This window comes from Lygodium microphyllum, chromosome 9 (genome assembly GCF_053477565.2).
Source record: "Lygodium microphyllum isolate KBCC chromosome 9, Lygodium_microphyllum_v1.1.10, whole genome shotgun sequence".
Lineage (NCBI taxonomy): Eukaryota > Viridiplantae > Streptophyta > Polypodiopsida > Schizaeales > Lygodiaceae > Lygodium > Lygodium microphyllum.
The window spans coordinates 20337514-20625871 of record NC_141143.1 but is presented as its reverse complement, the minus strand read 5'-3'; the positions used below and the strand labels follow the sequence as shown (position 1 = coordinate 20625871).

At 42.7% G+C, this 288358-nt stretch overlaps 2 protein-coding genes, 1 non-coding gene and 1 pseudogene across 10 annotated transcripts; 3 read left to right on the top strand and 1 right to left on the bottom strand.

Moving 5' to 3' along the window:
* Positions 1–27886: 27886 nt before the first annotated feature.
* LOC148030848 (pentatricopeptide repeat-containing protein At3g09040, mitochondrial-like) lies at positions 27887–30490 on the bottom strand. Its single transcript, XM_087685850.1, has one exon. The coding sequence runs from the start codon at positions 30488–30490 to the stop codon at positions 27887–27889; it is 2604 nt and encodes an 867-aa protein (XP_087541976.1).
* A 15812-nt stretch (positions 30491–46302) lies between these two features.
* Positions 46303–271426, top strand: EMB2820 (Cytidine/deoxycytidylate deaminase family protein). Of its 8 annotated transcripts, none has more exons than XM_087684382.1 (13): positions 46303–46566; positions 46726–46898; positions 46991–47042; positions 64063–64133; positions 99498–99622; positions 167662–167748; positions 216800–216885; positions 219683–219788; positions 248404–248517; positions 248594–248791; positions 252935–253026; positions 259427–259490; positions 259789–260041. In XM_087684382.1, the coding sequence occupies exons 2-13, from the start codon at positions 46829–46831 to the stop codon at positions 259864–259866; spliced, it is 1143 nt and encodes a 380-aa protein (XP_087540508.1). In that variant the 5' UTR covers positions 46303–46566; positions 46726–46828; the 3' UTR covers positions 259867–260041. The 8 variants fall into 8 exon arrangements, with proteins under 8 accessions (XP_087540508.1, XP_087540512.1, XP_087540510.1 ...); XM_087684386.1 differs by having other exon boundaries at positions 46304–46566; positions 259779–260041; XM_087684384.1 differs by lacking the exon at positions 259789–260041 and adding an exon at positions 270994–271426 and having other exon boundaries at positions 46305–46566.
* On the top strand, positions 206208–206310 carry LOC148030847 (U6 spliceosomal RNA). Its single transcript, XR_015692046.1, has one exon. It is a non-coding gene; the product is annotated as a U6 spliceosomal RNA (small nuclear RNA).
* On the top strand, positions 264370–267867 carry LOC148030846 (uncharacterized; annotated as a pseudogene).
* Positions 271427–288358: the final 16932 nt, after the last annotated feature.

Below are 288358 nucleotides of genomic sequence, written 5' to 3'. Positions count from 1 at the left end.
TCAGCTCTTCAAGGGATATATCGGTATCAGTTGTTCTTTGCCGAGACCCAAGAGAATTATGTTAGAATATTAGGATGTACTCATATGAACATGCACTCAGAGAATATATAGGAAGACAATATCTAGATATTTAGGGGAACTAGATAAGATGGATCTAAAACATGTGGATGATACTTCACTAAAAGAACCTACCATATCCACACATACCAAATGCTCATCTCATCAAAAATAACATCCATGCTCACTTTGAACTCACCTATGACAAGGTTATAACAATGATACCCTTTTTTCTCTAAAGAATATCAAATAAAAATATATTTTTTAGCCTTTGGATCAATCTTCTTTTGTAGCTCATCTGGCACATGAAAATATGCAATATAACCAAACACTTTCAAGTGTAATATATCAAGCTTCTTGCCTGTAAAGCATTCTTTGGGGGTCATCCCATGAACTGAAGCTATGGGAGTTATGTTCATAATATAGATAATAGTATGAACAGCTTGAGACCAAAAATATTTTGCATATTCTTTTCAACCATCAATGCTTGTGAAACTTCTACAATATGTCTATTTTTTCTTTCTGTAACCTCATTTTTCTATGGGATATACCTGCAACTAAACTATCTCTTTATCCCATGAGACCTCAAGAAGCCATTAAACTCATTAGAGAGGTACTCTCCCCCTCCATCTGATCTCAAGCACTTAACTTTCAAGCATGTTTCTATTTCAACAAATGCCATGAAATATTTGAAGTGCTCAAATGCATCACTCTTTTCCTTCATTAAATATACCCATAGCTTCCTTGAACAATCATTAATAAATGTGATGAAGTATTTGCTGCCACCAGATACATTCTATGTAGACCCCCAAACATTTATATGCACAACATCAAGTATATTTTTTCTCGCATCTCTATTATGCAAAAATGGTTGTCTTGCTTGCTTATTTACCAAACTAGTATGCTTCCCATACTTTATGAAATTCTACAACTCTAAAAACAAGAAACCCTATAACCAATCCGTTGGACTGCATTAATTCCAGCCTTTGCACATTTACATGTCCAATACATTTACGTCATATTTCAATGTCTGCAACCACTCCTTTTCCTTTAGTATACATAGGAGCATTCATTACAAGAATTCCAACATCTAAAGTGAACATGCAGCCAACTCTACTTCCTTTTGCAACCAACCTACACTGAGTGCTATTATTTAGCAAGCTCTTCATTTGGAGCTTTTTAAGTGCTTCTTGAAGCTTTTTGGTCATCACTTGGATTTTTTTGGTTATTTTATGGAGCTTTTTGTTTGATTATGTTATCGCTTTGAATTTAATTATTTTGAAATTGCAAAATAATTAGATCAATTATATTAGGATGTTGAAACATGCAACCCTTGCTCTACCGTTTGGCCAATAGATACTAAATTCTTTGTGATTGATGGCACACATAATACACATGATAAACTCTTTGTCTGGACATCATGCAAGGACAAGGGAACCTTTCTAATGTGAGAAATCAGGTGGTATGAATCATCACCCATTTGCGCATAACCTAGATTTTGTGAAAGGTGAGAAGGATCGAAGCTTGCACCCGAGATATGGTGGGAGAGCAAGAGTAAGAAAGAGAGAGACAGACTTGTCCTCCACGACACCACGTATGAAGTGATACCTCAGCTCAATGTGTTTCGTCTTCGCACAGAAGATCGGATTCTTAGCCAACTGAATGGCACTCATAGAATTCGAATGCAGTGTAGGTATAGCATCAATCCCAAGGTTAGCAAACTAGACGGCCTAGCCATATGGCCTCCTTGCAAGCCTCAGTGGCTGCAACATACTCGGCCTCAGTGGTAGACAAAGCCGTACACTTCTGAACGCAGGACATCCAAGAGACAGCACCTCCAGCATAGGTGAATACATAGCCAGAAGTGGACTTCCTACTATCTGCATGTCCTGCATAATCAGAGTTAGTGTAGATGCTCCCTGCCAGGTTCTGCAAAGCCCTTAGGCCGCTCCATATAGATCTCATCATGCAAGTCCCCATGTAAGAAAGCCATCTTGGCATCCATCTGATATAGATCTAAGTCAAGCTGAGCAACCAAAGCCAAGACCAAGCACAGGGTGGTCATCTTAACCACAGGAGAAAAGACCTCATCAAAGTCTATACCATGCTTCTGCTTAAAACCCTTTGCTACCAATCTAGCCTTGTATGCCGGCTTGGGGTGTCCAGGGGTACTTTTCAGCTTGTACACCCACTTGCATGGCAAAGTCTTCTTGCCCTTAGCAAGGCAACCAAATCCCAAGTCTCATATTTATGCAAGGAGTCAATCTCAGACTGCATAGCCCTCTCCTAGGAGTAACTGTCACCCCTGTGCATAGCCTCATCATAAGTGAAAGGCTCTCCTGTATCTGTAACCAAAACATAATGCATACAGGGCTGAAATCTATCAGGTGGACGTCTGTCTCTAGCAGACCGTCTCACTGCAGGCTCTGTTGTTTGCCCAGCTGCCTGTCCAACACCCTGACCATGAGCATCTGCTGCAGTTGTAGGCTATCCAACTGGCTATGCAGGAGCTCTAGGCTCCTCCTGAAAGATCACTCTGCGGATCTCAACCACCTTCTCAGGCTGCCTGTGCATCTTGTCTTCATGGAAGACTACATCATGGCTACGTTCTATTTTCCACTCCTGCAGATCCCATAGGCGATAGCCCATCTCTCCTGAATCACCATAACCAAGAAAGATGCATTTAATGCTCTTTGGATCCCACTTACTCCTCTTGTCCTTGGGCACATGGTAGAATGCCTCACATCCAAAGACACGGAGATGCGCATAAGAGGGTGGCTTACCAGCCCAAACTTCCTCTGCAACCTGGAAATCCAATCAACTAGAAGGCGATCGGTTTATGACATGCACTGCTGTACTAATTGCCTCAGCCCAAAAGCTCTGTGGTAGGCTTGCATGGCTAAGCATAGAGCGGACACGCTCCTGAATAGTCCTGTTCATGTGCTCAGCCAAACCATTTTGGGCGGGGGTGTAAGGGGCTGTCAACTGACGCTTAATACCCCTGTCATCACAAAACTACTCAAAAGCACGTGAGACATATTCTCCCCCATTGTCAGTCCTAAGGCATTTCAGCCTATACCCAGTCTGGTTCTCAACAAGAGCAAGCCAACGCTGAAAGACTACCAAGACATCGGACTTTTGCTTTATGGGATAAGCCCACACTTTCCTAGAAAAATCATCAATGAAGGTAACAAAGTACTTCGCACCACCCATAGACATACATGGCATGGGCCCACAAACATCTGAATGCACCAAAGCCAAGGGCTCACTCATGCATGGCCTACCCGATTTCTTATGCGTAGACCTATTCTTCTTACCATAAAGACAATGATCACACGAGTCAAAACGTGCATAGTCCAAAGGTGGAAGATACTGCAAACCAGATAACATTTTCATTCCCTTCAAAGACATATGCCCCAAATGGTCATGCCAAAGTGATATATGTGGGATAGAACCCACTGCCAAAACATGGTCTATAGAAGACCCAGATACAACAAGAGGATAGAGGCTACCAGCCTTGGCGCCTCTAGCAAGCACAAGTCTGCCTCTGGTAATCTTCCAGGCAGAATCCCCAAAATAGACATGAAACCCTGCATCATCCAACTGTCCTACAGACATAAGACTGCGCATAAGCGCAGGTACATGACGTACATCCCTGAGCAAAAAGGAACTGCCAGTGGAAAATTGCAAATGAATATCTCCACAGCCCACAATATCAAGAGACCTGTCATCTCCAAGTCTGACTAATCCAGATACAGTACGGTAAGAGTGAAACCACTCACGGTAAGGCGTCACATGGAAGGACGCACCTAAATCCAATAACCAGCACTGTGCATACATACTAGGTGTCTCAGTCAAGTGTGAGGCATCAGAAGAACTAGCTACAAGTATGAACTCATCACCACCATCGGAATCCTTGGTTTGCGTGACATTAATTTCCTCAATCTTGACGCGCTGGACTTTGCAGGTACTATGCTGCGATCAGAGGACTTCTTCTGCACTTTCTCTTTCCCCTTATCCTTACGCTTCTCATTGCGCAACTCATGACACTGTGGTCTGATATGGCCCTTTTTCCCACAATGATGACAAGTGACATTAGCGGTGCGCCCACACGACTTACTACGCGACTTTCCACGAGATTTAGATCGACCCTTCTACGAGTCACGGCCACGGCCATGACCACGATCATTCCTGTCATTCCTGCCTCTAACTATCAAAGCATGTGAAACACGAGATGCATCCAAGTTTTTGCGATTAACCTCTTCCTGCAGAAGAGCACTCTCAACATCATTTAGTTTCAGAGTAGCACTAGAGGCACATAGGGCAGCGCGGAATACATCCCATGACTCATTCAGAGTCCCAAGCAAGAAAAGAGGAGTTACTTCCTCTCCAAAGGTGATATCCTGCAAAGTCAGGTTCTTCAGTATAGCATGGAACTGGCTCAAGTGAGCAGACATAGTCGCATTATCCTTCATGGTGCAGATCCATAAGCTGCTTCAACCAGTACATCTGACTCACCGGACTTTTCTTATCATAAAGATTCTTGATCTTATTCCATATATCCCATGCAATATGTGCTTCCTCAAATACATTATAATGTACATGTTCAGTGAGAGACAATACAATCATGAACTTGCATAGCTCATCAAGTTCAAGCCAGTCGTCATTGTCCATAGTTTTAGGCTGCTCCCCGCTCAACTGAAGTGGCTTAATCTGAGATTTATGCACCAAGACCTGCCAAATTTGACTCTTCCAATAAGAGTAGTTGGTACCATCCAACTTTGTGATGTTAAATATGGCATTATGAGTCGAAGAGGACGCCATAATGCAGGCTGGAAACGCACAGACAATGTAAAACTGCTGGCTATTTTACTGCAGAAAATGCCTAAAATCCACTGAAATGAGCTCCATATGGCGAGAAAAGTGTGCCAAAAGATGTTGCCCACTTAGTACTAGGTGCGGTACATCAAATCAGGATATTTCAGCATAAAAAATACTGCTCAGTCCACCAATAAATTCTTGCTGTAATAAATTTCAGAACTGCAATAATGAGAGCAAACTGTCCCAAAACTGGATCTAATGTCAACTAAACAATGCTAGGTCCAAAGCTGGCATAAAGAGGACAAATCAAAGCCAAATGACAGTGAAAATACATGAGCATAACACCGAGAGATGTCAAATAGCATCTTCTAGTAAGAGGCACAACCCCCAGACAATCTAGGCAAAATGTACCTGCAACTGCCAAAACCTGACACAAATAGGTGTCTGCTCAAAGGAAAGTGGATCCAAAACTAAGACTCAGCTCATAAGCATCCTGTGAACCAAGACATATACTCAATGCAATATCCAATTGTCGGAGTATAATCCCAAAGTCTCAATACATCTATAACTGCTCAATGACATAGACTGCTCCAATACATGTAACTGCTCCAATAGCATGTAATCCATGCTCAAGGTCAAGTAAGCATGCAAGATGCTCCCACTGGCACAAAAGGTATACAAACAAGCTCAAGGGCTCAAGCAACCCAAGACAAAGTACCAGTGACAAGCGACCAAGTCAATGCGTCATACGCATCCCAAGAGCATGACCTACATGAAACAACTGATGGAAGCAACCAACGAGCAATACATAATCCCAAAATAAGATCTCTGTCAACTCAATGACATCCGATAGCAACCAAGTAGATTATCAAACTGAGTCGAAAATGCTCAAATACATCCAAGGCAAAGCTCCCAATGTCAGTAAAGCATAGACAAACCAAGCAGCATATATCACGAACCAAAGCATGTAATGTATGAAGCCTAACTGTCAAGCATAGACATGAGGCATAAGCGGTCCAAGAGCATGCCAAGTTGGTCCAAATGCCAGTGAATACCAATCAAGATGGAGCTTATGCATAGCTCAAATACATTCCATAGATTCAAACATGAGCTCAAAGTTGTCCCCAAATGTCAAATACATGATGGCAAATCCCAAAGCATACATCCGGTACCAATAGGTAAGTGACAAAGCATCCAAAGTACCTTCAACCCACTGTTATTACAGCCAAGTTTGACTGTCAAAACTGAGAAATTTCAACCAATATTTCAGGCGAAAATCATGGCATAATCATGTGCATACATTCCCAAGGCACTAGGCATCATGTAGGCCGCATACGAGCATCAAACAAGGTAACCGGAGTAGAGTATAAGCATCAAATGCCAATGCCAAGTGTAGTTGCCCTATTTCCAGCACTATATAATAGTAAATGACAGTCCCAAATCAGAGAATGTCAACCCCAAAGCTTCAATGCCAAGCACAAGGCCTAAAGAGGCTTTCAAAGTAGCTCAAATGCCTTCTAGAAACCATTGTTTAAGTGCTCATTTAGGAGCCAAGGCATATAGGCTGAAAACTTGATGAGTAGGCATGCAAAAATCTGGCACAAATTCAGCACAGGCTGTCCTGGGAAGTGGCTGCTCCATGTGGCAATGTTGGTGTGGATGGGAGGCTCAAAAGAGGCCCCAAAGAGGGCATACAACAGAGCCATGAATGCCCAAAACAAAGGGCAAGGGAGATATGGAGCTTTGAAGCTTCAAATGATGGCTGCCCCTCTTCTTCCACCTGTTTAAAATAGAGAACTGAAGTAAAACCCTTCAAACACTGATGCAATACCTCAAGGGCAAGGCCCTGAAGAAGCCCAACAATGCCGGGAGGGAGCTCGGGAAGCCGGGGAGTGTCTGAAGCTCGGGAGATCAACTATGGCTACCGAGATGGAGACCCAATGCGTGAAGGGAGTCAATGCGAAGGTAGAGAAGCACCGAGTCGAGCTCGAGCAAGAGAAAGCCAAGCTTTGATACCAGTTGAAAGGTGAGAAGGATCGAAGCTTGCACGCGAGCTATGGCGGGAGAGCAAGAGCAAGAAAGAGAGAGATAAGAAATGGGAACTCCAACAGTCACAATGTGTGACCGGGCCTTCCTTTATTTACTAGTCACTAAAATGAATGTAAAGAATAAAGTGACATGACGGGTGCCCGCCACTTGTAGTGTGTAGTGGCGGGTACTATCAGTGTAGTAATACACGGGGCGGCACGGCACAGGCGCCTTTACCCCAACATTTTGCAAGTCTTGCATCTCTCCAAACCATTCAACATGATTGGTCATATGATTAGATACACATGAATCAACATACCATACATTATCATGTGTCTCTTTTCCTATAATAGCATTCATCATATTATGCATAACAAACAAATGCTCATCTTTATCTTCATTCTGGCATGAAGACGATGCATACTTTTCATGCTGCAATTTGCCACTGTAGATATCATCCTTCTTAGCATAACATTGGGCTGCAACATGACTTATTTTGCCACAATAATGGCAAACAATAGTAGAACCTCTATTCTTCCATCCACCTCTTCCTCTAAAGCTCCCTCTGTCTCTAAAGTTTCCACAGCCTCTTGAAACCTATATTTCACAAAATTGTTGATTTAACCTGTTTTGCTTGTTATCACAAGCACGTCCCATACCATGGCCTTGTGAAGAGGATCTACCACGTCTCCTTCCTAAATTTGAGTAAAATTCTTGGGCATGTTCACCATTTCTTTCAGATAAGTCACCCTACATATTGATATCTTTGGTAATCATGAGAGAGACCAACTCATCAAAATCTGGGAATGGCTTCCGTACATATATAGAAGTAACAAATGATTTTCAAGCCTTATCAAAGTAGATGAAACCAAATCATCATCATTAGGCATTGCATCAATCGCTACTACTAAAGTATCTACAATGCTCCTCACCTTCAAAACATACTCATTGATAGACATTTTCTCTTTCTTCAAGGTATTCAATTCTTGCTTGAGTTGAATCTTTTGTGCCTTTGTATTTAGTGAAAATGTGTTTTCAAAAATTGTCCAAGCTACATGTGAAGTTTGCGCATTCTTGATATGTCTTAGCATAGTATTATCAAATGATTGTAGATAGCCAATACATCACATTTTTGTCTTTTGCATTCCATTCTTTCCATGCCTTTAATTCATCTAGAGTCACAAGGATACTTAGCTCGGGCTCCTATTCTTCACCTAAAATGAACTCTTAAAGGCCCTTTCCAATGAGAGGAAGTTTATCACACAAAACTTCCATAAAGGGTAGTTGTTCTTGTCCAGATTCTCAATTATGGGATTTCCATTGTTCTCTGCCATTATCACAAAAATGATATAAAAGAGCAAGCAAGTCTTATGCAACCTTTCACAATAAGTGTATAGCAATACACCAAGCAACCTTTACTGGTGGTTGCTCAACAATATATGTAATCTACAACCTGTTTGCAGATAAATTTATGTTTGCTTCCTAATAGACACCTCAAAAATTACAAATTCAAAATTTGCAACCCTAAAATTGTTGTCTATAACTTTGCAACTCTGAAATGAGGCTTGAAATGGCCTTAGATGCCCAAAAAAGCAGCAGGAAAGCCTATGAGGATATATCTGCAAAACATAATAGTGCTCTTCTTGCACACTAAATCTCACAGCAATCTGAGATTTTCACTCTACCGCACGCCTTTTTTCTAGTGCCTCCACAGGCACTATCGAAGAGAGAGAGAGTGGAAGAATGGAAGAGCTTCTTACATGTTGCTTGCTTGCTCAAATCTTTACTTCTTCTCCTTTACTTCAGCCTTCAAAACCAACCTCTCTCAGTATCACCGCTCTGATACTATGTCAAGAATCATGTGGTGGGGGGACTTGCTTGAGTTGTTGCACCAACACACACAATACACACAAGAGGAAGCCCACTGAAGAATACAAGAAGAGAGTTGGAGGCTAAAACGCTTTATTGAGGATTTTTTCTTTTTCTTCCACACACAATACAATGAACACAAGGTATAGATAAGATACAACATAAATGAAAGTGGCCTACTAAGTCAAACAGTGCATAACTAACTATACTAATTGGTTGTTGTTGGTGTTATAACTATGCCAATTGTAGATAGGTGCAACAAACTAATTATAATAAGTGATAAGTCTGTGGCTATGTGAGAATCATAATGACCATTGATGTGCTAAGTGTAGACATGCGGACCCATCTAGCTAGGCAATCCATCATCAATGTCTGCACATATTGAGCTTGCCATCTCAACAAATACGACCAAATACTTTCAAATATTGGATGTCAAGCTTCTAGCCATTGTGCTTCTCACAAGGTGTCTTTTCATGTTTTCCTACTATAGGTGTTCTATTCATGACATAGACAACCGTAAGTGTTGCTTCAGTCCAATAAGACAAAGGGGTTTCCTTCTCATTCAACATGGCCCTAGCTACCTCCGTAATCACCATGTTTTTTCTTTTAGCCATCCCATTCTACCGAGGAGTATAGCTACAAGTAAACTGCCTCTCCTGATCCCATGCTTTGCTAAGTATCTATCAAACTTCTTTGACACGTACTCTCTACCACCATCAGACCGTAATGGTTAATAACTTTTTTGCATGAGCTTTAAAATCCATAAAGCTTTCCAAAAACTCATCCTTATTTCTTTAGGATGTATACCCATGTGTACCGTGCTGTAGTCATCCATAAAGGTCACATAGTATCTAGACTTACCAAGTGATACATTATGTGTTGCTAGGTGGCACCTACGCAAAGGGATGAGCGCCTTAAATGGTTCTCCTTTGTGTGTACGTTGGCGGGATGAGCACCTTAAATGGTTCATTGTCAATAAGAGGCACATTCCTAAGAATTGTCTTAGGCGGAAGGTTAATGGGGACGCCTATCCTTTCCAGGCATCAATGCAAGTGTGAACATGGGTGGTACCATTTTATCCACATGAGTATTAACATCTTCGTGAACTAATTATTGTATAGAATTCCAAATTAATTGATTTATGAGGCTAGATGTAGTTATTCAATTGGTTATTATTCTAACATGATTTTCTAAATTTTTTGCAGCTGATGTGTAGAGCAAGGAGAACTGGAAAGGCACGCCATGCGCAAGCATTCTAAAGATTATTTCCTCAAGAATTTATTATGCAATTATTGGATTATTGTATTAGATGCACCACTATTTCTTATAAAGCGTGCGCATAGTCTTTATATAAATATTTATTAGCAAAATAGATTTTTAGAAGATATGTCCAAATAAAATATTAATGGTTCTAGAGAGTTGTGAGATGCACAACTACTAGCATCCATTAATTCAGATTACTCTATCTCTTTTCCAGTTCAAACTCTTTATGCAAACGTGATTGTAAAAGGCCTAAATCTTGGGCAAAGAAGATTTCATAATATTATTCTAAATACGGCATGAAGGGAGCTGCCCACTTCATGTCGGAGAGAGATTGAACCCAATCTTGACTCGCTTCATCTTACTTTACCTTCACTTTTAGTCTATTTTCAATTTCTCATGAGTCGTATGTAATTTTATGAGTAAAAGAGAGAAAGAGGAAGCTTCTTCCATTCGCTACGTGCAAACCACGAATCCATTGCTCGCAACATTGGTATCAGAGCCCAGCCTACCTCTTGGGATTCTAATCGCCTACCCTCTGGTGTGAAGGCGAGCCCTCTATTGCAAACGGGCTCTACGGTCCGTCTCATCACGAACTGACTACACAGTTGGATTCCCAGGCCTTCAAAACCTCAAACCCCTCTATCATAATCAAGAAATTCTATGATTTTCCCAAACATTGAAGCAGACCCACTCCCACATCATGGCGCCATATTTCGTGAGGAATTGGAGCTCTCAAGAGGTTAGTAAGCTTAATTAAAGCTTAAGTAAAAGCATAGTATAAGCTTAAGCTCTATTTTGAATTCGAGAGGGGGGGCATTTTTTGACACCACGGTAGAATCCACGACATATTCTTGTCCAAAAACGTCTTTTTTTTTTTGCTTAAAAGCCTTATAAAGCAAGTTACATTACTAACTTACTTGATCAACTTCAACCTCTCTTACTCCGTGTCATACATAGACCCTGCAAATCTTCACAAGTCACAGCCGACTATCCCTCCCATAGAGGCAGTTCTCGTGCAGTTCTTTCCAGGTTCATAAATTTCACAAAATTTCCATAAAAATTTCATGTCTTTCTTACCTACTTCCATCCATAATTTCTTGTCCAAAGACTGTTTAAAATTTTGGTCTTATATGCCAAAATTCTTCAGCGACAAGCAAGGCGTCTTTTCATTTGCAAGGCATCCTAAATCTCCGAATTTCTCCATCAAGCAATCATGGCCAATTTCGACTCTACATCATCGCTTCCTAAGCCAACCCTGGAGCAGCATATGGATTTAATATCCATGCAACTTGAAGAAGAGCGTCAACACAGCATACAACTAGAGCAAGAATTGAAGTCCCTCAAGCGTCCTGCCACTGAAATTTCTACCAACGACAACAACATAGTTCACGCCATCAACGCTACTTTGGATGTCCACGCTAGTCGAAAAGAGACCAAGATAAGCAAGTGTACATTCAAATTTAATTCTTTTGATGGCCTTAAAGATGGTCGCTAAATTCTATCATGGTTAAGTCAGTTCGAAGCTTATTTTGACAATGAGAAATACTCAGACAGTGATAAAATTAAATGTGCATCTCATTATTTTATTGAGAAAGCTGCATTATAGTGGGATGTCACGTGTAAAAGCATTGATCGTCCTATCACATGGAATGACTTTCGCAAGAAGGTTCTTGCAAATTTTCTCCCTACACAATTCAAGCTCTGCATGCAACAACAATGGGATCTATTCATACAACAGGAATGTGAGTCTATCCCTCAATACACATAAAGATTTTGGAGCACTCTCTTGCAGCTCCAAATGGTGGAGCCAGGTGGCCGAATCTACCTTCAAGAGAAAGTATATGTCCGAATTAATCCCATCCATCCAAGCCAAAGTCAACATGTTCAAGCCCAATAACCTGGACGAAGCCATATCCCTAGCTCACGATGCTGAAAAGAAGCAGTCTAAAAACCAAAGGCAATTTCCAACATCCAACGGTAGCAACATGGGTAACAACTTTCATTTTAATTCTTTTCATAACTTCAATTCTCAATATGCAAAGAATCGTTTTAACCGACGTCCATGGATGTGAAATGTTCAATCAGTTTTCAATTCTAAACCTCCCAATCTACCTTCAAATTTTCCTAAATCTGGTGAACCTAAAAATGTTAACCCAAGTGTCTCCAAAGCCATTTCCAAAAATGTAATTTGTTATAATTGTAAGCGTCCTGGTCATATTGCGAGTCGTTGTCCCATGGGCAACACCCGTGATTGGAAGAAACCCACGGCACATCTAAATTTTCTTAGAGTTGAAGAATCCAATGAAGACCTTGAAGCAATGCTCGACTTCGATGAGGCTACACTTATCGGTGAAAATTCTAACGAACCTGAAGACCTTGCTGGTAAAATTTCTATGCATGCCTTATTAAAGATGAGATGTAAAATCAATAATAATGATATGACTATCTTGTATGACGATGGTAGTACTCATGATTTTGTTTCAGAAAAAGTAGCTAGAAACTTACAACTTAAAACTATTCCATCTGCCTATAAAATTAAAGCTGCATTTCTAGGACAACGATATAATGGTACTAAAGAAGTTCATAATTTAGAAATTTGTATTGGATCTTATAAGGAAAAGCGAAATTTTTAGTAGCACCTTTGCAATCTACTGACATAATTCTAGGAATGCCATGGCGTCACCAATTCAATCCCAATATAGATTACAACACACACTCAATGCACATTGAGGACAAAGGTAAACAAATTTTACTCGAAGGGTTAACAAAAACCGAATTATTTTCAATTATTAGTCATACATAGGCAAAGCAAGCTTTGCGTAAACAATCAAAAGCTTTCTTAGTATGGATTAATGAAGTTGATGTTACAAAAACTGAACTAACTCCAAAGTAGCAGCATTTTATTGCTAAATTTTTTGATTTCTTTTCTAATGATTTACCTTTACAACTTCCTCCATCACGACCCAAAGTCCACCAAATTGATTTACTTCCTGGTAGTCAACCACCTTGCAAAGCTCCCTATTGCCATAACCAATTAGAACAGAAAGAGATTTAGAAGCAAATTGAAGAACTTCTAAGCAAAAAATTAATTCATCCAAGTAGTTCGCCTTTTGGAGCTCCTGTATTATTAGTTAAAAAGAAAAATCAAGCTTACCGCATGTGTATAGATTATAGAGAACGTAATAAAATAACGGTTAAAAATAGGTATCCAATACCTAGAATAGACTACCTTCTAGATAAATTACAAGGAGCAACAGTGTTTAGTAAAATTGATTTAAAATCAAGATATCATCAAGTTCGTATGTCTACTTCTGACATTTTTAAGACAGCTTTTCGTACATAATTTGGACATTATGAATTCTTGGTAATGCCCTTTAGACTTACCAATGCACCGGCTACATTTAATAGAATGATGAATAGAATATTTTTGCATTTTTAGCATTGTGTAATAGTCTTTTTTTATGACATTCTTGTTTTCAGCAAAAGTGAAAAAGAATACGAAGAACATTTATCTTTAGTGTTTAGTTTATTAAAACAAAACCATCTATATACTAACCCTGACAAAAGTTCTTTCTTTCAATCTGAAATAGAATATTTAGGTCATATCGTATCTGCCAAAGACATACACGTAGATCCACATAAAATTGAAGCAATTAAGTCTTGGCCAACACCTAAAAATGTCCATGAAGTTCGTTCATTTCTAGGACTAGCTAGCTTCTATCGAAAATGTGTTAGAAACTTTTCATTGCTTGATTTACTGTTAACTCTTTTGTTAAAGAAAGGTCTTGTTTATCATTGGGGAGACAGCCAACAACGATCATTTGAAATACTTAAGCATGCACTCACACATGCACCAATTTTACAGTTAGCTGATTTTTCAATCAAAAAAATCAATGATTGACTGCATGGATCATCAGAGGCCAAAGTAAATAAGATGCTTGTTTTGAGAATGTGATGTACCTTGAACTCGATAAAGCGAACCAAGTGTTCAAGTAAACTATTTGTCAAAAGTTCTAGCATGCTGATGCTAATGATTGCACCCTCGAATAATACCAAAGGCCTCCTCTAATCTTTTGAGCAACATCCCGAATTTTAAATGTACCTCACATTAAATTTATGGAGCAAGAACAAGGTTGGAAGCCATGGATGATAGAGATCTTCATTGGGATATATGCAAAAGAAAAGAGAGAACAAGCATCATCACAAGTGAAGTAAAGGAGTTAGTTTTCCAATATTGGGCTACAAACACACGAGTCTCTCCAAACGAGAAGGATGTATGAAAAAAGCACATTGGAAGATAATCATACATAAAACATCTAGTTCACCATCTCAAGATGTCTCAAGTAAGTCTTGACTATGTTATTGAGATTGAAATTTCCAAGTGATTGGATACATGTTTTTTAATTGGTTGGTTGTATTTTATTATGTTTACAAAGTGCGATAGCCATGATCTCCATAAGCATCATCTTCACTTCTTGATGCAATTTTTTTTTTATGATTTACTAGTAGTAGTTAGTAGAATTCTTGTGTCCATATTTGGGGATTAAGGAGTGACTCCTATTTTCTATTGGTCATCCATAAAAGTACATGAAAATACAATCTAGACAAATGGAACAACATTTGATCTTGGTATCTAATAAAATTAGGCAATATCTATTCAGTACTCACTAGACATGTCAATGCTACATAACTAATGTCATGTTTCAAAATATCCCTTGACTCTTGGGGTTGGAAGTACTTAGGCACCTACCTACTTGTCTTGTAGTTAGGTGACTTCTAGACTAGAAACTACCTTGACTTGTATTTCATCAACCTACATAGATGAGGCCTATTTGGGCAACCTGACCATAGCCAAATCACAAGTGACTACCTAGACATTTGGTATATTTTCAAGTGATGAATCAACAAATAAGCTACAATTCTACTTAAATAATTACTTGGGAACTCCAATTCCAGTGATGACATTGGGCAAGGGAAGAGGATGAGGATCAAGAGAGGAATGCAGTCCCAAGAGCCTATGACGTTGGAATTTGGGTCACTTGGGACATATCTCCTTTGGGTGCCCTAAAAAGAAACAAGCAAACAAAGGCAAAGCCAAGTTGTGATGCCCTGAGTGTGGTATCACACATTTATACGCAGACTACCCTAGGAGAGAAGCATCAACAACAAGTGGCTCAGCTATACCAGTCATTCGCTTGGGACTATTTGGTGTCAAATATTTGGATGATGATGCCACCCCTATACCACTAAATGTGATGACTGGGGTGCAAGCCAAGTAGGGCCAAAGTATCAATACCTAGGCTGAGCAATGTGGACATTTCCTCTATCAGCAATAGAAACATGAAAAAGAAGAACAAAAGAGCTGAAGGAAAGACTAATATGAAGAGTGACAGTGCCATAATGCTAACATCAAGGAGAAAAGTACCAAATACAAAACCCAAAATCTAAGATCCAAAAACTAATACAAAGGGGAGTGCTAAGATAGGAGAGTACCTTGACTCGAGGCACCAAATGGAGTTCATAGAGAGAGTGAGAGATTGGGTAGAGGAAGCTCAAATGAATATCAAACAATCAATATGAGATCATGAGGATTAGGAAATATCCAACATAGAATCACCCTCCTCTCCAACTTACATAGGATTAGTAAAGATCCAAGGGCATGAACTTCACATCCAACCAAGTGAGTCCACCTTGCCTCAACATGACCTGAGGATGGAACCTCAACTACCCAAGAGGGACAAATCCAATGAGGTCGATGTAGGAATGCTAGCAGCTCTTGTGTCCACAAGTGTCATTGCTCTTGGGCAACTAATCAAACAAAATTAGAATTTGGATACATTCAAGACATGGGTTGAGGAGCAAGGACAATAAAAAATACCACAAGAAGTAGAAAATGATACCCATGTTCCAAGTGTGACACCCTCCCTAGTGCTATGGACACTACAGATTAATGCCTTCTCGAAAGAAATTGAGATGCATGCTATCCTACTAGTTGTAGCATTAGGAGATGCGACTCAAAAAGGGATCGTGGATATAGGGGCCAGAGTGGGTAGTCCCCTTGTGAAAACTACTAGATTCAGCATGACACTCGCTAATGGCACAAAATTTCATCCATTTAGAGTGCTAAAAGACTGGCCAATCGAGATAGCTAGAGTTGAGTTCTCGAAAAATTTCATTGTAATGAAGTGTGTGAACTACGACATCTTACTAGGAAGACCCTATATGCAAGGCCTCTAAGTGATAGAAAACTGGGGTAATGGGCTAATGTTCTTCAAAAATATAATGGAAGCACTTCAAGTGGAGATGAACACTTGGAAGGCCTCAAGAGTCAATCTAGATGCCATTTCTATTGTGCTCAAAAGAGGATCACATTGCAAACCCCAAATATAGCCCCTTGACCAAATACATCCCCTATCTTGAGGGAGTGAGTACAATTGGATGTACATGCTAGCAGCCATTCACCTACCATTCTCAAATGATGTGGATGATTACAAGAGGGCTATTGAGAAAGCAAGCACATTTCAACAAAGCTAGGGAAGCTGGTATACCTAAGAATGATGAACTGCCCACAATACCCCTATGCATGATGGCAAAACGCTTAGGAAAAAATCCAATGCTTGTGATATACCATGTTCTAAGGAGAAAATTAGAAATGCATAGGATCCTTGAGTATCCAATAGGAAAATTAGCTAACAACCTTGCAACCAATCTAAAACCTCTCATGGACCTTATGGAAGACCCAAAATGGAAATGGACTAGAGTGCATGACCTTAATCTCTTGTACAATTGGGCTTTACTCAAAGACAATGAGAATTTGAAATACAAGGAGCAAGTAGAGGATGGGCTCTCCAAATGGGAGAGTTCTGCAACGATGAATGCATAGACTTTGACTCTAGAAGTGAAGTGAGTGATAAGGAAGTAGATACCATCAATTATGACATAGATGGGTGGATAATTGAGCACATAATTGTGGATTCTAAGCACAAATAAACTAATGTGTTAAAGATTGAAAAAGGAGTCATTAAGGTGGATTGTGATCAATCCTAGTTGGAACACCAAGATGTGGTTGACTATGAACAAGTAGGATTGATCCAACCTAAATCTACAATACTGCATGAAATAGGATTAGCATCAAAACTCCAATCACTAGGTGAAACTCCCTCTTCCAATGAAGGGTATGAGTTTAACTTAGAGTCCAAAGTGAGCTCTAACATTGACCTTGAGATACCATAACCCTCTAAGACTCAACACACTAAAGGGGATCTTCTAGTCCATATGAAGCATAGAAGGTTGAGTGATGAGAAAAAGAAACATCCAAAGGATTGAGAAGGAGAATGATAGGAAAAAATCTGTAACGTGTCCGCTCATCCTCTTGTGGGACACATCTTAGCAACCCATCGGGAATAAAGTCTAGAAAGCTCCACCTGGCACTCACAAGGAATGTCACATGGTTTGCAATCTGGGTCTTCCCGAGTTTGCCCCAAGCAAAAGTATCCGGCCATTCCTACTTAGGACCGATTTGAAGTTATGGTTTCTTTCCTATTAGCAAAGTCGCTAGGAAGTAGCTAGCATCGAGCTCCAGATGAACCACTTTGCATAGGAACAACAGAGTTGAAGCAGATTTATGCTACACTTGGTTCATGGAGAATGGGAAACGAGAGGGATGCGAAGCTCAACCTCTCTGCCCATAAGGCATAGTCCAATTTCGCTCCCCTAAAACAACATAAATCGTGATTCTAACTCTACTGATGCTAGGTCTTCACAGTCTCGTTATCATGTCTTTTGAGAAAATTTTGCATCTAACCAGGACCACCCTTCTGTAGGATAGACCCAAGTCACATCCACCGCACTTTCCTCGGTTTGCTTAGTTATCTAATTACCTACCACATTATGTTTGACATGCAAAAGCAGCTTCCGTAATTAATCAATTTAAACACAGGTTCCTTCATATAACTTAGGCACTGACACAAAAACAATGTCAAGCAAGCTCCTTTTTCAAATATCTGATCTTTATTTATCATAGTCCTGGAATACATCAAGTATCATGCCCAAAGGCTATCCCAGCAATCAACAGGATTGCTGCTCCAAGTTTCGCCCGTAGATTAGTACATGGGCCTCGAGATCCCATCTCGAGTCATGTTGGCCTCTTGTGCGGGATCCAGAGGCAAGGAATTTATAGCCTGAGCCTCCCCTGGCACCCAAGTGTCCTCCCGCTACAAGCAGCACCCATGGAGAGACCTCTCGCAGCAGGTTCGGTCCATATACCTGGCGCGGCTAATCAACCCCCTTGGATAGGGCCAGGCAGGCAATCGAATGTAACTTGACCTGCCTCTTCCTCCATGCTTTTAACCTAAAGCCTTAAGTGTTTTGCCTTGAATTTGTTCCTTGAGCAAAGAAGTTCAAACAATGTACCTAAGTGTACAATCACGATCATTTCAGTGGTTGTTCGTACAACCAACTGCTAAGGTGTGATTCCTTTTTCCTGAATACTCCCATCATTTGATCCTGGATCGTTCGCGACTTGGCAAGATTCCAAGGGCTTGGCAAGCTAGGTTGCTTATTTCCCCTTTTTCTTTGGGTTAGGGTTTGTACCCTACCAACCCTAATTATCCTTACCTTAGGTCTCCTTGTAAAATAGATCATGGACAACCCCGTCGTCCTCGGTTGGTCAACTTGCTGGTTATCTCCTAGATCCCTTGAAGTACCTATGTACCTTTATCTTTGATCTTAATTGATCAAGATTGTCTATTCCCTTGACCATGGTTGGTCAAGATGGTTATGTTTAGAACAGTTCCTACTCCATCTTAAGTATAATCTTCTTAAGCCCTCTTAGTAATGCTCACATGCACTAAGCTTTTACCTATCCCTCTTGAAGTCACCAAGGACTTTGTCATGGGACTCATGGATCTCAATCCCATTTGGTAAATTACAAACAACGTTGAATTTTCCCAACAACTTTAATGCACGCAACGTAATGCCATGCCTTCATTTCAATGCTTACAATTTTGATATAATCCATACGATATTTTATGCCACACATGCGAATGTATTTTCTATGCATGCAACCTTAACATTATCCTATGTAATTATTTACACGAACTATAACCTTCTTGAATGATCTGATCTTTATAAATTTATGTGATCATTGTATGAGTCTAGTTGCACTTTAATCTTTTTTGCAGTTTATTACATGCACCCTAGAATCCATCTTGCAATACGGATATGCACTTTGTTTCTTTCAATGTCCTCTGAAATGTATTTTGTAAGAACTTGTGCAAGGAGCAATGCACTTTATGCAAGAATTCATGCAAGAATTTTTTTGGGTAATTTACGATGCAATTACCTAATCAATTTCACTTATTGTGATGTCGTGTTACAACAAAATTTATCTTATTTGTTACAAACAAGATAAATTACGCAATTAATGTGATGCATGTGAGTATGATTTGCATCATGATAATTAAAACTTATGATTTAACAATAGAGAAACCTAGGTTTGGAGTGATGTCTTGATTCCAACAGTATTCACGCCTAATAAACCGTTCATGGTTGCAATGCCGTCCTGATTTGAACCTCCATCCACACTTGCAGGGATTCCGGCCATCTTTGTGGAACTATGCTTCAGGGCCATACTCAAAGACGCGTGTACGAGAGATAGAATTCTCGCACTCTCCTATGCAACTTTAAGAAAATTATCGTAGCCTCTCCTTGAGTGGAGAAAAGATAATGAAGGGGAGGGGTGTATTTTCGAAAATGTTGAGTGGTGTGTGGCCTCCCTTTAAGAGGGGGAAAGAAGAATCTTCCAGAAACTTCCCTCTCTCTCTCTCTCTCTCTCTCTCTCTCTCTCTCTCTCTCTCTCTCTCTCTCTCTCTCTCTCTCTCTCTCTCTCTCTCTCTCTCTCTCTCTCTCTCTCTCTCTCTCTCTCATGACGATGATGAGGAGGGGGGGTTGTCCACCATCGACGAGGGGGGGGCTGCTGCCTGTCCACGAGGGAGGGGGGCTGCATGTTCACGAGGGGGGGCTCCCCTTTATAATGGGGAGAGGGGTGGTATATCGGGGGGGGACAGTCGTTAACGACCGCCGCCCCTTCCACCTAGGGACTGCATGCCCCCCCTTTCCATTAACTCCCTCTCTCTCTCTCTCTCTCTCTCTCTCTCTCTCTCCCCCCCCCCCCCGACATGCTATCTGCGGGGGAGAGAGGGAGAGTTAAAAAAATTAAAAATTTTGAAAAAAAAAGGGGGGGTTCTCATGGGGGGAGGAGGGGGTATTACAAAATCCATGATCTACCAAAATGCTTCACAAAGTGTAAAAATGGTGACCAAATAATTTTGTTAGTGGGAGCCAAAAGGAAAGATGAGTCTAATGAACCCATCAAGGGACCTGCTAAGGTCAAGGAAGACAACGTAGCAAGGGAAGAGGACAAGCCCCAACCTATGTTCATAGTTAGATGATGACCTAACTGAGGAGGAGGAGACCAACCTCATTCATCTCTCAAAAGAATTCTCAATTGTGTTCACATGGTCCATGGAAGAGCTCAAAGGCATTGATTTGAGTATAGTAACTCATATCCCTATGGTCCCTGACACAACACTAGTAAAATAAAGACCTTACACCATGAATCTTAAGCATGCTCATGCTATAAAAGAAGACATTGACAAGTTCTTGAGTGTTGGGTTCATTTATGAGATTAAGCACACTGTGTGGATATCACCCATTGTGATTATACTCAAAAAGAATAGAAAGATCTAAGTGTGCAATAACCAAGAAAAAGTTAGTGCATTGATGAAGAGAGACAACTATCATTTGCCTTACACAAAGCACATTCTTGAGAGAGTGACATGGAAGGAAGCCTAAAATACCTTGGATGGATTTCCAGGGTATACCCAAGTGCAAGTCCACCTAGATGGCAGGCACAAAATGGAATTTGCTAATGGAATGGGGATTGTCTGCCTATATAGCCATACCATTTGGGCTAACTAATATCCATGCTACCTTCCAATGCCTCGTGTGTACAATCTTCAAAGATATGCTTAGGAAATGGTTAGAAGTAATTGTCAATGACATATGCATTCATACCAACTAAAAGGAACACTTGGAAAAACTCAACATTGTCTTTGAGTAGCATAGACAACATGGTCTCTCATTGAACCCCTTGAAGTGCCAATTTTGGGATTATAGTGATTGGATTACCACTGACTTCTAGAAATTTAAAATGATCATGTATCTTCTCCCTTCAATCAACTACAAGGGATTTTAGTGTTTCCCAAGTCATACTGGATATTATCAACAATTCATGTTGAACTATGCATTAATTACTGAACCCCTATAAAAACTATTGATTGTGTTCAAGTGGACAAAGGAATGTCAATAAACCTACAAGTGGCTTAAATAAACTCGAACGTTAGCTCCCATTTTAAGATCCCTAGATTGGTCCATCGCTTTCCACGTGCACATTGATGCTTTTAAATTTATTATGGGAGCAGTGTTGTGCCCACTTGGTGGGCATAATATGGATTTTCTAGTAATCTTTACAAGTAGGAAACTCACTAATGTTGAAATGAATTACTCAATGATAGAAGGAGAAAGGTTAGCTATAATGTTTGTGGTGAAGAAGTTTAGACATTATCTTTTAGCGACACTCCCTTTATCTTCTTTATAGATCACTAGGCATTGCTTTATCTTGTGAATAAGCCATGTGCTATAGGGTGCATTGCCAAATGGTTACTACTTCAATTGGATTTTGACTTGTCAATGGTGGTGCGTAACAAAAAACAACACTATATATCCAATCACATGTCCCGCATACCCACTAGAGATGTAGCTAAGCAAGGAATCATGGATAATCTACCAAATGCGCATCTTTTCAAGACCTCTAGCAAAGAGGAGCTTTACCAAGTAGACCTTATACCTTATTGGGAAAATAACATAGTTTAAAAAAGGGGTCCCATATCACCCCATTGAGAAGGTTAGACTAAGGCAACTCATTCTAAAAGTTCAATCTTATCAGTCAATTACTAGTCATTTTTCTCCATTAGGGCAAGATGGCTCGGCTTTCTTACATGGGGACCTCCATGATGAAATTTATATGTAACAACCTAAGGCCTTTGAGAAAAAAGATAGGGGACACCTAATGTGCAAGTTGAGAAAGAGTCATTTATGGCCTTAACCTTAAGCACACATCTAGGGAATGGTACCATAAATTTAATATGTTCATGCATTCACAAAGATCTAGACGTAGTGATATAGATCTGTGTCTCTACACAAAGAAGGCTCATGATAGCAACCTTATTATCTTGGTACTCTATGTAGGTGATATATTGATTTACTAGGAGAGCTTATGATGAGTTGGATGCCTTGAAATGTTAGCTCAAGAAGAGCTTTGAGATGAAGGCCATGGAATAGGTCTCACATATTCTTGGGATGTGTATCACACACAATCACTCTAAGGGGCTCCTTTACTTATCGCAGAAGGAGGACGTCCAGAAGGTCCTCGAGCAGTTTCATATATAAGATATTAAGCCTATTGGCGGTCCTTCACCTTCTCATGTAAAGGCTAATCATACTTATGGTCCACAATTTGATGGGCAAAAGGTCAAGATGGCCAAGATCCCTTCTTATACATGTGTAGTGGGAAATTTGATGTATGATATATGGCATTTGGAGTGGGAGTTATGATGGCATGCTATATGGCTATACTTGGGCCAATGACATTAGGATGGTGTGAAAGGTATCATGAGGTACCTGAAAGGAACTACAAATATGAGTATCTTCTATGGTGGTCAAGATACTATATTCATACATTACACTAGCTTTGACTATATAGAATATGCACATAGTAAAAATTTCACCTCTGGGTATGTCTTCACTTTTGCTGGAGGTACTACTTTTTAGATGTCCAAGGTGTAAAAATGCATGATCTTATCCACTACAGTGGCAAAGTATGTTACAACCATTGAGGCTTGTAAGGGGGCTCTCTAGTTAGGCTGTGTAATTGCATACCTTAGTATTATTAATCTAGTCTCTACATTGTATTTGGATTCTATGAGTTCTATTCACTTGGCCAAGAATTTGGTCTTTGTTAAAATATTGAGGATGCATGCTAAGGAGGATCACTGATGAGCAAATAGACAATCATAATGAGACATAAGAATTGACAAAGAAGAACAACTAATATTATCCAAGCATAATGCAAGTACAACTTATAAGAATGCTTGATGGAATGAGTGTGCGGATGAGTGCCTTTATAGGCTTACATTAGGTGGTATTGGTAGGTGGAGAAAGGTGGAAAGTGACCATGGTATTCACCAACTATGGTTTTAATAAACCATGCATACATGACCTAGTCTAAGGCTTTATTTGCAATGTGTTTCTTTGCCTTGTTTGTTCCTTACACAGAGGCTACGGTGGATGTGATTGCACATTTCTCAACACCCCTCCTCAATCACAACCAAGAAAGACACTGAGTATACAAAGGCTATCATGAGTAGAATCTTGCTAAGTGTAGACATGAAAAGAACCAACCATACAAAGCTAGAGGCTGTCACAAAGCCTCACTAAGTGTGTAGAGGCTGTAGTGTGCAAAGGTTACATGAGGAGTATAGGAGCTTATGGTGGGAGGTAAGTCCACATTTTAAACTTAAAAAAGTCTATCAAAAAATGAGCTACAAAAGAGGGACTTGTGAGTCCTATCCTTTTTTTCTTGAGGTTCTTCTTTTTCTTCTTCATTGTTGTCTTCATCTTCTTTGATTGTAGCAAGATACGCTCTTTGAGATCTTTTCTTAGCATAGCAAAATTTCTCAATATGCCCAGTTTTCTTACAAAAGTCATAGACTATGCTATTCTTTCCTTTCACATAGAGAAGTTGTTGGTCTCCTCTTGGGATAACTTTTTTCTCCCTTGCTAAGAGGCTTTGATATCCACAAGCTTTGGCTTTGGCATGTTAATTAATGTGGTAGATACATTATCAAATTCGGGTGAAAGACTCTTGAGAAGCACTCCAATGCAAATGTCTTCATTCATCTTCAAGTTGATTCCTACAAGTTTTGTCAACAAGCTTTCCATTAATTTAAATGAGTGGCAAGTGAGGTACTACTTTTCATGTCAAGTCTAAAAAATTCAATCAATAAGCCATATTTGGAGGATTTTGAATGAGCTCCCGACAAGGTTTCTAATCTATCCTATGTCGTGTGAGAGGTTTCACAATCATCAACATGATGAATGTAGCTATCATCAAGTTTGAGCTTGATAATAGCTTGAGCCTTATCATCATTTTTATCCCATATGACTGAAAGTGTAGCTTCCCTTGGTTTCTTCTCTTATGTAGGGACAACTCTTGGAATAGGTTCATAGTGGACTACTTCTTCACTGGATGATAAAGTGAAAGAACTTATATCCTCCTCTTCCATTGTATGTGGTTGCTCCTAGAATACCACAACAAGATCACTGTGATTTTCTTTGCCTCCTAGTCATATAATTTGTAAGTATTTTTCTCATCGCTATAATCCAAGAAGATACATTCTAAATAAGTTAAATGAATCCCTACAAATAAACAAATTGTAAAAGTTGGGCCAATGCTAAAAAGAGAGTTGTGGAGGTGAATATATTTGATGTGGTTGCTAAAGACCTTCTTAGCAATATTGAGCCAAAGGGTGGTTTAAGATTGCAATTTGCTATGTTTTGATGAGATACAGAAATTCGACAATGCATTCAGATACTTTGTAGAAGAACACAGAGCAGACAACCCTGCTCTGATAGGAAAACTTGGGGTTGGAAAAAATGACGTTGATTTTAGTTGGAAGGGTAGGCTCAAACCATCATGCAAAGCGATGTTGCTGACACAGGAGGCTAATTTCGTTGGATATGGGGGCTCTCATTGCTGGTGCCAAGAATCGAGAAGAATTAGAGGACTGCTTCAAAACTGTACTGAAGCCTGTTCCAGGATCTGATGGGCGATTTGTTCTCTTCATTGATGAGCTTCATACGATTGTTGGAGCAGGAGCTCAAAAATGGAGCACTGGATGCCGGAAACTTTTTGAAGCCAATATTCGGACAAGGTGAACTGCGCGCGCCGTATAGGAGCACCAACCTTGACTAAGTAATAGTGAGAGTACACAGAAAAAAACGCTGCTCTGGAAAGACGCATCCAATAAGTTCATGTGAGGCTGCTATCTGAGGAGGATACGAACTTGGTTCTTAGGGATTTGAGAAAGAGTTATGAACTACATCATGGGGCTGGAGTTTTCTTGGGAACAGGTGTATGATCATGAAGAGGAGGGGCTGATTAAGACTGGAACAGAGCACGAGCATTGTTTGTGGGGCTGCAGAGTGGACTGCTCTGCTTGGAAATCATCATCACTAAGGAATGAAGCACCCTCAAGAGACGAAATCCGACATCATTACTCACGCCCAGACCACCATGGGGACACAAGCTGGACATCCTCTAGCGGACCCTGAGAACATGTGCACATGCAAACCTACACCTGTGGGAAATATCAGCGTGGTCACCATGTATAATTGGATCCAAGTTCCAGATGTGGTCGTCAGGTGCAAGCAAGTTGCACGAGCTCTATGGGACAGCAAAGCCTTAACATACTCAAATCTGACATAGGGGTATGCTGGCATCGGAGGTTCAACAGTACAACATACCAGAAGAAGAAACTACCACATATACTAACCGAGACAATACTTAATCAAAGAAAAGGGATACTCATATATTCCAACGATGTATCACAGGGTTCAATAACAAACCCGAAGCATGGAGTACATCCCAAAGGGTAATCGCTTAGAGATAATATATAACAATGGGCTAGACAATCATGGCTGCCATCACAGCAATACAATGAATGGAATAATATGGGGGTTATCTCAGAGCATGGAAAAGCTAAGAACCCAAACAAAGGGTCAATTGAAGATAAGAGATGGAAGGGAAGGGGTGAGGAACACAACACTTCTTCCCTGATCCTTTTCTAGCTTCTAGTGCCCATGGTGTCATAAAGTCCATCAGCCATAATCTATGGCTAATCCATCTAGGCATTGTAGCCACGTAAGTAGCCCAAGAAATTTGGATAGGCACAGTCTAAGTAGAGGATGGAAATCTCTATGTTGGAGTGGCCCATGAAGTGTGTGACAAGCGCCATAAATAGAGGATGGATATCCTTGCGTTTGAGTGGTCGATGAAAAGTGTGGTGGCACTCCATAAGCAGAGAATGGATATCCCTATGTCAAAGGAGCTGTAGGTACAATGCCAAGGGAGCAACCCAATCATCCCAAGATAGACATATGTGCTCACTTGTGGGTGCATGTAAGGTATGGTGCTGATGGGTGGTATTCTCAATAAAAGTGTACCTTGGTGTGAAGTGATATTCACCTACAGATAGCTAACGTGTGGAACTTTTAAAAAAAGTACTTTGAATGGAAACACATGATCCTAATCCTATTGTGCTTGTACAAATGTAGAATTTAAAGCTAAGCTATTAAATGCAAAAGAAAGAGAATCTGCAAAAGAGGGCAAGATGGGAGGGAATTGTAAATTATGAATACCAACTCCATGCTCAAATGAAATAGAGAATACAATGTTAGGTATACTTGTGGATATACATCTATATCCAAAATCTTTTCTATTAACATTAAAATATTCAAACCCATCATGATCCAAATCCTACACACGAAATAGAAACAAAGAATCATTTTGATTCATCCAACTCAAAGGGGTTATAAAGACCTAGCATCATACCTGGCTATGATAGAGAAGATGGGCCTTAGCCATTGTCTAGATCTAACATCAAGCCTCCACAGATGACAAAGCCTGAGAAGGCATTGTACCTTCTCAAGAGGAATAAGTCTTAGCCATTGAGAGTTGTTTACATGTCATTTGTGTATCTCACATAAACCAAGGCTTCATGGCAATGGCATGATACTCTTTAGAAGAGCACGAACTCTGATACCAGGTCCAAGGAGATGTCAGAATGTGTCATCCACCTGAGACAAAACCCGAGTGCTATAACCACCAATCGGAGCAAGCAAGCAGCAAAATGCAACCTGTACAAGTGTGTCAGGCTGACAGAGATGTCCAGGAGCAGGCAGCAACAGTACGACTTAAAACTGAGCAAAAACACAGCCATCTACACATGGCAGCAACAAGGATAGCCTGAAAGGGGGCTGCAACTGTTGTGCAGTCAATTCCAAGCATGCAAAGTGAACAGCAGCCTTGATTAGAAGCAAAAACCGCAAGCAGATAGGTCACAATGATGGGGCAAATGCTGAACTCAGCAGGCAAATCGTAAACATAGCTACAGGACAACTCCTAAAGTGATCTACTATTCGCCATCAGCTAGAGATGTAACAACAATCAAAGAAGGGTTGGCATTTGCATGGTGAAGAAGGCTAATGGCTGAAATGAACAGGATGCTGAGAGACTAAGCGCACCATCCCTATATAGGTAAAAGAACCAACCGGTAGAGTTTGCTTATGGGAACTCAGAAACTCTTTGTAGCATTTAAGTTTGAGTTTTGACTTCAGGTTTAATGAGAGGTGCTCCTTTTTTAAGTTAACACTTCCTGAATATACTTTTGATTGGTACAAATTTGCATAACTTTGTCTTTGAAGAAAACAAATTAAAGGCACTATTTTACAAAGAGAGCCTTGTTGCCACAAGATCATTGGGGGTTACAGGTGGTATGGTGTTTTTTTTTTGGGGGCAGGGGAGGCAAAGAATTTAGGGGTGGTGGTGTGTTTTACAAGCAAAATATATTTTTAATGTTGCAGATTTCTTAAGACTTGTTTAAGGCTCCCAATATTCAAGATGATGTTGCCATGGATTTGAACATTGATGCAGTATTTTGCAAGTTGGCTAATGATACAAATTCTTTGTCCCTATATGATTAACCATCTTTTGTATTAATTTTGCATCATCCCAACGACCAGCATTCATGTATATCTCTGCCATCAGCAAGTATGCAGAAGCACCCTCTTGATTCATTTGAACAAGTTGTTGGAAACAACGCAATCCCACCTCCACTTCGCCATGAATTTTACAAGCACTGAGGAGGGCTGTCCAGATTTCTTCCTTGTTTGCAAATTCCTGTAAGGATACAGTCAATTTCTCTGCCTCCAAAATATGCCCGGATCGTGCAAAAAGGTCAACCATAAGAGTATAATGAGATAATGTTGGTTCAATGTTATAGTGTTCTTTCATGAGTGTCAAATACTCTTGGCCCTTGGAAATGAGACTTGCATGACTGCAAGAAGCAAGAAGACATGTGAATGTGATGGAATTTGGTTTCACACCCTCTCTTTGCATATTCTCGAAAAATTGTATGGCCATGTCACTATTATGGTTCTCGCCATACCCATTAATCATCGTGGTCCATGATATAACATCTTTGCCAGGAAGCTTGTCAAAAACCCACCTTCCCTCTTCAAGCAAACCACATTTGCAGTATATATCTATCAAAGAATTCCCCACAGATGTTTCCAGACCTCTTTTTATCAAATCAGTGTGCATTTTTTGACCAGCTTCTAAAGCTCCGACTATACCACAAGCTTTCAAGCTGGATGCAAATGTTGCAGCAATTGGAGAGACATGCTCCAGATGCATTTGCTGTAAGTGATCCGATGCCTCATGAAAGCCATATTCAGTCATATCTGCAATCAATGCAGTCCAAGATACTGCATTTCGAGCTGGCATTTGGTTAAAAGTGTTGCGTGCTTCAATAAATGACCCACATTTCACATACATGACAACCATCATACTCTCAACAATTGGATTGTTTCCTAACCCTCTCTTGACAATCTCAGCACAAAGTAACCTGCCTTTTTCTATGGCTCCTAGGCTACTGCAAGCTTTCAAGCCACAAACAAATGTGACATCAGATGGAACTACACTTTCTGACTGCATTTTGTCAAAGCAGTTCAATGATTCTTGAGCGAGCCCATTTTCAACATATCCTGAAATCAATGCATTCCATGAAACCAGATCGCGAGTTGGCAGCAGCTTAAATACCTGGCGTGCTTCCGCAAGCAAACTACAATCACCATACATGTCTACCAAAATGTTTCCAACAAAGATATCAGTTTCAAATCCTTTTTTAGTGACTTCAATGTGAAGCATCCGCCCTCTTTCTGCATCCCTCAGTCTGGAACAAGATTTCAGCAGTATAATAAAGGTACAATAATTAGGTTGTATGGATTCCCATAGCATTTTTTGATAGAGTTGAAAGACCTGCTTCAACTTCTCATTGTCAACATCACTTGAACTCAGACCACTGCACTGGTAATCAATTCGAGGATCAGCATATCCTGCCATTAGTGCATTCCATGATACTACATCTCGAACAGCAAGCTTATCAAACACTTCTTGGGCTTCTGTGATGGAGCCACATTTGCCATACATATCCAGCAATGTGTTGATTATAAAATGGTCATTTTCTAATCCTAATTCTCTGATCTTTGCATGTACTTCCCTCCCTCTTTCAAGGTCTCTTTTGGCACCGCATGCTTTCAAGCAGTGAATGATAGACACAGACTCTATAGACGCTTCCTCTGAACATGACTGTTTGAAACATTTCAACACTTCCTCATCAAGCCCATGTTGGGCATACCCAGACATAAGGGCAGCCCATGAGACTGCATCTCGTGTTGACAGCCTGTCAAACATTTGTTCAGCTTCAGTGAGCAAGTTGCAACAGGCATACATATCTAGAAGTGTTGTTCCAACATATAGCTGTCTTTCCAGACCTCTTTTTGACAACTCAGAATGAACTTCCTGACCTGTTTGTAAGGCTTTTGTTAAGCTACATGCTTTCAAGCAGCAAACATAAGTTACCACAGTTGGAGCAACATCCTCCAGCCGCATTTGTCTAAAACAGCGCAAGGCTTCCTCACCTTGTGCATTATCACCATATCCTGCAATCAATGCATTCCACGAGACGACATCATGAGAAGAGAGCTTGGCAAACACCCCCTGTGCCTCTGCAAGCATGCCATACTTGCAATACATATCCACCAATGTGCTCCCGACGAAAAGATCTCCCTCCGAGCCCCTTGTGGTGATCTCAGCATGGATGGAGATGCCTGTCTCCAAATCATGCAGCCTGGAGCAAGCTGTGAGGAGGCCCACATACATATAACTGTTAGGCTGAACATGGTCCTGTCGCATCAGGCGCCAGAGGAGTAAGGCCTTGTCAGACTGACCACAGTCGACATAAGCTGAGATGAGGGCTGTCCAGGAGTGCGAGCTCCGATGGGGGAGTTTGTCAAAGACAAGGCGAGCATCAGCCAAAGCTCCGCATTCAACCAGAGCAGGTACAAGATGGTTGCCCAGGGTCCTGTGGGTTTCCAGCTGGTGCTGCAGGATAGAGGCGTGGAGCTGCTTGACCTGCCCTAAATTCTTCTCCTGCCTGCATTTCTGCAAGAGGCGGATGAAGTCCGGGACAGCGGGTGGGCCACCGGGCATGGGCCCTCCCCCTCCCTGTGAAATTGGGATGTTGAAGCACATGCATGTTCTCTGTGCTGCACTGCAGAGATTCCTCGCGCTGCATCTGGGTTCTCTCTCTCTCTCTCTCTCTCTCTCTCTCTCTCTCTCTCGTGATCTGGTTATGCACGCCTTGTTCGAGAGGGTAGATGATGATGATGCAACGAGCACTCACTCCGAATCCTTTCGCTACAACTAGCTGCCGGCCCAGGCCCCCAAACCGCGCACTGCACGGCTTTGCTTACTTGCAAAGCCTACTCGTTCACTTTGCAATTTTGTTACCGAAGGGAAGCAATCAACCATCGCACACCCGTCTCTGTTGCTTACCCAAATATGATGCGCTTTGTGCGTTCCACACCTAAAGTGAAAGATCCCATTGATGTGAGCAGAATATTCATTGAGATTCTTCAAATGCAATATGAGATGTCGAAAGAGTGCATACTAATTAAAGAGGTTTGACAAAAAACAATTCCATGGTTATTTTTGAAAGTCTTTTAAACAATGAGAGAGAGAGAGAGAGAGAGAGAGAGAGAGGAGATATTTGGGTGAATGAGAGATTTTAGAGAGAGAGAGAGAGATTCAAACCCTAATCCACCTACATCGACATCAAAACATAACTTCCATTCCTAAAACCCTAACATGCACACACACACAAAAGTCATCCATCTCCTTTGTATTCATTTGTGTTTCTACACATTGCTTCTAAAGGTTTCAAGTAATGGCCTCTAGTATGGTTTTATGCCTTATAGAAGTCACATATAAATGCAACAAAAACGTGCCTTCTTATATAAAAGAAACTAACTAATGTGTTGTTTGGTAGAATATATTAGTAGCTACTTCAAGTTCATATTAGACACGTGTAGAACAATCTATGTAAGAAACTCATGAGACTATTTTGACCAAGCTAGCTTGCTTGAACAAAGGCTTAAGCTTCATTAAGCTTACACATATTGTGGAGGGAGTCATATACTACAATTTCGATCAATGGCATTTGAAGTAGATCCTTATGTCATGACTCTAGATCATCTACTTTACTTTCAACAAGATTCTCTACTTTAGTGCTACACATAGCTAGAAATGCCATTGGGGTTGTAGCCTAGTAGTGGTTTGAGTGTGGGTTCAATATTATTAGTGCATGAGTTCAAATCATGGGTTTTGCTTCCTAGTGGCACACATGTGTTCACATCTAAAAAACACAAGAGTATATGCATTGTTATGCTCCTCCTTTTCTCTTGTATTAAATTTAACTATAGTTGATATCAAGGCCTAAATTTGATAAGATGCCCAATATTTCATATCATAGCTAAGTTGTTTGACATACCTTAAATTCAGTTGGATCAAGCCTCATACTATCAAGAAATCTAGGTATATTGCACATAACATCAATGAAAAACAACTAGTCATATCTTTAACAAAACGTGTCATTTGGACATGTGCAAAGGTTTTTTTTACTTATTTTGATAAGAAAAATAGCCAAAAACAAGCATGACAACTATCAAATTCAAGCATTGTATGGCATGGTAGCAGTAGCACTTGCATCCCTTTAGTTACACTTCATGCAATCGTGTATCATTTTAAAGCATAATGATGCGCAAACATTGCAAAGCTCATGAGGCAAAACTTTAATTTTTATTTGAGCTCACTTTCAAGTGGAATTCTTGGCATATTTCTTACACCATAACAACACATTTTATAAGGAATTTGAGAGTGCATGTGAGTCTATTCATAATCATACTTCTCTCTTAATTCTTACTTAAGCATTGTTGTGATGAAAGAACACTATACTACTTTAGAGTAGTTTCAAGCTATTCTACAAAGATGTCCTAAAGTGACATTGTTAGCTTAGTGAAGTTGTCATGTGCTCATGCAAGCCTATTTGTATCATATCATGTAGATCTTAATTTCAATACATGCCACATATATGTAACGTGTCCACTAGTATCATCCAGGACACGTCTTAGCAGTCCATCGGAAAGGATGTCTAGAAAGCTCTGCCCGGCACTCCCATGGAATGTTACAGGGTTTGCGATCTAGGGCTTTCCGTGTCTGCCACGTAGCGGAAGTATTCCGAACGTTCTCACTTAGGATCGACCTGAATTAGGGTTTTCCTGATTGGTCATTTCTAACAGCAACTAGCGTCGGACCCAAGCGAACTACTTTACGCAGAAACGCCAGGTCCGAAGCGGATACACACTGCACTTGGTTCAAGGAGAATGGGAAACGAGAGGGATGTGAAGCTCAACCTCTCTGCCATAAGGCCAAGTAGCGCTCAACAGAGAGACCTCTCGCGGCGGGTTCGGTCCACATTCCTGGCACAGTCAACAACCCCCTTGGTTAGGGTCAGGCAGGCAGTCGAGGGTAACTAAAGCTGCCTCTCCCTTCAGGACTTCAACCTGAAGTATAGATATCCATTTATCTTTTAATTTATTGATCAAACAAAGCCAAACAGTGCTCTAAAATCTATAGCAAGCACAAGCATTTCCATTGATCGTTTTTGTTGTTGGCAAACTGCTAAGGAATGAATCCTTCCTTTCGAATGCATCCAGCACTCGATCCGGAATGACTTGCAACTTGGCAAGATTCCCTGTATCCGAGGTTAGGACGTACCCTATTAACCCGACTTGGTCAAACCTTAAAGTGCATTGGGTACTTCAGTTTCTAGTCTTTAATCTCCAATTACTCTTCCTTACTCAAGAAGGATATCAAAGTATTCATCCTCTTGCAAGATAACTTGCGTAAGGATTCGCCATCCTCATTGCGAGAATTTGGCATTTCTTCTTGTGATCCAATCACAAGACCATATGATTCCTTTCGAATGCATCCAGCACTCGATCCGGAATGACTTGCAACTTGGCAAGATTCCCTGTATCCGAGGTTAGGACGTACCCTATTAACCCGACTTGGTCAAACCTTAAAGTTCATTGGGTACTTCAGTTTCTAGTCTTTAATCTCCAATTACTCTTCCTTACTCAAGAAGGATATCAAAGTATTCATCCTCTTGCAAGATAACTTGCGTAAGGATTCGCCATCCTCATTGCGAGAATTTGGCATTTCTTCTTGTGATCCAATCATAAGACCATATGACTCCGTACTTGCTGCGCAAGTCCCGCATCGTACTATGCGATAATGGAGTCACGAAACAATCCGTTTCAGGTTCTTTAAGCTGACGTCGTTAGACTTAGGGTTTCCTAGCTTTATTTTTGTAAGAATCTCAGGGACAAACCCTAGTTCCTTTTACAATTACAATTTACTGACCCTACATTCAGGGAATGTGGGCAAGTATTTAAGGTATAGGCATTTCTTAGAATTTAACTCATTCCCAACGAATATTTCATAGCATAGGTATTTTTAAGTTTATATCAATTTGGTTAACTCTAGAAGATAATTTCGAGATTACTTCCACATGATTTGTTATCTATGTGTCAATTGATTTTTCAATCCTAAACTTTATCGATTTGAGGTTAGGTTAATTCCAACTAATCTTCCCTTTTCTTTGCGAACAAAACTCATGCTAAATAAGCAACCTTTTTCTTGCTAAGTTATGCAGTTAACAACAATAATTTCATAGAGTTTATGCATCGTAAGAGTCATTTCATGATTTGCACTTTCCATGATGATTCATTGTAAAAAGAATAGGGGTTAATAGTGCGAGATGCAATTTTATACATGTAGGCTTAACCGAAGTGTACTATTTTAATGGGTAATAATCTAGCTCATAATTTATTTCAATGCATAAAGCTATTTGCAAATTTACGTTTATACTTTATTTATTTTACATGTTCCATTAGATGTATTAATGACTAAATTCCTTCGTCGTGAATAACTAGGATAAAATATATCATATTTCTAACAACTAACCTTGCATGATTGAATTACAACGATATAAAATAAAAATTAAGAAGGAAAACCTGGTTTTGGGGTGAGATATCCACATGGATACCGGGAGGTGACCCTCCCGCGGCGGCTGCGCCTTGGACTTTCTTAGGAGGCATCGCAATTATAGTCCTTCGAACGTGGAAGCAGCTTTACACTCCTTTTTGGAATTCCACCGTTGCTCCCTTGCACCTCAATACTTTTCTTCTCTTTTTCGAGTAAGGGAAAAAATCAAAGTCTCGATGGTATTTTGAAAAGGGTAAGGAACGGCTAAGGGTTTTAACCACGGGAGAAATGGGGAGTAATCCCTAAGTCCAAGAGAAAGGCTTAAGAAATTTTATAAAGCACGCGGTTTTTAAAACCCACGGGAAACATGGGAAGACTAAGGAAAAAAGAAACCTTATGAGCTTTAAACATGAGGGGATCTTCAATATGTCACAAGGGAAGGGGGATAAGGGATTTTACACACAGAGGTTTTCAATATGTCACGGACAAGGGCTTAAGGGTTTAGACACGGGGTTTCAACACCCATGAAAAAAAAAGGCTAAAGGTTTATAAAACACAAAGGGGGTGGGTTCCAAGGCCTAAGAGGAAGGGGCTTATAGTTAAATCACAGGGGGGGTTCCAAAATACCATAGAAAGAGCTTGTACGGGTTAAAACCGGGGTTCCACCACCCATGGAAGAAGGGCAAATAATGCTTTAGACACAGGGTTGTTTTTGGCTTAAGGGATAAGAGGGGTGACAAGACCTTTAGAGCCTAAAGGTTTAAAGGATAAGGGGAATGATAAGATGGGGGAGGGGGGGGGGTGAAAGGTTTTCGAAATGCACAATTGGTGCGCAGATCGGTCGCAGTATGCTCACGTAGTGAATCCCGGAAGGTCCCCAAGAACAATGAACTCTACCTTTTTGCACAAAAAACAATGTAAAAGCATGAACGACAAGAAGCAAAAGACCAATTGGGTTCAATCTCCCCCCATGCCTTGTGTGAGCGCTTCACAAAGCATGTATTTTATGTATATTTCCATCTTCATGCTCAATAATAGCCCAATTTACAAAAATATGACAAGCTTTTAGCTTTTGAGTTTGCTTTCTACAAAAATAGGAAATAAAGCTAATGGACGGTGCCCATAGAGTCTGGCACGCCCAATCTCAATGTCCAAATAGAAATAACATATCCGTGTGCATAGGCGCATACAAAATAATAATCAATAATTGATGCCTCAATAGACATAACAAAATATAGGCGTGGCGCCTATCAAAATATAATCCAAAGGTCGAATACTCGTTAGACTCCAATGCTTTCCTCTGCCACTGCTCCTATCTCTACACATCAACTGAAGCATTCACAATCGTTAGTAAAATAATACAATTAAACCGACAAAAGTGAATACCTAGCAATCTTCAGCTACATAAATAAATCAACTGGTTAGAAATAAATCCTAACCTTAATTTATTACGAGTGCGCACTCTAAACTCATAAACGTTTATTAATTTAATATGCATTTTGCGGAATCACCCGCTATGGAATCACCCATGTACACACTAAATTAATGAAACGCCCGAAAAGGACAGGCGTCCCCATCAACTTCTCGCACAAAGAATCCTCTTTGTGTATGAGCCCCGGTCATCTAAGTTTACGGAATCCACCGTGGAATATGCCTCGTGGCATCATACCCCCGGGGTGGGATAGCAATTGACCTCAATTGCTATTAGCTCAATGTGGAGCTAACAGAGTAGGGAAAGCATTTAAGTCTCTAGCGTGCATCCATTGTGCTTCCTCTACAGGATGGTTCTTAAATTTTACTAGATATCTAGAATACCTTCGGCCAGTTCTAGTGGTCATGTAGTCAGTGTCTATGATGGCTTCTGGTTCAAGTATTTCAGTCTCTTCCTCTAATAAAGGTGGGTTTTCATAAACAGGGTGGATAGGTAATTGGCCTCTAAATGGTCTCAATAAACTAATATGAAATGTATTGTAAATTTTCCAATGAGATGGTAATTCTAACTTGAATGCATTATCATTAATTTTATGAATGATTCTAAATAGTCCATAAAATCTAGGAGCTAATTTGACAACTGGATGTCTATCTACACTTTGCAGTCTACGTTTTTCTATTCTCAGCCAAACATAATCATCAACTTTGAAATTCATGGCTTGTCTTTTCTTGTTAGCTTGTTTGGTATATGATTGCTGGGCTTTAGCAATCATATTCTTAACCTCATCAAAAATAGTATTATGCATACTAGCAATATCATCAACACTCTGAATTCTATTAGACAAAGATGCAACAGGTGTAGATAATCTATATCCATAAATGACTTCAAAATGTGCTTTCTTTGTAGATGTGTGCTGTGTATTGTTATATGCAAACTGTAATAAATGCAAATGAGTGTCCCATGTCTGAGGTTTAGAGATAGTATATGCACGTAAAAGATCTAGAATGGTGATGTTTGTGGCTTTTGTTTGTCCATTTGTTTCTAGATGAAATGTAGATGAAAAATCAATCTTTGTGCCTAGATTAGCAAACAGTGTAATCCAAAAATTGTTACAAAATCTAGAATCACGATTTGAAATGATAACTTTTGGCAATCCATGGTTAGTAAAAACAGTTTTCAAAAATAATTGTGCTGCTTGTGATGTTGTTAAAGTTTTCTTACATGGAATGAAATATGCTTGCTTACTAAATCTATCTACAACTGTCCAAATCATATCATGGTTAGATTTAGTATTTGGTAAACCAATAATGAAATCCATAGAAATATGTTCCCAAGGTTTAGATGGAATAGACAAAGGCATTAGTAATCCATACTGTTTACCATGATGTCTCTTTATTCTTTGACAAATCAAACATTCAGAAACGAAATTAGATACATCTGCATCCATATGCGGCCAATAAAAATCTTCTGTTAACATACGTAAGGTAGATATGATACCTCTATGACCTTGATATGGGGGACAATGAATTTCATTCAAAACAAAAGATCGGAATGGAATAATAACACACAGTCTCTTTTCATAAAACATAAATCCATCATTATATGACAATGAATCAACAGGAATGAAATTATTTTGAACTAGTTTATGCCAATCAGAATGAAAAGTAATATCCTGGTGATATGTATCTTTCATAGCAATCAAAGAATCAAAAGATATGACAGAAATATTATGAATTGCAGGTCTTCTACTCAATGCATCAGCAACTATATTTTCTTTTCCAGGTTGGTATTGAATGATAGGATGAAAACTTTGAATAAAGGAAGCCCATTTGATATGACGGTCAGAAATTTGGGGTTGGCTAAGTAAATGTCTAATGCTTTGCTGGTCGGTCTTTATCATGAATTCTGAAGCCATTAAGTAGTGTTTCCACTGTTTTAATGATTGTACAATTGCTAATAGTTCTTTGTCATATGTTGAATATTTCAGCTCAGAGGGTTTCAGCTTACAACTAGAATATGCTATAGGATGATTGTCTTGCATTAGTACAGCTCCTATTCCTGATCCGCTAGCATCGGTCACAACTAGAAAGAATGGTCTATTAAAATCAGGCAACTGTAGAACAGGGGCATTGGTTAATGCACGTTTCAGTAAGTCAAAGGATTTCTGCTGGTTTTCGGTCCATTGATAAACAATTCCTTTCTTTAGAAGTTTGGTTAATGGTAAAGCAAGTAATGAAAAATTACACACAAACTTCCTATAGAAACTAGCAAGACCAAGGAATGAGCGTAGCTCATGCATGTTTTTAGGAACAGGCCAATGCAATATTGCATCAATTTTCTTAGGATCAACTTTAATTCCTTCAGATGATACAATATGACCTAAATACTCAATTTCTGTCTTAAAGAATTCACTCTTGTCAGGATTTGCAAACAATTGATTTTCTTTCAGTAATTGAAAAACTAATGACAAATGCTCATAATGCTCTTTCTCATTGTGACTAAAGACCAAAATATCATCAAAGAAAACAATCACACAGTACTGATATTTCAAAAAGATATGGTTCATCATTCTACTGAAGGTGGCAGGTGCATTAGTCAATCCGAATGGCATGACTAAGAATTCGTAATGGCCAAACTGTGTTCTGAATGCAGTCTTAAATATGTCAGATTTATCTAGCCTCACCTGATGATATCCAGACTTAAGGTCAATTTTACTAAATATAGAAGATCCTTGCAGTTTGTCCATAAGGTCATCAACTCTAGGTATATGATACCTATTCTTTACAGTGATCTTATTTAAAGCTCGGTAGTCAATACACATACGATAGGTATTATTCTTTTTCTTGACTAAGAGTACAGGTGCACCGAATGGAGAACTGCTAGGTCGAATTAAACCTCTATTTAGTAATTCTTCAACTTGACTATGGATTTCTTTTTGCTCTATCTGATTGTGCCTATATGGTGCTTTGCAAGGTGGTTGTGTGCCAGGGATCAAATCAATCTTATGGTCTTCTGGTCGTGAAGAAGGTAAACCTGGTGGTAGGTCTTCGGCAAAACATTTCTTAAAATATGCAAGAAATTCCTTATGCCTAGGGTGCATATGATTTTCCTTTGCGTGCAATTCATTCACCCAAATGAGATATGATTTACTACTCTTGCGTAATGCACGTTTAGCTTGGGTATGCGAAAGCAGTGGAAAAACATTAGATACATGCATACCATATAATGTAATAGATTTTCCTTGAAAATTAATATTCATTGTGTGTGTGGAATAATCTATATCTGGGTTATGCTAGTGTCGCCAAGGCATTCCTAAAATAATGTCACTTGACTGTAATGGAACAACTAAGAAATTTCTTCTTTCAAGGTATGAACCAATTTGAATCTCTAAATCTTGAACTTCTTGTGTGCCATTATACCTAGTGCCTAAAAATGCAGCTTTTATGTGATAATGCATAGGTATAGTCTATAATTTTAATTCCTTTACCAATTTTGCTGAAATAAAGTCATGAGTACTACCGTCATCATGTAAAATAGTCATTTCCTTTCCATGTACCAAACATTTCATAGCCAATAATGAATGTGGAGTAGGCATACCTGGTAAAGTGTCGGAAGTAGTAGTGTCATCCTCATCTTCAGTGAAATCAGGCATATCCTCACGCTCGTCTTCGTCCATGGCTCCAAGATAGTTAATATGTGCTGGTGGCTTCTTTGAATGACAATTTGCTGCGAGATGTCCCGACTGGTGACATTTATAGCATACTATTGGCTTGGCTTTGGTTACATTATTTGCATTGGCTAGAAGTCTGGCTACATTTGGATTGGCTTGTGGAATAGGCTTAGGATTTGGATTGACATTGGATGGTAATGCAGGTGGTTTAGCTAAATTCTTGCGGAAAGATGGTGAAGAGAAACGACCTGGATTAAACCTTCTAAACTTGGAATTGAATTGTTTAGATCCATAATTACCATTGGCTTGGAGTTGCTGTGGTCATCTGTCTCTACCGCGTAACTTATCTTCAGTGTCGTGAGCTAGTGAGATAGCGTCTTCAAGGGTAGCAGGCTTGAACATGTTCACTTCAGCGTAGTAATGTCCAAGAAGTCTAGACATATACTTCCGCTTATGTGTCGTCTCTGGTACGTCTTCAAGCATGCGTAGCTGTAGGAGTGCATTCCAAAAACGCTATGTATACTGTGGTATAGGCTCACGATCCCGTTGTTGAAGTAAATCCCATTGCTTGATAGCCTTCTCATGAAATTGCGGTGGAAGGAAATTCTGCATGAACTTCTTCTTGAAATCTTCCCAAGTAGCAGGACATTCTATGCTCTTGCGTACTACAGTCCACCAAAGTGATGCTCTGGCTACCAAATGATTAGTAACACACTTGATTTTATCTTTTTCTGGATAGGTTTCCTCATGGAAATAGTCATCAAACTGGCTAATGAATGATAAAACAGTCTTTCCTTCTCGTATGCCATTGAAAGTGCGAAATTTGAAACTTCGTTTACTTATCTTTGATTCCTTGCGAATGGTTTGTGCTTCAAGAGTGGCGTCGATGGTACGTCGAATCAAATCTTCAGCTTGAGGTTCTTCTTTGTCGGTAGACGCTCTTTGTAATTTTGTCAATTGCGCTTGCAATGCTTGCCTAGCCCTTCGTTCTTCTTCCAATTGCAGCATGATTAGATCCAGCTTTTGTTCCATGGTAGGCTCAGGTAGGTCGTCTTCAGCCATAGGATCATCTATATGTGGGGTCGTCATCCTGTAAAACTCAAAAGACCTTTCTCACTCAAAATCAGGTTAGCGGGATGAGCATAGCTCAAATTCAAGGTTACAAGGCTATGTATTTTTGGGTATTTCTTTCTCAATTTTCAGAAAATCTGCAATATTTCCTTCTTCGTATGCTGAAAATACTTCAGCGGACCTGCGGATAGGTAGAATACCTTGCCACGAACAACTTTGCAGTTCAGAGTTTTTGCGCAGGAACAGCCCTTCTAGGAGTTTTGAGCACTAGTCAGTTCTGACTCCAGTTGACTAGTCTGACTTGCAGAGTTGCAGACTTAGCCGACTTGTAGAGTTGCAGACTTGCAGAACTTAGGCCAACTTGATGAACTTGCAGGACTTGACTTCGGAGGTGCAGGACCCAGAGTTTATGAACTTGCTTGTCTTGTGTGACTTGCAGAAGCTTAGAGTCTTAAGCTTAATAGCTTAAGCTATGGAAGAGGGGGTAATTTAGAAAAAACGGCACAGTACGTGGGGGGGGGGGGGGGTGCGTTTTCTCCACCTCGCGAAATTTTCGGAAGATCCTCTTATACCACGTGATGAATTTCTGGGCACTTAAGCTTTCTTCTAAAGCTTAAGTCAAGCTTAAACTTAAGAGAGATAAGAGATATGACATTTTTTCTCACAGTATATCCACGACTTGTCTATGGAGATGATTGCGTGGTCCTCCGCCTGTACAGCCTGGTCCTTCGCGATCTGAGAGTAGAAACAGGGGTTCTTGATCGCCAGAAGTCTGCCTGTATTGACGGTTCGCGACGAGATTGACTGTAGAGCCCGATCGTTCGTGGAGCTCCGTCTTCCCTCAAGATGGGTAGCGATTGGAAGCTCTTGATCTCAGCTCCGCTCTGATACCACTGGTGCGCAGATCGGTCGCAGTATGCTCACGTAGTGAATCCCGGAAGGTCCCCAAGAACAATGAACTCTACCTTTTTGCACAAAAAACAATGTAAAAGCATGAACGACAAGAAGCAAAAGACCAATTGGGTTCAATCTCCCCCCATGCCTTGTGTGAGTGCTTCACAAAGCATGTATTTTATGTATATTTCCATCTTCATGCTCAATAATAGCCCAATTTACAAAAATATGACAAGCTTTTAGCTTTTGAGTTTGCTTTCTACAAAAATAGGAAATAAAGCTAATGGACGGTGCCCATAGAGTCTGGCACGCCCAATCTCAATGTCCAAATAGAAATAACATATCCGTGTGCATAGGCGCATACAAAATAATAATCAATAATCGATGCCTCAATAGACATAACAAAATATAGGCGTGGCGCCTATCAAAATATAATCCAAAGGTCGAATACTCGCTAGACTCCAATGCTTTCCTCTGCCACTGCTGCTATCTCTACACATCAACTGAAGCATTCACAATCGCTAGTAAAATAATACAATTAAACCGACAAAAGTGAATACCTAGCAGTCTTCAGCTACATAAATAAATCAACTGGTTAGAAATAAATCCTAACCTTAATTTATTACGAGTGCGCACTCTAAACTCATAAATGTTTATTAATTTAGTATGCATTTTGTGGAATCACCCGCTATGGAATCACCCATGTACACACTAAATTAATGAAACGCCCGAAAAGGACAGGCGTCCCCATCAACTTCTCGCACAAAGAATCCTCTTTGTGTATGAGCCCCGGTCATCTAAGTTTACGGAATCCACCGTAAAACCTCACGGAATCCATCGTGGCACAGAATCCACCGTGAAATATGCCTCCTGGCATCAACAATAGGGGGTGAAAGGGGTTTATACGGTCCAAGACAAAGGGTTATTGAGTTTAGCAACCGGGGGTGTAGGGAGAATTTGGTGAGGCACAAGAAGGGATGAAAGGCCCTTAAGATAATTAAAACTGGGGGGGGGGAGGGGGGGATGGGGGGTTTGAAAGGAAAGGGTTACAAGACCATAAGAAAGGGGCTTAAGGGGAGTTTAAAACCCGGGGGCAAGGGGGTGTGGTTTCAAAATGCACAAAAAAGGGGGCCTAGGGAAATTTTGGGGCACGGGGGTGAAAGGGGGCTTAAGGGCCCTTAGAAGCTTCCCCCCCAGGAAGCTTCTAAAGCTTCCATGTGGAAGGGGGGGTGTGTTAAGGCTCTCTATAAGCTTGGTGGAAGACGGCAGCGGCTCCTCCCTGGCACTCGGAACGTGGCAGCCGAACGGCAGCCTCCCCCTCTTTTTTTTCAACTTTAGCTCCTTCGTCAGGCGTCGAGGCAACGCATCCCTTCCTCCTCCTTCTCATGGCAGCGGTTACTACACGGTGATGTCCTGGCAACGTCGTCCTCCCCCTTCCCTGGCCTTCCCTTGAGTGGGGGTTTTTATAGGGAGAGGGAAGGGAATCCTCCCTCTCTTCGTGTCGTCGTGCATGGCGGCTGGAAGTACCGAGCTCCACCAAGGATTTTTGTCATTCTTTCTATTCCCCTCCCCTTCCAGCACGACAGTTGGTTGGGGAGGGGAATAAAAAAATTTGCCATTATTTCTTTTAAAGGAATTATCCCCATAATTATCCTACCCTTAAGAGGGTTTCCTATGTGAATGGTATTTTCATCCTTTTTGGAGTTGTTACATTCTCTCCCCCTTAGAGGAATCGAGATGTCCTCATCTCGAGATAAACTAGGGATATTGATGGCTGAGTGTGCCTTCATCTATCCAAGTGGCATCCTCTTCAGGATAATCCTTCCATTGGATGAGGCATTCTCTCAGGGTTCTGGATCTTAATTGTCTCTCCCTAACATCTAAGATCCTATCAGGCCTTAGTTCAAGGACTCCTTGACTAGGCATTACAATTTGTTAATCGTCAAGTACATGGTTAGGATTAGGTACATACTTTTTCAATAGGCTAATGTGGAATACATTGTGAACCTTTAGGTTCTCAGGAAGTTGCAATTTATAAGCATTAGGTCCTAGGAATTTGAGGATTTTGTACGGCCCACAATGCCTTGGACTTAGCTTCTTGCAATCTCCTAAGGATAGGGAACTCTTTTTAGGGCATACGCAAATGAAGACCATGTCTCCTTCTTCGAAGACTCTATCTTGACGCTTCAAATCCGCGTATGCCTTCTGTCTATCCTTGGCCGCTTGGATGTATTGTCTTATTGACTTTATTTGGTCATCCAACTCTTCCAACATCTGCCTTGAAGCTTCAACCCTTAAGGTTGGATCTGAGAAGTTTAGGGGACTTCGATAATCATGACCATACAATGCTTGGAAAGGGATCATCTGAATGCTTTGCTAGTAAGAAGCATTGTTTGCAAATTCAACCAAAGGTAAGTATTGAATCCACCTCTTTGGCTCACGACAGCAGTATGCCCTAAGCATATCCTCGATGACTTGATTTACTCGCTCTGTTTGGCCATCCATTTGGGGATGGTAGGCGATGCTAAAACAGAGTTGAGTCCCAACAGCTTCAAAGATAGCTCTCCAGAAGTGTGATGTGAAGAGAGAATCACGATCACTAATGATTCTTCTGGGTAAACCATGTAGCTTGAATATCTCCTTGATAAACAATCTTGCAATGTCTGAGGCTTTATAGTTTGTCTTTACTGGAATAAGGTGTTCAACCTTAATAAGCATGTCAACCACAACCATGATGGAGTTGTATCCTCCCTGGACTTGGGGTAGGCCTACAACAAAATCCATACTGTTAACCCTCAAACGAACGAAGGTGGAAAATCCAGAAAAGCCAAAGTAGAAGACAAAGACGCAAAGACGCACAAGGAGAAGAGTCCTAAATAAGGGAGAAAGGCGCACAAGGAAAAGCGCAAGTCAAAACTTTTGTAAAAGAGCGCAAGCGCATCATGGTTTAATTCAAGGAGCGCCAGCCTCTCACCCGTGCAATTTGTAAATGTAGACGGGCGGTGGAAAGGAATCTAGGAAGATAGAAGGACAATGGGAAGAAGGGCCTAGGCTACGGCCGGCCATGTAAAAAAGGGGAAAAGGGAATAACTGCCCAAAAGGGATTTAGGGTTTTGGATATAAAGTCGAAATGTGAATGAGAAGCTCATTCTTGTGTGTGGCCAAAAGTAGCTCTCTTCTTCTTCTTCTTCTTCTTGCATGCTTGAGCTTGTGCTTGAGAGAGGGAGTGTGAGAGTGTGAGGGAGTGAGTGTGTGAGGGTGAGGGACCGAGGAGGAGAAGCTCTCCATCTTCTCCTCTCTTCTTCTTTTCTCTTCTCTTCTCTTGTCTTGCTCGTGGCAATGGAGCTCGGAGCATGGAGCGTGAGGATGGAGCTTGCTTGAAGCTTGCACTTGGATCGTGGAGCTACTGGAGTGCGCGGGAGAGAAGGTAACTCGAATAGCATGGAGGTAAGCTCACTACACCCGTAATATAAGCGAAAGCTCCCACATTTTGGTTCTGTTGCCGGGACCAACGGATTCAAGCCTTGAGCGCTTGCGCGCTTCGAATCGAGCATTGGAGTAGGGTTTCCCCCGAACCGGTGCTTGAACTTGCTTGAATTGCTCCACAAAATTGTATGGGTCATCTTTAGCTCTATATTTTCTCAGTTCTTTAGCTATGGGGAATCTTAGCTTGTTGTTCTTTTGTCATTCTCAAGTCATCCAATGTTTGGGTGGCCATGGCCACTCCCATTTTTGTAGTTGCGGATCATCTAAGAGCTTTCTAAGTAGTATATGCATCGAGGAGTTGTTGGAAGTTCCATGAACTCTCAATAGCTTGATCATTTTTCTCATTTTATCTATGTTCTTATCTAAGTTACGTCCTTAAGGCTTTTTGGTACTCATTAACTTGGGCTTTCAAGGCCTCAAGAAAGAGGTTAGTTTGTTTTTCTAGCATCTCGAGATAACACTTGCTCCTCCTAATTTATGAGTTTATCTATGAAGTCATATATTATAGGGATGGGAGTTTCTTTGAGAAAGTTTTCTTTGGGTGAAGACACTTCAAGTTTGGTTCATCCTTTACAGAGGTTAAAGTATGTTTTGTTAATGAGTTCCTTGACTCTCACTTTTTTCATGAGAAATAATCAGTAGGATATGATAGGATTTAAGTGAGATAAGGATTCTCGTGCCTAAGATAGATTTCAAAAATGTTGAAAGATTGAAGTATCATCCTCTGGCACCTCTCTAGTCTTCTAAACCAATTCTTTTACCTTTAGGTTTGCTTCTCCTTGACTAGCTGGCTTTCATTGACTTGTTTGACCTTTCACTTCAATTGAATTTGACAAGCTCCTTCTTCAAGGATTTGCAGCCTTTTCCATTTTGGAATAATAGTTGGATGAATTAAGATAGGAGCTAACTACTAAGTCGACTCTTAATCAATATAATCGCACCCACAATGATCAGAGAACACAAACTTAATTTATGCCTAGATAGGTAAAGACCACACAAAAAGAAGATTTGACCATCTCCAAAGTTAAGTACATTATGAAACAAATATCTAATATTCTGCTAGGGTGTTGCTAATATATCTACCTAATGGTGGGTAGGTCCGTGGGGCAAACACTAGCCTATTTTTACAAGATTTAAAGGGTCTTGTTTTCTTCGTGAAGTTTAGGGCTTCTATACTTCATCCATTGCTCCCTAGAAAAGATTCCTTTCGAGTTCTTCAAGAAAACCTCTGACATTTGGTTTAGGGCCAGGCGTCAATGAATCCTCTAGCTTATCCTTTTCGTTTCTTTTCCTCTCACCCAACCATTTCTAATGCTATTGAAGTAGACCATCTTCCTTTGTTTCGACCCACCAACTAAGCTTCAATTGGTTGATCTTTTTAGCTATGTGAGAGACAATTTGACAGGGCAATGTGGATATGCATGTCTTGGACATGAAATTCATGTTTAAGGCAAGGCACATTATCACCTTCTATCAAGTGTGATGCATGCAAGCTATCTTGAGCATAAGTTCTCTGCTCGCCTAGACTATGACGCCGTGCCCGAACTTGCTAATGGCCCGACAAAATCTTGAACACTTGCCCAAAATTTCCCCCTTGTGCTTGGAGTTGGAGACTCTTCCAACCTGGTATTATAAGCTTGTCGTTGCTCGTATGTTGCCTAATATTTTGTCGCAAAATGTAATACGTCTATGAACAGTTGTGTGCGCTTTTTAATGGGCAAATCTACCTCTACACGGCATGTTATACACACAGTATATAATAAACACTCCGCTTGTTACATGTAGGTCCCGTGCAATGCTTGTACGCACTGTGTGTTCTGCCTTGCTTGTCTGATGAGTCAGTCATGCATTCTTGCACTTGCTAGCAATCGTCGTACGAGTATAAAGAATGGAGACATTTCCTGAACTTTGGGATGTGACACATGTTCCCGGGAACCTTAAGGCAGAGCAATCCACTGGTGAGCCTAACTATCTCCTGCATTCTATTTGTTTTCTTCCTTAATTATGCGTCTTTTTGCTAAACGCTAATGATTTTGATTTTGTTTTATAGTGGATGTGTATGTTGCAAAAATAGAACCAAAATCAGCAAACACTCTAATCCGGTGAGATCATTTCCTTTTAATGTTGAATTGAATGTATTGGGGATGCTTTGATTAATCATTGAACATATAAAACACTTAGGCCATATGGTTGGTTATGGTGATGTGTTTGCAAAATGGCATGGGGGACAGTCCGAAAGTAAGATACCCAAGTCTAGATGACTGAATTTGCATTTCCTACTGTAGTGAATAAATTCCAAACTAAATGTAGGGAGAAAGATAGATTAAAGTAAACAAAGAAAGTCATTAATACCTCTCATTATGAGAAGTACAAGATGATTGAGGAGTAAAAACTGTGCATTTTTATTCATAGTGTGTACCTAAATGGTAGATGCAAAGAACAAGCCCAAGAATGACTCTCAACCTAGATTTTTCCTAGTATTTCTTCAGCTTCTTTGGATCCAATTGCCAGATCAGCTTTCTTATCCTCGAAACTCTTACACATGGCCTTCTTGAATGAATTCCTTCCAAATTGTGTAAGCATATATTACTGGCATACTGCTCTCTACCCTAACAACGTTGCTTTAGATCGGTAACAAGGTTTCTTGAAAATCTGGACATTGAATGTACTAGATTAAACAACCTTAGCTAACGTTAATTAGCTAGTCTGTCATTGCTATGGACAAATTTGCCCATGTGGATGTGACAATAAAGCCTCAAATGACAATTTTGAGAGCCATATGCTAACAAAACATCCTATTGTTGTCCAAAATGCAAAAGAGAGGTTAAAATAAAAGGAGCCATGTAAGCATGCAAAACATTCATATAATTTGGCGTTGCTAATGTATTAGCATAACACACCCTTTGATAATTAAATTCCTTCTTGGAGACCCATGAGAAGAATCTTTTTCCTCGCAACAAGTGCCTTGCCTTTCTTCTTATTGCTTTTCTTGACACATATTGCTAGGCGTCTGGTGGTGCCACTTGTTTCTTAACCTAGAATATGGCCATGACTTGGATTGGTAGCCTTATTGGATAAGTTTCCTACAATCTGTATGCAACAGATTTACTTGAAAATGTTGCTGTATATGGGCTCTCCATCTCTCAGTTTGGTGATGATACCATGTAAGAGTGTACAACAGAAGAGGAACAGGGAGAGAAGAAAAAAAATAAAGATAAAACACAAAAGAACATAAAGAATCCTGACACAAGATTGCACACAATTAGTCCTTGCATGTTGTGGAGGTGAGGGTGTTGGGCTGAGATGACTCAAGATCTGGCTCAGCATAATGAGAGATTGATAATGGCTGGAATAATGATGATGCAATTTGAATATGGGAGGCATAGGTTGGGCAACTATACATAGGGAGTGAAGAGCAAATAGGCTGAACTAATGATAAAAACATGTGATCTGGCCAACCAAAGGCTGAAAACAGGGCGTTCCCACTACCACATGTCTTGACTCATAAGAGTACTTCCTTATGAGTCAAGACATGTGGTAGTACAGTGCATCAGAAAGAATTTCTCTCTAAGAATACAATGCTTATTGTGCGAATCATTTGATAACAGATCATAGACTTTAGCAAAGTCCTCATTCTCTACATACTGTGTCTTTATCTCATCTAGCTCATGATGATATCCTATAGAGACCGCTGAAACCTGTGGTTTCCTAGAAAATGCATCAGCCAAAACATTTTTTAAACCCTCCATGTGTATTGTTCGAAAGTGAAACATGGATAAAAGTTGGCCCATTGCGTATGCTGACAATGTAGTTTGAGTAAGAAAATATTGCCTAGTTTGATGATCTGTCTGTACAACAAAATTAGCCCCGAGTAGCAGGTAGTGTTTCCTAGTGGAAAGAGCATGAATTATAGCAAGCAAATTTTTCTCATAAACCTGCAAATTTTTCTCAGCACCCTATAAAATTCTACTCTTTTATGCCACAACATGGCCTTTTTGCATGAGAACTGCACTAGTGTTGTTCTTGCATGCATCACATTGAACAATGAAAGCTTTTCAAAGATTTGACAAGATCAACATTGAATCCAAAGTAAGATTTTCTTTCAGCTTATTGAATGCTGCAATTTCCTTATCAGCCCATGTGAGTGGAACTTGCTTCTTTTGCAATGCACGAAGGGGTGAAGCAATTTCAGCAAAGTGGCATATGAATCTTTTGTAATACAAACATAGTCCCAAAAAGTTGCGTACGTCATGCAAGGTTCTCAAATGAGGGCAGCTGTATATGACTTTCACTTTTGTAGAATCCATTCTAGCAACATCTTTTAAGACAATATGCTATAATAAGTGAATCTCTGACATGAAGAGTTTACTCTTTTTTGCATTAATAACCAACTTGTGTTTTCTGAGTTTGTTAAACAAAGTAGTCAAATGTATTTGATGTCTTGCCTTATTCTTTGAGTAGACTATACTATTATCAAAGAATGTGCCGATAAAAGACATGTAGGGTCGAAAAAGTTGATCCATCATGTGATTAAATGTCATAGACATATTTGTAAGCCCAAATGGCACGATTGAGAACTCAACCCAAAAGTGGTCCTAAAAGGTGTCTTGTGCACATCTTTTGGCCTTACACATATTTGGTAATACCTATGAGAGTGCGCAACGGAAGAGAAACATGAAAACAGAGAGAGAGAGAGAGAGAGAGAGAGAGAGAGAGAGAGAGAGAGAGAGAGAGAGAGAGAATAGTCCTTTTACGAAAAAAAAAAGAGAGAGAGAGTAGAAGATGAGGGAAGAATATTGCATTGATTGAAGAAGAATGTTGATACAATGATGATGGGTTGATCAGTCCCTGCATGCAGCCCACAGCATCAGTGAGGACATCAGATCGGTCTGATGATGACGGCAACATTGAAGACAGAGAAAGATGATGGAGTCGGAGTGTGTACTTGCCAGGGAAGAAGGCAGATGACCTAATGTGTAATGATTGCCAAGTGGAGAATGGCTATAAATTGCCAAAAAATACCTAAATTGTAGCCTCCCCCATCAAAACACATGACAGAATTCAGAGCTCCAAAAGTCCTCATCTGACTCAGACTGAGGCTCACAGGCAGGAGATGACAAAGCATGACAAACATGACTGCTAACACCCCCTCTCAGATCTTGGATGTGGCAGAAGACCAAGGAAGAAATGGATCCTAGGGTGGCAAGAGGAATTCCAATGTTGATAAAGTCTGTCAATGAAAATTGCCGATGAAGAAGCTCCTTATGATCCTGGGAAATCCCCTTTGAAAAGTAGGGGCAAGGAATCCATAGTTGCATCACCGAGATCAGCCCCCTCTAAAAGGGATGGGAGGTATGAGGGAACCACCTAAGGAGAGGGTGGGGGATGGGAAGGTACCTATGGAAAAGATGGCGCACAAGCGGAAACGGGAGTAGTGGCAATAGACAATTGTCTCAAAGGACCTTGCATAAGAGAAGGGGAATGGCGCCTATAAAGCTTGCTCTCCTGCCAACGTGTCGCAAGTACATAACCCGGGTACCAAGCCTAGTAAGGCAAGAAACTGAGAGGAGTGGAAAGTCCAAGTCCGGAACATAAAGGGCCTATGAAAGGGACCTCGACATGAGGTCAGGAAATAAAGGTGAAGTGTCAACACCACAAATAGGCATTGAAATAATGTCACTATAGTGACAGAACCCTTAGAAGGGCATAGATCCTCCAACAAATCACCATGTGGAGTCATATGACTAGAAGCTCCACTATCAACCAGCCAAGGCCTCTCAAAAGATAAGGCAACCACTGAAGAAGACTCCTCCAAGTCAACAATATGAAGGAACATCGACTCATGGGTAATTGTTGGAGTAGAGGTAGAAGGCTTGGATGTTTTAGCTCCATTCTTTACTCTTGGACGAAGGTGAGGATACTTCTTCCAACATTTCTCCTCTGGATGTGTTCCCTTTTCACAATATGGGCATTTAGGCTTCTCTGAGTCGGAGTCAGAGCTTGAAGAACTCTCCGGCCTTTTAGCCTTTGACTGATTATTTCTTGTTGTTGGGCAGCATTCATACTATAGGGTGGCCTATTTGGAGATGTAGTACTAGGTACAAGGTCAATCGGATGATCCTTTTGTCAGAGTGCAGCGATGCGGAAGCGCGGGACCAAGACTGAGAGAGAGTGAACACAGAGAGAGAGAGAGAGAGAGAGAGAGAGAGAGAGAGAGAGAGAGAGAGAGAGAGAGAGAGATCTGTTGTATAAGGTGTGTTGTATACAAAGATACGCAGATATATATACGGGCGCAGTGCGCGGGACTGCGTGTCTCCACCTCGACGATGCAACCTGTTGTTCACCTCGAAGTACGCTGCAGTCTGTATGAATCTCCAGCCTGAAATCTGCAAAACACACATGGGAACAATGTGCAGATTGCCGGCTATAAATAGCCAAGAATAATGCGATCAAATATGCTGCCGATTGGTACAGATCTGTCCGATTGTACCAGACTGCCACGTGGCAGTTGACGTGGCTGCCTGCTCCGCCAGGGGATGATTGACAATCGCTAACACCCCCTCTTAGAGCCTAGACGGGGCAAAAGCTTGAGGAATCTGGTGTGTCTACGAAGTAGAGCCTGGGGAAGCAACTTTGTAAACAAATCTGCAAGATTGTCCTCCGTCTTTGCAGTACTCCACAGCTATGGTCTCATCCAGAAGCTTCTCCCGGATGAAGTGGTACTGGATCTCTATGTGCTTCGTCCGGGCATGGAAAACAGGATTCTGTGCCAAGGCAATGCAACTCTCATTGTCGCATCGCAGAAAAATAGGACGAGTCTGGGGCAGCGAATCTCCTCCAACAATCTCCGAAGCCACACAGCCTCACATGTGGTGGAAGATGCGGCCCGATACTCCGCCTCAGTAGACGAAAGGGCTACCGTGGGCTGCTTCTTGCTACTCCATGAGATAACACCTGCACCCAAGGTAAAACAGTACCCTGTAGTAGACAGCCTGTGGTCCACATCGCCAGCCCAATCCAAGTCGCTCCAACCTACAAGTACAAGATCTAAACCACCTGTGCCTGTTGGATAATGAATCCCTAAGTCAGAGGTCCCCCTCAAATACCGAAGTATCCTTTGAGCAGCCTGCCAATGCACCGTCTGAGGTTCACTCATGAACCCCGCCAAGAGACCGACAGCAAAACAAAGATCAACACGAGTGTTGAGGAGCCAAATCGATGATCCAATCAACTGACGGTAGCGGGAAGCATCCGCCAAGGGAGAATCTAAATGTGAAGTGACCTTCCAGTTCGGATCCATAGGAGTAGAAATGGTCCGACAATCCTCCATCGCAAAGGAAACCAAGAGCTCTTGTACATATCTCTGCTGAGAGATGAAAATCCCCCTCTTGAGACTGATAAATCTCATGGCCCAAGAAGAAGTGGAGTAGACCCAAGTCCGTCATCTCGAACGTCTGATGTAAAGCTGCCTTCGTCTTGTTGACCTTCTGTGCATGATCACCTGTGACGATCAAATTGTCAACATACAACACAAAAAGCACACAACCAGCCTCGGAAGTGTGTACATAAAGCTGCGGATCGGCCTTGGAACGTCGATATCCCAACTGTGACTGAAGGAACAAATCAATCTTCTCGTTCCATGCATGCGGAGCCTGCTTGAGGCCATACAAGGCCTTCTTTAACTTGTAGACTTGCCCATCTGAAGATCCAAAGCCAGGAGGCTGCTCTACATAGATCTCGTCCTTCAAATCACCATTGAGGAAGGCCGACTTCACATCCAACTGGTAGACAGGTCATCTCCTATGGCCAGCCAGGGCAAGAACAGCTCGAATAGTCGCCATACGAGCGGTGGGGGCAAAAGTATCATGACAGTCAATTCCGGGGCGCTGTGCAAAACCTTTAGCAACAAGGCGAGCCTTGTGCTTGTCCAAAGAACCATCACTAAGGTACTTGGTCTTGAAGACCCATTTGACGCCAATCACCTTCTTATGCGAGGGGCGAGGCACAAGATACCAAGTGCCATTCCTCTCAATAGCCTCCAACTCGGCTTCTATAGCTTTCTTCCATGGTGTGGATTGTAAAGCCTCCTTCATGGAGGTGGGCTCTCGATCCTGCATAACATGGGTCATCAAACAATAGTTAGAGCAAACAAGCTCCGTAGAATGTGCCTGGTGCCTCCGTGACCGCCGCGGACCATCTTGCGGTCCCCACTCCTTAGGGACCCCCTCGATCCCTGAATCTCGTAGTGTGTCACGGGCCCAACGAGGAGGAGGCCAGACCTCTCCTCGTCGCTCTCCATCAGCGGAAGACTCTGGGATATCCACCAGTGGTAACTCCTCGGGGGTGACCGGTGGAAGAGTAGACTCTGTATCGGAAACAGAATCGGAATCAAAAGGCACTGGCTCCAAGGGAACCGTCTCGGGAGCCCAACTTTCCCCTGGATCTCTAAGAACGGGATGCTCCTCACCTGGTGCTATGGCCGGAACCTCCACGAACCGCACATCTCGACTAGTGTACACATCCCGCTTTACGGGATCATACAAACGATAGCCTTGGGATTGAGAGTTGTAGCCAACGAACACCTGTCTTCGGGAAGTGGCTTCAAATTTATCACGATGAGTCTTGGGAATGTGAATATAGGCATCACACCCAAAAACCCTAAAATAAGAAACATCGGGCTTAGTCCCAAAGTAAGCCTCAAAAGGTGTCATCCCATCAACGGCCGAAGTGGGGGATCGGTTAAGGATGTGGACGGCAGTAGCCACAGCCTCGGCCCATAGAAACTGAGGTGTCTGTCGGTGCTCCATCATGGTGCGCGCCATCGCGATCACACTTTGGTTCTTCCGTTCAAGAATGCCGTTTTCTTGAGGAGTGTTGGTGTTGGCAAACTCCTGGTGAATGCCTTTATCTGCACAAAAACGAGCAAACTCATTAGAAACAAATTCACCACCCTTGTTGGATCGCAAGGTCTTTAATTGCCGGCCCAATCAGTTCTCCTCAAAGAGAAGCCAATCCTTGAAGTGGGAGAAAGCCTCCGACTTCAATGCCAAGAAGTAGGCCCAAGTCATCCTGCTGTAGTCATCTATGATCAACATAAAGTACAAGCTTCCTTTCAAGGACTCGTTCCTCATAGGGCCACAAAAATCCGTAGATACAAGCTCCATCGGTGAAGTAGACTGCCGTGAAGCTTTGGTGGGAATCGTATCCCTATGCTGCTTCCCACAGATGCAAGAGACGCATGGCTGCTGGCTCACCACTATGTCCGGCAACCCTCGAACAAGCTGTCCACGAGACGCCCTCCGAAAATAATCATAGTTTAGGTGACCAAACCGAGCATGCCATAGCTCGGACTGTGTTTGAGAGGTAAGAAGAAGAGTAGGGAGAGCGGTAGAAGACGTCAATTTGTAGATGCCATTCTCCTCATATCCTGATGAGATAACCTTCCGTGATCCACGATCAAGGACTCATACCGAATCACTGTCAAACTCCACCAAAAGTCCAAGGGAACAAATCTTATGAACCGAAAGTAGATGATACCCTAAACTTGGCGCATGCAACACCTCTGAGGTATGGGTACCACCACGTCCATCTGGAATAAGCTGTATCTCACCCCGGCCTGCAATAGACACCGAAGAGCTATCTCCGATGAGAATTTGCCCATGTGAGGGTCGCAATTGGGCAACACCAACTGATGAAGGAGTCATGTGCCGAGAGGGACCACTGTCTACGATCCACTCTCGAGCCTAGGGGGCTGTCATTGCAGCATCAGAAGCCTTCGGTGTAGAGTCCTCAATGACTGCTAGATGAAGAAATGCAGCTGATGAGGGTGTAGCCACCGCTCCAGAATCCTTCGAGTCCTTCTTGTTGGTGTCCTTATTGTCTTTGTCGGGGCAATCCTTCTTCCAATGGCCGGTCTTACCACAAATATGGCATGTGGATTCTTTTTCCTTGTCCTTCTTTGACTTGTTGTCCTCCTTCTTCTTCTTTTGGTCCTTCCCCTTCTTCTGAGAGGCTTGACCGGTCAATGCTTCCGACTTGGAAGCATGCTGTCCCTTCAGTTGTTCCTCTTGGCCCAAGACCATAGGAACCAACTCTTCCCACCAAAGAGTAGACTCACGCCCCGAAGCAATAAGGGCGGAGTTGAAAGCACCGAATCGTGGCGGCAATTGGGACAGGAGTGTGATCGCCATGGCTTCGGAGGAAATCGGCTTCTCCGCATTCTGAACCTGCATCTGAAGCTGTCTAAGCTTGTTGATGTGCTCCCGCAACGAAGAAGACTTGTTTACGGACAAGGTCCGCATCTGCACCTCCAAAGAAACCCTCCTCATAAGGGTCATCCGGTTATACATCTGGTCAAGCTCCAGCCATATCTCCTGAGCCACCGTCAAGTGCTCGATGTGGGCTATCACGGCTGTAGTACAAGACAGAAAAAGAAAAGAACGAATCCGGGGTTTTAGTTTGTCCCAGTGAGACTGTGCCTTGGCCAACTTCGCACGAGCATCGGAAGAGAGTTTGGACTCATCTCTCACCGAGGGCCGGTCGATCTCCTCCTGTACAAGCTCCGCCAAATCGTAAGACTCAAGGATGGCCAACATCATCACGCGCCAGATGCGGTAATTGTCGCCATCGAGCTTTTGATCTGAGGGAAGAGCCGGTAAGACAGGCACCTTCCGATCCATGATCGTCTGGAACTCCAAGTCAATCTCTGTAGACATCTTCACCTGTAATGTTTGCACAAACGCAAAAGTAGCCCCCTCTGACTGTGTAAACGCAGCCTGCTAGGGCTCTTTCTTCTGTGTCCGGAACCTTTTTCACCCGCTGGAGGCGATGAAAAAGTAAAACCTGCACTTGAAAGCTGAAAACACAGCCTTCCTCTTCTTCAAACAGCAGCAAACAGCAGCAAATTCACCAACTGGACTCCTTTCCCGTGCGCCCACACTCGCTTCAGCCTTGTTCCGATGCGCAGCCCTCCTGCTCGCCCTCGAACACTGGAAACGCAGCCTTGTGTCGCGATGGAATCTCCTCTTCAGACAGGTTCTTCACTCAGTCAGTCCTTCTTCACTGCTCTGATACCATGTCAGAGTGCAGCGATGCGGAAGCGTGGGACCAAGATTGAGAGTGAACACACACACACACACAGAGAGAGAGAGAGAGAGAGAGAGAGAGAGAGAGAGAGAGAGAGTGGAATCGGCTCCATAAGCATCTCCCTGCCCTTGTGCATCCTCTCCAGTATGGTTTCATTAAGGGCCGAAATATTCTGCACAATGTATTGAATGCTCAACTGGCAATTGATTATGCAAGGCATTCTAATCAGGAGGTAGTACTGATTCAACTGGACCTGGAAAAGGCTTTTGACTTTCTGGACTGGTCTTTCGTTGCTGAACTTATGTCTGCTATGGGCTTTGGTGCTCGGATGTCTTGTCTAATCTACACCATTAGCGCTGCGGCGTCTTCGCGAGTCATGCTGAACGGAGGTGTTACTGAGCCATTTGTCCTTGCCCGTTTTGTCAGACAGGGGTGCCCTTTGAGCCCTCTATTCTTTGCCCTTGCGACACATCCAGTTCTTTCCATGTTATCTCATATGGCAGCCTCTTCTTAGTTGGCCGGACTGTCGCTTCCTATAGGACAGCACTTCATTAGCCAATCCCTGGTGGATGATACCTTTATGATTTTGCGTGTGGACAAGGATAACCTTCGAAAAGCATTGGATGCTTGGGGTCTCTTTGGTCAGGCGTCCGCTTCGTATCAATGCGCTCAAATCAGCCATTCTAAGCTGCACGGAGTCGGATTTGCAGTCCTTGGACTGGCAGGGTCTGGTTGTTCCTCGTGGCTCCATTGTCAGGCATCTTGGGTACCCTTTGGGTGTTGATGTTCCCCCAAAGCAGCTTCTGCAGTGGATTTCTCAGAAAATGGTGGCTAAGTTTATGTATTGGAAGTCTCAGGCCTGGCCCTTCCATGTTCGCCTCAAAGTAGCCCAGACAATTATGTTGCCAATGCTCACATATTTCTTGCCATTGTTGCCCTGGACTACTACGACTCTGAATGCTCTTACTCAGTCTATTCGCTTCATGCTATGGAAGAAGGACTCATTGCATGCAGGTATTTCCTGGATCTCGTGGTCGCATGCGTGCACCCCCAAACGCATGGGTGGCGGAGCTATTTTAGATGCCCAAACTCACATGCAGGCACTCCGTTGGTCTCTTTTCCGCGCCATGTGCTCGGATCATCATCCGTGGGTCGATATAGCCCGTTATTTCCTTGAGGGCCATGGGCTTCTGCATGGCAATACCCAAATCCGGAGTTCTTGGTGGCATGTTTTTAATGCTGATTCGCGGTTCTCCAGTTCTTCTTCATCGCTGCTTACTCATTTGGTATGTTCCTGGAAACACGTCCTCCAGAAGGCTCAGTGGCATCCAACGGAGGATCGCTTAGCTACTAACTCCTTTCAATTGAAATTACTGGCAGTCTCGCGTTTACTTTCGTGGGAAGGTAAACATGAGCTTAGACCACAAATCAACCGGATGGCACGTTTGGGCTTGTCTTCGGTTGCGGATGCCACCCTTGCCAGTCGCAATGTGCTTATATCGTTTCGTACAGCTAGGAGGCTTTTCAGGATCCCTCGTGGATATAGGCCTTTATGGGAACAACTTTTGAGGGTGCTCCAGAGCCGACAACCCTTTCCTGCCCTTGCTTCGGATTATCCCTGGCAGGATTGGGATCTAAAGGCCGGCTGAATTTAAGCAAAGCTTCTGCTAACCAAGTCTATCATCTTCTGATTAAAGATCATCAATGGCTAGTTACTAAAGCAAATGCTTTATGGGGATTGCATAAATCCCGGTCATGGTGGAGGGCAACTGTGATGGAGGGCTGGTTGAACAAGACACCCTTTAAATATAAAGTCTTTCTTTGGAGAGTGATGATTGGTGGTCTTCCGCTTGCTTCAGCTCTTTCCAAGCGACGAATCTCCAATGGCACCTGTTTCTTTTGCACCACTATTGTGGAATCCCAACCCATGTGGAGCAGCAGCAAGTTCAGCACCAACAGGGCAGATTGCATCATTTTTTTCCAGGCTGTGAGCACTCATCTACTTCAGCTCCACACTTTGCCATTGCTTCTTGGCCAGCCCAAATACCCCACTCCGGCACAGCCACATATGAAGCTCATGTATCACTTTCTTCGATATTGGGACTGTTGGCATAACTGGACCATTCGGAATGCTTTTCTTTTTGACTCCGCCTATAATGTTCAGCGGCATATTGTGAGGCTTAAGGGCCTCTTGTATTGGCAGTTAGCTCTTCTCCACCATTTTGATTTGCTCTCTAGGGAGGACTTACGTCCCTGGCAAATGGCAATTTCCTCTGCGTCTTTGCCATGACATTGTAACTTGTAGTACTTAGAACCTCTTCACATGATGGCTTAGATTGTCGTCATGTATCTTGTAATCAAGTAATCTTGTATTTTTTTCGTAATTAATACAATTACCTTTTACGAAAAAAAAGAGAGACAGTGGAAGATGAAGATCTGCTATATAAGGTGTGCTGTATACAAAGATATGCAGATATATACATGGGCGCAGTGCGCGGGATTGCGTGTCTCCACCTCGACGATGCAACCTGCTGTTCACCTCGAAGTACGCTGCAGTCTGCACGAATCTCCAGCCTGAAATCTGCAAAACACACATGGGAACAATGTGCAGACTGCCGGCTATAAATAGCCAAGAATAATGCGATCAAATATGGCAGGTTGATTGCATTAAATGCAGCCGACTGGTACAGATCTGTCCAACTGTACCAGACTGCCACGTGGCAGCTGACGTGGCAGTGACGTGGCTGCCTGTTCCGCCAGGGGATGACTGACAATCGCTAACACCTTTGGCCTTTCAGGTGGTAATTCTCTAGGCAAGGAGGCCAAAAAGAGAAATCTGGAAATTCATTTAAGAAATTTGTCCACTCATTATTCAACATTGAAACATTAGACTTAGCATAATCTTTACTAGCATCTTTTGCAAAAACCAAGTATGTAGAGAGATGATTTTTCATTACTGAAGAAATTGCTGAAGTGGACCTCCCTTTGCCCCATGCATGGCATAGCTTTGAAGCATTTGTATTTGGTTGCTCACCAACACCAATCTAGTTGTAGTCTTATGCTTCTTGCCTTTCTAATCCGTATTGTCATGTGTGAAGTTTTTAGACTTTCGTTCTAAGCATTCACGTGCTATATGCCCCTCTTGCTATACAACATTGCATTTGTTCACATCGTACAATGCCTTCCTTTCAACAGATTTCTTAATACTAGCAAATGGTATTTTTTTCCCTTGTTTGCCTTTTTTGAAAGGATGACTTAGACTTATTTTCAGCTTGTTGACCCTTTTTTGACTTTTCAAATTTGTTGCCCAAAATTACAGTATTGCTTCCCTTATTTTCAGCATTGTCCTTTGAAGCATCTTTGCTGCCCCTAAATCTTGTGACATGGCCTTTCATCAATGCATAAGCTGTATTTGCATTTTTAGTCAATTGTGCCATGCTGTTCACTTTTATCTTGGTGCAATAGTCTTGGATTTCTTTGGGTAGACCACAACCATAGGTCTCTATTTGCTCAGCCATTGTGACCTTACAAAAAGAGCCAATTGACAAACAAAGTTGCCCAAAGTTTGTATGCATGCTCTTTTAAATCAGCACAATGGTTTGCATCCAATTTGTACCAAGCTATTGTCACGTCCACTTCAAAAGTGTTTGTAAGCCATTGGGAAGAGAAAACATGTTTAAAATGCATCCAAGTTGTTGGTGCCTTGCCTTGTATCGAAAGGGTTGCCCACCATTGAAGTGTATTCTCTTTGAAGAAAGTGGCTACCTTGTGCGCTTTTGAATGCTCGGAAAAATTGCCCTAAGAGTAGGCTGCATCAAATTGTTGAATGAAGGTCAAAGCCTTCAATCTATCCTGCATACCATTTAAGGTTTCAAATTTGACTACTACCCCATCTTTGTAATCTTTAACTTTACTCAAAAGTGTCAACAACTATCATACATTGGTGGCTGCAAAAATGGTGGCCCTAGTGATGCCATTGCTGCATTTGTATTTAACATATGCCCAACAAGACCTCCCAATTGACCAAACATTTCAGTTTGCATTTCTAGCCACACATCAATCTTACCATACATGCCCATGTGCATTTCAGGCTGCAATGCCCCATGATAATTCCCTTGAATACCTAACATAGGTGGCTGAAAACCAGCTGCATTTTGCATGCCAATCCCTTGGCGGGTGCAATGGCATCCATAGCGTGAAACACTGGTCCACCCCCAAAATAACTTGGGTTGAGGGATCGTTTGTTGTGCATGAGGAACATGCTACACAATATTTCCATTTCCCAATGGACGATCATGATTTTGAACTAGTCCGGTGCACATTTGGCATCGCAGGTGCTGGTATATTATTTTTGACTGAAAAGATTGTCTAGAGTTTCACTTGGCTGTTTAGAATGCAAAGCAATCTTTTTCCCTTTATCATTAGGAACCGACTACATAAATTCAACAAATTGAGGTTGCTGAATTAACTGTTGCAACTTCATAACATCACTTTCCAATTGTGCCTTGAACACTACATTTGCTTCTTGAGCACCTTGAACTTGTGGAGTTGCCTGTGATTGAGCTGAATGCTTATTGATCACATTTGTTGCTTGCTATCCCTAAGCATTTTCAGCATCCTTGACTTAAAACCATGTGTTGAGTGTCTTCCAGGAGGGGATTCTTGTTCCTCATTCCTATTACCATTGTTATGTGATATCTTGTATCATTTGCCTCTTGCTATTCATTGTTTTGAGTGAGTATAAACCTTGTTATAATTGAATTATAGCAAGCTAAAATGCATGTGTTTGCACCTTGAGATGATCACGAGCTCACCTCCTTCAAAAAGATGGTGATGTCTTTGCAATGGAACCATGAAACCAGTCGTCGGAAGCCCAAAGGGTAGTAGACCACATTTTAGCAACAAAGAGTTAATTTAGCTTAACAATAAATTCTGCAAAAAAATTCCACACATAACTTGAGCTAGAGCGCTCTTGCACGAGACATGATAGTTGTTGGCCCCGAACTGATTGAAAACAAGATCTCTTGAGAGCAAGCTTGCATACAACGACTGATCCCATCATATCGCAGGAGCGTCTCTTATGGTATTTCTTTAGATTACTGATGTAAGATTGAAATTGGTTACAAATGGTTGTATTTCAGCTATTCCGTTGATCCACGGATGCACAATGACCTTGTCACCTTGAATGTTGGCCTCCAATCAACTGCAACGTGTTAAAAAATGCGAATGAACACTTTCGCTTGCCAAACCCTAAAAAATACAGCTAGAATTTGAACCTAATTTCGCAATCCCACATTGTTCCTCTCACAAATAGAGGGATTTTTTCCAATGAAACTGTGAGAACGTTGCTTTCTTCATGCGACGACAAAGTTGCCTAGAAAGTGCACTAGAATCGAGTTCTTACAAGAGAAGAGAGGATTTGCATACCTTGTTGTAAACAAAGTAACAAGATTGCCTAATGGAATCCCCATGCCAAGAGGAGAAGATTGGCTGCTGTCCATGTTCCATCCATACTATTAGCTCATTTTTCATGGCTGAAACTTGCAATTTTTATAGCAAAGAAGAGAAGAATGGCTATCTTTAAACTTGGGCTGCTCAAAATAAGAGAGGAGCCTGAAATAGCCATGATAAGCTTTCCAAAATGAGTAATTAGCTGTTTCTTAATTAGATCTTTTTTTAAATTAAGGGCTAATTAATGGCTTAGTCATTAATCGTAAGTGAGTTGCTTACTTGGGAAAACTTTCAATGTAACTTGATTCACGTTGCACCTTGTTACTTTTGCCTTGTTCTTGTACCACATAGCATGTATACTTTTCCATTGCATGCTCAGTGTTAATTTCTTCTTGCTTGTGTAATGATTAGTATGCCAAGAGCTAGGTGTTCTAGTGTGTTAATGTAGGGTGGCATGCAAAACCTAAGAACTTAGGCGAGGGTACCACCAGTGGATGTATTCGTAGTGTGTTGTGGCTTCTTAGCTGAAAGACCATAGACCTTGATATGACATTGCTCATCTACATGGCCCAAGTGTTGATAGTGTGGGAAAAACCTATTATTTTAAGGAAGTTGTTGCCGGATGAGTTTAGTTTAGTTTTTTTTTTTTTTTGGTTTTGATTGAGGACGTGGTGTCACCCTTGATTTGAGTCGCCTTTCTAGCTTGAGCGTTCTTTCCATCTCCAATGTTCCACTTTTTCATCAGAGCCCCTTATGAATATGAAAATGAGCGAGAGGACCTTTTGTGGACTTGATCATGGAGCTTCACGTAGTGCAAAAACTAGCATTCAACTTCATAGAAGGTCATCAATCAGGGCAATGAATTGATGTGCTATATAAAGTGGATGTATTTAGAGGGTGGCTTGTTTAAGAAGAATGTAAGCTAATCGTCATTTGACTTCGGTGAGCCAATAGTGTGAACTTGGCAAGTAATTGCCTATATTTAGCCAACTTGACTATAGATCATTCCCTTCCTTAATGGAAAAATCTTGCACCTCATAATCAAGATTAATTTGTTGGGTTCAATCTCTCACCGCATAATGGTCAATTAGATGACTCCAATGATCGGATGCTGGGGGAAAGTGTTGTAACTGAGAGTAAAACTCAAGAAGTAATCCCTACATTAACTTGACATTTGTTATAGCATTGTGAGTTCTCTATTGATGTATACGGTCAAGGTGGGTTAATTGAGGGTCTGGCATAGACTCTAAACCAACTACTAGGTTTCAAAGACCATGAGGCTCAAGCACTCGTTGCATTATGTTAGCAAGTGGTAAAATTCGATCCGTTGAAATGAGTCTTGTCCATAAAGGTATTCTTGGCCATAGCAACATGAGTGGTAGTGTTGGGGGAGGAATGGTATGGGTAGAGTGGGCAGGGTGGATTAGATGGGTAGATGGCACCTCTAGGCAGTAAAGCGGGACCTTTTTAAAAATCATATTATTTGGTTGTTGGTCCTATTTTTTTCCGACACTGAAGATAATCTCTTATTCTCGCGCATTTATAGGGGGAATTTATGAGATTGCAAAATGGAAAGGAAACATGAACATAGAGATGAAGAAGAGAGAGAGACTACAAGAAAAGAAGAAAGAAATGAGGACATGAGTGACAGTAGATTCATCGGGTGTAACCACTCATTTTTGTCATCGACTCAGCTATTTTAATGAAGTTATTTTAATAAACATTTTGTGGCTATTTTAATGAAGTTAAATTTAGGACTAGTGCATGCCTTTAATTTTAGTGGCTCAACACAGCTTGCAGTTGCGAGGATACTCAGTGGAGTTATTATTTTTGCACTTTGGGTAGGAATCGAACATTATTCCTATGCCACTTCTAGATATAGTTGACTTCAAGACTTGACATAGATGGGAGTTGTTTGATATTGTCATAGTATAGGATTTTGGACATTGTGATGTCACCACGCTATTGAGAGACATCATATATCCACAATAGAGACCCTTCCTAAGTATTGGAGGAGGTTGTCGAGCAGGAGATAGAAGAGGTTGTAGGTTAATGTTGAGTGTTGAAGAAGTGGAGATGTATTTCTTGATATATGCCACTTTTGGCACTAAAGATTCTAGACTACTTGATTGCCTTTCCATGTAGCTTCGCATTGGACACTCTCTTCAAGAGCATGTAGCTTTGAGATTAATGTTTTTTATATTATCATTATTGTCCTATATAGGGCTTGTGTTCTATTTTAATCTTGGTTACTTGATTGTGGTGTAGATTAGTACATTTCTTTTCTTGGTAGAAATGGATATTATAGAGATTAAGTTTGAGCCACACCTTCTAGAGGGCATGATTGTTCTCTAGTTTTCCAATTATCCTACTTTTTGCTCTATGTCTAGATATTTTATGGAACTATTGTTTTCTCTTGGCCTTGGGAGTAGACATTGATGTAACTTTCTTTCTAGGTATGTGGTGGTGATTTTCTTGTAAATAAATGCACATATGCATGTGTATAATTGAAAATAACATCTTGAAATATAAATATCACAAGTAAATTTTCAGTCATTTTGAGATCAAATCTGTCTCTTTGGGCAGGAAATTAAATGCTTGTGCACCATTGGTTAACCTTGGGCATGTAAAACGTATTCGGAGAAAAAACCTTGAAGGTGGAGTATTGAATATGAAGTGGAATGTGTAGTGAGAGAATGTGGCCATTGTGCTTTCTAATAGTTTCATTTGTGCTGAAATTATGTATTTAGTAAAATCATGCATGACATAGTCAAATAGGTGAAAATTTTGAATTGAAGTATTATGGAATAGGTACAAGTTTGGGTAGTATGAGAAAGAATCATCATTAGCATTTGAAATAGAAGAAAAAGCAAACATATATATTTTTGCCTACTTTTGTTTGCAATCAGAAAATGTTTGAATGAGAGTTTGTTAAAGATAGACTTGCATTTGTCCTCATGGAATGATAGTTTTAAATGACAGTTTCTAATGCGAGCTTATAGTTTATGCAATCCTAGTTGAGATTGGGTGGGGGGGACCATTCTTAAGATGTATATGTGCTCATCATGGTATAATACCCATATAACCACTAGGAATGTTACATTTTTTTCATAATGGACCCTTGTTCAAGACTTTGAGGTCTTGTCCAACTAGTATTACCAATATTTTCCTATACGTACAATGCATGCAAAATGTCAATATGGTCTACTTTTACTATCTATCATAATAAAAGTATAATAAACCTATTATTTTATAATAGATGCCTTTTAGAATTTAGCTAAGGTAAGTTCTAGAAGTTTGTCACAAGACAAAAGAATAAGAACTTGTATCCATTTTAATAATTTACTTAGTTAAATATTTATTAAATTTGTTTCCTTTGGTGTCTAATAATGCTCCATGGGAATCTATTAGAGTGGATTTCATCTTAGTTATTCTAAGAACGTCTCAAGGTCATGATATTATATGACTTGGGAACCACTTTAAAGTTCCCTTCATCTTTTTATTCTCAAATTGATGGCCAAACGGAGGTGATAGGTCTCATTCATTTGGATTTGTTGAAAGCTTATGTTAGTGAATAAAGTCATAATGGGAGAAATATATTTCATTGTTGGAGTTTGCTCACAACAATACAATGTACTTTTTCACAAGGAAAGCTCCAAATGAGATAATATAGGGTAAAGTGATTCCTCCTCCAATCATTCACACTAAAGATAAGATTTTTGCTCTTGATGAGTTTGTTTCAAGATTAAAAATACTAATGGATCGAACTTGAGCCACTATCAAATCTGCCCAAGAGTGACAAAACAAGGAGATATGAACAATGAAGATATTTGGATTTTGAAAATGGTCAATATGTATTCCTAAAATTTAATAAAAGAAGGCTAAAACAAGGCTCAGGTTAGAAATCATCTTTTTAAACTCTCTAGATACTCGGGGCCCTTTATAGTAATTGACAAATTAGATAAAGTTTCTTATCAACTTGAGCTTCTTGCTTATCGGAAAATACATAGTGCTTAAGAATTATATTAAACCAGAAACTGAGAAACCCACTATTGAAGATCCTCTAGAAGTCGAAGAAACAAAATAACTCTTGAAATCTGAACAAATTTTGTGCATATGGATTTAATTACAAAAGTGGCCATTTGTTACAAAAATTCTTGCTAAAATTCAAAGTTTTACCAATAGTAGATGCAATGTGGGTAGGTGAAAATTTTATGCATGATTACCCGAACAGTCTTGAACCATATAAAGAAGCTTTTCAATTAAGGAAAATAGAATAAAAGTTGGAGGCTTGTCACAACACAACAAAAAAAGAACTTATATTATTTTTGATAAATATATAGTAAATTATCTATCGAAATTATTTTCTTTGTAATTTAAAGATATTTTAAAAACTGCATTAGAGCCGACTACTGATAAGTGGTTATAGGTTATGGTGGATCCATGCCATTGTTGTAACACAACATGTCCATTTAGTTAAACTTACATATTATATAGAAATACTATGATTTCATTTGTGTGTCATGACCAATGTTTGGTAGGGAAAATGAAAGTTGATTATGTCTTAAAGACTATATGGGACGATGAGTGATAGTTTGGGATACATAAATAAGACTTGCCAAGTGTAAGACGGAGTTTACGTATGATATATCTCTCAAGTTGGTGACCATGTACTTTGCAAAAGGTTGTAAATGGTTAGGACCAAAAGTGTCAAGAATAAGTGAGTGCCCAAGATAACATCTACTGCTCATGGGATAAGGGCAAAGTGTCCAAATATAGTGAACATGCAAAGGGTAAGAAGGAGGAAAGTGGGATTTTTGTGTGAAGCTAGTCGTTGATAGCCAAAAGGAAAAAAATTGGCATAGTTTTTTCAGTCTGCTTGTGGAAAAAAATGTGGAGAGGTTGGGAAGGAGAGATGTATGCTTGGTACGCTCAACAAGAAGCTCCCAAGATGGGGCAAAAGAGGAAGCCATCAAAGCTCATGATAAAAGGACTTAAAGGAGGGTTTTAGAAGTAATTTCTGAAGTATCCTTGCTGTCCAAAATAGGGCAAAACAGGGCCGCATGCTATACATGAAGTTTATGAGCTTCGAATAGACTTTTGAATGCATCTATTGATGGAATCGGACTCCCTAACACTATGCAGAAGAAAGCTCAGAGATCCGAGGTATGGATTGAAAACTATGTACAATTTTTTGCAGGGTGGTCCTGTAGGACAGTTTTTCAGGCAGAGAGAGACTGAATTTGATGCTTGTAAAGTATTATACGAGACATATGCTTTAATAGAGGTGGATAGGTTTGACTTATGGATACCTAGGGTACAGAAGAGGACCAAGATAGTCAAGGAAAGAGATCCAGAAGCATAAGCTATGAAGGATGAAAGGCAGGATGATAGGGTAGATGAAGAAGGCATTGCAGAAGAAGAACTCGAAGCAGAAAATGATGACTTTGAGCAAACAATTGAGCTTGGAGATGATGATGGGTAGCTGTGGCCCACCCTGAGGATGTGTAGGTTTGGAGGGGGTGGATGTTGTGACATAGCGTGTCCATTGAGTAAAACTTATAGATTATATACAAATACTATGATTTCATTTGTGTATCATGACCAGTGTTTGGTAGGGAAAATGAAAGTTGATTGTGTCTCAAAGACTATATTGGAGTGTGAGTGATAGTTTGGGATACATCAAAGACTTGCCAAGTGTAAAACGAAGTTTACATATGATATATCTATTGGTGACCATGTACTTTGGAAAGGTTGTAAATGGTTAGGATCAAAAGTGTTAAGAATAAGTGAGTGCCCAAGATAATGTCCATTGCTCATGGGGCAAGGGCAAAGTGTCCAAATATTGGGAACATGCTAAGGGTAAGAACGAGAAAAGTGGGTCTTTTGTGTGAAGCTAGTCACATGGACAAGATAATGTCCATTGCTCATGGGGCAAGGGCAAAGTGTCCAAATATTGGGAACATGCTAAGGGTAAGAACGAGAAAAGTGGGTCTTTTGTGTGAAGCTAGTCACATGGACAGCCAAAAAGGGGAAAAAACTGGCGTAATTTTTTCAGCCTGTTTGTGGAAAAAAACGCGGAGAAGTTGGAAAGGAGAAAATTATGCTTCTTATGCTCAATAGGAAGCCCCCAAGACAAGGCTGAAGGGGAAGCCATTAAAGATTATGATGAAAGGACTTGAAGGAGGGTTTTAGGAGTGATTTTTGAAGTGTCCTTGCTATCCAAAACAGGGCAAAACAGGGTGGCATACTGTCCATGAAGTTCATGAGCTTCAAACAAGTATCATCAGTGGATTTATGGGCAGCAAGGAGTGTTTTTTTCTTTCTGTAATAAAATTGTCATATAGGGCTGAAGTGGTTTTTGAAGCACCATAATGGATAAACAATGGTTTTGATGGATTCTGATGCTTGGTATCGGTTCCCAACATTAATACGCATCATCTACTACAGAGATTTGGATGTTTATGTGGATTTATGAGACTCATGTCTTTGATTTTGGTCTGTGTACAATAGAGATCTTGATGCATGTTAGAGGGATTTTGAGCTATAGTCTTAGATTATGTGTTGGGCAATTATCCCAAGTGTGTTTACATCTTGTATGATTGTATTGAGATATATTGTTGGACCATATATGGAATAGAATCATCGGATTGCGTCTCTATCATTGTCTTTCTCTTCATCTAAACACATAATACTCTTTTTTTCTTCCTGTTTCCTGTTTCACTCTCTAAACCCTTCTGTCTCATCCCCCTATGGTAGACCTTCTCCCTTACATGCTCCAAGACCGTGGGTTAGAAGAAAGATAGTACACACTCCATCTAAATGATTGGATTCGGTATGTGATTGGAACTTAAGCATATTAGGGTAGACTCAAACATAGAAATAATGCCTTGAAGTGTGGGCTAGATCCGCGAGAATAGACAATACAATTAACAAGATGGCTTAATCATAAAAACTTTGTAGGTAGAGTGAAAGTTTAGAATGCATATATCTTTGAATAGAAAACTCAAATGAGGATTTCATTATTGTTGTATAATGCACTCAAGAACTTTTATATGATACCTATATTGACATGGCCCTAAAATTTAGGAGCCTTGATTGACCTAAAAATGCTAATCTTGAGAATGGGAGATAGCATTTAGAAATGAAATGCCTCGAATTATTGTCCATTTAAAGTGTCCAAAACACATAAAATGATGGATCGGCACAATATTAGAGCTTCTATTGTCCTTTGAGATAGATTGAGGTTCATAGGTAGGAGATGATTGCACATGATACACGTCTACTAACACTCCCTCTTAGATCTTGGATGCAGTAGAAGGCCAAAGGAGATGGAATGGATTTGAAGGTAAATGTTCCGAATTTCAGTCTCATGTCAGAGGAGTTTCAAGAGTGCTTGTGCATCACATATAGTCGAACTTATATCCCTTCTACTAGCTTTGCTACTCCATTCGGACAGGTTGGTGAGGTGGGCCACCTCTTTGATAATGGAGAACATAAGACATTTGGGTCTTCATCTTAGCCAGGCCTAGTGTCAGGCTCGTACAACCCCTTTGAGTCGTATGAATCAAAACTCTCTCTTGTTTCTCCTTTTGGTATGCAGGATCCGGATGATTTTATATATGTAAACTTCAATAGAGGGGGGCTCTCGAAGTAGACATCCTTCATCAGGTATATCTACATCTTTTGTTTCATTTAAGCATGTAAGCCACTCCTCTCAAATCCCTTGCATCCCATAGGCCACACGTCAATTTGCTCTTTTCTTCATTCCAAGACCTTGGATTACACTCCACATCTGCATTACCTACATTGGGATTTGGAATCTTTGTTTCCACTTCTAACACATTCTCATTCACCGTTTCATATTCACTCTTTTCTACCACTTCACATCACGGTGCATCGTTATAGGGAATGCCACCCTTTAACATTGTACCCTCCACTTAACCTCAAGCCACCTTGCACCAAGGGTATCCCACCCTTTAATATAGTTTCCTTCACCTTTCCATGCTAGTGAGCACATCATTTTCCACTAGGATGACTATGATGGGCATCCCTCTCACTACTCTTGGTCACACACATCCTTTGACCTCTCAATGGCCAGGGGTTTCCATCCTTTGCTTGCGGTGCGATTTCCATCCTTATCCCTCCTCCATGGGCTCCTTATGTGGCTACTGTGCCCATGCCTAGTGAGTCCATGCCACATTCGGATCCACTGTGCACACTTCCCGTGCATGGTGGGCACTCAGGGATTAATTTCCAAGCGTACTCCTTTCCCTCACCCTATCCACCCTACCCTCATTACACACCTTATCCATCTAGCACTACCACTCGTTGTGACGGCCAAGAATGCCTTCATGGATAAAAATTGTTTTAATGGGTAGAATTTCACCACTTGGTCGAACTTCCTATAACAAGTGCTTGAATCTCAAGGACTTTGGAACCTTGTTGGTCTAGAGCCTATGCCGGATCCTCGCTTAGCTCACCCTGATCACATCCGTCAATGGAAAGTCCACAATGCCACAATCAATGTTGAGTTAATGGAGGGCTTGCTTCTTGAGTTTCACTCTCAGTTAAAGCATTTTCCCCTTGCATTTGACTGTTGGAGTCATCTCATTGATTGTTGTGTTACAAGATCGCATTCAACGTATCAATCTGGATTTTGAGCTTCAAGAGTTTTTCATTAAGAAAGGGAATGATCTAAAAGTCAAGTTAGCCGAATATCGGCGACTACTCACGAAGTTTGCCACTATCAACTTCCCAAAGTTAGACGATGATCAGGTCAAGTTCTTTGTGAACAATAAGATATTGTCCTAACTTTTTATTCGTAAGTCTTCCGTTGCATTTACTCACATACATATACACATTTGTATCATTGCATTGTTCATTCAATTAGCTTTTCATTCTAGTTTTATTTTGTTTTTGGAGCATCTTACTATTGACCTCTATGCTTGTAGATTTTCATTTCTTTTGCAAGGTTTGTTTCTCATATAAGACTAATATGTATGTGTGCACCAGTCCTACTTGGGCGAGAGACTTGGGATGCGCACTATTCCATTCATGTTTAATCATCCTAGGAGTTTTGCTCTTCTATTAACATTGAGTCTTTTCCTCTCAAGGGGAAACATGCAACATCTCTCTTGATGCTATCATGGCAGTGACTTCTATCTTATTCTTCGAGTTGGGATGCTTTCTCACATCATTGCTCTCGACACCACCCAAGATCGACATCGAGTTCCTTTTCCTTTCCTCGGCCTCAATATCCATGGTTGAGAGGGGGTTGCTATCCTTCTTGGTATTCTACAGGTTTCAGCACTCCTCGAATTTCTCCACTAGGTATATTGTCAAAGTGGCACCTACTGCATGAGCATTTCAGATGTAACATCCTCATTGTGTAGAGCCTCATTAGATGGATTCTAAGTTGTTTCCACCAATGGTTTGTATACCATACCACCATTACTTCATCACCCTTCCCTTGTCATCGACACCCTCGAGTGGATAGCTAGCTTGTTTATTTTGTAATGGGTTGGACCTAACCATCCCTTCTCATTATCCCGTATGGTACAATTACTTAATCAAGTGCAAAACATCTCTCACAATACTTTTATTTAAAAAAAAATACAAACAGAAAGTTCATTGTGGTTCCACCCGCCTTTGTAGGACTTGGTAGACTATTGGGTAGCTGACAAGCACCCTTTCTTTGATGCCATGTTCTCTCTGGGGGCGACTACTTGGACTCCCTTGGTAAGATAACCATCGCCTCTGTAGTCTTGATAGGGCACTAGGTAGCCACCATGCATCCTTCGTCTGATGCCTTGGCTGCTTTGGTATGGCACGCCTTGGGAAAGCTTGGGCTGGTCTTCCTTTCTAGCCCAGTAGTCTTGGTAGGCCATTGGGTAGCCATTGTTATGGGAGCACTATGCCTTGGAAAAACCTGGGTTGGTCTTCCTTTCTAGTCTAGTAGTCTTGGTAGGCCAATGGGCAACCGTTGTTATGGAAACACTAGACTGTGCTTAAGAGACTAGACTAGATGCAAGATTTGTTACAAGAGTTACGATTACAAGATAATCCCACATAGGGGCACAAGATGCAATGATAAGTTAACAAGACATGGAAAATCACACAACCTGGGATTGTAGGTATAGACAACAAGATTCGATAGGATATGAAGGATCCCACAACCTGGGACCGTAGGTATGGATACAAGTTATTAGAATTACAAGATCTCCCTCTTGACGGGGATGAACAAGATATAAGACAATACTAGACAAGATCTCGTACTAGAAGATTACAAGGCGACGAGACAACAAGAGTATAGTGGAAGACAAGACAAGACTAAATACCATGACTAGACAAGAACTAGAACTGGAACTCGAAGTTACTTACTTGGAGGTCTTGACTCCTTGAGTTCCCAAGACTGGCATTAGCAATATTGAGGAGCTCTATGGCGAGCCCTTCCTTTTATAGCTGTTGGAGGGCGGCTAAAGATCCTCTAGAACGTTCCATGATGACATCATTGATGATGCAGATGATGTCATGGCATATCTTCTAGAAGGTTCTATGATGACATGGCAAGGGTGGGTTGGCATGGTTGGCTTGAGGATGTCTTGTTAAGGGTGCATTCGTATAGGCTGTGAATTCATATAGCATGAGCAAGAATTAATCCATACACTTGATCATGGCATGTCCATGACATCACCCCCTCCTTTAGTGACGAGTTCCACGAGGAGTGGCTTGGTGGTTTGGTCCAAGTTTTGTTGGATTCCTCTTGTGAAATTCTTTAACTTTGAGAGGTGCTCTTTGGAGATATTCTGTGAGTTCTTAAGTGCAATCATTGATGTCATATCCTTTCCAGCGAACAAGGTATTTCAATCGACCTCGGGAGATCCTCGAGTTGAAGATATGCTCGACCTCAAATTCTTCATATCTTTAATCTAGACAGGTGGTGGGGAATTAGATCTCTCCCCCCTCAGTGGTGAGCTGTGGTATGGCTCGAGCAAGAAAACATGGAAGACTGGGTGGATCTTCATGGTGTTGGGGAGTTGGAAGACTGGCTACGATAGTGAGTGGCCCAAATCTTTGGTGGTCTAGCTTGGTGGAGAGCCTTGTTGTCTGGAGGTTATGCCTGAGTAACCATACTTTATCACCGACTTTGTATGCTGGATGTTGGAGACGATGCTGGTCCGCATAGTGCTTGTACTGATTTTGAGCCTTTTGGATGTGTTGCTTGAGTTCTTGGTGTATATCTACTAGGTGTTGAGCTTTATCTCAAACGGCAGGGTTCTTTACTTGATTGGAGAGATATACATATGTTGGCCATAGTTTGCAAAGAAAGGAGTTTGCTTGGTAGATGCATGAATACTACTATTATAAGTAAACTCTGCAAAGGGCAAGAGCTCAAACCAATCATTTCGATCGTAGTTGATGGTGCAGTGGAGATATTGTTCCAAGACTTGATTTACCCGTTCTGTTTAACCATCAACCTGTGGATGATTGGTTGTGGATAACTTAACTTGGGCTCTTAAGGAGTCTGCAAAGGATTTTTCAAAAACTAGATATGAATTGGGGACCCCGTTCGCTGATGATGTCCTTTGGGAGTTCGTGTGATCTGAAGATGTATTTGAGGAAGAGTCTAGTAGTAGTTGCGCCTGTGATGGTCTTGGTAATAGGGATAAAATGTGCCATTTTTGTGAACCTATCTACCACAACAAGAATAGAGTCATATTTGTCTTATTTGGGAAGATTTGTTATGAAATCCATGGATAGAGAAGACCAAGGTCACATTGGGATGGGCAAGGGTTGCAGGAGGCCATGTGGTTTGTGATGAGGTACCTTTGCCTTGCTGCAAGTATCACATGATTTTATACATTCCTTAACTTCTTTCCACAATTGGGGCCACCAAAAATCTCTTGAAATAAACTCTAAGGTCTTATTAACTCCAAAGTGTCTTGATGCTGGGGTGTCATGGCATTGTTAGAGTACCTAGAGTCTCAGCTTTCCTAGAGGGATGTAAAATAGATCCTTATAGTATAACAATCCATTAGTTTCCTGAAACTCACAAACCTCATTTCCTTTTTTCTCTTGATTTTTTCTCTTGACATTGTTGGTCAAATCATCATGCGGCAAGCATAGTATCCCGAAACGCCTTTTAGGCAGCTCCGAAACAGACCGGCCTTTTTGATTCGATCCTACAGCCCATTTCGGTTCTGGATAACCAGCAGGCAGAGTCGTGATTTGGGTCCGGTTCGAGGCTCCAACAGACGGCAGCATGTTCACTCCAGCTCCCAAGTCCCTCTTCTTCTTCTTCTTCTTCTTCTTCTTCTTCTTCTTCTTTCTGCTGCTGCTGCTGCTCCTCCTCCTCCTCCTCCTCCTCCTCTTTTTCTTCTTCTTTTTCTCATTATCCATTACCTAAAGGATAATCGTCATATCATGGCGTTGGATCCATATTGGAGGCATGTCACTCCAATCAAGGGATACGAGGGCTCCAGTGGATCAAAGAAGTGGCGGTGCAACTATTGTCGATTGGAGAAATCGGGGAGCATAACGTGTGTGAAAGACTAGTTGGTATGCATTCCCAACAAAGACATTGGGCCTTGCGTAAATGTGCTGGTAGAAGTAACAGTAAGTCTCCATCTTTGGCGCCAAAAGCATATGGGTGGTGAGTTAGAAGAGGATGAATTCTCTCATCCAACAGCACATCGGGCTAATGAAACACAAGTGGGGCAAGGAGAGGCTAGTCGGCCTAGTGGCACTAGCCAAATTGGAGGTACTAGTGACCCATAAAAAAGAAGTGTATCTATATGCGTATTGGGTCCAAGTGCAAAAAAGGACCCCGTTGCCATCTTCTAGTAGTGGTGGGCAAAGGGCTCCTTGCATGGTGTAAGTGTTCATGCAGGACTTCAGAGGCAGGCAATTGTGGAGGCAACTAGGGAACTCACACGCTTATTTATTCAGTGTGCTATCCCTTTCAATGTGGCCACTACACATCAATGGAAGAAGACAATCAGGGCAATAAGCCGCATAGGCTGTGAGTGGGAAGGCCCATTCGTAGATGTGTTACGTACACGGGAGCTTCGAAAGGAGAAAGTATCCATAGAGCATAGAAACAGGGAATGCCCATTCCAGCCTTAGGAACGAATTAATGCGTTCCGGCATGTGTCTACCAGCAAAACGCCCATGGAACATTCTTGCCCTTTCCCAGCCCCGTTCTTGCCCGTTCCGGGCCGTTCCGAGCCGTTTCAGCAGCCGTTCCCTATTTGGAACGGCCGTTTCCCAGATTCAGACTGTGCTGCCTACTCTCGTCTCTGTCACCTGCCCCGCCTGTCTCGCCCGCTTGCCTTGCGTGGACCTTACCTGCTCTTGCCTCTCCTGCCCGCCTGGCCTGCGGGCCCCCGCCTCTCCTACCTGTCTGGCCTGACTATATATATATATATATATATATATATATATATATATATATATGAAGACACCAAAACATTGTAAACATTCCTTTACATGAAGATACTAAAACATTGTAAACATTCCTTCGGCGCATATCTGATCATCCATTGTATAATATTGTGGATTCCTATTTCACCCATGTTTCCTTCAAGGGCTCCAATTGAGCCTCTATGGCATAGTTACCAGGAACGGGGAATGGGAACGTGTGTGTGTGTGTGTGTGTGTGTGTGTGTGTGTGTGTGTGTGTGTGTGTGTGTGTGTGTGTGTGTGTGTACCCTCCGTTGTTGGAGAGCGCGGGTAGCGGAAGCGTGAAGATTTGCAGTAGAGGAAGTGAATAGGTGAGTGAGAGTGAGAGTAAGAGTGACGAACAGATTTGGGTGTACCAACAGTGTTGGTACACAAAGAATAAAGATTTGCAGCAGAGGAAGTGAACAGGTGAGTGAGAGTGAGAGTAAGAGTGACGAACAGATTTGGGTGTACCAACAATGTGTTGGTACACAAAGAATAAAATGTATTTATACTTAGGGCCCGTAAGGGTGCATTCACATGTACAACATAACAATACACGTGTAAAATACACGGAGGTGAATAAAGGACCTTTACATCCCAACAACCTCCCACTTAAAGGTTCGGAGTGAACCTTTAACCAACTCCCACTAGTCGTATGCAATGCTCATGTTGAGCCTTGCCTAGACTTTTAGTGAGAACATCTGCAGGGTTGTCCTATGTTTTGATCTTGGTCAATGTGATTAGACCATCCTCCAGAATTTGTCTAATAAAGTGATATCGCACATCAATATGCTTTGTGCGTGAATGATACATGGCATTTTTAGCCAGATACACAGCACTCTGGCTATCACATCCCAACACTGGAGTACTCATAGACATGCCGAGATCCTCTGCGAGTATGCTCAACCATATAGCTTCCTTAGAAGCTTCAGTAGCTGATATGTATTCAGCTTCAGTAGTACTCAGTGCGACGATGTTCTGCAACTTGGAGCACCAAGAGACAGCCCCTCCAGTAACTGTAAAGACATACCCGCTAGTGGACCTGCGAGTGTCTAAGTCACCCGCCATGTCTGTATCACAATAACCCTGCAAATTAAGTGCACCTTGCCCATAGCAAATACACTTTCTTTGTGTACCCTTCAGATATCTAAGAATACTCTTGACAGCCTCCCAATGTGGTTTGCCAGGATTTGACATAAACCTGCTAACAACTCCCACTGCATGAGCAATGTCTGGACGAGTAGCAACCATAGCATACATAAGAGAGCCACAAGCTGATGCATAAGGGACTCCCTTCATAGCATTGGCTTCCATGTCATCTTTTGGGCTGTTGGCTTTACTAAGCTTAAGGTATGGAGGTAAGGGTACTCCGAGAGGCTTAGCTTCAGCCATGTTAAATCTGTCCAGTACCTTTTCAATGTACTTTTCTTGAGATAAGAATAGCAATTTCTGCATTCTATCCCTACGAATCCTCATGCCCAATATATGCTCTGCATTCCCTAAATCTTTCATGGAAAAAGCTGATTTCAGCTGATCTTTGAGAGCATCCAAGCTAGTCTTTCTCTTCCCAGCTAACAACATATCATCCATATACAAAACAAGTATGATAGGGCTGCCATCTGTATCCTTTTTCATATACAAACAATGATCTGCATGGCTATGCGTAAACCCATGAGAGAGCATAAAAGTGTCAAACTTTTTGTACCACTGCCATGGTGCTTGTTTCAGCCCATATAAGCTGCGTTTTAGTTTACACACCAACTGCTCTTTTCCAGGAACTACAAAACCCTCGGGCTGTTTCATGTAGATCTCCTCATCAATGTCACCATGCAGAAAAGGTGTTTTCACATCCATTTGGTACAGCTCTTAATCCAATACAGCAGTGAGAGCAAAAAGCATACGTAGTGTGGTCATCTTCACGACAGGTGAGAAGACCTCCTGGAAGTCAATCCCTTCCTTCTGTGCATACCCTTTGGCAACCAATCTTACCTTGTACTTGGGTTTCCCATCAACCGTCTTTACTTTGTAAACCCATTTGTTTGGAAGAGGCTTTCTTCCTTTGGGCAACGACACAAGATCCCAAGTATCATTAGCATACAGAGATTTAATCTCTTCCTGCATAGCTAGCTCCTACTTATTGCTGAATTTGCATGACTTAGCCTCTTTATATGTCAGAGGCTCACCCTCATCAGTAAGCATCACATAATGCAAAGAGGGGTCATACCTATGTGGCTGCCTTCTTAGGCGTGTAGACCTGCGTACCCAATGATCTACATTCTCAGGAATCGGATCTACATCTGGAGGCATGTTATTTTCAGCATTTATTGGCTGCTGTAAGCCATTTTCAGCATGCTGTTCATGCTGTACAGCACCTTCATTTTCATTTCCAGCACCTGCATTTTCATAATCAGCAAGTCTATCTTGCTGTCCATGACCTCCCTGTGCTTCTATTTGCTGTCCATCATCATCTGGCTCAAAGATAACCGGCTGATCATCAGTTTCAGCCTGTGGTACAGCACCATGAGGCTCATCATTTGAAGTAATAGGTGGCTGCAAATTCTGAAATTTGACCTTTTTCATGTCTTCATCAGAGGCTAAAGTACCTTTCAGCAACTTTGCCTCATTAAACACAACATTACGGCTGTGAACAATTTTCTTGGACTGAGGTAGCCACACTCTATAGCCAAATTCACCCTCATCACCATAGCCCATGAAAATGCCTTTGGTGGATTTCGGGTCAAGTTTATTCCTCAGTTCATTTCTAACATGCACAAAAGCATCACAGCCAAATATTCGTAAATGGTCATATGAGGCCGGTTTGCCAGACCAAACCTCCTCAGGAATGCCATTATTTAGGGACCTATTTGGAGAGTGGTTGCAAATGTGAACCGCGGTTTTAAGTGCCTCTCCCTAAAATTCATGAGGGAGATTAGCAGTGGACAGCATGCACCGCACTCTCTCACATAGAGTCCTATTGTATCTTTCAGCCACACCATTTGAAGAAGGGCTGTAAGGGGCTGTAAGCTCCCTCTTGATCCCATGCAAGTCACAAAAGGACTTAAATTCATTAGACGTGAACTCACCCCCATTATCAGTTCTCAAGCATTTCAACTTTCTACCTGTCTGAGTGGTCACGAATGCATGAAATGTTTTAAAAACAGCAAACACTTCACTTTTCTTTTTCAACAAATAAACCCAAATCTTCCTGGAACAATCATCAATAAAAGAGGCAAAGTATGCAGCACCACCCAATGATTTCAAAGGCATGCTACATACATCAGAATGCACCAAGTCCAATACATTTGACTTACGGGAGACACCAGAGTAAAAGGAAATTTTCATTTGCTTTCCAAACTGACAGTCATTACAAAAATCAAGTTTAGAGCCTTTTCCATCAACCCTCTTCAAAGAGGTAAGAACATCAAGTCCTTTCTGGCTCATATGGCCTAATCTCTTATGCCATAACTCCAAATGACAGCCAATTTCAGCAATTGCAAGAAACTTGCCATTCAAAGCTTTACAGTGCAGACAATACAAAGTGCCCTTCTTGGTTCCTTTAGCAATCAGCATGGAACCCCTTTTTAATTTCCATAAACCACCACCAAACAGTGTGGTGTAACCATGCAAGTCAAGCTGTCCAACAGATAGTAAACTCTTCTTGATGCCAGGCACATATCTGACATCTTTCAACACAAGTTCTTGCCCATTATCCAAAGACAAGTGTATGGTGCCAATCCCATCAATTCTGCAAGCATGATTATTTCCAAGGTAAACCTTGCCATAACAGCCTGCATCAAAAGTAGCAAAACACTCCAAGCATGGAGTCACATGGAAAGAGGCACCAGAGTCTACAATCCAAGTCTGAGTGACACAATCATCAACTGACAAAAGTGCATCAATCACATCAGCCTTGGTGATCTACATATCCTGCATGTGACATACAAGGGCATCATAATCCACTGCACATAATACATCAGCCTCTACATGTGAGAGCTCCTCTATGACAACACTGGAGGCCACATTGGCCTTTTCCTTGCCTTTACCTGCCTCAGATGTATGTGTCTTTTCCTCTTTCTTCTTTTTGTCTCCTGCATTCTTCTTTCTCTCTTGTTCCTTCTTGTAATACCTGCAATCAGGCTTCTTGTGGCCCTTTCGACCACACTGATAGCATGTAACATCACTCTTTTCTTTTCTTTTGCTCTTGCTCCTACTTCTTTGTCCAGCATTTGCATTTTTCTTTTCAGCCCTGCCTCTAACATTATAAGCTGAGTTGGTGCCTTCTCCACTAGACTTACGTCTAATTTCTTCATTCAAGATGGAACCCCTCACACCATCATATGTGAGATTGGGGTTATTGCTGAGAGAAACAACCAAAGTCTCCCAAGAGTCAGGCAATGTCATGATCAAAAAGATCGCCCTCAACTTATCATCAAAATCCAAACTTGCATCCTTGAGCTGATTTAAAATGACAGTAAATGCACTCAAGTGCTCAGCTGCAGGCTTGGACTCATCCAGCCGCATATTCACCAACTTGCGCATTAAATGCACCTGATTAACAGGTGTGGTGATCTCATAGGTAGTCTTCAACTTCTCCCATATTGCATGACCAGTGTCTAAACCCTTAATGTCTGTCAAAATGTCATCAGTGACACCCATCTTTATATAAGCCATAGCCCTTTTATTGACTTTGGCCCAATCCGCCTTAGACATTTGTGCGGGTTTATCCATTTGCAAGGCATCCTCACAATCCTTTAAGAACAGTATGCCTTGCATACGATCTTTCCAAAGATCAAAGGCCTGACCATCAAATCGCTTGATTTCCATCAAACTTTTAATGTCAAAACTGGAAGAAGTTGCAGCCATTTTTCACAAGTACAAGTGTAAAAAACACTGAACTGCAAGAGCACAAGCTAAATCAGCAAATACACTGCTGTTCTTGCATAGCCAGCAATAATCCTCTGCTGTTTTGACATAAACCAGCCACTGCACAGTCAAATAATGCAGAAATTTATCAAATTCTGCACAAAATCCCAAATTTCCAGGTCCAAATGTGCGCAAATGTCACCCAAACTGACTCAGCTGAGCAAAATTGCATCAATACATGAAAAGCCCCAATTTTCCTTGGTCCAATGCCAAGAAATTTTACTTGGATGAGCAAAATTCCAACAAATTTTGAAAAATCCCCAAATTAATTGAGGTCAATGCGCACAATGTCTGCAATTTCTGACACAGATGTCACTGTCAAGCATAAACAACATCAAATCTGGGAAAAGCCCCAAATTTCCAGGTTCAAATTTGACCAAATCTGAGAACTGTGCTTGCGCGCGCGAACTCCCGTCAGTGGCAAAAGGGTTGCTTGCAATAAACCTTAGAGAAATTTAAAAAATTTCTGGAAGAAATAATGTGTCGAATCACCCCGTCACCAGCCGTTGACTATCGCGCTGCCCGTCAGATGCCACGCAGCCTGCGTGAGCTGTCGCCTGCAGTCGTTGACCTGCGGCTGATGCCACGCAGCCTGTCCAGCCTGCGCCTGATCAAAAAACGACCTGTCCTGGCTGCTCGTGACCTGTTTGACTGTCGCCTGATAAAAAAACGACATGTCCTGCCTGCCAGGTCAAAAACGACCTGTCCTGTCTGCCAGGTCAAAAACGACCTGTCGCCTGTCTATCAGGCTATCGCTTGCACAAAATGTGACCTGCAATACTGTCGCCTGATTGTCCAGCACATACACGTGTCTGGAAACAGTGACGACCTGACCTGTATGAGTGACGACTTACTGATTTCTCGCGAGTGAAGAGCTGGTGTTGTCTCACATGGACTTCGAGGAGCGCGAGCACCTTAACCTGAGCTTTGATACCAGTTGTTGGAGTGCGGGGGTAGCGGAAGCGTGAAGATTTGCAGTAGAGGAAGTGAACAGGTGAGTGAGAGTGAGAGTAAGAGTGACGAACAGATTTGGGTGTACCAACAATGTGTTGGTACACAAAGAATAAAATGTATTTATACTTAGGGCCCGTAAGGGTGCATTCACATGTACAACATAACAATACACGTGTAAAATACACGGAGGTGAATAAAGGACCTTTACATCCCAACATCCGTTTCCTAACTTTAGGCATTCCTCCCGTTTCGGAGGGTCCCGTCCCTCCGTTCCCTAACTTTAGGTGTTCCTCTCGTTTCGGAGGGTCCTGTTCCCGTTCTATATATATATATATATATATATATATATATATATATATATATATGTATATATGTATATATGTATACATATATATGTATATACATATATACATATATATATATATGTGTGTGTGTGTGTGTGTGTGTATATACATATCTCTCTCTCTCTCTCTCTCTCTAAGCTCTCTCTCTCTCTCTCTCTTAGAGAGAGAGAGAGAGAGAGAGAGATATATATATGTATATATATATATGTATATATATATATGTATATATATATATATGTCGTTCCCTCCGTTCCCTAACTTTAGGTGTTCCCCCCGTTTCGGGGGGTCCCGTTCTTGTTCCTATTCCCCGTTCCTGGTAACTATGCCATAGAGGTTCAATTGGAGCCTTTGAAGGAGACATGGGTGAAATAGGAATCCACAATATTATACAATGGATGATCAGATATGCGCCGAAGGAATGTTTACAATATTTTGGTGTCTTCATGTAAAGGCACCATGTTCATTAAGGCCATCGATGCCTCTACCTCAAGTCTTACCATCATAGGAACTTTCATTTGGGAGCACATGCGATATGTCATCATGGACGTAGGAGTTTAAAATGTTGTGCAGGTGGTGATAGATAATGGAAGAAATTGTGTGTCTATGGGACGTATCCTTGAGGAGGAGTTTCCTAGCATAGTAGGGACTCCATGTGCATGCCATTGCTTTGACTTACTTATTGAAGATGTTGGGCAAATATCTTGGATGGATGACATTTTCAAGACGTCAACAAGCATGGTAAGATTTGTGAAAAAGAGGCCATCCATCACAAGCATGTTTCGAGCCAATAGCACACTTGAGATGTTGAAGTCCTCTAGCACTAGATTTTCCTATATGTTTATTGTATTGGAGAGGTTGATACGGGTCCGTTCAAATTTGATACAGACCATTGCATGCTAGGAATGGCTCACATGGAGTGAGAGAGTCTCCAAAGGCTCTTGCTTTCAGGTGCATTATTTTAAATAAGAGTTGGTGGGTTGAGACAGAGGCACTGGTGAAAAGTCTCGCTTTTATTTACACTGTATTGCGCATCACTAATATGGAGGGGAGTATTTTGGGGCTTCTATATGTATATATGGATAAAATTGGCAAGGCCTTGTTTCGCAATAGCTTTTGCTCCAAGAGAAGCAAGTTTTTGTTTAACTACATATGTAATTATTTGGTATTAACAACTCCTTGATGATTGATCATTATTCTGGCTTCTAATTTTTTAACTTATTTTATCTATGATCCATTATTCTTTGCTCTGAAGGGTTGATGAGATTTGTGCAGTGTGGAATGCACGATGGGATTGGTTCTGTCATGTTGCCGCCCTTTCTATGCAGAATATATAAAAGAACGGAGAAAAACTTCATGAAGCAAATACCTAATCTCACACCCGGAAATCATAGGAACTGAGAACTAACCATATGGAAGCATAGATACACTACATTCAGCACTACTAGTCAGAAAACAGAGAATGAGTCACACAAGACATGCTACAAACGAGATCAAGATTCCAGCCATGATGGTGCCAACTGCCAGATCCTCTTCATTATTGGGTAGAAACATCATACATCAGGCATGATCATCACCAGTGATCAGAGAGACAAGAAGAACACACAAAATGCCTCATCAGGTCACGTTTTTCAACTGCCCCCAAAACTGCACTTCATGAGGCAGTAAACTTCATAAGACATATAAAGGCTGCTTCACATAGAAAATAGTAATAACTAAGTTAATGCACCATTCTAAGGGTAAATGTAGTGTCAAGCCAACGGCTAACACCTGGCACAGCCCGGTGGATGACTGGCACAGCCATGACTCGAACCCTTGAATGATCGATGAAGTCAAAATGCCTTATCCAAAACCGGACATATCTAGTGAAAAAGATTATGCCTTACCCACAGCCTTTCACCGTAAAGTAAGCCACAGAGAGTAACCATGAGTAGAGCCTCTCTAGTAAGATACTTATAGCCCTCTACTGCAGTTGCATAAGCCCCTCAAAAGACAGTCAAAACAAAACATAAAGGCATAATCCTAGAGGCATACATATCAAGTATGATGTAAGTATGATGAATAAAAAGAGAATCAGATCTGACAGTTCTACACCAAAAGAACTTATGAACTATGAGGCTCATGAGCATCATTGCAATCCCTAACAGATTGCTCCTGGACATGATGCTCCTGCAATCCAAAAGATTCAATATCATGAACTGTATCCACCATATGATCTTGAATCTTAATCTCCTGATTTATATCCTGCAAAACATTATTAATATCAGCTTTGACCATATCTACTGCATCCACAGACAGATTTTCAGAACTTTGAATTTGCTTAACATTCTGCAACCCAGACACTACATCCATCATCCTATGATAGTCAGCCTGCATACCATCCAACTTTTCCTTTAACATATCTTTCTCATGAATCAATTTCTCCATGTTTTCAGACACAAATGTCTGCTGCAAAACTGCATATGGCCGAGAAATAACTTGAGACATTCTAGCAGCTATGCTAACCCACTGATCATGCATAAAGGAAGTCAATGTAGTTCTCATTGATGTCAAGTCTTGCTGCATAAAAACAGAGCCATCAAGATCAACCTCCATAACTCTCAAAATTTGCTTTTCCACTTTAAGAAGAGGTTGTAAACAGGCATCCAATAATACCCTTTTAGCCTTCAACTTAGCATTTTCTTTAGCCAACAAATCCAATTCACCACCAAACTAATCCTGCATATTAGCTGTCCATTCCTTAAATGCAACAGAAGACAATGTACATTTAAGCAACATATTGGCATACTCATCAATTTGCCTTTTCAAAGCATCCACCTCATTCTCATGTAATTCCTTCATTTTTCCCATTTCAACTTGCATAGCATCTCTTTTAGTTTTCATGGACTCTAACTGCTCCTGTAAAGATTACACCACACTTAACTTAACGGCACCATTAGCATGCATATCCTTCATGAACCGATGTAACCCTGCAACCAAAGAGCAAGCTTCACTAAGACTTTGAGGAACATATCCATCATGAACCACTTCCCTGTCATAAGACAAACCCATATGCTGCTGCATAGCATCACTGTGCTTTGGTATAGGCATAGTTTCCATCTTCAACCTGGAGAATCTAAGCTTCTTCTTAACCCCTGTAATAAGCACATCTTCACGAGCATTGTCATTCTTAACATCATCATTTAACCATGCTGATATATCTAAAGGCACAATGCATCCCAAAGTACTAGCATGTGAAGCTTCAGGAGATGAAAAAGTCATAAACAAAGGATCCACAAACTCCTTTGACTTAACATTCTCAAGATCATTCAATGCATGATCATGAGACAAATCTTTATCATAACAATCAACCATTATTCCATCCATTAATTTTTACCTTTTAAATGCAGTAACCTTGTCCATAGTCAGAGATTCCCAAAGTGATGGATGCAATGTTGGACATACAACCTGCAAATGAGCATATAAACCAGCCAACATAGGTCCAAGTCTACTTTTCTGCTGCAGCTTTTACGAATTGTTGGCACATGAACTTCCTGCATCAATTTGTCATATAAAGTTCCTGACGAATTCGGAATCCCAACATTTTTTGCATACCATAAAATACCCAAAGTGTCCTTTGTTATTATATCAGCCTTTATGAACAATAAAAACTGCTGCATGAACCATTTGATGAAAAACCTCCTCTTTGCATCTGCATGCCTTAACACATACTGATTTCTAACACTCGTAGGAAGCCCAAACTCTTGCTGCATAGCTTCATCTGTGCACCGCCAATGCTTTGGCCAATCATTAAGCGCAAGAGAGAAAACATGTGCTAGTAAAGTAGGAGTAAGCTCCAATCTTCCGCCAACTTTGCCACTTTCTCAAATCATAAGTAACTGCTGTTGAGCATGTATATTATTTCCCCAAGCCTCCCATGGTAGCTCTGCATAATCAAGCAACCCAATTTGCATTAACCAGCCCCTGGTATTGGGTTCTTTGGTATCCATGAGTATAGAGCAATCAAGCATAGGAGTAGGCAACTCACCGTCATCTTCACTCGACATAACAGAAGGCGTTTTTGGCGTGGAGTTCTTGACTTTCGATGGCGTTGTATCAGGTGGACTATCGCTAGAGTCATCATCCTGGTCTTGGACTGCTCTCGGCTGCTGTCGTGCCCTCTTAACAGGGAGCTTCGAATTCTACTTTTGTCTTGTCTTCACCATGGGTGCAACAACTACGACCTGCTGCGGATTAGGAATGAAAAGAGATGAAGGAAACGCTGAAGCTTGATGGCGTGAAGTCGCAGAGAGACGCTGCTGAATTGGCGCAGGCGACAGCACACGAGTCTTCTTAGCCATAGTTTGCCCTTTTTCCACTTGCCTTACGTGACCATGAGTTAAACTCCTTGAAAAAAGAGACATGGTAACATACTGATTGCCACTTGTACTCCTTCCAAGTTGAACATGAAAGTCTTGTTGCTTCAACCCCACCTCATGCAACTGAAACTTTATAAGTTCACACAATGAAAATACCAATAGAACTGGAGTTAAAGACAGTTGATCTTCTAAACCATCACATAAACATCCCAAGTTGAAAGGTAGATATCTTATCAAAGCACAATTTTCCATGGCCATGATACCACTTTGCCCAATCATGATTACAGGACAAAGAAATTTAAAAAGATAATCCTCATAAAGTAAATTCCAAGAGCTAACTTTGAATATCATATATTGCCACCACTTCATGTAGTACCATTGAACCTTGAAAATGAGATAGAACAATTGCCAAATAGATTGCACTTCATAGAGCACTACTGAAGTTTGCCTCACTTCTTCATGCTCACCACAAGTGATATACAAGATGACATTATCAGCTAATAGCTCACCATAAAAAAGTAGTTGTTTTTGCCAAAAACCAAGCCAGGGCACCCTAAAAACAATAATGAGAGTCATAGAATCATAAAGTGCTCCATGAGGTAAAATGCCACAGATTACTCCATGAGGTAACAGTGCTGGAATTTGAACCAAATTTAGTGCAACTGGTTCTTGTTCAACTCCATAGAGCACCTTATCATAATCCGGTTGAACTAACCTTCTTAATCTAAATCCATTCAGTGCAGGCTTAATAATTTCACCCTGTAAAGTAGTCAACACAAAAGTGCCTTGACCAACATCTTTCAAAACTTCATAAGGACCGGTGTACCTTAACTTTAACTTCCCTGGGTGCTTCCCAAGCCGTGAATTATACACCATAACCAAATCCCCTTCTTTGATTATCTTCTTTTTAATATGCCTATTAACCCATGCCTGTCTTCTTGATTGCACCACCCCTTGAAGGTAGTGAGCTATAATCCGATCTTCCTCTAACTGGAACAAGTTCAGGAGCCTATCACGAAGTGATTCTTCTGGACACAACTTATAAGCAACCGCTATCCTCAAACTAGGCACCAAGAATTCCATGGGGACAACTGCCTCAAGTCCATAAACCACCTTAAAAGGAGTTAAGCCTGTTGACACCTTATATGCTGTACGAAAGGACCATAACACCGACTCTAACTTTGTATCCCAATCCTTACGGTTATCAGCCACAATTTTCTTAAGAATTCGGAGTAAAATCTTATTTGAACTTTCAGCTTGTCCATTTGCCCGAGGGTGATAAGGTGTAGACTTCTTATGAAGGATCATATGCTTAGCAGTAAGCTCTTTGATTACTTCATTCAGAAAATGCTTACCCCGATCACTCTATGGGGCATCCAAAACGGGTCATAATATTAGAGTACAAAAACTGAGCTACACTTGCCGCTTTATTATACCGTAATGCTTTGGCTTCAACCCACTTAGTACAATAATCGGTACAGACTAGAATATACTGATTCTTACTCTGACGAGCAGCTGGCTTGATGGGGCCCACAAAATCAATACCCCACTTTTGAAATGGTTCCAAAGGTAAAATTGGATGATCGTGCATTCGATCTCGAGATTGAGGTTGACCCTCCTTCATACAAGTAATGCATTCTTTAGCATATTGATGAGCATCTTTGAGTATAGTTGGCCACCACAATCCCACTTAAAGAACCTTTCTAGCTGTAATCTGACCAGAGAAATCCCCTCCAGTTATCCCTGCATGTGCTTCATGGAGAACTGCAGGCTGCTCTTGAACAGTTACACACCTTCTTAACACATTATCAATGCCTCTCCTGTAAAGAACTCCCAAAATCACTTGATAACTCCTGCTTTGTAATGCCAATCTTCTATGGTGGTCTCTAGACAAATCTGGAGGCATCACTCCATGAAGCAAAAACTGTAACATTTGATCATAGAAGGAATTGAATTGACTTACTTGAACATTGAATAATTCTCTATCAGGCAACTGATCATTCACCCCTAATACAGGGTCCATTGACTCAATTCTACTAAAAAAATCAGCCTCTGCATGCTCTTTACCTGGTGTATGTATTATTTTGTAATCAAGCTCTTGCAATAATAACATCCAACTTGCCAATTGTCCTGTAAGCTGCGGCTTGTTAATAAGATACAACAAAGCCTGATGATCCACATGAAAAATAACTTGGTTTCCCAACAAGTAATGTCTAAATTTTTGCAATGCAAAGATCATTCCCAAGGCTTCCCGTTTAGTAACAGTATAATTCTTCCTAGTTGTTGTAAGCCGTCTGCTTGCATAATAGACAGGTCTGAACCAACCAACAACCCTTTCCTGCATCAAGATTGCACGTACTGCAATATCAGATGCATCGACAAATACATGAAACGGAATATCCCATTGTGGTGGTTGCAAAATTGGTGCTACAACCAACATCTTTTTCAATATAGCAAAAGCTTTATCGTGGTCATGCCTCCACACAAACTGAACCCCTTTCTTGGTTAACAATGTTAGTGGAGCACAAATATGAGCTAGATACCTCAAATACCTGCTATGCCATTTAACCTGCCCCACAAAGCGCATCACTTCTTGAACTGTTGTAGGTACTACAACCTTCTGAAATGCTTGAATCTTCCTTGAATCAATAGCCATACCCTCTTCTGAAATAATATGCCCCAACAGAACTCCTCTTTTAGAAGCAAAAACAGATTTGAAAGGGTTAAGAGACATGTCAAATTGACGGCATCTTTCAAAACAAAGTCTAAGATGCTGCAAATGATCCACTTTCTTACCAAATACACAAAAATCATCTATGAAGACCCTCATAAAAGATGTAAGATAAGGATCAAAGGTTTTATGAGCTGCACCCTGAAATTTTGGGGGTCCATTCTTCAAACCAAAATTCATGACAGTACTCACAAAGACACCCCATTCGGTTACAAAAGCTGTCTTATCCATATCTTCCGGATGCATACGAATCTGATTATAGCCAGAGAAACCATCCAAAAAACTATAAATCTCATGGCCCGCCACATCATCCAATAAAGAATCCGTGAATGGAAGAGGGAATGGGTCAGTAATAGTTGCTGCATTCAACTTTCTATAATCTACACAAACTCGTATTTTGCCATTCTTTTTAGGCACCACCACAATTGGTGACAACCAAGTCACTTCATTAACAGGGCGGATAAAACCCACTCCAAGAAGTTTGTCAATCTCTTCCTTCACCTATTTAGCATAATTAGGATTCATACGATATCGTTTCTGCATGACCGGCTTTGCATCTGCCTTTAAATTAATTCTATGCTGACACACCTTTGCATGAATTAAAAGAACACTGCTGTAGCTAATTCTCTGAATATGACTGAAGATATCAGCCCCAAATTAGCCCAAATATCTTCTGGAATTCACCTTTGATGATAGCATAACTTTCTCTAACATGGTGTCGTTGCGTTTGGTGTCGAAAGTCTATCACGGGGATAAGAGAGAGCAGGGTGAAGGGAGATTCAGGGAAAGGAGTAGATGGAAGAGAAGGGGTTCGAAGAAATAGAAGACGTAGAAGAATACTCACAGAAAGAAATAGAAAATGTAGAAGAATATTAACAGAGATAAAGCCTGCCAGTTTATTTCTGCATTATGAGAAGATAAAACTCTTGTAGTAAAAAATGTGTATAAAATAATACATTCCTCTATGTTGCTCAGATCGCCAATCTGATGCTTTCATTGGCTCCGAAAGGGGGGTAAAATACCAGCACACCTGGCCAGAATTTTGCCAGATCACTCCCTCTTCATCTCCCACTTAAGAATGCTGTTCACTGCTTGAAAACAACGATCGCACGTCACGCGATTTTCCTAATCTTTCTTTTTACATAAAATCCTCTCAAAATAGCTGAAAGCTACATGCTTTCTTTTACATGTTATCCTAATCTAGAAGTTATCTACAGTTTTATGGATTTTTTACAAGAGATAATATCTAAAATATCAAAAATTGGCTAAAACTTGTCCAAAAATCTAATATTTTTGAACCATGGATACTAACACTAATGCCTAAAGTGGCATTGGCTCTCTAGATCTATAAGGAGGCCGCACTCTAGAGTTTTTCACACGATGTGCACATAATGGCACGACATGGTCTTTCTTCTTCACGAACAGAATTGGTGCTCTAGCAAGACACTTCGAGTGTCTAATTGACCCCTTGGCTAAGTTCTCATCAATGTTTTTGTGTAGTTCAACTAGTTCATCAGGGGATAGCTTGTAGATGTAGCCTATAGATGGGTCCCAAAGGTGGTTGAGCCGCCTCATGGAGTTCTATAGAACAATCATATGATTTGTATTCGGGCAAGAGATCTGCATTCTTTTTTTTAAAGGCATCTTGGAATTCTTGATAGTGGCTTGGTAGCTTGACTGACTCATCCTTACTAGATTCTTGAGCTGATATATGATATATCATGTAGGACGGTTCTTACCTTGCTGTGTGCATAAAGGCTTTGGCTCTTTGATTGGATTTGTGGGATTGGATATGATATTGAATCATATACAAGATTTGTGATCGCCAAGAGTTATGGTGAGTGGTAGAGTTTCCTTGGTAATATCTCCAAATGCTAGAGGTCTTTCATCCATGACTTTAGTTGTTGTAGAATTGGTCTTTTGGAGTATTGGAATTTGGTATCTATTTACAAAGCCATCATCAATGAAACATGCGGAGGCCTTGGATTTGATCAAGGCTTTGAGTGAAAGGGTCTTTCTCGATAGGATCATCTAGACTGTGACAAGGAAAGTTTCCATGGGTGTGTGTTGGGATCATGAGACCCTTTCTTATATCAAGGCCCGGTTATACGGTCTCATTTACAAGTGGACATCCTTGTTTTCCTGCTCAAGGATGGTTGTAGGACTCTTGGGGTTCTTGGCCTCTTTTGTGTCTAGGGTTTTCACAATATAGACATAGATGATTTTCTCTTCGTCTTTGCTTTTCTTGTGGAGTCAAGGGTTGGAGTTTGGTATTATCTATTATCACACTAGATGTCTGGTACGATATGATCTTTGAGTGTTTTTGCCTCATGCATAGCGAGCATGAAGTTCTTGATGTCATCTTGAAGACCCCATCTAAATTGGTTGATAAAATACTCCTCATTCCAAGCGAGGTCACAGATTAATTGCCTAAATTTAGATTCATAAGCAAAGACAGGGCGGTTACCTTGTCGTAGCTTTTGAAGTTTTGTTTCTGCTACTCCACTAGTGTTTGCATCTCCAAATGTGGAAGTGAGCTCGCAAAGAAATGCCTCATAGTTATGAAGTATTGGCATATTCTTTTCCAAGATTGGGGCGAACCATGATAAAGCTTGACCACAAAGCAAAGTCCCAATGAATCCCACCTTGGAATCATCATTTGGATACCCATCCGATTGCATGTAGATATAGAGCTTTACTTCTTGTAGGAATCCCTTGAACTTCGAATGGTCACCATTGAACTTCTCTGGCATGCTGATCTTGGGTTCTCTTGTTGGGGGTTGATAAACACGTGGAATCATCTGATCACTTCCTCTGTTGTTCTGCAAGTCTCGGATTAGGTCTTGCATCTCTTGAAGCGCAAGAGTTAGATGCATAGGTTGTTCTATTTGAAGTTGCGCTTGTCGTTCATTCAAGTCTTGAATTTGTTGTTGGAGGGTTTGAAGGTAGGCCACAATTCTTTCAAGGGTTGCCTCCATGGTGCTCAGTAGGCTAGTAAGTAGTCTTGCTAAACTATTATAGGAGCACTAGACTATGCTAGAGAGACTAGACTAGATGCAGGATTTGTTACAAGAATTCTGATTACAAGATAATCCCACGTAGGTGCACAAGGTACAATGATGATTTAACAAGATACGAAAAAGCCCGCATCTTGGGACCGTGGGTATAGGCAACATGACTCGATAGGATATGAAGGATCCCACAATGCGGGACCATAGGTATGGATACAAGATATTAGAATTACAAGATCTCCCTTGACAGGGATAAACAAGATACAAGGCAGTACTAGACAAGATCTCGTAGTACAAGATTATAAGGTGACGGGATAACAAGAGTATAATGGAAGACAAGACAAGACTAGATACCATGACTAGACAAGAACTAGAACTAGAACTTGAAGTTACTTACTTGGAGCTTCCAAGATTGGCATTGGCAAGCTTTAGGAGCTCTATGGTGAGCCCCTCCTTTTTTAGGTATTGGAAGATGGCTAAAGATCCTCTAGAATGTTCCATGATGACATCATCGATGATGCAAGCAATGACATGGCTTATCTTCTAGAAGGTTCTATGATGACATGGCAAGGCTGGGTTCGCATGGTTGGCTCAAGGATGTCATGTTAAGGGTGTGTTGGTATGGGGGGTGGATTCATATGGCATGAGTAAGAATTAATCCGTATACTTGATCATGGCATGTCCGTGATAGCCATTGTGCACCTTTTGTCCGATGCCTTGGCTACTTTGGGGTGGGATATCTCGGACATCGGCCTTTCTTTCTAGCCTTGTTTCTAGCCTTGTTTCTAGCTTGAGAGGGGATATTGAGCTAAGGAATGCATTGCATGTTGATTAGCCGCTTAAACAATCCCAAAACTTGCTTATTTAATGAAAAATGCAAAAATGGTACGTGGTTCCAGAGAGTTTCAATGAAACCCTAATTTGGGAGGGTCCATTCACATCTATAAATAGACAAGTTGCCCCCATTCGATTCTCATCCTTGTGTGCAAGTTTCTCACTCTTCAGTGCAAATTTCAGCCATTCATCTTTCTCCACTGGTTGTCTAGCCTTTGCAATTATTGCCATGTCCTCTTCATCAACCTTGGTACTTGGTGACTGCTTTCTTGCTGTCGCCCTGTCGTCTAGTACCCTTTCTCCTGCTGTGTTTGGACATCTTAGCCATTTCTAGCCTGTGTAGCCTCCAGATGAGCTTGCATTTTCAGCCCTGATGCCTGGCGACTGGTGGAACTTCTCCTAACTACCTGGCAATGTCCAAAATAATAGGTATGCTTTGATACTATGCCAAAATAAGCAACAGTGCAGAGAGATAGTAGGGTTTGTAGGGAGTAACACAGAGTGTGTATGGCAAACATTGAGAGAGAAGAGAAACTCAGAAACAAGAACACAATGATGATGCATTGAATTATGCTTTGAGAAGAAAAGCTGATACAATGGAGCCAAAGCTTAGAAGATAACTGGATTGTCTTGTTTGAATCAGGAGGCAGCATCTATGGGAAATCTGCATAGCGAAGGGAGCAAAACGTAGTCCTCTAGGTAGTGGGCTATCGAAGCAATCACTAGAAGGTGAAAGACAGTTGTTGAGGGAGACAATCGCAGTCCTTTGATGCGTTGGAGATGTGGAAGATGATTACTAGTTGTCGAGGGAGTGAACCGCAGTTCTTTGATGCCGGGGAGTGACTTGATAGCAAAATGCAAAGCCCATATGCTGATGATATGTGGATAATGATGACGCGAGATGATGGAGGAAGAGCCGGGTTGCAAAAACGCAAGTCCTAGCAGCTTCAGTGATAGAGGAGTGATGGTAGGTGATGCAGGAGGAGCCAGGCTGCAAAAACATAGGTCCCAGCAGCCCTTGTGATAGATGAATGATGAAATTATTGACGGTAGGTGATGTAGACTATTGCCAAAGGCTAGGATGCCGATGCCAAGATGGAGATGTTAATGCTAGGCAAGAAGGCCTCCAGATTGAAAAACATAGGTGAAGGTGGAGCCTAAAGGAGAAGAGTGTGGACACCAAGTAGATGATGGTGACGCTAGGTAGAGGAAGGGTGAAGGCAACTACGAGCCATGAACCGCAATGTCCTCCTGAAGGCGTGTGAGGGCAGAGCAAGGGGCTGGGGAGAGAAGGGAAGTGGTGGTGACCGAAGAAGGGGGTGAATAATGATTGAAGAGAGTGGGTAGGGTGAATGAAGTGACTACCTATTTATAGGCATAAGCTGTCTAGGATGGCTCACCACTGTGTGGGTGCATGCTGAAAAAGTGGCCAAAATGTGGACACCAACCCTTTTTGGGGTTGTCAGTGCGAAACCCTAAATGAAGTGTGTGAACTAAAGAAGTGGTTTCTCAATAGGCAACTCCTTAGATTGCTATGTTTTGTACTTTCTGGTATTGCCTTGATGATAGTCAGCTTCCTCAGTTGTCGCCGGGTGCTCCTTTGCCTTTTGTGATCGATATCTTTATCTTTCTTCACTCGGACAACACTTTGATTGGTGGTCACAATACTTGGGATTCGTCTTCAATAGACATCACTCTCCCAGACTATTGCTCTGTCCTTGGGCACTCCGTACACTCTTCATTCATTTACAGTATTCATTCACTTGAGAGTTGTTCTCTTTCTCAAAGGAGGGGCAAATACTATGGACTACTTGATAGGCTCACCAACATTGATACCAGACATCCAAAACTTTAAGATATCTAAGAGACCAATTGGCATAGCAGCAAATCATGCTATTTTGACATTCATGCTCTCTTGTGTACATATGAAACATGAAACACCATGCCTCCCTAAACATCCCAAATACTACTTTACAGAAGACACCTCACACATCTATAGTGGTTCTCTGCAGAGACAAGTTTACATACATTGGACTTGAGTAGATCGTTGGAAGAATGTACAAAGGATTTAGCAGAGGCCATACATGGATCAGCCATGTATGCATTTCCACACACCTTGCCCCATGTAGATCCACATGACCTATTACTTCCCAAAATAGCTGGTATGATGATGAGTGTAGAGTCACCTGAGCTCCCTTACTGAGAGAAGTGGAGCTAGGCACTCAGACACATCGCCAAGCAAAGGCGTTCTTCAAACACCTTGTGTGGAAGAAGAAACAAGACTACTTAGTGAAAGCAGAAGCATAGATATATTAGCTATTTTTGGGGTGGGATAGCAAGAGCGTATGGAAGATGTTTCATGAAAGACAGCCCCCCATATAGATTACATCACCAAATACTTGGCTTGACCATGGGAGACAGCTGTATGACTTGCCAGGACAGCCACCTATGCAGCCACCACAAGCTTGTAGGCCAACACAGTGGCCTTTCTTCACATGGAAAATGGTTAGGGATGCAATTTATAGATTACAAAATGGGAGGGCACAGGATGAGGATGGACTAGTAGTAGAACATTTCTCATATGCTTGTGACATATTAGCACCCATATTAGCACATATGTTCAATAGAGCAGTATGTGAAGGTTCCCCTATGAGTTGGTCAGACAATACTATAATTCCGCTATTTAAAAGTGGTGATCCCTTGATTTCTAGCAACTACAGGACTATCATGATCGGTCATACTTTGGCCAAGATATATGGATCTATATTGGAGCATGAACTTAGTGAGTGGGCTGAAATGCAAGGCAAGAGAGCACAAGGACAGGCAGGATTCAGATGAGGATATACCACGTTGGACCATATTCTTACACTAAGAGCCATTATTGAGGAGGGTCTAGCCCGAGACAAGAGGATCTATTGTTGCTTTGTAGACTTTCGCAAAGCTTTTGATACAGTGCCTCGTACACGCATCATGCAGAGATTGCAAGACATTGGAGTACTAGAGGGTATACGATGGGGTGTCTATGCATTATATGAGGTAGTGACAGGTCATGTACGAGCACTTGGGGGGCTATCATAGAGGATTGACAATACCATAGGAGTGAAACAAGGATGTCCACTTTCACCCACATTGTTTGGTCTATACATAGATGAAGTGTCTGATTACATAGACCGAGGAGAAGGAGCTGGAGCCAGCCTGGCAGGGGTGCTGATACCGATATTACTGTATGCAGATAATATTGTTCTCATTTGAGATTCACCAGAGGGAGTGCAGTGCCATCTAGATGCTTTGCACATCTTCTGTAGAGATAAAGACCTCATAGTGAACCTTGGGAAGACCAAAACCATGGTTTTCAATACTCCAGTAGCATGGGTGACTAGATCTATGTACTAGTTCACATTTGGGGGAGACATACTGGAGCATGTGAGGGAATATGTCTATTTAGGAGTCATCTTCTTGGGCCCACGTTTTTTGTTGAGAGGGGCATCAGAGGCATGTCCTGGGAGCCCTGCACCAAACTCTAATTTTTTGACACCCTGGTCACACCTAAATTACTATATGGAGTAGAGGTATGGGGTTGCAACTTGTACCACAGGCGTCTTAGCCCACTCATTGATCAGATTGGAGTAGAGAGGGATTATTATGATGGTTGGGATAGCATGGAAAGGCCATTGATCATGATGATAGCACGCATGATTAGGAGTAAGCCCTCCACCCCATATCCCATTGTCAGAGCAGAGCTAGGGGCAACACCTATAGTTACGGAGGCACTCTTCAGGGCAGTGACCTTTTGGCATAGACTATGGGAACTTCCACGCCATAGATACTCTAGATTGGCACTAACCTCATCTAGACAACTAGCAGCAGGAAGCGAGAAGAAGTGTTGGTTTTCACAGATGGCCATTTGGATGAGCCTACATGGTTTGGATATTAACCGTCTTCCACCTTTGGATTATAGCCTTGAGTGCCCTACACTTTCTCTCTTAGCCGATCAGAGTCGAACTAGGTGATAAGAGCTGATATCTTGAGGATCAAGATGGCAAGGACATGGATCCATCCACCACTCCCTCTAGGATCGAGGATGGAGTTCTACAGGAATCATTTCTGTGTCTATCTAATGATGGTTTCACTATTCGGCCAGCATATATGGACACCCATCTCTCCCATAGCGTACGGGTTGCTATTGGACAGATTCGCACCTCCTCACATAGGCTTCAGATGGAGACAGGCAGATGGACAAATACCCTAGTAGAGGATAGGACTTGCCAGGGAGGAGCACTACATATGCAGATACACAGTATACTATGACATACGAGGACGGTACCACTGCCTCTTTCGTGATGGATTTGGACCCCTTCGTCATGTCATGGAGTACGAGGACCAGAGATGCCTAGGTCTTTTCCTTGTGGAGCTCGAGAGGCGCTGAACTGCACTATTGCGAGACAGGAGGCCAACTCACCTAGAGGAATACACAGAGAGCAGTTACAAACTTCTTCTATAGAGCCGACCCTATTGACACTACTAGCCTAGCAGAGACAAAGCCACCTTGCCAAACACCTTATAGGCCACACTGTGGAGTCACATTGGATAGAGCCATTTCCCTTCATTGAGCACGACGACCCCGTCTACCTGGACCACGTTTGAGGATGCCACACCATAGTCGGATTAGAGCCATTATCACGAGACACCGAAGACTCACCACTAGGCATATCAGTGAAGTAGCTAGGGACCGCATCATAGCTAAGATCATGTGCAGATCTTGAGATCAGCTACAGCCCATAGTCTCCACCACACTTTTGTACATGGTTCTATCAGATTTGGTTCCCTTTCCTTTCCTTTTCTTTTCTATCGATGGAACAAGCCTACACATGGTTCAGCCCTAGTATAGTCTCATCATATAGTTATTTTCAGTATTGTTCATAGGCCACCCACTTATTTGTAATGTTATCTTTACCTTATTGATGAGATGACATTAGACATGGATGTACTCTGGATTTTGTCTCTTAGGCCACATTGGCCATATGTAAACATATCTTTCTTTCTTTCTTTCTTTCTCCTTCTGTTTGTCTTTGTTTTTGTGTTTGAGTTTTGAGTTTTTCCTTTAGGGTTTGAGTTTTTCACGTCTATGCCTATATCATTGTGTTTCTGTCATAGTTGTATACTCTGTGTTTCCTCAATGCAAACCCTAGTTGCTACTCCACATTTTTCTTCACATTTAGATGATAGCCAATCCAACAAGAGGCCACCATAGGCCAGTGGAAATAGAGAGGCCTTGAACGGATTACTCTAGAAAATTTGAGCCAAGGATGGATGAGCCAAGCCTTTGACCCAATTGAGAAATGATAGCAAGGAGCTATTGAAGGTGTCGTTGAGTTCTTCCATTAGCAAAGAACTCTCCACATCAGAATATAACAGCTGAATATTTGAGTTACTCAAAGTTGTCCTAAAGGTATCTTAACTTTCATGTAAAGTGTATAGCAAGAAAGCAGCCTTGAACTTATCATCAATATGGAAATCCAAAGCAATCAGCTGACTGAAAATTAAGTTGAACTCGTTCAAATGTACAGGCATGGTTGTACCTTTCTTCATGTGAAAATTCATCAACTTTTTCAGCCAATAAACCTTGCTAGCTGCACTTTTCTGAGCATACAAATCTTCAAGTCTTTGCCACATTGCATATGCTGAATTCAGCTTCTCAATGTTAAAGAGCAAGTTGTTTGATACATTGAGAGCTCAATGGTAGGGTGTGCAAGCTCATCCAAAACATCCCACTCTTCTTGTTCCATACTTGTTGGTTTCATTCCCTTCGCTTTGATGGGCTTCACCTGTTTCTTTTGCACCAAGACATTGTAGCACTGTTTTTGCCATATTGCAAAATTATGTGTACCCTAAAGCTTCTTGATGTGCAAACGATTGCTATTGTCACTGTTTCCAGCCATAATTTGCAGCACTAAATTGACTCAGAAGTCACCAAATGCAGGTCCAAATGTCACACAAGTGACCATGGTACACTGCAAGTGCCGACTAGCAGTGAAAAAAAAAAAATTGCAGAAATTTCAGATGTGCAAATAGATTTTCAGAATTAGAGTGTCTCATGCTGCACTCCACAAGCAATTACAGCCACATTCAGAGGCCAAGGCACCAATTACATGTGAAATTCCCAAAATTTGACATCAATTTTTGCTCCAAAAGCATTCATGGGCACAAATTTGACAATTTTGGTCTAAAGCCCCAAATTTTCAAAAGGAAATCCATCCAGATTGCATCAATACATGAGGCCAAGGGATGGGTCACGGGTAAGGCTAATAAAGTATGGCATATTCGGGATAGCAAAAAGAAGTGGTAGGATAGATTTATCCAACTCTGGAAATCTAAGGTTTCGTATAAGGGAAAAGTGTTTGTGTGGAGGCTACTTATTGGGGCTCTTCCTATTGAGAATGTGCTGCGTGCTTGCAAGATCTCTGTTGGTCGATGTGTATTTTGTACTACATGTGATGAGACAGTGCTTCATCTTATTCTCTCTTACCTTGTTGTGAGATAGATTTGGAGTTTTGTTTTCCCATGTGTGGTTCTCGTTGACTCAACACCAGATATCAGCTCATTCATGGATTATGGGAAAGATGACCTCCATGATCTCTTTGCATTCAGATTATTCCTGCCTTTTCCATTTCCTTAGATGGACAGCCTTGTGGCATATTTGGTGTACTCGAAATGCCTTCATTTTTGATTCAGTATCTGGCATTCATGGTCATGTGGCCCGAATTCGTGGTTTAGTGTTGTGGCAAATGTCCTCTATGGTGTCTGCTGATCTGGTTCTCCCTAACATTGTTGCTCCCTCGTTGGACACTGTTCGCTCCACACCAGCTGTTCTTTCTGTGTGACATATCTGTGTTAGAGTTTGTGTAGACTTTCCTTTATGTCTGTTATTTTCAATGCTGACCTGATGGTTTGATGTAAAATATTTACTGCTTAATTCAATTATGTTCACAAAAAAAAAAGAGAGAGGAGCTTATGATTTACCTCAATACCTTGCAAGACTTCTTAATCGATTAAGTAATGTACATCTTAGTAAGTGTAATACATGCTTGCCACATTACCAACTTACTTGGCTTACACCTGTGTACACACATTACTTGGCCCAAGCTTGTAAATTGTTTACCATAGCCTAGTTCACATGTATCTTAGGCATTCATAAATAGTTGTGCCTTGTGAATGCCATACACATATATAAAATAACACACAAATAGCCAGAACTCTCAATGTGATTCCTTGTTATGCTACCTTATTTGACATGATAGATGTAAAAGTGTGCCACAACCCACAACTCACTTATCCATACACCCCACTTGAGGCAAAGAGAAGAGGAGGGAGGGATGGAGGGAGAGGTGGAAAATGCCCATTTGTGCTAAAAATTTGGCTGCAGGGACCACTGAGCTTTGCATTGTATTGTATGTTGCGACTTGTGATGCTAGAAATTCATTTATCAAATTGCCAGATGCTATTTTGAAGTTGGTAGAGGAGTATAATTTGCAGCCTTTCATTGCAACAGTTAAGTATGGATCTTGGGGTTAATGAAGCCCATGTGATTCAAGGGGCTTTTAATGGTCAAATGTTTGTTTTGATAAGAGGCTTTGTTTCATTCTGTTACCATGCTTTGCTTACAAAAAGGTTCAATTCATGAGGCAATATGATAGCAAAATGAGTAACACAAGAACAACTTAGAAAGTCTTTGTTATGTTCTCATATTGAAGGGTGTTGTGGGAGGCAACAGCCCAATTGTCTCCATAAGAAAGACCAATACAACTCATCTCTAAAATGAGAGCATGTTTTGTACGAGGAGTATAGAAATGGACTGAACATTTCCTGTTGATGACGACTGCTAGACATGTCACGTTTTTAAACCTGCTTGATATCAATTTTACATGTCACATTTTCTAGTAAGTATAAAGCATGCTTTTGTGATTCTGATCACAGTGAATCCTTTTGCCATGAAGTAGGTGTTGTGTTTGTCCAACATGTCATCACTCATATATGGTCTTGGAGGCCCACTATACTCTATCACCTTGTAATGTACGGGCCTAGGCACTAACTCGCAAGTTACATTCCACTGTGTAGCCTCCAATGTCTATTCCAAGGTCTTCTGCCAATGTTCATACTCCAATGCCTCTCCAACGGATGTGAGTTTCTTGTCAGCCATGGCATGGATCATCAACCCGTAATTAGTGTGTAGGAACTCTCTTGCATATGTATTTTTATGATGAGAATGCTGAGATCCTTCTTGCCACTTCTAGCCCTCGCGGATAACCTTGATGTGTGTAACACGGAGGGTCCAATGAGCCCATTTGAGGGGAGGCTGAAACTTCGACTTTGGATCCATCTCACCATGCTCCTTTGGGATGTGCACATATGCATTACACTCGAAGAGCCTGAAATATGAAACATAAGACTTTCTAACAAAGTGCACCTAAAATGGGGTTGTAGAATTATTGATGTGGTTGATCTCTTAACAATATGGATAATTGTGGCAACTACCTTTGCCCATAAACCTTGAGGCTCCTTCCGGTGCTCTAGCACAATCCTTGCCATCTCGATCATTGCCATGTTCTTCCGCTTTGAGACACCATTCTCTTATTGAGTATTGTTGTATGTGAACTCTTGATGAATTCCTCGCTACACATAGAAGTGAGCCATCTCATTGAAGGTGAATTCCTTGCCTTCATCAGCTTTAATTGTCTTTAGCTTCCACCTAGAAGACTAAGCTAGTCTTGAAAGTTTGAGAAGTCTTGTGACTTCAACTACAAGAAACATGCCGAAGTTAGATTGCTGTGGTCATCCACATTAAGCATAAGATACATGCTCCCCTTAAGGGACTCATGATGCATTAGTCCACATAAGTTCGTGAAAACAAGCTCCAAGGGGATTTGGGCCATCAAGAAGGCTTGTTTGGATCACATCACATTGACTTTGATGCATGATGCACAAGGGGTACGGCTCACCCCAACATTTGACGAGCCAGGAACCATTTGTTCATGTGCCGCCTTTCAAAGGCACTCATGGTTGAGGTGATTGGACCAAGCAATGTTATAGTTTGTCTAAGGCTAAGAAGTAAGATGATAGGAGGTAAGAGCCATTGTGTTTTTAAGCTTATAAGGACCATGTTCCTCTGTTCTGTGGTACACCACATCTTGTCTATTGTCATCTAGAATCCAGAAGGACTCAGCATTGAGCTCCACAATGAGGCCTAGTTCGCATATCTTGCTTAGCAAAAGCAAATGATAGCCAAGACTTGGAACATATGAGGCTCCACCTCTACCATTAGAGATAATTTGAATCTCGTTGATGTTCAATCCCTTCTTTGTGGGGAGTCATGTGGCGAGAAGCGTCACTATCAACAATCCATTTGTGAGCCTAAGGGGCCACTAGTGCAACATTTGCTGAGGAAGGTATGACCAACATCTCTAGATGGAGAAACATGGGTGGTATAGGGTCAATAGTTGCTCAAGTTTGCTTGGAGTCCTTGGTCTTCTCCTTCTTATCATCCTTCTGTCAGAGTGTAGCAAATGGGGAAATGTATGACCGGACCGAAAGAAAATAAACACAGAGAGAAGAGGAAGAGAGAAAAGAGACAGTAAAACATAGAATTCTGTAGTGAATGAATGCTGAAATGAAGAAGGTAGATATGTACAATAGGCTATCGAGTGTATTTGTTATGAGGACATGTATTTTTGAAACCTCACTTAACATGTGGATTAATTTTTAATCACATGATTAAGTAAATGTTGCACATGTGAGGTGCAATTGGGGTTAGAGTAAATTTACGAGCCCGGGACCCGAGGAAATCACGGGATGTCAAAGGCAAAAGTTGCTATAAGCTATGGTGCATAGGTACTTGGTGGTATCTGGTACGAGTTGTTGGCCTAGGTCATTCATTTGGCCATAAGTGTTAGTTGGTGACACTAGAGAAGTAGCATTTAATGGTATCTATTGCCAATCTGATTGTCAAAGATGGCGTAGAGACACATTATTTTTCAGGACACTGAAATAATTGTTAGATTAACTTTCAGTATTTAAAGACTGAAAATTAATATTTAATTATGGATAATGCTGGAAAAACCATTCAAGAAGGTTGCTACTTGTCAAAAATGCCCATGCAAGACTGAAAAACGTCTTTAGAGATTGAAGAGATGCATTTCTAGTGTATTCAGCCTCCAAGAGAGAGAGAGGAGATGTTGTTGGTTTAATTTACAGCCATTGGAGGACCTTCTGAGAGGCAGCCAAGGGTAGACGAAGACCAATCAACAGCAGGTGACAGCATCTATAGGCTGTTGAGACAGAGTAGTAGCAGTAGATGACTGATTTTCTTCAGTTCTTTGCATCTACAAGCTGTTGTGGCAGGGTAGTAGCTGCATTAGACTGATTTTCAGTCATTCTTCGCGATTAAACTCTGAATTTTCTCTCTACATCTTTCTCTCTCATCTCCCAGCCTTTCTATAGCCTTGCTCCAAAGATTGCAGCATTGAGATCACCAGAGACTGAGAAATTGCAAATTTCTCTGCTGTAGACCCTAATTTACAGTAGAAATTAGGGTTTAGCAGTAGCCTCGAGAAGTGTGCTAGAAATTGGAAGCTCCAAGACTTGGATTTAATAGGGCTGAAGCTGTTTTTAGCCTATTGAAGTGGAGGGACTAGCAAATAATTGAATTTGGGGCATTTTCAATCTCCATCAAAGTTGTGAAGGCCAATTAAGTATCTCGAATCAAGGGGCAAATCAGATTGAAGACTTGCTGGTCACTTTGATAGCAAGGGGAGTTTGGATTGCGAAGGGGATCAGGAGAATCCCATTGTAAATCAACTTCTTCTTCAATAAAGCTAAAGAAATACCAAAAGGGGCGCCAATTTTGGGGCCAATCGGGTGTGCATTGTCCAAGATCAGTAGGTAAATTTGTATTTTCAGATTTGCATTAATTGTTTGCTGCTATAAAATTAAGTTGTAATCAGGGATTTACCACCCATCTATGGAAGGAAGGCTGGTTACACTATCTCCACTAGATGATCTTTTTCCCACTTGAAAAAATGAGTGCCAAAGATTGAGAAGGGGCTGGCCATAAATAGCCCATAAAAAAATTAATAAAAAATAGCAGGTCGACTAGTATAACTACTGGTCAAAACTCGGGCCGATTGTGCAAAAACTGCAGTGAATAGGTTTGATGCTGCCATGTGCACTGCCGGGGGTCAGAGTCTGTATTGCCTGATGTCAATTGTACTACTGAAATTGCTGAAAAACCCATCAGATGTTTGCTGAAAACTGACCGATCTGCACATGAGATTTTGTAATTGCGTCCGAGTACACTACCTGCACAATAGTACACTACCAAACCCAGTCCAGGAGATGATGAAATATCTAACAACCCCTCTCAAATCCTGGACTTGGCATAAAGATCAAGGATCTGGATTGTTGTTGAAGGATGGCTTTAGGAAGAGTCTTCATAAACAAATCTACCAAGTTGTTCTCCATCTTGTAATGCACCAAATCAATAGTCTTATCTAAGATCTTCTCCCAAAGGAAATGGTACTGTATCTCAATGTGCTTCGACCTAGCATGAAATATAGGATTCCATGCCAAAGCAATGCAACTCTTATTGTTGCAATGAAGTCTAATAGGGCTTGTTTGAGGGCAGCCAAGCTCTCCTAACAACCTTCTAAGCCACATTGTCTCACATGTGGTAGAAAACACCACTCTATACTCCACCTCTATAGATGATAGGGCAAGTGTGGGCTGCTTCTTACTACTCCAAGATATAGCATAGGTACAGAAAGTGAAGTAATATCTTGTTGTTGACCTCGTATGGTCAACATCTCCAATCTAGTTTGGACTTGTTTGACCCTATAGAACGAAGGTTGAATCTCATGTACCTATTGGATAATAAATATCTAGGTTAGGGGTTCCCTTCAAGAATTGCAAAATCCTCAAAGCCGCCTTCAATTTGAGTATTTAGAAGCCATATCAATGACCCAATCAACTACTTGTATTGAATAGCATCCATTGCTGGTAAATTTGCATGGGCCATAGCCTTATAGTTTGGATCCATGAGAGTAGAAATAGCCTTACACCCTCCATCTCAAAAGTAGTCAAAAGCTCTTGCACATATCATTGTTGGGAGATGAAAATCCCTATTGGAGTTTGCCAAATGTGGGGAAGGATCATATTTGTCATCTTGAACATCTTGTATAGTGCCTCCTTTGTTTGCTTGACCTTCTAGGTATGGTCACCTGATAGAATGAGATTGTTCACATAAAGCATGAATAATGCGTGCCCTTTGGCTGAGGTGTGGACATACAATTGGGGATTAGCAGAACATCGATACCCTAACTTGCCTTAGAGGAATGACTCTATCTTCGCGTTCCAAGCACACAGAGCCTATTTGAGGTCGTGAATGGCCTTCTTCAATCTATACACTTGGCCATTCGATGAGGAAAAGCCAAGAGGTGGCTCAACATAGATCTCCTCCTTTAAATTGCCATTAAGGAATGCAAACTGTTCTTCAAGTTGATCTCCTATGGTTGCCTAAGGCAAGAACGGCCCTAATGATAGCCATTCGAGTTGTAGGTGCAAAGGTATCATGGAAATCCACTCTCTACCTTTGTGTAAATTGTTCAGTAATGAGCCGCACCTTATGCTTATCTAGAGTGCCATCACTATGGTACTTGGTCTTATAGACCACTTGACTCTAGTTACCTTTCTATGAATGGGCCAAGGCACAAGATCCCAAGTGCCATTTCGCTTGATCGGATCCAACTTTTACTCCATAGCCTTTTTCCAATGCTATGATTGCAAAGTTTCCTTCTCAGAGATGGGCTTCCTATCCTATATGGCATGAAACATCAAAGTTTCCTTCTCAGAGATGGACTTTCTATCCTATATGGCATGAAACATCAAACAATAGTTAGTACAAACATGCTTGGTGAAGTATGTCTAGTTTCTTCGAGATCACCGTGGGCCATCCTTCACTGAGAGTGAAAGGATAGATTGAAGCTTGTTGAGAGTGAAAAAAGACTGAATTTTTGACTGATTTTTGTTGTTTTTGAGGTCTGAATGATTGATTTTTGATGGATTTAGAGTGATGTATGGTTGTTAATGGAAGTGTTTAAAAGTGTTTTGGATAATATTGATTATGTTTTGGAAGCTCATGATGATTTTTAGTAGAAATATTAAGCTCTGTGATGTTCTGATAGGTTCTGTTGAGGTTCTGATTGGTTCTGATACCTTCTATATAGCTTCTGTTTTGTTCTGATTTTTTTCTGTATGAAGCATGGATTGATGATTGATGGAGTTTGAAATATTTTGAAAGCTTATTGAATAGTTTTTGATAGTTTGGAATGGTTTTAGTATGAGTTATGAGGATTTGATGTTCTCTGATGACCTTTTGTAACCCTCTGTAAACCTTCTGTAGAGCCTCTGTCTCTGTTTTATATATGCTCTGTTCTTGTTCTATACTGTTCTGTAGATCTTCTGTAAGTGTTCTGTAGAATGTATGTGTGACTTTGGGAAAGTTTTCTAAATTTTTAAAGGATGAATCTAAGTTCAAAAGAGCTAAAACAAATGGAAGAAGCAACTACTGAAGACGGAAGAGAAGACTGGAGTGACAGTGACAGTAGTGAGCTATGAAGAGATACTATAGTGGCTCTCGTGCCTCTTTATATCAGACATACCTCTTGGGAGGTGTATCTACGACCTAAGAATGATTATTGAGATTCATTATTAGATTATTGTAGTGAGGAGATGATGTACTATTGAGAGAGAGAGAGAAAGAGAACCAGAGATGGTCAATTCTATCAAAACAGTGTAACTGTATATGAGAGATCAAGAGAGAAAACTATGAAGCCATTGAAGATGAATACTATGTGATTGATTTCCATTTAAAAAAATGGTGTATTCTTTTATGTTCATTGTTCTAATGAAGGATTCTATGAAGATGCTGAATAATATGGTTGATTCTATCAAATCCCTGGGAGATATCTACTATGATGCTGCGTGAAGAATTGCTGTTTTCTTTGTTTTGATTATCAAAAGAATGAAATAAAAGCTTGTTGATGTCATAAGATAGATTTTCTTGCAGTAGAATCCCCTTTTCCTTGGTGTTCCTCTTGGGGCTCCATGTTTTTGGTGCGCAGACGGGGAAACTTGCCATCAACAAACATCAGAAGAGGCTGAAAATGAAGGAAATGGCATTGCCAAGAAGAGGGGAATTCAATGGATGTTTGCAAAGTTCTTTCTTCCACTGAAGAGTTGGATATTCTCATTATCAAAGCCACTTTCCACAAGAAGTTCATCCCACAATGACGGAAACATATCACCATCATGATGCATGCTCCATGTGGTGGACTGTTTTCTCTTTCTGTTGAAGCAGCAGAAACTTGCATCTGGGTGGCAAATTGTTTGGGAACAAACTGAAGAGCAGAATTAGAGAGAATGACTATACATGGAAGATTTGATATTCATTGAGAAGTTTCCAGATATCATCAAGTGGGAGATCGTGAAGAAGCTTCAGGAGTCGTGGTCAGTGGAGGTTCACGAAAACAAAAAGGAAAAAAGTTGGAATTTGTTTGTGGATGCTCAACAGCAAGATACGTGGGATGCTTGGTGCACTGATAATCTTTTGTTTGGCCAACTAGTAACCCATTGAAAGTTGGTAGATAGAGTGTTTTTCACAACATACACTGTGGAAACTCTCAGAAGCTGGCATTATTATAATGACACAACAATGATCCTAAGAAGAATGAGTTTTGATACTTTCAAAACAGAATATCTCCCCCTTTGTAGTGGTTTAAAAGCCGAATTCAGAGATGCTGAAAAGAAGGAAGTAGAAGAGATGTTGGCCAGAGAATCCCCTAGAGACTGAAGCCCTCTCTGATACTATCCTGTTGAGTACAGACCAACTGGTTGGAGCCAACCCCTTGATGAATGACGCAATCAAGAGGCAAGCGTCAGAACGAGTCCAGAGGTACGTGAGAAGAGAGAAGGCAAAAATCAAAGCTGAGAACGAGCTCGCAGCAGAAGCCTCCTTTGACGCCCTAAAAGCACTCTTTACAGAAGTCCCCATGGCGACTTAAGGTCCCCTTCCTAGTCAGATTCGTCTTGAAAATATTGACGATAGGCCAGCAAATGTAGTCCCATTGCCAGTTTTTAAGAATGGTAAAAGCCATTGCCAATGTGGGTCCATGTGAAGGATGGATCGGTGTCACATACGACATGAGGAGAAAAAAGATTGATGAAGAGAAGGAGAGGACTGATAGAGTCCTTGATCCTATTCGGGCCGCATAGATAAAATATGTTTGCTCCATGTCACCGATGAATGGAATGATCATAAGAAACAAGGCATCATTAACATACTCGTCTGATGTCCACTCGGCACTTCCTTTTTGCGGGCCATAGATACTGGCAAGAGGGGGAGAAAAATGAGGGGTGTATTCATCTACCATCACATTCGGCAAGCTATCATTGAGGTATATATTGCCTTTTAAATTTGTTTCACTTTCTTTCATTAAGATAATTGATTTATGTATAACTATCTATCTCCTTATTCTAATTTCTCTCTAATATCTATATCGATTCTCTCTTTCCCTCTGGGCCCAAATCCCCATCTCTCTTCATTCTTGAATCTTGAAAGTTGAAACTTAAAAGGCTCAACTATCACTTTTTCTCTCTAACCTCTAAGTATTGTTAGTATACTTGTAATTTGTAAATTGTGGTTGTAGGTGGGGCCCTCAAATGTGGTGCAATTTGTTACTGACAATGCATTGAATTGTCGGCACATGGGTCGTTTGCTTGAGGCCGAGTTTCCCACGATTATGTGGACTCCATGTGCAATTCATTGTTTGGACTTGCTCATGGAGGACATTGGGAAGCTCAAGTGGATGAAGAGGGTGGTCCACAAAGCTACATCAGTTGTCACCTTCTTCATGGTAAAGGTAAAGGTGCTTGCGATGTATCGTGAGCATAGCACATTGGAGTTGAATAAGCCTTCTTCAACTCGCTTTGCTTACATGTGGTTATTGCTGGAGCACCTTTATGAGGTGCGGTCTGCCTTGCGACAATGGTGTCCACTCTATGCAATGAGTGGGACGAGCATGAGACAGTGGAGGCCAAAGCCATGCAGCGCTTGTGCCTTAATGAGCAGTTTTGGCAAAAAGTCCGTGCTGTTGTTATTGTTATGACTCTTTTTTATAGGGTGTTACGTATGAGTGATTGCGAGGGGTCCACTATAGGCCTTCTCAACCACTTTTTTAGAGTGGCATTGGTGGAGGCACGTGCTTGTACAGTGATCACAGAGACACAATGTGCACATGTTTTAGAGGTAGCAGAGAGGACATGGGCATGGATGCATAAGCCCATTCATGGTTTTGCCGCATTGGTACATTCGGCCTACAAGTCGCTAGCGGTCATGGGTGATACAGAGTTCTGTTCGGACTAACTTGCTTATTTGACTCGTGTCCCACTTGTTGGAGGAGAGTCACTTGTGAAGCCTTTATTTTGGTGGCAAAACTTTGGATATGCATTGGAGACCCTTCAACCCTTAGCCATAAGGGTCCTTTCCCAATATTGCTCTTGGGGTGCATGTGAGAGAAATTGGAGTGTCTATTCTCTCATTTAGACAAAGATTCGCAATCGGCTTTGTACATGACAGTTAGAGCGGCTAGTCTATTGCCACACTAACTCACATATGATGAGGGCTATGATGAGCATGGGTAGTTCGAAGTAGGTAAAGTTTAAACACTTAACCATAAAATTTAAAATTTGTTGTTTTAGACTTTGAACTTTGAAGTTTATACTTTATAATTTAGACTTTAGCATTTACAATCTCACGTGCATTATGTAGGTGAATGTTGATACATTCAAGTTGATGGGCGACACTCTTCCGAGTGTACATTAGGAGGTGGGCGAGAAGGAGGAGGAGATTTTTGCAGAGCTCTACAGAGAGCTTATAGCAGCACTGAGTAGATACTCGTGTCACTCGTAGTCAACGTGCTCCTAGGCGAGGAGTTTGAGTAGGTGGTAGAAGGGGCATGGTTATTTGATGCCCTCCAACATCGAGGAGGGGTGGTTCGAGTGGCTTATAGACATATATAAGGTGGGGCTCTAGCAACTCACATCCTGTGTCTCATGATGTCATCCCCCCCTTGCCTACATAGCAGCCACCTAGGGAGCCATCATTTAATGATGATGGTAACCTCATCAGTAAAAATGAGTATGAGTGTGTCTCATCATCCGACGTCGAGGAGTCATCTTCAAACTCTCTTGATGAGCATTGAGATGGTTTGATGATGATGATGATAGTGATGCCTTATCATAGATTCATAGGTCTCTCTCTTTTTTATATCTACTATCATTGCATCCACATGCATGATGTCGCTATGATACACTAGATTGTAGTTGTATTATATGTTTTGCGCAGCCCATGTGACCGCGATGGTCACCCTCATGTATTCATCTTATTTTGTAATGAAATGGCTATTTCCACTTTAAACATATATTCTATCGTTTAATGATTTATGGTTTTTAAAAAAATCATGTTAATTTTTTTCGTACTAATATTGTACCGTATCTTATAAAATCATAAGGTATCATTTAGTACCGTACCATATCGTACCTTTCGTACCTAACAACTATGCATCTAGGCATCTACCTAGCCTCTTGACTATGTACAAGCTCTTGCTGAATTTCAAATTCAGCAGCTTGCTGAATATTTAGATCAGTCATGGACTGATTTTTTGCATTACCCAAAGGAGCAGCTGGTTGAACATTAAGTTTCTTGGCTAGAGCTCCAACTGTATCACCGAAAGAAATGGGTAGCAACCCTTCAAATACATCATTGGTAGCTTGATATGTGTCAAAACTAGCAAGGGATAATTCTGATTTTTCATCGAAAACCACATCCCTATTGACAAATACCTTTTTAGAGACAGGATCATATAATCTATATCCTTTGCTCTCATCACTGTACCCCACAAAAATGCATTTAACAGCCTTGTTATCCAACTTCTTCCTGAGTACCTTGGAAATGTGTGCATATGTAAGACACCCAAAAGTATGAAAATGCTCGACAGAATGTTTTTGGCTGTTCCAAGCCTCAAAAGGTGTGACATTCTTTAATACCTAGTGGGGCACCTATTCAAGACATGGTAAGCACACATAACTGCTTCCATCAAAAAATTGTGTGGCAAGTTCTTTGCTTTCAGCATACATCTGGCCATCTCCATGAGTGATCGATTTTTCCTCTTTGCAACCCTATTTTACTGTGGAGTATAAGCAGTAGTGTACTGATGAATAATGCCCTTCTGCTTCAAAAAAGAATTCAGCATAGAGGACATAAATTCCCCCCTTCCATCCGAACGGAGAGTCTTTACCCTATAGCGAGATTAATTTTCAGCAAGTGCTACAAAAGCCAAAAATGCATCATACAGTTCTGACCTTTTCACCAAAGAGTAGACCCTACAGAAATGGGTAAAATCATCAATGAAAGTGACAAAATAGTAGCAATCACCCAATGACTTTGTCTGCATAGGGCCACATACATCTGAGTGCATAATTTGTGACTTAGCAGTTGCTCTAAAAGCAACATCATGGGAAAATGAAAAACAATGCATTTTTCCCAAAATGCATCCCTCGCATATATGCTCAGGAGGTCTCTCCAAGAGAGGCAAACCATCAAGTATCTGTGTACGCTACATAAGCATTAAGCTAACATAGTTTACATGCCCCATGCGAGCATGCCATAACTCTGCCTGTGACATAGCAGGAGTGAGAGTGGATGCTAGATAGATCAACTGATCAACTGAAAAAGCATCCAACTCATATAACCCATGACATAAAGTGTTAGTCAAAGCCAAAGTCGTGTGTTCCTTATCTCTCACCATACATCTGTCATTATCAAAGGTGACCTGTAAACCACACCTTGCCAAAGAAAAAATAGATGATAAATTTTTCTTTATGCTGGGCACAAACAAGGCATTGTGCAAGCAGAGAATAGAATCATCAATGGCTGTCAATACAATCTCCCAAAGTTTCTAATAGGGTATGATGCATTGTTGGCACAGCACACTGTACAAACTCGCCAACTGGGGCTGCAATAACAGAAGCAAACAAATCTTTGCGAGATGTGATGTGCTTGGAAGCACCACTGTCAAAAAACCATGTGCTTGCATCCTTAGTAGAGCTAAATGCTCTATCAGTCCAAGAAGAGTCATAATTGCATGTGTAAAAACAATAGTCCCTTTCTGCACAACAAAAGACGCGAACTCGGTAGTAGTAGAAGTTGCATCAGAAACAAACATCCTTGACTCCTTTTTCTTCTCCTTGGCTATGTACTTTCTACATTTAGTAATGTAGTGTCTTGGCTTTTTGCAATAGTGGCACTTGCCCTTCTTGGCTTGTGTGCCCTTTGTTTCTTGTTGCCCTGTGAAGTGCCTGAAGTTCGAGAGCTCTGCGGAGCATTTTTTGCTTGGCTACCCTTACTCTTCTGCGTTGCCATAAAATCCTGCTCAAAGGCTATAACATCCACACCAATGTTCTTTCTTGTCTGCTCTTTCTCTAAGAGTAAACTGACCAACTGAAGGAAAATAATTGGCTGTGGGGTAGTCCTCATAGTGAGGTTCAAGGCCATATGAATGAAAGGCCAAGTACGAGGGCAGCAATGAATTCAAGGTAGTAGATATTAACTGTGCATTCGAGTAGTACTCATCTACATTCATAAGTTGCTCACGCAAGTCGTAAATTTTATTTAGATGATCCTGCATAGAATTACCCTCATTCATCTTCACAATCTCAAGCTCTTTCTTCAAGAAAGAGCTGCCAATGCAATCAGCAACAAAGCCTGTGTATCCCATGTATCCCATGCCTTTTGTGTTGTTGAACTCTGGGGAAGTGGCTGAGTTAGAGCGGGCTGAATAGGTTGAGTTGCCCATTATCCACGTCCTCCTAGAGGAGTAGTAGCAGGAGCCACAAATCTGGGCTTAACTTCTTCACTGTTGACATAATCCCAAGGATTCTTTGCAATCAACACATTCTTCATCATAAAGGACCAGAGGGAATAGTTTTTGCCATCCAACCTATCCTCCTTGGATACATATGTAAATACATTACCTCCTTGATTGGCCATGATAAATGTTGCTGATCAAAAAGCAAAAGAGCAATATCTCAAGCTGGACCAACGTGAAAATCTCAGAATTTCCAGAAATTTCAGCAAGTACTTTGGTGTAATTAGCAAATTTAATCACACTCTGTCAAAACTGTCTGAAATGCATGCTGTCCAAGGTGCAATAAATGCTCAGCAGCACTGAAAATGCAAAAGCTCCAAAATTTCTTGTCCCAAAATGCACGAAATTAGTCTATTTCAGACTGTCACATATGTATATTTGCCAATCTCTGAGCTGACAACAAAAGCCCCAAATTCATGACCCACAATTTCACAAAATCTTTGCAATAATTGTGTTCCAGACACGTGCTGGAACAGAGATTGCCTGACCGGGCAAAAACCCCTTTCAGAAGATTAAATCTGAATAAAAAAAGTAATAATTTTTCTTTTACCTTAGATTCTTGCTGGTTGAGTGGGCGAACAGACCTGGCCTGTGGTGGCAATTCAGGACCAAGTGGCTGGTGGCGGACCTGTAGATGGTGGCTAGCGTAGTAGGCTGAATAGGCGGCTCAGCTGGCGGGTGCAAATGTAGGCGCAGGCAATGGGCCAGGGCAGCATCACAAGCCAGGTGGTCGAAGGCTGGGAAGGCGGCGTATAACTGGAGGCGGAGCTTGTCTGATGGCAGCACAAGTGATGGACAGGGCAGACAGGGTGTCGCTATGGTATCAGGTGTCGCTGTGGTGGCAGATCCACTGCAGAACAGGGAAGGTGCCGGCAATGCAGGACAGTTGGCGTATTGCAGGTGATTGACGACCTGGACATGCCTGGTGGCGACTGTGGCTTAGGTCTGACTGGCGGGCAGGCTCAAATGGCGGACTACAGATGGCGCTTGGGGCAGTAGCTCTGCACAGGGACCTGGAGCTGTGAGCTGATGGACAATGGCTGAGGAGCTCAGCTAGAGATGGTGGCCACTGGCTGAGCTGAGCACAAAGCTGATGTGATACCAAATGAGAGTGAAAGGACAGATCAAGGCTCAAGCTGAGAGTACAATTGATAGTTTAGAGAGTGAGAGCACGACACCCAATTCAAAATCTGAAGTATGAGATGCAAGTACAAAGTAGAACCCTTATTAAACCTTAGAGTTGTAAGAGGGTGTTCACACCCGAAGAGTGTGAAACATGATAAGTGCCTAAAACTGTGTAACATAGACACATAAAATTAAAAAAATAAATTTGGGAAAAAACCTCTTGTACGGAGAGTAAAAATGCCCCAATGTCCTACTGAAGATCATTGACACTCCTCTGTGAGTGTAGGTGTGAGTCAAACCCAACAGTTGTGGCTCCTAAAGAACTCCCTTAATCCTTGCATCACGAAGTGTATCATGTGCCCAATGAGGAGGCTGATACTCCCCTTGCAGCTCTGCCTTTGTGAAGTCTCTAGAACATCCACTAGTGCCGACTCAATTGGTAAATCTGATGGTGAAGCAATCTCTTCCTTCACTGATGGTGCAGTCTCAAGAGGCAGACTCCAAAGGCATTGGCTTAGGTGCCGAACTATCATCAAGACCTCCAAGGACGAATGGCCAATACACCTCTCTGCAGAGCTAGGTATAACCCACGAATATCTGTCATTTGGAAGCCGTCTTAAACTTACCTCTCTGTTTTTTTGGGATGTGAAAATAAGCATCACACCCAAACACCCAGATTTACAAGACATCCTATTTTTGTTCAAAGTATGTTGATGTGTGAAAATGCTTAACCATGAACATGTCACTATATCTGGACAAACTGGACAAGTAGCGTAAATGCCGTTCGTTTGACTTTTCAATGCTCACCCATTGTGGGAGTTGTGTTAATGGATGGGAGTCTTGAGTGGTAACTCATATGTTTGCCACGTGTTTTTATTACTTAGTCTTAAAATTTGTCCATGTTACGAAAAATGCAGTCCTGCTGGCAGGATTTATAGTCTTGATGCGGTATTTAGGATCTCGAATGGAAATTTTAAGTGTTAAATGGTATATTTGCCCCTTGGCATAGGAGAGGAACCTTAATAATAAGGGGAAAACGTGGGAGATGTGAAAAAAAGAAAAACACAGCGTGAGAAGAAGAAACTTACAACATGTGATTGAAGCTTGCGTGGTTTTTAGAGCTGATGGTGATATGCTGAAGAATGGAATCATGGAGTAAAGTATGCTGCTACAATTCCTCTATTTCTAGACATGATAGAAAGGGTTTGCTTTCAATGTCTCTTTCCTTTTCTCCTGCCATAGGAAGCGTGGCTCGTGCAATCTTTTGTTGGAGTGTTGTTGTCAACAAGAGAGACAACATGAGGCCTGTTTTGCTTTGTGTTGTTGATGGTGTATGCCATGCATCAAAGGTTTCTCATTAGTTAAAGAAGGAAAAAGAAAGTCTTGGTGATTGAAGGATTGGCATGATGCAATGATTATGTAGCTATCAAAGGCTAAATATATGACTTAGGTTAGTAGAAAGTTCGAAGGATTTACAATAGTAGAATTGATAAAATTACAGGTTTCTTTGGGAATGGAAAAGACTTTCTCACATGGCTATGTTTTCATTCTCACATATTCTGAATTTTTATAGCTCTTGAAGTTTTGCGGATCTTGAGAGCTTTGTAGTATTCTATCAGAGAAAAGTATACTAAGATACATACTTTTACACGCTAGTATATAGATCTGGAATGAAAAGCAATTCGGTACATGCAGTCCCTGCAGCAATACTCTCTGCCTTGTAGCGAGTTCTAAAGTTTTGTACTGTCTATTTAGGAAGAGTATGCTGAAATATATGTTTTTCATGTTGGAATACATGTATAGAACTAAACAAGGCAATTTGTTGCTCGCAGCTTTGTAGTCTCCACAGCTAAGCGGTAGTTTTTGCAGCAGGTCCACCCCTAAAACCAAGGAGACCAATAAATCTAAATATTTGAGTTGTTATAAGGCTGGATTGAGCTTTGCCTAGAAAGAAAGTGATATAGGGAACCTTCTTTTGTCTTCTATGATGCCAATTTGAAAACTTTTGTTAAGAGGGATTTTTGGCTTTTGTCTTGTGGTGTTGTCTTGGGAGTTGATAGAGGCCGAACACCCAATTCACCTACCATAGATTGGTGCCTCTGCTGTGGAACTCTTGTTGATCATATCTTCAAGGTTTGGATCCAACATGTGTTGGAAATAAAGGGCCCTCGTGCCTTTTATATATGCACGAGTGTGAACACACCCTTAGCACATTTGTACTTTCATATATATATATATATATATCTAAAAACCTAAAGAGGTACACTCGTCATTGTACCCACAAGTCGTGCTCACTCTCACTCTCTACTCTCTACTCTACACACACACACACACACACACACACACTCTCTCTCTCTCTCTCTCTCTCTCTGTCTCTTTGCTTCTGCTAGCAAGCACTGCGTGTCTCGATCCTCGCGCCTCGGAGCTCAACAAACTTGCATTAGAGCGCAGGTGTTGAATGCTCCATCAGTTTTCTGCATGCTTCAGTCAGGCGTGGAGAGTTCTAGGGTTGCATGCAAGTCAAAAGAGTTGGAGCTGCAAACGACACACTGCAAAACGCATGGCAGACGACACGTTGAAAAACGTGTGGCGCCAGGCGACAGGGTTGGTGGGTTGTAGGCAAATGTAGCCTGCCTGACGGGACCAATCGATGGGTACGCGTGTCCAACGGGAGCGACGACAGTAGCTGCAGGGGTCAACGAGGCAATAGTCGCGACCAGCGGGCGACTTTACGGGCACTGACAACGGGACCAGCGTGGCGACGACCAACGTGGTAGCTGACGCGCAGCGATTGACGGGCAGTGAGCTGACGACACATGCGGATAGGCACCAGACGTGACAGATTTTTTTTCCCTCTCGTCATTTTTGTCAAATTTCTGGAATTTTTTCCTTCTCCCCTTGCCAGGTGTTCATGCGCATAACACACATAGTGTAGATTTGTGCAATCTTGGCCCGAAAATTTGGGGCTTTTCCCGGATTTGGGGATTTTCGATGCAGAGTAAGACCATTTGTCTTAGAAATTGCAGGAATTTGTGACATTTTGCCTCTGACATTTGGGGCTTTTCATGTTTATGCAAGAATTGGGCTGAAATTTACCCAATTTCTCGACATTGATGCACATTGGACACCGTGCAATTTGGAGCTTTTGCTATTTGGGCAAAATTTGTGCGCCATTTGGTCATTTTGTGTACATGCGGGTTTAATTCCATGTAATTTGGACACCTAGCACTTGGAAAAATTTGGAGGTTTTGCTGAAATTGCTCTATTTTGGCAAAACTGGCTTGTTCTATGTATGTCAAAGACAGTGCAGATGTATGGTTGATTCTTTGAGAACAAATTTTGGGGCTTTTGTCCGTGCGTGTCAAGTTTTGTGTCCGTTGGTGCATGTACAACAGAAATTGCAGCTAAAATTTGGGACTTATCATGTAATGTGATGTATTTGCCCTTGAAACAACTGTAATCAGTTGTGGAGTGCTGTAGCACAAGGTTTGGCGCTTCTGAAAATTTACATATAGATTTGAAATTTCTGCTTCTACGTGGTCATTTATTGCTGGTTGGTACTTGTTTGTACCTTGTTCACTTGAGTGACAGTTTGGGCCTGCATTTATTGAATTTTTTGGTCACATTTGGGTTGAAAATCATGGCTGGCAGCGGTGACAGCAGTAATCTCATGCACATTAAGAAGCTTGAAGGAGCACATAATTTTGCAGTCTGGCAAAAACAGTGCTACAATATCCTGTTGCAGAAGAAATAGGCAAAGACAATTAAGATCAAAGGGGCAAAGCCTGTAGATAAGGAACATGAAGGTTGGGATGAGTTAAATGAGCTTGCACGCTCACCCATCGAGCTATCGATTTCTGATGTCTTGTTGTTTAACATTGAAGGTCTGGATTTTGTCTATGCTATTTGGACTCGATTGGAAGAACTGTATGCACAGAAGAGTGCCGTAAGCAAAGTGTATTGGCTGAAAAAGCTTATGGATTTGAATATGAAAGAGGGTATAGCAATGTCTACTCCCTTGAGTGAGTTCAACTCCATTTTCAGTCAGTTGGTTGCCTTGAAGTTCTTGATTGATGAGGAATTTAAGGCTACGTTCTTGCTTTTCACCCTGCCAAAGAGTTGGGATACATTCAGGACTGCTATGAGCAATTCTAGCGATCCTTTTGTATGCTGATGTAGAGAGTGCTTTACTTATGGAAGAAATGAATCTATAGAACAATGCATCCAGTAAGTCTTCCAGTGCTTTGCATACTAGGGGCAGATCACAATAGAAAGGCAAGTCTGATAGCAAGGAATGCAGTAAATAATGTGGCAAGGATGTTGAATGCCATCATTGTGGCAAGAAGAGTCACTTTAAACGTGACTGTTACAAATGGAAGAAAGAAAAAGGAAAGGGCAAGAAAATAGATGATAGCAAGGAAGAGAAGAAAGAGAGTCAGCCTAGGAAAAGTAGTGTCAAAATTGAAGAGGTGAATGTAGTCACTCATGACAGTGACAGTGGGAATGACGTACTCTTGGTCTCTTCACACTTTAGTACACATGCTTTTCTTGTAGATACGGATGATGACATACATAACATGGTGTTGTTCATCTTGGGGATAACTATGCATGTGACATTGCAGGTATTAGCAGTGTGGAGTTGCAGTTTCAGCATGGTTTTGTCTTCACACTTCAGCATCATGTACGGCATGTACCTCAGCTCAAGAAGAGCTTGATTAGCATAGGGCAGCTAGATGACAATGAATTTCTTACCACCTTTGGTGATGGGAAATGGAAGATCTGTAAGGGATCTAGAGTGATTGCTAGAGGTTATAAAAGTGATACCTTGTATCCTCTCCATGTATCTAGTGTGAGTGATCATGTTTGTTGTCGTGACCGAGCAGCCAAGTGTTTCTTTGTGGCATGCCTGATTGGGACACATGAATCAAATTGGAATGAAAGTGCTTTCTTGTTTGGGTTACTTGCCGTGTCTTCGTTATGCTGATTTTGAGCATTGTGATCATTGTGCTTATGATAAACATGCACAGACGTCTCATAAGAAGTCTCTTTTGCTGAAATCTTCTCCTCTAGAGTTAGTACATTCCGATGTATATCAGATGCCAGGGTTATCTTTAGGGGGGAAGAAATATTTTGTCACCTTTGTCGATGATGCTACACAGAAGGTATGGGTTTACCCTATTCGTAGCAAGGATGAAGTGCTTGACAAGTTAAAAAAAATCTTTGCATTGGTTGAAAATAAGACTGATAAGACACTTAAGTGTCTTTGCTCTGACAATGGTGGGGAATATGTGTCCAAGGCCTTTCAGGCCTTTTGTGACAACAAAGGGATAAAGAGGGAGCTTACTACCCCTCATAATCCACCCCAAAATGAAGTTGCGGAGGGTATGAATCGGACCATACAGGATAAGGTTTGTACGATGCTTTCTCATGCTGCATTACCCCATGGTTTTTGGGTAGAGGTTGTTATGACAGTCGTACACTTAATTAATCGGTCACCAAACAGGTCTTTTGGGGGGGGGGGGGGGGGGAGTTCCCCAAGAAGCGTGGTTGGGCAAGCCACCTTCGTATGCATACTTAAAAAAGTGTTTGTTTACGAAGCATTTGTGCACATTCGTAAAGAAAAATGTAGTAAACTTGAGCCAAAGTCCCATAAATGCATTTTCCTAGGATATGGTGATGAGGGTGAAATGGGGTATAGATGATGGGATTCCGAGAAAAGGAAAGCAGTGTGTAGCAATTATGTTATCTTCTGGGAATATCGCATGCATAAACAGCTCGAAAAGACTGAGGAGGTCCGTAGGGTTGTATTCCGGGAAGAAATAACTTTTGGATAGCAAAATGTGCCCGCTGTACAGCAGCAAATACTTGCTGTAAATGAACCCGCAAATGCATAAAATAATGTTGGAAATGAATAGCCAGCTATTGCTCATAATGATGAGCCACTAGATGTGCAGGAACAGCCAGGACAGCAAGCTGTTAATGTTGATTTGCAGGCTGAAATGCTAGGACAGCAAGCCGAAAATGCTCAACAGCTAGCAAACAATGATCATTGGGTTAGGAGATCGTCTAGGGCTACTAGACAACCTGATAGATTCATTGCTGGTGCAAATAATGTAGCTGATTGAAAGGTATTATGAGATACCTCAAAGGCACAAAGGAGTTGTGCATTTGGTTTGGAAAGCAAAAGGCATCTGTTGTTGGCTTTATGGTTGCAGATTATGCTGGTCATGCGGATTGCAGATGGTATGTATTTACCTTCACAAGAGGAGCAGTCCCTTGGATCTCTAGGCTACAAAAGTGTGTTGCATTGTCTACTACAGAGGCAGAGTATGTGGCTACCATTGAGGCATGCAAGGAGGCTTTATGGCTTTCACGTCTGATGGGAGAGCTTGGCATTACAGAGTTACCTGTTCTCCATTGTGATAGTCAGAGTGCTATCATGCTAGCACGGAATCCCATCTTTCATGCAAAGACGAAGCACATACATGTGAAGTATCACTTCATTAGAGCTGTACTTGACAGCAAGAGCATTGAACTTGTCAAAGTGCATGTAGATGATAATCATGGAGACCTTCTTACGAAGGGTCTTCCAACAGAGAGGTTTGCTCATTGCCGACAGATGATGGGAGTTGGATAGATATATGTATTTTAGCTTTGTACATACCTAGAGTTAGCTGATTTTTTTCTCCTCTTAAGGCACATTGCCTTTAGGTGGGAGGTTGTTGGCAATAAAGGGCCCTCGTGCCTTTTATATATGCACAGGTGTGAACACATCCTTAGCACATTTGTACTTGGATATATATATCTAGCTAAAAACCTAAAGAGGTACACTCATCATTGTACCCACAAGTCCTGCTTACTCTGACTCTCTACTCTGCACTCTCTCTCTCTCTCTCTGTGTCTCTCTACTGCTGTTAGCAAGCACTATGTGTCTCGATCCTCGCGTCTCGGAGCTCAACAACGTGTACACAAACTCAAGTATGGCTATGATTGGGTATGCATCTTTTTTTGGTGTTGAAGATGAGAATGGAAGTAAGTTTATTAGGAAATTGGAATGGATGGTCTACAAGGATCGCAGAGACATTGATGCTGATAAGCTTCCAAAGATTGACATGTTGCTCGAAGGTTCTACAAGACTATGGTGGGATTCACTAAAAGAAAAAACAAAGGAAAATTAGAATCAAGTTAGAATTGGGTTTATTGCAAAGTTTGTGGTGAAGCAAACTCTTGAGATTCTATGGAAATCTTTGAAAATAATATTTTAGGAAGAGAATGAGGAAGTATTTAAATTTGTTACTAGGTTTGAAGACAGATGCATAGAGGTTACATGGGGTATGTAGCATATTCTAGTCATATTCTTGAAAAATGATAAATTTGTTTCTTTGCTTAGACTTGAAATCAGAGAAAAGATCTTGATAAAAGACCTTGACTCATTTGAGGATATAGTGAAAATAGCTAAGGAAAAGGAGAGGAAGTTGCAAATAAGGTTAGAATAGTCAAGGAGCATTCATGCGATTCAATTCAAATACCCAACTTGGCTAATACCAGTGCAGGAAATGCAAGACAGCTAGCCGTAAAGCTTCCCAGGGTATTTGAAAGACATTAAAATGGTATACAACAAGGTTATAGGAAACTCAAAGGGCAACAGTAATTAAGAAAGGAAAATATGTTACAGATGAGCTAGAGACTAGCAAGAAGGTTAGACAAAGAGGCAAAATTCAAATGGGGGATTTTGCCTTGGGAGTTAATTAGGTTTCTTACAACTTGCTTAAGATCTTAAAGGTAAAAATTTTGATGTTACATATGGAAAACTTTTGCAAATGAGCTCATCCTTAAGGAGACAATGGCATGGGCTAGTTAGTATAAAAAAAGGGAGGACCAGAGTTGAGCATGTGGGGGTTGTATGCCTATCAAATGTGAAAGACATTATACGTATTATGGATGCATGGATATATGGAAGGAAAGTCGATCAGGTTTATATAGATGGTGATACACAAGTTTGTGTAATCACTGAAGAGACATGTTGCAATGTGAAGAAATACCCTAAACAGAAACATAAACTAAAGCGTACAACAAAGCATAAACTTAGAATAACATAATTAGGGTTAGGGTAACATAGAGACAATGAACATAGAGAATCTGAATGAACGACTGAATATTGAATATACAATGCTCATGCAGCAAATAAACCATGCATGAATGAAAATTGAACCCTAAACTCTTGTGTCTCACAGGCTAAGGTAGAGGTACTGAGCGGGAGAGTGCATTGTACTCCTGACGGATCTTGAAACGTAGCAAAGGCAGCCTCAAAGAGTCAAACACTAGCAAACGTAGCCAAGGAGGCCGGATTCAATGTAGAGAGTAGATAGTAGATGAGAGAGAGAACTGTGAAGAAAATACCCTAACATAGAAACACAAATAACACCGTATGACAAAGCACAAATTGATAGAACACAGTTAGGGTTAGGGTAACTCGGAGACAGTGAAAATAGAGAATGAATGACATAATATGACAATTGAATATACAATGCTCATGTAGCAAACACACTATGCAATGAATGAATACTGGCAGGCTTTGGATATCAAACACTAGCAAACGCAGCCAAGGAAGTTTGGATCTATTGCAGACGACAATGCAGGAGAGAAAAAGACTAAAAACGCAGGTGAGGAGAGAGAACATTGAACATAGGCTGCAAGAGAGAGAAAACAGTAGCGACAAGCTGAGGAGATGATGGTGACAATTGGAGGAGAGAGAAAATCTGTAGAGTGGCAGCTAGGGCCTGCAAACACAGCAGTATGCTGACGCGGCAGGTTGTATGATAGCTGGCTGACGGACAGCAGAAGTCGCCTGGCTGGAAACAACAACAAACTGATGATGGAGGGCTGGAAATAGGTGCTAGATGAGTAAAGGTTGCAATGGACAGCTTGGACTGTGATGTCCTCCGTGGGGTGTGGGCAGCAAGTTGAAAACACCTAAAACCTGCAAAAATGAAAGTTTGGGTCCTCCCAAGTGGGTTTGTGCTTATGGATATAGACACTCTTTAGCAACACATTTCTTTTTAAATAAAGAAGGTTTTTTCCTTAATGTAGGGGCCGATTAGGCACGGAGTTCGAGACAGACTATCCTATGCGCAGTGAGACCCAGAGAGAGTGAGAGAGAGAGCAGAGTAGAGAGTGAACATGTTTTTAGGTACAATGACGAGTGTGTACCTTTAGGTTTTTAGATAGATATATATGTGTAAGTACAAATGCTAAGGGTGTGTTCACACCCGAGTACATTTAAAACGCACGAGGCCTTTATGTTCTTTATGTACATTTAAAATGCACTTTGACAAGCTTAATGCTTTTGCTGTCAAGTACATCTCTAATGAGGTGGTACTTCACCTGTATGTGCTTTGTCTTTGCATGAAAGACAGGATTCCGTGCTAGCATGATAGCACTCTGACTATCACAATGGAGAACAGGTAACTGTGTGATGCCAAGCTCTCCCACTAGACGTGAAAGCCATAAAGCCTCCTTGCATGTCTCAGTGGCAGCCACATACTCTGCCTCTGTAGTAGACAATGCAATACACTTTTGTAGCCTGGAGATCCAAGAGACTGCTCCTCCTGTGAAAGTAAACACATACCCAGAAGTGGACTTCCTGCAGCGTGCGTGACCAGCATAGTCTGTATCCGTAAAGCCAACGATTGATGCCTTCTGCTTTCCAAAGCAGATACAGAACTCCTTTGTGTCTTTGAGGTATCTCATAATACCTTTCACTATATCCCAATGCTTCTTGCCAGGGGTTGCCATGTATCTGCTAACCACTCCCACTGCAAAGGCAATGTCAAAACGTGTAGTAACCATAGCATACATCAAACTGCCAACAACTGAAGCATATGGTATCTTGGCCATTTCAGCCTTCTCATCATCAGATGTAGGGCTGTTCCTTGCACCGAGTTTCACATATGGAGGCAATGGAACCCCAATTGTTTTCCCCCCCTCCATATTGAAATGTTGCAAAACTTTGGAGATATACTCCTGCTGAGATAGATAGAGTAAGCCTTTCAATCTATCTCTGAGTATTCGCATGCCAAGAATGTGATTTGCATGACCAAGATCCTTCATGTCAAAGCTGCCATGAAGACTTTGCTTCAATGAATCCGAGGCATGAGTATCTCTGCCAACAATCAGCATGTCATCAACATACAAAACCACGATAATCAGGCTGCCATTTGCTGCCTTCTTGGTGTACAAGCAGTGATCCACTTGACTTCTATGAAAGCCATGGGACTGCATGAATGTATAAAACTTATGATACCATTCTCTTGGTGCTTGTTTCAGCCCATACAAACTCCTTTTGAGTTTACATACCATTTTTTCCTTCCCTTGTTCAACAAACCCTTCAGGCTGCTGCATATACATGTCTTCATGCAGATCACCATGTAAAAACACAGTCTTTACATCCATCTGTATGAGCTCCATATCCTCAATTGCAACCAAGCCCAAGATGGTTCTCAATGTAGTCATCTTGACTACAGGAGATAAAATCTCATCAAAGTCAATTCCATGCTCTTGCTTGTACCCCTTTGCAACCAATCTTGCTTTGTACTTTGGTGAGGAACCAAAAGTGACCTTTACCTTGTAAACCCATTTGCATGGAAGGGTTTTATGCCCTTTAGGCAACTGCACCAAGTCCCAAGTGCAATTTTTTTAAAGAGATTCCATCTCTGACAACATGGCTTTATACCATGTCTTGCTGTCCTGTCTGTCCATTGCCTCCTTGAAGCAAGACGGTTCACCACAGTCTGTCAATATGATATAATCAGCCAGATACATTGCAGTAGGAACAAATCTGTCAGGTTGTCTAGTAGCCCTAGACGATCTCCTAACCCAATGGTCATTGTTTACTGGCTGTTCCTGCAAATTTTCATTTTTAGCATGCTGTCTTGGCATTTCAGCCTGCAAATCAGCATTAACAGCTTGCTGTCCTGGCTGTTCCTGCACATGTAATGGCTCATTTTCATGGGCAATAGCTGGCTGATCATTTCCAGCATCATTTCTTGCATTTATAGGTTCATTTACAGCAGGTATTTGCTGCTGTACAGCGGGCACATTTTGCTGTCCAAAAGATATTTCTTCCTGGAATACAACCCTATGGACTTCCTCAATCTTTTCGGGCTGTTTGTGCATGCGATCTTCCCGGAAGATAACGTCATTGTTGCGTACTACTTTCCTTTTCTCAGGATCCTACAATCTATACCCCATTTCACCCTCGTCACCATATCCTAGGAAAATGCATTTACAGGACTTTGGCTCAAGTTTTGTTACGTATTTCTTTACGAATATGTACAAAAGCCTTGCAGCTAAACACTTTCAGATGAGCATATGAAGGTGGCTTGCCCGACCACGCTTCTTGCCCGATTAATTAAGTGAACGGCTGTCATAACACCATCTGCCCAAAAACCATGGGGTAATGCAGTATGAGACAGCACTGTACGGACCTTATCCTATATGGTCCGATTCATACGCTCTATAACTCCATTTTGGGGCGGATTATGAGGGGCAGTGAGCTCCCTCTTTGTCCCTTTGCTGTCACAAAATGCTTGAAAGGCCTTGGACACACATTCCCCACCATTGTCAAAGCGAAGGCACTTAAGTGTCTTATTTGTCTGATTTTCAGTCAATGCCAAGAAATTTTTAAACTTATCAAGCACTTCATCCTTGCTACGAATGGGATAAACCCATACCTTCCGTGTAGTATCATCGACAAAAGTGACAAAATATTTCTTTCCCCCTAAAGATAATCTTGGCATTTGATATACATCCGAATGTACTAACTCTAGAGGAGAAGATTTCAAAGAAAGAGACTTTTTGTGAGATGTCTGTGCATGTTTGTCATAAATACAATGATTACAATGCTCAAAATCAGCATAACGAAGACAAGGCAAGTAACCCAAATGAGAAAGGACTTTCATTTCTGTTTGACTCGTGTCCCAATCGGCCATGCCACAAAGAAACGCTTGGCTGCTCGGCCACGGCAACAACATGGTCATGCACAGTAGATACATGAAGTGGATACAAAGTATCACTCTTGCAACCTTTGGCAATAATCCTAGATCCCTTACAGATCTTCCATGTTCCATCACCAAAGGTGGTATGAAAACCATCATCATCTAGTTGCCCTGTGCTAATCAAGCTCTTCTTGAGCTGAGGTACATGCCGTACATGTTGAAGTGTAAAGATAGAGCCATGCTGAAACTGTAACTGCACATTGCTGATACCTGCAATCTCACATGCATAGTTGTCCCCAAGATGGACAACACTATGTCAACCCTCTGTATAGGCGGAAAACCACTCACAATGAGGGGTGACATGAAAGTAAGCACCTAAATTAAGAATCTAGGTATGCACGTCATCATCTATATCTACAAGTAAAGCATGTGCACCAAAGTGTGAAGAGACAAAGAGTACATCACTCCCACTGTCATTGTCATGAATGACTACATTCACCTCTTCAATTTTTACACTGCTCTTCTTAGGATGACTGTTCTTCTTCTCTTCCTTGCTATCATCTGTCTTCTTGCCTTTTCCTTTCTCTTTCTTCCATTTGTAGCAGTCACGTTTAAAGTGACCCTTCTTGCCACAATGATGGCATTCAACATCTTTGCCACGTGATTTACTGCATCCCTTGCCATCATATTTGCCGTTTTGCTATGATTTGCTCCTAGTATGCAAAGCACTGGAAGACTTACTGGATGCATTGTTATGCCGATTCATCTCTTCCATAAGTAGAGCACTCTCTACATCAGCATTCCAAAGGATTACATTAGAATTGCTCATAGCAGTCTTGAATGTATCCCAACTGTCTGGCAGAGTTCAAAGCAAGAAAGTAGCCTTAAATTCGTCATCAATCATGAACTTCAAGGCAACCAGCTGGCTGAAAATGGAGTTAAAATCACTCAAGGGAGTAGACATTGCTGTACCCTCTTTCATACGCAAATCCATAAGCTTTTTCAGCCGATACACTTTGCTTGCAACACTCTTTTGTGCATACAGTTCTTCCAGTCTAGTCCATATAGCATATGTAGAATCCAAACCTTCAATGTTGAAGAGCAAGGCATCAGAAATCGATAGCTCTATGGTTGAGCATGCAAGCTCATTTAACTCATCCCAATCGTCCTGATCCATGTCCGCGGGCTTTTCCTCTTTGGTTTTGATCGGCTTTGCCTGCTTCTTTTGTAATAGGATATTGTAGCACTGCTTTTGCCAAACTGCAAAATTGTGTGCGCCTTCAAGCTTCTTTATGTGCATCAGATTATTGTTGTCATTGCTGCCAGCCATGATTTTCAGCCCAAATGTGACAAAAAAACCAGCAAATGCAGGCCCAAACTGTCACCCAAGTGACCAAGGTACAAACAAGTACCCATCAGCAATAAATGACCACGCAGAAGCACAGATTTCAGATCTGTAATTAAATTTTCAGAAGCAGTAAACCATTTGCTACAGCATTATCCAACTGATTACAGTTGTTCCAAGGGCATATGCATCACATTACATGAGGAATCCCAAAATTTCAGTTGCAATTTCTGTTGTACATGTACCCATGGGCATAAAATTTGACACGAACGGTCAAAAGCCCCAAAATTTTGTGCTCAAAGCGTCAAACACACATCTGCATTTCCTCTGTCATGCATAGGACAGGCCAGTTTTGCCAAAATAGAGCAATTTCAGCAAAACCCCCAAAATTTACCAAGTGTTGATGTCCAAATTGCACAGAATTCAACCTGCATGTACATAAAATGACCAAATGCTGCACAAATTTTGCTCAAACTGCAAAAGCTCCAAATTGCACGGGGTCCAATGTGCGTCAATGTTGAGAAATTGGGTAAATTTCAGCCCAATTTGCACATGTACATCTAAAGCCCCAAATCTCGGGGACAAAATGTCACAATTTCCTGCAATTTCTGAGACAAATTTGTTTGTCCTTCATCACATTTCTCAAATCTGGGAAAAGCCCCAAATTTTCTGTCCAAAATATGCACAAATCTGAATTTTGTGCTTATGCGTGTGAACCTTGGTTAGAAGGAGAGGACTTTTCCAATTTTATTTTTGGAAAAAAGGAAAAGATGACGGGTCCATTAACCCATCAATTGGGCGCCGTGAGCCTCGCTGCCAGTTCTGTCTATGCTGGTCACGCCCGTTGCCCGTGCAGCCCGGCACCTTGTCCCTATTTCTTTGTGGGAGCCCGTCTTTGTATCACGTAGCAGCAGCCTCCTCATTCGTTAGCGGTGCAGTCGTCAGCTCGTCTGCAGTGTCGCCTGGTGTTCGTCAGCTTTGCAGCCCGTTGCACGCTTGATCCATGACTGCTGCAGTCGCTTGCTGTAGTTGACTGCTGCTCATGCTACCCATTGCCTGCACGTCATGCCTGCTAGAGACGCCCGTCAGTTGGTCGCCAGTCCACCGCACTCTCCTTCCTGGAGCCTGGCCCTGTCGCCTGTGACCCTCCTGCTCGCCTTTGAGCTGTCTTGTCACCACGCTGGTCTTCTGCCTCAGCCTGACAATCGTCTGCAGCACCTTATGCTTTGATACTAGTTTGTAGGGGCCGATTAGGCATGGAGTTCGAGACAGACTGTCCTATGTGCAGTGAGAGCGAGAGAGAGTGAGAGAGAGTAGAATAGAGAATGAACACGTTTTTAGGTACAATGACAAGTGTATACCTTTAGGTTTTTAGATAGATATATATGTGTAAGTATAAGTGCTAAGGGTGTGTTCACACCCGAGCACGTTTAAAAGGCATGAGGCCTTTATTCCCAACACTTAATTAAGCATGTTTTGGGGTTGTTTAAGTGAAGATAATGCATTTTTAGCTCAATAAGAATTGCAATCACAAATGCCTGTAGATGTAGACAGCATGGGTAGCAACAGTATGGATCAAATGCAACATTGTAGAGTGAGTAGAGTGCTGTTGGGTGGCAGTTGGAAGGAGCATACGTAGGTGTAGGAGTAGTCGCTAGGCAATTCGCAGCAGTAAATACAGAGTTGCGGCCGCTGGACAGCAAAAACACCCTTCTGGAAGGTGGACGAGAGTTGGTGACAGCACCTGGGGGTGATTACAGCGAAGACGGGGCTAGAAACAAATGCATGATGAACGGAGACAGCAATGGGCAGCTTTGACTGAGATGTGTCCCGTCCCCCCTGTAGAGAGGGTGTGGGTAACAAAGCTAGAGGGTCTAAAACCTACAAAAATGAGATTGAGGTTGAATGGATGGCACCTGACCTATTTATAGAAAGTTTTGGGACCACGTATCGCACACTCTTTTAAAACTCTCTCGAAACACAGACCATTTTAGGGATTTAATTAACTAGGCAAGAATTATCTTGTCAAGAGAATCTAAGTGGTCATCTGGAAGAGGCCAGGGCATCGGACAAAGGGTACATGTTGGTTGTCCAAAGACGGGGACAAGAACCACAATGTTTTTTGTTTTGTTGGATAATCATTGTTTCAAAAACGGAAGGTGGCAGTTAATTAATGGACAGAAGACAAGTAGCCAGTCCCAAAGGCTTTCACAAAATAAATAGGCTATCCTGACTACTACTGGATGTCGATGACAAAGGAATATGCTAATGAAATGTGTAGCAAATATGGGGGTATGTGAAGAGGCAAAAAAGAGGTTCGAAAAGCAAGCTAGCAAGGCTACGCAAGCAAGGGAGACTGCCATGTGAAATGCCGTGAATATGGTGGATCTACAGTCGACCATTGAAAAGGATGGATAAGGGATAAATACGCATAGATGCATGTTTACAAGAACAAAATGCCAATGCACTAGAGGTACGCAAGAGGCAATGCATGTTTGATCATGCTCATGCAAAATGCTATGCAATGTTGCCTCTTGGATAGTACCTTGACAGGAGAATTGTTCACTTGTCCAAGTGTCCTTTTGCAATCATGTCATCCTGAGAGTGCGAATGAAGATACAACATTCAAAATGTTTAATAAATACAATGACTGAATCAAAATTTGTAAGCATAATCATTGTCACTATCAAGAGAGTGCGAGCTCTAATGGCTACCTCTCACATAGCCGACGCGCCTTCGAGCCTACGAATGTAGTGAGCTTATCTCGATGTTGAAATGAGTTGCCTTCTTCTTCGCACACACCGGTAGCTCCACGATCCTTGATGCTAGCTCAAGCACCCCCAAGCCTCCTCCATCAAGCTCCATCCCCCATATCCGTGCACACGCGAGCAAAGAGAAGAGAAGAGAAGAGAAGAAGAGAAGCAGAGATGGTGAAGAGCTTCACCCTCTTAATTCCTCACTCCCACACTCACACTCCCTCTCAAGAGCACACACACAAGCAAGAGAAGAGAAGAAAGAAGGAAGAGAGGTCTCTTGTTAGCCACACACCAAAGAATGAGCTTCCATTCACTTTTTTGAACTTTATATACAAGCCCTAAAATTTCATGGGTGCCCATCCTTTTTTACATGACCGGCCTTTGTGGCAAGGTCCTTTTTTCTATTTCCCTTTTCTTGCCTCATGCCTTAAGCCTACACCCGTCTATTCCTTTACAAATGGCACAGGAGGGAGCCTAGTACTCTTTTACAAGAGTTTTTAGAGTTTTTTGTGGTGCCTTCTATTTAAAATTGCACTTTCGCCTTAGCTTAGCTTTTAGGGGCGGCCTTTGCGCCTTTGCTCTTTTTCTATTCTTTTTCCGCTTTTTGAACTGAGGTTAATATTACCCCCCTCCGAGACAAGTGCCAGTCCCATGACACTTCGAGGTCTTTGTTGTGGGAGGGTGGATTCTGGGCCAGGGCTGGGGGACTTGTTCGATTGGGAAGCTTTGAGAATGATTTGGGTGGAGAATTAAAGGTGTGTCGAGTGGATGATGGGGGCCTCCGAAGTCGGTGGGTTGTAGCATCGTGTTTGATTTGGGAGGAGAAAGTGCTTGACCTAAGGGGAGTGTCTACCTCGTCGTGCAGTGCTTGGTGCTCGTGTTGGTGGAACAGGAAATTGGGTCTAACCCTAGGTAAGCCTGGGTGATGTTCCACACTTGAGAACCCTGTTTGTGGGAAGAGAGGTGCGGTATGTGTAGCTTAGGGTGACACGTCTAACCATAGGCGAGTGTTATCTCCTTAGGTGTGTCCTACCCTTGGGGTGCCCTAAGCGTAAGGTGGGGAGACAAAAAGGGCTAGGGGTTCAGGAACGGGACCGGTCGACCGAGGTCATCGGACGTGCCTAAATTGAGGGCCCCTAGGTGTAGTGACTATGAGCTATGTGCCGCGATTTGCGTGGGGATATGTCGCGGGCTCCTTACTTAAAAAAAAAAAGGGCCTTGTTGAGAGACAGGGTTCAGTAGTAGGTAATTGTTAATCCTCGTCCTCAGAAGGTGGTAGTGAAGGGGATTTAATGGAGTGACTCAAGAATTTCTAGCTTTGCATGAAATTCTTGAGGTTCAAGCGGACCTGGAGAGGGGTGGTGGAGAGGAATGGATGGCTGCAACGGGTGAACTGGCTGTCACTCATATCTTCAAGAACGGCGAGGCAGAAGGAAGGGAGGAGGTTGGCTTGCATCATTAGGCGGGTCATCGCGCAGCTATCAATGGCGTTAGGATAAAAAAAGAGTGGGGGGGAGGCTATGTTCTCCCGGGGTGGGGTTCTGCCTAAGTAGGATTTTTAATAGCCTAAGATAGTTGCAAGTGGTAATGAAGGCGGGATCTGGATAGGAGAAGAAGTCAGCAATAAAGCGTGTCATGGTGGCATCTAGGTTGTTGGAGGTGAAGGTGAGGGCTTGGGCTAAGGTGGCAGTACAGGGGTTATATATGAGAGGAAAGTCGTAACGGCCATGGGTGTTTGTATCAAAGTCTACTCCTACTCTACGAGGGTACGCTATGTAGGTGGGGTTGTTCCTCTCAGAAGGGAGAGTGTTACAGAAAGCCATCCATGCGAACACGTCGTCACAGATGCGTCTCCGCCACAGAGGCTGGCACTCGTATCCGGGCACAGACCGAGGCACTTTAGAAACTTTCTTTTGCCAGTATTCCGCATCCTTGGTGCCCTAGAGGGTGGGATTCTTCTCTCTTTCTTTCAGCCACAGTTGGCTTAGCCGGCTTCCGACGCTGATCACCTCGTCCACTATCTTAGGGGGAAGGACTCTGCGCAGGGCATTAGGGATGAGGAAGCTGAAGTTGAAGGGTTGCTTCTTTTTTTCCTATCTTTCCCAGATTATGAGCTCCGTATGGAAACTGACCGGCAGGTCATTTGGGCATGGTGGGAGGGGTACAGACGGCTGTGCCATAGGGTTAGCCCTCAATCTTTGTGTGGTTTCTTCCACCAATTTCCTCTTCTCCGGCAGGGTGGTTTTTCTTTCCGTGGATGCGTCTGCTGGCTGCCCCTGCCCTTCAAATTGGGGTGAAGGGGGTTGTGGGATCACTTCTTCTTCAAATCCGCCTAGGTTGATTTGCAGTTCAGCCTCACTCCATGGGCGCTTTTGCTGTTGGACCTCTTTTGCGAACCTTAGAGCATCAATCTCCTGGAAGGTTAGGCCGACCGATAGCAGGTACCTACGTTTATTAGGGCTCAGCCCAACTGCAATGGGTTGGGGGGGCATGTGTAGGGCTCGCAAAGCTCTGCACGCTATGCTCAGCTTCTTCTTTATCACCTCCAAGGACTCTCCTTCCTCTACATGAGTGGCATCCATCAGGGTATTCAGGAAGATTCGTTGTTGAGTATTGAAAGCCACTTGGGCTGCCTCTGTTCTACCTTCTGCTAGAACTTTCTCTTTTTCCACGAGAGCCAGGGACACGCCAAGGTCTTCACTCTTCGTTCATTTTGGCCTGCCCACTCTTCAACTCTCTTTTTCATTTCCTCCATACCTTCTCCTTGTCTTTGCACCAGGGCCATGAGCATCCGCTCTTGGTCTTCCAATTCCTTGCTCATTCTCTCCTGCTCCTCTCTTTCAAGGCTCAGCTTTTCGGTCATGGTTTCCATTTCTCGGTGGTGTTGTTCCTCTTCTCGCTTCCTTCCTTCTTCCCCTGCGGCAAACTCTTTCATGCCCCGTTCGATCCGACCTATTTTTGCCGCCAAATCCTCGTGTTGCATGATTAGAAGCTTATACTCTCCCTGCATTTTCTCTAGCTCTTGATTTTCATCTATGAGCTGTCGCCGCCAGCTTTGCTCCTTTCCTTCTTTGGCTTTTAGTTCCCGTTTCCGGTCAAGGATTTCCTTTTGTTGTGTAGTCATTTGCATCGTCTTTTCGAGCTGGAAGGCTGCTACCAACTCCTTTTCTCAGCCACCGCTATTTTTCTTTCCTCCCTTGCGTTCTCTAACTGAGAGAGCAATTCATCAACATATTTGTTATGGTTTGCTGGTGGCGTCATAGTAGTATGGATTGGGGTGGTCGAAGCTTCCATCTTTTGGCGTTATCTTGCCTAGACTTGGCATCTGTGGTTGGCCTTTTCTGCCCGGTGGCCGTGGTCTCCCCACTCTTTCCTTATGCTAGTTCCTTATTGATAAAGTACTACATCCAGGCTACAAAATTGTTCACATCGGTGTTGGCCGAGATGCTTGGGGTGACAGTGGTTGCTTCGTTGGCGGGCACCAAGAGGGGCGGGATGGGATGGATGGGAGTCTTACCCTTGCCTTCGCTGACCATGGGCAGCATGGCTTCGGGTACTTGAGTGCTTGAGCTGGGTCTATCTTTCCTAGGTGGGGACTTAAAGCCCCTAGGCCATCGAGTTGGCTTTGTTGTTCTATGGACCGGCGAGTTGCTTCGGCCATGTCTTCCTCCTCTTGTCTCCTCAACTCCGCATCCTTTTCCATAGCTCTTCTTTCTCTCTCTTCTTGTGTTTTCCTTGATTCCTTTGCCAACTTTTCAGCTTATTCCTTCTCTTTCTTTTTCCTCTTCACCGCCTCTCTTAGGGATTCCCTTTTGGCTCTCTCTAGATCTTCTTTTTCCTTTTCTTGCCCCCATTCTGTTTCTTCTTTTGAGATGCCTGTCCAGTGGGCTTCTTTGTTTTTTTTCTTCCAGATTGAGCCTCCTGCTCCTCCTTCTTTGTCTCGGTTTCTGTCTTGTCGCTCGATTGCTCTTCCCCTTGGTGGGTCAACGACCTATCTGGGGTCTCATCGGCTCCTTCGTTTCCTTGTTGGGCTTCTTTTACAGCCTCTTGGATGATGGCCGTCATCACACTTTCATATTTGATGAAGGAGGCTTTTGAGGAAGGGTTTTTCCTCTTCGTATTTTTAGAGGCTGGGGATTCTCCGCCTGCCTGTCTGTTGCCCAGGGCTAGTGCTTTGGCTGCTTGGTCTATCGTCTTGCGCGCGTAGCCATTCCAGTCCACCTCATCCAAGGTGCGGGCTGCCACATTCTCCATCACAGGTACACTGATCCGGTGCATGAGGGAGTTATAGCGTTGGCTGGAGAAGATCGAGTGCACCAACTTTGCCTGCATGCGGATCTCAGCATCGGGGATATCTTGTATGCTGATACCGTCGTTTGTTAAAACATCTTCCCTCTTCATCTTCAGCATAGCATACACATCTCTCTTATGTTTTTTCTCCACCTTAGATTCCAACCCCAGTGCCTTCTCCACCAAGGCTTGGTTTAATGGCACCTGCCCCTCGTGAGCATTGTCTCCTCTTCCCACAGTCACCGTTCCGCATTCTTGGTCGGGGTTGTACGTTCTCAGAAATTCCACACGCTTCATATGGTCAGATTCGTGCACAAAGTTCTCTAGGTACTTGTAGAGGTTACACTATTCCACTATTCTCCTTGCGGCCTGCTCCTAGGCTACCACCTTCTCAAGGTTGTGAATGCTGCGGAATTTGAGCTGACTATAAGCACGGTTTTCTAAGCTGATGCCGTACTGCGTTCTCTCCTCCTCCGTGAAAGGGAGTTGGTGAGTGCGATCTTACTGTGACATCTTTCGTTCCTATCATGAACCATCATTCCCATTAGTGCTTGCGAAAGAGTTATTTGCTGAAAAGAAAGGCTTCGTGTTTGTTAAATGAAAACATTTAAGGTCGAACATAAACTTTCCTTTCAGAATTTTCCACCCTTTAATTCAACTTTTTTGTGACATTTTTCCTCAACTACAAATTAATATGTTTCTTTTCTTCATGTATTTAAATGTCGACTAAGGTTTTCACAATGGTGTGTTTTTTCCTCACGTGTTTATGTTTCTGCTTGATTTTGATTGGTTCCAATTTGACTCACTCACCTTACCTTATCCCCTCCCCTTCCGATTTGGGGAGAATCCTTCCTAGGATTGAAAACTAGCAGGGCCAAGGCTGTCAACTTACGGTTGAGTGTTTACTTTTGCATGAGCTAAGCATAGAAGTCTGGATTGCACTCCAACTGAGCATCGCAGCCCAGATCGAAGGGTCGCGTACCAACATGTGTGTTGTAAGTAAGGACATCTGTCAGGACGCCACCGGAATCAATGCGACTAGCAATATGTAACTCTTCCTCTATCAAGAGGCGGTCAAGGTAAGGGTGTCCCTTGATGTGCTCTTCTAGGGGTCGGTCACGAATAGTAGTTTACACCCTATACGAGGTTGGAGCAATATAAGTTGGGTCGTATTTCGATCTCTTGATGGCTTGGTGCTGCTCAACGTTGGTCATTATTTGGCATCCCTTGAGTTCCCATTGCAATCGAAGGGCATACCAGCTTCGTAAGAATAGGGATTCGGTTTCAGCAAGCTTTTTTAACTCCTCTAATTCTCGATCAGTGATAGAGCAGAAGAGACTCGCTTATCATATGACGTGATGAGCCGCTGTTTGATGGCTTGCTCCCCAGATATCTCAGTGCGGAGCAACTCTGTAGTTGAGTGGGGTGCTTTGATGAATGCAAATTCCAGTGTGTCCCATGAACAAGGCATTGTACGAACTTCCATCGCAAAGGGCTCATGTAATTGGCCCAAGTCCAAGCGGTCGTAGCTCAGAGCCAGCGACATGAAGGTGGTATCTAAGCGTCTGAGGCAAGCAATGACGTCATCCCTCGTGTCTTCGGCTAGATCCGCGGCTAGTGACAAGAATGATTTCCTCTCATAGGAGGGTCTAAGGCCTGCGGGTGGTTGAGGTTTGATATAACTAGAGAGTTAGGCAACAGACAGTTGCAGGCTCGGTTGTTCCTGAGATTGCGGTTGGGTCGCTTGCCCTGCGGGCTTGGATGACTAGACTGCAAATGGGGCGTCACTACTTGTGGGTGCGGTCTTTTGAGTCTTGATTAAGCTGCGTGAGATTGGCTCGGGAATAGCAGGCTGAAGTTTGGGCTGGTAGACCTGGTCGGTCTTCATGTGCATGATCAGTTGCGAGTCAATGTGCTTGGTGACTCGAGTCTTTTGCGGCGTTAGGCCTTGACCCGTTGCATGGTGGGGTACGGTTATGCGTGGGGGTGGCACTTGATTGGTGCTCTTGGTTGCTTTAGACTTACGGATCCATATCCAAGCATTGCCCTCATAATAACCCTGTGCTTGCAATAGGGTCTTAGGAACCCATCGCGGCTTAATCACCCGTCGCTGTTTGTCGCTTTGTTTTGGCCTTCTAGGTTTTGAGGTTGTGTTGTTAGCCTTGCGAAGGTATGGCCGATTGCTTTTGGGCGGTAGGTTCTGGCATTTCGGCACCCACCTTAACGGGTGTTCATGTGTATTGACCTTCGTTTTAGCAGGTTGCTGGCATAGAGGCTTGGGAGGATGTAACAAATCACAACCCTCCTCCTTGGACTTGGCTGAATGCGTGTTCACCAGTGGCATTGCGGGTTTGGTGGGAGACGTGCAACCCTTGCTAAAAGCCGCCACTATGTGGACATTGCCAATGGCTAAGTGGATATGTTGTGACTCATAATCGACATTGCAGTGAGCTTGTTTTCTAAAGGTTTGACCCAGTAGCGATTCGATGCCTGCATTTTCAGTGTTCGACAACACATAAAATGTCATTGGTATACTCGCAGGCTCGATAGAAACTGCGGCCCTGCATTTCCCTAAGAGTGCGTATGATCGCCTCCCATATGGACTCAGTTTGGCAGCAGTGGGCTGTAGTTGTGGTTTGCCAATATGGGTCCAATGATCGTGGGTTAAGACATTGAAGTCTGCTCCCTCGTCGACTAAGGCATTGACAGTGTATGTTTGCTTGGCGGTGATTGTGATGCGGAGGTAGGCAGGTTCTACGGCTTCCTCATTGTCCTCGTCAATCCCCGTGATTGTGGCTATCTGTACTTTGACCGGTGGTTCTAACATAGGTGGTTCGTGCAATGGGTGCGTGGGGGAATAAACTTCTTGATGCGATTGCCATTGAAGAAGCCTACGCCCTCGCCTTCCAACGTCTCGAGTTCGACATTACCGGTTCGGCTGATGACACGAACCTTCAAGGGCCCTAGACCTTTAAACTTCATTTTCTGTTTATGCCCCTTAACGGAGTACAGGAGCACTAAGTCACCCTGTTTAAAGTTGTGATGCTTGACATGCTTATCAAACCAGCTTTTGCGTCGTGCTTTCTCGCATATGAGCGCATGGGTAGCTAGGAGGTGAGTTTCGGAGAGGCGTTCGAGTTCAATTAGACGTTTCGTCCATGCTTCCTTCCCTTCCCATCTTTCGTGAAGTGCGATCCTCAGGCTAGGAACGAAGAACTCTACGGGTAGAATTGCTTCAGTTCCATAGGTCAGCCTAAAAGGTGTCTGGTCTACAGCCATTTTGTAGGTTGTGCGGTAAGCCCACAAAAGGCTGCCATCAGCTTGTTATCCCAGTCACTGCACGAAGCAGAGACCACGTTGGTCAGGACGTTTACTATAATTTTATTGGTGGATTTCGCCTGGCCATTTGCCTAAGGGTAGTATGGCAAGGATTTCGGATGGATAATTAGAAAGGTGGATAGAAGATGCGCGATCACTTCATTAATGAAGTGTGTGCCTTGGTCGCTAACCAATTCGATGGGGCAGCTGAATCGTGAGATTACTTGCTCCCATAGGAACTTGGCAGTCGTTCTTGCGTCATTCTTTCGTGTAGCCCGTGCTTCTACCCATTTCGTTAGATAGTCAGTGGCTACAATGATATACTTGGCTTGAGAGTATTGTGCCGCAGGACTAACGGATCCTATGAAGTCAATTCCCCACTTCTCGAAGGGTTGTTGTGCAATTATCCAGGTTAGCTTCATTTGATCTTTGCAAATTGGGACCTTTGTCCGCCGTTGACACTCGTCACAGTGCTTAACGAACCGTGCCGCATCAGGAAAAGCGTGGGCCACCATAGTATCGTGTCCTGCATTCTGGCCTCATACAGAAGGTGATGGCCCTGACTGACCGCATGCCAGCAGAAAGCTCCCCATGAGATATATCCAAGGTTAGGTGCTATACGGCGAAGGATGCGGCATGCTCCTCTTCACACGAGCTGCGTCGCCTCACATGGCCAAAGGTAGTGCTTTGGGGTTTTCAGAGGCTGCTGTGTGTAGTGCTTACAACCTCCCTCCTTTTGCATTTGGGCAAGCCAACTTCCCACCGCCAAGCCTCCATATGCCACTAGCCATAGAAAATACGATATCCTCCTCGGCCTTCAATTGTCTCATAGGCGGCGCTAGAAGGTCCTCTGGAAAGACTCCGTGATGTTGTGCTCCACCCACTAGTTGCTACGTGACGGTGCCCAATCCATATCCTTCTGCATCAGTAACTGTCTACCAATCTTGGTGGTGTACTCTAGGAACCTCTGTGGCTTCTTGGCGACTGCAGTCGTCGGCCATAGCCACTCTCCCGAATCCCACTCCAGCTCATTACGTGGCCTGCCCTCCCAGATCCAGAGTCGCCACTCCCTGAGCTCTTGCCAAAAGACAAAGGGTTTAGCTGCCATGTCTTCCCTTGAAGGCTAATCACCCTAATCCTCTTCTATGAAAGGACAGCTATCTCCTCATCCTGCTGCCTTCTGTCAAGGGCCAGACGCCCCCCCTCCTGTACGGTGAAGGTCCCAGGTGGAGCGCCGCCCACTCTACCTGCCACCTGTAGGGGGATGCCTGCTAGTGAGAACCTAGCGGCCCATACCTCCTTGGGCTCTATCGGCTCTTGTATCGGGGGAGCAAGCCACTCCTGAGGTATTACTACATCTATCTCCCTTCTCCTTAACTCCACTCCTCTCTGGCAGCCTAATACTCGTTGCAACACCTGCTCATCCACCATCCTGTACACCTCCCGTTATGTCCTGATGGTATAAGCTGGGCCAGTCTCTCAACCAGCCCACTGGATGTGGGGGTGCTCGCCAATCTACGCCCCTTCCCAATCTCTGACTTGGAGGTTTCAGATCACCGGTTGATGGTCTATCTCCTCCTGGCAGCCTAGGGGGCTCTAGATTAGGGCCTTACGGAGGCCCCGCCACACGTGGAGCAAGCTGCGTAGGAAAGGTGATCTGGGGGGGGGGGGTGATCTGAGCTAACGTGAAGATCCATCTTAGGGACGGTCTCCACTCACTGCCAAGCCTCGGTCTACACTTCCAGGTTTTCTCTCCCAGTGTGAGGCCGCAGATAACTAGCTTTTCTAGAAGGGCCATACTTTGATACTCTGGGTCTATGATTCCAAGCCCTCCCTCTGACGGATGCCGTATGATGGTGGCCCACGCCACCTTGGCCTTCGAATCCCTGGAGCCATTTGACCCAGACAAAAGGAAGTTCCGCACTAGGTAGCGAAGCTGCATTACGCAGGATGAGAAGTACCAACATGAGGCGATGTATTGGGCCGTCGCTAGGAGGACCTGGTAGGGCTCGGCCGGCTAGTGAGAGAGGCGAGCTGTGCTCTAGTAGGTCAGCTTCGTTTAAATAGAGTTGAGGATTGGAAGAAGCTGCTAGGTAGGAGTGATGTTGAGTCCCACTCGGAATCCTAGGTATTGGACAGGCTGCCCTCTTCTCACCCATCTAAGTCCTAGGTGGACGCGCCACTCCGTGCTAGAGTCCGGGTCTGTGAGGAAACCGATCGACTTTTGCTAGTTGATTTTCGCTCGTGTTGCAGAATAGAACATCTCAAGAGCCAGCCTCACTCTCTCCAACGTCAACTCATTCTGCTCTATGTAGAGGGCTATATCATTTGCGTACTCTGAGTCTAACAACTCAGTCTTCTCTCACTGGAAGTCGGAGGCCGCATAATTTGCTCACACGTGACCTGAGGATGTGAGACATCGCCTTTGCAAAGAGTAGAAACAGGTATGGGGCCAGGGGGCAGCCCTATTGAACCGATCTCTCCAGCCGAAACACCTCCCCTCGCCTTTCGCCTATAAGAACCCTGCTGGTGGCGGATTTGTACAGGACAGAGTCTCCGCGAATCCAAACCTGGGGGAATCGCAACCTCATCATGGTGCCTTCTAGGAAATCCCAGTCTACCCTGTCATAAGCTTTCTCGAAATCCAAGAGAAGTACGACCAATCTCTACCCACTGTGCTGAGCCCACTCTGTCGCCTCAAAGAAGGTAAATACATTGTCAAGGATGCTCCCATCCTGGACAAAGCATGTATTTGTGTCATGGATGATGTCTGGAAGCATGGGGCGTAGTCGCCTACCAATCACCTTTGCCAGTGCCTTATAGGCCACTGACAATAAGGTGATTGGTCTTCACTGGGAGAGCTCCAACCGGTCTCAACCTTTGGGGAGAAGACTGATAAGGCCTGCCGAGAGACTCCTTGGCATTTGTCCTGAAGGGAAAATCTCCTGAAAGGCCATTAGTAGGGGGTCCTTTACCACTTCCTAGTAGGTAGTAAAGAAGGCCTTAGCGAGGCCATCCTCTCTCGGGCATTTCTGCCCATTCTATATATGGAAAGCCTCCTCTAGTTCTTTCTTTGTGAAGGGGGCTAGGAGGGAATGTCCCATCTCCTCTGTGACGAGGGATGTGATGTGATCCTAGACATGCTGCCTATATCGCTGTCCTCTAGCTGAGGCCGTCTCCTACTAGAAAGGGCATCTGTAGTAGTTGGTGACAATCTCCATCACCTCGTTGGGGCTAGAATGAATCCTTCCATACTGATCTCGAAGGCTGCGTATTTGTTCTCCTGAGATGCGAGGCTGGAGCACCTAGAAAAATTCCTTGCACATTGTGTCCCCCTTTTGCGCCGAGAAAGCTCTTGAGGTGTGGAAAGAGAACTTTGAGCGCTTGTTCTCTAGGCCAGCAATGGCTGCTCGCGCGCGCACCTTTTGTGTGTGGAGGGTGGGATCCCATGGTGCCTCCTGTAATAATCTCTGCGTAGCTGCAAGGTCCCGTTGGAGTGCTCTCTCCTCCTCCTAGCTCTGCTGTCTGGCCTGTATGGCTGGCTTTTGGCAGATTCTGCTCGACTTAGCTAGGACCTTTGCCACCTCCTCTGCGATCCGGTCCCTCTTGCCCCACTCCCTGGTCCAAATCTGCTCTGTCTCGTCACCTCCTTCCTTCTATAGATCGAGTCAGGGATTCGACAAGATCGCGTGTCTAGGGCAGATGCTGGGGGATCTAGTGTCAGGAGAACCGGGCAATGATCGGACAATGTATTGTCCCGCCAATTGCCCAATCTGGCCTCCCCAAGAGGCTCCCCACTCTCCCACATAAAACCTGTCCAACTGCTCCAGCAAGGCTCCACCTAGCCGCCTGTATCCCCAAGGGAAGTTGAGCGACCTCTCCCTCCTATGGAAGGTAGGGTCTCTCCAGGCATCGCGTGCTCCTACAACTAGTAGAAAGACCTCTCATGCCTCCTCTCCTCCCCGGCCATGCCCTGGTAGTTTTTGTCTCTGCCCTGTTGGTTCTCCAAAGCCTCCAGGTTGTTGAAGTCTCCTCCAATGATCCAGGAGTCCACCTCCGGGAGTCTGTCCGTGATTTCCACCCAGAACCTGCAACGTGCCCTAACCTTTGTAGAGGCATAGATATTGAGGACTCCAAGGCACGAGTCCCCAATATTCAATTTGATCCATAGAACCCTCGTTGCCATTATCGTCCCGTGGTCTTGTACATAGGGGGTGAGACTCGGGCCAAAGACTTGGGCCAATAGAGGTGCATACGCCTCTTCTCCTGCTGTGGGCATCTATGGCATGCTCCCAATAAGTGTGCGAGCTGCTCGGGAGTACCTTCCGTACCCATTGGGCCTAGGTGGAAGTGAGCTTGTGCTCCTGTAGAGCAGTAAGATGTCGATTCGTCCCGCAAGGGCAGGTTGGAGCTCCTGCCGAACAATCAACTTCTTGAAACCACGTGCCCGACTGTAGTGGAGACTATTTACATTCCAGGATGCAAGGTGTAAGCTCATGGGGAAACTTGGGACTGACTAAACAGGCATTTGTTTGGTGTAGAGGTTGCTGATGAGGAGGAAAAACTATGGGGAATGCAGGTACACTTTGCTGCAGGTATGGATGGCGAACTCTAGTCCCCCATGGTGGCCCTCGGCCGGTGGACCATAGGGGTGATAGATGCTCCAGGTGGTACTATCAATGCATCTATCAGCTATGTTGAGAGTCGTGACTCTGTACACTGGTAGAAATGGGTCGCTTGTGCTAGGGGCCACTTGATCACATCCCTTGGAGCACTCCACTATAGAGGTGCTCGAAAGATAATGCTCAAGTGTGGGACCTTGGCACTAGCCCACCAGTTAATGTCCATCATGCAACCAGGCCACTGTTATGCAAGCAGTGCTAGTCCTTCTTCTTCCATCCATTGGGAGATATGGTCCGCCACCTAACTCTTCAACTTCTCAATCTGCGTCATCGTCCAATCCCCTAAGTGAGAGGACTGGATGAAAAAAGTGTAGTTTGGTCCATTCGGTGGTGCTAGTAGATGGACCTTGCCCCTCCTTGACTTGCGAATCACGAAGTTCCCCACCTCTAGAGGTAGTGGGAACTCTCCGCGCTCGACAACTCTCAAGTAGAACCATGGGCCACTGTGGAAGAACTCCTGTGGTTTTGATAACAGGTATGCCTGTCTTGGGAAAGTGTAATGGGTGGCCAGATGAGCTGGTGGTTATGTGGCAAGGAGAAAATTGCTGGTACGAGGAGGATGTAGGCGTGTCTGGCTTATCACCTCCTATGGGAAGAGGGGGGGTGAGTTTGGGAGGGATCACCTGAACCGGGTGGGGATCAGGGGGGAGTGCTCGGCAGGGGAGGTGGTGGGGGGGGAGAGGATCGAGGAATGGTGGGATGGTAGCACTGCAGTCTTGATTCCAAAGGATGGATGAGTTTCTTAGGACTCACGAATACCATTCTATCTGCCATCAAAAACCTCACTTAAGATGTGAATTAATTTTTAATCACATGATTAAGTAAATGTTGCACATATGAGGTGTAACTAGGATTAGAGTTAATTTATGAGCCTGGGACCCAAGGAAATCACAGGATGTCAAAGGCAAAAGTTGCTATAAGTTATGTCACAAATGTACTTAGTAGTGTCTGATGCCAGTTGTTGGCTTGGGTCATTCATTTGGCCATAAGTTCCAGTTGGTCGCACTAGAGAAGTGGCGTGTAGTGGTACCTAATACCAATTTGATGATCAAAGATAGTACACAGGCAATCGGGAATGGAAGTTGCCTAGCCAATTTAATTATTGGTTAGTCAGATTATTTTTTAGGGCACCAAAATAATTATTAGATTAATTTTTAGTAGTTAAAATATGAAAATTAATATTTAATTATGGATCATACTGAAAAAACCATTTGGGAAGGTTGCCACTTGCCAAAAATGCCATGCAATACTAAAAACTGTCTTTAGAGACTAGAGAGAGGCATTTTAGTGCATTTAGCTTGCAAGAGAGGGAGGAGATGTTGCTGGTCAGATTTGTAACCATTGGAGGACCTTCTGAGGCAGCCAAGGGCAAGAGAAGACCAATCAATAGCAAATGACAACATCTATAGGCTCTTGAGACAGGGCAGCAATAGTAAATGACTAATTTTCTTCAATCCTTTGCATCTACAAGCTATTGAGATCAAGGTTGTCTTCATGCATAGTATAAACTAATCCGCACGGTACGATACGCTACTATACGTATCTGTACGATTTAGTACGAAAAAATAGGCACTTTTTGGCCACTCTACTTCAACCCTACAACTTTTTTTTTTCCTTTCTCATTTTTTTTTTCTTCATTCTTTCTTATTTCTATCCCCGAAGTCTCTCTCTCTGTCTCTCTTAAGCTTCTCACACCCTCTTTTCCTCTCTCTCTCAAGCATTGGAGGAGGAGAAAAGGAGAAAACTTAGAGCACTCCACATCCGGGTGGTAGGATGGATGGAGGAAGACAACCCCTCTGGTAGATGCCAAGAAGATATGTGAAAAGTTGGGAGTTGAGGACCCCACAATAGTGGAGAACGCATGGTGTGTAGGGGAAGACCTCACCAAAAGCCGACCTCTCATCCTCAAATTGGCTGACTTGGAATCCCGACGAGTCGTCCTCTCTAAAAGGACAGCGCTAAAAGGGAAAAAGATCTATCTGGAGGATGACCTCACACCCGCACAGGTGGCACACCGTAAGGAATGCATGCCACAAATCTTGGAAGCACGCAAAGCGGAGAAATGGGTAGTATACCGAGACGGCTATGTCATCATCACAGATAAACGCCAATGATGTGGCACAGTGTCACTAAATTGATTGCTTATTATGCATTCTCTATTTAGTAAATTGATGCCATTGAACTAATGACACACTTTTCTTTAAGTGTTGATGATGATCTAGCATGGCTATGAGACCATTTAGAGACCAGTATTCCTAGTGTATCACTTAATGAGGTGATCAGAGCACTGTGACGGGGATATTTGGTACAAGCAGTACAAGTTATGAAGAGGAAAGGAAGTGTCTGCCAAGTGTAAGAGTGTACACAAGAACCAAGGAGTTACATATAAATGAAGATGATTGAGTTCTAACAAGTGGAAGCACATTAGCATTGTGTATATGTATTTATGTGTGCATCCGGGGATGCCTGGAAACGTTTACTTGTGTGTAATGAGCATTGCATTCATTTGGGGTCATCCTCTCCCTTACAAGTTAAGGGTTAAGGTCTTTTCTTTCATTAAGAAAGACGAGAGAGGTAATTCTTGTTAAGAAACCCTGCACCCTTCATCTGCAGTTTGCATTTTTACATTTCTGCGTTTTGCATTTAGGGTTTGCAGCCCCAAAAAGAGGCACCATCCTGGATTGATTGTGCTTATTTATAGGCCACTCTTTCATTCATTCCTTACGGCTGATTCATTCAGTCCATCACCTCTTCTCTCCAGCCTCTCCACTACCCTCAAACTCCTTCAGGAGGACATTGCGGTTCATGATTTGTGGTTGTCTTTATCATCTTCCTTGTGCTATGGGACCCTTGTTCCCTTGTATCACATTCACTCCATGATTCGGAACTTCATCATTCCATTCATCAGAGTTTCTTCTCTCTTCTTTTCTCTTCTCCATGTTTGCCGAGTTCACTCTGTGTTTCTCCCCGCCAACCCTATTGTCTCGCTGGTACGTCATCTTTTGACAATTCTCTCACTAAGAAAGACGAGAGACGTGATCCTCTGGAAGTGAGGAGAGAAGTGATTTTCCCTTTCTAAGGTCTAAAATGACACAAGCTTTTGTGTGGAATTCAATCTTAAGGTTAAGGCCCAAGGCAATCTAATGAACTCTCCTTATCTATGGCTCAAGGTGGTTGCATGGACCATAAGTTAAAAGTATAGTTTAAAAAGTTGTTTTTCTTAAAATAGACATGGTGAATCCATTTTTAAAATATCTCGCGATAGAAAGACGATCTCTAAAAATGACCCGTGAGAGGGTTATCGAAAATGGCAAGATCTACAACTTTCCTGTTAGACGTTTTTCCATCCGAGCAACGCAGAGAGAGATATTCCAAAATTGGTGTTGCAGAGTAGGTCATGGAACAACCATGTCTTGCATGAAGATCAACCTTTTCCAATCTTGGCACTCAGGTCTCTCACCAAGAAGATAAGCTCTTGGAGCCTATATAAGGGGAGGCTCTCCTTGGGTGTGGGAGAGGTGAAGGAAGCATCACTTTGCATGCATGCAAGAGGAGGAGAGAAGGCGGTTCGAGTCTCACGAAGTGCTGTGGAAGCTCTGTTGAAATCAAGTTCCAAGAGGAGACCTTTACACATATTATGTAGGAGAGAAGGTGCAAGTGCTGCAAAAGCTCTGCTGAAATCAAGTTCCAAGAGGAGATCCCTACGCATTGTGTAGAAGAGAAGGTGCAAGTGCTGCGGAAGCTCTATTGAAATCAAGCTCCAAGAGGAGATCTCTAGACATATTGTGTAGAAGAGAAGAAGAGACTCAAGAAGGATGAAAAGGTGCCAACTTCCAAGTTGTGCAAGTGTTAGCCGGTTGTATACCGTGCAAGGAACTGTGATCTTGTTCCCAAGATCTACGAGTTAAGAACTGGTTTATGTGTAACGGAAGAGCTTGCTCCTTGTCAATAATATAACTCCACAAGGGGGGGGACTGGCCTATCTTCCAGTCCCTAGTGTACTGTCAATCTCTCAATCTCTCTCTCTCTCTCTCTCTCTCTGACAGAGTATGGCAGATACCACTACTACTGCCACACAGACAAAGAGCAGTCACTGACTTTTTCATTGATACACGACAGAGTATGGCAGATACCACTACTACTGCCCCATAGCCTACAGGAGTACATCATCATTGGACCTCATCTTCTGTAGGTGTCCCTTTGGATAGAGCAGTGGTACTTAGCCGGTCTAGGCGTCCACGTCCACCCGGACGAAGGCCTAGACATCCACACCACAGACAAATTAAAGCCATCATTGAGCGCCACAAGAGACAGATGCCAAGACGCCTCAGCCATGCAGAGATACACCTCCCTAGAGAACAAACATATCATTGATGGAGAGTTTTCCTTTCTCTACTCTCACTTTCAGATCACTGACATGTTTCCCTTTTATGGGACACTATTTCATTTCCTTTTCAGTCTTATAGGCATGTTTTTCATCTTTTTTCTCGTTCCAGATGAGAAACACACCATCATTGTATGTATTGCTTTGGTCTCATAGGCCACATTGGCCTTTTAGAGACGTTAATATACCCTCTCTCTCTCTCTCTCTCTCTCTCTACATCTTTCTTTTCTCTCATCTGTTCTTTCTCTGTGCTAGCATAATATTCACCATATATCTTTTAAGTATATAAGAAGGTCAAGTGTGGATCTTATAACAATGGTATCAGAGTAGGTCTCTTTGCTTTTCTCAAAGTAAAGGCGATCCTTGCAAGAAGAAGGTAAAGATAGCAATTGATGAAGTGTCTACAAGTGAGCAATTATAGGCTTAATTGACAGAGTATCGTAGCTTGTTGGAAATTTTCGAAGTACGTCAATTGATTGACAGCTTAAGGGCAAGGGAAGAAGCTACTTATAAATGACCGAATCCTTCAAAATATGGTGATGCTAGAGGAAACACCACTGCACCAATTAATGGTGAATGTGCAAAGCATCCAATTGTTGAGAAGCTTCCTAGAAGGATGGGCTTTTGGGTCAAGAAGAGTAAAAAGACCTCACCTTGGGTGAGGCGGATAAGGAGAAAGTCATCTCCCTCAGCAACCAACTACTCCCCTGATTACTCAAGTTCCTCCTCCTCATCATCTTCTAGTTTCTACTCTCTTGGTTCTCAGTCTCGTGCAATTCGCAAACGGACAAAGAGGAACCATAAGAAGAGCAAGCTTAAGAAGACTAAGACTTTCAAGTCTGGGGATAAGGACATAAAGTTTGACTCTTACTCCGGTAAGAGAGATCCTGCTAAGGCGTTAGCCTTTGTTAGGCAATTTGAAGTTACTTTTTCTAATGGTAATTTGTCCGAAAAGTCCAAGCTCAGGCATGTCCGAAAAGTCCAAGCTCAGGCATGTAGGCATGCACTTGAAAGACACCGTTAGCAATTGGTGGTTGACTCTCATTTTGGAAGGAAGGAAATCTACGACTTGGGAAAAGTTCAAGAAGAAGTTTTATGCTTAGTTTTTGCCTCCGAATTTTGAGAATGATGTCAAGGAGTGGGATTGGCTAGGCCAGAAAGAGCATGAGAAGGTCACTAGTTATGTGGACAAGTTTTGGTCTACTCTTCTCAAGGTTACTCCTTTTATGGAGATCAGTGATGATGAAGAGAAGAAAAGGAAGTTTGAAGCCGGCCTACTCCCTCATTTACACAAAACCATGAAGGTGTATCCACATGAAACCTTATCTCGCATGATGGAGTCTGCCATCATAGCTGAAAGTTTGTATACACCTGGTACATCTCGAAAGTTGTAGATGAGTTCTTATAGAGCTAGACAAGAGCAGCTCTATGATCAACCAAGAGACAAGACTAATCGAAGAAGACCTACCTCTACCCATGACCAATATTAAAAGCCTGAGGGTAACAAGAAGAAGCGCAAGTATCTCTCACCCTCTGAGATACAAAAGTACAAAGAGGAAGGAAGGTGCTTTCTTTGTGGTGAGTTAGGGCATATGAAGCCTGATTGTCCTCAAAAAAGAAAGGAAGCAAATGTGATTAAAGATCCTCCTCTGCCATCCTCAAATTCTATTCTGGATATGCAAGCTAACACTTATTCAAATGAGAAGAAGAGACAACTCTTAAAGGGTTGGGGGTCACTCAACAATCAACGAGTTTTGATACTCTTTGATCCAGGGTCCACAGACAATTTTTTGTCAGCAGATATTGCTGAAAGGCTACAAATTCCACCGGATTGATTGGAAACACCAATTGGATCAGGTTGGGCATTTGAAGGACTTACAACCAATTCTACTCCTATCCAGGGGAATTTGAATCTTAGAATTAGGGATTACTGCGACCAAGAATCTTTTCTACTTGCATCCATTGGTAATTGTGATGTTATCTTAGGTATGCCTTGGCATTACAAGATTAGACCTCTTTCCGATTTTGTTAAGAAGACCCTTGCATTTCAATTTAAGGATCGGGATATAGTATGCATTCTGATACTGGAGATTGGCCTGTGCCAATGGTTAGTCATGATAGCATTTCTAAAGAAATGAAGAAAGCTGTTTTTGCGTACATGATTTTTGTGAGAGAGTCAAAAAAAGCTAATGATTCAAGGGCACTTGATGCCTCTAATGAACACACAATACCAACTAATGCTTCTAAGTCTCAGACTTTAAAGGAACCCCTCTCTTTAATTGATGAAGCCAGACATGATTTTGTTAAACAATATGAAGATTGTTTTGGTGATTCACTCCCAGGAGAGTTACCTCCTAAGCGCTCGAAGATCACACAATTGATCTTACCCTAGGTAGTTTACCACCGAACCAACTGCCTTATTGAGTAAGTGCAAGTTAGTAAGAGGAGATCCTAAAACAAGTAAACGAATTGGTGGAAAAAGGGTTAGTTCAACCTAGCTCTTCTCCATACTGCTCCCCAGTCTTACCTGTTGAAAAGAAAGACGGTTTTTTCCGTATGTATATAGACTACAGATCTTTGAACAAGATCACAATCAAGAATCCTTTTCCTATCCCAAGGATAGATGATATCTTGGATAAGTTGCAAGGGGCTAGTATCTTTAGTTGCATTGATCTCAAGAGCGGCTATCACTAGATACGAATAGCACCTAAAGATGTCCATATGACAACTTTTCGTACAACGTTTGGACTATATGATGTTGGAGGGGTTTTTGTTGAAAGGTCGTATCCATCGGGGATCAGAGATAGAAGGAAGTAGAGATAGGAGATGGAAGAGAAGAAAAATAATAGACAAGAGGTAAACACGATAAAGACAGAGCACAATGAATTGAATCAATATGTATTGATAGAACCTGGAATCCCTTGTTTGGCACTACTCAGAAGCAATCTTCAAGCATTATATCTCTTGGAGCTCCCTTGTAAACCAAAAACGTGCATTAAAAGAAACAACTTCTTGTCTACTGCTCGGAATCCAAATCTGATGGCTCCATTGGCTCCAAAAGGGGAATAAAACCTCAGGACACCTGCTTCAGAATCTCCTGGTTCACTCCTTGTTTTTCTAGTTCAAAGTGCTATTTTCTGCCTGTCAACTGCGATCGCGATTCGCGCGATTTCATCCATCTTTCTTTTTCATGAAAAATCCCAAAAGCAACTTGCTTTTTTGTATGCCAACCTAATCTAGAAGTTTTTTTAGCCTTTTAGGATATTTACAATAAATAATATCCAACATATAAAAAATAGACTAAAATTGTCTAAAAATCTAGTATTTTTGGACCATCCATGCTACTCACACTAGCATTAATGACTCATATGACAGTGACTCTCTTGATCAATAAGAAAGTCGGATGATGATGCACTCCAGAGTTTTTCACATTGTATCCGTGTAGTGGCACGACATCCACCCCCTCTGAATGTGCATATCCTCCGGTATGTGCCGAAATCCTAGTTGTTACCAGATTCTAAGTCCCCCTCATCCTCTGCAACCATATACTTTGCTTCTTCATCTTCCATATCTTCCTGGTTAGCCCCTGTATTATGGCCACTATTTTCTTCCAATTCTGGCAACTCATAGGCATTAGATTCATGCCTCTTGCATAATTTGATTCTTTTCCCTGCTACCAAAAGTTTTATGGCTGTCCCATCAAGCTCATTTAATACATAAGTAGTGTTATCAAACACTTGTCTTACCACATAGAGTCCAAACCATCTTTTGGAAATTTTACACATTGCACTATGATGGTTCTCTAAACTGCTATCATAAACCAATACCCAATCCCCATCTTGTATGGTTCTTGGCGTGAATTTATGTCTTTTGTCAAACCGTTTCTTGTTCTGTATCCTTATTGCCCTTAATTTTGCAACTGTTGCCTCTATGTCTTCTGACTTTCTTTCCAATTGTCTAATGTGCAAGGCCAACAACTCCTCTCAATTCAACTCCTCGTCCCAAGGTAGTACACTCCATGTGAGTGTCATCTCTTCTATCGGCATGATAGGTTTTTAACCATATATCAATTCAATAGGCATATATCCTTTAACGGTACTATGAGTTGTTCTGTCAGCCCACAAAGCATAAGGGAGAAATCGTGACCACTCTTTTACCTTCTCTCCGCATGCTTTTACCAATGCTTTCACAATAGGTAGATGACCTCTTTCACTTTTTCCATTTCCTTCAGGGTTATAAGCTGAAGTTAAAGCAATCTTTATCCCAACCGTGCAAAGAAATCATGAGCTTCATTTGCATCCAGCTCACCCCTATCTGCTGTAATTTTTTCCACATAGCCATACTGACAAAAGATCTCTTCTAAGAGAAAAATACACACTGCATTTGTTGTCTTAGTACGTAGAGCTCTTCCTTCTACTTGATTAGTAAAGTCTTCACGAGCAAGTACAAGATATCTCATTTGCCAAAGACCTGTAGGCATCGTGACTAAATCCACCACCCACTTAAGATACAATGGATATGTGGGCTGCAATCCATCCCGATGTCTCACAGATGAATACATTTGACATGTTGTATATGTTTCGACAAAGTGAGCAACATCCTTATATATACTCTGTCACCAATATCTTTGTTTGATCTTTGCAAAAGTATCCCAAACACCTCTATGGCCAGCCCATAAGCTTTCATGAAATTCTTGCGTAACATTTACTTGTAAAGCTCTGTCACCCAAAACTCTCAAGGGTATACACTGTTTCTTTTTAGCATGTTTCCATAAGTATCCATCTTTTAAGAAAAACCAATAGACTTTCCTCTTGATCTTCTTAAACTCCTCATCTAACCATTTGTCTCTCTTTGTTAATGTACTAAGGTATTGACTAATTCTCAGCCATTCTCTTGCATATTTGTCTTCCAGAAACACTTCTATACAAGATACAAAACATCTAAAATGTATTCTCTTTGCTGTCCAATCTTTTGTTAGTGTTGTAGCAACTCCTTGCATTGCTAAATTCACTCTTACAACATCATTTTCAGCTACAAGAAAGTCATCTTCTTCCTTATCCATCATCGCATCTTCATTCTCATAGTGTGCTCGAGATAACATGTTTGCCATTGGGTTATCTCTTCGTGCAATATGTTGAAATTCAGGGTTCAAAGATTTGATGTATGCACCGAAGCATAGCAATGTACGGGGTAGTGCAACTAGTAATTATACCCAATACTGGCAAACAATCGGTCTCAATGACTACACGAGCACCCATAAAATACTCCTTATCACATTTAAGTGCTGTCATAATTTTCCATAATTCTCTTTTTACTTGTGGATAGCTTCTCTGTTGTTCAGTGAATACTTTAGCACCAAAGTAAATTGCATATCTTTGCCCTTCCTCATCATCTTGCCCAATTGTCCATCAAATCCCAATTGGGCTTGTATCAACAGTAATAATGATAGGCTTTTCATGTGAATAATCAGCCTTTCTCAATGTAGGAGCAGATTTCAAGAGCTGCTTCAATTTCTTCATTGCTTTTTGATGCTTCCTTTCCCAGTGAAACCTTTGATCGTTCCTTAAGAGTTGATATAGAGCAGCAGCTACATGTGCAAAGTGAGGGATCCAAATCAAATAGAGCACATATCTAGGATGATTAAAAACACAAACAATAAGAAATTGGATTGTTTTCCTTCCATCCTTGCTTCTAACTCTTGCATAAGCAGAACCATCATCAAGCACCTTTGTTTCCATACACACTCCTGTAATATAGGGCTCTTCGAAAATCACTGTATATAAGGAATAATCTTGCACAAAGAAGTATTGCTCTTCTTGTATATCACCAATCTTCACTTTTACATTAGGACGTGCAGCATAGAGCTCCCTTGAAGAATTATTTGTAGCCCTCATATGCCATCCATGATCAGTGTCCATAGGCCATGTACCATTTTCATACAATCCACGCTCAATGACATTAATCTCAGACCCATGGTTAAGCAAGGCAACACAAGAAGTTTCACGTTTTCCTATTTTCACTACCGTTTCAAAGGTAGCCCTGGCCCAATGATTTCTTGTGTAATGACTTCGATGAATAAATCCTAGAGTCTCTTCCCCATATTGTTGCATCTGCCTTACTCCACCATACATATTGCTACAAGACAATGCATTTTCAGTCACTTTCTTCTCTTTTCCACATGCTGTCCATTGACTAGTAGTATCCTGCATAGATAATCCAATACTTACTTCATGCTCATATTCAGCCCGAATATCCAACAAACTAGTTTTCTCTTCAAATTGCAGCAATGCACTAGTGGTATCACCAAGAAACTGACGCTTCCTCTTAATTATGCAATGATCTCATCATGAAATTCTTGTTCGGCAATGCCAAGCACCTCTCCCAAGGTAAATTCCACCTGATTGCTTAAGATCCATTTTTCAAGAACCTTCTTAAGATCTGTGGCTGTCTCAATGTTAGACTGCAACTTATATCATGGCTCCTTGTCCTTCTTTTTGCCCTCTTGTTTGCTATTTTGTTTTTGTTTCTGATTGATCTCTTCCATAACATGCTCCGGAGGTGGTTGATTTATAGCTTTAGGATGATCCACACTTCTTCTTGTCACTCTTTTAAGATGTCCCTGCATGATGTTCCTCTCTCTTTCGTTTCTCTTTCATAAGTACATCCGTGTTTTGCACCTTTGCTAAATATGCATACATTGAATATGCATCTACGGGTGATTCCCAACCCGTTATATCATGAATGTCTTGCCCTGCATGAGACATTTCACTATCAATAACTTTTTTCTTTTCAGCTACATGCAAAGCATGTGTTCATATTGCATCCTTTGGACTAACTTGGCCATGCATTCTATCCAATTGTAGACCAAAAGTTGAAGCATGTACAACCGCATAAGCATTTTGGACAGCCAAGTCTTCCAATAACTTCTGCATACCTCCCTTTCTAAAATTCAAATCGAGAGGTAATCCCGTTTCTTGTGCATGGATCTTGCCATCTTTCCAAAAGATGAGCTGTCGTGCCAAGGCCTCCTAATAGGCAGCACAATCTTTTCTCTCATGCTACAAACTCTCACACCACATACATCTTTTTCCGGCTTAGGGGTTGTTGCTTGTCCCCTTTTCTCTTGTTCTTTTTCATCCAATTTTGCGATCTTCAATTGAAGATCCTGCATGCCTTTGACCAATTCATCTAATACATCTTCCCTAACATTGGGAATAGTAGTTATAACCATAGGTTTAGCCACAGAAGTTGATGGCTTACTGGTTACATTAATTGTTTTGCCTGTAATAGTGGGCAAGCTAGAGACATGTAATCTTTCTCTTCTTCTATGCTTTTTTACAAGTGCAGTAATAGTTTCCTTGACATGTCTCCACTCTGTTTTAAGACTTGTCTTTGTAGTCTAATTCTCTAGCAAATCATCAAGCTTCTCTTGAAGCTCAGGATTTGCTGCTTCTAGAAATAATTCAATTTTCTGAATTGTAAGAGCTTGCTGTTCTGCAAGATCTAATTGCTTAAATTGACTTTCAAATTCTTTTAACAGTTCTGTAGCCACAAGACTCTTACTGGGTTGTAAAACTCACTCGCGAAAAGTTTTGCTCGTAATCAAACTAGTATCTTCAATGTAAAATTCTTTCCTAAGGTTCGTCTTGAAAGCTACCCAGTCAGCATTCTGCATGTGCAATTCAGTAATTCGCGTTTTCAATTCATGTATAGTGATCCGAACAAAATACTGGCTCCATGCAAGTTGAGCCACTTCAAAGAATTTCATCTTTTTAGCATAGGTATGTACATATGCAAATATATTCTTGCCATTGAAGAACTTCATCTCACGCTCAACTACTTGTAGAGCATTCATCACAACAATTTCTGTTTGACTAGAAGCTTATACCACTTGTTGTTATTGTTGTACCTGTATAAGCATATTCATATTCTGCACCAACTACTGCAAAATATCACTGGAAATTGTTCTCGAAGGTTCTTCCATCTTGTCTTTTCTTCTGACGACCCTTCACGTTGGGTTCACCAATGTCGGAGGGGCTTTTGTCAAAAGGTCGTATCCTCTAGGGATCAGAGATAGAAGGAAGTAGAGATAGGAGATGGAAGAGAAGAAAAAGAATAGACAAGAGGTAAACACAATAAAGACAAAGCACAATGAATTGAATCAATATGTATTGATAGAACATGGAATCCCTTGTTTGGCACAACTCAGAAGCAATCTCCAAACATTAGATCTCCTGGAGCTCCCTTGTAGACAAAAAACGTGCGTTTAAAAAAAAACCTTTTTCTTTGCTGCTCGGAACCTAAATCTGATGGCTCCGTTGGCTCCGAAAAGGGATAAAACCCAAGGACGCTTGGATACCTGGCCCAGAATCTCCCGGTTTACTCCTTTTTTTTCTTCTAGTTCAAAGTGCTATTTTCTGCCTGTCAACTGCAATCGCGATTCGCACGATTTCGCCCATCTTTTTTTTCATGAAAAATCCCAAGACTCAGTGAAAAAGAAACTTGCTTTTTGCATGTCAACCTAATCTAGAAGTTTTTCTAGCTTTTTAGGATATTTACAATAAATAATATCCAACTTATCAAAAATAGGCTAAAATTGTCCAAAAATCTAGTATTTTTGGACCATCCATGCCCCTCACACTAGCACTAATGACTCATATGACATTGACTCTCTTGATCAATAAGATAGTCGGATGATGATACACTTCAGAGTTTTTCACACTGTGTCCACATAGTGGCACGATGAGTTCTTAGTCATGCCATTTGGTTTGACTAATGCACCCGCCACATTCAATTGAATGATGGAGAATTTTCAGACCTCACTCAAAGTTCATAGGTGTCTTCTTTGATGACATTCTAATATTTTCACGGACTGAAGAAGAGTATAGAAAGCATCTATCTATTATTTTTCAAGAGTTTCGTAAGCATAGACTTTAGGTCAATGCTAAGAAGAGTGAATTTTTCCTTTCGAAAATTCATTACTTGGGCCATATTGTTTCTCACAATCTGGTGAGAATAGATCTTGAGAAGATTCGAGCCATTGTTGATTGGCCTACACCCACTTTTGTACATGAAGCTAGAAGTTTCTTGGGCCTATATTCATATTACAGGAGGTTCATACGAGATTTTGTGTATGTTGCATCTCCTCTACATGACCTTACTAAGAAGCGAATGCCTTTTTACTAGGGATCAATGCAACTACAAGCTTGTGAAAGAATTAAGTTTCTTGTGACTCAAGAACTAATTCTCATAGTTTTGGATGTTGAAAAACCTTTTGAAGTTCACTGTGATTCTTCTGGGGATTGCATTGGAGCTGTGCTTAACCAAGAGCATCATGCAGTAGCATTTGAGAGGCAACGCCTCAAGGATTATAAGCTACATGCTCCAATATATGAGAAAGAGCTTATGGTGGTGGTACATGCTCTTTAAGTATGGAAACACTATTTACTTGGTGCAAATTTTGTTATTAAAACAGATCACCAAAGTCTAAGATACTTTCTCACTCAGAAGGAGCTCTCAGAGAAATAGATGTGCTGGGAAAATTTCTTAATCTATGTTTGATTTTCAAATCCTTTACACATTTGAAACTAAGAATGTGATAGCAGATGCTCTATCATGACGACCTCGAGTGAATACAATCACAATTGTTTACCATAACGAGTTCATGGATTTACCCAAAATGTATGCAACTGATTTCAACTTCTCAACCATATGGGATCGGCTTAACTCAGGTTAGTTGATTACACCTTACTCGATTCGAGATGGTTAATTGTATCATCGTCAAGCAATTTGTGTAGTGTTACCATTGTGACACAAGGTAATGCATGAAGCACATACATCTCCATATGTTGGATATAGGGGTATTGTATCCAGTACTCAAGCATTGGAAAGATATTTCTTTTGATCCACTCTTAGAGTTGACATTGAAAGATATGTCCGCGGGTGTAAGATATGCCAAAAAGTAAAGTATGACAGGCATAAACCACCTGGTCTACTGAAGCCATTACCTATTCCTAATGAGCCTTGGGAAAGTATAGCCATGGACTTTATCATGGAGCTTCCTTGCACACAAGTATGCAACGATGCAATTTGGAGTATCATTGATAGATTCAGTAAGCAAGCTCACTTTATACCTCTGCGAAAGACAATGAAAGCCGATTATGTAGCTAAGCTATTCATTGCTCATATTTTCAAGCATCATGGCAAGCCTAAGTCCATTATAAGTGATTGAGATCCCCGCATGACCAACCTCTTTTGGCAAGCTCTCTTCGAGAACCTCGGGTCTCGGTTAAAGTTTTCATCCTCTTATCATCCTCAAATGGATGGGCAGAGTGAAACTGCTAATTCTACTGTTCTGGACCTTTTGAAATCCTATGTCTTTGATAATCAAGGAGAATGGGAAAAGTATTTGCCTTTAGTAGAGTTTGCATACAATAACACAGTGCACTCTAGACCTGGTAAGATACCCTTTGAGATAATTTACCACCCATTATTCTTACGAAGGATAAGATCTTTGCAGTATATGAGTTTGCTACAGACATTGATACAACTTTCACTCAAGTAAAAGCTGCTATTCAAAGGACACAAGAGAAGCATAAATGCAAAGCTGATAAGCATCATCGTATGTTCGATCTCAAGTTGGGACAGTATGTTCTTAAGTTTGAGAAGGCTTGCTTGAAGAAGTAGAAATGTCAAAAGGGTAAAGTGGTTAAGCTTTCTAATCGCTATTATGGCCCTCTCAAGATCACATATAAGATAAATGATGTGACTTTTTGTTTGGATCTACCAAGTCATTGGAACATTCATAATGCTTTCCATATAAGTTTGCTACATCTCTATATTCGAGAATCTCCATGGGAACCAATCAAGGAAGATTTACATGACATAGAAGAAAGAGAAGAGTTCCTTGTGCCTAAAAGAATTTTACATCATCAGGACAATACTCTAAGGTCAAGTAAGGTATTACGGAAGTATCTGGTTAAGTTTAAGAATTATCCCTCCCCCATTGGACGCTCAGTTTATGACTGAGAGAGAACTACAAGACTTTCCAAACCTTCTTAAGGACTATGTATCCCCTCTACAATTGAGGTCAACAGTTTAGAAGCTAGCAGGATGTCACAAAATTGATTGCTTATCACGTATTCTCTATTTAGTAAATTTATGTCAATAAACTAATGACTCACTTTTCTTTAAGTGTTGATGATGATCTAGCATGGCCATGAGACCATTTAGAGACTAGTATTCCTAGTGCATCACTTAATGGGGTGATTAGAGCATTATGGCGGTGATATCTGGTACATGTAGTACAAGTTATGAAGGGGGAAGGAAGTGTGTGTCAAGTGTAAGAGTGTACACAAGAACCAAGGAGTTACACATAAATGAAGATGGATTGAGTTCTAAAAAGAGGAAGTGCATTAGCATTGTGTATATATCTTTATGTGTGCATCCGGGGTTGCTTGGGAATGTTTACTTGTGTGTAATGAGCATTGCATTTATTTGGGGTCATCCTCTCCCTTACAAGTCAAGGTTTAAGGTCTTTTCTTTCATTAAGAAAGACGAGAGAGGTAATTCTCTCACTAAGAAAGACGAGAGACGTGATTCTCTGGAAGTGAGGAGAGAAGTGATTTTCCCTTTCTAAGGTCTAAAATGACACAAGCTTTTTTGTGGAATTCAACCTTAAGGTTGAGGCTCAAGGCAATCTAATGAACTCTCCTTATCTATTGTTGGACCATAAGTTAAGAGTACAGTTTAAAAAGCTGTTTTTCTTAAAATAGACATGGTGAATCCATTTTTAAAATATATCGCGATAGAAAGATGATCCCTAAAAAGGGCGCTTATGGGCTATTAGAAACGACGAGATCTACAACTTTCATGTTGGACGTTTTTCCATCCGAGCAACGCGCAGAGAGAGATTCCAAAATTGGTGCTGTAGAGTAGGTCATGGAACAACTACGTCTTGCATGAAGATCAACCTGTCCAATCTTGGCACTCAAGTCTCTTTCCAAGAAGAGAAGCTCTTGGAGCGTATAAAAGGGGAGACTCTCCTTGGGTGTGGGAGAGGTGAAGGAAGCATCACTTTGCGTGCATGCAAGAGGAGGAGAGAAGGTGGTTCAAGTCTCACAAAGTATTGCGGAAGTTCTGTTGAAATCAAGTTCCAAGAGGAGACCCCTACACATATTGTGTAGGAGAGAAGGTGCAATGCTGCAAAAGCTTTGTTGGAATCAAGTTTCAAGAGGAGATCTCTACACATATTGTGTAGGAGAGAAGGTGAAAGTGATGCGGAAGCTCGCTGAAATCAAGCTCCAAGAGGAGATCTCTACACTATTGTGTAGAAGAGAGGAGAGACTCAAGAAGGATCAAAAGGTACCAACTTCCAAGTTGTGCAAGTGTTAGCCGGTTGTATACCGTGCAAGGAACTGTGATCTTGTTCCCAAGATCTACAAGTTAAGAACTGGTTTATGTGTAATGGAGGAGCTTGCTCCTTGTCAAAATATAAGCAGGGGGGGGAGGGGGGACTGGCCCATCTTCCAGTCCCTAGCGTGTTGTCAATCTCTCTCTCTCTCTCTCTCTCTCTCTCTCTACATCTTTCTTTTCTCTCATCTGTTCTCTCTCTGTGCTAGTATAATATTCACCATATATCTTTTTAAGTATATAAGAAGGTTGAGCGTGTATCTCGGATCTTATAACACGCGGCCTATGAGACCTGTCTGAGGTTTGTAGTATGGAACTGCAACGGGGCTATGAAGACAGACGCATGACTATTTCAAGAGACCTTCGTCAACAAGGATTCGTCGTATACACAGAAACCCACTAGAGCCCAGGCACACATCTACTTGAAGTGAGGGGATATAGATGGGAGAGGGCATACCGCCCTAGAGTCCGAACAAAAGGAGGGACCCGAGGATCCGGAGGAGTCACAGTGCTGTACAGGGAGGAGTTACAGCTCATGGTGCAAGTCATGCAGAAAGATGAGGAGGCCCGGTTCATGTGGATCCAGATGCACACAGATCGCCCTCGAGACATCTACATGGCGGTGTGCTACTTCCCCCCAGCACACTCCCCATACGCGCCACAGAAGGGGGAGTCACCATACCTACCATTGTACAAGGACATTATGCACTACTCCAACTTGGGGGATGTCATATTGGCCAGAGACTTCAATGCCCACACAACAGAGACATAGACTCCCTTCTTTGAGAGCGAAGACCACATATACAAAGAGATAGCACCGAGGAGATAGGGCTCAATCTTACATCACAAGATACAACTGAATGCACCGAGCATGGCGACCACCTACTGGTGCTAGGGGGAGCGCACGGATTAGCCATCCTCAACGAGCTGGATAGCTGGCCGGGATCGGAGTCCGTAACATGCTTCCCACATAAGCATGCGGCTGATTGCAATAAACAAGGGGCACCAAGAGCACCTACATAGAAACTGGAAGCAAGCACATCGGATTACATACTCGGGTCCCTATCACTTATCCCTGACATCCAGTCAGAATATCACCCTGCCCGCTCGCAGTGGCCGCTGATCATGCCTACCTGCAGTTTGACATTGCTCGTAGATATGACCCGACCCCCCCAGCAAGCAGCCTCCCAAGATTCCCTAGGTACCACTTCACTAAGTTAATTGTGAGCGCTTATTCTGACCACCTCTATTGGAGCCTATAGGAAATGAATCCCCACTCACCCTTGGAGGTGATCACAACACAATTGGCGGGAACAAACCACACCTCAGCGGGCAAGTACTATCCCCACGCATCCCCTCGTCCCTCCCCTCCGGACAAGAATGTGTAAAATATTACACGGCGCAGCGAACAGAATCTGAGAAAGAGATAGAGAGTACACAACAGATAAGAGGAGAATCAGTAAAATTCTTTAACTCCAAACAACTGATACAAAGATGGCTCTGTCCACCCGTGCGCTTCCACTGTGTGAAGCTTAGATGGCGATCTAGACAGAAGATAGGTGAAGAGCTTAAGGCTAGCTGGAACAACAACTCTGACTGGGTGAAAGATGAGTGTAAGATGGCTGCGAAGGGGTTTAGCTTTTATAGCTCGCGAAGGTCGTTAGGTCGGCCTGCTGACCGACCTACCATATGAGCCTCCACTAGTCGGCCAGGGAATATTCCAGGGAATATTCCCTTTACCATCGGGCCGGGGGCGCTGCCCCCGGACCCCCGCCAGGGGGGCCGCTGGCCCCCCTGGGACCCCCCAGCCAGGGGCCGCTTCCGCGGCCCCCGGACCCCACAATAGGGGCCCCTTTTAACTCCCTTACCACGCAACTCAATGCAATGTGCCTCGAGTTGCTACCAGCTTAACCACTCCGTCTAACCCAAAGATTAGACCCACAATGGTCACCTTTTTGCCATCCGGTCACATAGACCTCATCTGATATACAAGTCAGGACTCCACCAATGTCCGGGCTCACACTTGGCTTCTCCTCATAATGGGGGCCTTACAACTTTGAGCACCATGGATCATTGGTAGTACCTAATGAGGGTGGGGCATTGATCATATCTAACACCCCCCCTCAATGTCCACCCATAGGTGAACTATCTCCTCGGCCCAATGCCGAGTCTCTGAAGATGAACTTGAAGCAGATCCTTCGTAAGTGCTTTGGTGAAGATATCTGCTCCATTCTCCTCTGTTGGACAGTAGACCAATTCCACTATCCCATCCTCCATCAAATCACGCACATAGTGATACTGGATCTCTATATGTTTGGTGCGTGCATGAAACACTGGATTTTTGGCAATGGCGATGCAACTCTGATTGTCACATCTCAGCACAGTTGGTTCTTCATCCTGCACTCCCATATGCCATAGAATCCTTCTCAACCATACGGCCTCACATGCAGCAAAACAAGCTGCCTTGTACTCTGCTTCGGTAGAAGACAATGCCACTGTTGGTTGCTTCTTACTAATCCAAGAGAAAATTCCTGAACCCAAAGAGAAACAATAACTAGAAACTGACTTCCTGGAATCAATGTCTCCTGCCCAATCTGAGTCACAGTTCCCCACAAGAGAAGTTCCGAAACTGTATGTGATACCATAGTTAAGAGTTTTCTTCAAGTATCTGAGCACCCGCATCCCAGCCTTCCAATGACTCTCATGAGGTTTGTTTGAGAACCTGCTCAAAACACCAACAGCAAAACTGATATCTGGTCTGGTGTTACACAAGTAGATTAGACTGCCGACCAACCTCCTATACCTCCCAATGTCTGCTAGTGCTGATGTATCCTCAACGGATAACTTTACATTCACCTCCATAGGTGTAGCTATCTCCTTGCACTCGGTCATACCAAATGCCTTCAAGATCTCCCATGCATACTTCTTCTGAGAGATGAAGATCTTTCCTGGCTCTTGCCAGACTTCAATCCCCAAACAATAGTGCAGCAAGCCCAAGTCTGTCATTTCAAACTCAAAACTCAAAGCCTTTCGAGTTTGGTTGATCATATCTTCATAGTCACCTGTAATAAGAAGGTCGTCCACATATAGGACAATCACTACAGACTTTTTACCATCCCTGTAAACATACAAGTTAGCATCTGAGGCACATCTTTTGAAGTTTAGGTTTAAAAAGAACCTATCTATCCGCTGGTACCATGCTCTGGGGGCTTGTTTCAGCCCATACAATGCCTTCTTCAGTTTACACACTTTGTTCTCAGAATGGGGGGCCTCAAACCCTGGTGGCTGAGCCACGTACACCTCCTCCTTGAGGTCACCATTTAAGAACGCTGACTTAACATCCATTTGGTACACTGGCCACTTCTTGTGGGCAGCCACTGCAAGTACCGTGCGAATAGTGGTCATTCTGGCAGTTGGGGCAAATGACTCTTGAAAATCAAACCCTTCAACTTGTGAAAATCCTTGGGCAACCAGTCTAGCTTTGTACTTTTCTAAGGTACCATCAGCCTTGTACTTTACCTTCCAGATCCACTTGGTGCCAATAATCTTCCGCTTTGCTGGCCGATCCACTAGCTCCCAAGTGTCATTCTTCATTATGCTGTCATACTCCGCCTGCATAGCAGCCTTCCATGATGGATCTGCAAGTGCTTCTTCTAAGTCAGTTGGCTCCTTTACTTCTCTCATAATCTCAACCATCAAGGCCATGTTGACTATGTGAGCAGAAGCCCTCCTTTGCTCCTCTATTCTCTGAGACCTCCTTGGTCCGTCTGCCTTCTCCTCAACAGATGCAGGCATAGGATTATTGTGGTCATAGAGCTGCTTCACCCAGCGCGGCAATGGCTTTTCCGGTGGGGTGATGTCAGGTTGGTGAACTTTTTCCTCATCATCTGAAGATGATGCTTCCTCCTCCTTAAGGATAGGGATAGCTCTCGGGACAGGTTCATAGTGGACTACTTCTTCGCTTGATGATAAAGTGGAAGACCTTGCCTTCTCCTCCTCCACTGTATGCGGCTCCTCCTTGAACACCACATCACGGCTCGCGATGATCTTCTTTGCCTCTTGGTCATATAACTTGTAAGCCTTCTGCTCATCACTATAACCCAAGAAGATACATTTTCTGCTTTTTGGTTGTAACTTGTTTCTCTTCTCATCTGGAACATGTGCATAACATTCACATCCAAAAATTCTGAAATGTGAAACAGATGGTTTCTTACCAGTGTAAGCCTCATGAGGTGTTTTTCCCTTGAGAGCCTTTGTGTAGCTCCGATTTAGAATGTAGACTGCAGTATTAACAGCTTCAGCCCAAAAATGGTTAGGCAATCCCTTGCCCTTTAGCATGCATCTTGCCATCTCCACAATGGTACGATTCCTGCGTTCCACAACACCATTCTGCTGAGGTGTGTGAGGCGTCGTCAATTGACGCTTGATCCCTTTGCTCTTGCAAAAGCCTTCAAACTCCTTTGAGTTGAACTCACCACCACCATCTGTTCTAAATTTCTTCACACTTTTCCCTGTTTCATTCTCAACAAGTATTAGCCATTCTTTAAACTTACCAAAAGCTTGAGCCTTATCACGAAGGAAGTACACCCACATCTTCCTACTGTAGTCGTCGACAATCAACATAAAATAAGAAGATCCCCCCAAGGCCTGTGTAGGCATCTTACCACACAAGTCAGCATGCACCAACTCTAGAGGAGCATGTGCTCTATTCTTGCTTTCTTGTGGAAATGCCTTTCTCTGTTGCTTGCCCATCATACAAGCTTCACATGGTTCCTTCAATTCAGTTATTGTAGGTAGGTGAGCAACCATACCTTGCTTTTGCATCTCCTTCAATACTGCAAATCCGATGTGTCCAAACCTTTCATGCCAAAGCTTACTTGTGCCCACTCCAGCGGTGGCTGTAAGAGCACTTAGCTCATACAGGTTGTTCCTTCTTTCTCCTTTGCCAACAATTGTGCCAGCACTATCAATAATTTCTGCACCTGTCTTCTTGAACCTCACTTCATGACCAAGATCAGTTATGGCAGCAACTGATAAGAGATTTCTCCTGATTTCGGGAACATACAACACATTTGAAAGCTTTTTGACTTCACCATTTGCAGCAACAAAAGAAATAGTACCTGTGCCCGCAGCAGGGCATTTAGCATCATTTCCAACCGTCACAGTGATGGATTCTTGTAGAGGCTGCATAGAACTGTATAGACCTTTCTTGTTGGTCATGTGACGGGAGGCCCCACTATCCAACACCCAAGAGTCAGTGGTAGATTCTTCTTGCGCCGAGGAGCACACTTCCTCAATGGTCGCCATGAATAATTCCAACTCTGCTTCAGCCGTATTGGCTGTCTCTTTCCCTTTAGTTTTAAGGGTACCATTCTTTTCATCTGCCTTCTTGACACGACAATCTGCAATTGCATGTCCTTTCTTCTTACAGTAGAAGCACTCTCCTTGAAACTTCTTCTTGCCGCCCTTTTTCTTTTTGTCACCATCATTTTTGGTGGAGGAAACACCTTTGCCTTTTGCATTGGCAGAGAATGCAGCATCTCCATTGTTGCTTCCTTCTCGGGCTTTCAGCCTCAACTCCTCCTCCATTAATAATGCACAAAACTCCTCAAAAGTCAAAGCTTGAGGTCTCACCTGAGTATTAAGGGCAGTTACTAGTCCATCAAACTTTTGTGGACAAATCCGAAGACACCTCCGAGCTAGCTCTTCGCTAGTCTTTTGTATCCCAGCGCCAGCCATCTGGTCGCGCAGATTCTTAATCCGAGTGATGAATGCTTCAACCGTCTCTCCTTCAGCAAACTTCTCCGCTGCTAGTTGATTCTCCAAGTTTTGAATCCTTGTTTGGTTTCGTGTTTCATACTGACTCCTTAGTACATTCCAAGCCTCTGACGCTTTGGTTGTATGCTGAATCAGAGTCAAAACACTGTCAGAACAGCTTGTAACTAAGGCACACAATGCATCTGCATTCCTTCGTTTCCAAGCTCGTAGAAGATCTGCATTCGGAGGAATCATCACACTAGGATTTGATGGGTCGGGGGTAGGCTGTGGTTCTGCGTCAGTCCCCAGCACAGTCTCCAGAAGCTCATAAGAATCAAGGATAGTTGTAATTTTGAACTTCCACAAGGTGTAGTTTGTACCATCTAACTTGCCTTCGCTGAAGGTTGGTGGACGAATCCTCAGTGTTTGAATAGCCGGTACAGCAGCACCACCTCCTGCACCGCTTCCTGATGCGCCAGAACTGCTTCCCGGAGTCGACATCGTTTCTCTTTGCTGTTGAAGCCTTTGCCTCTTGCACGCTCTCCGATCTCTAGAGCCCCCTGGGCTCTGATACCATGTAAAATATTACACGGCGCAGCGAACAGAATCTGAGAAAGAGATAGAGAGTACACAACAGATAAGAGGAGAATCAGTAAAATTCTTTAACTCCAAACAACTGATACAAAGATGGCTCTGTCCACCCGTGCGCTTCCACTGTGTGAAGCTTAGATGGCGATCTAGACAGAAGATAGGTGAAGAGCTTAAGGCTAGCTGGAACAACAACTCTGACTGGGTGAAAGATGAGTGTAAGATGGCTGCGAAGGGGTTTAGCTTTTATAGCTCGCGAAGGTCGTTAGGTCGGCCTGCTGACCGACCTACCATATGAGCCTCCACTAGTCGGCCAGGGAATATTCCAGGGAATATTCCCTTTACCATCGGGCCGGGGGCGCTGCCCCCGGACCCCCGCCAGGGGGGCCGCTGGCCCCCCTGGGACCCCCCAGCCAGGGGCCGCTTCCGCGGCCCCCGGACCCCACAATAGGGGCCCCTTTTAACTCCCTTACCACGCAACTCAATGCAATGTGCCTCGAGTTGCTACCAGCTTAACCACTCCGTCTAACCCAAAGATTAGACCCACAATGGTCACCTTTTTGCCATCCGGTCACATAGACCTCATCTGATATACAAGTCAGGACTCCACCAATGTCCGGGCTCACACTTGGCTTCTCCTCATAATGGGGGCCTTACAACTTTGAGCACCATGGATCATTGGTAGTACCTAATGAGGGTGGGGCATTGATCATATCTAACAGAATGTCCCATAGAATAGTTGGTATGACGTAGAGTGCAGGGAAACCCGGCTCAGTCTTCTACAGGATGAAACACGGGGACTACACACGCATAAAGAGGCATGCCTGATCTTCCGTCGCCTCATACGAAGGAAGAAACTGGCCTACCTATCCAAAGTGGAACGCAAATTCTACTAGCTATTCTTGGGACAGGACAACAAGGAGGCGTGGAAGGCATTCCAGGAGCCGCGTGTTCAGACGCCCATTACCTCCCCGGACACATGGCATGCATATGCGACCTCATTGTACCAAATACCCGAGTAACCCCTGCTGCCCTGACCACGAGGGAGCAGACCCGAGCCATCTACATTCTTTAGCACGGAGTGGGTTCAGGACGCCATTGACAAACTATAGAATGGCCGAGCCCAAGACCATAAAGGTCTAGTAGCTGAGCACCTTGACGGATCCCAAAATGTAGCAAAGGCGTCCTCTGAGAGTCGAACACCAACAAACGTAGCCAAGGATTCAAACACTAGCAAATGCAGCCTCCAAAAGGCGAACACCAGTAAATGTAGCCAAGGAGTCCAGATTTGATGTAGACAGGCAATAGATGAGAGAGAAAACTGCAAACACAAATACCTATAGGGTGTAGACAGCTTGGGCAGTAGCAGTAGTAAGGACCAAATGCAGTAGTGTGGAGTGAGTAGAGTGTTGGGTGGCAGTTGGAAGGACCAAACCCACATATAGGAGTAGTTGCTAGGCAGTTTGCAGCAATAAACGTAGAGTGTGCAGATGCATGGGATAGCAAACACAGTCTTCTAGAAGGTGGGTGATAGTTGGCGAGAGCACACCTGGGGATGATTACCATGAAGACATGGCTAGAAATAGATGCCTAATGGATGGAGACAACGATGGGCACCTTCAGCTGAGATGTCCTCCATGAACAAGGTGTGGGTAGCAAAGCTAGAGGGCCTGAAACTCGCAAAAATGAGATTGAGGTTGAATGGAGGGAAGCTGGCATATTTATAGAAAGTTTGGGACCTTGTAAAAATCTCTCGAACCGTTCACCATTTTAGGGATTTAATTAATTAGGCATTTTTGGAGTTTGTTTTAGTGGCTAATTCAACATGTAATGCTTATATTAGCTCAGCAACAAATGCATCTTAAAATGATAGGGAAGTCACTGTTTAAGGTCAAAATGGCTAACAACTCAAAGGTATAGTGTTTGGGAGTTATTGAAAACTTGGAGATTAATATTGGTGGCCAAAGGGCATGCTTAGACTTTCATGTTATGGCTGCAAAGCTAGAGGCATATCCTTTCATTTTGGGGTGACCTGGGTTGATTGATATGAGATCCATACAGGATTGGTATAGAGACCAATTGGAACTCTATTTGGATAAACCTACTCATAAGAGGGTGTTTTTTTATATGAAAACAGAGTCTATCATCTAAGGTGGACATGAAAGTGATGCTAAAATAGATTAGACCAGTGACTCAAAAAGTTCTAGCATTGATGAAGAAGACAGAGAATGGGAAGCCTATTTACTTTCTAGAAATGTTGAACTTTTTGGGTTATCAATACAAGGTCCAAAAGAAGAGAAGAAAACAGTAAATCCTGCGCAGGAAATGCATGACCAGAGGAGGAAATGAATGACCTGCAGTAGGAAATGAATGTTGGGTTATCTAAGCTGATGAACATACTAGGAAATGACTTGACTAATGGTGAGAGAGCTAAATATGCAGCCATCTTTCTAAAATATCCTAAGCTATTTGCTGCTGAATATTATCAATTGAGAGATACCAACAGCACTGTGGATCACATCAAATTGAAAGAAGGATATAAACCAGTAGCTCAAAAGCTAAGAAGACTTGGCATAATTCAAGAAAGTGTACATAGTGCTGAAGTTCACAAATTGCTGGAGGCAGGGTTTATTTACCCTATCGATGATGCAGAATGGGTATCTCTAGTTGTAATTAGATGAAAGAAAATTGGAAAATGGAGAGTATGCATTGATTTTAAGTCTCTTAATGGTGTAACCAAAAGGGATTACTATCCTCTTCCATTTTAGGATGAGATTTTAGATCAAGCAGTAGGTCATGAGCTTTATATTGTATGTGATGGATATTCTGGATATATTCAAATAGCAAAGAAAGATTAGAAAAAGATAGTGCTCATTAGTCCTTGGGGATGTTTTTGTTATAGGGTGATGCCGTTTGGTTTGATGACTTTATATGCGAGGTTTCAAAGATGGATTGGTTGGGTGTTCACTCTTTTCATTGTAAAATCCTTGTGAGTATTCATAGATGACTTTTGTATATAGAACTCTAGAGCTTTGCATGCTAAAAAGCTTGATGAGGTTATTTGCAAACTAGATCAAGATGGGGGACAATTAAATCCTGACAAATGCGAAATAGCAAGAGCTAAAGTGATACTCTTGCGTCATGAAGTATTTGCTAATGGCATTTCACGTGAACCTAATAAAGTTGAGGCCTTACTTCTTATGGATTCTCCAAAAATTGTAAAAGAGTTTATGAGCTTTGTTTAGAAATTGAGGTATCTGTCAAGGTGTTTTCATATGCTAGCTGAATATGTGTATCCTTAACAGAAAATAGTTTAAAAAGATCCTTTAGTTTGGACACAAATTGAAGAGGATGCATTTCTACAGATAAAGGAGAAGCCGAGTACTTTGCCAATTCTTATGCCTCCAAATTGGGATAAACTTTTTTTTATTAGCATCAACTTTGGGAAAAATGTTGTCAGAGCTATTTTGATGCATTAAAGGGAAGGGAATGTCTTACATGTGACCTATGTTTTACATAAGTAGATCAATTGGAGCAATAGAAAAGGTTTGGTTTGAAGAAGAGTTGTTAGTATGGGGGCTAGTATACGGAGTTAAAAGATGGAAATCATATTTGATTCAAAAACCCATTTGTAGTAGTTACTACTTCCCAATTATTACCACAGGTTTTGCGCTCTGCTGAAAATGCTTGGAGGGTAACTAAATGGCTGTTGGCCCTACAGGAATTTCAATCTACTTGTTTGAAAGACGATATAGTAAGAGCTAATTTAGTTGACATTTTGACTTGTAAAGAGCCTACTAAAAGTACAATTGCTTATAAAACGAAAGTTGATCCTGCATCTTCAAATTCATGAGGAAATAAAGGATAAAGATTCCACTTTGTTTTTTGGTAGTAGCTATAGAAGAATGCTAAAAAAGGAGGATTGGGATTTGCTATTTTGAATGTTGAAGGTCAAGAAGTTTTTCCAAGAAGTTAGGAAAGCAAAAAAATACAAAGAAATAATGAGACTGAATATGCAAATTTACATGCTAGTTTAAAACAATGTATTTAGTTGAGATATAGAAAGGTAGCGGCAAAGGGGGATGCTACGTTAGTCGTTAGGCAAGTTTTAAATGCTTGAAAAGCTAACAGGGAAGTTTTGAGGAATTGGCTATTCAAGATAAAGGGGCGGATTAAGTAGCTGTGCAAAAATTTGAAATTTGGCTCATTACTAGGGAAATTAACACTAGAGCTCATGAGTTGGTTGAAAATGCTATTTCAAATTATGATGTTGCCATGAGAGTAGCTAGTTCTAGATATGAAGGCAAGGAAAGCCTTCATTTGATTGAAGAGTTCCTAAAAACTGGCAAGTTGAAATCTTTGGTTGATAAGGGTAAAAGGCATGTAATTGTTAGAAGGGCCAAGCCATAGATGGTTATAAATGACTAACTGTATACGAGAGGGGCTGATAATGTACTAAGAAGAGTATTGGAGAGCTCTAAGATTCTCACTTGTTTATCTTCTTGTCACAAAGAAGGATGTGAAGGTCACTTTGGATTTGAATTAACCAAAGGAAAATCTTGCTAGCAGGACTTACTTGAGTAATTCGTACCATCAAGCTCAGTGATGTTGAAAATAGCATGATTAGTGGATGAACTTGCCATAATGCAGGTTGGAAGACTGTAGACAGTTCAAAACTGCTTGCTATTTACTGCAGAAAATGACCAAAAAATCACCAAAATCGAGGAAAAATGGCAAAGAAAGTGGAACCAAAGCTGCTTCCCACCAAGTACTAGTGAAAGCACACCATTTCAGAGTGTTTTAGCATGAAAAATCCATGTTAGTCCATACATATATGCTTGCTGTAATAAACTTCAAATTTCAGTAAACTCGGAAATGTAAGAAAAATAGGATGTAGTCCAATTTTTGATGGAGGGTATACGCTGCAAGTTTGGGATACCATTGGAAATAGTGACAAATCAGGGCCCCGGGTTCAAGAATAAGCTAGTTCAGAAATTGACAAGGAAGTTAGATCTGAAGCATAGATTTGCTACCTCTTATCACCCTGAATGTAATGGGCTGGTAGAATCATTCCATGGGACTTTGTAGAAGATTCTCTTTAAATGGATAAAAGATCATCCAAAGGATTGAGACAAATACTTGTATCAAGCTTTATGGGCTTGCAGGACACAAAGTTGGGTTAGTTAGGGTTGGAAGTTGATAGAGGACTAACATTGTATACGCTACAGCTAGATAGGCAGCAATGAATTGTTATGAGAAACAAAATTTGAAAAGGAGAATGGTTCAATACGCAATAGAAGAAGAAGGGCCTTGATAAGGGAATGTTAGTCATGAGATATGGCAATAGTGTGGACTCTACTTATCAAACTAAATTTTGAGTTAGATGGGAAGGATTCTTTATGGTCACGTAGAAGTTTGAAAATAGTACTTATCTATTACAAGATCTAAATGGAATGATTCACAGTAGTAGGATCAATGGGTTCCGTCTTAAGAAATATGTTTGCAAAATCATGTAAATACGGATGGTGTAAGTAGTGTATATGTAAGTCATAAAGTAGCTTGTTATGGTTAGAAGTTTTGGTATTTTGAAATATGGTGTTAATCAGGGGGTTTTGAATGATGGACAGCATACTCATAGTATACTTTCACAACTAATGAAGATCCCTACCAAGGTTGGTAGCCAACCGAGCAAGTATATGGGAGATATGTGCTTTGGAAGCTTGATGTCTATAGTAGACTGCATGCAGAAATGCAGGGTTGTAGATTGTGTTTTGGGGCTGAAATATTTGGAATTCGACTCTGATGTCTGTTGATAAGTTGTAGTTTAGAATTGGAGCTACAATTTTTCTTTAGAAATCTCGGTGATCCGAGTTACGGGTAAAAAGTTATAAGTAGTTTTGTGCCCAAGTATCCTGATTGACAAGGTTTCAGAAGTCAAAGCATGTCTTTGTTTGATGTGGTTTGGATTTTCAAATAAAGGTTTGTTCACACTTTGTGTTCCAAACTAGGGGGATGGGCTAATCATGGTGTGTGAAAATGCTTAACCATGGACATGTCACCACATGCAGACAAACTAGACAAGTAGTATAAATGCTCGTTCCTTTGACTTTTCAATGCTCACCCATTGCAGGAGTTGTGCTAATGGATGGGAGTCGTAAGTGCTAACTTGCATGTTTGCACGTGTTTTGGTTAGTTTTAAAATTCATCCCTATTGTGAGAAATGTGGTCATGCTGATAGGATTTGCTGTCCCAATGTGGTATTTGGGATCCCAAGTGGGATTTTCAAGTGTTCAATGGGATATTTGCCCCTTGGCATGGGAGAGAAACCTTAGTAACAAGGCAAAAATGTGGGAAATATGAGAAAGAGAAAAATACAGTGATGAGTAGAGACCTGCATTAGGTGATTGAAGCTTACCTTTTTTTCAAAGCTGATGGCGATATGCTGAAGAATGAAATCATGGGTGAAGTTTGCTCCTACAATTTCTTTTTCCTCAGACTACAACAGCAAGGGTTTGCTTTTAGCGTTTCTTTCCTTTTCTCATCCTGTAGAAAGCGTAGTGAGTGCAAACTTTTGTTGGAGTGTTGTTGTTAGTGAGAGAGACAACATGAGGGCTGTTTCGCTCTATGTTGTTGATAGTGTACGTCATGTGTCAAAGGTTTCTCATTAGTTAGAGAAGGGAAACGAGAGTCTTGGTGATTGAAGGATTGGTATGATACAAAGATTATATAGCTATCGAAGGCTGAACATATGAGTTAGGTCAGTATAAAGTTCGAAGGATTTACAATAGTAGAAGTGATAAAATTTCAGGTTTGTTTGAGAATGGAAAAGACTTTCTCACATGGCTATGCTTCATGCTCACATAATCTGAATTTCTGCAGCTCTTGAAGTTTTGCGGGTCTTGAAAGCTTTCTAGTGTTCTATTAGAGAAGAGTATATGGAAATACATGCTTCTTCATGTTGGTATACAGATTTGGAATAAAAAGCAATTCGGTATCCATAGTCTCACCGTCCCTGCAGCAATACTCTGCCTCGTAGCGAATTTTGAAGTTTTGTACTGTCTATCCAGGAAGAGTATGCTATATATTTTTCATGCTAGAATACATGTAAAGATCTAAAAGAGGAAATTTGTTGCTTGCAGCTTTATAGTTTCTGTAGCAGTCCACACTAGCTGAAGTGGTAGTTTCTATAGCGGCAATACCTGCAACGGGTCTGCTCCTAAAAATAAGAAGACCAGTAAATTTGAATATTTGAGCTATTGTAAGGATAGATTGAGCTCTAGCTGGAAAGAAGGTGATGTAGGGAAACCTTATTTTGTCTTTTGCGGTGGTGATTCAAAAACTTTTGTTCAAAGGGATTCTTAGCTTTTGCCCTATGGTGTTGTCTTGGGAGTTGATAGAGGCTGACCATCCAATTCACTTACCAACATGTCAAAAGGTGTTGTGTTAACGACAACCAATGCAAGGGATCCATTAAGGATATGAATAGTGGTGGGCATGACTTTGGCCCATAGACATTGATGTGTCTGCCAACGCTCCATCATAGTTTGTGCCAACTTGATCGTATTGTGATTCTTCCACTCCAATATGCCATTCTCCTAAGGTGTGTTTGTGTTGGCAAACTCTTGGTGAATGCCATGATTTGCACAAAACTTGGCTAGCTCGTTGGAGACAAACTCTCTTTCTTTGTCAAAATGTAGGGCCTTGAATTTTTTGCTAGACTTATTCTTCTCGAAGATCAATCAATCCTTAAAGTGTGAGAATGCTTCAAACTTCAACTCCAAGAAATATGCCTATGTCATCTTGCTAAAATCATCAATAATTAGCATAAAGTATAAACTCCCCTCAAGGGACTTTGTCCTCATCGATCAACATAAGTCTGTTGAAACAAGCTCCATGGGCTTCTTTGCCCTACGCAAAGCCTTATTGGAAATCACATCTTTATGCTACTTGCCACGAATGTGAGACGCACATTGCAGATGAGCCATCCCAATCTTTGGCAATCCACACTTAAGCTAACCATAAGCCGCCTTCAAGCATGCTATAGGTTGGTCTGAGTTTGTGAAGAGAAAAGAATACAAGTAAAGGTTGATGAAGTCCACATCTTGTAGTCTCCATTTTTCTCATGACTTGCATAAAGAGCTTGTCAAGGATCTCCATCAGGAACTGGGAAAGAGTCCTTATCAAACTCGAGCATAAAGCCAAGAGCACAAATCTTGCTAATTGAAAGAAGATGATAATCTAAACTTGGCACATAGAGAACCTTTGATATGTGAGCACCACCTTGCCCATCTAGAATCGGTTGCATATTACCTTTGCCTTTGATAGGGATCAAAGAGCTATCATCAATGAGAATTCGCCCATGCATTGGATGTATACAAACAATACCATTTGTAGGAGTCATGGCAAGAAGTGCTGCTATCCACAATCCACTCATGAGGTTGGAGGGCCATCATTGCTACATCAGAGGTTGTCGAAGGAGCATCCTCAATCACCTCTAAATGGAGAAAGGTGGTTGATGGAGTAACCACCGCTACTGAGTCCTTCGTAGTTTTCTCCTTCTCGGTGTGCTTGGGGCAATCCTTATTCCAATGACGTGTCTTACTATAAATGTGACAAGCAGACTCCTTGGCTTTATCTTGCTTGGTCCTCATTCTTCTTCTTCTTCTTGTTTTTCTTTTCCTTTTGTTGGGAAGATGGTCCATTCAACACCTGCGACTTTGGAGCGTTCTAACCTCTGAGTGGTTTCTCCTAATCCAAGACCATCGAAACCAACTCCTCCCACTTAAGGGTATTTGTTTGCCTTGAAGCAATCAAGGCAGAGTTGAATGTACTAAATTGGGGCGATAACTACGAAAGAAGAGTTATCACAATTTTATCACAATGTACTAAATTGGGGCGATAACTACGCAAGAAGAGTTATCACAATGTTATCTGAGAGGTAATCGTCTTCCTTGCGTTTTGGACCTACATGTGCAACATCAAAGCTTATTGACATGCGCGTGTACAGGAGTGGACTTGTACGAGTTCAATGCCCGCATTTGTATCTTCAAAGGCACCTACTTCATGACCATCATCCAATTGTATAATTGGTCTAATTGTAGCCATATCTCCCAAGAAATAGTCAAATGCTCGATGTAAGCTATCATGGTGAGAGTGCAAGAGAGAAATAGGAAGGAGTAGGTATAGTACCTTCACCAACTCAGCTTTTTGATCAGCATAAAGCTTGGAGGCATCAGGGGTTGTAGGATGGTCTATAACCTCAATCATAAGCTTTGCCAAATCATAGAACTCCAAGATTGCAAGCATTATCTCCCCATTGAGCTTTTGATCTGAAAGAATACCCAATAACACCAGGACCTTATAGTCCATGATAGCATGAAACTCCACGTCAATCTTTGAAGACATTGCCACTTGAGCAACTTGTGAAAAAATAAGGGCAGCACCTTGTGACTCCAAAAATGCAGCTTCCTAGGGCCTCCTCCGCTTCTCCTTCGCTCCTTTCCCACGCTTCACCTATTTGCCTCAGTGTTGTGTCAATGCATAGCCCTCCCACTCACCCTTGAACACTGAAAATATGAACTTTTGTACACTCACACTGAAATCTCCTGTTCAGGTCTACCTATAATCACTCAAAAACCGGCCTTCCTTCCATGGACGGGTGGTAATAACCTGATTATAACTTAATCACAGCAAGTAATAATCAATGAAATGTTGAAACACAAACATTTAGCAATCAATCTTGGACATTGGACACCTCATTGACCCCAAAACTGGTGCCCCCTCTGGTATTTCTTTATCTTTAATTGCAATTGAATTCAAATATAATGGGATTACTTCAATCCCCTTCGCAATCCAAAAGCCCCTTGCTTCAATAATGACTAGCAAGTCTTTAAATTGATTTGCTCCTTAATCTACTCAAACAATTGGCCTTCACCGACTCCTTGGGAAGTGAAATTTGCCCCAAATTCGAATATTGACTAGTCCCTCACTTAAAATTTCCAAGAATCAATTCTCAACCCTGAAAATTCAGTCTTAAGGCTTCAATCTCCTAGCATGCTTCCTGAGGTTGCTGTCAAACCCTAATTTCTGCTGTAAATTAGGGTTTACAGTATAGAAAAATACAATTTCTCAACCTCTAGGGATTAGAATGCTGAGATCTTTAGAGAAAGGTTGGGAAATGGTTGGGAAATGAGAGAGAATGCTGAATAGAGAGAAAATTCAGACTTCCATCGTGAGAAAATGGAAGAAATCAGCTGTTGCCTTGTTTAGACAGTCACAAAAGTTGTCTCCATTAATGGAACACACCAAATGATCTTTGTTTGGCTGAAACAATCGCAAACTGTTGTCACCTATTGTTATAGTCTCTTTAGGGCATGTCACCAGCCCTTGAGAGTCTCTTGTTGGCTGGAAATGGATTCTCAATTGTTGTAGCAGCTATGGCAAACTTCTCCCCGCCTCTGTCACCTTGCACAAGGCTGGAATGAACCTCTCTCTCTCTCTCTCTCTCTCTCTCACCCAACCTCAAAAAAGTCTTTTGCACTTGCATGGGCAAGTTTTGAGAAATAGCAACCTTCCAATCCCATTTCCCAACATTATCTACATTATCAAATTAAATTTTAGCTCTAAAATTATAAAATTTATTTGAATAATTATTTGAGTGCCCAAAAAACTAGATTGACCAGTCAACAATTAAATTGGCCAGGCCAATTCATCTCCCAAGTGTTCTTGATTCTTCTTTAGCCCTTTGATAGGCATTTAGAACCATTAAATGCCAAATCGTTACTGTCACCAACTGACACTTATGGCTAATAAAGTGTCTTAGGCCAATTTTTGGCACCAAATACCACCTAGTATTTGTGCAATATTACTTTAGACAACTTTTACCTTTGTCAGGCCCTGATTTCCTTGGGTTTTTGGCTTGTAAATCTGAAATAATCTCAATTGCACTTCACATGTACAATACATACTTAAATATTTGATTAAAAACTAATCCAAATGTAGAGTAAACAAAACTTCATGTCCACGTGATAGCCCTCGGCCTTGAAATCCTTGCAATCACTGTCAATTGCATTGTCGGATGTATCAAAAGCAAAGTACTGCATTGGAATTTCCGCAAGGCATCATAGTAAAGACAACATTGGCCACACTGCCAAACCATACTATTGCCAAACACATGCTGAAAATTACCCGCGAGCATAACATAGCATAAGACTCATCAAGAATCTTGAAAGTATTGCCAGAATATCATGGGATGCATCCATTACTCGTAAGCTCATAAACTTATTTGGAAAAGCCAAACCATAGTGTAGCATAAACCATGGCTGCAACATCAATGACATCATAACACATGCTGCTGTCCATATAATCAGCTGAATACCTTTGAAAACTAGTGACCATTTACTACAAATCAATATAAGATAAATGGTCTGTAATGATTAAAATCCAATGATCCGATGCTAATCATAACTGATGTTACACCGAGCATAAAATGACGCAAATGTATAGTTCTAGAGCTGCAGATAATAAACCATATTATATACATACCAAACATAGCACTAGCACAATGAATAGTGATTCCCTAGCAAACATACTACCAATTGCAATACCCTAAATGTATGCTGAATAGATTCGAGATCCATTACAATCTAGAGCTGTCCATCACTAAGGAGCGGAGGTGCTAGCTCTCTCACGAGCATCAGGTAATGCTCTGAACCCATACTCTGCTGAACGTGACTGAGTCCGATCCAAAGTGGGCTCTAACTCGAAACATCAAGGTAAAGGTGCAACAACTGAGGATGGTCTACCAAGTTATCCTCCTCCATCTATTTGGCATCCATTGGTGAATAGTTCTGAAACTTCACCAAATACAATTTGGAAACCTTACCTTTGATTTTTCACTCTTAATGTGTCATTATCTGCTTAGGTACCATTATCTTATCCAGCTTCTCAATCTTGGGCTGAATTTCAGCAAATACATCCTCTAGCACATCACCATGAAAAAGCCTCAATAAGCTCACATAAAAGGCATGCGTCTTTAAAATGCAGCAATACATAATCCCTTTTTGCAAACTGCAAAGGACGTCTATGACGATCAACTGCCCTCTTTTACTATCTTCATTATAGTCTTTTGTTGGGCCTATGAAAGTCAAATTGTCATAAGCTGCAAAAAGGTTGCACTTGCTACATTTCCATGATGACTAGCACTATTAAATGCATGTTTTGATAGCCTTTGGGTAGTTCCACTTTTCTCCTTGTGCTTATGGGATTTTGAGCCTTTCTCCTAGAGCATACATAATTTGTTTTATCTTCCAACACCCCCACTTAAATGATGAGTTCCTACACTTGCTAGCTTTTGCTCCCTCCCTCCCCCTGCCCCCCCTAACATGAATACATGGCTTGGGAGACTAGCTCATAGGCAACCTAGTCAAGTTAAAGCTTGAAACTTTACATCTTTGGCAAGGGTTTTCACAAAACAACATTCACTATGGGAGATACAATGGAAAATTCTCCAGATGAATCTGTCTTAGTTGTTGTCGGTAGCTGAAACATCTTCTTCCTCTTCTTCATTCATGAACTAATTTTGATGGTTGCCATTTTGCACCTATTGTGCTTTTTTACGGTGGAAACATTCACTGGGTATGTGGCCAATCTTACCACAATAATGACATGTCATCCGATCTTTGTTTTCGGTGTTAAATCCTTGGCCTTTGCCTTTTGCTCCATAAGCTCCTTTAGTGTACAAGAGATTGTCTCTAGGTATTGAGACAACTTCCTTTGCATCCTTGTTTTTATATTTGTTTTCTTCATCCAATAGAGAGTGCTCAATGTTATTAAGTGAGAGATTTGGAACATTACTTAAGGTAGATACAAGGTTCTCATGTGGCTCTTGATTTACACTTGCTAGTAATACTGCTATGGCTTCATCTTCATCAATATTCTTCTTTAGAGTGGCAAGTTGAGTTTTTAAGCTCCTAAAAGTATTAATGTGCATGGTCATAGAAGAACTATCTTTTACATCTAGTTTGTAGAATTGCACGAGTAGTTTTACCTTGGAGTTTTTAGCTTGTGTCCCAAAGATTTTATCAAGTTCATCCCACACAGCTTTGGTATCGTGATGCTAGAGATATGATGCAAAACATCATCGGTCAATCCCCATGCAATGATGCCTAGAGCCTTGTTGTTCATTCTCTTCCATTCTTTTGTCTTTGGTTGGACTTTGTTAAAGGTCCCACCTCTTGTATCTTCTTTCCTACCATCTCTATCTCTTGTATTATCTTCAAATAGATCCCATAGGTAGTTCCAAGATTGATTAGCTTGGACTCATAAACATAATCTTGAGTCGACACAGAAGAGAAATACTATATATTGCTTTGAAATGAGAGCCAACTACATGCTTTTATAGCCTTTGGGTAGTTCCACTTTCCTTACTATGCTTATGGGATTCTGAGCCTTTCTCCTAGAGCATACATCATTTGTTTTATATTCCAACGTCCCAAAGCTCTGGAAGGCGTCTTCTTCTCTTTGCCTTTGTTGTCCTTCTTTGGGCCATTCAAGAATTGAGGAAACTGAGGATCCTTTGCTAATTTAGCAAAAAGATTTGCTGCTGTCCTCATCTAATATTTGAATGTATCATCAAATTCTTTACCCTCTTGCTGGTCATCAACATCTTGAGGCATGGAAGCCCGTGCATTTGGGTCATCTCCCACATTTTCAGCTTGTTGTCCATATTGAGAACTTTGTCCAAGATTATGCATTGCATTTTCCCCTTCATTATGTGAATGACCAAGCTAAGATCCATCACCACCACTTGATCTATTTTTGTGTCTAGACATCCATGAAAGCTATCTCCATTGATGGAACACACTGAATATGATCTTTGTTTGGTTGAAACAACCCTCAAACTGCTATCACCTACTGCATAGTCTCTTCAAGGCATGTCACTAGCTTCTGGAGGGTCTCTTGCTGGGTGGAAATGGTCTATCAACTATTGTAGCACCTATGGCAACCTTCTCTTTGTCTCTCCCAACTTGCACAAGGCTAGAATGACCCTCTCTCTCTCACCCAACCTCAAAAACGTCTTTCCCTCTTGCATGGGCAAGTTTTGAGAAGTGACAGCCTTCTAATCCCATTTTTCAACAATATCTACATTATTAAATTAACTTTCAGCTCTAAAATTCTAAAGATCAATTTAATAATTATTTTAGTGTCCAAAAAATTAGTCTGACCAGCCAACAATTAAATTGGCTAGGCCAATTCATCTCCCAAGTGGTCTCGAGTCTTCTTTAGCCCTTGGATTGACATTAAGTACCATTAAATTTCAAATCCCTAGTGTCACCAATTGACACTTATGGGTAATAAAATGTCTTAGGCCAATTTCTGGCACCAGATACCACCTAGTATTTATGCAACATTACTTTAGATAACTTTTGCCTTTGATATCCACTAATTTCATGAGATCTTTGGCTTTCTAATATGAAATAATCTCAATTGCGCTTCTAATGTCCAACAAATATTTAAACATTTGATTAAAAATTAATCTGAATGTTAAGTAGAGAAAACAAAATATCATGTCTGTGTGAAACAATCAGCCCTTCGCTGCTGCTTTGATATCATGTCAGCTTGCAGCGAATGCGGAATTGTATGACCCACTAAAAGAAAATGTACATGAAGGGAAGAGGGAGAGAGAAAAGAGACAATAGAACACAAAAATCAATGAATGAACGCTAAAATGAAGAAGGTAGATATGCATAATGGGCTGTCAAGTGTATCTCTGCCAGAAGATCTCTCTCCCACCTAAAAAACCAAGTGCCAAAGATTGGAAAGGGTTTGGGCATAGATAGCCCCTTAAAAAGAATGAAAAGTAGCTGGCCAACCAGCCAAAAAATTGGCTGACTGTGAAGAAACTGCAGCAAATAGGCTGTACACTGCAATATGGCAGGGTCAGTCCATACTACTCACCCTACCCGGTGTGAATCATACTGCCTAGACTGCTGAAAAAACCATTAGAGGACTGCTGGAAACTGTCCGATCTGCATAGGAAAATGTGTAATTGTGCCTGAGAGTACTAGCTATAGAACTGTATGTAGGCAATGCCTGTATAGGGGATGACTAAATCTGTAACACCTTCTTGTGCTTTCTGGGGAAATCCTTCTCCCAATGACTTGTTTTCCCACATTTGTGACAATTGGTGTCCTTTTTGGACTTATCATCCTTCTTCTCTGTACCCTTCTTTTTGTCTTTTTAGTTATGATCTGTAAGAGCTTCTAAATTCCCTTCCAGAGGTTTCTAGACCTTATATCATTGTCTTGATACAAAACTGCCGGAACCAACGCTTTCCACTTGACGGTTGACCCGGCTTGAAGTGAGCAAAGAAGAGTAGAAACCAGTTTAATGGAGTGGTAGATGTGACCAAAAAGTTGTTGCCATGTCCTTTGAAGAGATTGCCTTTCCAATGTTGAGAATCTCCATGTGCAATTGTTGGAGTTTTAGGTGTCCTCTTGTTATATAGCTGCCCCAAGTGCAGCCATATTTCTGAGGGACTTGTCCTACAATTCACATGAGCAATAATTGGCAATGTACAAGAGAGAAAAATGAATGAATGACTGCGAGCATTCATCTTGTCCCAATGTGATTAAGAAAGGGTGGAAAATTTTTTGACTCGTGTAAGACTCCAAGATGGCCTCCACCATCACTTTCTAGATGTTGTAATTCTCACCATTGGGTTTCTAACTGTCGGGAAGAGCTGATAGGACATGGAGCTTACGGTCCATGAGGGCTTGGAACTCCATGTCCACTTAAGAAGACATCCTCTTCCACCTTGAATAGACTTGCACATGCTGGGTAGTCCCCCTCTGGTTCCTCTGAAAATGCAGTCAGCTAGGACTTTCTTTCTTGAACCTTGAGGGAGAATTTACCATTAGAATCGATAAAAACTCAAAATCTGCCCTGAAGGCTAAAACACAGCCTTATTAGCACTTCAACAACTATTCCCGCACACAAAAGGAGCAAAAACGCCTTCGTTTGCGAGCATCTCTGCTCATTCCAGTTGTATATTGACGTGCAGCCCTCCCGCTTGCATTGATATGCTGAAAATGCGACCCTTATGTCATGCAGAAATCTCCTCTTCAAGTCTGTCCACTTCAGATCAGCCCTTGACTGCACTGATACCATGTCTTACAAGAATTGGACATAGAGAGAGAGAGAGAGAGAGAGAGAGAGAGAGAGAGAGAGAGAGAGAGTATATTAATGTCTCTAAAAGGCCAATGTGGCCTATGAGACCAAAGCAGTACATACAATGATGGTGTGTTTCTCATCTCGAACGAGAAAAAGATGAAAAACATGCCTATAAGACTGAAAAAGAGAAAGAAATAGTGTCCTATAAAAGGGAAACATGTCAGTGATTTGAAAGTGAGAGTAGAGAAAGGAAAACTCTCCATCAATGATATGTCTGTTCTCTAGGGAGGTGTATCTCTACATGGCTGAGGCGTCTCGGCATTTGTCTCCTGTGGCGCTCAATGATGGCTTTAATTTGTCTGTGGTGTGGATGTCTAGGCCTTCGTCTGGGTGGACGTGGGCGCCTAGACCGGCTAAGTGCCACTGCTCTATCCAAAGGGACACCTACAGAAGATGAGGTCCAATGATGATGTACTCCTATAGGCTGTGGCAGTAGTAGTGGTATCTGCCATACTCTGTCGTGCATCAGTGAAAAAGTCAGTGACTACTCTCTGTCTATGTGAGCCGAGCTGTGGGGGCCTCCTACTCCGTAGAATTGTTGCTCTGCGCCTCTCGAGCTCCAAGAGGAAAAATCCCAAGCATCTCTGATCCTTAAATTGCATGATCCGTCTCAGGGGTCCAAAACCCTCTCGAAACAGAGAGTGGTATCTACCTTGTATGTCATAATATACAGTGCATCGGCAGATGTAGTGTTCCTCTGTCTCTGGCTCTCTGTTGCATAGTGGGCATATGCATTCTTCTGTCTGTATACCCTCCCATCTGCCTGTCTCAATCCTCAGGTGGTGGGATGAGGTGCGGGTCTGACCAATAACTGTGCGTAGTCCATGAGGCAGCTGTGTGTCCATGTAATTGGGTCGGGTGATGAAACCATCCTCAGATACCTGAAGGAAGTGGGTCTGGTAGCGTGCCATCCTCGTGCCATGGGGGGAGGGGGGTCGGATCGAGGTCTTCTCCATATCTAACTTCAGTATGTCTGCTCTGATCACATGATTTAGCTCTGATCGGCTTAGGTCAAGTGTAGGGCAAGCCATGCTATAGTCAAAGGGGGGTAGTCTGTCAATCTGCAGCCCATATAGACTCATCCATGTACTCATTTGAGCATACCAACAGTGTTTGTCACGGTCTATTGCTAGTTGTCTAGAAGAGGCCAGGGCTAGCGGTGGGCATCTATCTTGGGGGAGCTCCCATAGTCTATGTATGAAAGTCACTGCCTGGACCAAGGCCTTAGCCACCATGGGTGGTGCTTCCAACTCAGCTTTTATAATCTCATGTGGGGTCGAGCTCTTTGCTCGTATCATACGTGAGATCATCATGACCAGTGGTCTTTCCATATGCCCCCATCTGTCGTAGTATTCCTTCTCTGGTCCATCTTGGTCTCCCAAAGGCTGTCTCCTCGTGTGAAAGAGACTCGGACCCCAAATAGCTGTCCCATATAGGAGTGTGGGTGTAACTAGGGTGTCAAAAAGCCACAGTTTGGTGCGCGGCTCATGAAATTGTATGTGAGCACATTGCCTCTCCAATGCATCTAAGGCTGCATATGTTTTTGCCAAACGAGTCTCTGATGTCTCTCTCCAAGAGAACTGTGGTCCCTTCAATGTGACCCCCAAATAGACATACTGCCTAACCATCTCCACTGGCTCTCCATCAAAAGTAAACTGGTGCTCAGCTCTTGTCACCCAAGCAGCTGAAGTGTTAAATACCATAACTTTAGTTATCCCAAGGTTCACCTTAAGATCTCTATCTCTGCAAAAAGCTGATAATGCATCCAAGTGTCTATTTAGTCCCTCAGGTGAGTCAGATATAAGTACAATATCATCGGCACAAAGCAGTAATGGTATCAACACTCCAGCTAGGCTGGCTCTGGCCCCACCAGTCCTATCCACATATTCTGAAATTTCATCTATATACAGCCCAAATAGTGTCGGTGAAAGTGGACAGCCTTGTTTCACCCCAATGGTGCTATTGACTATATCTGAGATGCCCTCAGGTGTTCGTACTCTGCCTGTCAGTGTCTCATACAAGGCATAGATACTCCACTGTATCTCTACGGGCACATCAATGTTTTGCATTCTTCTCATGAGTCTAGCACGTGGCACTGTGTCAAAGGCCTTGCGAAAGTCCACAAAACAGCAATAGATCTTTTTCTTGAATGCCTTGCCTTCTTCGAATATTGCCCTCGATGTAAAGATATGGTCTAGAGTTGTATATCCCGTCCTGAAGTCAGCGTGGCCTTTTGATCTCAGGCCATGCATCTCGGCCCATTCACTCAATGCTTGTTCCACGATAGAGCCATATATCTTGGCCAGCATGTGTCCAATCATGATAGTTTGGTAGTTACTAGGTAGCGCGAGGTCTCCACTCTTAAAGAGCGGCACAATAATATGGTCTGACCAACAGGTTGGAAATCCATCACAAACTGCCCTATTAAAGATGTGAGCTAGCGTTGGTGCCAGAATATCACAGGCATGCGTGAAGTGTTCAGCCACTAAACCATCATGATCTTGGGCTCTTCCATTTTTCAGTTTCCATATGGCATTCCTCACTTTTTTTCTGTGAAAAATCTGCAATTTGCTGGTCTTGAGGTTGAGGGGAGTGGCATAGGCTCTTGGCCAGGAATATCATAGAGTGTGCAAGCATATCCATGCCAATCATCCAGTCTAGTAATTTGTAGGGGTGGTTGGTTCTCGTGCATCTTTTTCCATGCTCTCTTGCTGTCTTGCCCCAAGAACATGGAATACATTTCTGTTTCTAGTCTGCTCATGTATTCCCGCTTCTTTTTGCGTACCAACCGTCTGAAGAGTGTTCGAGCATGCTTATGTGTACATATGCCAACTGCCATCTCTCGCTGAAAACGTGCTCATATCTCTCTGCACTCATCATCATACCAGCCATTCTGTGGGGCATTACCTCATGGAGGTTTATCTGACGGTGTAGTGTGTGGGAAAGCGTATGCTGCTGAAGTGTGTATTATCTTGGCCAACTGTCCTGTAAACTCATCGAGAGAGGCCTATGTGTCTAGCTCCCTCAATGCATCTCGCACAGTAGTGCTGTATATGTGTGAGGTCGCTTCCACAAAATCATAGCGTGGTAATTTTGGTATGTGTGACTGTGCTTCGTGTATATGCCCATATTGCATTGTGAAAGCTAGAATAGCATGGTCTGCTACTAATCCAATTGGTCTATCTGAGATTTCAAAGCTTTTTATGTCAGGTAGCAAGTTGGGTGATCCAATCAAATAGTCCACTGTGCTTGACCCTTTCTTGTTATTCCAACATGTGAAGCCATTAGATCTTGGCCACTGTGGTAGCCCGTTAAGGATGGCCAAACCATGTGCACTTCCCAATGCCAGTAGGTGTGTTCCATATTCTGTTATCTCTCTATCTTGGGTTGATCTAACTAATCCCACTTCATCTAATGTAATATCTCTGAACATCTCATCACTAGTGTCAAAGAAAGCAGATTGGTTGTTTCCTGTGCGTGCATTAAAGTCTCCTGCTAGTAGAACATTCCCAATTCTCATGTATCCCATTATGTCCTCATATAGTGGTGTATACGGGGATGCCTCTTTAGGGGCAAACTTAGAGAGAGAAAGAAAGAAAGAAAGAAAGTTATATTAACGTCTTCTAAAGACCAAAACTGGCCTATGAGACAAACTGTGATACAACTGATGAGGTCCAGCTATCCAAAATAAAAGTGCTGAATGAAAAGCTAAAAATTGGAAACTGAAAATACGGTGCTGTGAGTGTGATAAGTGTCGTGTATGTGTATGTGCATATGTAGCTCTGGTACGAGAGAGAGAGAGAGAGAGAGAGAGAGAGAGAGAGAGAGAGAGAGAGAGAGAGAGAGAGAGTTATATTAACGTCTACAACAGGCCAAGTTGGCCTATGAGACCAAAATGTTGCATACAAAATGTCTGGGAGATTTCAAAAGTCCCAGTGATGCTAACATTTATGCTATGTTGAACTAAATTGAGTAGGTACAAAATGATATCTAGACTAGATACAATCTAGAGGTACTCCCAGTGCGGTGTGGAACTGCTCTTGGAGTGTTCATCCAAGGATGTCTCGCATGGGTCGGTCTAACATGGAGAGACTAAAGCCGCGGGGCAAGGACCTCCGATGGCGGTGTAGTATCCCTTGTATCTTCGACATGTGTCTTCTGCGGGGACGGGGCCGGTGGGGCGTGGGTGTCGGGCTTTGCCTCTCGCTGTGGCTATTTCTAAGGTGGTCCCCCGGGGTCGGGAGGCGGGTTGGGCTGGTGGGGACTCGGTGGTGGGGAGGGCAGCTGGTATTTGGTAGAATTCGTTGAGTGTGCGTTGGTTGGTGGCTCCTTGTCTTTGCTCCGTGGTTCGTAGGAGGTGGTCTCTGTGGCGTCGTATTTCCAGTAGAAAGAGCCCCAGGCATCTCTGGTCTTTGAATTCCATCACCTTGGAGAGTGGTCCGAATCCTTCGCTGAATAGGTAGTGGAAGCGTCCCCGGATTTCGTAGTGCACTGGGCATCTACAGATATAGTGTTCCTCTGTCTCTGGCTCGAGATGGCAGAGCTGACAGATTCGGTCTTCTGGGGGGAGGGGGTTGGCCCCGTATCTGCCCGTTTCGACCCGTAGTTGGTGTGAGGACGTGCAGATCTGTCTGATGGCACTTCTGACCCCGTGAGACAGGTGTGTGTCCATGTAGCTTGGGCGGGTGATGAAGCCATCCGGGGAGATGTGCAGGAAGTGCTCTCGGTAGAAAGCCTTCTTGGTTCCTAGTTCTGACGTGGGGGTCACCCATGTTGTGGCTGTGTTTGTCTGGATGATATCCATTTTGATGATGCGACTCACCTCCTCTCGGCTGAGCTCCAGGTGTGGGCAGTCTAGGCTGTATTGTAGTGGGGAGAGGTGGTCCATCTGCAGGCCATGGAGCCGTAGCCAGGTCTCTGTTCGGGCATACCAGCACTCAGTGTCCCCTTGTGTTGCTAGCTGTTTGGATGACTTCAGGGCGAGTCTGGGGTACCGGTGCCGGGGTAGGTCCCATATTCGGTGCAAGAAGGTCACATTCTGGAAGAGGGCCTCAGCCACGAGGGGCGGTGCCCCCAGCTCTGCGCGGATGATCTCGTGTGGTAGGGAGGGCTTGCTTCGGATCATCCTTGAGATCATAAGTATTAGGGGCCTCTCCATCTGCTCCCATCCCTCATAGGTGGCCTCCTCCTTAGGTAGTCGCTGATCTTGTGGGGCCCTCCGCGTGTGGTAGAGACTGGACCCCCATATGGGAGCCCCATATAGGAGGGCTGGTGTGACCAAGGTGTCAAAAAGCTAGAGCTTTGTCTAGGGTTCCTGGAACTGTATGCAGGCATATTGGTTCTCCAATGACCCGAGGGCTGCATAGCCTCGAGTTAGTCTATCTTCCGCGGCACTTGGTGATCTAATCACCTCAATGCCCAAGAAATAACGCAGCTCTCCCAAATCCTTCATCTCAAACTTCTGCTTCAATAGCATTTTCACATGAAGGATATCTTCATCACTGTCACCTGTCATAATCAAATCATCAACATAAATGACAAGTAGCATAATACCTTTCTCTGTTTTTCTCACATAAAGTGAGAAATCTGCCTTGGAAATCTGAAAGCCAATAGTGACAAGATACTGTCCTATCTTGTCAGACCATGCTCTAGGTGCTTGCTTCAAGCCATACAAGGCTTTCTTCAACCTACAAACAAACTCAAGATGAACAACATGCACATAACCTGGTGGCTGCTCCATATATACCTCTTCTTGTAAATCACCATGCAAGAAGGCATTCTGTGCCCGAGCTCGGCCTGTTACCGATTCGTATAGTGCCAGTATCCCCCATCGCATTTCGGTTGGGACCTCTAGTTCCTGTAGTCTCTGCGTGAGCCTCGCTTGTGGGACTGTGTCAAAGGCCTTGCGGAAGTCCACGAAGCAGCAGTACACCCGTCTTACATGTGCTCTGGCCTCCTCTATGATGGCTCTCAGTGTGAGGATATGGTCAAGGGTGCAGAACCCCCTCCTAAACCCTGCTTGTCCTGCTGCCGGATGTTGGTGTTGCTCTGCCCAGTTGCTCAGCTCGTGGTCCAGTATGGATCCATAGAGCTTGGCTAGTAAATGGCCAACCATGACTGTTCGGTAGTTCGTGGGAACCATGGGGTTTTTGACCTTCAGGATAGGTATTATGGTGTTGGCTGACCAGCTGGCAGGGAAGCCTTCGCATAGGGATTTGTTGAACATGTGTGCTAGGAGAGGTGCCAGTATGTCTATGGCATGGGTCAAATGCTCTGCTACCAAGCCTTCGTGGTCTTGGGCACGGCCATTTTGGAGTCTATCAATGGCGTCCCGAACCCGCCCCGTGCTGAAGAATGTGTATGATCCGGGTTTGCTCCCTGGGGGCCGGGGTAGCTGGGGCTGCTTGGGTACTTGGTAGAGTGAGGTTGGATATGCGTGCCAAGTGTCCGGGGAGGTGATGGGCGTTTGGGCTCGGGGTTCGTGAAACGCCTTCCATGCCTCTTTGTTGTCATGTCCTAAGAATAGCTGGTAGAATTCTTGTTCCACTTTGGAGAGGTAGGCTCGTTTCTTCCGTCGCACTAGACGACGGAAGATCAAGCGTGCCTGTTTATGCGTGTGTACTCCTTGTGCTTTGTCTTGTTGAAGACGGCCGGGTTTCCCTACACTCTGCGTCGTACCAGCTATTTTGTGGGACATTCTTGTTCCGAGGGGTGGAGTGGGGGGATGTGTGGGGGAAGTATTCGGCAGCCGAGGTGTGTAGTATGCCCGCCAACTGTGCTGTGACCTCCTCCAGGAGTGCGTGGGGGTCCATTTCCTGCAGGCTCCAGTAGAGATGGTCGGAGTATGCGCTCGCAGTTAGCCTGGTAAAGTGGTACCTGGGGAATCTTGGGGAGTTGCTTGCTGGGGGGGGTGAGGTCCTCCTCCAGGGGTACGTGGGGGTCCATTTCCTGCAGGCTCGAGTAGAGATGGTCGGAGTATGCGCTCGCAGTTAGCCTAGTAAAGTGGTACCTGGGGAATCTTGGGGGGTTGCTTGCTGGGGGGGTGAGGTCATACGTGCAGCTTATGTCAAATTACAGGTAGGCATAGTCGGCAGCCACTACGAGTGGGCGAGGTGATATTTTAAAGGGCTGGATGTCGGGGATAAGTGATAGAGGGCCAAGGATATAGTCCACAATGCTTGCTTCGAGTTTCTGTGTGGGTGCTCCATGTGCCCCCTGTCCGATGCAATTGGCCGTGTGCTTGTGTGGGAAGCATGTGAGGGCATCCGACCCGGGCCATCTGTCGATGAGGATGGCTAGTCTGTGTGCCCCCCCTAACGCCAGTAGGTGTTCACCATATTCTGTGCATTCAGCTGTGTCCCGTGATGCCCGGTTGAGTCCTATCTTATCTGGTGCGACCTCTTTGTACATGTGGTCTTCGCTCTCGAAGAAGGGGGTCTGCCTCTGTGCTGTGCATGGGTTGAAGTCTCCGGCCAACATGACATGCCCCAAGCTGGAGTAGTGCATGATATCCTCGTACAGTGGTCGGTATGGTGACTCGCCCTTCGGTGATGCGTATGGGGAGTGTGCTGGTGGAAAATAGCACACCGCCATGTATATGTCTCGGGGGCAATCTGTGTGTGTTCGGATCCACATGAACCGGACTTTCCACCCCGCAGACCTCCAACTTCGTTGCTGTCGTCCGCCTACACCCTACTGCTGCTATCAGGGCTTAGCCCCGCTGACTGCGATTGCAGCTCCTATGAATATGACTGTAGTGCCCCGTCGACAGCGACTGCAGCGCCCTGCTGACCTTGCTTATCCTATTGTCTGGCTCACGCTCGTCACCTGTCACTTGAATCTGTAGAGCAGCCGCTGTCAGAGCTTGGTTGCACACCTCATTGCCATCCACCTGATTGATAGCGACCATGTGACTTGCCCCATCACCTTTGTCTTCGTCCCATCTCAGCTCACCACAGGTAACAGATCGTGTGCAACAGAGCAGGGCAAATAGATTTCCTCTTCGCCTCAGCGAGAGCTAGCATCAAGCGTTTGAGCTCTGCATCTGACCTGCCCAAGTGGTGATACAATATGGCTTGTCTGGATATGGCCTTTATTGACCAAACGGTGGCAGCCCTTGTGTTGTAGTCGTGATGGCCATTCAATGAAGAAAGGAGATAATATGAAGAGGAGAACGGAAGACCACACAGTCCGATTCTCAATAGGGACACGAGATACCTTTTTTCTCCCAGCCTTGCCTAGTTAATTGCTAGCAACTCCCATCGTAATCCGATTGCCAGGCGTCACTTCTTGGTGAGTCCTACTATTCTTGGACTCTCTTTAATTCTAGGCTCCCCTAAACCCCGTTCGGGCGCCCGAGGCCCCTGGACGGTCATCCCTCGTGCCTGTTTCCCGTAATTTATCTTATTAATACAACATACCAATGTTGTAATTAATATAACATTTCCTTCCCCTTTAAGAATTGGTTTCGTCCTCGAAAAGGATACTTGGAAGGTCTAACTGTAAATTGGGAAACCTTTTTCGTAGGGTACTTACTGTTAGATATGATCAATGCCCCATCCTCATTAGGTGCTACCAATGATCCATGGTGCTCAAAGTTGTAAGGCCCCCATTATGAGGAGAAGCCAAATGTGAGCCTGGACATTGGTTGAGTCATGACTTGTACATCAGATGAGGTCTATGTGACCGGATGGCAAAAAGGTGACCGTTGTGGGTCTAATCTTTGGGTTAGACGGAGTGGTTAAGCTGGTAAAAACTCGAGACGCATTGCATCGAGTTGCAAGGTAAGGGAGTTAAAAGGGGCCCCTATTGTGCCCGGCCTTGTGGTAAAGAGAATATTCCCTGGAATATTCTTAGGCCGACTAGTGGAGGGTTATATGGTAGGTCGGTCAAGCCAACCTCACGGCCTTCGTAGGTTATAAAAGCTAAACTCCTTCACAGTCATTTATCACTCATCTTTCACCCAGTCAGAGTTGTTGTTCCAGCTAGCCTTAAGCTCTTCACCTATCTTCTGTCTAGATCGCCATCCAAGCTTCACACAGTGGAAGCGCACGGGTGGACATGGCCATCTTTGTATCAGTTGTTTGGAGTTAAAGAATTTACTGATTCTCCTTTTATCTGTTGTGTACTCTCTATCTCTTTCTCAGATTCTGTTCGCTACGCCGTGTAATATTTTACATGGTATCAGAGCCCAAGGGATTCTAGAGATCGGAGAGTGTGCAAGAGGCAAAGGCTTCAACAGCAAAGAAAAACTATGTCGACTTTCGGAAGCGGTTCTGGCACATCAGGAAGCGGTGCAGGAGGTGGTGTTGCTGTGCCGGCTATTCAAACACTGAGGATTCGTCCACCAACCTTCAGCGAAGGCAAGTTAGATGGTACAAACTACACCTTGTGGAAGTTCAAAATTACAACTATCCTTGATTCTTATGAGCTTCTGGGGACTGACGCAGAACCACAGCCTATCCCCGACCCATCAAATCCTAGTGTGATGATTCCTCTGAATGCAGATGTTCTACGAGCTTGGAAACGAAGGAATGCAGATGCATTGTGTGCCTTAGTTACAAGCTGTTCTGACAGTGTTCTGACTTTGATTCAGCATACAACCAAAGCGTCAGAGGCTTGGAATGTACTAAGGAGTCAGTATGAAACACGAAACCAAACAAGGATTCAAAACTTGGAGAATCAACTAGCTGCGGAGAAGTTTGCTGAAGGAGAGACGGTTGAATCATTCATCACTTGGATTAGGAATCTGTGTGACCAGATGGCTGGCGCTGGGATACAAAAGACTAGCGAAGAACTAGCTCGGAGGTGTCTTCGGATTTGTCCACAAAAGTTTGATGGACTAGTATCTGCCCTTAATACTCAGGTGAGACCTCAAGCTTTGACTTTTGAGGAGTTTTGTGCATTATTAATGGAGGAGGAGTTGAGGCTGAAAGCACGAGAAGGAAGCAACAATGGAGATGCTGCATTCTCTGCCAATGCAAAAGGCAAAGGTGGTTCCTCCACCAAAAATGATGGTGGCAAAAAGAAGAAGGGCGGAAAAAAGAAGTTTCAAGGAGAGTGCTTCTACTGCAAGAAAAAAGGACATGCAATTACAGATTGTCGTGTTAAGAAGGCAGATGAAAAGAATGGTACCCTTAAAAGTAAAGGGAAAGAGACAGTCAATACGGCTGAAGCAGAGTTGGAATTATTCATGGCGACCATTGAGGAAGTGTGCTCCTCAGCGCAAGAAGAATCTACCACTGACTCATGGGTGTTGGATAGTGGGGCCTCCCGTCACATGACCAACAAGAAAGGTCTATATAGTTCTATGCAGCCTCTACAAGAATCCATCACTGTGACGGTTGGAAATGATGCTAAATGCCCTGCTGCGGGCACATGTACTATTTCTTTTGTTGCTGCAAATGGTGAAGTCAAAAAGCTTTCAAATGTGTTGTATGTTCCTGAAATTAGGAGAAATCTATTATCGGTTGCTGCCATAACTGATCTTGGACATGAAGTGAGGTTTAAGAAGACAGGTGCAGAAATTATTGATAGTGCTCGCACAATTGTTGGCAAGGGAGAAAGAAGGAACAACCTGTATGAGCTAAGTGCTCTTACAGCCACCGCTGGAGTGGGCACAAGTAAGCTTTGGCATGAAAAGTTTGGATACATCGGATTTGCAGTGTTGAAGGAGATGCAAAAGCAAGGTATGGTTGCTCACCTACCTACAATAACTGAATTGAAGGAACCATGTGAAGCTTGTATGATGGGCAAGCAACAGAGAAAGGCATTTCCACAAGAAAGCAAGAATAAAGCACAAGCTCCTCTAGAGTTGGTGCATGCTGACTTGTGTGGTAAGACGCCTATATAGGCCTTGGGGAGATCTTCTTATTTTATGTTGATTGTCGACAACTACAGTAGGAAGATGTGGGTGTACTTCCTTCGTGATAAGGCTCAAGCTTTTGGTAAGTTTAAAGAATGGCTAAAACTTGTTGAGAATGAAATAGGGAAAAGTGTGAAGAAATTTAGAACAGATGGTGGTGGTGAGTTCAACTCAAAGGGGTTTGAAGTCTTTTGCAAGAGCAAAGGGATCAAGTGTCAATTGACGACGCCTCACACACCTCAGCAAAACAGTGTTGTGGAACGCAGGAATCGCACCATTGTGGAGATAGCAAGATGCATGCTAAAGGGCAAGGGATTACCTAACCATTTTTGGGCTGAAGCTGTTAATACTGCAGTCTACATTCTAAATCGGAGCTACACAAAGGCTCTCAAGGGAAAAACACCTCATGAGGCTTATACTGGTAAGTAACCATCTGTCTCACATTTCAGAATTTTTGGATATGAATGTTATGCACATGTTCCAGATGAGAAGAGAAACAAGTTAAAACCAAAAAGTAGAAAATGTATCTTCTTGGGTTATAGTGATGAGCAGAAGGCTTACAAATTATATGACCAAGAGGCAAAGAATATGATCGCGAGCCGTGATGTGGTGTTCAAGGAGGAGCCGCATACAGTGGAGGAGGAGAAGGCAAGTTCTTCCACTTTATCATCAAGCGAAGAAGTAGTCCACTATGAACCTGTCCCGACAGCTGTCCCTATCCTTAAGGAGGAGGAAGCATCATCTTCAGAGGATGAGGAAAAGGTTCACCAACCTGACATCACTCCACCGGAAAAGCCATTGCCGCGCTGGGTGAAGCAGCTCTATGACCACAATAATCCTATGTGTGCATCTGTTGAGGAGAAGGCGGATGGACCAAGGAGTTCTCAGAGAATAGAGGAGCAAAGGAGGGCTTCTGCTCACATAGTCAATATAGCCTTGATGGTTGAGATTATGAGAGAAGTAAAGGAGCCAACTGACTTAGAAGAAGCACTTGCAGATCCATCATGGAAGGCTGCTATGCAAGTGGAGTATGACAGCATAATGAAGAATGACACTTGGGAGCTAGTGGATCGACCAGCAAAGCGAAAGGTTATTGGCACCAAGTGGATCTGGAAGGTAAAGTACAAGGCTGATGGTACCTTAGAAAAGTACAAAGCTAGACTGGTTGCCCAAGGATTTTCACAAGTTGAAGGGTTTGATTTTCAAGAGTCATTTGTCCCAACTGCCAGAATGACCACTATTCGCACGGTACTTGCAGTGGCTGCCCACAAGAAGTGGCCAGTGTACCAAATGGATGTTAAGTTAGCATTCTTAAATGGTGACCTCAAGGAGGAGGTGTACGTGGCTCAGCCACCTGGGTTTGAGGCCCTCCATTCTGAGAACAAAGTGTGTAAGCTGAAGAATGCATTATATGGGCTGAAACAAGCCCCCAGAGCATGGTACCAGCGGATAGATAAGTTCTTTTTAAACCTAAACTTCAAAAGATGTGCCTCAGATGCTAACTTGTATGTTTACAGGGATGGTAAAAAGTCTGTAGTGATTGTCCTATATGTGGACGATCTTTTTATTACAGGTGACTATGAAGATATGATCAACCAAACTCCAAAGGCTTTGAGTTCTGAGTTTGAAATGACAGACTTGGGCTTGCTGCACTATTGTTTGGGGATTGAAGTCTGGCAAGAGCCAGGAAAGATCTTCATCTCTCAGAAGAAGTATGCATGGGAGATCTTGAAGGCATTTGGTATGACCGAGTGCAAGGAGATAGCTACACCTATGGAGGTGAATGCAAAGTTATTCGTCGAGGATACATCAGCACTAGCAGACATTGGAAGGTATAGGAGGTTGGTCGGCAGTCTGATCTACTTGTGTAACACCAGACCAAATATCAGTTTTGCTGTTGGTGTTTTGAACAGGTTCTCAAACAAACCTCATGAGAGTCATTGGAAGGCTGGGATGCGGGTGCTCAGATACTTGAAGAAAACTCTTGACTATGGAATCACATACAGTTTCGGAACTTCTCTTGTGGGGAACTGTGACTCAGATTGGGCAGGAGACAGTGATTCTAGGAAGTTAGTTTCTGGTTATTGTTTCTCTTTGGGTTCAGGAATTTTCTCTTGGATTAGTAAGAAGCAGCCAACAGTGGCATTGTCTTCTACCGAAGCAGAGTACAAGGCAGCTTGTTTTGCTGCATGTGAAGCAGTATGGTTGGGAAGGATTCTATGGCATATGGAAGTGCAGGATGAAGAACCAACTATGCTAAGATGTAACAATCAGAGTTGCATCGCCATTGCCAAAAATCGAGTGTTTCATGCACGCACCAAACATATAGAGATCCAGTATTACTATGTGCGTGATTTGATGGAGGATGGGATAGTGGAATTGGTCTACTGTCCAACAGAGGAGAATGGAGGAGATATCTTCACCAAAGCACTTACGAAGGATTTGCTTCAAGTTCATCTTCAGAGACTCGGCATTGGGCCGAGGAGATAGTTCATCTATGGATGGACATTGAGGGGGGGTGTTAGATATGATCAATGCCCCGCCCTCATTAGGTGTTACCAATGATCCATGGTGCTCAAAGTTGTAAGGCCCCCATTATGAGGAGAAGCCAAATTTTGAGCTCGGACATTGTTTGAGTCCTGACTTGTACATCAGATGAGGTCTATGTGACCGGATGGCAAAAAGGTGACCGTTGTGGGTCTAATCTTTGGGTTAGACGGAGTGGTTAAGCTGATAGCAACTCGAGACGCATTGCATCGAGTTGCAGGGTAAGGGAGTTAAAAGGGGTTCTATTGTGGGGTCCGGGGGCCACGGAAGCGGCCCTTGGCTGGGGGGTTCTAGGGGGGCCAGCGGCCCCCCTAGCGGGCGTCCGGGGGCAACATCCCCAGTCAGATGGTAAAGGGAATATTCCCTGGCCGACTAGTGGAGGGTTATATGGTAGGTCGGTCAGGCCAACCTCACGGCCTTCGTAGGCTATAAAAGCTAAACCCCTTCACTGTCATCTATCACTCATCTTTCACCCAGTCAGAGTTGTTCGAGCTAGCCTTAAGCTCTTCACCTATCTTCTGTCTAGATCGCCATCTAAGCTTCACATAGTGGAAGCGCATGGGTGGACAGAGCCATCTTTGTATCAGTTGTTTGGAGTTAAAGAATTTACTGATTCTCCTCTTATCTGTTGTGTACTCTCTATCTCTTTCTCAGATTCTGTTCGCTGCGCCGTGTAATATTTTACACTTACTCACTCCCATGTTGAGCTTTCTTCTGAACAATCTTTCCACTTGACCAAACATTCTTGATAAATAGTATTCCTTGTTCGTCTGTTACGAACATTTAATATTCTTTCTGGTTCATGTGGATTAGATTGGTCATCTAATAGCTCCTTAATGTTATCATTTAAGATTAAATTATCCAAATCACCCAGCTTCTTCCTTAACTTACTCACATGAAAAACTGGATGTATTTTACTACCAGTAGGTAGTTGGAGCTTGTAAGCCCGTTCTCCCACCTTTTTAAGTATTGTGAAAGGACCACAATACCTGGGTGAAAGCTTTGGACATTGTCCCGTTTTCATGGTTTTAGTTTGTTCAGGCACTTTAAGATAAACCAATTCTCCTTCTTCAAAGGGGACGCCTCTTCGGTGAGGATCTGCATAAGCTCTAGCTCGATTTTGAGCCTTCTTAATATTTTCTTGAGAAAATTTTAACATACTATTCATATCCTCCAAAAAGTCCTTGGCTGCCTGAACCTTTTCCTTATGCAGTCCTACTGCATGAGAAGCTCTGGGCTGAAACCTATACATTAACATAAATGGGCTATACCCAGTGGAAGAGGGCTTGGCACTATCATATGCAAACTTTGCTATCGGTAGATACTCTTCCCAATTAGTTTGCCTTTTACTTACATATGCCCTAAGCATATCTTCAAGGATTTGGTTAACCCTTTCAGTTTGCCCATCAGTTTGTGGATGATCCGCCGTACTCATGCTAAGTTTAGTATCCAACTTCCTAAATACCGCACGCCAAAATTGACTATCAAATTTTCTATCCCGATCAGAAACTATATTTGCCGGAAGGCCATACAATCGGTATATGTTCTCTATGAACAATCTAGCGAATTCTGGTGTTTTAACATTAGTTGAAGTTGGAATGAACCTAGCCATTTTGGTTAACCTATCCACAATCACCCACACAGAGTCATGCCCCCCCTGTGTTCTGGGTAATGCAACTATAAAATCCATGGAGATACTCTCCCATTTTCTTGAAGGAATCTCTAATGGATGGAGAAGTCCTACCTTTTTCAATCTTTCAGCTTTATTAACCTGGCATTTATTACATTTGACCACATAGTCAAGGACGTCCTTATTCATTCCAGGCCAATAGAACTGCCTTTTAATAAGACTATAAGTCTTATTAACTCCTGGATGTCCCGCGCTAGGGGTATCATGACACTCAAAGAGTATCTGGCGCCTTATTTATTTATCTTTTTGGACACATACCCTACCCTTGTAGAGTAAATAACCATTATCAATTGTAAAATTCTTCCACTTGAATCTGGTTTGAGCAACCCCTGATGCTCCATTTCCTTGTTGAACATCCTCAGATATTCCTTCCTTAGTAGAAGCACTTTCATTTGGATTCCCATTTTTTATTGCTTCCCATGTGTTGGAATATGTCGGATCAACCTGGCATTTCCCTTTTAAAGATTCAAGCAAGTCGGAAGTGAACTGAGTAAAACTCAATTCATTTATGATGGGCATTCTGCTGAGTGCATCAGCTACTATATTATACTTCCCTTTCCTATAGCTTATCTTATAGTCGAACTCTTGGAGGAGTTTGGCCCATCTGGCTTTACATCCTTGTAGATCCGGTTGGTCATTAAGCCACTTAATACTTTCATGATCCGACAAGATCAAAAGTTTGGCACTGTACAAACAGTGCCTCCATTTCTTCATTGCATGTACTATTGCATATAGCTCCCTCTCAGAAACAGAATAATTCTGTTTTGCACGGTCTAATTTCTTGCTTTCAAAAGCAACTCGTCGACCTTATTGTAATAAGACAGCGCCTATCGCCTTATCACTGACATCGGCTTCAACCACAAATGGTTTATTGGGATTCACAATTAATAGTACTGGAGCTGTAGCAATAGCTACCTTAAGTTTTTGAAAACTTTCATTTTGGTCTGTTTCCCAATTAAAGCTCTTTCCTTTCCCTTTAAGTTGGTTTGTCATTGGAACAGCTATTTTGGCATAATCTCGAATGAATCTACGATAAAATCCAGATAAACCTAGGAGGATCTGCAACTCTTCCAGGTTCCTTGGAGATGGCCATTCAATAATTGTCCTTACTTTTTCTGGATCCATCTTGATTCCCTCTTTCGAGATAATATGCCCCAAATATTTGACCTCTTGTGCGAAGAATTCACATTTAGTTTTCTTCGCATAAAGGGAATGTGTTCTTAATAGTTGGAATACCAATTGTAAGTGTTCCAAATGTTCTTCTCTTGATTTACTAAAGATCAAGATATCATCCAAGAAGACTACTACAAAATGTCCTAGATAGGGCCGTAACACACTATTCATCAGCTTCATAAAGGTAGCTGGTGCATTAGTGAGGCCAAAAGGCATCACCAAAAAATCATAATGCCCATATCTAGTATGAAATGCTGTCTTAGGAACATCTTGTGTCTTAATTCTTACTTGGTGATAGCCTGATCTTAAATCTATCTTTGTGAAGAATTTTGCCCCTTGTAATTGATCAAAAAGATCTTTCATTCTGGGCATAGGAAATTTGTTCTTCACCGTTATTTTAGTAAGTGCTCTATAATCAACACAAAGTCGCATAGAACCATCTTTTTTCTTTACTAATAAAATTGGCGAAGCCCAAGGTGAATTACTGGTTGTATAAACCCTTTATCAAGGTAATCCTTAATTTCTCTTTCAACTTCTTGGCGCTGTGTTTCACTTAATTTATACGGTGGTTTAGAAATAGGGTGTGTATCCTTATTTGTATCAATTGGGTGATTTATATCACCCCTATCTGGTGGAAGGCCACTTGGTAAATCAGAAGGAAGCACATCTTTAAATTCATCTAACAAACTACTTAATTCATTATTTACATTCAACTCACAAACATAAGAAAATTGTTGCTTTATATTATAGAAAGTAAAAGTGTTTTGTACAGGAAGAGACCATAACATGTATACCTCACAAGCTTCCTTCTTATCAGCTTCTAAACCTCAGTGGAACACAACAAAGGATTATCAGATACTTCATGTTCACCTTGAATCACAAAAGTCTTACTATCCCTTTCAAATTTCAGTGTATTATGATGATAATTACGTTTTAAGGATGGTTCCAATCCCCATAGCCACTCCCTCCTTAAAGCAATATCGGCTCTTTCCATATTCATAATTTGGAAATCAAGTTTATCTTTATATCCTTGGATCTCAATTTCCAAATTGGATACCATTGTATCCCATATTTTATTATCTTGACCTTGCATCATACGAACAATATATTAATGCCCACTCTTTTGTTGGGGAAGTTTCAATTTTTTGACAAGTGCATAATTTATGAAATTGTGGGTAGTAGAGTCATCAATCATGACTCTAACCCTCTTTCCAGCTATCAATCCATGCACTCTAACTAAATCATGTGGCCCAAAGGTAGGCTGCCACATAGAAGTTGACATACAACACCTGTGTTGTACATCCTTGTGCAAGACCTCTAAAGATTTATACCTTTCATGCACTACATGGATTTGTTTCCATTTGAACCCCCTGTGCCTGCACACGAGCAGTTAGATCATCAAATTGTTTTCGTGTGGCAAAGAATTCTTCCCACTGTTCTTCTTGCATCTCCGTTTCATGGGGATCTACCATAGGGTGATCCCCAGAACTAAAACCTTCCATTACTCCCTCTTTTCCTTTTTCTGCCATTACCACACTGGAATCGGAAAGCAAAGATAAGAAATTTGCGTATAAAGTAAAGTACTTCCCTGGTTATAATGACAAGGCAACTGTTGCTGGTTTTATTGATAAGCCCAAAGAGTGATGGATAATTTATCTTCCCAAACTAAGCCAATCACTCTGGAAATGAAGCTTATTGGCAGAAACGGCTAGTAAGGTGCGGGACTAAATATCCCCCTTCTTAATGGTCACGTGAACCATCAGTACGTCTTCTATGTATGAAACAAGTCTGACTGACTTCAGTCGGCTGGTGACGGGTTTGACTGCCGTTGTATTACTATTCTCCAAAACAGTCGTGTATGATGCGTGGCATGTGGAGTACCGTCTCACGTTATATGTCTCCCTGCAGCGAGTTATAACGAATGACGGGGGACGTGTCCGTCAAGTCGCCTGACCCTCATCTTAGTCGCTTGACCATCATGCCTTAGTCGCCTGACTCTCATGCCTTAAAGACGCCGAAAAAAAAAACTTCGTGAATAATTGACGAAATCAGGATCCGTTGGCTGAAACAGGACCCAACGGCTCCAGCAGGATGCGATGGCGGCTCTGATACCAATGTTGTAGTCGTGATGGCGATTCAATGAAGAAAGGAAGTAATATAAAGAGGAGAACGGAAGACCACATAGTCCGATTTTCAATAGGGGCACGAGATACCTTTTTTCCTCCCAGCCTTGCCTAGTTAATTGCTAGCAACTCCCATTGTGATCTGATTGCCAGCCGTCACTTCTTGGTGAGTCCTACTATTCCTGGACTCTCTTTAATTCTAGGCTTCCCTAAACCCCATTCGGGCGCCCAAGGCCCCTGGACGGTCATTCCTCGTGTGTGTTTTCCGTAATTTACCTTATTAATACAACATACCAATGTTGTAATTAATATAACACCTTGGTCCCGATTCTGATACAGAGGAACCAGAGGATATGGTTCCTTGTATAGAGGAGATGCCCCCCTGGTCCTGACTTCCAGCCTACGGGAAAACGCACCAAGTATACTTCGGAAGAGACAATGGATCATCAGGAACGTTCTTATGCTCAGGTTGCTTCTGATTTTGTGGATTCTCAGGATGTTGACTCGGAGCATTTTTTGGAGTTTGCCAACACTCTGCTTGGCGATTATGTTCAACATAATCATGAAGCGTTTTTTGACTCTGAAACTGAAGATGATTTGGAAGCCACTGTGGACCTGAAAAATGTCTTGCGCTCATTCTCAGTGTTTTATGAACGTGCTGTTATACTCTTCTTCACTGGTAGGATCCCAATGCTTTCCCATATTCACTAATGGCTGCAAGGTCTACTACAAGGGGAGTGTGTTGAAGAGATTTCTGTTGGGCCCCGAGGCTTTTATGAGGTGCTGTTGAAATCTGAGAAGAATTGTGCTGATCTGTTGTCTAAACTGCCATTGTTCTTTGATCGCCGTTTGGTTCATGTTGTGTCATGGCGCCGAATGACTGATTTTCAGTGCCTGCTTCAACGTGAATACCCGGTGTGGGTTGAAGTGGAAAACTGTTCGGCTATCTATTGGCCACTCTTAAAGGATGCCATGGCCGTTGTGGGCACTGTTCTGGTTCCCCCGAGCCTAAGGGCCATGAATCGTAACCATTTGTGTATGTTATGGGACATTGCTCGGAAAAGGCCTGCTTGGTTACGTCTTAATTGCTCTGGCATGCATCCGTTGCACTTTCGTTTGAAATGGGGTAACTTTGCAGGGCATTGTTTCTCGTGTGGAAAATTGGGGCATTTTATGGCCGAATGCCCAGTAAAGCAACCGACTTTAGATGCTGAGCATGTTTTGCCGCCCATGGAAGATATGGTGCTTGATGCTCCGTCGCAGGATGCAACCCAACCGCCCAAAGTTTTGGATAAAGGTAAACAACATGTTTCGGGTTTGGATTCCCGTGGCAATGACTGGGTAGATGTACGTGCAAAAAAAGTTAAAAGGTTTGATGTTGGCATGGCAGATACTGTGCCTAATGCTTCACAAGATTCCTTGCATACTTATATGCATAGGAAAGAAATGTTGTCTTCAGAGCACGCTGCTCATGCTATGGTTTCTTTTGATCCTCAGAATCAGCCTACTAGAAAAGTATATACGGACGGTCCAAAGGGCCCACCTGCTAAGTTGGCTTTTGATGCTAGAGGTAACGTGATTAGGCCATGGGATCGTTGTTATCCCCGTTCCATCCCCAAGACAGTGGATATACCGTCTACCTCTAAATCTGGCCGTCAGAACTCTTTTGCTGTGTTAGCTGATTTTTTGGATGAGGGAGTCCTTGACATTCTAGCAGAAAAGGTTAAATCGAGACAAGCTTTGCCTCATTCCTGATTTTCTTTTTTGAATACACATGAAGATAGCCACGTGGAATGTGCGAGGCATTTGTTCTCGCAATAAGCAACATGCCATGTGGACTGTATTGCATGAGAATCAGTGGGATGTCTTGTGTGCTGTTGAGCACAAGAGTCACAGTGAAGCAGGAAAAGTTGTGGATTGCCATGGGTTTCGCTTGTTTTATGTAGGGACACATGCCAGGCACTATTTTGATGTGCTTATGATTGTACATGAGAAATATCAGCCCGTTCTTATAAAAAATGATGTACATGGTCGTTTTGTGGTGATTAAAGTTTTATTTGAAGGAGAAATCTTATGGTTACTTGGCCTCTATGCTCCAAATGACCCTTTATCCCGCCGGGATCTTTGGTATACTTTGCAGACCTCTTTGTCACTTGGCAGACATGGTTTTTTAATGGGGGATTTTAATATGTGTGTTGATCCTTCACAGTCCAAATCAGAGCATTCGGTGATGGACGCTCCGGAAAGCCATGTGCGGAATGCGTTTGCTCTTGCCATACTTAAACAAGATCTCTGGTCATGGCTACACCCTTCTTCTACAGGTTTTACTTTCCATTTTGCGTAGTATACAACTACATGGTCGCGGTTGGACCGCATGTACATCATGCAGGATGATGATTTTCTTCCTGAGATGCTGGAAATGAAAGTGTTGCAGTAATATGCCTTGTCGGACCATTTTCCTCTACAACTTGAGATGCTTGCACAACCCATTGCACCTTTTAAGAAATTTCTGGATAGACTCCCTTTGCGTTTCAATTCGTCTTATTTGAAGCATTCAAGCTTTCGGGGCTACATGCAGCAATTGATTGATAGATTTTTATTGGACTTCTCCTCTGAGGGCAATGCTTCTTTTGAACGATTGCTCTCTAATGTGCAGCGGGTTGTTCGGCAGTATGGGATCCATCATGTCTCTCTTTGTCGGCGGCGTCGACAAGCAGCGGAGGAATTATTGGCTTTGGTTCATTCTCTACTAGTTGAGACTCCAGATGATGTATTTCTGCTGCCATTGGCTATGCGTTTGGCTGATCTTATTAAAGAGTTTCAGTTGAAATCTTATCAGTAGGCCAAATTGCAAAATTTGACAGAGAATTTGCAAGACAATGCTTGTCAGACTCATAAGTTCTTTCGAGCTCTCCATGCATCTCCTGCTCGAGAGAATATGACTAGACTCCAGGATGCAGAAGGTCAAATGGTCATTGATCCTCAGACTATTGTGAATATGTGCAGGAATTATTTTCTAGACCTTCTTGGTTCTACTCCTTTACCTTCGGACCAAATTACTCATGCCCGCTCAGTTTTCTATGATTTGGTCTGCAATCAGGTTCCACATGACATGCAAACTACTTTGGAGACAGATATTTGTGAGGCGGAGACTATGGATGTTTTGTTACACTTGCCCAAGGATAAAAGTCCTGGTTGGGATGGTCTCACCAATGAATTCTTTGAGGCTTTTGCTACCCAACTGGTGAAACCATTGACGGCTATGTTTCAGCAGGTTTGGGAAACGGGGTTCATGCCTTCCTCATGGAAAGGACTTATCAAACTGCTTTCAAAAGTTCTAGTGCCGTCTATGCTGAAACATTGGCGACCAAATTCTTTGATGGGTTCTATGTATAAAATCTTTTCCAAAGTAATGGCGAATCGGTTCCATAAGCATCTTCTTGCCATTGTGCATCCTCTTCAATATGGTTTCATTAAGGGCCGAAACATTCTGCATAATGTCTTAAATGTGTAAATGGCTATTGACTATGCAAGGTACTCTAATCAGGAGGTGATATTGATTCAATTGGACCTGGAAAAGGATTTTGATTATTTAGACTGGTCTTTCATTGCAGAACTTATGTGTACTATGGGCTTTGGTACTCGGATGTCTCGTTTGATCTACACCATTAGTGTTGAGGCTTCTTTGTGAGTTATGCTGAATGGTGGTGTTACCGAGCCCTTTGTCCTTGCACGCTCTGTGAGAGAGGGTTGCCATTTGAGTCCTCTCTTTTTTTGCTCTTGCGACTCCGGTTCTTTCGATGCTATCTCATATGGCAGCTTCTACTTGGCTGGCGGGATTTTCTCTTCCTTTTGGACAGCACTTCATTACTCAATCCTTGGCTGATGATAGCTTTATGATTTTGCGTGCCGACAAGGATAATCTTTGCAAAGCATTGGATGTTTGGACTCTTTTTGGTCATGCTTCTGGCCTTCGTATCAATGCTTTGAAATCAGCCATTCTCAATTGCACGGAGTCAGATTTACAGTCATTGGACTGGCAAGGAATGGTTGTTCCCTGTGGTTCCATTGTCAGGCACCTTGGGTACCCGTGGGTGTTGATGTTCGGCCGAAGCAACTGCTTCAGTGGATTTCACAGAAACTCGCAACTAAGTTTCTGTATTGGAAGTCGCAGGCTTGGCCCTTTCATGTTCGCCTCAAAGTGGCTCAGACAATTATGTTGCCAATGCTCACATATTTCTTGCCACTGCAGCTTTGGACTACCACTACATTGAATGCTCTGACTCAGTACATTCGTTTCATGTTATGAAAAAAGGACTCCTTGCATGCAGGCATTTCATGGATTTCTTGGTCTCATGCATGTACCCCCAAACGCATGGGTGGTGGGGCTATTTTGGATGCCGAAACTCATATGCTGGCACTCCGTTGGTCTCTTTTTCGTGCCATGTGCTTGGATCATCACCTTTATAGCTCGTTATTTTCTTGAGGATCACGGACTTGTGCATGGTAATACCCACATTCGGAGCTTCTGGTGGCATGTTCTTAATGCAGACTCACGGTTTTCTAGTGCTTCATCATCCCTGCTTGCTCATTTGGTATGTTCTTGGAAATTGGTTCTCTAGAAGGCTCAGTAGCATCCAGTGGAGGACCGCTTAGCTACTAACTCTTTCCAACTGGAATTGTTGGCAGCCTCGCGATTACTTTCTTGGGAAGGTAAACATGAGCTTAGACCAAAATTTAACTGCATGGCACGTTTGGGCTTGACTTCAGTTGCAGATGCCACCCTTGCCAGCCGCAATGTGTTGATATCGTTTCGTACAACCAGGAGGCTTTTCAGGATCCCTCGTGGATATCGTGATTTATGGGGTCAGCTTTTGATGGCGCTCCAGAGCAGACAACCCTTTCTTGCCCTTGCTTTGGATCATCCTTGGCAGGATTGGGACTTTGCAGGCCGGCTGAATTTGGAAAAGGCCTCAACTAACCAAGTGTATCATCTTCTGATTAAAGATCATCAATGGCTGCTTACTAAAGCTAATACTAAAGCTAATATCAATGACTGAGATATAGTAAATCTCAGTCATGGTGGAAGATAACTGTGATGGAGGGCCGGTTGAATAAGACACCTTTCAAATGCAAGGTCTTTCTTTGGAGGGTGATGATTGGTGGTCTTCCAAATATCATGGACACTAGGGGTTTCTCCATCAACCTCCATCTGTCATTAGTGCTCCCTGATCTGCTAGGTGGTCAAGATTGGGCCCCCATATCTGTACTCCATAAAGTAGTGTGGATGTGACTAGTGTATCGAAGAGCCATAGCTTGGTGCGGGGTTCTTGGAATTGCACCTGTGAGCATATCCTCTCCAAACCACCTGGAGTTGTGTATCTGCGAGTCAGTCTAGTGTCTGCTGCCTCTCGTATAGAAAAGGTGGGCCCCGTGAATAAGACTCCCAGGTATGTATAAGAATCCACATACTCTAGCTCCTCAGATCCATACGTGCATTTAGGTGCTGATCTCCTAGCCCACTGTGGTGTAGTATTAAATACCATCACCTTGGTTTTACCAAGGTTCAGTGAAAGCCCATTGTCCAAAGTATAGGAGTGTAATGCATCCAAGCGTCTCTGTAGATCCTCTGGAAAGTCAGCTATCAATACAATGTCATCTGCATACAATAGGAGAGGTATCCAAGTGCCAACTAGTGGAGCTCCTCTATCTCCTTCATGTGAAATATAATCAGCAATCCCATCAATGTACAGGCCAAATAATGTCGGAGAGAGGGGGCATCCTTGCTTCACCCCAATGGTGGAGTAAATAGATGCTGAAAGGTCCTCAGGTGTCCGGACTCTGCCCACAACTCTCTCATACAGTGCCAAAATACCCCAACTGGGCTCTTTCGGTATTCCCATGGCATGCAATCTATGTATCAGCTTGTCTCTCGGTACTGTGTCCACAAAGCAACAGTAGGTCTGTCGGCCATGGGCCCTGTAATGTCTCCTTTTTCTTTTACCCCCCCCCCCCGCTCATCCAACTGTCTTTTCTTCCGAACCTATCAATCCGAAACCCGTCAAGGTCCAGACTGCCCAATCTCCGCGAGGCGAATGGCTCCCAAGAAGAAAGTCGCGGGAAGCGTAGGCACCCAAGCCACCGGTAATGCTGGAGGGCCGAGCAGAACAACCAATGCAGCACACACGAACCAAGCCCAAGTTCCAGCGTTAGAAATTAATTTAGGAATTATTTCTCGTGGAAGGGATGAAAGGATTGATGTCGTGCATAGGGGTTTGTTTACTCTAAGAACTAAGTTGCATGTGCGAAACGGCAGAGTTGGAATTCACACAAGATTTTAGGCACAAAATGATAGCTTTTATTCACATAAAATGATAAGGTTATCGCCTTATTTTACATAAAATGATAGCTTTTTAACCAGTTCAGTGCATGAACAGTCATTTAGAATTCACGTTGCGCAATTATGGTTAAAAGAAACACATGAAATGTTAAATTCTGTTCATAAGCTACATTTGCTTCGTTAGGAACTAAACCCTATGACTTTCATTGACGCAAGTCACATGTGATCCGGTGCGTTAGGAATAAGTATAATTGTCTGCTGCTGCTAAGGGCCGTAGAGTAGCTGGATCGCGAGGGATCTGATGGCAGGATCAATGGATAGGAGCTAGCTAGTAGCTGTTGTCGACGGAATGGGATCGCGACCTGACGTGGAGATGTCGGACGAAACGACCTATCCTGTCATGCGTGTCCAGCTGATGTGGAGAGAGAGAGAGAGAGAGAGAGAGAGAGTGTGTGTGTGTGTGTGTGTGTGTGTGTGTGTCTCTTCGGAGACATCTGATAAAATTGGAACGATACAGAGAAGATTAGCATGGCCCCTGCGCAAGGATGACACGCACAAATCGAGAAAAGAGAGAGAGAGAGAGAGAGAGAGAGAAAGTTATATTAACGTCTTCTAAAGACCAAAACTGGCCTATGAGACAAAGTGTGATACAATTGATGAGGTCCAGCTATCCAAAATAAAAGTGCTGAATGAAAAGCTAAAAACTGGAAACTGAAAATACGGTGCTGTGAGTGTGATAAGTGTCGTGTATGTGTATGTGCGTATGTAGCTCTGGTACTCCAGATAATAGCTACAAAAGGGGAACAAATGTCGGCTGTGATAGGGGAACAACTGTCGGTTGTGATAAAGTGGTGCGATGGGTATATGTAACAGATGCTAACATTTATGCTATGTTGAACTAAATTGAGTAGGTACAAAATGATATCTGGACTAGATACAATCTAGAGGTACTCCCAGTGCGGTGTGGAACTGCTCCTGGGGTGTTCATCCTAAGATGTCCCGCATGGGTCAGTCTAGCATGGAGAGGCTAAAGCGGCGGGGCAAGGCCCTCCGATGGCGGCGTAGTATCCCTTGTATCTTCAACCAGTGTCTTCTGTGGGGACGGGGGCCGGCGGGGCGTGGGCGCCGGGCTTTACCTCTCGCTGTGGCTATTTCTAAGGTGGTCCCCTGGGGCCGGGAGGCCGGTTGGGCTGGCAGGGGCTCGGTGGTGGGGAGGGTAGCTGGTATTTGGTAGAAGTCGTTGAGTGTGCGTTGGTTGGTGGCTCCTTGTCTTCGCTCCGTGGTTCGGAGGAGGTGGTCTCTGTGGTGTCGTATTTCCAGTAGAAAGAGCCCCAGGCATCTCTGGTCTTTGAATTCCATCACCTTGGAGAGTGGTCCGAATCCTTCGCTGAATAGGCAGTGGAAGCGTCCCCGGATTTCGTAGTACACTGGGCATCTACAGATACAGTGTTCCTCCGTCTCTGGCTCAAGATAGCAGAGCTGACAGATTCGGTCTTCCGGGGGGAGGGGGTTGGCCCCGTATCTGCCCGTTTCGACCCGTACTTGGTGTGAGGACGTGCGGATCTGTCTGATGGCACTTCTGACCCCGTGAGACAGGTGTGTGTCCATGTAGCTTGGGCGGGTGATGAAGCCATCCGGGGAGATGTGCAGGAAGTGCTCTCGATAGAAAGCCTTCTTGGTTCCTAGTTCTGACGTGGGGATCACCCATGTTGTGGCTGTGTTTGTCTCGATGATATCCATTCTAATGATGCAATTCACCTCCTCTCGGCTGAGCTCCAGGTGTGGGCAGTCTAGGCTGTATTGTAGTGGGGGGAGGTGGTCCATGTGCAGGGCATGGAGCCGTAGGCAAGTCTCTGTTCCGGCATACCAGCACTCAGTGTCCCTTGTGTTGCTAGCTGTTTGGATGACTTCAGGGCGAGTCTGGGGTACCGGTGCCAGGGCAGGTCCCATATTCGGCGCAAGAAGGTCACAGTCTAGAAGAGGGCCTCAGCCACGAGGGGCGGTGCCCCCAGCTCTGCGCGGATGATCTCGTGTGGTATGGAGGGCTTGCTTCGGATCATCCGTGAGATCATAAGTATTAAGGGTCTCTCCATCAGCTCCCATCCCTCATAGGTGGCCTCCTCCTTAGGCATGGCTGATCCTGTGGGGCCCTCCGCGTGTGGTAGAGATTGGACCCCCATATGGGAGCCCCGTACAGGAGGGCTGGTGTGACCAAGGTGTCAAAAAGCCAGAGCTTTGTCTGGGGTTCCTGGAACTGTATGCGGGCACATTGGTTCTCCATTGACTCGAGGGCTGCATAGCCTCGGGTTAGTCTATCTTCCGCGGCTTTTCTCAGGGTAAAACTCGGTCCAGAGAATGTAATCCCCAGATAGACGTATCTTTGGACCACGTCCACGGTTTCTTCGCCGTATGTGAAGGGGGGTACCGACCGTCGGAGCCATTGGGTTGACGTGTTGAACACCATGACCTTGGTTTTCCCCAGTTTCACAGTTAGGTCTTTGTCTTGGCAGAAGGCCTGTAGTGCGTCCAGTTGGCACTGTAGCCCTTCGGGTGTGCTAGAGATGAAGACTATGTCGTCCGCATATAGTTAGATAGGTATCAGTGTCCCTCCCAGGCTCGATCCCTCCTCGCCCAATCTATCTATGTACTTTGAGATCTCATCAATGTAGAGGCCAAATAGGGTGGGCGAGAGTGGGCATCCCTGCTTGACTCCGATGGTGCTGGTGATCTCCTTTGACAGCCCTCCCGGTGCCCGAACTCAGCCCGTTACCGATTCGTATAGTGCCAGTATCCCCCATTGTATTTCGGTTGGTACCTCCAGTACTGTAGTCTCTGCGTGAGCCTCGCTCGTGGGACTGTGTCAAAGGCCTTGCGGCCTTGCGGAAGTCCACGAAGCAGCAGTACACTTGTCTTCCATGTGCTCTGCCCTCCTCTATGATGGCTCTCAGTGTGAGGATATGGTCAAGGGTGCAGAACCCCCTCCTAAACCCTGCTTGTCCTGCAGCTCGGTGTTGGTGTTGCTCTGTCCACTTGCTCAGCTCGTGGTTCAGTATGGATCCATAGAGCTTGGCTAGTACATGGCAACCATGACTGTTCGGTAGTTCGTGGGAACCATGGGGTCTCCGGCCTTCAGGATAGGTATTATGGTGTTGGCTAACCAACTGGCTGGGAAGCCTTCGCATAGGACTCTGTTGAACATGTGTGCTAGGAGAGGTGCCAGTATGTCTCTAGCATGGGTCAAATGCTCTGCTACCAAGCCTTCGTGGTCTTGGGCACGGCCATTTTGGAGTCTATCAATGGCGTCCCGAACCCGCCCCGTGCTGAAGAATGTGGATGATCTGGGTCTGCTCCTTGGGGGCCGGGGTAGCTGGGGCTGCCTGGGTACTTGGTATAGTGAGGTTGCATATGCGTGCCAAGTGTCCGGGGAGGTGATGGGCGTCTAGGCTCGGGGTTCGTGAAACGCCTTCCATGCATCTTTGCTGTCCTGTCCTAAGAATAGCTGGTAGAATTAGTGTTCCACTTTGGAGAGGTAGGCTCGTTTCTTCCGTCGCACTGGGCGATGGAAGATCAAGGGTGCCTGTTTATGCATGTGTACTCCCCGTGCTTCATCCTGTTGAAGACGGAGCCGGGTTTCCCTGCACTCTGCGTCGTATCAGCTATTCTGTGGGACATTCTTGTTCGGAGGGGTGGGGTGGGGGGAGGGGGATGTGTGGGGGAAGTATTCGGCAGCTGAGGTGTGTAGTGTGCCCGCCAATTGTGTGTGACCTCCTCCAGTGGTGCATGGGGGTTCATTTCTTGCAGGCTCCATAGATGGTCGGAGTATGCACTCGCAGTTAGCCTTGGTAAAGTGGTACCTGGGGAATCTTGGGGGGTTGCTTGCTGGGCGGGTTAGGTCATACCTGCATGCTATGTCAAATTGTAGGTATGCATGGTCGGCAGCCACTGCGAGTGGGCGAGGTGATATTTTAAAGGACTGGACGTCGGGGATAAGTGATAGAGGGCCGAGGATATAGTCTACTGTGCTTGCTCCCAGCTTCTGTGTGGGTGCTCCATGTGCCCCCCGTCGGATGCAATTGGCCGCGTGCTTGTGTGGGAAGCATGTGAGGGCATCCGACTCGGGCCATCTGTCGAGACCGTTGAGGATGGCCCATCCGTGTGCCCCCCCTAACGCCAGTAGGTGTTCACCATATTCTGTGCATTCAGCTGTGTCCCGTGATGCCCGGTTGAGTCCTATCTTATCTGGTGCGATCTCTTTGTACATGTGGACTTCGCTCTCGAAGAAGGGGGTCTGCCTCTGTACTGTGCGTGGGTTGAAGTCTCCGGCCAACATGACATCCCCCAAGCTGGAGTAGTGCATGATATCCTCGTACAGTGGTCGGTATGGTGACTCGCCCTTCGGTGATGCGTATGGGGAGTGTGCTGGTGGGAAATAGCACACCGCCATGTATATGTCTCGGGGGCGATCTGTGTGTATTCGGATCCACATGAACCGGGCTTCCTCATCTTTCCGCATGACTTCCACCATGGGCTGTAGCTCCTGCCTGTACAACACAACCACCCCTTCGGACCCTCGGGTCCCTCCTTTTGTTCGTGCTCTAGGGCGGCATGCCGCCTCCCATCTATATCCCCTCACGTCTGGTAAGTAGGTGCCTGGGCTTTGGTGGGTTTTTGTGTAGAGGACGATGTCCTTGCCGGTGGTCTCCTGGAATAATCCTGCATTTGTTTTCATAGCTCCGTTGCAGTTCCACACTGCAAAACTCAGGTGGGTCTCATAGGCCGCGCCCCGTCATTGGCGCTTATCTGTGATGATGACCCGACCATCTCTGTATACTGCCCATTTTCCCGCTTTGCGAGCCTCCAGGATCCGTGGCATGCATTCTTTACGGTGTGCCACCTGTGCGGGTGTGAGGTCATCCTCCAGGTAGACTTTTTTCCCTTTTAGAGCTGTCCTTTTAGAGAGGAAGGCTCGTCTGGATTCTAAGTTGGCAAATTTGAGGATAAGAGGCCTCCCCTTGGTGAGGTCTTTCCCTACACGCCATGCATTCTCCACTATTTGAGTGTCCTCTACTCCTAGCTTTTCACATATCTGTTGGGCATCTACCAGGGGGCTATCCCCTTCCTTCCATCCGACCACCCGGATGTGGAGCGCTCTAAGCTTTCTCCTTTTCTCCTTCTCCAGTGCTGCATTCACAAACTCCTCCTTCTTTGTTGGTGACTTCTTGGCTACCTCAATCCATTTGGAGTTCTCGGCCACTTCAGCTTGTGCTTGTTTCATTATATTCGCCCACGTGTTGAGCTCCTTTGTTACTTGTGTCTTCAGCTCGTTGATCTCGGATTGCACCTTGGTGGGCGTTGTTTCGGTGATTTCTCCTTCCTCCTTCTTGAGTAGGTCCAGCTGGTTTCTATATTCATCGAGCTTGTGCCTCAGTTCTTCGATCACCCTGTTTCTCTCTTGGAGGGACGTTTCAATGTCCACCTTCCAGGAGGTGAAGTGTGATGTAATCTCGGTGTAGATTTCGTTCTTCCATTCTTGCACTTTCGTGCTTATTTCCTCCTTGATTTGGTGTGCAGTTTCCGTGCACATTGCTGCCATGATTTCCTTGATGTTGCTGATGTCTTGGTCATGCGCCTTACATACATCTCGGAGGGCCTCCATGGCTTTCCTTGTGTGGTAGTCTGTCACCTTGTCAATGCTGCTCCAAATCACTGAGTATTTCTCATTCTTCTCCCCCCTTGTGCGGATGCTTGGTGATGGGGATGTCTTGCTCGAGCCCATCCCTTCCTCATGGTTCCGGGGCTTGTTTAGGGGATGTGGGCATCCGGCCTCATTGTGGTTACGGATGCGTGATGGGCGGTGGTGGGAGGTGGCGGAAAAGTCGGGTATGGGCAGGACTAGTGGCGGTGGGGTGATATGGGTGCCGAGGCCGGGGCCTACGAGGAGAGGAGAGATGGCGACTGCTCCTGTCGAGGGAGGAGGGAGGGCGATGGCCGGGGCGGGCTGGCGTGCGTGGTCCGGCGACTCGGATGGTATGGTCCGGTTGTCCACTTGGACGAGGCGTGTGGTCACGTGGAGAGGGGGCATCCGATTGTGCGACTCGGACGAGGGACTGGTGTCCGAGTCGGATGAGGGCGGAGACTCGGACGAGCGTCGTCCGATTGTGGAGACTCCGACAGTTTAGTCCACGTGGCAGTGTCCGAGTCGGACGAGAGGGCGTCCGATTTTCAGTGGACTCGGACGGGGAGTGTTGGGGATTTTGGGGATCCGGAAGAGAGGTTTGGGGACTTGGACGGAGCGTGGCGTGATGTCGGGAGCAGGTGAGTAGAGCGATGGCGGGAGCGAGATGAGCCGTGGCGGGGGCGAGTCGGTAGCGGGAGGGCCTGAGCACGTCGGTGGCGGGAGCAAGTCGGTGCCGGGGGGGGGGGGGGGGGGGGGTTTGGGGACTCCGAGCGTGGCGTGACGGTTCCGAGAGACGGAGAGACGGACGGGCGAGACGGAGAGACGGGCGAGACGGAGACGGGCGAGAGAGAGAGAGAGAGAGAGAGAGAGAGAGAGAGAGAGAGAGAGACTACCCTAAAAAGGATGGGGGGTGCAGCTTTGTTGGATGTTAATTTGCATATGGCCGCTTTGAGGCTATACCTTTTGCAGAGTCTATGTATTCAGTGTCATCCTTGGTCAGATATTGCTAAATTCTTCATCGAAAAAATTGGCATCTTTCATGGTAGCATGCTTCTGGTTGCATGCGCTTAATTCTACGAGGCCTATTAAGGTCTCCTAGTCTTTTATCCTTTCTCATTTTATTGCTTCATGGTAGGAGATGCTTCGTTTTGTAGTTTGGCGTCCTCCCGATATTGTAAGGAGGAAAATTTGTTGCAAGGAGAAGTACTGGCTTCCTCAAGGTTGTTGGATTGGCCACAAAAAGATTTGCAACAAGACAAGTTTCAAATTCAAATCTAGGCTTGGGGGAAAGAACAGGTTCGGGGCCAAAAACGGAGGTTCAAGAGTTCACTGGGCCAACAACCAAAATAAAGTACTATAGATTTAGAGTTTTTCCTTCGGGTTCCCCAATTAAGAGTGAGGCTTCCAATTCTATGTGGCACAAGGAGAATTTCTTCTCGAGAGCTAATTAGCTTGTGAACCAATGAGAAGGCTCCCAAGCCCATGTGACACAATGAGGAGGAGTTTGATATTGAAGAAATAAAGAGGGGGGTGAATGGGGATTATGTTTATCTATCATATTGGTGTTCCTATTTGCTGGATCCAAAGCACTATTAAATTGAACTCAATAAAAATGCAATAAATTTATAATATACAATTTGGATTTTACTTCAAGTCACATAAAGAATCAAAAACTTAAGGAGTGAGTTTGTTTACTTGTGTTTTTACCCTTTGTTCGTTTGGTGGCCCAAAAGGCAGAAGATACTGCAAAGCACTAAGCATTTTCATTCCCTTAAGTGATATATGCCCAAGAAGAACAAGACTGCCACAAGTTATATTCCGTGCAGAATCACCAAAGCATATATGATAACCTGCACATCAAGCTACCTAGTAGACATAAGGCTTTTAGTCAGGGTAGGTACATGACGTACATTATGTAGAACAAAAGTGCTATCAAAGGGAAACTGTAGAGTGACATCACCAATGCCAACAATAGCAAGAGACCGATCATCACCTAAGCACACAATTACCAGATACACTGCGATAGGTATGAAACCACTCACGGTAGGGGGTCACATGAGAAGATGCACCCGAATCCAAGAGCCAATACTGTGCATGCATAGACCGGTTAGCTGCTGAGAGGCATCACATGAAGAGGTTGCTAAGATATAGTCACCATCGGACTCCTCAGGCTGCATGACATTTATCCCTCAATCTTTACGCTAGACTTTGTAGGTATAATGCTGCAATCATTAGATTTCTCTTGCAGTATAAAATGTCTTTTGTAATAACAGGTTGATTATGATCATATTCCATTCAACTGAGTAGTGCTCCTTGAAAAATGTCCCCTCTGAGTGGAAAAACATAAGCGTGCAACAACAAAATGATGGTGTCTCAAGTGGCGGGAAAGATTTATCCAGCTTTGGAAGTCTAAGGTTCCATATTAGGGTAAGGTGTTCATGTGGAGGCTGCTCATTGGGGGTCTTCCAACGGGAGAAGTGCTCCGTGCCCGAAAGATCTCTGCAGGTCGTTGTGTTTTCTGCACTATATGTGATGAGACATTGCTTCACCTCTTTGTCTCTTGCACTGTTGCACGAGAGATCTGGAATTTCATTTCCCGAGTGTGGTCCTCGGTAACTCAGCACCACATACCAGTTCGTTTGTGGATTATGGAAAATATGCCCTCTATGCCTTCTTTGCATTTAGATTGTTCCTGCCTATTCCATTTCCTGAGATGGACAGTCCTATGGCATATATGGCATACTCGCAATGCCTTTATTTTTGATTCAGCATCAGGCATCCATGGGCATGTGGCCCGTGTCCGTGTATTAGTGTTATGGAAAATCTCTTCTATGTCAGCTGACTTTGTTCTTCCAGATATTGCTGCTCCCTGGCTGGCGATTGTTCGCTCTACTCCAGCTGTTCCTTCTGCGTGATTTATTAGTACTGTTCATGTAATAGGTTGTTCTGAGATCTCAGCCTGCAGGCTTTATGTAAATATTTTGAGTGAGAGAGAGTTTATGTCTGTTAGCTCTATGCTGACCTGATGGGATATTGTAAATATTTCCTTCTGTGTGATTTATTAGTACTGTTCATGTAATAGGTTGTTCTGAGATCTCAGCCTGCAGGCTTCATGTAAATATTTCCAGTGAGAGAGAGTTTATGTCTGTTAGCTCTATGCTGACCTGATGGGATATTGTAAATATTTCCTTCTGTGTGATTTATTAGTACTGTTCATGTAATAGGTTGTTCTGAGATCTCAGCCTGCAGGCTTCATGTAAATATTTCCAGTGAGAGAGAGTTTATGTCTGTTAGCTCTATGCTGACCTGATGGGATATTGTAAATATTTCCTTCTGTGTGATTTATTAGTACTGTTCATGTAATAGGTTGTTCTGAGATCTCAGCCTGCAGGCTTCATGTAAATATTTCCAGTGAGAGAGAGTTTATGTCTGTTAGCTCTATGCTGACCTGATGGTCTATTGTAAATATTTACTTCTTAATGCAATTATCTTCACGAAAAAAAAGAGTGTGCGTGCCGTGTGAAGAAAGAATGAATTGTGAAAACTGAATAGATCAGGGCAGAAATGTACAACAGGCTGTGTGTGCACTGTGTATGCACTCAGTAGTAGCATCTCACTACTTGTTCTAAATTGCTGCAAATCAGGTATATCACCACCCTCTCTATTAAGGCTGGTTTCAATAGGTGTATCCATCATTGGACAAAAATGGGAATATATATGTGTGGTGCGACAAGCTCCTAAACATCGCTTTAGTCTCAATTAAAATGCTGCTACCCAAAGGAAAAACCTTTGACCATTTCCTAGAAAGTAAACAAATCCTTCGCCTTGAAAACCTGCTAGATCCAACCTTTTTTTGGGCACCACAATACTGTCCTTTCCTCCTCTTAGTTTTTGTGTCATCCTAAGTTCATTTTTAGTTCCATAAAAGGCTCCATGAAATATCTCTGAGCCAAACGGCAGCTTCCTAGTTCCTGTGACTTAGGTAACTATCACGCTGTTATGAGTATCATAAAGAACCAGCGTAAGAGCTCTCCTCTACACCTCTTGAGCTTTCGGGTAGTTCTAAAGGTGTTGCCTTTGCAGGCTTGTGTTATGGGAAACCTACAAAAGGTAGAGCAAATATTGGTAGGGTTGAATCTATCATTCAATCTCACTAGAGGTTAGATGGGAAAGGTTAAGAAATGCCTTTGTGCCCATACTGTGTATCTGATGCCTCGCTTTGATGTTATCCAGATGAATTTTCAACTGTAACTCAATGGTATAGCCAAAAAGAAATGCTAAGAGGCATGTAATAAGAGTCTTTCCAAATGCACTCTCCCAGATTCCAATGGAGCCTTTGGAGGGGCCTCCACTGGGAAGCCTGATAAATCCACCTCTTCACTGTACAAGTGATTGTGATGGGATTTATGTCCCATCTCCTTTTGCATTGAGCAACCATTCTGATCCTTTGTCGGAAGGATCTTGCATACTCAATCAGATTGATGTCCTTTCTTGTGAGCTTGCCATCTAAGTCCATTTTCAAAGATGCAAAGGATAAGATTTCAGTCGAATTCTATCTGGGAATGGCATTCCCTCTTTGTCCCACTCCTTTCCTTTCCTTGTTATGTGACATACACTTTTTGGCTTACTTCTCTGGCTGTTGCATCATTTTTTTCTAGTTTCCTCAATGTTGGGGTACATTAGCAGCATGCTGTTGTTGCTTTGATTGATCATGTCAGTCTTCTTTTTGGGCATGTAGCCCTGCTTATGAGTTGTAAATTTTATGTTTGGATTTGATCTTGTGACTTTGAATTTTGATTATTTTACAGCTTATGCAAAATGTTTCAGGAAATAAACAGGCCCTAGCTGATGTTAGAATCAGAACCGTCTAAGAACTTTATTCTTGATGCTTGTGACTGTCTTCATGACTTAAGCCTCCGAAATCCATGATCATTGCCAATCCATGTATTTGTCATGTGCAATACTAAGAGATCTACTTATTTCTTGCAGTGCAGTTTTGAATTCTTGAGCAGTAAAATTTGATAATGTATGTACACCTTGCCCTTTGAGAATGTGATAAATTTTAGGCTTTTCACACCTGAGACAATGAACAATAAATTATACCAATGTGAATGTATGGTTTGAAATGCTTGCATCTAACTATACAAAGTATTAGGAAAGTGGATTAAGCTTACTTATGCCTGATGCCATATGTGTGCTATTTTATTCAGACAACTGTGCTCTATTTCATACTGCATGACTGATAAAAGGAAAGTCCATATAAGGTTAGAATGTCCTGTATGTCTCAAATTTAATATCACAAAAGGTTAGTATGTGTATTGATGCATCGGTAGTTTGCAACAACTAGGGTATCCTTTCAAGTGCTAATTCAAAAGTGGTACATGAATTTCTAGGTTGCAGGACATGCTGCATGCTCAAGGGAAGAATGGGAGGAACAATGTCATCTTTGGCCAACTTCGTACCATCCAAATACCTCAGAGTATGCAAAAAATGTTTTACTTTAAACCCTGCTGTTAACAAGGGAGGAAGGATAACTAAGGGGGCTGGAAGAGAAATGAGAAAAGATTTGGGGTGGTTTTTTTTTTTTTTTTTTTTTTGGGCGGGGGGTGTGTGGCAGCTGTAGCAGTGCATTTTAGTGCCAGGTCCTGCAAGCTGAGGAAAGAGAGGTACCCAAAAGGGCTGGTATGAGAAAGGGGTAGGTGAATGGGCCACCACCAGGAAGGGTGTTCTATGATGAGAACATGAGAGGTGAGACAATGGCTGGCAGGATTGAGGGAGAGGGTGTTGGCAAGACAAAAGAGACAGGAAGTTTATGATGAGAGAGGTTTGGAGGAGGGGACTGAATTTTGGAGACACCAGGGTGGCGGGGCAGGGGGCAAAGGAAGGTTATACTAGCTTAGTTTGATTGGAGGTGAAAGAAGGGCTGACAGGAGGGAGAGAGGGGCTGTGGTAGACAGAAAAGGAGGAAGAAGAGGGTGGAACAAAAGAGCTATTGAGGAACCTGAAGGTGGGAGGGCGAGAAGTTAGTGGACGGTGAGGTAGTGTGGGGGCAGATTGGGTATGCTCTTATGGTGTGCCGGAATTTGAAAAAGTAAACGTGCTCTCTAGTCATATTTTATGAAAGATGGAAGTTATGGGCATGGATGGTGGGATTTTTTGGGCTGTAGTTGCGAATAAAGAGGTACCATCATATGATTAGCAACTTGTCATCACAGCTCTGTCAAAGCTTCCAGCTGTGAGTAATAAACAGTGCAATTGTGAATCAACATGTGCTGTCTTGAATCAACAGATAGATTGATGATGGCTATGGAGGGGTCTTCCTTTTATAGCTTGGGAAGGTAGTCTGGTTGGTTGGTCTAACCATATTATGAACCTTGCCTAGTCGGCCAAGGAATATTCCAATATCCTCTTTACCATCTACCTGCAATGCCCCCAGACCCTCTTTAGGGGGGCCAACGATTCCTCAACCAAGGGCTAGTTCAGCGGCTCTGAACCTCAAAATAGGGATCCTTGAGAACTCCTACACCTCGCACGATGCATTGTGCTTGGAGTTACTACCAGCATAATTACTCTATCTAACCCAAAGGCTAGATCCATAAAAGTCACCTTTTTGCTATCCGGTCACAATGCACATAGAAATCATTTGACATACAAGTCAAGACCCACCAACCAATGTTTGGGCTCACACATGGTTTCTCCTCTTAATGGGGGCCTTACAACTTAGAGCACCATGGATTATCGCTGGCACCTTGTGAGGATGGGGCAATGAGCAAATCTAACAGTAGTGAGTGAAAAAAATGTGCTTGTCTTGATCCAATGGTTCCACCCCAAAGAAACCAAGGCATGAGACCAACAATGTTGCTCAGGACTACTGCTAGGGACCTACCAAGACTGTAGAGGCGATGGATATCTTCTTTTGAGTCGTTCAAGAGGTCACCCTAGTGAACTCAAGGCATTGGACCAATGGTGCCCAAGGGCTTACAATGATTGCAAAGGTGATGAAATGTCGTATAGGACTTAGACCTTCTGTTTGGTTTTTTTTTGTTTGTGTTTTTTGTGTTCAACCTAGCTTAGTAGTTTGTACAAAAGTGAAATGAAACTACGCAACCATAATCAAGGGTGTTAGTGTAAAAGTATGACAAGGTAGTTGCGGTAACTACAGTGAGGAGTGTGCTAGCTACTTGGGATCTTGGGTGAGCAGTGGAAGCCCATGATACTCTGCTTGATGAGGCAAAATGAAATTATGCTACAGAAATGTATGGGTTGTCATTTGTTGGGATGCCTAGAATGTAGATGGGAAAGACCCTCCATCATCCACTCCCTCCGTGGCCGATGGGATCAGGTGCAAGGCGAGTCCAGGGCTTGTCAGGAGCTCCGATGTCATTTCATGCGCACTTGGAGCGGCCAGGACCTGTTTTTCGTGATGCAGGCAGGCAGCCCCAATTGGCGATAACCCCCCCCCCCCCCCCCCCCCAATTTGTGACTTTGCATCAGCTCCAACTAGTCTGTTGAGTATGAGCACTCCGCTGTAATCGGTTTTTTTGAGTAATATAATCAGCCACATTTTATTTGCAAAAAAGAAAAAAAGATGGGAAAGATGAGGGGGATGGAATAGGTATAGAAAAAAAGGGGGACAGACCTATTGTGTTTGCAATAGTGTGAAAGTTATAAAGAAGAGAGGAAGGAGCAGCAGCAGGGACAAAAAGTGTTTTTTTGTTTTTTTTTGGGGGGGGGGGGCAGCGAAGGTCCAGTGCCCAAGCATTACATGAGTCAGCAGCTAGTCAGGAAAAGAGGCATGAGCTGGAGGAAAGGGAAGGGAAAGAACAGGATGAGGGGAGATGTGACATGGGGAAGCAGGCCAGGCAGAGTCTTCGTAATACAGGCTTTTGTTTCTACCATTTTTTGTCCATTCCTTTCAGATTTTCTCTGTATATTAACGTGTGATGTGAAAATAGATGTTGATATTCATCTAGTGGATTTTGTTCTTAAATTGTGAAAATGATTTGATTTGGTCCTCTGGATTTAGTTAGTCAGCTGTATTACCAGTCAATATGTCCAATAGTTACTGATCTGGGGGCACCTAGAGGGGCTCGGCTAACAGCTAGGTCTGCAATGAATATTATGAGAGTTGAGATGGGAGGCTTAGCTTTTACTGTTAAACGTCTTTCATTGCATTTTGTGTCTTTTGCAGATTAACTTAGCTCTTTTTGAGTGTTCTTAGTGTGAAAAACAATACATGGTCTGGTTGTCCTTAAAATACATTGACTTTCGTGCAGCTTGAGTGGGGATCCAAAATCTTTTCAAGGAGAGGAACTGAGGAGTATTTGTGAGTTCATGAGAGCAGCTATTATCCAGTCACTAGTTGCAGTTAAGAAACTTCAGGTATATAACTACAGGGGTTGCAATCTGAATCTAGGAGCTCAAGTATGACAAAAGTCGTTTAAAAGCATCTTTCCAACTTCAAGTGACTCAAGTGTTTTTTGTTTGGTGACAGTATCTTGGTGCCAATTGATTGCTAATCAGCTGAAAGTGTGCATATCATTGCCTCAGACTAGATAATTGTCTTCATAGTTTATGAAAAGTCACCTAAAGCTGTAATATAGAGAGCCTCAGCTTCAGCAACAACATCGTTTCATATAAGTCAGTCTCTTCCAATGACAACTCGTACTTTATCACCCATTGGATCCCATATCTCTTGGCCTACCATGCTTACCCAAATTTCCTTCACTTATCCTTCGAGTTATTGCTACTTCAATTGTAGTAATTTAACCATCACTACCCTTCAAACTCTCCCTTTGTAGAGACCAGATTTGCCTACCTTGGTAGACAAAGGTTTCTATTAAGCGTTATATCCATATTCACATCTTACTTCACATCACCACTATGGCATGAGTCCCATAACTTTTCGAGCTTGTAAATGTCCATCATATGCATAGGGTCAACATCTCCAACATCAGTATGCTCTCTTTTAATATTAATATTTTCACTCCACACTTCTTTAATTGGATTGAGGAGCTCTACCATTATGTTCCCCTTTAATCTACCTTCACGAGCCACCAAATCAAATCAAGTGATGTCTGAGGGCTTACCCTAGGTGGATAGACATGGAAAGTCCTCCTCTAGGAGGGTTTTCTAGTGTTTGGACCTTGGCTAGGTTGGGGTGGAGACCATCCCTAATGTGGATCTTCACTACAACACCGACCATGCTACATAGATCCCTAGATCCCTAAATCATCCTTCCTTCCTAGTTTGCTATGGGTCTGGCAATGTTTGTGGTAGCGGCCTCTAGCATGCTAGGAGGAGAGTGTGACAGACATCTTGTCATCTGGAACCCACAGATCAAAGTTTGTAACAAGTTGCAGCTAGGAAAACACTCTCACATCCAATGGGATAGTTGGGAGGCTAGCCCTGTAAAGAAACACTCAAGCACAAAAGATAACCACAAAGTGTACGACAAAACACAATGATAGAATAGTAGAACTCAATAGTGTAGAGTAACTAAGAACGAATGCTGAAAACACACTATACAAAGTGAATACAAAACCTCGAACCTCTTGTTGAGAAACCATTTTCTTCAATTCATCTCCTTTAGTTAGGGTTTCGCATTGACAGCCCCAAAAAGGGCTGGCGCCCTTATTCTGAGCACTTTATCAGTGGGCGCCCACATCATTGGTATGCCACCCTAGATTGTGCATGCCTATTTATAGGCCACCTCTTCACACATTCAGTACACTCACTGTTTATTCTTTACCTCTCTCTTTTTGTCATCAGACACCCCTCCACTCTCTCTCTAGCCTCTCCATTGCCCCCACACCTCTTGCAGGAGGACATCGAGGTTCGGGTTGGTGGCTTCTTCCTCACCATCTCCATCACCCTACTTGCGTTTTGGAGTCCATCATCTGCTGGCGTCATCCTCACATCTTGGCGACAACTCTTACACCTTGGCAACCATCCTTATCCATTGGCGTTAGTCTCTCTCCATCATCTAGGCACTCCTTGCTTGCGTTTCAGCCTCTGGAGGCCTTTCCCACAGTTGGCGTCTTCCCCAACAGGCCCCACACCTTGCGTTTTGGGCCTCTAGCCATCTGACGTCATCATCCTCAGCTGGTGTCATATTCTCCTGGCTCTCCACATTACGTTTGATCATCCTGGTGGCTTCTGCTTTGACTTGCGACCCCCTCTATAGTTGGTGTCATCATTTGAGGCTGTTGGAGTTTGTGTTTGGCATCCTGGCCCCCACTTCCATCATGTGGCATTTGCGTTTTGCAGTCCAGGCTCTCCTCCTAGCGTCAAAGGACTGCATTCTACTCCCTCGGCAGCCGGTGATCACTCTTCTCCACTCAGACGGCATTAGAGGACTGCACTTTAGTCCCTCGACAGCTGTCCTTCACCTTCAGCATACATCTTTGCTATTCCTATTGCCGGAGGACTGCGTTTCACTCCCTTCACTATGCAGATTCCCTACAGGTGCTGCTGCCTGATTCAGACAGGACAGTGCAGTTATCTTTTGAGCTTCGGTTCCATTGTATCAGCTTTTCTCCTTATAGCATGATTCAGTGCATCATCATCGTGTTCTTTTGAGTTTCTTTTCTTTCTCAGTGTTTGCTGTACACACTCTGTGTTTCACCCTGCAAACCCTACTGTCTCTCTGGTACGTTGTTTTTCTCAACACCTCCATGTCTCAGAATGGACTAGATCCTGAATCTGAGCAAGCAGCCTGCAGCTAAGTGAGCAGCTGCTGTAAATGGCTGAAAGCAGCTGTGCAACCTGCAATGTTGTGAAAATGCAGGGCTGAACCTGGAGAAGACTGATGTGATGAGGTATATAGTAGTTCGAAGAACGCTGACAGTGCCTGGATGATGTGGAGATGCTATGTAGCAGGTGCAGACAGCAAATACAGGTAGTAAATGCACAGCCAACAGTTTGAAGGTGATGTCAGCAGTTGTATGGACAGGTTGGGCTGAAAACGCAGCCCCTGATTATGTTGCCTAGCTGCAGATTTGTTCCAAGAAGGCTGAAGTAAATTCATGTGCAGCAAATGCAACTGGAGGAGATAGCTGATCAGGGCACTAGGGTGATTAGCAGCACCACAAACTGAGATATCCACCAGAGGCATGTGGACAGTAGCGGAACAGAGTGTCAATGACAGCAGCAGGACAACCAGGATGCCATGTGGCACTCCAACCTGCTTTGCTGCCTGCTGCCTGCTGCCTGCTGCCTGCTGCCTGTGCACTGCCCACCTACCCACCTGCCCACGACCCATGCCTGCTGCTGTCTGCAATGGTGCTGACTGCCTGCCCGACCCACCTGCTGCTGTCCGCAATGGTGCTGAACTGCCTGCAATCATGGTTGTCAGGTATGAAAAATATTGTACAGTACAATATGATAAAATATGGTTTTATTAAACGGTACCTTAATATTTTTAAAGGTACGGTACGATAAAAATACATTAATTTTCTCCTAAAAACTACTTAAAATCTAATTTGTTTTTGACAAAAAAGGGTAGAGAAGTTGTTTGAATCTCAAACAACAAAATCCCATAAGAGAACCGTATTGGTATAAGAAGCATTTAACTTATCCCAAAGTGGGAATTGGACTAGAAAAGTAGTATCCATTATGTTGGTACCTTATGGTACTAATACATAAGGTACAGTACCTATAGTATGGTATAGTATGAACCCTTTCATATGTGGTACTATTGCAACTATGTCCATGACAATGTCCACCCTTACCCACGCTATCTACCTAGCTTGACTGCTTGTCGAGGAGGTGTCAATCCTCTAACATGTCCTTGTAGATAAATGCTTTGGCCTACTTGTGGTAGTGAATTTGGTGGTAGGAAAGCATACTTGTTGCCCTTTTTGGTGGTTGGTGACGTTAGGCCCATGAAATTCAAGATCCATGTGCGAATGGTTGCTACCCTTTGGAGATTTGGAATGGAAGGTAGTCATTCTTTGTAAGCTTGGGTCCACATCATTGGCAAGAATTGCATCTTTGGAAATGTTGCTTGCAATCCTAAAATGAACAACACCAGCAAAGACCAAATGGTAAGATCTTAAAGGTTGTATCATGGGCTAATTACTGATTATCTCCAAGGTTGAAATGAGTGAATGGGACAATGTCGTCGACTTCATGTAGATATACACATCTTCAAAGAATGATGTTTGACCTTATTGTTAAAGGTGATTGTTGCCCAACTAATAGGGTCGAGTATTGAGTAGGAGATGCTTATCTGATGCAGAAGTGCTGGGCAGGAACAAGGCATGTGCCAATAAACGTGTTATGCTCGTACCAAGCCAATACTACTTCTACCTCAGAAAGTGAGGCAGTAATCCAAAGATGCTTGTTGTTGGGGAAGTTGGGGTCAAGACCTTCATGGGGCGATGCCTCTCCACTTGTAACACAGCTAAGATGTTATGTACGTCATGATGTTTTGCTAGGTGAATCCATAACTCAAAATCACATCCCTCCTAAAGATCTCCAAACAAAACTAGAAAGTTGAGATTTGTTAAGTAAAATATTTTAGAGCCACATGGTTTGAAATAATGACAGAAAAGAACCCAAAAGATAATGACAAAATGAGTACCCAAAAGATAATGGCAAAATTATCTATGGAGTACTTGCATTCAGCCTTATTAAGTAATCTATTCGCATGATAGATATAGCAATCAGTTATGGCTATATAGTTAGGATATGTGAGGGCAGCCCCTACTGCTATAAGGCTAGCATGCATATGTACATGGAAGGTCGTAGTCCAATAGAGGGACCAAGGAATTGGGAAAAAGGATGTGCAATGTGTACATAATAGTTCATAAAACAGCAATTGTATCTGATGTTACCCACCCAAGTAGTGGACTGCCTTAGTTGATATTGGAGTGTGCATTCTATTTATTGGAATCAGGGGTGAGGTTGCCATTTAAAACAATATGTCCAACTAAGGTCCCCTTAGTAATGAGAAAGTGTTGCTTACCTAGATTAAGAGGCAGGCTAATTTCTTTACATCTCTGAACACTTTCTCTAGTTCAAGAAGATGCAACTCTAGGGCTGGAAATAGAGTCATTCCCTTGTCACTTGAGAAGACAAAAAGTCATCTAAAAATATATGAAAAATTTTACTAAGGAATGGTTGGAAATTTATGGTCATGTTGCATTGGAATGTGCATGGAGCTGTCTCAAGATCAAAAGTGAGCTTTTTGTATTGCAAGGTATTCCATTGTGTGGCAAAGGTAGTCTTTGCAGGGTCATCTGGGCATATACCCACTTGGTTATAGTAGCTAATGTCAGAAGCGTATGGCTGGATTGAAAGAAAGAAGTGAACATGGAGCGAAGAGAGAGAGAGAAGGAGATAGTAGGATGCTGAAGGCTCCAGAGAATGTATGTGGAATACAGAAGACAGATATATACAAGGGGTTTTGTGCGAATAACCAGCCAAAGTTCTCTCTCAACCTGCAAAAAACTGAAGTCACTGTAGCCACAGCCAGGCTTGCCATAAATAGGCAAGAAATAATAGAACTGGCTGACAAAATAAAACAATAAAAAATAATAAAAATACAGTGAAAATTTGCTTGTCATGTGGCATAAACTGTCCACCTAGTCCACATTGTCAAAACCTGCTTGGACCATACTAGTGGCGATTGCTAAAACTACTGCCAACCTGCTCCTGAACATGGTACGACTCCATAATCTGCCCTAAACTGCCTTGTACATGCCTCTGCTCATCTTGGGGATGACCAAATCTCTAACACCCCCTCCTAGATCTTGGATGCGGCATAAGATTGAGGGATTTGAAATGTTAATGAAGAAGAATGGCGTGAGGAAGTGCCTTGGTAAACAAATCTGCCACATTACCTCTTGCAACACTCCACATCAATGGTCTTGTCCAAGAACTTCTCATGAATGTAGTGATACTAGATCTCTATATGTTGTGTCCTAGCATGGAAGACGGGATTTTGTGCCAAGGCGATGCAATTCTCATTGTCTCAATGAACTTTCTTAGGTTCAGTCATAAAGGTGGAAAGCAAACTAACTGCAAAGCACAAATCAATCCGAGTATTCAAAGGCCAAATCATAGTTGTCAGGTACGAAAGGTACAATACGGTATGGTACGATAAAATACGGTACTAATTGGTACCTTATGATTTTATAAGGTACGGTACGATATTAGTACGAAAAAAATTTAAGATGATTTTTTTAATAACAAAAATCATAAATCATTAAATGATAGATCATAGAATACATGTTTAAAGTGGAAATAGCCATTTCATTACAGAATAAGATGAATACATGAGGGTGACCATCGCGGTCGCATGGGCTAGGCAAAACATGTGATACAACTATAGTCTACTATATCTGATACAACAAAAAAGAGAGACCTGTGTCATATGAATCTATGATGAGGCATCACTATCATCATCATCAGAACCATTTGAGTGCTCATCAAGAGAGTCTGAAGATGACTCCTCGGCATCTGATGATGAGATACACTCATATTCATCCTCACTGATGAGGTTACCATCATCATCAAATGATGGCTCCCTAGGTGGTGGCTGTGTAAGCAAGGGGGGGATGTCATCATGAGGCACAGGATGTGAGCTACTAGAGCCCCGCCTTACATATGTTTGCAAGCCACTCGAACCACCCCTCCTCGATGATGGAGGACGTCGAATGGCCATACCCCTGCTACCACCTACTCAAACTCCTCGCCCACAAGCACGTTGACTGCGAGTGTCACAAGTATTTGCTGCTAAAAGCTCTCTATAGAGCTCTGCAAATATCATCTCCTCCTCCTCGTCCAGCTCCTTATGTATACTCGAAGAGTGTTGCCTGTCAACTTGAATGTATCAACATTCACCTACGCAATGGAGTGATGCACGTAAGTTTGATCATTGTAAATGCTAAAGTCTAAATTGTAAAGTATAAAGTTTTAACTTCAAAGTTCAAAGTTTAAAAGTTAAAACAAAAAATTTTAAACGTTATGGTTAAGTGTTTAAACTTTACCTACTTCGGATTACCTATGCTTATCATAGCCCTCATCATGCGTAAGTTAGTGCGGCAATAGACTAGCCGCTCTAACTGTCGTGTGCTAAGCCAATTGCGAATCTTTGTGTGAATGAGAGAATAAGCACTCTAGTTTCTCTCACATGCACCCAAAGAGCAATCCTGGGCAAGGACCCTCATGGCTAAGGGCTGAAGGGTCTCCAGTGTGTATCCAAAGTTTTGCCACCAATATAAAGGCTTCACAAGTGACTCTCTCCAACAAGTGGGAGAAGCAAAAGCCACATGCTCTCTCTGATCTGCATAGCATCCTAGCTTCTCTAGCACTGCATTGTGGTTATCCACAGGGACCACACGAGTCAAATAAGCAAAGCTAGTCTGAACAAAACTCTCTATCATCCATGACTACCGGTGACTTGTAGGCCGGATGTACCAATGCGGCAAAACCATGAATGGGCTTATGCATCCACGCCCAACTCCTCTCTGCTATCTCTAAAACATGTGCACGCTATGTCTCTGTGATCACTGTACAAGCACGTGCCTCCACCAAGGCCGCACTAAAGAACTGATCGAGAAGGCCCATGGTAGACCCCTCACAATCACTCATACGTAACACCCTATAAAAGGGAATCACAACAATGACAACAACATGAACTTTTTGCCAAAACTGCTCATTAAGGAACAAGCGCTGCATGGCTTTAGCCTCCTCTGTCTCATGCTCATTCCACTCATTCCATAGAGTGGACACCACTATTTGACCGGACCTCATAAAGGCGCTCCAGCAATAACCACATGTAAGCAAAGCGAGTTGAAGAAGGCTTCTTCAACTCTAGTGTGCTATGCTCACGATACATTGCAAGCACCTTTACCTTTATTGTGAAGAATGTGACGATTAATGTAGCTTTGCGAACCATCCTCTTCACCCACTTGAGCTTCCCAATGTCCTCCATGAGCAAGTCCAAACAATGACTTGCACATGGAGTCCACACAATCATAGGAAACTCGGTCTCAAGCAAACAGCCCATGCGCCGACAATTCGATGCATTGTCGGTAACAACTTGGACCACATTTGAGGGGTCCACCTACAACCACAATTTACAAATTAGAAGTTATGTATAAATCAAATTTCACTTATGAATCATGATATTGTCATAATGAAAGAAAGTGAAACAAATTTAAAACACAAATTGCAATGTCTACCTCAATGATAGCTTGTCGAATGTAGCGGTAGATGAATGCGGCCGTCGTTTTTCTTCCCCTCTTGCCGGTATCTACGGCCCGCAGAAAGTAAGTATCAAGTGGACATGAGACGAGTATGTTGATGATGCCGATGCCTTGTTTCTTACGATCACTCCATCCGTCAGTGAGAATGAAGCAACCGTATTTTATCCATGCGGCCCGAACAGGATTAAGGGCTCTATCAATCCTCTCATTCTCTTCATCAATCTTTTTGGTCCTCATGTCGTTGTATGTGACACCGGTCCATCCTTCACATGGACCCACATTGGCAATGACTTTTACCATCTTCTTCCATTGCTCTTGCTTTAGGACATTGAATGCAAGATTGCACTTAATCATCGTGCATGCAATTTCAATGTCTGCATGTGGTTGCCTTTCTCTAATCCACGCACATGACCAGGAGCTTGAGAGAGAGACAATTGACTCTCCGGCACCGCATGAGCCTCTACTCTTTGTCTTTTACCGAAGCCGAATGCAGATGTGGAGACCCCACCACCAATGGTAGAGGCCTCTCCCGCATCAGTTGAAGATATGCCCACATTGGATGCTTCCTCGTTAGTAGACATAGGAGTTGGTGCCGATAAGCCACTTCCTTCTCCTCTTGTGGATTCCCCTCTCATCTTGGCAAGAATCTCCTCCGCAATGTTTTGAGGGATTTCCTTGCATGGAGCAACTTGCCCCCTCATCTTGGAAAGATGTTGGAGAAGCCGAGTTGCACCACTTATATAGCGCTTCTTGCAATACTTGCATGTCCAGTGGTGGGAGTTAGACTTCTTTGTGTCCCTCTCCACATGGATCTCATGCAAATTGAATGCCTCGTGCTTCTCAGGAGTCATGGTGCGGATGACAGATAAAGAGGCGAGAGAGAGAGAGAGAGAGAAAGAAAGTTATGTTAACGTCTTCTAAAGACCAAAACTGGCCTATGAGACAAACTGTGATACAACTGATGAGGTCCAGCTATCCAAAATAAAAGTGCTGAATGAAAAGCTAAAAACTGGAAACTGAAAATACGGTGCTGTGAGTGTGATAAGTGTCGTGTATGTGTATGTGCGTATGTAGCTCTGGTACTCCAGATAATGGCTACAAAAGGGGAACAAATGTCGGCTGTGATAGGGGAACAACTGTCGGCTGTGATAAAGTGATGCGATGTGTATATGTAACAGATGCAGGGAGATATACTATCCTGGGATGTAGTAGCAGCCGTCGAAGTCGCTAATAGCAGGTGATCCCTCCTGGATGCAAGATGTGGTACATCGGTGGTGGAGAAAGAGCAAACTAGAGATCTGAGATCCAATGTGTCGAGTGTCGTCGGATCTCAGTCTGCTGTCGATGTAGATCAAGAATCCTCCGGATCTCCTGTCGGTATGGCTGTGGGGTACGAAATCCACGAATCCTCGTGCGGTGTCGGGTACGCTGGTCCTCAGCCTGTTGTAGTGTGAGCTTGGAGGTCTGGCTGGAGGCTGGTACAGTAGCTCTCACTCTATCTGTCTGAAAGACCTGTGTAATAGTCGTCTGGGTGGGCCCCTCTCTGACTGGGACTCGCTGTGTGCTCTGCTCTCTGATGTGCCATGCCTCTCCCAGAAAACGGCCAAATGATCTCTGATCCATATCAGTCATACATCCTTGAAGTGAGCTGCTCAATGTGTATCTAGATCTCAACTCTGAGTATGTCGGGCATCTGAGAACAAAATGCTCCTCACTCTCCATCTCTGATCTGCAAAGGGGGCATATCCTCTCCTCCCGTGGGATGCCACTGGCTCTGCCACTCTCAATCATAAGCTGATGTGATGATACCCTGAGCTGTCCAATAAGAACTCTCAATCAATGTGGCATATAGATCTGCATATATCTCGGAATCTCTATGAATCCCTGCTCTGATATGCTCAAGAAATGTGTATAATAATGTGCCATCTTTGGTGGCAGTGGCTGTGCAGGGCTGACCCATGTCCTCTGTATATAAATATGCCATATCTCCTGTCTGATGACTTTGTTCCTCTCACAGAGAGAGAGGGTGTAAGTGGGAGCCTGAGTATCATATAGAAGAGGTGGGAGTCTATCAATGTCCAGCCCATGTCTGTCAAACCAAGCTCTAGTCTGTGCATACCATGATGTGGTATCCCCCGCTCGAGCCATCTCTTGAGATGCCATATATGCTCTGTATGCAATGCGATCTCTGTCCATATCCTGAAATCTGTGTAGGAAGTAGACTGTCTGAAATAATGCCTCGACTAGCATGAGCGGTGTGGCAAGCTCTGCTCGCACAATGTCATGTGGGACTGAGGCCTTGCTGCAAATCAATCTAGATATCATGATCACTTGAGGTCTCTCCATCAATGTCCATACATAATCGGCAAGGCCTGGCCCCCATATAGCTACTCCATACAGCAGTGCTGGAGTGACTAGAGTATCAAAGAGCCACCCCTTGGTGCGGTGCTTCTGGAAATGTGCCTGATGACACTGTCGCTCCATAAGAGCCAATGCTGAGTATCCTCTAGTGAGGTGGTCACGACCTGCCTGTGTCATCGAGAAAATCCCTGAAGCTGCTGTAAAGGTGACTCCCAAATATACATATGATCCAGTGACCTCAATACTCCCTCCTGCTGCCATGAAAATACTGTCTGCGTATCTGAGCTGATGTATGGAATATAAGAACCTTGGTTTTACCAAGGTTCACTGTCATGCCTCTCTGTATGCAAAAATCATCCAATGCTAATAAATGTTGCTGTAATCCCTGAGCTGAATCTGAGACCAACACAATGTCATCTGCATATAGTAAGATATGAACTGTGGCTCCACTGAGATCTATACCTCCACCGGCTCGCTGTTGAATAAACTCTGCTATCTCATCAATGTATAGCCCAAATAGAGTCAGTAAGAGTGGGCATCCTTGTTTCACACCAATGGTGCTCACAAGGGGATCTGATATACCTCCCGGACATCTAACTCTGCCAGTAACCCGCTCATATAGTGCATAAATACCCCACATCATGTCATCATCCACCCCCAGATCAAGTAGGCGTCTGAAAAGCCTCTCTCTCGGGACTGTGTCAAAGGCTTTGCGGAAATCCACAAAGCAACAATACAATCTCTGTTTCTTCACTCATGTCTGGTCGATCAGACAACGGAGAGTGAAGATGTGGTCTATGGTAGAAAATGCTCGTCCGAACCCTGCCTGTCCGGGTGCGCGCATGCACTCTCTCTCTGCCAGCGTGCTGAGCTCCTCCTCCATCACCGTGCCATAAAGTTTGGCCAAAACTGGCCCAATCATGATGGTCCTATATGTGTTAGGATCCATAGGATCCCGGGACTTGTGGATAGGTACAATGGTGTGCTCTGTCCACGAGTCAGGGAACCCCTCAGACAATGCACGGTTGAAGAGGTGAGCAATGAGTGGAGCCAATGTGTCTCTGCCATATATAATATGCTCTGCCTGAAGATCAAACTGGTCTCGAGCGCGGCCATGCTGTAACCGTGAGATAGCATGTTTCACCATACTAGTGGTGAAAAAGGATGAAATACCCGGTCTCGGTGTATATGGTGTGGGTATCAGCGGCTGTGCGGGTACATGATATAAACTCTGTGCGTATCCATGCCATACTGCAGGGTCATGTATCGGTGTGGGTGAGCGTGGTTCTCTGATCTGCCTCCATGCCTCTGCACAAGAGAGAGATACTTGAGTCTCGACTCTTGAAAGATGAGTCTTGAAAGTTAAAAGGGAGGGAGACTTGGGAGGCGCGAGGGTTGGGGTAAAGTTGAAAGAGCAAGAGTGAGAGATAGGGGATGGGAAATGAGATTTAAGAATGGCAAATGCTTCGATAGGGTTCGGGAAAGAGGGGATGGGAGGTGAGATTTGAGAATGACAAATCACAAGTCCATTCAAGAATCAAGATCCAAGAGAGGAAGATGAGAATGGTAAGTCACAAGTGCTTGCTGAATTGGTGTGGAAGCATGGAGGAGAGGAGCACCTTTTGTAGATGAGACAAGGGCCAAAGTTCAAACAGTCAAAGAGGGGTTAACGGTCAAAGAGAGAGCTACTAGCTAGTAGGAATCCAAAGAGGGCTGGGGAGGAGAGTGCATGGCTGGAAAAGGGAGTGGGGTGAGGTATCTAAGGCTTCCCACCCCCCAAAAAGTGCCATGCAGGCAGGCGGAGTAAAAGCGGGGGTGCAGGAAATGTGTGACGTGGGATGCAAGACGCGCAGGCGATGTGGCCCAAACAGGTGCAAAATCATGTATGAATTCGTACGGATACGTACTGTGCGGTATCGTACAAACCATACCGTACGAACCTGTCCGTACGATGTACAAAGGAAACTATGGTTTCCTAGACCAAAGAGATCTCCAAACTTATGGATTGTTAAGATTTTGAGAAAGCATACATGATACAAGATTGGGTATAATTTCCCTATGCATGGGTGAGCACCTCCCTCATGCATGTATTCATAAATTTGAATTAAGATTTTGTGCTTAAAATACATTGAAGGTATCTTTTTGTGTTCTTGCTTTTCTTTTTTTTACATGACTCGCTTTTGTATAAATAAATCTAGCACACCCTATTCTAAATAACTTTACAACAAAAAATAATATTTAAACCTTTCTAATAAATACATCCAAAATAAATCTATTGTACATGTGCACATAAAAAGTCCTTACGTTTTTAAGCACCTACAAAATATAATAATTTCACATTAGGTAACGTATAATTTTTAATAATATTTTAATGCTATAAAGCACATAATTTCCACACATTAAAATGTGCATCCCAAAATAATAATTCGCATGACTCCATCTAATAAGTTGCTCACCATAACACAAAACACATTAATATCATTTCGTCCATTTACCATGCATAATATGACTAGTATCATATGTGCGCCTTGTGCAATAAGTCAAAGATCATGTGGCAAATAAACAAAATATACAATACATAAAAATAAAATCAACTTGTTTCCATAGTGAATTCCGGAAAAATACCATGATAAATATAATTCCATAACATTTTCTAGGGGTTAAAATCAATAGTCCCTAATTGATAACACAAAGAAAATTTGCAAGGATGGCCAATCTCATGCTAGTGCTACCTCATACAGCAAATTTGCATCTTCCTATGGAAATAAGGTTCCATGGATTTTACACAAAACATTGCCTTATGTGGTGATTCCAAATCATGATGTTTTGACATTAGCAAAATGTCCAGAACGTGATAAAATCCCCCAAAACGAATCTAAAAGCTTTGGATTTCAACTTCGAATAAGGGAGAAATAATAAAACTAAGTTTTTACCTTATTCTCCTATTTTGCATGCGATTGTGCTACTTTTGTAAAGAAAGCTAGAAAAGCTAAAAATGAATCATATAAAAAAAATAGCAAAGCATTCCATAAAGAAAACCTACTTTGATAAAAGCATATCTTAAAACTAATACTCTAATATTATTTATATTAAATCAAATTATTTAATAGTATTAAAGTCCAATAATTTAGTTAAAATTACCACTAAAGAATCTTAAACTTGTAATTCACAAATAAACTAATAATTTTAATGATACAAAATATTATGTGAATACATACTATTATACATCATGCTTACCATATAGATTCACCTAAAGATTACTTATATAATAATCTATTTGTCACATCACAAAGGACATTACTATCCTTCTGGCTATTTGCCATGCATAATCCAACCAGTATCACACATATGCCTTGTACAATAAGTCATGGATCATGCGGTAAATAAACAAAATTTACAATAAATAAAAATAAAATCGGCTTATTTTCATAGTGAACTTCAATAAAATATTGTGATACATGTAATTTCATAACATGGATAGGCACAATGATGTGCAGAGTCCACTCACTTGGGAATCCTTCTGCCAAGCCCCTATTAAACTTGAGAGCAATGAATGATCCAAGAGCCTCTCCCACATGTATGAGGTGCTTCCCTTGGGTATATGTGTGATTGGGCACCTATCCATGCTATAGCCTGCTAATAACTCGCTTCACCATGCTACTAGTAAAGAAGGTCGATGATGTGGGTTATGGCTTTGCTAACTATGGTATGGGAGGCTGGTATGGTACATCATATAGGTGATCTACATAAGTCTACCATGTTCCTAGGTCCTCAGTGGGCATCTGGAATCTAGGCTCTCTAAAGCTCCTCCATGCTACAGCTACATCTGGATTCTATATGCTTGAATAGTAGAGCAAAGGTCCCAACTGTATGTCTCCTTGTACTCTCATCGTTTCTGACAAGTAAAGTGATGTTGCTCTCTTTGGGCCTCCTTGTTTGTACTCTGACCAAGTGTAATGTGTGTTTGAAATTGCTTGTACTATTGCACTCATCGTACCAAGTGTTTTAGGGGGAGGTGATCCAAGACCCTATACTATGTGTTAGTTGTATGTGATGAGGAAAGCTCAAGGTGGTTGCTAAGTATAGGATTGATGTACATTGTGAGGTTAGTATAGCTAGTGATGCTCATCGGTCTAGTTGAGCCAATACCTCATTTACATGGTGTGTATAGATGTCGGCAAGCTCGTGTGTGAAGTAGAAGGTCATGTGAGATGACTATGGTGGGGTGCGTGGATATTGTATGTAGATGGTTCAATGTGATAGTGAGATATGTGTTGTCCGCTCCTATGGGCCGTGTTGGTATATCAAAAGAGGAGACTCTCTCCATGAAAGGAATGCATCCTAATATGTTGTCCATTGTAGTGGATCTTGTGGGCCGGAAACCTAATAATGCAGTGATGTGGTGCTCCCAACTCCAGCAAATGTCATCCATGCCCTGTATTATCTAGGCCCTAATCCTCCACTGTCCTCCTCACCCCGCTCTATGCTAGGTTAAGTGAGTGGAGTATCTTTGACTCCTCAAAATCATACATTTCACACTGGTGAGATTCTAAGTTCAAGCATTGAAGTCCCCTACCAATAGGACCCCCCTAGGCTCAAAAAGTGTGTAATCTCCTCTAATAGATCCAAAAAGGATGATTGTAAATGAGCCCCTATGTTGTCTCTTGTTCGTGTTCCTTTCCTCATTGTCAAAAATAACAAGTATGCTCTAATGCCATGTCAAAATAAGCAACACTGCGAAGAGATAGTAGTGTTTGCAGGGAGTAAGACAGTGTGTATAGCAAACACTAAGAGAGAAGAGAAACTCAAAAACACAAGAACATGGTGATGATGACTGAATCATGCCATGAGAGAAAAAGTTGATTCGGCGGAGCCGAAGCTCAGAAGATAACTACATTGTCCTATCTGAATCAAGCGGCAACACCTATGGGAATCTGCACAGTGAAGGGAGCGAAACGCAGTCCTTCGGGTAGTGGGCTATTGAAGTAATCACTAGAAGGTGAAAGACAACCGTTGAGGGAGTGGACCGTAGTCCTCTAATGCCATCGGAGATGTGGAAGATGATCACCAGCTGTTGAGGGAGCAGACTGCAATCTTGTGTTGCTGACCTAGGTAACAAAATGCAAATCCTAGAATGTTGGAGTTGTCAAACACAGGGAGAGCAGCCTAGATATTGATGCCAAGTGGATAATGATGATGCCAAATGGAGGATGAGCCGGGCTGCAAAAACATAGGTCCCACCAGCCTCTGTGACAGACGAGTGACACTAGGTGATGGAGAAGCCAGGCTGCAAAACGCAGGTCCTAGCGGCCCCTGAGATAGACGAGTGATGAAATCACTGACACTGTGATGTAGATTGTCGCTAGAGGCTAGGATGTTGACGCCAAGTTGGAGATGATGACTCTAGGCAAGGAGAAGGCCTCTAGAATGAAAAACGCAAGTAAAGGTGAAGCCTAAAGGAGAAGGTTGCTAACGCCAAGCAAAGGATGGTGATGCCAAGTGGAAGATGCTCGAAATGCAAGGCCTAATGCTGGAGCAGGGTGCCTGAAGCAGAAGAGGAAGGTGAAGGCAGCCATGAGCCACGAACCACAATGTCCTCCTGAAGGGGTGTGAGGGCAGTGGAAGGGGCTGGTGAGAGAAGGGAAGTGGTGGTGGCGACCAAAGGTAGTGAAGAATGATTGAAGAGAGTGTGGTGGAATGAATGAAGTGATTGCCTATTTATAGACATAAGTTGTCTAGAGCGGCACATCATTGTATGGACGCCCACTAAAAAAGTGGCCAAAAATGGATACTAGCCCTTTTTAGGGGTGTCAGTGCGAAACTCTAAATGAAGTGTGTGAACTGAAGAAGTGGTTTCTCAACACCCATCCCCTCCACCAATGAATTTGGACCCCTGGCATAGTGCAATATATATATATACTGTCTTGGTGATAGCTCCACCCATTTCCACGTGTATTATGCCTTGCATCCCAGGACATGATGGAGACCCTCTCCTTAACTCTTGTGAAAATAGCACCACCACCCCACTTGACCCACATGCCATGCTCTACTGTCTAGTACCCTCTTGGTAGATTGACTCTCACGTGTATCCCTTGATTCGAGGGAGTCCTCTCTTCTTGATCCTCACTAGAGAGAGAGAGAGGGAGAGAGAGAGAGAGAGAGAGAGAGAGAGAGAGTAAGTATTAACGTCTCTAAAAGGCCAATGTGGCCTATGAGACCAAAGCAATACATATAATGATGGTGTGTTTCTCATCTGGAACGAGAAAAGATGAAAAACATGCCTAAAAGATTGAAAAGTAAAATAGTGTCCTATACAAAGAAAACATTTTGATGATCTAAAAGTAAAAGTAGAAAAGGAAAATGCTCCATCAATGAGATGTCCATCCTCTAGGGAGAGGTATCTCTGCATCACGGAGGTTCTCGGCATTTGTCTCTTGTGGTGCTCAATGATGGCTCTAATTTGTTTGTGGTGTGGATGTCTAAGCCTTCATCCAAGTGGACGTGGGTGCCTACATTGGCTGAGTGCCACTGCTCTATCCAAAGTGACACCTACAGAAGATGAGGCCCAATGATAATGTACTCCTATAGGCTGTGTGACAGTAGTATTCATATGTGCCATACTCGGTTGTGTATCAATAAAAAAGTCAATGACCGCTCTCTGTCTATGTGAGCCGAGTAGTGGGGGCCTCCTACTTCATAGAATAGTTGCTCTACGCCTTTGTAGTTCCAAGAGGAAGAAACCCAAGCATCTCTGATCCTCAAACTGCATGATTCTTCCCTAGGGTCCAATACCCTCTCGAAACAAACAATGGTTTCTGCCTCGTATATCATAATATACCGTGCATTGATAGATGTAGTGTTTCTTTGTCTCTGGCTCTTCATCGCATAGTGGGCATATCCGTTCCTCTATCTATATGCCCTCCCATGTGCTTGTCTCAATCCTCAAGTGATGGGATGAGGTGCGGATTTGACCAATAACTATGCGCAATCCATGAGGTAGTTGTGTATCCATGTAACTGGATCGAGTGATGAAACCATCCTTAGATACTTGAAGGAAGTGGGTTTGGTAGTGTGCCATTTGGGGGGGGGGGGGGAGAGAGAGAGAGAGAGAGAGAGAATGAAAGAAAGATCTATTAACATTTCTAGAAGGCCAAGATGGCCTATAATACCATAACTAATACAATTGGTATCATCATCTCTCATCAGAGAAGAAAAAAAAAAATGTCTAGATCTACATGATAATCTAAAATGAGAAATGAAAATAAGGAAAGAGTATATAGTATCTCCCTCTCATTCTATGGAATCCACAAAAACTCTACCAACTATCTCCGATTGAGTCTGTGTGGTAATCTTCGTCTATAGTGAGCAATCGTGGCAAGAATGTGTTGCATATGAGCATGCCTACATTGTCAAGCAGGTACCCTAGGGCATCATGCTCTGCATAGCCTTGTAGCTCTATCTACTGTGATGCCACCTGATGATGTCCCTCGATGGCACTTGTCAGTAGGAGATGTAGTGTTTAAGGTGGCAATGGCCGGGGGGGTAGCTATACTGAAAAAGTCTGTAACTACTCTTTGGAGGGGTGGATGTGGCTGGGATTGGCTCCAATCCTGTAACAATGCTACTCTGCGCCGTTGGATCTCCAATAAGGAAAGACCCAAACATCTGTGTTCCTCAAAGTCCATCACCCATCTCAATGGTCCAAAGCCCTCCCTAAAGAGGTAGTGGTAGCGGCCTTGGATATCATAGTATACAATACATCTACAAATGTAATGTTCCTTCTTATCCGGCTCCCATCCACAAATTTGCATATCCTCTCATTTGCTGCAGCATGACTCCATCGACCTGTCTCAATCATTAGCTAATGTGATGAGGTGCGGATCTGTTCAATAACAACTCAAAGCCCATGTGAGAGAGAGAGAGAGTGAGAGAGAGAGAGAGAGAGAGAGCTTAACCTAGGTGTTATAGGGCCATTCATCCTTTCCAAGTCTGCTAGATAGAAGTGCCCTGTAAATCCTTTGTTTGTGGTAGGCTTGTCCCTTCCTTCACAACAACAACTAATTGGTCAAGCCTTGGCAAATGATAATTTTATGTCCTTAAAAGTTGATAGGGACAACCTCCACAAAGCCATGGACATGTGGGACTTGTTGGCTTTGGATTGGCTATGAGAGGTGGTTATTGAGGGCACGATTGGTAGACACTAGGGATAACCCTTGGGGGTGAATGTCTTGTCCGAGAAATTGCTTGATTGGATATCCACATGCATTGCTGAAAATTTTGTCTATTGGAAATCACAAGCATGGCCCTTTCATATGCATCAAAAGGTTGCTCAACAATCATGCTGCCCATGTTTTCATGTTACTTGCCATTTCTTCCTTGGACTAGTCGGAAATCACACAATCTTTGTGTTTCATGCTTTGGAAAAAGGACACTACGCATTTTGGCATTTCTTGGAATCATGTGTGTACACCTAAAAGAATGGGAAGTGGAGCATTTTTATATGTGGAGATTCACATGATAGCACTCCAATGGTCATTGTTTGAAGCCATGTGTGTGGTCAGTAGCCTTGGGTTTCTATAGCGAGACAAGGGTATTTTGCATGGCAATGCCCACATTCAGGCCTCATGGTGGCATGCCATTAATATTGATTAGCCTATCAATCTTAAATCTTCCATGTTATTGACTCACTTAGTCTGTTCTTGGACAATGGTGCTTGAGAAGTCTTCCTCACATCGAAGCACTGATTACTACTTACAAGCCAATTATTTGCAAGGTGAACTACTGGTTGCTTCTAAGATTGTTTCATGAGATGGACAAAAAGTTCAGCCCCTATTGAACAAAATGGCAAGGATCGGGCTGATTGCTATTGTAGAGGGGCACTTTTGCCTGCACAGAAAACCTTGATGTCCTTTCAGTTAGTCCGAAGGAATTTTTGTGTCCCTAGAGGGTACCATAACTTATGAGAAACCATCTCAACATCTTGGTGTGTTTGGCAGCCCTTTCCCTGCTTAGAGCACTTTTTCCGATTGGCCCCGACGGCAGGCACGGATAGAAAAAATTTGTTCTGCATTTGGTATAGAACCTTGTGGTTTGCAAGAAAGAGAGGCTAAAATTTGGGATAGCCTAAAAAATCATCTTGAAATCAGGGAAATTCTGTTTTTTTTATGGGAGACCCAGATAGCCCGTGGAAGCATTGGAACATTTTAAAGGATGGTTGTTCTCGGGGTATGCATTAGTCAATCAGATATATCATTTCCTTTTAAGGATCAGGATTGGTTGGCACATAAGGGTATTCCCGTTGGGGCCTTCACAAAGGCAAAGCTTGGTGGAAATCCATGGTGATGGTGGGTGGCTTAATAAAACCCCTTTCAAATACAAAGTATTTATTTGGCAAATGCTGGTGGGTGATCCCCTCTTACTTCTGCTCTTTCAAGATGCAATACTTCTTATGGTTCTTGCTTCTTTTGTACAAGTGAGGAGACCTGTCATCATTGGTTCCTCTGTTGGCAAGAAAAATATGGTCTCTTTTTGTTCAAGATTTGGCCTCATGTACCTAGAGCAACCATGCATCTGCAAGATTGGGTTTTTGGAAAACCTAAGCTGGTAGACTCTGTGCAGCAAGGTGTGAGGATTTCCTTCCACTTATTGCATTTTTGGGGCTGTTGGCATAATTAGATTATGTGGAATGCATTCATTTTTTACTCCCTTTCCAGAATGTGCAGACATATTGGCAGACTGAGAGGTCTTCTTCACTGGTTTAGCATCATACATCATGCAGGCATCATTTCCAGGGATGATTTGGCTTCTTGGCATGCTGTGATTTCTTCAGCTTCTTTGCCATACATATAGTTTGCTTTTGACTCTTGTATTTTACATTTGTAGTAATTGATATAACTACTTTTGAATTTGCTGAGAAAATCTAAGAATTGGTTGGAAGACTCGCCTGACGCCGCCGCCATCGCGCTGTTCCCCCTCCGTCTCGGCACCTTGCCTTCCCCATCCTCCGCGCCACCATACTGGGCCTGTGCCCCACCCCATCCTCGGCCCACCCCCCACCCCGCCTTGTGGCCCGCCGCCTGCCTGCCGCCTAACTCCTCTGCACCATCTCTTGTGCGCGCCCCCCCCCCCCCCCCCCCCCCCCCCCCGCCTGCAGTCTATTTGTAGGGTGACCCCCACCTGCTTGCAACATCCACGCTGCCCCCCCCCCCCCCCCTCCCCCCCCCCCACTGCCCCAGGCAGACGTTCCAGCCCCTCCACTTCCAACGACGCCACTCTGACCCCCAGGCACACGTTGGCCTTCACCTTGTGGTGCCAGGCCCCCCAACCATGCGGCTCCAGCCTGACGCGATCACCCATGGTGCCCGGTGCCTCCACCGCCGGCAAAATAGAAAACCCCCCCCCCCCTCCCCCCTCAACTGTTGCTCCCTCCACTTGCAACAACAACACCCCCTCCTCCAGCAGTGTGTTTGGTAGGTTCTCAGAAGGGACACGCAATGGAAACCTCTGGTCAGACACCGATGCATTCTGCGAGTGCCCCCCAATCAAACACCTTGCAGGTAGTCCTCTCTGAGGAACAACTCTTAGCAGTTCCTGCCACAGAGCTAGAGCTAAAAGAAACAGCGATCTTTGGTCAGGTCGTAGGACACTCCCCCTCCAGGGCTCAGCTTCGGGGCTGGCTTCACTGCTCCACGTTGTGCATTGGCACGGCATAGATCGTGGAGGCAATTCTCATGGGGCAAGGGATCTTCACGGTGCGACTTATGTCGGCAGATGCAACCGAGGAGTTAGTGGCCAGTTCACCCTATGCCTCCACGAAGGGGGTCATTTACATGGTCCCTTGGTACAGTGGTTTTGCAGTGGAGGCATTCGCTCTCCATGACAGTTTCCTTAGACACCCAGTCATCCTACTCTTCCCCGAACTGGAGATATAGTGTCGTCAGCTTGTGGAAGGCTTTGGATAGCTCTTCGGCACTGTTCTTCCCGCCTACACAACCACCCCCCACAGAGGCATCACAGGCGACCTCACCCAAGGGCCCATATCCCCCACTCCCTCACCCCCCCTTCTCCCCACAGCTCCCCCCTTGACCCTAGTCCACAGCCCCCACCCTCCAGAGCTACCAGCCCTCCCCCACACCTGCCATGTGCCTCCAACCATCCCACCACCCCTCAATCCTCCCTCTCTCCACCACCACCCCCGCTGACCAGTACCCCTGATCCCCACCTAGCACAGGTGACCCTCCCTCCCCACAGGGGTCCATGTTGCCCGTCACACTTTCCCGAGACAGGTGTAGCTGCTACCACAAGAGTTCTTTCGCGGTGGGCTGTGGTCTTATCTGAGAGTTGCATACCGTGGAGAGTTCCGGCTACCCCTAGAGATGGTGCGCAAGTCAAGGAGAGTTCCTGCTACTCCTTCAAATGTCTCACACAGAAGATTGGACGTTGACCTAGATAGAGGAGGAGAAGAGCCAGGTGGCAAATCACATCTCCCAATGGATGGGAGGAGGATTGGCACTCTTCTCCCAACAGTGGCCAGGCTGCATGATGGACATTCACTGGTGGGCTAGGGCTAAGGTCCCACATCTAAGCATTATCTTTCGAGCCCCTCTGCAGTGGCACCCTAATGGATGTGATCAAATGGCCCGTGGCACAAGCGGCCTGTTTCTACCAATGCACAAAGTCTCGCCTCTCAGCTTGGCTAATAGATGCCATGGTGGTACCACCAGGTGCATCCATCACCCCCATGGTCCGCCCGAGGGCTACCATAGGGAAATGGAGCTCACCGTCCAAGCTGGCAGCGAAGCGTATCCACATGCCTCATAGCTCCTCCTTCTCGTCAGCAGCTTCCACACCGAACATATGTCTGTTCGGTCAGTCACAGGTATCCCCATGTGTGTACATCTTGCATCCTGGAATGTGAACAGCCTCCACTATAGTGGAGCACATGGTTCCAAGAAGTTGATTGTTCGGCAAGAGCTGCAGCCTGCCCTTGCTGGATGGATCGACATCTTACTTATACAAGAGCACAAGCTCACTCCCGCCCAGGCCCAGCGGGTAGGGAAGGTACTTTGGGCAGTTTACACATTTACTAGGAGTACGCCATCGGTGCCCATGGCAGGAGTGGAGGCGTATGCATCTCTATTGGCCCGAGTCTCACCGCTTGTGTACGAGACCACAGGACGATTGTGGCAAGGAGGGCTCTATGGATCAAATTGGATCTTGGGGACTCATGCCTTGGAGTCCTCAATGTCTATGCCCCTACTAAGGTTAGGGCACGCAGTAGGTTCTGGGTGGAGATTGCAGCAGGACTCCTAGAGGTGGACTCCTGGATTCAACAATTAGGAGGCCTTAGAAGACTAGCAAGGTAGAGGTAGAAACTACCAGGGCATGGCTGGGGAGGAGCAAGAGGCATGGGAGGTCTTCCTACTGGCAGTAGGTGCACGTGATGCTTGGAGAGACCCAGCTTTCCACAGGAGGGAGAGATCGTTGGATTTCTCTTGGGGATACAGGCGGCTAGGCGGAGTCCTGCAGGAGCGGCTAGACAGGTTCTATGTGCGAGTGGGAATGCTCTCGCGGAGGCCAGGTAGGCCAGTTGGTGGGCACCACTTTGTCCGATCACTGCCCGGTTCTCCTGACACTTGCCCCCCCACCATCTGCCCTAGACACGCAATCGTGTTGGATCCCTAAGTCGATCTATAGGAGGGAGAAGGTGACGAGACAGATAGAGCAGGTTTGGACCAAGGAGTGGGGCAAGAGGGACCGGATCACAGAGGAGGTTGCAAAGGCCCTAGCTGCGTCGAGCAGAATCTGCCAAGAGGCAGCTATATAGGCTAGGCAGTAGAGCTGGGAGGAGGAGAGAGCATCTCGGCGGGATTTTGCAGCCATGCAGAGATTATTACAGGAGGCACCAGGGGATCCCACCCTCCATGCACAGGAGGTGCGTGGGCGAGCAACCATTGCTGGCCTAGAGGACAGGCGCTCTGAGTTCTCTTTCTGCACCTCAGGAGCTTTCTGAGCGTGGACGGGAGATACGATGTGCAAGGAATTTTTCCAGGTGCAGCAGCCTCGCACCTCAGGAGAGCAAATACGGAGCCTTCGAGATCGGTATATGGGAGGACTTGTTCTAGCCCAGACGAGGTGATGGAAATCGCCACCGACTACTACAGTCGCTTGTTCAAGCAAGAGACAGCCTCAACTAGAGAGCAACGATATAGACAGCAGTCTGGGATCACATCCCGTCGCTCGTCTCAGAGGAGATGGGACTCTCCCTCCTAGCCCCCTTCACAGAGAAGAAACTAGAGGAGGCTTTCCATACACAGGACGGGCAGAAATTCCTGGGAGAGGATGGCCTCTCTAAGGTCTTCTTCACTACCTATTGGGAAGTGGTGAAGGACCATCTATTGAAGGCCTTCCAGGAGATCTTCATTTCGGGATAGATGCCAAGGAGTCTTTCGGCAGGCCTTATCAGTCTTCTCCCCAAAGGGGGAGACCGGTTGGAGCTTTCCCAATGGAAACTAATCACATTATTGTCAGCGGCCTATAAGGTACTGGCAAAGATGATTGGTAGGCGACTACGCCCCATGCTTCGAGACATCATCCATGACACACAAATAAGCTTTGTCTAGGACAAGAGCATCCTGGACAATGTATTCACCTTCTTTGAGGCGATAGAGTGGGCTTAGCACAGTGGACAGAGATTAGCTGTACTACTCTTGGATTTTGAGAAAGCTTATGACAGGGTGGACTGGGACTTCCTAGAGGGCACCATGGTGAGGCTAGGTTTCCCCCAAGCTTGGATTCGCGGGGTCTCCGCACTTTACAGATCGGCCACCAACAGGGTTCTTCAAGGTGGTAGGCGTGGGGAGGAGTTTCGGCTAGAGAGATCGGTACGGCAGGGCTACCCCCTGGCCCCGTACCTATTCCTACTCTTTGCAGAGGCAATGTCCCATTTCCTCAGCTTATGTGTGAGCGGATTACGTGGCCTCAAACTTCCAGTGAGAGAGGAGATTGAGTTGTTAGACTTAGAGTGTGCAGATGACACAACTCTCTACATAGAGGACGATGTGCTGATGCTGAAGAGAGTGAGGTTGGCTCTTGAGGTGTTTTGTCTTTGTAGCGGGAGCGAAAATCAATTGGAGAAAGTTGGTTGGTTTCCTCACAGACCCGGACTCTAGTACAGAGTGGGGCGTCCACCTGGGATTTAGATGGGTGACCAGAAGGCAAACCGTCCGGTACCTAGGGTTCCAAGTGGGACTCAACATCACCCCCCCCCAAGCAGTTTCTTCTTGTCCTTGATTCTATTCGGAGGAAGCTGACCTATTGGAGCACGGCTCGCCTCTCACTAGTCGGTCGAGCCCTGGTGGTTAACCACGTCCTCCTAGCAACGGCCTGGTATATCGCCTCGTGTTGGTGCTTCTCCTCATCCGCGTAGTGCAACTTCGCTGCCTAGTACGGAACTTCCTTTGGTCAGGGTCATTGGTCAGGGTCAGATGGCTCCAGGGATTCCAGGGCCAAGGTGGCATGGGCGACCATCATACGGCATCGGTCAGAGGGAGGGCTTGGGATCATAGACCTAGAGTATCAGAGTATGGCCCTCTTGGGCAAGCTAGTTGTCCGCAGCCTCACACCAAGCAGGCAAACCTGGATTAGTGTAACGAATTACCACACCATTGACAAATGAACTTAGAAATGGAATGAGAATGTCCAATGAGGAAACGAATGAACATTGAAAAAACCGAGTATGTGATGTATGATGCAACAGATGTTCTAGGAGTGGAGGGATATTCAACAGCCATTGCTCTTGAGGGAGCAAAGGATGTTAAAGGAGTGTCTCATACTTTGATGGATTCCTTGATGTTGAGCAGCCAGCCAAAAACTCAATGACCGATGACAAAGATGGTGCTGGTTACGGCAGGAAGGATGGGGGAGCCAAAATGTAGTTGTGCTTGGGGTTGTTGGAGAGGATGCAAGCTGTGAAAGGAGGACAGCTGGTGCATATCATGGGCAGCAAAATGGAGCACTAGCTGCAGTCATGATGACTCCCGAGGGTTGTGCACCTTGTCCTAAGTGTTCTTTTAAACAATTAACGTGGAACAATGGATGAATGTAGATGTTCGGAGGTAAATCCAAGCCGGTAAGACATGCCACTGATTTTCTTGGTAATTGGGAATAGTCTTTACTTGTGAAGGTCAGAGGTAAATCCAAGTTGGTAAGACGTGCTACCAATTTTCTTGGTAATTGGGCATAGTTCAAAATACCGTGAAAATAACTTATAGTACTCGCTGACATTTGTTGAATTAGAGTCCTATAGGACTTGAAGGTGTATCCACATGCCCACTTGCCTTGGCCCTAGAGTACAATTTTGGTTAGCATAAAACATAGCATAGTCTTGGATTGTTTTAATGCTTTCCCTTGCAATCATTAACATTTGTTGCATATTGTGGAAGAAGTGAACTTTGGACTACATCTTTACTTCTATGAGCTTGAGGCATTGGTGGTAAATGTGTTGTAGTCGATAGCCGAATACTTAGCATTTTTTTAATGGGAGAGAGATGCATGCAACAATGGTTTGATTTGTCCTCTTGGTTTGTCCATCAACTCAAGATGCTTGGAGGATGACATGGACAATTGGGTCTCCAATGTGTGGAAGACCATATGCGTAAAGTGGCTAGTGAACTAAGGATCACAGTCACTAACAATTTCTCAAGCAAACCATAAAGTTTATAAAGATATCATGAGGAGATTGGCCAACTCATGGCTTTTAATGGTTGTCTTTGTTGAAACAAATTGAGCAATGTTTATCAATTGGTCGACCACAACCTAGGTTACGGCATGATGTTGATTTATATTGGGCCATGGTTGTTTGTATCATGACCTCAATATATAACATGCCATCCTACAATAAAATCCATGGAGATATCGCTTCACTTTTTAATCGGAATTTGTAAAGGATATAGCCTCCCTTGCTTCTTCGTGCTATTTAACTTTAGTAAGTTGATACTCACACAAGACTCAACCAAAGTCTTGAGTGCAGCTAATCAAAATTATTGGCTAACCAAGGCCAATGTTTAGAGGGTCTTCAAGATTGTAGACCAAGGATTAGAGGTGAGTGGAGGCCGTCCCTGAGATGGATCTTCACGTTAGCAAACACTGGGCGGAGCACAGCATCACGGAGCCGTTCCGATGGACCTTCTGGTGCCGCCTATGGGATAGCTGGAGGCCGAGGAGGGTATAGTATTTCTTATGGCTGGTGGCACATGGAGGCTTGGTGGTGGGAAGTTGGCTTGCCCAGATGCAGGAGGAGGGAGGTTGTAAGCGCCGCACACAATAGCCTCTGGAAACCCCAAAGCACTGCCTTTGGTCATGTGAGGAAGCACAACTCGTGTGGAGAGGAACATGCGGCATCCTTCGCCGTATAGCACCCAACCTCAAATATATCTCATGGGAAGCTTTCTGCTGGGAGGCAATCAGCCCCGTGGGTTCTGTCTGCATCACTAAGATTCGGAATCTATAACCATCATTAGAGGACACATGACCCTAGTACACAAGTCAATATCCACATCATGGTGTCATTTGGATCTTACACAAAAGCTTACAAGCATGGACCCCTTCTGTCACATGCTTATATATATCTATATATATATAAGAAAGTAAAGTCAAAGTAACTATTGGAAACCGTTTTTAGGTCGTCACCTTTTGTATGAGGCCGGGATGCAGGACACGATATTCATCATCGAGGCGGCAGGGTCGTGCGCAGTGATCGGTTTGGAGGCTCTGCCCATCCACCGGGTACTGGAGCCCACAGTAGACCGCTCTGAGGTATGGGAGATCATAGGGAGTCTTACCGGATGGCATATATGGAAGGCGCGGTGTCAAGAGGTTTTCGGCGGAGAGAGACTTTCACTACAGGCGACCTTAGCAGAGTTCTGGACCTCCATCATCCACTCCCTCCGCAGCCATTGGGATCAGGTGCAGGGCGAGTCCATGGCTAGTCAGGAGCTCCGTTGTCATTTCATCCGTACTTCGGGCGGCCAGGACTTGTTTTTCGTGATGCAGGCAGGCAGCCCCTGATGGCAATACACCCGCCCTCCATGGCTTCTTGCCCCCATCCCCCCCAGACTGCCTTGAGAGGCTTGTATACATGATGTATTTGTGACTTTGCATTAGCTCCAGCTGGTCTGTTGAGCATGAGCACTCCGTTGTAATCAGTTTTTTGAGTAATATAATCAGCCACATTTTATTTGCAAAATATATATATAACTACTTTTCTTTTTATGAAAAGGAGTCACATGGTGAGTGGCAAAGCTATTGGTCAGTTTCAGTGGTTGTGCCAGCCTGTGGGTGCTGTGAAGGACCTGCTCGTCACATTTTGCAGCTGCATGTGAACTTAGGCCTCTCTGATCAGCATGGAAACCCCTATGACCAGCTCATGACTGGCAGCAGCATGTGCATGCTACTGGTCCTGTTGCGCAGTTTTTAGCTGCATACTGGGAGTTTTCTACTGGTTTGATGCAGGGGGGTTCCTCTGTCACAGACCAAGGCCCGATCAGCATTTTCAAGCTTGAAGAGGGGTAGGGCAGAACTGCATATTTTGGCAGCTGTTTGGAGGTCTTGTGTAGTGGACAGATTTCTGTTTGCTTTGGACATATTTGAGGACATGGAATCAGGTCTGAGTGTTGTCTATGTAGACAGCCTGATGCAGAGAATGAGTTCAGATTCAGCGGATGGTGAAGGGCAATCTGATACTGAGATATTCTGCAAGGTCTCGCTTAAGTCATCACAAGCACTCACACAGATTTTGCAGCAGGTGCCTTAATGTTTCTGAAGGAACCCATTGGAAGAGCTTCATGGGATTTTTGAACAAGAATATCTTATTTGGTGGAGGTTGAGAGATGTCCTGCTACATGTTGCCCATTGTTTCAAATGTCGACAACTAGGGCATTTCATGGAGTGTACACAAGGCCCCATAGAAGGGGTAGATAAAATTGTTTTTTACGGTCAAGAGGCAGCCCCAGGAGATGCTCATCGGCAGGATGAAGGCAAGCAAGTTGTAGCAGATGAGGCACTGTGGCAGGAAGGGGCCTTTCACAAGACAAAAAAAACGGGTTAATGTTATGCAACAAGGCACTCAGGCAGGGCCATCAGAACCATGGCCATTTCTTACCCAAGAATATCGCATAGCGAAAAATTTTGCAGCCCCTTCTGTAATTTACTGTATGCAAAACACTGCTATGTATTTGTGCATGCCACTCCATATAGCAGCTGGTTAAAAGTTTTCTTGTACTTGTTCTTCTCTTATCTGCATTATAAAATGCTTATTTAAGCCAATATGAATTATCTTTTCTGGGAAAGAGCCTGCAAATAAGGTTAGCATGTGATTTTTGTACATTAAATTGATATTTCTTTGTTTTCCATTTTTCAAGCCTGGAAACGGTGCTGTCATAGTTGATCCTGCTGTAGGGTGCATCGTTTCAGCGGGTCATGATGAGACAGGTCAATGGATGGGAACAGTATGTGGCTCACAAAATTTGGCACAGGTAGTTGAGAAAAGAGTTATTGGGTTTTGGATAATATGTAAATGACAACAAGTCTTAAGAACAGTGTTAATTGCAGGGCCTAAATGTTCATGGTATATCTGAACGAGAGAACAACTTCCACAAATTGCAAGGTTCTTATGCTTGGCATCCACTTAGACATGCTATCATGGTGGCTATTGAAAGAGCAGCAGAAAACTTGGGCCAGAATGGGAATGTAGCATTGCAGAGAGATTGTGAAAGTAATCCAAAAAGGGCACGAAAATGTGAATTCAAGGTGAGCCTTTGACCTGCTAAACTCACTTGAAAAAGAAAATTCACATTTGTCGTTCTAAATAAACTTCACTTGACAAAGAAACTTGACTTGTGAAAGTATCCAAAGAGGGCCAAGACAAAGAAACTTGGGCTTAATGTGCCTCTTTGCTTTCTTGTTTGCATCCTGCTCCTGATCTGGACAGTCCTGAGTTATATGCCCACTTTGGCACAAGTAAATAACTTTCTCGTCTTTATTATTGACTGATCTTCTATCTTGTTAACTTCTTGAAGATTTTGTTTAGCTCATGCTGTTTTTGTCCCCATTTCACGGTGGTATATAAGGCAGAAAGATGTTCCACTCACCCATCTCATCAACTTTTCACTTGATTGATTGCTCATCTAAGAAACCATTGTACACTAACCCTTGTCATTAAGTGAGACCTCTTGATTGATGGCGCATATGACTTTCTGTTATCTTTCTTTGAGGTTTCCTTGGCCTTTTCTCACTTCACCATCCAACCCATGTCCCGAAAATGCTGCACGTAATTCCTTCTTCAATGGAACCTTTTGATAGAATTTTCATTTAAGGGAGGGATGGCTCAAGTCAAACTCAAATTCAAAGCTGCTTGTCATTGCTGATGGTTATGAATGTTATGAATAAACAATTCCTGAATTTTCAAGCTGCTTTCATCACAAATATTTATGATCTTGGCAACCTGGACATTCAAAATTTTTTTGTGAGAAGAGTTCCATAGCTATTTCACATTTGTGACGAATATATATGATTTGAGCAACCTGTTGAAGGATTTGTTTCAAGAGAATGTTTTCCCAGTGCAAGAATGCTGGTCAATTCAGAATTATCAACAATGAACATTGAGTTCATGCCAAGTCTTTGGTTATGTGATTTTTGTGGGAAGAGTTCCATAGCTATTTCACATTATATAAACTCTTGCCTTATGTGCCATGGATCTATAATCTCCCAAATATCTTTTTTCATTGACCACACTTCAGCAAAAACATAATTGCTAGAAACCTAGGTCCTTTACAAGGACCCCAAATAACAAAAACATAAGCCCAACAAGAGATACCCTGGCTCGTTGCTCTGTAGGTCATACAGTTGACAACATTCTATAATCCCTTGCAATCTGCCTCTGAGAGTACATGACTGAGTGTCTCATGCTATGCTTGTTTATGTATAGCCTCATTGCTTCTTGAGGTCCGATGCTTGAAATAAGCTCCAAATAACAAATGTCTTGTGGTCCACTCTGCTCAAGTAAAGTCCAGAGTGTATATGACACTGGTCTGGTGTCTAGTAATGTGGTAAGACACACTCCTAGAAATTTCTCATAACAACAGGCTGTCCATAGCCCAAGCAGCTACTTCTTAAGTTGCAAGAGTCTATCCATCATGCAATGAAATATCAATTTCAGAGCTGCTCTCCATACATGATGGCCCCTACTGGCAATCCTAATGCGATTCTTCTAGTTTTCTTAATTGCTCCACATCTCAAGCAAGCTGTTGCTCAACTGCTTGCTCTAAGACTCCTATGTGCCATGAGAGTAAAAACCTTCCAGGCTGAAACTGTCCTCTAGTCTCCTCCCAAAATTTGGAAGGAATGGTGTTGTGTTTGCCATTTTGTGCAGGTACATGAAAAGCCCCAAATGTCGGGGACAAAATGTCATAAATTCTTGCAATTTTTGAGACAGATATCACTGTTGTATCTTGCTCACACCAAATCTGGACAAATCCCCAAATTTTCCAAGTCCTACGTGCACTAATTTCAGTGAAATTGAAAGAATTTCACTAAAAATGTGAAAGACCCCAAAATTCCCTGGCAAATGTGCACCGACTTTGCAATTTCTGAGTCAGATTGTCCAATTCTGCGTTGAGATCCCCAAATTTCTGGGCCTAAACTTGCACAATTTTGCACACTCTGCTTGCGCGCGCAAACACCCGCAAAGGAAAGGGAGCAAAAGGGGTTTTTTTTAAAAAACAACTGATTTTTGAAAATAACGTGACAGGGTCCGTTGACCCACTCACCCGTGCCGCCACGCACTGGACTTGTCCCACCGGCTGGTGCCCCGTGACGCGGTGCTGCACCTGACTGCTCACACCTGCTAGTCGCCCATTGCTGCCTGTTGCTACCCACTCAATTGGTGGTCACCTTGTGTATCAGGCCATTGCCTGCTCGCCCAGCGTGTCGCACCACTGCCACACATGTGCGACTCCCAAAACGCTACCTGCTAGTCCGTTGACTGCCTCTCCTACACCTGTTGGACACTGACGACTACTGCTCGTCGAGTCCACCTGGGACTCCTGCAACACCTAAGCTGTCTCTTGCCTGCTTTGATACCAGTTTGTAGTGACGGGTCAAGCACGAAGATAGAGACAGTGGGTGTTCCTTAGTCGTGGAGAGACAGAGAGAGAGAGAGAAAGAGAGGGAGAGAGAGAGTAAAGTAGAGAGTGTGCATTTTTAGGTACAATGACGAGTGTGTACCTTTAGGTTTTTAGATAGATATATATGTGTAAGTACAAGTGCTAAGGGTGTGTTCACACCCGAGCACATTTAAAGGCACGAGGGCCTTTATTCCCAACACCACTTGCCATACCTGAATACATTGACCCTTGCATACCATGCAAAGGTGGCTGCATACGAAATACATTTAATTCTTTCATCCCCATGGCTGAAGCATTACTATCCATTTCTTGGAAAGCTAAACCACCACCAAAGTATCCCCAATAGCCTACATTAGTATACCTTGTTGTTCAAAAAGTATTGAATTGACACTTCCAAGTTGGCCTTGCATATGCTTAAATTCCTACCATTCTCACTGGCTTATATGCTCATTACCCACATTTGGAACATCATGCCACTGCCGTAGAGCACAACTTGCAATAATGATGAATGTGGATTTCCTCATCCCCCCTTTCCCCCCCCCCCCCCCTCAAAAACCCCGTCTGAAGTTTCTTGTTATGGCAATGACACCTCAGTGGAGCCAAATATGCTGCTCCAAATGTGGCTGGTGCACTTGGAAGTGCTGGAATTGCTACCTTGAGGAGGAACTTTACTAATGGGCATTGAGAGATCATTTTCCTCCAAAGAAATCAAAACTCTGTCAATAAGCCCCTCAAAAAAACTATCCTCATGCAAAGTATAAGTATAGCCTTGTAAACAGCTTCCTTTGTATACCAAATAAAAAAAAATGGACGTCTAATACAAGGCTTGAGTGAATAACCAACAGTAGAGTGGTCATGAAGTTACTGATTGACATTGGGCCAAAGACAGTGACACCCAGATGTCTTATGATGGTTCTCCTTCTCTCTTACATCTGGCTTGATTTGTTGGTGCAGCCAGGAACAGCCCATTGTTGCAAGATCATTGAGAGAGGCAGAGTACCATGCATTCTATAATGCTACTTTGGAGATTGTGTGTTTGTGATAGCTGCTGAAATTTGGGTTATTCACAGCAGCAGCCAACTATGCTTCACATCGATAGTCAAAATGCCATGGCACTTTCATGGAACCCAATTTTCCATTTGAATTGGGGTCATAAGCATTTGTTTTGTGAGCAGATTGAGCAGCAGGTGATTCTTTGAATATGCTTTTCCTGGGGACAATGTTGTTGATATCTTCACATAGGTCTAGATCAGAGCAACCTTGATTAGCTACTCACAAAGCTTGGGTTAGGACCCTCACATTATTTAGCAATCTGAGAGCTTACGGAGCTAGTTTTGTCTTTTCTCAGCTTCATTTGGGAGCGTATGTTTCCAAAATGTTGGCTAGAGGGGTTATTGAGATCTTGTGTTCAGCTTTGGGTGCCTCACTGCCTTGTATGACCACTGTGCACTCTTTGTATCCCACCATATTTAGCAATCGTTCCCTTCCCACCATCGAGTGAAAGTAAGAATGTTACTTCTTTCAAAAGCAGTGCTATGATTGATGTTTCTATTGTCCATATGTTGCAAGGGCAACAATTTGATTTAAAAAATAATGAGTCCAATGAAGGTAGTTTATGTTAAACTTATGCTGTGAACCAAGAATTGACCTAACATTTTGTTTTGGTGTTTTGCACTGTTGAGCAGTTTCTCATGCTATGTATGATATATATATCGTGGACTGAATTATTGATGATTTAAAGACCATGTCATTGTTGCGTGTCATGCAGGAACATGAAGAGCAGAAGTCTTGCGACCTTGCTCAACAACAATACCTTTGCACAGGATTTGATGTCTATGTTACGTATGAGCCTTGCTCCATGTATGTTTCATATCCCTAGCAAAATAGATATCTCGACCTGAATTTTGTGTGTGTGTGTGTGTGTGTGTGTGTGTGTGTGTGTGGCTGTGCTTGTGCTTTTCCTTCATGTTCAAGAGGTGCACTTAAACTAGTATGTGCAAGTCATCTAGTAACAGCCCTTGTGGACTTTACCTGTGACCATTATCTTCCCCGGGCGCACAAATGTTACATATCAAACAGACACAATTTGCCAATGAAATCAAAATTGAAATGTCATAATGAAGACAAGAAAAATTTAAAGAGCACTTCTTTTCCTGCTGGAACGGAGGATGCCTATGAGGAAGGGAGCATGGAGACCCCATGCCTTGAGAATGCCATGCCCAAGATCAAGGTTTATCCCTTTGATTTGTCTTAGTACAAACTTTCTAAACGGCACTTTACAAGAAGCACAACTTCGTTTGGAATTCAAAAATCCTTTATTATTCCAAGTCATCACATGCTTTCCAAAGAATTGATTTTAGACATAGGAAAGGCACATATGTACCTGTTCTTTTGCGTGGGTACATAAATTTGTTATTGATAACTCTGTATTGCCCACATGTGTTTGTATTAATCTTCTCTCATGATTCCACCTCCAGCGAGAGGATCTTGACCTTATAGCCCTCAGTGGCTACTCTAGGCAGAGAATTAGAGTAGTAGCACACTTTGAAAGGAAATGGCACATAGACCCAGACCCAACCACTTGTCTTATAGATAGATGGAGATATTGGGCGTATCAAAGGAGGCCTCTATAGAGACTTCAATGGGATCTGGGAGAGTGGGTGTGGAGGGTGTCAAAAGATGACGTACCAGCGAGACAGTAGGGTTTGCGGGGAGAAACACGGAGTGAACTCGGCAAACATGGAGAAGAGAAGAGAAGAGAGAAGAAACTCTGATGAATGGAATGATGAAGACCCGAATCATGGAGTGAATGTGATACAAGGGAACAAGGGTGCCATAGCACAAGGAAGATGATGATGACAGCCACGAACCACAAACCGCAATGTCCTCCTAAAGGGGTGTGAGGGTAGTGGAGAGACTGGAGAGAAGAGGTAATGGACTGAATGAATTAGCTGTGAGGAATGAATGAGAGAGTGGCCTATAAATAGGCACAGTTAGTCTAGGATGAACACCTCCTCTTAGGCCCAAAAAGGGGAACAAGAGAAGAGTGAGATGGAGATGCAATGCTACATATTGAAGAATGCCCATGCAGCAGGTGCCACTTGGACAGTGTCCCTCGTGGGGAAATTGTTCACTTGCCCAAGTGCCCTAGTACAAAGATGATGAAAACATGCAATGCATAGGAGGAATGTCAGACTTTGTGTGGTGCCGAGAACCATAAGAATATGCTTGTACTCAATCTCGGGAGGTGGCTCCAAGCTGACCAAGTGACCAAGCCAAGAAGATGTAGAGGACCCCTAAGATCCAAGATTTCCACCGCAAAGGGAGATAGAGTGAACTAGAGAATCCAAAACTCAACCTTGGGAGAGAACCCACTAGCTCCGTGCATCCATGCTGGAAGGAAGACGAAGGCCTTGTCACCAAGTCGCAGCTGAACCTACGAGGTCCCAATCTAGGTGGTACCTAAAGACTAAAAAATAACATCCCCCTCTGAAGTAGATAGGGAATCCAAAAACTCATGGATCACGGACTTTGAAATGTCTGATGACGAAGGAAGTATCGTCGGTCGTGCCGAAGAAGGTATCTGGGGTGCCGAAGAGCTCCCAGAGGTAGCCTCTCGAACCTGATTAGTCGAGGGTGGGTCTCAAAATGAGCAAGAGGTAGGCAAAAATCGCTGTCTCTCAGTGGAGCAAACTGGGTAGCTGAAGAAGAGGAAGGAGTCGAGCAGCCACTGTCTCTCAATGGAGTGGATTGCAGAACCGCAAGCCGTGGTAGCCACTATACCCAAAAATAGGTGGAAGAAGACTGCCGCTAGCATTGCGACAATCTCCAGGAGGTCGTAGTGCCAATTGATCCTCCATGTGCTCGAAAGGACTTAGTGCGCATTGAATGTGTCTTATTGCCTTGAGCATAGTACTCTAATAGCCGATGCAGAACGATCTCTGTAGCCCAAAAAGGAGAGGTGGCACAAGGAGTGCCTGGTGGAAGACGCATGTACTCCGGAGGGGTGGGGAGCAAAGGTCGAAGTCAGCAAGCATCAGTGGTGTGTCCAGTGATGCCATAATAGGAGCACCCAGTAGTCTGGTCATCTGTTGGTAAAGAAGCCATGGATACCAGTGTGCCTTGCTGAAGAAGAAAAAGGTCAGCCACCATGAACCACGAACCACAATGTCCGCCTCAAGGGGTGTGAGGACAGTGTGAAGTACGAACCGCAATGTCCGCCTCAAGGGGTGGGAGGATAGTGGAAGGACTAGAAGTGAGCTGCCAGTGTGAGGAGTTTGTGACCAGCAGTAAGAGATTGCAACCAGTAGAAAAACAGAGGTGAGGAGAGAAAGACTAAAAACGCAGGCAGGACAGTCTGCAAGAGAGAGAAAGACTAAAAACGCAGGCAGGATAGCTTGCAAGAGAGGGAAAGACTAAAAACGTAGGCAGCATGACTGTGATAATGTGGCAGGCTGTACGGTAGCAGGTCTGCACAGGGATAGTAGTCGCATGGCTGGAATCATCTCCAAACTGCGTGAAGAGGGCTGGAAATCAAGCGCCAACTGATGGAGACAACAATGGATTGCTTCGGCTGAGATGTCTTCCGCGAACGGGGTGTGGGCAGCAAGCTGAAACACCTGAAATCTGCAAAAACGAAATTTTGATATAGCGGAAGAAGAGAAGTGGATCACGAACCCACCACCAGTCTTTGCCTTCACTGGAGTGGAGGATCTTCGCTGCTAGGTGAGCGATCGAGCTTTGATACCATGTTAAAAGATGACGTACCAGTGAGACAGTAGGGTTGGCAGGGAGGAACACGGAGTGAACTCGGCAAACATGGAGAAGAGAAGAGAAGAGAGAAGAAACTCTGATGAATGGAATAATGAAGACTTGAATCATGGAGTGAATGTGATACAAGGGAACAAGGGTGCCGTAGCACAAGGAAGATGATGATGACACCCACGAACCACGAGCTGCAATGTCCTCCTGAAGGGGTGTGTGGGTAGTGGAGAGGCTGGAGAGAAGAGGTGACGGATTGAATGAATCAGCCGTGAGGAATGAATGAGAGAGTGGCCTATAAATAGGCACAGTCAGTCTAGCATGGAGCCTCTTTTTGGGCCTGCAAACCCTAAACACAAACCCTAAACGCAAAACGCAGAAACGCAAAAACACAAACTGCGGGTGAAGGGTGAAGGGTTTCTCAACAGAGGGATCCCTTTCCTGATAAGCCATGCGACATTCCCTTTTTTGGCTACACCACTAGATTGGGACAGAGGATATAGATGAGCAAGATTAGATCACAGCCTACAGCAACCCCTCATTGGCATAGAGAGGGAATCTCAAATGAGTTTTTATATGACTTTTGGAGGCGGCTACATGACAACTTCAGACCCAAGAAGATATCCCTCTCTATGGCTTCTAGCCCATAGGAGTTTAGCAGTTGGCACTTGGCTTGGATATGGCAGGAACCCAGTGTCATGTGCGTTTTGTGGTGAGCGAGAGAAGACAGAGACATTGCCTATGGGACTATCCCAAAGCCTAGGAGATTTGGAGAAGAGCTCTTAGGATAGTATGCCATGGTACAACGGAGTCCATGGTGGCGACATGGGGGGATGTAGTTTGGGTCACAAACAGAGGTCCCTAGCTTGCGGCTATGAGGACACTCAGGGGAGCATTTCTTTTCTCATCATTGGACAGCATTTGAGCAGGATCCCTACCCAAGACTACTCATAGGCACAGTGGACTGAGGGACATTGTCACAGTTGGGAGGTGGTTTCCAGTATTATAGCTTGGTACATATGGACTGCGAGATGTAGCCAGGTCCTTGACCTTCAAGATATACCCACTGGGGAGTCTTTATCAACGATTTGGACACAGATAGTCCACACTCTCCGTGGGAGATGGGAGAAGATGCAGGGCAGCTCTGAGAGGATGAGGAAGAAAAGAGAGGCTTTCCTGCGGATTTGGGATTCAGACACCTTCTTTCATACTATCCCTCAGATGGTCTGGCACTTTAGCCCACCAAATTGGTTGTTCACAAAACCATTGTATCTTTGATGTACCTAGTTACTCTTCAGAGAGTTCCTTGTACGTTGTATTTACCTCAGGGATTTTCTAGTATTATAGCTTGGTACGTATGGACTACGAGATGTAGCCAAGTCATTGATCTTCAGGATATGCCCACTGAGGAGTCTTTATCAACGATTTGGACACAGATAGTCCACACTCTCCGTGGGAGATGGGAGAGGATGCAGGGCAGCTCTGAGAGGATGAGGAAGAAAAGAGAAGCTTTCCTGCGGATTTGGGATTCAGACACCTTCTTTCATACTACCCCTCAGATGGTTTGGCACTTTAGCCCACCAAATCGGTTGTTCACACAACCATTGTATCTTTGATGTACCTAGTTACTCTTCAAAGAGTTCCTTGTATGTTGTATTTACCTCAGGGATTTTTCTTGGAGGTGTTATTAATAGAATTCTCTTTTCTTGGGAAAAAAAAAACATGTATTTTATCAATACTCTGTATTGCCCACTTCATTCTTTATTAATCTTCACCGTGATGGTGTGTAACCTCTGACTGTGCCAGCTTTTGCACTCTACAACTTACTCTCTCGAGGTATTGCAGCCACATCCAGCATGAGCTTCTCCCATGCCTTTCAGCCCAGTTGCCTGTGTTTCACTCACTGCCTTTCTCTTTTCTAATTTTTTTTCTAAATGTTGTATGAATTGATTGGCCACCATTTGAAATCCATGCAAACCATCTATAAAACTAAAAAACCAAGTAGGAAAATTTACTTGGATACTGCAAGGGACGCGAAACATTGTGAAGCCCCATCTGAACACTGATCATAGACCGTCACGTACCAACAATTCTAGAAGTGGTTCAAATAACCTCAACCCATGCATGGCCACATGGCATATAACAATGGCAGTCCCTCCTACATAGTTGTCATGTACCAAAGGTATGAAATGGTATGGTACGATAAATTACGGTACTAAATGGTACCTTAAGATTTTACAAGGTACGGTACGATATTAGTACGAAAAAAAACTTGATTATTTTGGACTAAAGATAATAGATAGATATTTCAAGTCTAAATAGCAATGCTATTAGAGTATATAAGATGGATACTTGAGGGTAACATGCCAAAACCTGATGCTACATGTGCGTCATGCGTTACTGCTACCTACAACTTGCAACTACATAAATGGGAGTGGATACGGCATACATGAATAATCATATAGATAAGAGAAGTGTGGACTTCAGAGAGAGAAGGTTGAGAGAATTTGTTTGAATCTGAAATAACCTAATCGCATGGGAGAATCATATTAATATAAGGAGCATTTAGCTCATCTCAAAGTGCAGTTCGAATGACGTATCCATTAAGTTGGTACCTTGTGGTACTAATACGTAAGGTATGGTACCTAAAGTATGGTATAGTATGAAACCTTTTGTACGTGGTACTAGTGCAACTATAGTTGAGAGAGGAAGAGGCTACACACACACACACAAAGAGAGAGAGAGAGAGAGAGAGAGAGAGAGAGAGAGAGAGAGATGAGAGGCTTGGGGGAGAGAAATAAGAAAGAAAGAAGAAAAAAAAAGAAAGGAGAAAGAAAAAAAGAAAGTTATAGGCTTGAAGGAGAGTGGCCAAAAAGTGCATGTTTTTTCGTACTAAATTGTATGGATACGTTCCATACCGTACGGATCAGTTCATACCATGTACGGAGACAACCCTGCCCCCCCTAGTCCCTCTTCTATCTTTAACCACAAGGGTATCCATCCCCTCTTTCTCTCCTTATTAGATTCTGTTCCTTCTCTTTTTGGACACAAATTTATTGATCGTAACTCTGCGGCTGCACCCCAGGGTGATTGAACCCACACTCATTGAATTCGGCCACATGCTTAAACCACTTGGACGCCAACCCATTACTAATAGGCCTGACTTTCTCTTTTCACAGATTCAATCATCCACTTATATTGAGCTCTATGTCATTTTGCTAATTTGCATTGCAAATTGTTTGTGCTGCAAAGGCTGCAGTCCAGGGTTATTCAACCTACACTCTCCTTGAACTCACCCTTGTGCTCAAACCACTTGGGCTACAACCCAATTGACTGTCCCTTCTCTTTAGATGTTCTCAGTATGTAATTACTAACAGACCTGACTTTCTGTTTTTACAGTTTCACTTGTATTGTTTTTACAGTTTCACTTGTATTGTTGATGAAAGTAGAGTTCCTTGTGTCATTTGCTGGCTTGCTTTGTTTGGAAAACTCTCTGCAGGTGTGCAATGGCACTGGTACATCAAAGGGTACGCAGAGTCTTCTATGGAATTTCAAATCCAAAGGTTGGTGCCTTAGGTGGGCTCCATAAATTGCATGGGAAGAAAGGCTTAAATCATCACTATTCAGTTTTCCAAGTTGCTTTAACTGAAAAGGACATACAAGTGTAGGTTCATTGGTTCAAAGTCTCTAAAGGGGCTTTTGTAAGGAGAGAATCTCATCTTTTGTAGCCGTTCAAGTTAATCAAGCTTATTGTGAGAGGAGAGAGAGGCAATGGGGGAGAGGGGAGGGTACGTAGAGAGGGGAGAGGTGAGAGAAAGAAAGAAAGAGTTTGTATTTCATGCTCATTGTAGATGATGACAGGAGGATGACATGGGCCTATTTCTTGAAGCTGAAGTTGGAGAAGACGTTGAATTTAGGTTTTGTAGATTTAAAGGTTGAATGAGACTGTTTGTATATCCCTTACGAGGTCATATGGCGTTTGCTGGAGATGCAGCCTTTCACGATTCCCATACTGTTTTTGGGCTTTCATTATTGAGTGAAGGTTCATCTGATATTGGCAAAGAGATGAGCAATTTCATGCCAAGGTTTCAAGGTGCTTCATGATTGCTTGTAAGCGATGTCTTCTGCTGTGTGTTTGAGTAAGTGAGTCGTGTCTTAGTAGGGTGTTGCACTTCGAACTTCGAAGCATCTCCTAACAGTCTCTACTCGTGATTAGAGTATTGACAACACAGAAACCAGTTCAAAACGAATGGGCGTGGTAATTGTTAGAAAATCAACGACTAAGGCATCCTTCATTACATGATTAATTAATCAATTCTTCGAGAACGGCCCATTCGCTCATCAACTCAGTAAAATCGTCTCTTGCTTGTGTCTGTAGACACAGAGAAAGAGAGCGCGCGCGTGTGCGAGCGCGAGAGAGAGAGAGAGAGAGAGAGAGAGAGAGAGAGAGAGGAGGAGGAGGAGGAGGAGGAGGAGGAGGAGGAGGCTAAATGGGTCAAGCGAGGAGGTTCGGATTGTCTTCTTTTACGTTGGGTTTCATAAAAGCCCGAAGCTATTTCTTCATTCTTGGTTATTTCTTAAAAAGCCTTCCACTTGCTCATGCACCTTCAGACCTCCCACGTTATACTTACTCCTAGGGTTCAAATTTCACCCTTTCTGGCATGTGGAAGCCTAATTCTATCCCACATTCCTTCCATTTAATCAGGAGTATTTCTCATATCTCATACTTGTTTGAAATTTTGGGTTACGTCCTACATTGTTAAGAATCCCCAATGTTTCACATTCTTCATTAGTCTTAAAAGTTTCTATAGGAATCTAGCGGCTTCAATAAACTTTTACTATTGATCCCTTCTCAACATCGTAAAATTGATTATTTCTATATTCAAGTTTACCCTTTAAAAATTGTATTGTTGTGTGTGAACCATCAAAATGTGTAAGATATTACTTTACAGTGGTCCTAAAATGAACATCTATAACTTACACTCTCACTAATCTCTTTGAGCACATGGAAAACATTGCTTTAAAATGGTGCTCAACTTAGCATTTATAATTTACCCCCTCACTAATCCTTTTGAGGTCATGTGAATTACAAATGTGTTTAACATCTTTAGCTTCACTTTGCATTCACACTTAAAGAAAACTACTTTTCTACCTTAAGTCACAAGCAATGAATTTTTATAAAATCCCTTCTTTAAAACATAGACTCAAAGGTTTGGCTATAAACCTATCAATATAACTTAGGAATGGAAATTAGCAAGGTGTACATTTATTATCACTCTTTTCATTGGAATTCTAGGTGACTTTTGGTGATATAGTACCTTCTTGCATTGTGGGGAAAGCTATTGTACAGCAACTTTGCGTCCTTCACTTCTTCCTTACACTATATTTCAATTTTCTCATGGTCTCCCTTTACTTCTTTGCCCACACATTGTATTTAACTTTGCTCTCTCTCTCTCTCTCTCTCTCTCTCTCTCTCTCTCTCTCTCTCTCTCTCTCTCTCTCTCTCTCTCTCTCTCTCTCTCTCTCTCTCTCTCTCTCACATACTAATACTATCGCTTACATGTGCTTTGCACAAAGGGAACATTAGGCTACTGTTGGGCAACACGTGTCAACATATTGGGACCATTAGACACACTTCTATTATTTCAAGAGCTTCAATGTATGAAATTCTTAGGCTAGCTCTCACCTAGCCACTCACATGTGGATTGAAATCCAATTGTAGTGGGAATTATGTAGCATAGTATAAACCATGATGGACTCACACCTAAGCTCCATGACCCAAGTGTATGCTCCTTTATCTTGCAACCCTCTACGACCTCCACATGCGAAAGACCAAGCATAGACATGATAAGAGAGAGTGCTTGGAGAGAATAATAGGGGAGTTTTACCCTATTGGTCCCTCACTCTTACTCTCACTATCTTAATCTCAATCTCACTCTCACTCTTACTCTCACTCTCTCACACAAAGAGAGTAAGAAGGCAAGTGCATAAAGTCTACACACATATGAATAACTTGTTCTATTCATTCTCATCCTTTTTATACATTTTTTAAGGTTAGGATTTTTCCATCAATCTTAGGCATCCAACTTACTTTTTGGGTCTAAAGATTAATCCTTATTGCATGCTTTCTTTATGTAGTGAGAACCTTTACAATTTTTCCTCAAGAGCTTACTCTAATATTATGCAAGTGCTTCACGCATCTAATGTTGTGGCTAATAATCCAAAAAGTAGGATCCTTCTTTGTACTTTCTTACACATTGGACATTGCTTGCTTGTGGTTAATAGTCATTTCACAAAGCTACCACAAAGCGGCTTCCTAAAAAAAGTGAAGTTGCCTTTTTCCCCACACCTTATCTTTTGTTTTCCTCATCTTTCTTCGTATGTCTCAACTTTTTTCTTTTTTGCCCTCTCTTTTTCCGCAAAAAATTCTCTTCCCTTTAGAAAATTTCTCCCTTTCTCTCTCTCAATATTTTCTTTCTTCTCTTTCCTCTCTTCAAAATTTTTAACTTTTTTTTCCCTTCAATTCTCTCTCTCTCTCTCTCTCTCTCTCTCTCTCTCTCTCTCTCTCTCTCTCTCTCTCTCTCGTGCTTCAAATTTTATTTCATTCTTTTCTCTCTTCTCTCTCCAAATTTTCTCTTACCTCTCTCTCTCTCTCTCCTTTATTCACTCACTCGCACGCACTCTCTCTCTACTCACCTCTCCCTCTCCCTCCCTCTCTCTCTCTCTCTCTCTCTCTCTCTCTCTCTCTCTCTCTCTCTCTCTCTCTCGCACGCACTCTCTCTCTACTCACCTCTCCCTCTCTCTCTCTCTCTCTCTCTCTCTCTCTCTCTCTCTCTCTCTCTCTCTCTCTCTCTCTTACTCACTCACACACACTCTCTCTCTCTCTACTCACCTCTCCCTCTCACTCTCCCTCTCTCTCACTCTTTGTGCGTATAGAGATGGCCAAGTCATCATTGATGGCAAGGCAATTAAATAGGGACGTACTGCGTATAAGACACACCTCAAAGATACATATGATAGGATGGAACTCTAATAGCTCATTATGGACACCCAGGGAGGATGGAGGAGATGATGGAGGATCATGAGTTGATTTTGATCCTCATACACACCAGAGTCTTGAGAGGGGACTGCCCTCAATACAAGGATATGTATGGAAGTCCACATACAGATGAATGAGATATGAAGGCACCACTTGAGAATCAAGAGTGGTGGTGTTGATTTGGAAGAAGCTACATGATAGAGTCCACATCATGGCATGAGATCTCAATGCGCTGTACATATGGATTAGAGTGGAGATCTCCCACTATCAAATGGTATATATTACCCTCTACTTCTTTTTCACATAGGGATCAAGATATGCTACCCGAGAGCTCCAGTATAACAGGAGGGAGAGAGGGATGGAGGAGAGTCCCCCTTTCACAAACTTATTAGATGAGATTGTACACTATTCCAAACAAGGAGAGATTCTCTTGGTAGGAGATTTTAATGCCTTTTAATGCCAAGACATAGAGCAAATAGTGTGGCACATATGATGTTGAGGATCCAGGGAGACTATAGGTGATAGATATAGAGAAGGCATGTACATGTATGATATCTACTAATATTGGAGGATACCCTACTAGAGATATGATTGTGACATCATCTCATCATTTACAACTGGATGAAGAAATGGCCTAGATCTAGAGCACTAACTTACTTCCAACCCACTAGCTCTAGCACAATGGATATATACTAGGCTCCATTGAGACGATGAAACTAGTCAAATCCTTTACCATCCCCCCCAAACCCCCCATCCGATCGGAGCATATCATACCTAGCTATCCCTCACCCTATCCTCCTTACCACACCTACATATTTCATTCACTACCTATACCATGCCTACCACTTTCTATTTCAAACATGAGCTATCGTACATATATAGCCACCACATATATGATGGGCTCCCACAATTTCAACATTATATCCCCCTAGGGACGCTCACCTCCAAGCTCACCTTCATCCTCCACTCGACTACTCATTAAAGCTTTCCACACTCCACACACACCCATACCATGCCTACCACTTTCTATTTGAAACACGAGCTATTGTACATATATAGCCACCACATATATGATGGGCTCCCACAATTTCAACATTATATCCCCCTATGGACACTCACCTCCAAGCTCACTGTCATCCTCCACATTGAAGGTTAATCTTGGGAAAACCAAGTTCTTGATATTCCACACATCAGCCCCAGTGAGGAGGAGATCAATCTTCACTCTAGGAGCTGAATAGGTGGAGGTTGTGGCCTCATATGTCTACTTAGGGATCACTTTCACATCCACTGGGAGATTCACCATGGCATAGGCAGCCAAAGACCAACTCACACAAGGATACACAACATTATCCATTATGGAGAGAATGCCATCATGCACATTTCTAGGAGCCTTGCACACAGATATGGCTATTCGACACATTGATCACACCAGCCATGATGTATGGTGCACCTATTTGGACTTGTGGCTTGGCTACATACCTATGGACACAAATTGAGAGACCACAAATCCTTATGCTCTCATGGATGATCCACAGCAAACTATCAGTACCACATGAGATTATTAGAGCCAAGTTTATTGTACCCCCATGATGATAGAGGCCCTCTTTCAGACCATCAACTTCATACATAGAATACATGACATGTATCCGAATAGACTACCTAAGAGGGCCTTCAAGGCCTCTAGCTACTTGGCTCGAGTAGGGCCCGAGACTTCATGGTATGCAAATGTTGAGTAGTGGCTTATAGGATATGGGATCAACATGGACCATCTCCCCCCTTTTGATATGACCCTGACTCCCCCTTTATATACCTCTCCCACACAGAGAGGAATTTAATCATGTGACAAGATCTCTACAAATTGTATATACGGCATATATGGCTATTACCCAAGCAGGCCCTTCCCTCGAATGTATCTTACTACAGAGACCACTTCATGAAGACTACCATGGATGGCTTCATTGAAAGACCTGGATACCTAAATGCATACATGCCACATGAGAGGTTGGTAGCCATTGGCCAGCTTAGGGTACCCTCTCACTATCTCGAGATCGAGGCCGAAAGAGCAGCCCACATCCCTAGAGCTAAGCAAATCTACAAATTATGCCACAAGGAGGTAGAGCAAAGACCACTATGTCTACATATGCAAAGCCTACATCACATTCCGAGCTAGATACGCCACACTATTTGGAGGAGACACCTCGCTCAGACTAGTTATGGAGTCCCTACACCAGTGTGCCACTTGGGTCAATTTCTAGTTGAGATCCAGAGGCTCCATGCATCACTACTATAGGCTGGCACTACACAAAGAGGGGGGTGCCAATCACCAGTGACCACACACATGGCACCTACACAGAGAGTGATGACACTCCAAAGAGCAAAGGAGATCAGAGCAACACATGGCCCACGAATAGAGGGGTACCAAACACAAATGATACATTACAGAGAAATGAGGAAGACTCGCCAACGACATGACGAGCAACTAATAAAGTTGAGGTCCCAAGCCAAATGATACCCTCATACTATTTCATTCGGGATATATAACATACTCTACCCACTGATCCTCACTAAGTGGAACTAGATATACGAGTATCATTCAACTACACAACTTGACATGTACTATCTCATCCTCCCATTGTACACCACCTTGACTTCTTTTACAGTATATCAATGACCATACTCCAACACGTCACATTTTGATGTCTAGTGACCATCAACATTGTACATGATTTTGTCTCATTGACCAGTTTTGACCTCAAAAGATAATTCCTCTCTCTCTCTCTCTCTCTCTCTCTCTCAAGTCATTTCTCTCAGCCGCCGCAAATGCCCATCCAGCCACGGCACACCTTGCACCTGATCCTGCCATGCCATATGTGTGCTCCTACTTCTCACGCCACACCCACGCTTGTTGTCCGTATGTACTCAGCTCTGTTGCACCGCTCATTGTACCACCCGTGTTCTCTACCTGCGCTACTGCCCCGTGTTATTGCTACCTGATATCACAGAGGAGAGAGAGAGAGAGAGAGAGAGGAAGAAAGAGAGAGAGAGAGAGAGAGAGAGTGTGTGTGTGTGTGTGTGTGTGTGTGTGCGCGCGCGCGCTAGCGTTGCCGCCTTGTTCACCACACCACCACAATATCGTGCTACAAGAGATTACACACCAATTCCACCAACCCAACTTCAATGCTTGTTGCCGCTCCTACATGTGTGGAGAGAGAGAGAGAGAGAGAGAGAGCACCACATAGCTGCTCTCCCAATCCAACTGGCCTGGCTAGCAGCAGCAATGTCTTGCCTGTTGCTGCAACTTGTAGATGCGCACAGAGAGAGAGAGAGAGAGAGAGAGAGAGAGAGAGAGAGAGAGAGAGAGAGAGAGAGAGAGAGAGAGAGAGAGAGAGAGAGAGAATGACATAGGCCCCAAGAGCAAGCCAACCATCCTCCATGTTGATGCGTGCTATCCATGTCAAAGTCCGGAGAGAGAGAGAGAGAGAGAGAGAGAGAGAGAGAGAGAGAGAGAGAGAGAGAGAGAGAGAGAGAGAGAGAGAGAGAGAGAGAGAGAACTCTACAGCGCTGCTCCCACAAGCCAGACCCCTTTGTTGTTGCTGGGTACTTTGGATTTGAATTTTGAGATAGCAAACAGGTTTGGGAAAGGAAGGAAAAGGTATGGGGAGGTTTGGATCATTCTCAAGGCTTGGCCAATGCAGCTGCAATGGGTTGGAGATAGTAGGTATACTTGTCTCCATCTCCATTATGCTTTATGCTGACAATATTATTGAAATCTTTAAATCATAGGAGAGTCTACAGCAACACCTCCGTGCCCCACCAAAGAGGACAACTCACACGAGGATGCGCAGCATTAGCCATTATGGAGAGACAATGCCATCATGCACATTTCTAGGAGCCTCACAAAGTGAGATGCCAATTTGACACATTGATCACACCAGCCATGATGTATGGTGCACCTATTTGGACCCCTGTGGCCTGGCTACATACCTATGGACACAGATTGAGAGACCACAAATCATCATGCTCTCATGGATGATCCGTAGCAAACTATCAGTACCACATGAGATTATTAGAGCCGAGTTTGCTACACCCCCATGATGATAGAGGCTCTCTTTCAAACCATCACCTTCATATATAGAATATGTGACATGTATCCGAATAGACTACCTAGGAGGGCCTTCAAGGCCTCTAGCTAGCTAGCTCAAGTAGGGCTTGAGACTTCATGGTATACACAAGTTGAGAAGTGGCTTATAGGATATGGGATTGACATGAACCATCTCCCCACTTTTCAATATGATATTGACTCCCCCTTCATACACCTCTCCCACATAGAGAGAAACTTGGTCATGTGACAGGATCTCTACTAGTTGTACATATAGCATACATGGCTATCACCTAAGCAACCCCTTCCCCAGAAGGTATCTAGTACAGAGACCACTTCACGAAGGCTACCATGTGACATGATCTCTACTAGTTGTACATATAGCATACATGGCTATCACCTAAGCAACCCCTTCCCCCGAAGGTATCTAGTACAGAGACCACTTCACGAAGACTACCATGGATGGCTTCGTTGAGAGACCTAGATACCTAGATGTATACATGCCACATGAGAGGTGGGTAATCGTTGGTATGCTTAGGGTATCCTCTCACTAGCTCGAGATCGAGGTCCAAAGAGCAACCCACATCCCTAGAGCTAAGCAGATATGTAGATTATACCACGATGAGGTAAAGTGAGGAGCATTACATCTTGCAAATGCAAAGCCTACAACACAATTCGAGTTAGTTACCTTGCACTATTTGGAGGAGACACCTCGCTTAAACTAGTTATGGAATCCCCACACCAGTGCCACTTGGGCCAGTTTCTCGCTAGGATCCAAAGGCTTTGCACATCATTACTATAGGCTAACACTACATAGAGAGAGGGGCGCAAGTCATAACTTACTGATTTCTTCCAGATAGTGGCCATACACGGCAACTACACAAAGAGGGGATTCTAGTCTAGAGAGCAGAGATCATAACAGCACATCGCCCGTAGATACAAGGGTACCAAACATGGATGATACATCAAAGAGAGATGAGGGAGATCTGCCAATGACATGAGCAACAACTAACATAGTTGAGGGCCCAAGCAAGATGCTACCCTCATACTATTTCATCTGGTATGTATAGCATACTCTATCCATCGATCTTGACTAGGTGGAACTAGATGTGTGTGTGTGTGTGTGTGTGTGTGTGTGTGTGTGTGTGTGTGTGTGTGTGTGTGTGTGTGTGTGTGTGTGTGTGTGAACTTTTATAATCTCTCTCTCTCTCTCTCTCTCTCTCTCTCTCTCTCTCTCTCTAACTTCCTCTCTAGATTGTCCCCCCTCTCTTCATTCATTCTCTCTCTAAATTTTACATGTCTCTCTTCCCATCCAAACATTTAAATATATTTAGAAGCTACAAATCAAGGCATACTTGACACACATCAAGGTAGGTGAAGGGGTGTGAGAAGGAGGCAAGGTTGCACGGGTGGTAAGTGAAGTTTTAAGGGCAGCAATTGTGAGCAATACAAAGGTAATGTCACTTTGTGATGAGTTTCTTACAAATAAAACTTGGCAGCATCAGAGGACACATCTCCTGAGTGAGAGGTGAGAGAGTGAGAGAGAGTGAGAGAGAGAGAGAGAGAGAAAACATGCCTAGTCGATAGCCCCACGGGCGCAGGCAAGCAATGAAGGTGGATAATCTGGACGTAGGCTAATGTAGCAAATGGCCACCAACATCAGCAACCATGGCGATTTTACATGTGTGGTAGCAAGCAGATCAAGAATGGTGGCCTTGACATAGCCAAGGCAATTGGGGAGCAGAAAGTTGAGTGGTGATAGTAGTAGGTGATAGGCTTGGGTGGCTAAGGCATTCGATAGTACAAGGGGGCCGACAATGTGGTAGCCGGTGTGAGCAAGGAAACCCTCTCTCTCTCTCTCTCTCTCTCTCTCTCTCTCTCTCTCTCTCTCTCTTTCCCTTTGGGGGTAGGCAGCTAGCAAACAACACTACAAGAGAGTCATCGCAAGCAGTTGCAATAGAAGAAGTAGTCAGAGTGGCGAAATTGGGAGTAGTCATACTAGCAAACAACATCAATACCAAAAATAACAACAGCTAGCAATGGTGACCGTGATATCAATGGTGCACTAACGACTGTGGCCAGCCCAGGTAATTATAGCTCAGAGAGAGAGAGAGAGAGAGAGAGAGAGAGAGAGAGAGAGAGTGTGTGTGTGTGTGTGTGTGTGTGTGTGTAAGAGAGTGAGTGACTGAGTAAGAGAGTGAGAGTGAGATGATTTGCATGCACACACACACATATAGAGCGAGATGATTTGCATACACACACGCACATATAGAGAGCAGAATTTAAAGAGAATAAAATTTGGGGGGAGAGAGAGAAATCTACATGCACAGAGAGACACACACACACAAAGAGAGAGAGAGAGAGAGAGAGAGAGAGAGTCCACTCTTCAAAGCCTTCGCACTTGAACTTAGTAAAGTGTGCTTTAGTTCATCCTATGTGTCGAAAGCCCAGGAAATTCACTCTATGTATGCCCTCTGTATCACATGCGTTCAAGGCCTATTTATAAATATCCTTATTTGTGAATTTTTCCTTAATAAAACATAACTCTTTTTAATAACCCCTTTATCTTCAACAAAACATATGATATTTTCATTATCACAAATAATAAGGAAAAGAATACATCCACATGCCAATCATGAATGTAAATGATTTCATAGAATTGTCTTTCATATCTTCAATAGAGTTTCCACAGTCTTCTTCTCTCTCAGTTTCATAATCTCTCAAATATATAACATATTGATATAAAAAATGAATGTTTCCTTTTCACAATCACTCTCTTGCAAGAATGCCACAAAATAATGACCCAAAATTTTCTCTTAGACATGGAGACTCTCTGGAAAAGGTATGTCTGACATCAAGAGTCACTAGAGCCATTGTAGTGCATTTTCACAGTCTACTACTATTCAAGGAAGCAAAACATTATATCCTAGTTTGAATTTTGTACACATTACATTGGTGGAGCGATAGGCTACACGAAATTCTCAATTTTGAGAATTCTCTACATAAGCTCATGTTCAACTCATCTCATTTTGCTCATTCCAAAATTATTCTTCTTACACACTTCTCAATACACTTTGAGTTGTGCTCCTTAAAGTTTTCTCTCTCCTCTCTCTTTTCCTAGCAATGTACTTGCATTCCTACAACCCTAAATCCAATAGATGTAGTCTTTGTGAAATAGTTCAGTTTCGTGGGGATATTACATGTATAGCAAATAAAAAATATATAATAATCATTCTAGCTTTTAGACAATTATTGCATTGTGTATTCTATCATGCTAATAAATTAAAAAATGAGACCATAGCTTTACAATATTTCATCTAAGTTATGGTTGCACAAAGCAATGAGAGTGAGCCTAAGAGAGTTGGAGGGGATTTAAGGGGAGAGTAAAGTCAAAGGGGAATTAGAGGGAAAATTGGAGCTTGGAGAGGATTTAAGGCCCTATTTTATTTGGAGGGGAGTTTGAGGGAGAATTAGTGCATATATTTGGGAGTTTGCAAGAAAATGTAAATGACTATCACCCACCTTTGCCTCCACAATTATTTATATAATGCATGTGTTGCTTATCAATTTGGTCTTTCAATTAAATAATTCACCATATACATATATGCACTTTTAATCAATTATGTGTGATTATTCATCCATATCTTATGGATCTTCCTATGTCTTTCTAATAACACTTTAATCAATATTCAATCTAAGGTGCATGCTTATTGAAGCTATATAAAGTAAATTTTATGGCCCACTAACCTTTTAGTAGGTAACAAGACATCATCATAATACAATGCAACCTCTTTGAAATTACCAAAAACATCCATGTGATTTTCTAATGGAAGAATACAAATAGATGAAACATAACCATGACTTAGAATAATCAAATCCAGTGTAATATAGAATTTGATTGTGGCTCACCTTATTGTTTGCACTGCAGAAATATCAACACCTATGGTAGGCACTCATGTCCACATTGACACTCCATCTCATTGTGCCCATGTTCGCATCAACACTCTCCACTATGGCTAGATAAAAGGCCAAGAGAAGGCACACCATTACCAAGGAGGCCCACATCTTGGCAACAACTTCCATCCCTCTCTCTCTCTCTCTCTCTCTCTCTCTCTCCAAATATCATGTGCATGTGTGTGTGTGTGTGTGTGTGTGTGTGTGTGTTTAATGCTACCTCCATGGATATGATTATATGATCAAGTGATCTCTTCCTTAAGGGTTGTGCCACATGTATAGTCTATACTTGCATTTCAAAGTAAAAATAACTATAAGTATCTTAAGTAAGAGGAAAAAGAGCATGTCACGCCATACAAACTGAACTTATTTAACATCTAAAAGGTCTTATAGCTCTACTTGTGATATTAGTTTGACCTCTCTCTCTCTCTCTCTCTCTCTCTCTCTCTCTCTCTCTCTCTCTCTCTCTCTCTCTCTCTCTCTCTCTCTCTCTCTCTCTCTCTCTCTCTCTCTCTCTCTCTCTCTCTCTCTCTCTCATAGCTATTAATGCCACCGCATGAGTAAGTAAAACTCTCTCTGCATGAATCAACCTATCTTTCATTATTCCATTGCCTTTTATACATCGTGGTTTATTTATCAAGAAAGGTCCCCCACTCTTTTGGCCATTGCAGAGTTTGTTAAAGTCAATTGTTTTGACATGTGGTGGATCATTGGATCTAACTTCCAATGCCACTCCACAAGCAACTCTATGCCACATCTTGTCTATTCTTCCGTTCTCGTTCAATGTCATCTATTGGTCAAGTTTGTGCCATGTCAGTAAAGTACCACAATATTATCAGTTTGTTATAAGTTTTAAAATTTAATATTCATTTAATGCTTAAGAAAAACTAAGTTCTTTTTTTCATGCAAATGATAAGTTGTATTAGTAAAAGTAAAAGTAAAAGAGAAGTATTACAAAATGTGGACTTAAGCGAGAGTCCACCTACCTAGACTTAGCATGCTAGCTTCTAATTACATTGGCTTAGCTTTTCATTTCCTCACATGATTTTCCATTACATCAAGGGTGTTGCCAATAGGCTTTTCAAACATTGCAAGAAACCATGCTTCTTTGCGCTCCATTTTCCTTCTCTTTTCTTCATGACTGAGGAACTTCTTCATTTCGATGCATTGTTCTTTCTACGGATCTTCCTTTTTCTTCTTTTGGGCTAAGGGATGCTTATTGCAGTCTTTAGCTAGTTGCTTTCTTTGAATCTTGGCTTGCAACAAAACTCCTCTTTAAAACTATGCATTGGATCCACATTGAGCTGTTCAAATAGTTTTTTATTCCGAGAAATCCATATCTGCCAAAAATATACTGCGCAGCCAGTTCCAAATGATAGGATGCACCTCATAAATTTCACCAAGAATTAATTATTTTCATGTTATGGTTGAGGGATGAAAAGAGAAAATCATTTTGTGTAGCAGATTGAGGGCATTTCGATTAAATTAACACGAAAAGAAAAGATGGGAAATGGTTTCCTCTTCTTTGTGACACTTAGGGTATAGACCTGTACCAATGCCTAGCTTTTTAGCTCTGGAGCATGTCCAGACAGCTTTTATTTAAATTCGCCATAAAAGGCTTGATTTTTTAGGTTGGATGCTAGGAATCCAGATCACGGCGAATCTCTAATTCCATTAGTGATGATTCCAATTGATGTGCCATCTCTTGTTTAATTTATTAACTAGCTTGCTGGGTGAATCCTTCCTCTCTTGAATAGGTAGAAGTGGTTTATCATTTAACCAGCAAATTCCTCTGAAGTTGAATTCCTTATTCAGCTAAATCATACGGTAAATGTGTGGTCCCCAAGAGTTACTTCTCTACAACAACAGGGTGATTTCTTCCCTTGGCAAATGAAACTAGTTATTTAGAGTATCCAGATCTTTCTAGTCCTCTCGAGTCTAGTCCCAAATGTCAACCCATTGTTTGATTCCTTTCTTGGGCATCTTGTATGCAACAGGAATTCACTCTTCCTCCACCAATCCATGAAATATACTAAGCCAGATAGAGTTAGAAGCACTCCATGGAAGAGTGAAGTTTCTGATTGGAGAAGTGTCGACTTGACCTTTGAAAGTAAGCCATGAAATCCAAATGCTTCACACCAAGTCTGAGCACCCTTTAACTTTGAATTTTTCTTGAGACTGAAAGTAATTGTTAATTGATCTATCTCTTTCCATCTTGGATAGTTCAAGAGAGAAATTTCTACAGAAGATAGCCTTGAGCAGCACAAACCAATCTTCATTTTTCATATTGGAATATTCTTGGAATTCACTTTGTTGCCATCTTATTGGCTATCTTGTCTAGGTTTGGGAGTCCCATTCCTCCCAATTCCTTTGGAAGAATGCAATCTTCCCAAGCTACCTTAGAAATTTTAAATTGCTCACTGCCACTTGACCACATGAAATTTTTTGCAAGTGTCTCTAGCTTCTTGAGTCTAGCTTTTGAAGGCCTCCAGCATGCTAAGAAATATATTGTGGACAGTATCAGAATATGCTTCAAAACAACCATTCTACTAGCAAATGAGCACTAGAGTCCATTCAGATAATCTAGTTTTTTTTTACTTTGCTCAACACCCATTCCCATCATTGTTTCAATGAGACCCCAAACCCCTTTGGGATTTCCAGAAGTCTAAAGACTTTGCTTTCTTCTAGCTCCTTGCATCCTGCATCAATCAGCCATAAAGGAGGGGGATTAATTAGTGTCTTAATACCAGTTTTACTATGATTCACAACAGAGCTTTATACTTAAAAGAATTCTTGTATGCATCTTCAAAAGGCTTCTATGGAAGATGGATCATTGTTAACTATGCCATTTGTATCATCCGCAAACAAATTAAGCACCATGTCCCTGTTGTTGGGCAGTTTGATTCCTTTGAGTCTGCCCCCTTTAACTTCCTTCTTAATTAACCAGCCCATGCATGCTTGTCTAATGGACCTGTAGAGGGGGGATGGAGCTGACATCTCTCCATTAATTGCCACTTTAGCTCTTGCATTACCAAATAATGTGCTAACAAATCTGATAAATCTTCCTTCCATGTCCATATCCTGCCAGGACTATAAGACAAAACACCAATCTAGTCAATCATAAGCCTTATCAAAATCAATTTCAAAGAATAGGAAGTCTTGTTTTTATTTTTGGGTATGATCAAAACCCTCCCAAAGGCTGATGATAGCCATCCATCTAAATGTGGGTTGAGTCTTCTTGCCAGAGCTTTTACAAAGATTTTATATGCTAATGAGAGATAGGTTATGGGTCTCCAATTGGATAGATTAACTCTGTCATCTGTCTTATGAATTAGTTTGATCCCTCCCTGTTTTATATCTACAGGAAGAGCACCAAATTTAATCGATTCCTTCTAGACCATTAGTAGAGGGGCCAACACTAAATTCTTAAATTCTTTGAAAATTTCATTTGGGAGTCCATCCAGGCCTCGACTCTTACCATTTGCTAGACTGTCTATGGTTGTTAACCCTCAAATGAACAAGGTGGAAAATCGGAAAACTCTAAAGCACAGGACAAGGCCAAGGCAAAAGTGAAACGGAAGACGAAGGCACACCAAGAAAAATATGAAAATACAAGAAGTGTAGAAAAGTCCTAAATCAAGGAGAAAGACGCACAAGAAAATGCGCAAGTCAATATTTTTATAAAAGAGCGCAAGGCACACCATGATTTATTTTAAGAAGTGCCAAGCTCTCACCCATGTAAATTGTAAAGGTAGATGGGTGGTAGGAAGGAAGCTAGAAAGATAGGAGGACAATGGAAAAAGGCCTAGGCTATGACCGGCCATGTAAAAAGGGGATGACCGTCCAAATGGGATTTAGGGCTTTGTATATAAAGTTCAAAAGATAAATGAAAGCTCATTCTTTGGTGTGTGGCAAAGTGGGCTCTTCTTCTTCTCTCCTTCTCTTCTCTTTGCTTGCTTGTGTGTGCTTAAGTGAGGGAGTGTGAGAGTGTAAGGGAGTGAGTGTGTGAGGGTGAGGGATCAAGGAGATGAAGCTCTCCACCATCTCCTCTCTTCTTTTTCTCTCCTCTTCCCTTCTCTTCTCTTATCTCACATGCAACTATGGAGGATGGAGCTTAGAGGTGGAGATTTAAGGATGCTTGAGCTTGCATTAAGAATTGTGGAGCTATTGGAGTGCTTGAGAGAGAAATGAACTCAATTGGGCATCAAGATAAGCTCACTATACTCGGAGAGAGGGATAGCGTGTTGTCTATGTGAGAGATAGCCATTAGTGCTCGCTTGAAACGCTTAAACAATAAGCGGTCCGTGGGCCTTGGCGGTTGAGCTTGCGCTCGCCTCTACATTTTAGCTCCATCGTCGACGGGACCAACTAATTCAAGCTTGAGCGCTTACGCGCTTCAAATCGAGCATCGAAGTAAGGGTTCCATCCCCGAACAAGAGCTTGAGGTAGATAGAAGGTTTTAGGTCTTTAATCCGTGCTACAAGTAAGTATTTTTTATCTTTGATGAATAGTTTAGTAGAAGAAACTAGTTCAATACATTGCTTTTGATTCTTGTTGCATTTAGAGTAGGTTGAGGTTAGAAAATCGGTTGTGGAAAAGTGTAGGATTTGTTGCTGCAAAACAAGCCAAACAGGGCACAGATCTGTGAAAAACGGGAGGAAGGAGAGCTGAAGGGGGTTGAGACCGACAAGCATGAGGGCAAGAGTGGCAAGAACTTTGTGGATAAGGGGTTTAATAGCCAGGAGACCAAGGGGAAACTCATTTGAAACCCTCGTTGCCTGAGAGAGAGTGAGTGAGAGTGAGAGAGAGCTTCATTGCATGGACTTTCTTCAATCTCATCGCCGACAAGTTCATTGCCCACTGCTACAGGTATTCCCACTCCTTCCCTTGCATGTGTAGCTAGGATCTGGAGGTACTCGACCCGTGGGAAGGCCTTGATCACTCGATGCAAAGAATTTTGTGCAAGCTCCGTGAAAAACACATCGCGTTCGGCCCGTCCAAGTGACAGCGATTCTAGGCAAAGTTCCAAAATCGGCCCTCAACCACCATTCAGCCCACTTAACTCAAACACCCACCGCTCGGCCCCTCCGACTCAACCAATCCGACTGACTTGCATTTGGCCAACTTGACTCGACCCTCGGTCATTCAGTCCAAACCCAGTAGGACAAACCACTCGGCCCTCAATCCGATCGATTCGTCCCACTATCGTTTGGCCACTCGGTCCTCGGACCAGTAAATTCGGCCCGCTATAGTTCGGCCATTCAACCCTCAAACAACCTCATTCGAACTAGTCAAATTTGACACTCATACTAATTACATTCGGCCCTCGGCTATTCGGACGGCCCCTACAATTCGGAGTAGTTGGGTCGAGTCTGATTTTTCAACATTTTTTTGAACATTGGACGAGACCACCTAGACATCGGCTGTCCAAACATTCGAAGACTATACAGACGCTAGAGAAGCCTTCTAGCACAAGGAACAAAGGAATCGGCGAGACTCGAGCATAGAGGCGATGCTAGTTAACCGTTTAGCACTTCAGTCCAAGAGTAGCAGCAAGTGAAGTCTTAGAGTAGTATCAAATCATGACGTAGCAAAGAGAATAGCAGAGAATCCTATAAACCAATGGGGACGATGATCAAAAACCGAGCATGCAAGCCTATCATGCTAAACCCACGATGAGAGTGATAAAGTCGTTTAGGCACTTGTCTTCTCACTCACCCTAAATTCTAGTCTTCACACATGCACACACACACAAAGTGAGGGTAAGTTGAGAACTGGTTGTAATTAATAAGGAACTCACCCAGAAGTAAGAACTTGCGCTTAGGCAACAAGGGTCGGACTTGGTACACAAGTCTAGATGTTGCGGAGCATACCGATTTCAATGGCTTGAAAACCTCTTCATTAAGAGATTTTCTAAACCTAGATACTCCGATAACCTGTTAGTGCGACTTATAAACGTCAAGCAGAAAGAGAGAGGATATTCGAGATTATGTGACCCATGTGAGGAGCCTCTTCAAGAGAATCTCCATGGGTGAGAGACCAACCGAAAGGGTGGTATCCACAATATTCCTCAATGGAATACGAATCGAAGAGCTCTACAAATCCTTGGCCAACAACTCAAGCTTACAGCGAGATGCACTAGCAAGGGTCTTTGAAGAAGCTATTAGAGTGAATGACCAGCTCAAGGAAAGAGGCTCCAGAGGCTCGAATCAAGAAGAGTCTGGTGCCATGAATTCTAAGAGAGCCTTAATGCTGAGTGAGAGAGCATATCCAAGCATGCATGACAAAGGGAAGGATGCTGAGTCTGGACAAGAGCTAGCAGAGATCAGGATGGACATAGCCAAACTGCAAGAGATGATGAGACGACCAACGCACCCACACGTCCAATGTGTGCATTGTGGTGGACACTCTATCAAGCCTCCTTCTCAACCTCACTCCGACGACAAAGATTAAACTCCTATCACAACTATGTAACTTTATATTAGTATATTATCCTTTTTTTAAAGGAAAAAAAAGAAAAAAGAAAAAGATATCACACGTAGCCACCACAAGTTCCACATCGATCATAGCCACTGCACTTAGGGGTCCTCAAGTTAGATACGTCCAGTGGCTTCGATCGGTCGGCTTTGTCCCTAACCCCCTAGCCTCATTTTGACCCCCTCACGTCACACCTAGGGCACATCAAGGGTAGGACAAGCCCAGGGAGGTAACACTCGCATGTGGTTAAGACCTGTCACCCTAAGCTCCACCCCACTAATATGCACACAATGCACCGCACGACAAGGGCACACACCCACATGTAATGCACCTTTCTTTCTTTCCAGGTTCAAGCAAAGGCCCCACCACCAGCTTCAGAGACCCCATCATCCATGCAATGCACTCCCCATCCTACGTTGTGTTGGTGCCATTAGGCAAAGCGCACCCAAGCAAGGGGCGGATGTGACAGCCCCGATCAGAAAGTGAATGAGGAAGCTAATTTGAAAAATCACATGCGAACTTAGCCACAAAGAGTTAAATGACGGATCTGTCTAACACCATCCGAAATTTCAAAGAAGGATCTATCCACACGCCATCCTCCAAGCGTAGATCCATCTAATACCATTTTGAATTTCAAATATAGAACCGCCCCTCAACATCCCTCCAACACCAAGGATCAACCCAACGCCAGGGACTTTTAGTTCCATAAATCCCTCCAATACCAAGGCTCATTCCAAACTCACGAGCCTTCCAGTTCCAAAAATCCCTCCAACACACCCTCAACACGGTATGTCCACAACCTCAAGAAGCCCCTAGCTACCCAGCACCACCATTCCCCTCACCACTAGCAAGTGCCATGGGACTGGCACTCGTCTAGGAGAAGGGTAATGTTAACCCTTTGACAAACAAGGTGGAAAATTAGAAAACTCTAAAGTAGAGGACAAGGCCAAGGAAAAAGTGAAACGGAAGACGAAGGCGCGCCAAGAAAAATATGGAAACACAATAAGTGCAAAGAAGTCCTAAATCAAGAAGAAAGGCGCACAAGAAAAAGCGCAAGTCAATACTTTTGTAAAAGAGCGCAAGGTGCACCATGATTTATTTTAAGAAGTGCTGAGCTCTCGCCTGTGCAAATTGTAAAGGTAGATGGGCAGTAGAAAGGAAGCTAGGAAGATAAAAGGACAATGGAAAAGAGCCTAGGCTATGACCAGCCATGTAAAAAGGGATGACTGCCTGAATGGGATTTAGGGCTTTGTATATAAAGTTCAAAAGATGTATGAGAGCTCATTCTTTGGTGTGTAGCAAAGTGGACTCTTCTTCTTCTCTCCTTCTCTTCTCTTTGCTTGCTTATGTGTGCTTGAGGGAGGGAGTGTGAGAGTGTGAGGGAGTGAGTGTGTGAGATTGAGGGATCAAGGAGGTGAATCTCTTCACCATCTCCTCTCTTCTTCTTCTCTCCTCTTTCCTTCTCTTCTATTGTCTCGTGTGGCTATGGAGGATAAAGCTTGGAGGTGGAGGTTTGAGGATACTTGAGCTTGCATCAAGAATCGTGGAGCTATCGCAGTACTTGAGAGAGAAAGCAACTCAATCAGGCATCAAGGTAAGCTCACTATACTCGAAGAGAGGGATAGCGCGTTGGCTATATGAGAGGTAGACATTAGTGCTCGCTTGAAACGCTTGAAAAATAAGTGGTCTGTGGGTCTTGGCGGTTGAGCCTCTAGTAAGCTTACCTTGATGCCCGATTGAGTTGCTTCCTCTCAAGCATCCCGATAGCTCCACGATTCTTGATGCAAGCTCAAGCATCCTCAAACCTCCACCTCCAAGATCCATCCTCCATAGCCGCACGTGACACAAGAGAAGGGAAGGGAAGAGAAGAGAAAAAAAAGAGAGGAGATGGTGGAGAGCTTCGCCTCCTTGCTCCCTCAACCTCACACACTCACTCCCTCACACTCTTACACTCCCTCCCTCAAGCACATGCAAGCAAGCAAAGAGAAGAGAATGAGAGAAGAAGAAGAATCCACTTTGCCACAGACCAAAGAATGAGCTCTCACTCATCCTTTGAACTTTATATACAAAGCCCTAAATCCCATTTGGGTGGTCATCCCCTTTTTACATGGCCGGTCATAGCCTAGGCCATTATCCTCTTATCTTCCTAGCTTTCTTCCTATCGCCCATCTACAATTACAATTTACACGGGTGAGGGCCCAGAACTTCTTAAAATAAATCATAGTGCACCTTGCGCTCTTTTACAAAAGTATTAACGTGCGTTTTTTCTTGTGTGCATTTCTCCTTGATTTAGGACTTCTCTACACTTCTTTTATTTCCATATTTTTATTGACACGCCTTTATCTTCTGTTTCACTTTTGCCTTGGCCTTGTCCTTTGCTTTAGAGTTTCCCAATTTTCCACCTTGTTCGCCTGAGGATTAACAATGGTATCTGGGAGTTCTATCTCTGTGATGTCAGCATTTAGTATTCTTGCTAGGGATTGTGGAACTACTTTCGGTCTTATTCTTGCTATTTTGACTCTAGCCAGTATTACTTCTGGAGACTATTGACAAGGACAAGAGAAGATTTCTTCAAAGAAAGCTCTAACTGTTTCTAGATTCTCCTCTTTGGTTGAGGAAATCGAACCATTCTTCTTCTAGAGCATATGTACTAGATCTTTTTCTTTTTTTTTCTTCAATGTGTTAAATATCTCTTTAGTGGGTTTTTCTATTTTGCCAATCCACCATGTTTTAAGATACAAGCTGATTGCTTCTGATTCATCTTCTTCAAGCTTCCTCAAGCTTCTTTTAATCTCCAAAATATGGTCTTGAACCTTCTCCTTTCCTTGATCCACTTGGTTTTCTAGTTTAGTGAGAATAGCATACTTAGAATTTCTCTCTTGGAGTGTGTGTGAGAAGCAAGCTTTTTCTTTTGGGCATATATCAAGCACCAATGCTTTTCCTCCATTGCCACCACCACCACCACCACCCCTACCACCAACACCACCACCACCACCACTAGTACCACCATCATCACCATGACATCTTACTCTCCCCCTCATTAGAACCACAACCAATTCTCCTCTCCTTCTCCTCATATATTGGGGACAAACCACTAACATCTCACTCCCCTCAAACCACCACTACACCACCACATCTTAATCTCCTCCTCATCAAAACCACAATCGATTCTCCCCTCTCTCTCTCTCTCTCTCCTTGGATACCCACAACATGCATCTCCCTCTCCTCCTCCCCTCTCTCTCTCTCTCTCTCTCTCTCTCTCTCTCTCTCAACTTTGTCATTTATCATCTCTCTCTCTAACAATGCATTAGTAGTTCTTTCTCCTTAACTTATTTACATCACTAGATTAAGTTTATTTTCTTATCTTTGATAATATTATCACAATGTTAATGGTTCAATTGTGCATACATATGAGATATCACACTACATATACATTCACATCTTTCCTCTTCATTTTTTACATATATTTTATCATTACATATTGATGTGTTAGTATTTTAATTATGAACACATGAGCAAACTACAGACACGTCCACTTATACTTGAACATTGTTCTCTCTTTCTCTTTTGATTAGGTCTACATATGGATTGATATTATGCATTCATTTACAATATACCCTTGCAAGCAATTGCTTCATAATCTCCGTAAAATATAGCTTCATAATTTTTTATTACTTGTAGCTATTATTCCTTTGAAGAATTTTTTATTTTAAACTTTAAAATTTAACAAATAAATATTTTAATATACTGATATATTTTACATTGTATTGCATGAACTTACTATAGAAAAATATACAAAATCTACAAATGTATTTGTAAGTTAGTGAACCATTATATGTAAGGAAAATGAATATATTTATTACAAACATTAAATATCAATTCAGTTATCCATTGCTAGAGGGTGAAATGGGTATTCTCTAATAAACTCCTAGACTCCCCCGTGAGAATCGGCTAGCCTAGTCAAACATGGAAGCATATATTCCAAGAAAATAGTATTGAAGGGATTTTTCTCAATCGAATAGGAAAGCATGTATTTAAAGAGGATGGTATCCATGGGATTTTCTTGAAATGTAAATGGATATGTAAAGGAGTTAGGTGGGTTACATTGCATCTTCTTTATGCTATCATCCACAAATAGTATCATTGCAGGGCTAAGGTGTGGCCAATCAATACCATCAAAACATTTTAGAAATTGTGGCTTTACCTTGACTTCTTACTGAAGAATGAGTTATGAGAACAAATGCACTAGAGATATCACTTTCCTACAATCAACCATATTCTCTTTAGAATAAGATATGAAAGTTGCATATTCTAAAGAATACATGTGGAATTACTTATCGAAAATCCAGATACTTATGTCTCTTGCACCTATTTTTCTTTGCATATTTTTATGTAATGCATTCTTGTTGGAGGGGATTTCACATTTAGGTAGTTGAGAAAGATAAAATATCTCCAATATACCTTCTCGTTCCACTGCTGCTCAATTTGGTGATCCTTATATATGAGCTACTCCTTCTTCAAGTGCACTTAATCTATGCATTTCTCTGGCAAAGTTTATAGTATCTCCTTCTCTAATTGCCCACACATGAACCTACCATTCATAGTTCTATTACATACAGAGAACGTATCAACAAGATACCATTGCAAATATGCTTCTATAGAAGGATACCAAGAAATGCCTATAGAGAAGTCTCCATGCTGCTAACTTACATGACTTTTGGGACTCAACATCATCATCTGGTTTGAAATTATCGTTATCTCTTATGTATAAAACTAGAAGAACAAATCTTTGTTCACTTGAATGTTGTAGTAGTTTTCTCATTGTGAGAGAGAGAGAGAGAGAGAGAGAGAGAGAGAGAGAGAGAGAGAGAGAGAGAGAGAGAGAGAGAGAGAGAGAGAGATTATGTGACTTTATAATCATCTTTGTAAGGGGACATGGATTTTTTTTTTTGCCGAACAGGGGTTTCCGACAACCCCTTCTTGGCAATAGAGAGAGAGAGAGAGAGAGAGAGAGAGAGAGAGAGAGATTATGTGAATTTATAATCATCTCTCTAAGGGTGCGTGAAATTTTTTTGCTGACCACCCAAGGGTTTTCAACAAACCCTTCTCAGCAATAGAGAGAGAGAGAGAGAGAACTTTGACTCACAACTCCCCTCCATCATCTCTCTAAGAGGACGTGAAATTTTAGGGTTATTGGCAACCCCTTCTTAGTGAAAAAATTTGACAAGTCGCCTCCGTCTCTCTAAGGGAACTTATGAATTTTTTTTGTTAGAAAGAAATTGCTAACAACACCATGTTTAGTGAAAAAAAAATAGAGAGGACTTGTGAAAAAAACTTTTGGTGAGAAGGGATTGCCAACAACCCCCTATTCCGCGAAAAAAATTTCACAAGTCCTCTCAAAGAAATGATGGAGGAGACTTGTGAAAAAGATTTTCATCTCGAGAAGGGATTGCAAGCAACCATCTTCTCAACGAGTTTCTACCAACCCCCTTCTCGACCAAAAAAAAAAAAGTTAAAGCAAGTCACATAATCTCTCTCTCTCTCTCTCTCTCTCTCTCTCTCTCTCTCTCTCTCTCTCTCTCTCTCTCTCTCTCTCTCTCTCGTTTATCTCACTTTCTCCTTCTCTCATTCGTCTCTATCTCTTTTTTTCTCTTTATATTTTTATTTAGTAATTAATTAAAAATAATTAGTAACTAAATTATTAACTAAAAAATAAATTAAGTAGTACACGTGTGTATGCACCTCTCTCTTTATGTGTGTATATATATGTATTTGTGCATGGCCCTTATCTCTCTCTCTCTCTCTCTCTCTCTCTCTATATATATATATATATATATATATATATATATATATATATATATATATATATATATATATATATATATATATATATATATATATATATATATATATATATATATATATATATATATAGACATTAGGACTCAATAGAGTCATTAGAGAAAGAGAGAAGAGAGATATATATCTAAATAATTTTTTGATGAGAGAAGATGAGGAAAGTTTTAAAACAATATTTGATGAGACAAGAGATAAAAAATAATTACTAGTTAGGAAGATCAAATTATGTGTATATTTACTATATGTCTTAATATGAGACATAGTATATTGAAACTTTTTTAGTGAGCTATATTGAAATATTTTGTATTGACAAAAAGTTGTTCTCTCTTTTAGAACTTTTTTTCTCCTAACATAGAAAACTAATAATTGACATAACATATAATGGCTATTGTCTTTTGCATTGTGTATGCGAAAAAATAGAGACTTATTAAAATATTTAAAATTTTATACTATTGAAACTATAATCAAAATGTGACTTTTTAGTCTAATTATACTTGGTTCAAAAACTTTTAAATAGAGAAAGTTGATCTCAAGTTGGAGAGAGAGAGAGAGAGAGAGAGAGAGAGAGAGAGAGAGAGAGAGAGAGAGAATGTGTGTGTGTATTTTGATAAAGGTTTAAAGTTATTAATGTAAGAGAAGCCCAAATGTAGTATTGTAGTATTATAGGAGAGAGTTGCTATAATTGTTTTAAACCATAGAGAGAGAGAGAGAGAGACAGAGACAGAGACAAAGAGGGAGAGAGACACACACACAGAGAGAGAGAGAGAGAGAGAGAGAGAGAGAGAGAGAGAGAGAGAGAGAGAGAGTGTGTGTGTGTGTGTGTGTGTATGTGTGTGTGTGTGTGTGTGTGTGTGTGTGTGTGTGCATGTGTGTGTGTGTGTGTAAGTGTATGTGCATGTGTTGATAAAGATCCAAAGCTATTAATGTGTAGGAAATGCCCAAATGTAGTATTGTAAGAGAAAGTTAAAAGGAATTTTTGAAGCCACACACTTACACATACACAAAGAACATGTATGTGTGTGTGTGTGTATGTTTTCATAAAGGTCCAAATCTATTAATATAGAAGAAGTCCAAAGGTAGTATTGTGGTATTATAGGAGAGAGTTGCTAGAATTTCTTAAAGCCACAAGGGGGAGAGAGAGAGAGAGAGAGAGAGAGAGAGAGAGAGAGAGTGTGTGTGTGTGTGTGTGTGTCTTTTTTTATAAAAATTGAAAGCTATTAATGTGTAAGAAAGCCTCAAAGTTAATATTGTAGGGGAGAGAGAGAGAGTATATCTAAAGATCCAAGGCTATTAATGTAGGAGGGGGTCTAAGGTAGTATTATAAGAGAGAGTGCTAGAAAATTTTGAAGCCAAAGAAGGAGGCCAAAGTACTTTGGATAGAGAGGTACCTTTTTCAAATTAATGTAGGAGAGGCCCAAGAGTTGTAGTATTATAGAAGAGAGTGTTAGAAATTTTTGAAGCCAAAAAAGGGGGCGCCCCCTTCTTTGGCTTCAAAAATTTCTAACACTCTCTCCTATAATACTACAATACTACTCTTGGGCCTCTCCTACATTAATTTGAAAAAGGTACCTCTCTATCTAAAGTACTTTTCACATTTCTTTATCTTCTCTCTTATCAATGATTTTTAAAAAGTCACCTCTTTCTTGTCTCTCATCAATAATTGTTTTTATCTCCTCTCTTTTTCTTTCTCTCATCCAAAAGTTATTTTTATCTCTCTCTCCTCCCTCTCTTCTCCATTGAATCATAATACCCTTCCAATTGAAATTCCTTACATTCAAAGTATCAAGAATATATTTTTGATTTTAAGGACTGGGCAAACCATTGATAGATTACTCAGTCAAGATAGATTAGAGTTTGTATGAGCAACAATCTTTAAAGCTATGTCTTTATTTCTATAATATACACTAAACAAACCTACCTTCATTTATTTATTTATGTGTATGTGTGCATGTATGTATATGTGTATATTAGAAGTCCTAACATGCAGGCATACACATATGATTAGTTCAAATAAGTATAGATATATTTTATAGCCTAGAAATATTAATATCACAACAACGTGATGTCAAGTTAGCAAAGACGTACACAATGAGAGATCAAGATGATGGTCTCTCTCTCTCTCTCTCTCTCTCTCTCTCTCTCTCTCTCTCTCTCTCATTAAGCATATTGATTGAGTATCGAATTTATACTTATTTTCACCAATCAATATCCATTCTTGCTACTATAACAAATAATCCACAAATGTGCAAGATTTAATAATGAGTTTTTATTTTTTAATCAATTTTTTAATCAAATGTGCAAGCTTTAATAATGAGGTTGCTAGAACTATGTATAAAGAAAAATGTTTATTGAGTATTTGGAATGGATACAAATGTAGAGATCTTTATACACCAACCCCCAACCCATGCTTTTACTGTAGAGGACTTATATCTCATATTTGAAAAGAGAAGAATTTTTCCAATATCACCCATATAATGTGACCAGCAAAGTAAAGACTCTACTAATTCTTAGAAAAAATGTATTTTATTTTGTTGAGAAAATACATATATACCTCACTTGGTTAGCTATGATCAAATTTATGATAATCTTTTATTATCATTGTCTATCAGTTTGTGAAATAATAGTACACTTACTAGAGGTCAATGTAGTTCAAATCTAGATCCGGATTGCTTGCAGAAATTATTTTGTATTGTAAATGTGGCACACACACACACACAGAGAAGTATTTACAAGTAAAGAGTGAACTATTTTGCAACACATATCATAATCCGATGTAAAATAAATTCTGTCAAACCTAGAGTACTCGCACAAATACTTTTGTGTTGCAAATGAGAGAGAGAGAGAGAGAGAGAGAGCTATATATTAGTAAAGAAAGAACTGTTCATTGCAACACATATCACAATCTAATGTAATACAAGCTCTATCGATTTGAAGCGCTTGTACAAATGTTTCCATATTGCAAGCATGAGAGAGAGAGAGAGAGCAAGAGAGAGAACTATTTGTTGAAATACATTTCATAATACAATATAATGCAAATTCTATCAATCCAAAGTGCTAGCACAAAGTATTTTTGGGTTGCGAGAGAGAGAGAGAGAGAGAGAGAGAGAGAGAGAGAGAGAGAGAGAGAGAGAGAGAGAGAGAGAGAGAGAGAGAGAGAGAGAGAGATTGTATGTTATGTGAGAGAAGAGAAAGAGAGGGAGAGACAGAGAGAGTGAACTACTTACATGTAGAGAGAGAGAGAGAGAGAGAATGAAGGTGGTGGTGAAGGCAATGGTGGCGATGGTGGTGGGAGAGCTAGTGATGGCAATGATGGTGGAAGGGGAAGTGGAGGTGGGTACATCCAAGGATGGAATAAGTGAACTATGTGGAATAAGAATAAAGGGGTTGCCAAAAAAACTCACTTAAAAGCTTGCTCAAAAAACTCGCTTCTTGCCCTTCCCCTCTCTCTTGTTTCCTTTTATTAATCCTTTCTTGTTTGGCAACTTTCAGGATTGTTTGTATTTCCCTAATTGCTTCAGCTCAAGCTTTTGCTCGATATCTGCATTTAGTAAATACAGTGTCTCAAATTTTTCTTATTTTCCGTTTGATTTCTCTATCTTTAAAGAGGGCAAGATCCGTATGAAACCATCCAATCCTAATAATTTCAATGTTTGAAGAGAAACATGAAGATATAGGTTAATGATCTGAAAGGACTAAATATTTGCTTACCTTGTAGCTAATGTTTGAAAAGGTTGAGAGCAAACCTGACGACACATAAGTTCTATCCAGCCTAGCTTTCCTTAGGACAATACCTTTTTTATTGTTTGCCCATGTGAAGCCTGTGTTGCTATTAACATCAATCAGTCCATAAAATGTGACCATCTTCAGCCAGCATCTTTTTCTTGCCCATTTATAACCTATCCCTTTTGCAAATACATGTCTATTAATTTTTCAACCATATTATACTCACCAACCGTGATTAGTGGACAATGAATTTGCATAGGAGAAGTCTATAGTAAGGTACGTTCTTGAGAAGAGCAAGGAGCATACACAGAGACAATAGCAAACTCTTCAAGCATTTTAAAATGTACTGCAATCCATCTATTTTCAATATCCATTGATACTCTACTTACCAGACTTGATAATATTGTATTGTACCCCACTGCTATACCTCCACTCCTTGGTGTGTGGTTTGTGGTACACCATTCAAAGTTTGGGAGGATTTACTTGAGGTTATTAGTGAGGTTCACTCCTGGTGCTTTAATCTCTTGTAAGCATAGTAGGTCTAGATGAATAGATTTTTTATCCTTGAACCAATTTATAATTATATCTGCTCGAGAAGGATCAGTGAGACCTTTATAGTTTAGAGAGACAATTTTGATTGAGTTTAATGACATGGGAGTTATTTTTTGTTTTTATTCTTCTTTGGCCCTCAGTTGATCTTTCCAAATGGGTTGTTTTCACTCTTACCCACTTTAGAAATCCTTCTTTTGTTAGGTTTATTAAAGATTGTTGTTTTTTTAGGGCTCATTGAAAACTCTAGATTCTGAAATTGATCTGAATCCTCATTGTTTCCATCAAGATCCTCAATAACATCATCAACTTTATCATTCAAATTTGGAACTGTTTCTTTCCTCTGTGAACTTTCAACTATTTCATATTCATTATCAGAATCATTAGATGCAATTTCCCCCTTCGAGGTCCCTTCGGCAGGTTTGGGACCTGCAATGTCATCAGGAACTTCTAATAGAAGTGGAGAGTATCTATTATTGTAGCTATTGAATTTTTTACTACCGCTAGTTCCTGCCTGACTAGCATTATTTGGTTTTTTACCTTTTTTGCAACTTGAAATCCATCATCAGAGGCCCGCTTACCTTCTTGTGCTACATGTTTCTTGGGTTTCATCTCAAGGAAATCCCTAATACAATGATCCACTTTCAAACATTTAAAGTATGCATTCTATAAATTTCTATAATTCAAAGGTTGTTTGGCGAGGACTTGACCTTCAAAATCCGTGATTAATA

Bases quoted from the DNA above. Each gene is read 5' to 3' on its own strand.
- LOC148030848 (XM_087685850.1), bottom strand. From the start codon at position 30,490: ATGCCCGGTGGCCCACCCGCTGTCCCGGACTTCATCCGCCTCTTGCAG.
- EMB2820 (XM_087684381.1), top strand. From the start codon at position 46,829: ATGGAGACATTTCCTGAACTTTGGGATGTGACACATGTTCCCGGGAAC. The intron at 64,134-99,497 runs GTGGAGTATTGA...ATTTGGCTGCAG, and splicing joins TCGGAGAAAAAACCTTGAAG to GGACCACTGAGCTTTGCATT. The intron at 248,792-252,934 runs GTGAGCCTTTGA...CGTGTCATGCAG, and splicing joins CACGAAAATGTGAATTCAAG to GAACATGAAGAGCAGAAGTC.